General features: G+C 45.7%; 3 protein-coding genes across 4 annotated transcripts in view; all 3 read left to right on the forward strand.

Moving 5' to 3' along the window:
- Window positions 1–4,456, forward strand: part of LOC122931429 (aquaporin-4-like) — a 15,101-nt gene extending 10,645 nt beyond the window's left edge. The window contains exons 3-5 of the mRNA XM_044285504.1: window positions 1–164; window positions 648–728; window positions 4,238–4,456. The exon at window positions 1–164 is cut by the window's left edge and continues 1 nt beyond it. Of these exons, the coding sequence (XP_044141439.1) occupies window positions 1–164; window positions 648–728; window positions 4,238–4,456 (464 nt within the window). The remainder of the gene's footprint in view (window positions 165–647; window positions 729–4,237) is intronic.
- A 6,135-nt stretch (window positions 4,457–10,591) lies between these two features.
- On the forward strand, window positions 10,592–30,045 carry LOC122932308 (lens fiber major intrinsic protein). Its single transcript, XM_044286652.1, has 4 exons — window positions 10,592–10,951; window positions 16,303–16,467; window positions 17,515–17,595; window positions 29,568–30,045. The coding sequence occupies exons 1-4, from the start codon at window positions 10,592–10,594 to the stop codon at window positions 29,751–29,753; spliced, it is 792 nt and encodes a 263-aa protein (XP_044142587.1). The 3' UTR covers window positions 29,754–30,045.
- A 37,232-nt stretch (window positions 30,046–67,277) lies between these two features.
- TIMELESS (timeless circadian regulator) lies at window positions 67,278–241,947 on the forward strand. 2 transcript variants are annotated; one of them, XM_044287534.1, is made up of 32 exons: window positions 67,278–67,404; window positions 89,699–89,834; window positions 95,971–96,124; window positions 96,204–96,318; window positions 97,905–97,967; window positions 98,235–98,336; window positions 99,313–99,468; window positions 104,712–104,845; window positions 105,584–105,671; window positions 128,979–129,155; window positions 129,623–129,840; window positions 156,645–156,748; window positions 156,878–157,047; window positions 161,624–161,746; window positions 161,826–161,977; window positions 162,056–162,153; window positions 184,012–184,135; window positions 191,314–191,515; window positions 194,430–194,581; window positions 194,655–194,740; window positions 197,746–197,869; window positions 198,269–198,351; window positions 199,783–199,925; window positions 200,678–200,882; window positions 201,486–201,554; window positions 212,039–212,157; window positions 218,548–218,743; window positions 219,247–219,310; window positions 219,832–219,905; window positions 224,066–224,123; window positions 224,890–224,960; window positions 241,336–241,947. In XM_044287534.1, the coding sequence occupies exons 2-32, from the start codon at window positions 89,738–89,740 to the stop codon at window positions 241,437–241,439; spliced, it is 3,825 nt and encodes a 1,274-aa protein (XP_044143469.1). In that variant the 5' UTR covers window positions 67,278–67,404; window positions 89,699–89,737; the 3' UTR covers window positions 241,440–241,947. The 2 variants fall into 2 exon arrangements, with proteins under 2 accessions (XP_044143469.1, XP_044143470.1); XM_044287535.1 differs by lacking the exons at window positions 67,278–67,404; window positions 89,699–89,834; window positions 95,971–96,124; ... (2 more) ...; window positions 98,235–98,336; window positions 99,313–99,468 and adding an exon at window positions 104,137–104,624.
- The last annotated feature ends 18,398 nt before the right edge of the window (window positions 241,948–260,345 follow it).

A 260,345-nucleotide genomic window follows, 5' to 3' on the forward strand; every position in this document is an offset into this window, starting at 1 on the left:
TGAGTAGTGAGGGAAATGCAGGACAAGCATTGGGGATGGAAATTATCTCTACCTTCCAGTTGGCTTTCACAGTCTTTGCTGTGGATAATCGAAGGCGCAGAGATTTTACAGAGCCAGGAAGCCTTGCCATTGGCTTTTCTCTAACAGCAGGAGCTTTGGCAGCGGTAAGATGCACAACTGGTTACACAATTGTGACGGAAATTAGGAACTTGAGAAAGCAATAGCAAGTGCATGCACTAGATAGTTCTGTAGAAAATAAGACATTTCTAGAAAAAGAAAAAGATTTGCTTCAGTAGAACCCCAAAGATCACCTCACCAGCAGTGCCTTGCCTGGGCCTTTTGGAAGACCTTGAGAGAAGATATGTCATTTACAGTATAATAAGCTGCCCATGTTAAGGGCAGTATGTTATAACTACAATCCTGCTATGACCCTGTGCCAAATGGTATACTCAGGTGAATGTTGGGGAGTTGGGCATCACTCAGGAGTGAGAACATCGGGGTATTCCATGGGGAGCACTCTCTGATTTTAGATGTTGTCAAACATAAAAGATGCCTAATTTTTGTCTTTGCTGCAGGACCCTCGTCCTTTTTTATACATCACAGTCAATAAATAATTATAAATGTGTCACTACTCTTTTCATACACAGGGACACTTTTCAGGTGGAAGCATGAACCCAGCTAGATCCCTTGGTCCAGCTTTACTGTCTGGCATTTGGGAGCACCACTGGGTAAGTTAATACTGCACTAATTGCATAAAAGAAAAATATATATTAAATCAGAAAATCTTAAATTAAATTCAGATGCTTAAAAATCAAATCATCAAGCTTCAATCAATACTAAGCTCTGATTAAACTAAACTTCCATTAAGATTTATGAATGTAGTCATATGATGGACACTATGGATGAATGAATAGACTTCGAATGAAACATAAAACTTTGTTTCAATACTGTACGGAGCGCTCCGTACAGAACTAGAATGTATTGGCTCCGATGAGCCGAAGTTATTGCGAGACTTTGCGTAATAACTTCATAAATTGATTTCTACTTTAAAAAAAAAACCATTTCCCGAACCTATGATCTTATCGTTTTAGACACTGGTCTTAATTAAGGCCCATAGCTGGGGGTGGTCCCGCCGAAGTTATGAAGAGGCGCAGGCCTCTCCATAACTTTGGCGCTTCCAGCGCTAGTTCTGAGCTGTCTTACATTTAGATAATTTTCTACGCTTTAAACAGGCGTAGAAAATAATGGATGAGACGGGCCTGCCAGCCCTTCCCCGCGCAAGCCACACCAACAATTTTAGACCTGGCGTTAGTGGGCCGAAGTCGCAGAAAGCAGCACAACTAACTAATTTTGGCGTATTTCAGAATAGTAAATGACTCCCTTAGTTTTGAATAATAAGGCTTCATCACCTGATTTTAAAAATATCTGAATTTAATTACAATATTTAAAAACTCAAATTACTTATACAAACATGTCTTGCAAACATGCAGGTGGATTAAAGGGGTTGTCCAGTTTTAGAAAATCATGGCTGCTGTCTTCCAAAAACAGCACACCTTTCCACAGGTTGTGTGCGGCTGTCACAGCTGAGGATGGGGAAAACCCTCAGCCGTGCGATGCCAGAAGATGGAGTCGCTGCAAGGCCAGGACAGAGATCAGGTCATCTCCTATCATATCCCTAACTCAGACCCTGACTCCTAGCTGTATGAGCCGACCCTGATGGTAGGAGGGCTCATACTCTGGAACCTTGAAGTCCCTACTAGCCCTCAGGGTTGCCCTCAACTAGGAGCAGGGTAAGACGACCTGTTCCTCCTAGGCACAGAGGAACAGGAGTCTCACAGGCCAGGCTACAATAAAGGGGAAACATAAACAACTTATGGCAATGGCAGATAAATGCAACAAGTATAGCACCTACCTGCCACAGACACAAAGCATGGAACCCATGCAGACGCGCTGCTGTCCAAAGAACACACACGGACACAGCACACACCACACAGGACCATAAGCTGCAATAAACAAGCATACCAAAAACACACCTTCATAACATCATGTGTGACATAACTTATGACCACAAGGGTGGCCCCCACTGGCAGATGGTGAATTACCAGGAGGATGTCTCCAGCAAAGCATGGCTGAAGAACCCCTCAGCTTCAGGTCTCCAAAGAGGCTTTATAGCCCAAAGTGGCCACACCCACACAGACACACACAGGAAAGGGAATTAACCCTTCCAACACCAACCAGGGGAAACCATTTAAAGGGGAATACACACACAAACACACTGGAGCTGTTACCGCCGGCAACGACATGCGTGGCAACCATGTCCTGGGAGTCAGCCAAAAGGCCGAGACACTGCCACCACATGTACAATATAGAACACGTTGCCACGGGCAGCCACCAGTGCAGGGAAGTGTCACAGTGCACACACCTAAACCTTGTGCACACCAAACACATAAAAGGCACACCTACAAAGACAGGTAGCCAGGTGCAACTGCATACACAAACAGCAAGCTGCCACATAAAAATGTTGCCAGCGGCAACCACAGGTGAGGCAACATACTTCAGCCCTCACCTGTGATTGACAACACAACCAAGACCGCAGGCAACTGCTTGCGGTTACAGGAGTCACGACCATGACCATGGTCGTGACAGCGGCACTGTTCTTGGAAAAAGCAGCCATGTTTTTTTTAATCCTGGACAACTCCTTTAATTATATGAATAGGTTTATCTTCAGTGACACAAAACTATTTTATATGCCTCTATACTTGGCTAGAGTGACAGTCAGGTGTGACATTGTCTGATATGTCACGTGCTGCCATATTCTTTATTAGTCTATCAGCATGGCTGAGTGAGAGATTTTTTGGTAACGCAGCACCAATCTCACCTAACTGTCCGGTTTATAACAACAATTTACAATTTCTGTTTTCCTGTTGTTGCCAAAGCAGTGTAAATCCAGCACCCAGCATTCTACAGAACAATGACTCCATATTAATTGTACACATGAAAAAGAAAAATGTAAATCCAGCTTCTGTGATAAAAATAAAATAGCCCAACTAAGGGGAGATCTGGGTAGGCTGTCCATCGGAGGGGACTGATGAGGGAGTGTTTCCTGGAGGTAGCGTGTTTGTCCATAAGTAGAGCAGGTTATTCCATTATTCAAATGGAGCTTAGTGGAAGCAGAGGCACCTGGGGGAGGGAGGGCGAGAAGGATGTTTGAATTGGGGGTTGGGGGGGAGGGGAGGAAATTTGAAAGTTTTCAACGGTTGGACACTTTCTACATTGTATACAGTATGTAATAGAAAAAGAAAACAAGCAAGGCTTTTTAGATCATTTTCATGCTTTATTTGCTGTCAAAGCAACATGCAATGTTTACTACCTGTATTTTGTCTTGCTTACAATAAAAAGATTTTGAAATAAATAAATAATAAAATAGCCTTTATTATTCCATCAGTATAAGGGCTCATGCACACGACAGCATGGCCTTTTCTGTGTTTTGCGGTCAGTTTTTTACGGATCCGTTGTTCTGTTTTTTGTTTCCGTTTTTCCGTATGCCATATACAGTATACAGTAATTACATAGAAAAAATTGGGCTGGGCATAACATTTTCAATAGATGGTTCAGCAAAAACGGAACGGATACGGAAGACATACGGATGCATTTCTGTATGTGTTCCGTTTTTTTTTTTGCGAACCCATTGACTTGAATGGAGCCAAGCACCGTGATTTGCGGACAAGAATAGGACATGTTCTATCTTTTCACTGTAAGGAAATACGGAAATACTGAAACGGAATGCACACGGAGACACCAGTTTCTTTTTGCTGAACCATTGACATTAATGGTTCAGTATATGTACCGCATACTGAACTAAAAAAACGCCCAGTATACTGAACGCAAAATACTGTCGTGTGCATGAGCCCTAAAATCCATTCAGTCACCATGTCTATGCATTTCAGGTTTCGCACCGACCCTTACTCATAACAAGTCATGAGTAAGGGTCCATGTGAAACCTGAAATGCGTAGACTTGGTGACTACATGGATTTTATACTGATGGAATAATAAAGGCTATTTTATTTTTATCATGGAAGCTGGATAAAAAAAAATCTTTCTCCTATGGACTTCTGCTTGCTCCTGGCAGCAAACGTGCTTTCATAAATGGTGCAGATGAGCTTGGCTATTTTACAAAACCTTCACAATCATAATATTATATAGCACTATATTAATTATGTTTATGATTCCCTCTAGGTGTACTGGATTGGTCCCATTTTGGGTGCTTTCTTTGCAGGTGCTTCATATGAATTTTTCTTTGCATCCTCTGCATCAAGAGAAAAGCTGGTCGCCTGTCTCACATGTAAAGATATAGAAATAGTTGAAGCAGCCAGTGTCTCTCGCTCTTCCCTTTCCATGGCCACACAAACAGCAGCAAGGACAAGACAGACTGATCAAAAACATGAGCAAAATTAGAGAAAATACAAAGCCAGCACACGGCTTTACAGTATGTGCAGCTTGCATATAACAAAATATGAGCAGAGATGAAAACTCTTATTAAGCCAGGATATGTTTTGTACATGGTTAAAGGTTGTTAAATATAAGTGATTTTATAAACGTATGCTGGATCACTAAGCATGCACGTGTCTCCATATACATATGCTCATACAGTTTAGCATCCCCTATATGTCTAATAATCCACTCTTAATCAGCCGGCAATTATAAAATTCATTAGATCAGTCTTTTATAGAGTAGAAAATTGCTGTCTGTCTTCAAAGTTACAATAGGTCCTTGTAGGGGTAGTGGGTTGCACATACAATATGCCCACCGCTAGTCAATTGCAGTCAGTCCCAGTGTTGCATTGTGACACCTGTGAAATACATTATATGAAATGTTGCGCAACACATGTCGCTGTATACTCGTACCCTTATTGGTGTACTGATTGTCTTGAAGCCACCTTCAAATATGTGTCTCTATGAGAGGAGAGATTGTTGTCCACACTTATACAGAATCAAAGGGGGGGTAATAGGATCGACAGTGTTGAGAGGAGAGATGGGGGGATGGCATCCAACCAGGGAGAGATAGAGCACGAATTTATTGAATATTATGGAGACCTCTACTCCTCGGAGGGAGGGGGGGGGGGGGCCTGAGGAATTCGGACTCTTTCTGGAGGGAGTACCGATCCCCAGACTCTCGGAGGAGGAGAGGGACTGGTTGAACGGCCCCATTGAATTGGAGGAATTATGGGAGACATTAAAAACTATTCAGGGGAATTCCAGTCCTGGGATGGATGGCCTTCCGTTTGAGATATATAGAAGATATGGAGATGTCATCCTTCCAGTGTTAGTGCAGGTTTTAAATGAGTCAATGGACAGGGGTGAACTCCCGTCCTCCCTCTCGGAAGCTGTAATAAGTTTGATAGGTAAAAAGGGTAAGGACGAGAAAAAGGTGGATTCATATCGCCCCATCTCTCTCCTCAACACTGATTTTAAAATATGTGCTAAATTGCTTGCAAACCGCCTAAGAAAAGTTATTGAGAAGTTAATACACCCCGATCAATCAGGGTTTGTACCCAAACGCCAGGCTCAGACGAATATTCGACGGACATTACTGAACATGCAGATGGGTGGGGAGGGTGCCCATTCCATCCTGTCTTTGGACGCTGAGAAAGCGTTTGACAGGGTGGAATGGGCATATCTCTGGAAGGTTATGTATGAGTTTAATCTGGGAGAAAAATTCATCAGATGGGTACAGCTTCTATATAATAATTCGAAAGTTAGGGTAAAAATCAATGGAGTAATATCAGAATCGATACCTTTGCAGAGGGGAACCCGCCATATTTGTTGAGCCGTTGGCTTGTAAGGTCCGAGCAGATGATAAAATTAGGGGGTTTGGGGGAAATGGTGCACTGGATAAGATATGCCTTTACGCTGATGATATTTTGTTTTTTGTGGAAGGGGGGTACCAATGGTACTGTACCTGATGGAAATAGTAAATCAGTTTGGCCTTATCTCCGGCTTTAGGGTGAATTGGACAAAGTCGGTATTGCTCCCAATTGGCCAGGAAATTGGGCACAAGAGGTGGAACCCTCAACTCTGGAATGGAGAAGTATTTATAAAAATGTAAAAAGGAGTACTATCTCCAGTAGCTTTCGATTGACGCAGTTTTTTATCCTCCATCGGACCTATATTACTCCCAGGGTACTGAGTAAGATGTACAAAACAGGGGGGGCAAAATGTTGGAAGTGTGGAGAGGAGAAGGCCGATTTTGTGCACTTGATCTGGTTTTGCCCGATTGTACAGGGGTACTGGACCCAAGTTTTCCAGGACCTTGGGACAGAGACAGGGAAATTGGCACCCCTGGAGATCAGGGTAGCAGTGCTGGGAGATATTAGAAGAATTGGGGTGGATAAGGAAAGTGAAAGAAAATGGGAAAAAGGACTAATGCTGGCACGTGTTGTATTGGCTAGAGGATGGGGAGCGGATAGTCCGCCAAGTGTGGTAGAGTGGAGAAATTTATGCGAAAGGGTGCATAGATATGAGAAAGCTAGTCAGGTGAAACTGGTGGGTAACAATGTGTAAAAAGGGGAGAATATAAACTCATGAAAAGAGGTCATGGAAAGGAAACGCCTCAAAGATACTCCCAAGACAACCAAGAGGGTGGAGGTGAGGGGGGCGTGGAGGTGAGGGTGGAGGTGAGGGGGGCGGGGAGGGCGGGTTTGGGGATGGGAGGGGGGGTAAAAGGTTTTTTTTTCTTTTTTTGTGTCTTTGTACTTATTGCGAAGCAAAAGTAAATTGGATGGGGAGGGGAAGAAAAAAAAAAAAGAAAGAGAAAATTGTTTTTTGGTGTACCTTTGTAATTTATGATGGTATATACTTGTTTATTTGTAATGTCTATCCCCTATCTGTGTCTTGTTTTAATGAGAAGAAGGAAATTGATAAATAAATATAAATAAAAAAATAATAATATGTGTCTCTTTTATCTTCAAAAATTGTATCCACAAGCCATGTCAGCACAATTCTTTATGGACATTAAAACAAAGCCCTTATTTTTATAAGTTCAGTTGGTGGGTCAAAAAAGTGTGACATTCAGAGAATTTTTTTTTTTTTTTGTAGGATGTGCTATAAATGTGTATTAGCTGTCATAAAGGTAGATTCTGAGAATTTTATCTGGAAATATGCTTGCTAGAAACAGAACTGTTGTTAGAAGAGTGTTTTAGGTGTACAGAAAGTGTGTTTGTGTCTTGTTGACATTGCAATAAAGGTTACTTACTAAGGTGTTTAGGCAACTATTATGGTGCATGCTATAACTGCACAATCATTTGTGACTTTTCACTTGTCTCGACACTTTTTAAAGTCTCATTCACACATCAGTGTTCGGTCAGTGATTTCCATCAGTGATTGTGAGCCAAAACCAGGTGCAGGTCAGAAACACAGAGCAGGTGCAGATCTTTCCCTTATACCTTATATCTGTGGAGGCTGCAATCCTGGTTTTGGCTCACAATCACTGAAGAAAATCACTGACCAAAACACTGACATGTGAATGAGGCAGTGTTAAGGAAAGTGGGCGGGGCTTAGTTGGAGGGGGCATGGCCTCCCATCAACCGTCGGATTTACTATATTTTATGCCAGAATCTGACGTAAATGGCAGTTGAAATCTGCGTTTAAATCTACATTTGAAAGCCTGGCACACAGACTTCCTGGAAAGAGGCCTCTGCCAATGGACTTTATACTAAGACTGGCTCCCATTGAGTGTCACCATTGCATGACTACATCATCAATAGGAGCCAAATCAAACAGTGAATTATTATTATTTATTATTTAAGCACCCATCATTCCATAGCGCTGTACTGTATATGATAAGGGGTATAAATACATAATACAGACATGGAATATAATATAAAGACAGCGAATAAAATATAAATGAATAAATTAATGAGTTCATAGAAGTGAATGTAAGTCTAATAACAACTATCTAAATAACCTTAAATGAAAATGACTGGTAATAAGAGTTAATAGATGCAGATGTAAACAGTGAGAATGTGCAATGAGAGTGTGTTAACATGCATGAAATACACACATAGGTATGACTGGTGATCAAAATACAACACAACTTTTTGTGCTGTCATAAATTTTTTTTTTTAAATATGATTTTAAAACCAGGAAAATACCAATTGTAAGAAGAAGTAAATCACTGACAATGAATAAAAGATCAACTAATATGCTTTAAGGCTTGTTCACATCTGGGTCGGAGGGTCTGTTCAGGGTCACCATCGCAGATTCCGTCATTGTGTCCCAATCCCATGATGAGGCCTTAGACATGGCAAAACATGTTCAGGAACAGTGATGGCCAGTTCGCCATGTTCGCCCGCGAACACATGCGAGCTGCCATCTTAACTGACAAGTCCGGTGAGGCACAGGTAAGGACTTTGTACTCCTTAGAACCTGTTTATTGAATATACACATTTAGGCCTCACCCACACAACCATATCCGTTTTGCCCTCTGCAAAGAGTGGATCCGCAAAACACGGATATATACCAAGTGCATGCCGCCATTTCTTTTTTAAATCCTGTAGAAATGTCCTATCCTTGTCTGCAAAGTGGACAAGTATAGGACATGTTCAATCCGCAAAAAATGCAAACCAAACATATGGTCATGTGCATAAGCCCTTATAGCAGTGGTCCCCAACCAGTGGTTTGGGAGCCACATGTGGCTCGCCTTGGGAGTCTTGAGTTATGACTATATGATATTGTTGCAGATCTATCCTAGATTTACCACAAACAGTGCCGATTTAGATGGTATAATTATAGTGTTAAAATTCACACTAAAATATCTATCAGAATGTTTGCAATTTTATGTGTTTTGTTTCAGGACAAAATTTCTCGCCTCTATTTTTGAATACCTGTTACTCCCGACCATCACTGAAAGTTGAATGTGGCTCACAACATACAAAAGGTTGAGGACCTCCTTATAGTGTACTGCATTATGACATCAGGATATCTTATAGCATCTGTCCACAGTTTAACATTTCACATTTTTTACATTTTGATATTTTAACAATGCTCTCCAACCCAATAAGGGAGTTTTAACTCATATTATCTACAACAACGTGACTTGTCTAATAAACTAAATGAAAAACGTTCTAGTTTGCAATAGTTTCTTAACAGTAAACAATGCCGATTTTTTTGTTATTATGGGTCAAAGTGATGGTTTTAGAGATATCAGGATTGATATGGATGTACCTATATAGTTTGCCATTTGTGTTTTAGATCTAGGAAATGCTGACATTGCAGTACACAGAGGGATCTAAGTTGAATGAAACATCACACACAGCAAGTGCCTTTGTTCACGAGGATGCTCGCACAGCGCTTTGCAAACAATCCCAACTGCACATGGGATAATCCCATATGGGAGCTGTGGATTTAGGATGCCTCCCCCAGACTGAAAGGAGAGAGATAATTGTACACAGTGACAAAACCTAGAAGAGACACAAACTGCCGGTGCAACAAAATCAGCTGCAGAGGGTGCCAGATTGAAAGTTAATAAAATACCTTTATTCTAGCACAAGTCCTAAGCACCACATTAGCTGCATGCTTTCAGCTATATTCTTCATACATGTGAACAACACCTATGTAAGCACACTGTTTCTGCAAATATGTATGGTGTGGACTTGTCTTTTGAATCATGCTAATTTCTTAATATATATATATATATATATATATATATATATATATATATATATATTGCCTTGGTGTTAAAAGGATTGCAATGGAAAGATCATATTGTAACATAATTTATATATTACTATGGGGTGGTGGTGATGACTAGAGATTAAAATTGTATTAATATTATGCTAATAGAAAATCCATTGTATTCATGACTGAAGGAAAACTCACATTTTCTGTAATAAACAGTGACTTACAGGACACTTTGAGTCAAGAGTTACTGTGTATTTCAAATTTTCCCTCTAAATGTCCATAAATGAAGGAATATTTTAATTGACCTGATTTTATAAGTTACAATGTATAAACTTGTGTCAAAATACATGTTTTATTACATATTTGTACCAGGCAAGCCTGATAATGGCTATGAATAGTTATTCTCACTATTGTACACAACTGAAGAGCAGCATGATTACTCTAATATTTGAGCCAAAATCTCTGCAGTGGCCTTATATCATGTGCCAACCTGAGGGAGGAGACAGCACCCAGGGAAGAGTTAAACAGCTGTTCTTTGACATTACCCCTCCTGTCAGGGGGTGGTGTGTATCTGTATAGAGGGATTAAATATGTCACTGCCTCTGCCCCTTATAAATCCCCCCGCCACTCTATAAACAGGTTGGGGGGGAAGTTTCCACAGCAGTTGGGAGTTTGGAGCAGTCACTCTGTCCGTGGCATTTTTAGGTTGTTTATTAATGTTTCGTTTTTATTCGTTAGTTTTCATTTTTTGTTAACCTTTTTGTATTGTTCTAAACTTAGAAAGCAACATTCTAATTTTTTTGTACAGTTTTGAGGGGGTATTCCATAAAAAGTTGGGGCATTTCCCACCAACTCTGTAAATTTTCCCTTTCCCCATTTCTCTCTCCCTGCTCCTTACACACAACCCGCAGTCATGTGGGAATTTCGGTCCTTCTCCTTTTGGAGAGCGGTTTTTGCAGAATTCTTTGCTACCATGTTCTATGTTTTCTTTGGCTTGGGTGCATCTCTAAAGTGGGCCTCTGGGCCAGCTAATGTTTTGCTTATAGCATTAGCATTTGGTCTCATTCTGGCCACTATGGTCCAATCTGTTGGCCATGTCAGCGGTGCTCATATTAACCCAGCTGTCACATTTGCCTTCCTCCTCGGCTCACAGATGTCCCTCTTCCGTGCCATTTTTTACATTGCAGCACAACTTCTTGGAGCGGTGGCTGGAGCTGCCGTTCTGTATGGTGTCACTCCTGCAGCAATTCGTGGCAACTTGGCTCTTAACACGGTAAATAACAACTTGTGATGTGTTCATTTGTAATCGTTTGATACTAGGTTCTTTTTTCCTTATATAATTAGAGAGAATTAGTCCAGGAGTCAGACCTTGCACAATGTAGGCATATGTCTGCTTTCTAGCAAGAAGCTCTAAAGCCAAAACCAATACCCCACTAACACCCTGTTTCACAACCACAAAGATCCAGAAAGCTGAAGTATCAGGGTCTGGCATACATGTTAAGTGGCTCCCGATTGATTTTCTTTGCCTAATTAACCAAGTAAAAGCTTTGGGATCCATCTGTTTTTCTTTTCAGGCTGTCCAATAATACTATTAATAAGGCAGAGCAACTGGACTTGTTGTATTTTTATTTTTTAGGATGTTTCTGAGTTAGAATGGCTTGTATGAGAAGACTCCAGGATTAAATGCTAATGCTTCAGTCATGGAGGCGAGATATTGATTGCATTTTCATAACTGCCTCGGAAGAGTTGTTAGAGAAGCATTGTAAGCGGCAGATAATAGATGTTATACCCCTTCACTTCTGTTCAAGCTTGGTTTCTCTCATTTAACATGAATAGCTTATTTCTCACTTCCTTTGAGCCAGTCCTCTTCTGTGTTTAAAATGCAAACCTCACTGTCTTTGTCTTTACAATGCTGCTCTAATCACCCCTAATAGCTTCAGTCATGCAAATGCAATCAACATCTTACCTCCATCAATGAAGCATGAGTCACCAGTATTTAATGCCAAAGATTTCTTGTACAAACCATTCTAATTGAGAAAGCCATTCAGATGACTAGCAAGACAAATTCACGAAAAAGAAATACAAAAAGTCCAGTGCCTCTGACTTATTAGTACTAATATATCAATACCTGTAGAAATGAGAACCTTCACAGACAGGGTTTCCAATATTTTTCACTGCAGGAACAGAACAGACTCCTGCATTAGTTTGGCTGTCAAAAGGATTAGAACCCCCCGATGGTCCACATAAAAGTCAACAGGAACTGTCAGGATTCACCAGTTTTCATATGAAAATTAATCTGACACATCTACAATGGTTTAATTATAAACATAAGTCATTAATATTGTGTGAATAGAGCATATTCGTGTAGAGCAGCTATCCATCATTGGTGACCAACAGCTCTCAAATTGAGGACCGGTGCTAAACAAACCCTCACACCTCTGCAACAGGGATCTTTGTGAACGTGACATATAAGCACAATATCTTATTGTTAAAATTGTGATTAGTGTTATGCTAAGTGAGGACAATAGGTACCTTTATATTAAATTGCATCAAAAATATGGATATAAAGAAGTTATTGATAGTATTTATGATCAACTCTGGTATGCGTATAATGGATAGTATGAGCTACCTTTACATATGTCCCCCTCAAAGAGGTTCTTAATCTAAAATATATTTTTGGGTAGGTTTATATGCTTCAGTTGTAAGGAAATCAGGCTTTGAATCCAATTATCAGAATAACTGCATATAATTGACCATAAATTGTTTAATGTAATAATAAAATGTACCGTAATTTGCATGCAAACAAATACTTTATCGCACTAAATGTGGTTTGAAAATAAGAGTCATTTGTTCCTATACTGACTCCACAAACAGGGCCTGTTCATTTAGTCTAGGTTCACATGTGTGGTGAAATTGCGGTTTTATGTTCTGGCATAGGAACAGAAAAATGGAATTGCCAGATCTAGCATATGCCAGGCACTGCTGACGCCCAGCGAAGCCCATTGATTATAACATTGGGTTTCTGGCATGGATAGCGGTATGCAGCAGTATTTTGTCCCTTTTTTGTTGCCAGAAACTGCTGCAGTGACCCCTTAGGATATGCCATCAATATTAGGTGAGGGTATATCTCTTGGCAGCTTTTATACAGACGCTATGTATGACTCAAGCAGCATACATAGAGAGAGTCAGAAACATAGCATTACACAAACCTTGAAATCCGTTTGTTGGACTGAATGTTAATAGTGCAAATAATCGCTAAAGATTGTTATTGCCTAGTTATAAGCTAGGGGGTTTGACAAGCTAGGGGGTTTGACAAGCTAGGGGGTTTGAAATGAATTTGCAATACAAAGACTTTCACAAAAGTGGAGTCTGTCATCAGTGACATAGCTATGCAAACAAGCATATGATAGTGCCAGATAGGCTTAGTTTACCTGATATCATCTGTGCCCTTCTTATAGTCATCCATGGCTTCCTTGCAGATAAAATTGGCTTTTGTAAATGTGCAAATGATGCCTTTAGTGCAATGAGGGTGGCACCAATGCTCCCATTGCACAAAAGCTCCATTCCCTACCTCAAACAGGCAATAGGTGCTAAATCGCGCCTGGCCTTGTCAGTGGTCCATGGGAGGGGCTGGCCAGTGAATGGTTTAGAGATTCTGTGCAATATGAGCAATAGCGCCATGCTCATTTCAGTTAAGGTATCATTTACATATTTAAAGAAAGCCAATTCTATCTGCAAGGGAGCCACAGATGGCTACAAGAATGGCACAGTTGCAATCAGATGAGCTAAGCCCGTCTGGCACTATGCACAGCGATGTCGCTGATAGCAGACTCCCTTTTACCGCTTAACTCAAAGTTATGTATCTGTATATCATTTGCGTGTAAGTAATGTAAGGAGGGGGCTCACAAGCTGAGCCTGCGCCATACACAGCAGACACCCACCAGCAATGACTGGGATCGGAGCTAACTCTGATTCCAGCCATTTAACCTCTCAGATGCTGCGGTCGCTATTTGTTCTCTGATTAGAGCCCCCATGGCGAAATCGTGGGGTTCCAGTTGGTTACTATGGCAGTCTGGCATATGTCATATTCAAGTCTCCTGAGGGGATTAAAAATGACAGTAGAAAAATGTTTTTAAAAATATAAAAACACAAAAAATATTACAAATTCAAATCCCCATCTTTCCCAATATTACATTAAAAAAAAGTAATTTAAATATTTCAGATGCGCCAATACCAATTATTGGCGCATCTGAAAATATCTGAAATATTTAAATATACAAAATGCAAAAAAAAAAGTTCTCAAACAGCTCTGCAATTGGAAATATGAAAAACTTATGGGAATGTGGTAATATAAAGAAACTTTTTAAAAGGGTTTTTTGAAGTAGTAAAGCATAATAAAAACAATATAAATTTGGTGTCATTGTAATCATACTCACCCACAGGACAGGGTCTTCAAGTCATTTTTAAAGTACAGTAAATGCCATAAAATCAGAAGCCAAAAACAGTGGTAGAATTGCATTTTTTTTTATTTCACCCTACCCACAAATAATTTTTTTATGTTTACCAATACAAGATAAATAAAAAAATACAGCTTAGCCCACAAAAAATAAAAACTCATGTAGTTATGTTAACAAAACATTTAAATACGGTAATTATAGCTTTTGAATGGCATGGAGAAAAACAGGAAAAATGTCCTGATGCGTGAAGGATTAAAGGGGTATTCCAATACCTGCAAGGTACAGGTCCAACCTGCAGAACCCTCATCTATTGGAAAATGCAATGGCCCATGACCGTTTTTGGCTGTTTCCTGCTCGCCACTTGCTCTGAGTAAAGCTTTGCTCTTTCTGCTATTCCCATAGACTGCCGTAGAGACTGCAGCACTCAATTCTCTGTTGAAGTCTATGGGTAATGTGGGCAGAGGGAATATGTTATAAATGTTAAGTTAGCTTTATTACGTTACATATAGGATTTTATTTCTGCTGAATCATATACTCTATGAAGCAAGAAACTTTAAAACACCTTCAAACATAATTAACCCCTTGAGGACATCCGCCGCACATATAGTCATTAAAAATCACATCCACTCCAGAGCACGACGGGCGCCATAGCTGCTGAGTTTCTGCTGTTTTAGACAGCAGACAGCTGGTGCTAATGTCTGTGATTGTAACTATAAAAATAAAGTTTATTTTTTATTTTTATAAGTATTAAAACACAAGAAAAACTATATAAATGCGCTATCGTTGTATTCATATTGACCCATAGAATGTAGGTCATTTTTACTGCAAAGGGAACACCTTAAAAAACGAAACCCATAAAACGATGTAATAGTTTTTTTTTCAATTTCACCCCATTTGGAATTTCTAGCTTGTATGCAATATAAGATGGTGCCATGAGAAGGTACAACTTGACCCACCAACCCTAATCCGGCTGTGTGAATGGGAAAATGTTATTATGGCTGCTGGAAGGCAGGGAGTCAAAAACAAAAATGTGAAAATGGAAAATCTTCCTGTCCTCAAGGGCCTAATTGTTTGTGGATTTTGACTGCACAGCTTCCATGGGTGAACACAATTTTTTTTAACTTCTTTGACCTGTAATTGCTGTGCAGCCGAAAATCATAATGCAGAGCTATGGAACAAAAAGCATTTTTCCATGCAGTTTTACTATGCGGTAATTGGCCATGCAACAAAAAGACTGTGCCACTCTAAATTAGGCCTCATGCACACGGCGGCCTGCAAACCGCGGATCCGCAAAAAACTGAGGCCGCCCGTGTGGCCTTCCGCAATTTGCGGAACGGGCGCCGGCAATATAAATGCCTATTCTTGTCCGCAAAGCGCGGACAAGAATAGGACATGTTATATTTTTTTAGCGGGGCTGCGGAACGGAGCCCTGGATGTGGACAGCACACGGAGTGCTGTCCGCATCTTTTGCGGCCCCATTGAAGTGAATGGGTCTGCATCCGAGCCGCCGATGCGGACCCAAACAACGGTCGCGTGCGTGAGGCCTTAACCTTAGGTCAATGATTTTCATCAGCAATTGTGAGCCAAATCCAGGTGTGGGTCAAAAACGCAGAAGAGAGGCAAATCTTTCCATCATCCCTGTGTAGTTTCTATTCCTAGTTTTGGCTCACAATTAGTGTTGAGCGAACTTGTGTTTTAAGTTCGGCGTCTAAAGTTCGGGTTCGGGTTATCGAAGTATCCCGTTATGAATTTTAAATTCTGTTATGGTCTGTGGTAACAGAATCCATAACGGGATACTTCGATAACCCAAACCCGAACTTTAGACGCCGAACTTAAAACACAAGTTCGCTCAACACTACTCACAATCCCTAATGGAAATCACTGATCAAATCACTAAAGTGTGAACTAGGCCTTGGGCATAACAGATTTGTTGCAGAAATTTCTGCAGTCGTCTCATTTATTTAAATTTAATGATGAATGGAACTGATTTTCAGTCACATAGATTTCTGCAAAAATTCTGTAAGAGTAATCCTTGTAAGTTCGGAAATGGAAATGTATAGCTGTAAAGCACATCTGAGGAGAGCCTGTAAATGCAGGAATGAATGTACAATGTCATCTTGTTATAGCTGATTCAATGTATATTGTTTTCTTCTTGCCTTCTATCTAGCTACATCCTGGTGTGAGCCTTGGTCAGGCAACAACAGTGGAGATTTTCCTCACCTTGCAGTTTGTGCTTTGTATTTTTGCCACCTATGATGAGAGGAGGAATGGACGCCTGGGCTCTGTATCTTTGGCCATTGGATTCTCCCTCACTTTGGGACATCTTTTTGGGGTGAGTTGTTTCCTTGAACTTTCCATTTGGCACTAGAACTGCTATTTGTTATAATAAAATTATTTTATCAGACTTTACCTAGTCACAATATATATGTCCAGGGGTGCACCACCAACGAGGCCAGGTGAGGCGATTGCCTCAGGCAGCACCGGGTAGGGGCAAGAGAGGGTCAGCCAAAAGGCCATGGGCAATGAGCGCTTTCATTGTGGCAAAGGGGTTAGGTTAAGAAATTGACATTGGGGGGGAACGCCGTTTTAGTTTTCGCCTCAGCAGAAAGGCTAGGCGCACCCCTGTATATGTCTCTCTTGGAGGTGAATAATGAGTTTGCAGGTATATAGATAATTTTACAAAAAAATAAATGATAAAATGCATTGCTATACAACATTAAGTTTATGGTCTATATTTCATGCAGCTAACCACATTATATGCCCTTAGGCTACTTTTACACTAGCATTTTTTGCGGATCCATCATGAACGGATCCGGCTGTATTATGTCTTCTATAGCCATGACGGATCCGTCTTGAACACCATTGAAAGTTAATGGAGGACGGATCCGTTTTCGAATGTGCCAGATTGTGTCAGAGAAAATGGATCCGTCCCCCAGATCTGTTTGGCTCTGCTTTGTCGGGCGGGCAGGCAGAGTTTTGGTATTCGCCTCCAGAGTGGAATGGTGACTGAACAGAGGCAAACTGATGCATTCTGAGCGGATCCTTTCCGATTTAGAATGCATTAGGGCAAAACTGATCCGTTTTGGACCGCTTTTGAGAGCCCTGAACGGATGTCACAAACGGAAAGCCAAAACGCTGGTGTGAAAGTAGCCTAAGCCTAAATAAGGAGCTTTATTAAAATAAAATAAATAATGATATAAGCCAATGCTGTTGGAGAATTTAAAAATGTGACCTGATGAACATGTATCTCTCACTGAAATTGCATTATTATTATTACTACTATAAATATGAACCTATTAACACTGCATTAGCATGGTGATAAGTAGCGGTCATTTGTAAAAGGCATATTCCTAGCTGAACTATTCTTTTGTCTCTACAGTTGTACTATACTGGAGCCGGCATGAATCCTGCTAGATCATTTGCCCCAGCTGTACTCACTAGAAACTTCACTAACCACTGGGTAAGGCCATAATTTGACATGTTTATTACAAGGTACAGCCACATTAAGTGTAAATGGCATTTATACTAGCAACAAAGTGGATGAGATTTTAAAAATCTCTGCTGTGAAATCCGCATGTGACTTGAAATGTGCTGCAGAGGCTGAAATCTGCAACAAATCTGCATGGTTTTCATACCAAACTTCTGTGTTTATTTCATGCTACATGTGGCCGTACCCTTTAGTGGACAACACAGTGTACCAGGGGCAGACTGGGAACTTAAAGTGGCTCTGGAAAAAATACTAAAAGTGGCCCCGTTTTGTAGTCGGGTCCAAATTGATGGAAGGCAGGGCCAGTAAGGCTAGGTTCACATGGGCGTGACGGTGTGTTCAGGATGTGTCCCGGGTGTATTGTGGCAAACCCGCGCGAGTAGGTACCCAATTGCAGTCAGTTTTTCCGTTGTTCAGTTTTTATCGCGCGGGTGCAATGTATTTTGCACGAGCGTGATAAAAAAAAATTGAATGTGGTACCTAGACCCGATTATTATTATTTTCCCCTTATAACATGGTTATAAGGGAAAATAATAGCATTCTGAATATAGAATGCTTACTAAAATAGGGCTGCAGGGGTTAAAAAAATAATAATAATAATTTAACTCACCTTAATCCACTTGTTTGCGCAGCCGGCATCTCTTCTGTCTTCATCTGTGAGGTAAAGGACCTGTGATGATGTCACTGCGCTCATCACACGGTCCGTCACATGATCCATCACCATGGAGATGGATCATGTGATGGACCATGTGATGAGCGCAGTGACGTCATCACAAGTCCTTTACCTCACAGATGAAGACAGAAGAGATGCCGGCTGCGCAAACAAGTGGATTAAGGTGAGTTAAATAATTTTATTTATTTTTTTAACCCCTCCAGCCCTATTTTAGTAAGCATTCTGTATTCAGAATGCTATTATTTTCCCTTATAACCATGTTATAAGGCAAAATAATAATGATCGGGTCCCCATCCCGATCATCTCCTAGCAACCATGCGTGAAAATCGCACCGCACTTGCTTGCGGATGCTTGCAATTTTCACGCAGCCCCATTCACTTCTATGGGGCCTGCGTTGCGTGTAAAATGCACAATATAGAGCTTGCTGCGATTTACACGCAAGCACAAGTGATGCATGAAAATCACCGCTCATGTGCACAGCCCCATAGAAATGAATGGGTCAGGATTCAGTGCGAGCGCAATACGTTCACCTCACGCATTGCACCCGCGCGGAAATCTCGCCTGTGTGAAATCAGCCTGATACCTTATTGTGGCACATTATACCACCACAACAGAGCCAAATACCACAGTGCATTACAAAATACTGCCAACAGCACAAAATGCATCTCCAAAAACTTCCACTGGCCGGCCTGTAAGGTCTTTGGCCACTCTGCCCCTGCAGTGTACTATAAATCGGTTCTATATCATGCTGGCCAACACGAACACAAACAGGTTCCGTTTACCATCTGGGCCAAGACTAAGGCTTCATGCACATGATCTTATCTATTTTATGGTCCATAAATTGTGGATCTACAAGATACGGATACCGTCTGTGTTGCATCTGCATTTTTTGCTGACCTACAGTACTGACTTCAATGGATCTGTGGTCCGCATTTTGTGGTCAAGTATAGGATATGTCCTTACTTCTTGTGGAACAGACATAACGGAAGCGGAAAGCACATGGATATTTGTGTACTTTCCGCAAACATATGTCCGCCAAAAAAATTCTATGGCAAAATAGATACAGTTGTGTGCATGAGGCCTAATACAAGAAAATATTCTGCACTGGCAAAAAATAGCAATAGCATGATGTGGCTAGCTCAGGTGCTGATATTTTTAACCATGTTGTAAAGTTCTACAATAATCACAAAGTTATATGCGACTCTTTTCCACATAGGGAATAATAAAAATGGTGTGCGTTTGAATTATTTAACCCTTGCTACATAACTGGAATAATGCGTCTAAGCTAGTTTTGTTAGGTTCTGTGCTCTCCCTTAACTCCTACCATTTATATACTCCTGGGGGAATCGATTTCTTATGTGTAGCTTAACACCTAGGAGAGAAAGCTAGATTAGTAATGTTATAATAGCATTGGTGCACACTTAACCAGTTCAAGATTGGGCCATTTACCCCCCTTACTGACCAGACATATTTTTCATTTTTTTAGTGCATGCAACTACGAAAGCCATAACTTTTTTTTCTGTTCAGTTATGTAAATAATTTTTGCACATTTTTTTCTGTGATATATGGGGCTTTATTTTTGTCGTTTCTATTTAAAGAAAAAATATTTTAAAAGTTTTTATTTTTTATACCCAGAATAATGTACAAGAAAAGGTAAATGTTTGTTCTTTTTTTATTTTTTGTTAATACTACAGCTTCCAAATAAAAAAAATATATATATTTTTTAATTATGCCCCTTTTCTGTAATGGATTTACAGACTTAACAGTTTACAACCAAAAGGAATGAATGGGATGATTGAATACGTTAAAAACTAATCTCAGCATCTCACTCTTCCCATTTTCTTTAGATTGACATTGACGTTATTTTTGCCTTTTTCCTTCAGGGTGAAATTCCCCTAACAAATTAATGTATTGTTTCACATATTTGTCTTTTTTATGTCCCTTTCTGTGATTACCTATTCATCCTCAGCACTTCATCCCTCCTATCTTCCTGGAGTGACATTATGTGGGTTTCTTTTCATTTGTGGAGGATCTTACCTAAGGAAATAAGTTGATTGGGTGGGTTTACATCACGTTATGAGCCTTCCCTCAATGGTATGCGCCAGGAGGATTCCTGACATATACCTATGATGGAAGGCTGTAACGTATGCCACAGTATACAGTGTGTAAAGGGATACTTTACTGACACCTTCCCTCCCTCTCTTTAAGGCCTCATTCACACATATGTGAATTTTCACGGACCATGGTCCGTTCATCGGAGCCAATACATTCTAATACTGTACGGAGCAGCTCCTCTCCTTGCCGGCAGGGCTGCACCGCGCTCTCTCTGCCCGGGAGATCCTCTGACAACTGTTCATATATGGGTAGTGACGTCACCGGAGCTCCCTGAAGGGCCAGTTTAACTGAGGCCAGTGATGAATACCATACAGAGGCATCCTTCCCCCATAGGCTATTATCGCCTCCGTTAAACAGACCCTTTTTTTACAGGACACTGCAGGATGAAATAGCACAGTCGACTACGCTATTCCATGCTTTTTTTTTTTTTGCAGTATTTGGACACATACCAGCCAGACGGAGGGTAAAAGGATACTCTTTTGTCCTCTGTCTGACTAATAAAATACCCTATGGACACGTTTAGCATGTACGTCTGAAGGTTCCCTGATGTAGAACCTAAACGTAGATGAAAAACATGATGTGAACCCACCCTGTACGTCACTTCATTCCCCTTGACTGAAATCATGTAGATTTCTAATGTTTTTGTTTCGTTTGGGGAGGATCTATTCTAATGAAGGAATCTGACTTGCGATTATACCTGCATTTTATTTTTCAAAATGTATTGTGACATTTCCTGTGATTAGCTATTTAAAGGGGTTTTCTGTTAATAATTACTTTTTATCTAATGCCCGCAGCCTGCATTCTGAACAAGCAAACAATAACTGACTTCAGTGATGACACAAATGGCACATTATCTCTGAAGCCAGTCATTGGCTACAGAGGAGCATGTGACTATGTCCATGCAGTGATGGCAGTGGCAGTGCTCCACAGCAAATTTTTGAATGCCCCCCTCCAGCAACTTTTTCACAAGCTTTTCCTCCTGTGCAACCTCAAGATCGCTTTCTCAGACCAGGCCCAGCAGCTGCTCAGTCCGTTTCCTAAACATATTGTAAGGTATCACTTTACTTCCAGGGGTCATCATTACAGTTTACTTCGCCACACACAGATATACTGTCCAAACCTGTGCTTTATTTTGCACACTCCAACCAATACAGGTCATCATGAAGTCGCAGCTTCACCTAAACATGTGTGACATCCACACAAAATAATAAACACTTTCCGGCTAGGCTCTAACTAATACAGATAACGTGTCTCCCTGATTCACCTACATGGCACAGTTCACACACTGTCTCAGGTGCGGCTTTCTCAGCCAATCGTCCAGCAGCCTCCAGGCTGTCACTACACCACACACAGTTCCCCACAGGGAAGAGATTAGGCTACACAGCCTTGTGGCCCCTCAGTCCTCCTGACTGAGACCACACACAGAGCCTCGGCAGGTCTCTGTATCCCAAGTTCACTCTCTCCTCAGACTAACATACTGGGAGGTGCTTTATATCGGCCTGATTACAGCAGGCCTCACCAGTGATCGCCTCAGGTGAAAGGAAAACATGCCCTGGAATGAGGGGGTGGATTGGTGGATTGGAAGGTCCCACTGCCAAACCTACCATCCCAATTCAATAAAATCCAGCTCTGAACAAATAAAGAAAACAACTTCAGCAACTAGGTTTGCTGAAGCCAGCGCCATCTTCCTGGACTTTACTTATCTCAACTAGATGAGATATACACCCCTTCCAGGGCTTTACCGTACATATCACTGTTCACATTGCCACAATATATACTGTATGTCATGTGTCACTGTATATAATGTAATTGTATTATACTGTTGAGGGGGTCCTGACAATAAAATATTTTAGTCTTCCTCCTGGGTGGGCCCCTTCTGAGTTCAGGCAGCCACTTCCCCTATAGCTATGCCCCTGAGTGCTGGATGTAAACAATCCGGGGACCAGAACATGGACACAGTGGAGGCAGTGCCTAGGAATGGCGTGGTGGGGGGCAGGTGTATTTTCGATTTTAAGAGGCAGGCTTCGGGCATTACACAAAAAGTAATTATTACCAGAAAACCCCTTTAAAGGGGTTGTCTCACGTCAGCAAATGACATTTATCATATAGACAAAATTAATACAAGGCGCTTACTAATGTATTGTGATTGTCCATATTGTCTCCTTTGCTGGCTTGATTCATTTTTCCATCACAATATATGGTGTTCACTGCTCGTTTGCAGGGCAGATACGAGTTGGCTGGAACGGGAGCTGCTGTACATGCCTACGCGCACTCCTACAGTTCCTGGCTACCAGAGAAGCCAGCAATTTTATTATAGTGTGCAAGCACACCACCACTGCTGGATTGGTGGCTGTAACTATTGGTGAGTGAAGCGAGTTTCGGATGTTTCATCCCAAGTCACTTCGTTCAAAACTTCGGATTAATACTGTACAGAGATCCGTCTCTGTACAGTATTAAAATGTATGGGGAAAAAACACAGTATGAAAAATATACGTATGTTGTAGGAATATAGTTGTTGTTCCTATGTAGTTTTTACAAAGGAAAATGAAGGAGAAGGACCTCAGTTAGGAAAGAAGACTAATGAATCTTTTGACGCATGTGTCTTTACAGAGGAAGAGGTTCTAAGTCAACTGTCTAAAATTAACACAAATAAGTCACAGGGGCCTGATGGGATACACCCAAAGCTATTAAAAGAGCTCAGCGGTGAACTAGCAAAACCATTAACAGATTTATTTAACCAATCACTGGCAACAGGAGTCGTCCCAGAAGATTGGAAATTAGCAAATGTTGTGCCCATTCACAAGAAAGGTAGTACGGAGGAATCGGGCAACTATAGGCCAGTAAGCCCGACATCAATAGTGGGGAAATTAATGGAAACCATACTTAAGGAGAGGATTGTGGACCAACTAAAATCCCATGGATTGAAAGATGAAAAACAGCATGGGTTTACTTCAGGGAGATCATGTCAAACTAATCTTATTGATTTTTTTGATTGGGTGACTAAAATAATAGATGGAGGAGGTGCAGTAGACATCGCTTATCTAGACTTTAGTAAGGCTTCTGATACTGTCCCAAATAGAAGGCTTATCAATAAAGTGCAGTCATTGGGCTTGGACTCCCATATTGTTGAATGGATTAGGCAGTGGCTGAGGGACAGGCAATAGAGGGTTGTAGTTAATGGAGTATATTCAGACCAAGGTCTTGTTACCAGTGGGGTACCTCAGGGATCTGTTCTGGGACCCATATTGTTTAATATCTTTATCAGCGAAATTGCAGAAGGCCTCAATGGTAAGGTGTGTCTTTTTGCTGATGACACAAAGATTTGTAACAGGGTTGATGTTCCTGGAGGGATACACCAAATGGAAAAGGACTTAGGAAAACTAGAGGAATGGTCAAAAATCTAGCAACGTTAATTTAATGTTGATAAGTGCAAGATAATGCACCTGGGACGTAAAAACCCAAGAGCAGAATATAAAATCAGCGATACAGTCCTAACCTCAGTATCTGAGGAAAGAGATTTAGGGATCATTATTTCAGAAGACTTAAAGGTAGGCAGACAATGTCATAGAGCAGCAGGAAATGCTAGCAGAATGCTTGGGTGTATAGGGAGAGGAATTTCCAGTAGAAAGCGGGAGGTGCTCATGCCGCTCTACAGAGCACTAGTGTGAGATCTCATTTGGAGTATTGTGCGCAGTACTGGAGACCATATCTCCAGAAGGATATTGATACTTTGGAGAGAGTTCAGAGAAGAGCTACTAAACTGGTACATGGATTGCAGGATAAAACTTACCAGGAAAGATTAAAGGACCTTAACATGTATAGCTTGGAAGAAAGACGAGACAGAGGGGATATGGGAAACTTTTAAATACATAAAAGGGAATCAACAAGGTAAAAGAGGAAAGAATATTTAAAGGGAACCTGTCACCGGGATTTTGTGTATAGAGCTGAGGACATGGGTTGCTAGATGCACATCTGCAATACCCAGTCCCCATAGCTCTGTGTGCTTTTATTGTGTAAAAAAACAACGATTTGATACATATGCAAATTAACCTGAGATGTGTCCTGTACGTGAGATGAGTCAGGGACAGGACTCTTCTCAGGTTAATTTGCATATGTATCAAATCGGGTTTTTTTACGCAATAAAAGCACACAGAGCTATGGGGACTGGGTATTGAGGATGTGCTAGCGTCCATCTAGCAACCCATGTCCTCTCTATACACAAAATCCCGGTGACAGGTTCCCTTTAAAAGAAGAAAAACTGCTACAAGAGGACATAGTTTTAAATTAGAGGGGCAAAGGTTTAAAAGTAATATCAGGAAGTATTACTTTACTGAGAGAGTAGTGGATGCATGGAATAGCCTTCCTGTAGAAGTGGTAGCGCAAATACAGTGGAAGAGTTTAAGCATGCATGGGATAGGCATAAGGCCATCCTTCATATAAGATAGGGCCAGGGGCTATCCATAGTATTAAGTATATTGGGCAGACTAGATGGGCCAAATGGTTCTTATCTGCCGACACATTATTATTATTTATTATTTAAGCGCCATTTATTCCATAGCGCTGTACATATGATAAGCGGTGCACATGCATAACACAGACAATTGTACTAATCATAAACAAGATGAGTTACAAACTGGTACAGAAGGAGAGAGGGCCCTGCCCATGAGGGCTTACAATCTACATGGTATGGGAGAAGGACACAGTAGGTGCGGGTTAAGTTGGTCATGGCGGTATAGAGGCAGCAGGGTCATTGGTTGTAGGCTTGTCTGAAGAGGTGGGTTTTCAGGTTTCTTTTGAAGGATTCCACTGTAGGTGAGAGTCTGATATGTTGGGGTAGCGAGTTCCAGAGTATGGGGGATGCACGGGAGAAATCTTGGAGTCGATTGTGGGAAGAGGCGATAAGAGGAGAGGAGAGAAGGAGGTCTTGTGAGGAGAGGAGAGTGCGTGTGGGGATGTATCGGGAAAGTAGCTCAGAGATGTAGGGAGGGGACAGGTTATGGACGGCCTTGTATGTGTTTGTCAGTACTTTGAAGTGGATTCGTTGGACAATGGGGAGCCAGTGAAGGGATTGGCAGAGGGGAGAGGCAGAGGAGTAATAAGGTGAGAGGTGGATTAGTCGGGCAGCGGAGTTGAGGATAGATTGGAGGGGTGCGAGGGTGCTAGATGGAAGGCCACAGAGGAGAAAGTAGTCTAGGCGGGAGATAATGAGGGCATGTACGAGCATTTTCGCAGATTCGAAGTTAAGGAAAGCACGGATGCGGGAGATGTTTTTGAGTTGGAGGCGGCAGGTGGTGGATGTGCGGTCGGAAGGAAAGGGCAGAATCTAAGGTCACTCCAAGGCAGCGGGCTTTTTTGACTGGGGATAATGTGCAGCCATTGATCGTGATAGATAGGTCTGTTGGGGGGGGTTGAACAAGATGGGGGAAAGATTATGAATTCTGTCTTATGCATGTTAAGTTTAAGAAAGCGAGAGGCGAAGAAGGATGATATAGAAGATAGACATTGTGGGATTCTTGATAGTAAGGTGGTGATGTCTGGACCAGAGAGGTAGATTTGTGTGTCATCAGCATAGGAGTGATACTGGAAGCCATGGGACTCTATGAGCTGTCCCAGGCCAAAAGTGTAGATTGAGAAGAGCAGGGGTCCTAGGACAGAGCCTTGCGGGACACCAACAGAGAGGGCATGAGACGAGGAGGTGGTGCGGGGGTGGGAGACGCTAAACGTCCGGTCTGTGAGGTATGATGTGATCCAGGAGAGAGCCAGGTCAGTGATGCCAAGAGATGAGAGAGTTTGCAACAGAAGGGTGTGGTCAACAGTGTCGAGGGCAGAGGACAGGTCAAGGAGAAGGAGGACAGAGTATTGTTTCTTGGTTTTGGCTGTCAGTAGGTCATTGGTGACTTTGGTAAGGGCAGTCTCGGTCGAGTGGTGAGTTCGGAAGCCGGATTGTAGGCGGTCAAAGAGGGAGCAGGAGGAGAGGTGGGAGGACAGTTCAGAATGGACATGTTGTTCAAGTAGCTTTGAGGCATATGGAAGAAGTGATATGGGGTGATAACTGGACAAGGAAGATGGGTCAAGTGAAGACGTTTTGAGGATGGGTGTAATGGTAGCATGTTTAAAAGCAGAGGGGAAGACACCAGAGTTTAGTGATAGATTGAAGAGATGAGTTAGGGCTGGGATAAACACTGGGGTGAGGTTAGGGATGAGGTGGGATGGGATCGGGTCAAGTGCACAGGTGGTGAGATGTGATCTGGAGAGTAGAGTGGAGAGTTTTTCTTCTGTAATGGTGGAGAAGCGGGTTTTAGGGGGAGAGGACCGAGCAGTTGTGTAGAGGTTCTGTGGGGACTGTGTAGTAAAGATTTCTCTGATGTGGACTATCTTTTGTTTGAAATATTTGGCAAAGTCCTCAGCTGAGAAGAGAGGAGAGGGTGGGGGCGCTGGGGGGCGGAGAAGGGAGTTAAAAGTGCTAAAAAGTTGTTTAGGGCTGTGTGACAGGGAAGATATGAGAGATGAGAAGGCCTGTTTTGCATCAGCGAGTGAGGATTTGAATATGAGAAGGGATTGCTTGTATGCAGTGAGATGATCTATAGAAGGGGATTTTTTCCATCGTCGCTCAGCAGCCCTGGAAGCTTGTCTGAGTTTCTTGGTCAGGTTGGTGTGCCAGGGTTGTCTGTTGATTTTCCGGATTTTGTTGTGTTTGAGGGGGGCAACAGTGTCCAGAACTGTACTTATTGTGGTGTTGTATAGGGTGTTTCTATATAAACTGTATATCACTGAATAATTACCCTACTAAAACTTAACTTTTATATTAATATTAGTTAAAATAAGTCCCACAGAAGAGTCTTAAATAACTGCATGTATTAGATAGGCTTATGCACAGATATATAGGAGAAATAGACACTAAGTACACAATTGAGAATACAATTTTTTAGACTTGGTAGTCACCACTCACGGTTTGATGTACGCTTTGTGGAAGTATTCCGTGCCAGGGCAGATGGACATATTTGCGGTAGAAAAATAAGCAGTATCCACAGTTGTTCGTGTCTTCACTGCAAATTTATTCAAAGTCAAACTTTGGTAACTGGCTCTCCTTATACAGGGAGGGTAGGTTAAAGGGAGAGGTATATCCCTAACCAACTAAAATCGCCCTGCCTGAAAGCGGAGAGGTCTCCCGCCTAAATGCGGGAGAATCACCCCCAGAGGCAGCGACCCCACTTATCGGTGGCTGACCCTGTTATTCTCACCCTGGAAAATATCTCCCAGTGCCTGCATAGCCAGATGTTAAAAATTATTATCCTGACGCGTTTCTTCTGGTAAAAAATATTACCGGATTCATCAGGGTAAATCAAAAAAGAGGATACAGAAATAGATAAAGGTATGGCTCAATGGCCGTTAGCACAGTCGCTCTGTTTTGATAGTCCAACTGAATAATGCAGTCCAGAGTAATGTCTGTGACTGACGCCCTTTATATACCCAATTTTAATTATTAAGAAATGTTTCAGGTGAATACCTTATGTTGCTGCAAACGGCGTGCGTTCCACCGTCGTTGGTACTGGAACCGGAAATGCGTCATTCGCACATGCGCCGGCGGTTCCCATTAGTTGATGTGGAACGCATACCAGAAGCATCAGGTCCGCTGTGGAATGCAAGTGCAGAAAGGAAGTGCGGCGTAATGCGCCGGAAGTGACGAATCTAGGCCGTGGAACGCATAGACATGCGTTCCAAAGGGGCCGGGGGATATAGATGAGATAAGACGCAACATTCTGCGCCTATGTCTAGCGATCTACTCCTCAATAATACATAGTTGTCAACGATAATATGTTAGTTATATAGTTATTAAAGAGAGTTGAAGGTCTTTTAGGTTTAGGACCCCATATATAAAGTACCATTTGGGATGTTACTAGTGATGTTTAATTTAGTATATGTGGCATATGATAATAACGGTAAAGGTCGAGTCGGGTATATATAGAATAAGGGGCTTGAAAGTTGGAATAAAATTTGTGGGAAACAGTGGAAAATGGAGAAGGGACATACTATTATCTATACATAATTAATGATTTGTCCTATCAAAGATAATAGATTCCACTTATATATAGATACATAATGTTAGACCTGTCTCGGTCTGATATAATATTCTATTTGCTTGGTCCATATTTAATTAGTGATGTAGATCAATTTAAAGAAATTAGATACAACAGGCTCTTTAGAAGTATCCAAAGGACATAACTACATTGAGGCTTATGTGCTCACTGTATGACACAGCGGGCTTATATGCTCACCGTATGATACAGCGGGCTCTATATAAAGCATCCGAAGGACAAAACTTAGTTGAGACCAAGTGGGCTCACTGTTTTTAATCTGTAAGTCCACTCTGCCTCTTTTTGTAATATTTTCCTGTTTAGGTCTCCTCCTCTCGGAGAAGGACGTATGACCTCAATGACACAAAACTTTAGAGATTTGAGATTACCATCATGGAGACTATGGATGTGTCTAGAGAGGGTGGTAACTCTTTTATGTCTATGGTCTCCTAAATGGTCCCCAATTCTTCTTCTAAATTCCCGCTTCATCTTGCCGACAAAATGTATGGGCTCTAATAAGATGAAGTTAGTTATTCGTGAAGTTGTGCGAGACTTCGTAGAATAATTCCGGTAAAGTGGAAACCACTTTAAAACTTTGAACCGAACTCAGCTTCAGTTCCGACTGGTACCTCTGGTACCGACTTTGCGAATAACTAACTTCGGCTCATCTGAGCCTGTACATTTTAACACTGTACAGAGACGGATCTCTGTACAGTATTAATCCAAAGTTTTGAGCAAAGCAACTTCAGATGTAGCATTCAAAGCTTGCTTCACTCATCACTAGACGTAACCCCTGGAAATGCGGAGCACTCTTGAAACGCATTGCACATAAGGATTGCCCTTTTGCACTGTTTTTAACCATTTTATTCATGTATTTATGGTTAATAAACTATATATTTTAATAATGCTATTTTATCAGCCCTTCATAATGGGTTATAGTCTTGGAGATGGGACTAGAAGCTGTGGTGTGTAGTGGAGTGTCATTTTTTTATCTTATTTTACACTTTCTGATGTGTAATGATGATATTAGGATATCAATCAGTTTAAAATGCACAATTTATTTTTCCTCTTACCTGCTGCAGGTCTATTGGGTTGGTCCTATCATCGGTGGAGCACTTGGAGGTCTAATATATGACTTCATTCTCTTTCCAAGAATGAGGGGGCTTTCTGAGAGACTTTCAATCCTAAAAGGAGCAAGGCCTGCAGAACCCGAAGGCCAGCAAGAAGCAACGGGAGAGCCTATAGAGTTAAAAACACAATCCCTATAAATAAAGAATGCACAGTTTCATAGCAGCACAAAAGCATCACACATGCACACAATTTGGGCATAGTTAGCGTAATATCCGTCATGGGAAGTGTGTTGGGGCTAGGGTTAAACTTTGAAAGATGTTTCTTTTCTTACTGGGCTGTGGGTATTGTGTTGAAGTAGAAACAGGAAGGAACAGTTAATGTGCTTGACTTTCTCATCGAAGTGGAGATGGAGGTAAAGAAAGTTGGGTTGTTTGAGGGGGGCATACAACTCAGGGGCAATTCATATAGCATTTATATCCCACTGAAGGATGTTTATTGCTTGAATCAAAGGGATCATTTCTCCCTGTCAGAAAAAAATGTAGAGCTTAGGCAATCATTGCATAGTAATGCATCCCCTTATTGCCAGTTATTGATATCTAATTAGCCGCAGCAGGGCCCCCATCAAACTTCCCACCCACCTTCCTAACTGCGCCTCTGATGCTGCTGTACATCTCAGACATTTATATTCTTTATACTGCGTTTTACTTTTTTGCTGGTTTAAGAAAATGTTTTCTTTTTGTGTTTTTTCAGAGGGTGGAGGAAAAATATGGGCCAAAACCTCTTTTATTTCACAATGAGTTCCATAAAAATACTCTGTAGACATCTTGTAACAATGGAGGTATTTCCCACACAACTTATACTTATTATATCCCTCTGTGTGGAATTTGTGTGCCCTGTAGTCTCAAATCTTAGTGCTTTCCAGGCGTAATGCCAGTAATGGGCAGCTTGCAAAAAATATGTATTTTTCTTCTTTCAATTACCAGTATTTTGGAATACATTGGGTTAACTACCAAAGATTTGGCAGAAAGGAAGATGCACTTTTTATTTTGTATATCAAAACCCTCAGAACAGTTAACAGCAATCTTCCCCTTTGTCAAACTGGAAATGTTATGTTGAGTGTCCCAGTTTCCATAGATCCTTCAATCATCTGTCTTTCTGAGATAGTCATCTTGTAAGAAGTATTTCCCTGTGCTGATTTTTTCAGCATACAGGATTCAGCTTCTTGAGGACTTTTATGAGTTAACAATGTGTTTAATTATACTTGATTAATATACTTAGTAATAATTGGTTTGATTATAAACACAAATCTTTGGGTAAGTAGGTGTGTCTTTTAAAACGGATTTTCACTCTAGATATATCTATTATTAAGCTAGCTTTTGTTCGGGTCTGATCACACCATTATACAACCTTTTCTAGCAAACAATTCTGTTTTGTGGTATATATTGCTTCATTATAAACATCCAGACCATTGTCTTCACCTCTGTAAATGGCATAAATGTTTAGTAGCTGTAAAAATAACAAAAGCTACTCCTGTTTTAAAGATATGCCTGGGACTCCATGTCACTGAATGGGAATCTTGCTGAAATATTGGCAAATTTGGTATGGTGCCAAAAATGTTTAATTGCATGTTACTATGTCTGTCCTAACACAGCTCTGATAGTAATAAAACAATAATTAAGGGCGATAGTGGGTCAGAATCCTTAATACTTTTTGATCTCTAGAATATTAAATATTAAATTACTACATCCTAATATATATACAATTCTTAAGGACGTGCTTTATTCAGTGACAACATGTTTACTGAGTACAAACATATGGCCTGTTCTACACTATACTCATACAGTAAGAAGTACCATAGGACAGACATTGGGCAGCATTTATAAAGCCCTACATGTTGGTTTTCTGGTGGTAAAAACTAAAAAACAAACAACTTTTTGTGATCTTACGCCACTCTCACCACTTTTAAAAAAATAGCCAGGTATTGGACATCAAACACATGGGTTCTTCTGGAATTGTTCAGAAAATAAGTTATTGCTTAGAAGAGAGGGTGGAGTAGATAAACTGGAGAAGCTTTTCTAAACAAAAATGTTAGGTTTAAGGAAGAGACAAATTTATCAAACACTTGATAAATGTGGCATAAAGTAAACCAACAGAGACTAAGGCAAAACTAATATTACCTCCTCCAATTTTACTTATGTTTCACATGAATTCAATAATCAAATTATTTTAAGGTTTTGTCAACTTATTTACCATAGATCATTATTTTACACCAGGGCAGCCAGAGGATGTGCTTAATTTATGACAAGGCACTCCCCTCATCATAAATTAGGCACAGCCTCTGGCAGTCTGTGTGCCTAAACCTTCTCATAGCTCACTTAGATTTCCTTCATCATTAACGCCAGGAAACTGGTGTAAAAGAAGATAAATTTACCAAAAATAATGGCCCCGCTCACACCCCACCTCGTCACTCCTCGTTTTTGGAAAGTGGTAAGGGTGGTGTAGAAATGCCATTTGTGCGTAGATTTAGGCACAATGGTGTTTAAGAAGTCCCAAATCCACTGTTTGCAACTTTTCTATGCTAGAAAACTGGTGTAGTGGGATGATACATTTCCTCCATTGTCTTTAGAGACTGCATATTTCAGTAGCAAAGTGACTGAAACAAATGTAATATGCCTATGGAAAGACTGACACACATCATCACACACAGAGAATCATACATACAGTTACCTATACATCTGAATAATTGACTTGATTTTGGTAAAATGTGATGTTTACAGCATTAACTATGTGTATAAATATTAAGTTATTTGATTTTTCAGTGTTAGTAGTGTAGATATGTGTTAGAACTATGTATTCACACTAACATGTGACTCATTTGTAAGTGCTAAAATATGTATCAGGAAATAAATACCTAAATCAGTGGAACTGGAAGGAATTCATACTTGATACTTAATGGGCTCTAGTGACCTCAACACACAGTATGTTATTTTAGGAAATAATAAAAAGTATTATATTTATCAGTAAGAATCATATAATTTCCCTTGGTTCCCTGTGAATATATTATATAAATATGTAAATATACTTATGTATATATGAGTGTATATACAAAGCATACTCATACACAGTATATGCAGTCATATAAATATATATCTCGATTTTATCTACAACTGTAGTAATAAGATGAGCACAGGACACAGGGACTTCTCAGTGTTCATCTAAATGAACTGATCCTTTATTTGGAACCTCCAATAAACACTTGAATAACTAAAAGATGATTACCAGTTCCTTGTATACTTTATTTTTATACAGTATGCTACTTACCCTGTGTTGTCTGGAAAAGTTGCTGTCTGTACTATTAACGCACAAAAACGTAAAAAGAATTATAGCAGAACAATATCAAGTCATGTATAGTCACAAAAATGCTACAGAGAGAAGAAGACACAGAGCAGGATTTGTTTTCTCTGTTTGTTTTTGTATTGTATCTTATATCTTTTCCTTTTTTTATCTGTAGTTGTTTGTCAGGCTCCAGCCTGTATAATTTTCCTATTTCCTGCATATGACTGTTTGAGGTGTGGTACATAAAATTGGAAGATCAAGTGGCAAACTGAAAATAAAATTACACTTGACAGAGCAATAGTGTCCACTTTTCAGAAAATGAGTTTCTCTTTTTATTTTAATGGTTCGTGGAAATCAACAAAGATTGGTTGGACAACACAAAAGCCATATAATAAATCAAGATGCTAGAAGGCCTCAAACCTGTGCCAGAGAGGGGGAAGTTAATATCCTGGAGCAGGAAAACTTCAGATCAGAAAAGCTCATTAAAAAAGATGTCCCCATCAGGATCTTTATGTTTAGGTATCACATGGTTGTCACAACTACAGGGACAAATTTATCCTCAAGCTGACAGTCTAGAAGATTTAGAAGGTCTAATCTTTTACTAAGACCTATAAAGTTTTAATGCCAAAAATGTGCAAAAAAAAATTGTAATATACTTACTGCAATGAACTTGCACAATTCCAACACACCGCTGGTTCTTCCTGTTTACAAACCTTCACTTCCACATAGCATCAGTCAATGGTCAAACCACCACTGCTGCTGGTGCCGGTTGCTGCTGTCATGTGACATGACATCCCATGGACATTACATCAATATATACAGTCTTCTTTAGTAATCTTCATTCACATTCTTCATTAAAAAAATGATCCATGGATTTATATTTCAATCAGATCTAATCAGAATTATTGGGCATGGCTAATATAGGAGCAAGGTTAAGGATTTCCCTTTAACAAATAATTGCAGACTGGGCCAGTTGACTTTTCATTTTCACATAACAGTGGAACAAACACCATATCATAAGTGGTACTTTACACTTCATAGGTATAGTCCACAGCACATTACATTTGATGATTGCTAACCTCTTAAAAGCACAGAATGCTTGGTGGTTACAAATAACACTTGAGGACACAGTATGCTTATCTGTTGCAGTTCTCAATAAATGGCCTAGAGGTGGCACAGTGACTCTGTTTCAACAGTCTGTCAAACATAACAACTTTCACTCTTTACACAAGAAAATCTCAACTTCACACTTGTCAACTTTAACGTCACAGAAACCAATTGCCCGTGTTATCTTCACACTATCCAATACATCTTAACACCATTAAATGGTATCCTTAATGTTATATTGGCAGCCCGTGCCCGCTGCCATCCTGCCACTCTGGACAGGCACAGGTGCTGTTTCACTCACCTTGCTGATGCTGCACGAGTACTCCTCTGCCCTACAGCAACTTGGTCTCCTAGGTCAAAGGAATACGAGAGGGAATCTGCATTGATGGTCTTCTCTGCAGGACGCAAGTGAAGAACCAAATTGAGGCAAGCAAAGAATGCATGGTGAGAAGCTAGCAGTCTTCAATAGAATAGTTTCTACTATATGGCTGAAAACTATATGGCTGATCTTGTCATTGGAATTCTTCTGGGTCAGCACTGCTCCAGCTCCTACTGAAGACGCATCCACCCCTATGAAGAACTGTCTTGTGATGTCAGGGTGATGCAGGTTGGAGGCAGAGGAGGTGGCTTGCTTTAAAGCAGGGATGTCAAACTCGTGGCCCTCCAGCTGTTGCAAAACTACAACTCCCATCATGCCTGGGCATACTACAGCAGCTATCAGGGAATGATGGGAGTTGTAGTTTTGCAACATCTGGAGGGCCATGAGTTTGACATCCATGCTTTAAAGGGACACTGACAGGCCCAATTAGCATATTTAGGTATATATATGTCAGTACAGGTCTTATAAAGTCTATTAAAATCATCTAAGTATCCCCCCTGTCCACCTTATAAATACCGAAATATAAAGTTATATAACCTGCTTGTCCGGTCACCAATTTGCCCAAGGGGCGGCGTTTCATCACAAAATGCGCCCAGCCAGCCGCTCCCAACTGCCGTTCTGAAGCCCCGCCCAGCTCATCAATATTCACTTCGCTGGGCGGCGGCTACATCTCTCCCGACTCAAGTGCCCGGCACATGCGCATAAAGCAGGGGCTGCAGCGCTCTGTACGCAGGCGCGATGTGACCCCGGCCGGGCGCATGCGCTGAAGATTGGACGGAGGACGTGCCCAGAGGATTGAATGGGCCATGCGCACGATCGTGTGTCGGGAGAGTTGTAGCCGCTGCCCAGCGAAGTGAATATTGATGAGCTGGGCGGGGCTTCAGAACGGCAGTTGGGAGCGGCTGGCTGGGCGCATTTTGTGATGAAACACCGCCCCTTGGGCAGATTGGTGACCGGACAAGCAGGTTATATAACTTTATATTTCGGTATTTATAAGGTGGACAGGGGGGATACTTAGATGATTTTAATAGACTTTATAAGACCTGTACTGACATATTTATACCTAAATATGCTAATTGGGCCTGTCAGTGTCCCTTTAAGGTTTGGAATACAGCTTCTGCTTGAGATGTCCAATCCTTGGCTTTTATGCCCTTTCTGGTAAGAGCAGAGACAGGTGTGGTGAGCATGGGGAAATGTGGGATAAATTGTGGATAATAATTAGCAAAAATCCCAAAACCTCCGGATGGCTTTCAGGCCCAGAGGATAAGGCCAGTCAAGAAAGACAAACACCTTTTCAGAGTCCATCTGTAGGCCATGGTCTAAGATCACATACTGTACCTAAGAAAAGGAAGAGATGATTTATCAAAGTGGTACTTCTCAAACTTTGACTAGAGCCTATTCTACGCCAGGTGCTGTAAGCAGTGGCTTAGCGTGGGTTGCCAGCACCTGGGGCAAGCCAAGTATTACACCCCCAACCTGTGGACATGCCCCTTTTTTTTTTTTTTTTTACAGATAATGTAGTACATGTGACCTACAGTCCTATGTAACACCACAGATAACACAGTGATAACTCTCTGAGTACAGATAGTGTAGTAGATGGGTGGGAGGTCCCCTGAAGTCTGGGGCCAGGCTACAGCAGTGTGGGCCAAAATCTCAACCTCCCCCCCCCCAATCCTACCGTGAAACAGATATTTGGATGGAAACTACATTCATCGCTATAAAATATACAGGAGAATATAGAGCACCACATACCTCTTACATCCAGTGACATCTCCTGTGATGTAGACTCTTTCCTCAACGTCTTCATTCAGTGATTAGACCACCATGAAAACTTCCTTCAGCCGTGTCTCATGTCTTCAAAGTTTATTACAGATTATTTTTTTTGATTCCTGGTGCCTCAACACTGTCATCTTTCTGCTATCCCCAATATTGTGCTAGTGATATATGGATAGTCCCCCATAATAATATGCTCCCAAACTGTTCTCAGTGGTAATAGTGTTCCCTGTAGTACCACCAATGGCAACCCCTTTATTAGTAATGTCCTCCATATTGTGCTCAATAATAGTGCCCCCACAGCACCCCCAATATTAATAAGGGGCCCCTAGTATAAATAAAGCCCCCTATACTGCTACCAGCAGTAACAAGGCCCCTCTGTAAGGAACCCCTATAACAGTCTGCAGTAGTAATAAAGTCCCCTATAGTGTCTGCAGTAGTTATAATACCTCCAATAGTGGTCCAAATATTTATAAAGACCCCTGTGGTAACCCCAGTATTTATAAAGACCCGCTGCAGTGCACCATGTAGTTATAATGACCCTCTGTAGTGTACCCTGTATTATAATGCCCCCTATAGTGCTACTAGATAAAAGAAACCCGCCTATAGGGTCCATATGTAGAATGCCCTCTGTATGGATAGTATATGTAATGCCCCCCCGCATTATTAGTATATATAATGCCCCCCTCTGTATTATTAGTATATATAATGGCCCCCTCTGTATTATTAGTATATATAATGCGCCCCTCTGTATTATTAATTTATATAACGGCCCCCTCTGTATTATTAGTATATATACTGGCCCTCTCTGTAATATTAGTAAATATTAGGCATGCTCAACCTGCGGCCCTCCAGCTGTTGCACAACTACAACTCACATCATTCCCTGACAGCCTACGGCTATCATCCTACAGAAGGGCATTGTGGGAGTTGCAGTTTTACAACAGCTGGAGGGCCGCAGGTTAAGCATCCCTGGTATATACAATGGCCTCATCTGTATTATTATTTTATATAATGCGCCCCTCTGTATTATTAGTATATATAATGGCCCCACGGACTGTAAGGTGTAATATAGGTAACACGTCTCTATGAGAAAACTAATCACGGTAGGATAAAGACGCTAAAATATAGCTTTTATTGGTATACTAAAAAGTAGAAAAAAGTAAAAAGGGGAGAAACAAACAAACCCCCTAAAAAACCCTTGTAGACACATTTACACCTATTCTCAGAGGGGTGGAGATTGATATTGAATCATGTATCCACCTATTACTGTCATAGGGGATAGTGAGACCTATAGTGCCCCTTATATTTTCAATTGCTACACTGGGTGATGTATTATGGTTAACTCAAACACCACAGTGAGCAGTTTTAATATCAGTGGGCACTATAAATTTCCCTGAGGCGGCACTGGTGTGCAATCATGTGCACCTACGCACACCAGAACCATTATTCGGCTGCAAACACCCAGGCTAAAATAAAAGAGGGGGGGGATTTGAGGGCAACGGATTTACAAGGAAAGGAAAACAAAACCTCAAAAAGAATCCAGGAGAGCTGGAGAAAAAAAAAGAAAACGCAAACACCTGGTCCAAGTTTAGGCCAGGATGCAAACTCCACTCTGCTGTGTCGTGCCTCCACACTGCTATCTCAGGTCAGCTGATTAATTCACTAGCAGAGCAACTAGTCTCGACGCGTTTCACCAAATAAGGATCATCAGGAGCATCACTGCTTATCTAATCAGATGGTATTCTGACTAACTACTGCTGGCATAGCGGTCACCGGCGCTAGTATGGACGTAAGACGGCGGCTGGAGAAATCCCTCCCCCTTTTTTCTCCAGCTCTCCTGGATTCTTTTTGAGGTGTTGTTTTCCTTTCCCTGTAACCAGGGGACCTCAAATCCGTGCCCCCCCCCCCTCTTTTATTTTTGCCTAGGTGTTTGCGGCAGATTAATGGTTCTGGTGTGCGTAGGTGCACATGATTGCACACCAGTGCCGCCTCAGGGAAATTTATAGTGCCCACTGATATTAAAACTGCTTACTGTGGTGTTTGATTTAACCATAATACATCACCCAGTGTAGCAATTAAATATATAAGGGGCACTATAGGTCTCAGTATCCCCTATAACAGTAATATCACTCTCCACCCCTTTTCTCATGATCAATTAATCAAGTCCTCTGAGAATAGGTGTGAATCTGTCTACAGGGGGGTTTGTTTGTTTCTCCCTTTTTTCTACTTTTTAGTATATCAATAAAAGCTATATTTTAGCGTCTTGATCCTACCGTGATTATATAATGCCCCCCTCTGTATTATTAGTATATATAATGGTCCCCTTGTATTATTGGTATATATAATGGTCCCCTTGTATTATCAGTTTATATAATGACCCCCTCTGTATAATCAGTTTATACAGTCCTGATCAAAAGTTTAAGACCACTTGAAAAATGGCAAAAAATCATATTTAGCATGGCTGGATGTTAACAAGGTTCCAAGTAGAGCTTCAACATGCAACAAGAAGAAATGGGAGTGAGACAAAACATTTTTTGAGTATTCAATTTAATGAAAACAACGAATAAACTGAAACAGGCTGTTTTTCAGCTGATCAAAAGTTTAGGACCACACTTCCCAAAAAAAAAACTAAACCCCCCCCCCCCCCCCAAAACAGAAATCCAACTTCCAAACATGAACTCAGTAATGAGTAGCGCCGCTGTTATTGTTTATCACTTCAAAAATTCGTTTCGGCATGCTTGATGCAAGCGTTTCCATGAGGTGAGTGGGAACATTTCTCCAAGTGGTGAAGACGGCCGCACGAAGGCCATCTACTGTCTGGAACTGTTGTCCATTTTTGTAAACTTCCCTTGCCATCCATCCCTAAAGGTTCCCAATTGGATTTAGATCAGGGGAACACGCAGGATGGGCCAAAACAGTGATGTTATTCTCCTGGAAGAAGTCCCTTGTCCTACGGGCATTGTGTACTGTAGCGTTGTCCTGTTGAAAAACCCAGTCGTTACCACACAGACGAGGGCCCTCAGTCATGAGGAATGCTCTCTGCAACATCTGGACATAGCCAGCGGCCGTTTGACGCCCCTGCACTGCCTGAAGCTCCATTGTTCCACTGAAGGAAAAAGCACCCCAGACCATTATGGTGCCCCCTCCACTGTGGCGCGTAGAAAACATCTTAGGTGGGATCTGCTTGTCATGCCAGTAACATTGGAAACCATCAGGACCATCAAGGTTACATTTTTTCTCATCAGAGAATAAAACTTTCTTCCACCTTTGAATGTCCCATGTTTGGTGCTCTCTTGCAAAGTCCAAAAGAGCAGTTCTGTGGCGTTCAAGGAGAAGCTCTACTTGGAATCTTGTTAAGATCCAGCCATGCTAAATATGATTTTTTGCCATTTTTCAAGTGGTCTTAAAATTTTGATCAGGACTGTATAACGGCCCCCTCTGTATTCTGTGTATTATTAGTATATATATAATGCCCCCTTCTGTATTATTAGTATATATAATGGCCCCCTCTGTATTATTAGTATATATAATGACCCTCTCTGTATTATTAGTATATATAATGGCCCCTTCTTTATTATTAACCCTTTCAGGACCAAGCCATTTTTTACCTTAAGGACCAGGCTATTTTTTGCAAATCTGACCAGTGTCAGTTTATGTGTGAATAACTTTAAAACACTTTTACTTATCCAGGCCGTTCTGAGATTGTTTTTTCGTCCCATATTGTACTTCATGACACTGGTAAAATGAAGTCAAAAAAAAATTTTTTTTTTGCACAAAAAAATACCAAATTTACCCAAAATTTGGAAAAATTAGCAAATTTCAAAGTTTCAGTTTCTCTACTTCTGTAATACATAGTAATACCCCTAAAAATTGTGATGACTTTACATTCCCCATATGTCTACTTCATGTTTGGATCATTTTGGGAATTACATTTTATTTTTTGGGGACTTTACAAGGCTTAGAAGTTTAGAAGCATTTTTCGGAAAATTTCCAAAACCCAATTTTTAGGGACCACTACAGCTCTGAAGTCACTTTGTGAGGCTTACATAATTGAAACCACCCAAAAATGACCCCATTCTATAAACTACACCCCTCAAGGTATTCAAAACTGATTTTACAAACTTGGTTAACCCTTTAGGTGTTGCACAAGAGTTATTGGCAAATAGAGATAAAATTTGAGAATTTCATTTTTTTGCCTAATTTTCCATTTTAACCCATTTTTTCCACTAACAAAGCAAGGGTTAACAGCCAAACAAGACTATCTTTATTGCCCTGACTCTGCCGTTTACAGAAACACCCCATATGTGGCCGTAAACTACTGTACGGCCACACAGCGGGGCGTAGAGTGAAAGGTGCGCCGTATGGTTTTTGGAAGCCAGATTTTGCTGGACAGTTTTTTTGACACCATGTCCCATTTGAAGCCCCCTGATGCACCCCTAGAGTAGAAACTCTATAAAAGTGACCCCATCTAAGAAACTACACCCCTCAAGGTATTCAAAACTGATTTTACAAACTTCGTTAACCCTTTAGGTGTTGCACAAGAGTTATTGGCAAATAGAGATAAAATTTGAGAATTTCATTTTTTTGCCTAATTTTCCATTTTAACCCATTTTTTCCACTAACAAAGCAAGGGTTAACAGCCAAACAAGACTGCATCTTTATTGCCCCGACTCTGCCGTTTACAGAAACACCCCATATGTGGCCGTAAACTGCTGTACGGCCACACAGCGGGGCGTAGAGTGAAAGGTGCGCCGTATGGTTTTTGGAAGCCAGATTTTGCTGGACAGTTTTTTTGACACCATGTCCCATTTGAAGCCCCCTGATGCACCCCTAGAGTAGAAACTACATAAAAGTGACCCTATCTAAGAAACTACACCCCTCAAGGTATTCAAAACGGATTTTACAAACGTTGTTAACCCTTTAGGTGTTCCACAAGAGTTATTGGCAAATAGAGATGAAATTTCAGAATTTCAATTTTTGGGCAAATTTTCCATTTTACTTTTTTTTTTCCAGTTACAAAGCAAAGTTTAACAGCCAAACAAAACTCATTATTTATGGCCCTGATTCTGTAGTTTACAGAAACACCCCATATGTGGTCGCAAACCGCTGTATGGGCACACGGCAGGGCGCAGAAGGAAAGGGATGCCATATGGTTTTTGGAAGGCAGATTTTGCTAGACAGTTTTTTTGGGCACTATGTCCCATTTGAAGCCCCCCTGATGCACCCCTAGGTTAGAAACTCCAAAAGAGTGACCCCATTTTGGAAACTATGGGATAAGGTGGCAGTTTTGTTGGTACTATTTTAGGGTATATATGATTTTTGGTTGCTCTATATTACACTTTTTGTGAGGCAAAGTAACAAAAAATAGAAATTCTGAAATTTCATCTCCATTTGCCACTAACTCTTGTGGAACACTTAAAGGGTTAACACAGTTTGTAAAATCAGTTTTGAATATCTTGAGGGGTGTAGTTTCCAAAATGGGGTCACTTTTTGGAGTTTCTACTCTAGGGGTGCATCAGGGGGCTTCAAATGGGACATGGTGTCAAAAATACCAGTCCAGCAAAAACTGCCTTCCAAAAACCATATGGCATTCCTTTCCTTCTGTGCCCTGCCGTGTGGCCATACAGCAGTTTACGACCACATATGGGGCATTTATATAAACTACAGAATCAGGCCAATAAATATTGAGTTTTATTTGGCTGTTAACCCTTGCTTTGTTACGGGAAAAAATTGATTAAAATGGAAAATTTCCCAAAAAATAGGTGTTTTGGCACTGTTTTTATTTTTTATTATTTGCAACGTTCATCTGACAGGTACGATTATGTGCTATTGTTATAGAGCAAGTTCCTACGGACGTGGCAATACCTAATATGTCTACCTTTTTTAATTTATCTAGGTTTTACACAATAAAATCATTTTTGAAACAAAAAAAATCATGTTTTAGTGTCTCTATAGTCTGAGAGCCATAGTTTTTTCAGTTTTTAGTCGATTGTCTCAGGTTGGGTATCATTTTTGCGGGATGAGATGATGGTTAGATTGGTACTATTTTGGGGTGCATATGACTTTTTGATCGCTTGCTATTACACTTTTTGTGATGTAAGGTAACAAAAAAATGGCTTTTTTGACACCGTTTTTATTTAATTTTTTTTACAGTGTTCACCTGAGGGGTTAGGTCATGTGGTATTTTTATAGAGCAGGTTCTTACGGACGTGGCAATACCTAATATGTCTACCTTTTTTTAATTTATCTAGGTTTTACACAATAAAATTTATTTTTGAAACAAAAAAAATCATGTTTTAGTGTCTCTATAGTCTGAGAGCCATAGTTTTTTCAGTTTTTAGTCGATTGTCTCAGGTTGGGTATCATTTTTGCGGGATGAGATGACGGTTAGATTGGTACTATTTTGGGGTGCATATGACTTTTTGATCGCTTGCTATTACACTTTTTGTGATGTAAGGTAACAAAAAATTGCTTTTTTGACACCGTTTTTATTTAATTTTTTTTACAGTGTTCACCTGAGGGGTTAGGTCATGTGGTATTTTTATAGAGCAGGTTCTTACGGACGTGGCAATACCTAATATGTCTACCTTTTTTTAATTTATCTAGGTTTTACACAATAAAATCATTTTTGAAACAAAAAAAATCATGTTTTAGTGTCTCTATAGTCTGAGAGCCATAGTTTTTTCAGTTTTTAGTCGATTGTCTCAGGTTGGGTATCATTTTTGCGGGATGAGATGACGGTTAGATTGGTACTATTTTGGGGTGCATATGACTTTTTGATCGCTTGCTATTACACTTTTTGTGATGTAAGGTAACAAAAAAATGGCTTTTTTGACACCGTTTTTATTTAATTTTTTTTACAGTGTTCACCTGAGGGGTTAGGTCATGTGGTATTTTTATAGAGCAGGTTCTTACGGACGTGGCAATACCTAATATGTCTACCTTTTTTTAATTTATCTAGGTTTTACACAATAATATCATTTTTGAAACAAAAAAAAATCATGTTTTAGTGTCTCCATAGTCTGAGAGCCATAGTTTTTTCAGTTTTTAGGCGATTGTCTCATGTAGGGGCTCATTTTTTGCGGGATGAGGTGACGGTTGGATTGGCACTATTTTGGCGTACATGTGACTTTTTTGATCACTTTTATTATCTTTTTTGGGAAGTAAGGTGGGCAAAATTTCTATTTCCTCATAGTTTTTATTTTTTTATTTTTATGGCGTTCACCGTGCGGGGAAAGTAACATGATTGTTTTATAGATCAGGTCGTTACGGACGCGGCGATACCTAATATGTGTAGCGTTTTTTATTTATTTTATTTTTATTCAGTGATAAATGTTTTTTTTTTATCTTTTACTTTTTTCACTTTTTTTAAAAAATTTTTTGACCCAGACCCACTTGGTTCTTGAAGATCCAGTGGGTCTGATGTCTGTATAATACAGTACAGTACAATATACTATACAGTACTGCACTGTATTTTACTTACAGTTTGCCTGAACAGACCTATGCTTTCAGCATAGATCTGTTCAGTACCATGGACAGCAGGATGCCTGAGAAGGCATCCTGTTGCCATGGGAACCTTCCCCGTCTGTCACAACTGCGCAGACGGGGAAGGGTGAGGACGGGGCTGGCGGGGGGGCTGTCTGGGGGCTCTCTCCCTCTCCCATCGGGGGCTGCAAAGGCACAGCAGCCCCCCGATCGGAGAGGGAGGGAGCTCTCTCTTACTGTTAACCTTTTCCATACAGCGGTCCGTACGGACCAACGATGTCAGCCGTTTATACCAGGGTGCCAGCAATGTGCTGGCACCCTGGTATACCCACTGTACACCAACGATTATTGAAGGGGAGGCGGGCGGGGGATCGCGATCCCGCCTGCCGCACCGCCCGCCTCCCGCACGGCCCGCACCGCCCGCAACCCTCCCCCTGCACCACCCGCCCACATAATACTATTCAGGGGTGCAGGGGGGGGTAAAAAAACGTGATTTTGGGAATTTTTAAGTTTCTGATCCCTGCGGTCAGGGACCGCAGGGATCAGAAACGGCATAAAGCGCTAAAAAACCGCAGGTCTGAATTGACCTGCGGTTTGAAGCAATCGCCGATACGGGGGGGGTCACAGGACCCCCCTCGGCATTGACACTGGGTGCCTGGCTGTGTGTAACAGCCGGCACTCAGCGCTGTCACCATGTCTGCAGACATGGTGACAGTTTAATGCCATGACGAATATACTCGTCATGGAGCACTAACTAGCAGTGCTTTATGACGAGTATACACGTCATAGGTCGGGAAGGGGTTAATATATATAATGGCCGCTCTGTATTATTAGAATATATCATGGCTCCAACTGTATTATTAGTATATAATGAACCCTCTGTATTATTAAATTATATAATGACCCCCTCTGTGTTATTAGTGTATATAATGGCCATTATATATACTAATAATGCAGGGGGGGCATTATATATTCTAATAATACGGGGGGGGGGGGGGAATTATATATACTACCCATACAGGCAGGTGTCTTTTATCTAGTGGCACGGCAGGGGGCATTATATATAATACAGGGTATACTACAGAGGGTCATTATGACTACATGGTGCACTGCAGCAGGGGAGGCAGATTTGCTGGTTCTCCGTTATATAAACTGATGTGGCATTAGTCTCTGAAAGGGACAGTGGATATACACAACTACATGGAGGAGTGGTGCCAGGCAATAGGTCAGAGGGGCATTCATATTATCTAGGAGAACTCCAACTTGTCAAAAACATGCACATAATGTAACTGCTATATTAATGAGGTAGTTCCTGGAGATATTGAGACCTCAGATTTTGGTGAACTGTAGCCTGACAGTCTGAGTGGCATGGACACCCCCCTTCCCCAAAGAGGGCTTGCCCAGAGTCCCAATCAATAACAGGAGCATGGGGTCATAGCCAAGGTAACCACAATAATAATAATAAACTAATGGATTCAGGGAGAACCCCCACTTTTAGATGTCACGAATACACGGGAGGGGAGGGACACAGAACTAGGCCTCAAGGCTGGGGAGAGGAAAAAGCTCACTTCCTGGGAAGCCCCTAAACTTGGCCCTGACTCCTGTCAGTATGTATAAACCCTAAAGGTGGGAAAATACATACGCTGGAACCTAGACCCTAGGAGCCCTAAAATGCCTTAGGTAGTGGCAGGGAATGAGACTACTGGTTCCTTCTCAGGTGAACGAACCAGCATCTCCCTGAGGCCCAGTAACAACAAGCACAGGGGAACAACCAAGTACAAAGAGCAGTACAACTTATCTTATAGATAGAAAATGGATGAGCAGGAACACAGGTAAGGTCCATACACCAACTCTTCCAAATCCAAGCAGAGAATATCAACCGCAGTAATGACCACGGGCTGCACCTGACAAGAGGTGTGGTCATTACCAAACCACAACACTGAGAATCAAGGGACTGTCAGTTAACCTCACGCGCAGTCAGTCTCTCCGATCTTCTAACCTCTGTAACAGAAGGTACCGTGACAGTAGATCCATGAGCTCATTAGAGTACAAGATAGGTTCCACTGACTGAGGGCATAGCCAAGGACTTCTCCAGACATAGAGTCGGTAAGCAGTATCAGGTAACTAAAGCCTGATGCAGAACTAGAGTCCAGAAAGGCCTGTTTGGAGAAATGGACATTACTGCAAGACATAACCAATGACACTGTCTGTTTTAAAGAGAGTACATCTTTACATGTTGCATCTGTGCTCACGCTCTTCATCAGAGACCTTAAAGGGGTTGGCCACCGTAAGTATAAAAAAAAGTGCCCCAGTCAGTAACTAAAGCCAAGAGGAATTTGTATCATGACAGATATACTGTGTGATATATTGTGTGATACATGAATTTTGTGGGATTTTATGTAATCCATTCATCGTACATATAAGGTCCTATTGTTCAAGTAATTCTCTCATTCAACAATAAAAATACTTCTTATATCCTTATGGTCCAAGTGTTGGGAGTGCTCACTCCTTTTTTTCTATTTTTCATATTATTTTATCTTGGGGTCGGGCACCCAATTGTGAGTTAGTAGCACCCGTCATAGCCACTAGGTGAGAGCCAACTACCTGTTTACCAATTTTTTATACTGTATATACAGTTGCAAGAAAAAGTATGTGAACCCTTTGGAATGATATGGATTTCTGCACAAATTGGTTATCAAATGTGATCTGATCTTTATCTAAGTCACAACAATAGACAATCACAGTCTGCTTAAACTAATAACACACAAAGAATTAAATGTTACCATGTTTTTATTGAACACACCATGTAAACATTCACAGTGCAGGTGGAAAAAGTATGTGAACCCCTAGACTAATGACATCTCCAAGAGCTAATTGGACTGAGGCGTCAGCCAACTGGAGTCCAATCAATGAGATGAGATTGGAGGTGTTGGTTACAGCTGCCTTGCCCTATAAAAAACACACACCAGTTCTGGGTTTGCTTTTCACAAGAAGCATTGCCTGATGTTGCCTTGCACAAAAGAGCTCTCAGAAGACCTACGATTAAGGTAAGAATTGTTGACTTGCATAAAGCTAGAAAGGGTCATAAAAGTATGTCCAAAAGCCTTGCTGTTCATCAGTCCACAGTAAGACAAATTGTCTATAAATGGAGAAAGTTCAGCACTGCTGCTACTCTCCCTAGCAGTGGCCGTCCTGTAAAGATGACTGCAAGAGCACAGCGCAGACTGCTCAATGAAGTGAAGAAGAATCCTAGAGCGTCAGCTAAAGACTTACAAAAGACTCTGGCACATGCTAACATCCCTGTTAGCGAATCTACTGTACGTAAAACACTAAACAAGAATGGATTTCATGGGAGGATACCACAGAGGAAGCCACTGCTGTCCCAAAAAAACATTGTTTCACGTTTACAGTTTGCACAAGAGCACCTGGATGTTCCACAGCAGTACAGGTAAAATATTCTGTGGACAGATAAAACCAAAGTTGAGTTGTTTGGAAGAAACACACAACACTATGTGTGGAGAAAAAGAGGCACAGCACACCAACATCAAAACCTAATCCCAACTGTGAAGTATGGTGGTGGGGGCATCATGGTTTGGGGCTGCTTTGCTGCATCAGGGCCTGGACGGATTGCTATCATCGAAGAAAAATGAATTCCCAAGTTTATCAAGACATTTTGCAGGAGAACTTAAGGCCATCTGTCCATCAGCTGAAGTTCAACAGAAGATGGGTGTTGCAACAGGACAACGACCCAAAGCATAGACGTAAATCAACAACAGAATGGCTTAAACAGAAGAAAATACGCCTTCTGGAGTGGCCCAGTCAGAGTCCTGACCTCAACCAGATTGAGATGCTGTGACATGACCTCACGAAAACGATTCACACCAGACATCCCAAGAATATTGCTGAACTGAAACAGTTCTGTATGGAATGGTCAAGAATTACTCCTGACCGTTGTGCACGTCTGATCTGCAACTACAGGAAACGTTTAGTTGAAGTTATTGCTGCCAAAGGAGGTTCAACCAGTTATTAAATCCAAGGGTTCACATACTTTTTCCAACTGCACTGTTAATGTTTACATGGGGTGTTCAATAAAAACATGGTAACATTTAATTCTTTGTGTGTTATTAGTTTAAGCAGACTGTGAATGTCTATTGTTGTGACCTAGATGAAGATCAGATCACATTTTATGACCAATTTGTGCAGAAATCCATATCATTCCAAAGGGTTCACATACTTTTTCTTGCAACTGTACATCATTTTTCTACTGCATTTAGCATAGCATGCTCCCAATAATAAGAGGCTGTGTGGGTGGAGAAGCTGCAAAGTGAAAGTAAAAATCCCAGCATGCATCACAGCAAGCATCTTCAGAGGAGTGGTCACATGACATCCCTGGGCAACTGTGATACCATAGTAACAACAGAACCTTAGGTGTCATTTCATCAGTGCTTTAGCATACCTCCCAACTTTAGAATAGAAGGAAGAGGGACACTATGTGCCTAACGCTAGTTTTACACTCGTGTTTTTTGCGGATCCGTCATGGATCTGCAAAAACAGTTCCGTTACCATAATACAACCGCATACATCCGTCATGAATGGATCTGTTTGTATTATGTCTTCTATAACCATGACGGATCCGTCTTGAACAAGTTACTAGGGCCTGTCGACGCGCGCCTTCTTTGTAGCATCGCCGGCACCCTACCCGGGATGAGGACCAAGGACGTGAGCTGTGTCCTCGTTCCCATGACAACGGTGGGGCGGGGTGGACCCGGCTGCGCACACTTCCTCAGCGTGGCCGGCGTCCTCCATTCCACCAGGAGACAGAAGGCAGACTGAGCGCTGAGGTTAATGACTCGGCGCTCAACTATAATAGACCTGGAGAGATGGGTCATGTGATGCTGGCCACATCACATGACTCTATTACCTCTGGTATTTAATAGGCAGCTGTCACGGCAGACAAGCACTCAGACACACAGAAAAACCAACAACCAGGCTCTGAGCAAGAAGCAGGGGAAGGGTCACCTCCTAGCTAATCCCTGACCTCTCTCCCTGCACTGCTCAGCCCACAGGCAGACCTTGGTGGTAGGAATGCTGTGTCCTCGTGCCTGGGCTAATTCACCCAAAATTCCCTGAGATGGTGAAAAGGGGAAATAGGAGCAGCCTGCTCGCACAGAACCTGGATGGGAGAGATGATACCAACACAACTAAAACAGCAAACAACAAGAACAGAAACCATACTTATCTTATCAGAGCTGGGACAAAAAACCTTCCTTCCTTACTTGCTTCCTAGGCCATACTGATTTCTATAACCCGCTCAGAGCACTGGAATTGAGAGCCATTTAAACTAATGACCCCACCCAGTGCACCTGATGGGAGGCGGATCCAGCACGACTCCAAAGCAAACACTAAACACGTGCTGCTATTCTGGCCGACCTTCGCACATAGTCAGAGCCGGGCATGACAGCAGCCTGCTGGCCACAGGTTGCCTGTTTAGGGGTTTGTATTACCTACCTGCTACGTTTGTGTTCTCTGCATTTCTGACCTCGGCTTTCGTTCCTGACCTCGCTCCTGTTTATCTCCTAGTTTTTGACTTGACCTCCTGGCTACTTGACCTCGGCTTGTTGTTTACTCTCCTATTGTGTACTTACATCCTCTCCTGGTATTGACCTCGGCTTGCCTCAACTTGCTTTTGTGTTCCGTGTGTTCTGTAACTTGTCTGTGTTCCTTCCCTTCCCTGCACTTGCCCAGGTTAGGGACTGTCGTCCAGTTGTGCACCATTACCTAGGATGGATCGTGCAAGTAGGCAGGGAGAGAGGTGTGGGTGGCAGTCAGCGGTGGACGCTTTCCTACCTCCTCGTGACAGAACACCATTGAAAGTCAATAGGGGATGAATCTGTTTTCTATTGTGCCAGAGAAAACGGATCTGTCCCCATTGACTTACATTGTGTGTCAGGACGGATCCGTTTGGCTCAGTTTCATCAGGTGGACACCAAAATTCTGCAAGTAGCGTTCTGGTGTCTGCCTCCAAAGCAGAATGAAGACTGATCGGAGGCAAACTGATGCATTCTGAGGGGATCCTTTTCCATTCAAAATGCATTTGTCACGGAAGGTGTACAGAAAACTAGAAGACACAAAATGAAGATCCGACTGACTGGATCCAAAACTAAGGAACAAAAGGGGGAGACCTGCAAAAGACCTGGCTCTCTCCCTAACTGCTCAGCCTATGCAAAAATCTCAATGGTAGATGCTCGCATATCCTCATACCTCGACTGTATAACACCTGAACACCCTATAATAGTGAGGGGATACGACCACCGGCTCCCTACACTTGATACGGAGGGAGTCAGGGTGTAATGACCGGCGTCACACACAGGGAGGAAAACAGGGAAAGCCCTGCCCAAGGGAGAGGGAAAGGTGGTGACCCCTAACTCACCTTGCGGCTGGCACCTGACTGCCCTGACGTCCCTAGACGGGTTCCTCACCCGTGCGGCGATCACGTGCCTAAACCCTGGCTTTCCCTGAAATGAGCCCTAGATAGTGAACGGGCCGGTGGGATCACTAGTCCGCACCACTGCACTAAGAGGGAAACACCAGGGAGAGGACAGACAAATACAAACAAACACAAACACCCAGGTGGGCGACCACAGCAGTCCACAAAGGTCCAACAGGGATCCGGAGGGTAGCGTTCTGAAACAACCATCCGAGAACACAGCAACACAGCTCCAGTGGGTCAGAATAGATGTCCAGGCAGGAAGCTCTATCTCTGGCAACCAGAGAAGTGTGAGAGAGGAATATAAGGAGGTTTGGGAGTGCTGGACAAGGAACAGCTGAGGAGAAGGAGCTACGGATCCCTGAGTGAGCCAAAAGGGTTTGCAAAGCAAACCCAGAAAGCTACCATAAGGAAAACAGCCCTATCTTAAATAGAGCGTGCAGCCAACCGCTGCGACTTCCTGACCCCGGGTATAACGGAGTCAGGCGTGGTTCTCGATACCCTCGTGACAGTACCCCCCTCTCTACGAGGGGCCTCCGGACACTCAGGACCAGGTCTCTCAGGATGAGAGGCATGAAAAACCCGAACTAACCTGTCGGCGTTTACCTCAGACGCAGGAACCCACATTCTTTCCTCGGGACCGTAACCTCTCCAATGCACCAGATATTGAAGAGAGCGGCGGACCCGACGAGAATTAACAATTTTGGATATCTGAAATTCTAGATTACCATCCACGACAACAGGAGGGGGTGGCAGCGGTGATGGTTCTAGAGGTGGAACATATTTTTTGAGTAACGACTTATGAAAAACATTATGAATTTTAAAAGTCTGAGGTAACTCCAGGCGAAAAGCCACGGGGTTGATGATGGCTACAATTTTGTAAGGGCCAATAAACCTAGGACCCAGTTTCCAAGAGGGAACCTTCAATTTAATATTCCTAGTAGACAACCACACATAGTCATTCACTCCTAGGTCCGGACCTGGCGACCGTCTCTTATCAGCCATGCATTTGTATTTACCTCCCATATTTTTCAAGTTAGCTTGCACCTTCTGCCATACCGATGAAAGAGATGACGAAAAACGTTCCTCTTCGGGAACCCCAGAAGACCCCCCCCTCTTTGAAAGTACAGAATTGGGGATGAAAACCATATGCACCAAGAAATGGTGACTTGCCAGTGGATTCCTGACGACGATTATTTATGGCAAACTCAGCTAACGGTAAATATGATGACCACAACTCTTGGTTTTCAGACACAAAACATCTTAGATATGTCTCAAGGTTTTGGTTGGTACGCTCAGTCTGTCCATTCGACTGAGGATGGAAAGCTGAGGAAAAGGACAAGTGTACCCCCAAACGGGAACAAAAAGCTTTCCAGAATTTAGAAATAAACTGGGTACCCCGATCCGAAACAACATCGGAGGGGACCCCGTGAAGCTTCACGATTTCACTGACGAATACCTGAGCAAGAGTCTTAGCATTAGGTAGTGCGGGTAACGCAATGAAGTGTACCATTTTGCTAAACCTGTCCACTACTACCAAAATAACTGTTTTACCCGCAGACAAAGGTAAGTCAGTGATAAAATCCATTGACAGATGTGTCCACGGTCTATTGGGAATGACGAGTGGTAATAGAGACCCTGCAGGACGTGTATGTGAAACTTTTGCGCGCGCACAGGTAGAACAAGAAGACACAAAATCTAATACATCCTGGCGCAACCTTGGCCACCAAAAACGACGAGACAATAGCTCCAAGGTTGCTTTACTACCCGGGTGCCCAGCAAGTGCCGAATTATGATGTTCCTTTAATAATTCGAAACGTAGGTTCAACGGTACAAACAATTTCTCTGAGGGGCAAGAGACCGGGGCGTCCCCCTGGGCCTCTAGCACCTTCCCCTCCAAAACAGAGTGTACCGCAGAGACAACCACTCCTCTTTGTAGAATGGGCACCGGATCACTCACAGTACCCCCTCCAGGGAAACAACAAGATAGTGCATCAGCCTTGGTGTTCTTTGCCCCAGGACGATAGGTAATCACAAAGTTAAACCTGGTAAAAAATAGCGACCACCTAGCCTGTCTAGGGGTGAGACGCTTAGCTGATTCGAGGTACAGGAGATTTTTGTGGTCCGTAATCACAGTGACGGGGTGGACTGCCCCCTCTAAGAAGTGACGCCACTCCTCAAACGCAAGTTTAATAGCTAATAGTTCCCTATTGCCAATATCGTAGTTCTTTTCTGCTGCAGATAGTTTTTTAGAAAAGAAAGCACAAGGACGCCATTTGCCAGGAGACGGACCCTGAGACAGCACAGCCCCCACTCCCACCTCTGACGCATCGACTTCAACAATAAAAGGCTGAGAGACATCAGGTTGGATTAGTACAGGTGCTTAGGTAAACCTCTCTTTTAGAGAGGAAAAAGCAACTTTAGCGGCGTCAGACCATTTAGAAAAATCAGTCCCCTTCCTAGTCATATCAGTAAGCGGTTTTAGGCTGAGTTCACACGGGCGAGATTTCCGCGCGGGTGCAATGCAGTAGGTGAACGCATTGCACCTGCACTGAATCCTGACCCATTCATTTCAATGGGGCTGTGCACATGAGCGTTTTTTTTCATGCATCAGTTCTGCAATGCTTTAAAATCGCAGCATGCTCTATATTCTGCGTTTTTCACGCAGCCCTGGCTCCATAGAAGTGAATGGGGCTGCGTTAATAACGCATTGCATCTGCAAGCAAGTGCGGATGCAATGCGTTTTTCACTGATGGTTGCTAGGAGATGTTGTTTGTAAACCTTCAGTTTTTTATCACGCGCGTGAAAAACGCATCAAAACGCATTGCACCCGCGCGGAAAAAACTGAACAACTAAACGCAATTGCAGCCAAAACTGACTGAACTTGCTTGCAAAATGGTGCGAGTTTAACTGAACGCACCCTGAACGCATCCGGACCAAATCTGTCACGCTCGTGTGAACTCAGCCTTACAATAAGTGAATAATTTTTAATGAATTTCCTATAGAAATTCGCGAAGCCCAAGAACCGTTGTAGTGCTTTGAGGTTCTCAGGGAGATCCCAATCTAAAATTGCCTGGACCTTCCTAGGATCCATACGGAAACCTGACGCAGATAAAAAATAACCCAGGAATTGTATCTCCTGAACGGCGAAGACACATTTTTCAATCTTAGCATATAATTCATTCGTCCGTAGGACCTGCAGTACTTGTCTGACATGCACCTCATGTGTTTTCAGATCAGACGAATAAATTAAAATATCATCTAGGTATATTACCACAAACCTGACGATTAGATGACTAAAAATGTCATTAACGAAATGTTGAAAGACGGCAGGAGCATTGGTCAGACCGAAAGGCATAACTAGATTTTCATAATGCCCCTCAGGGGTGTTAAACGCTGTCTTCCACTCATCCCCCTCCTTAATACGAATCAGATTGTAGGCCCCCCTAAGATCAAGTTTGGAGAACCACCTAGCACCCGCAATCTGATTAAACAGGTCAGGAATGAGAGGAAGAGGGTATGGGTCTCGGATGGTTATCTGATTTAATTCGCGAAAATCTAAGCAAGGACGCAGGCCCCCATCTTTCTTTTTAACGAAGAAAAACCCTGCAGCCACGGGTGAAGAAGAGGGTCTGATGTGTCCCTTAGCCAAGCTCTCGGAGATATAATCTTTCATGGCTTGTCTCTCTGGACCCGAAAGATTATATAACCTGGTCTTGGGTAATTTTGCGCCGGGAATAAGGTTAACCGGGCAATCATAAGGACGATGAGGTGGTAACTTCTGACAACCTTTTTCAGAAAAAACATCCTCAAAATCCGAAATAAATGTAGGTAGGGTAGTTATGGAGGCGACTAAGCAATTGCTATTTAAGCAGATTTCTCTGCACTGCTCACTCCACTCCAATATCTCCCTGGCCTGCCAATCCACCACTGGATTGTGCGCTACCAACCAGGGAAGGCCCAGCACCACCGGAGTGGGAAGCCCCTCCAGAACATAACCTGAAAGCATCTCGTTATGGTGGTCCCCTACCCGAAGGTGTAAATTATGAACGATGTGGGTGAGGTTTCTCTGAGACAGGGGAGCAGAATCAATAGCGAATATGGGAATGGGTCTCTGTAACGTACAGAGAGACAAACCCAAAGAGTGGGCAAAATTGGCATCTATCAAATGTACCCCTGCTCCACTGTCTAGAAAGAAAGAAATAGTCTCAGTCTTATCACCAAAAATAATAACCGCTGGCAACACAAATTGCGATGTACGTATGGAGGAGACGTATACCCCCCGGCTGACATCCTCCACACAGCCTGGGGTTAGTAGTTTTTCCGACGGTCTTTTGTTTCTGAGGAAAGAAGGACAGACATTAATGAAATGACCCCTCTCCCCACAAAAAAAAACAAACCCCACGCCTATGGCGAGCCTCAGGAGGACGGACCTGACGAGTAGTTCCTCCTAGCTGCATAGGCTCGTCTAAGTCCGTACAGACTAACTGCTGCTTGGGAGGGGTTACCAATTTCTCCGGTTCTTTCAACCTGTCCCTAAGGCGTCTCTCTATACGGATAGAAAGGGACATAACCGCATCAAGGGAAACGGGGGTCTCATATAATGCAAGCGCATCCTTAACCCTTTCGGATAACCCAGAGCAGAACTGACTCTTGAGAGCCGGGTCGTTCCATTGGGTATCCGTAGCCCACCTACGGAATTCAGAGCAATAATCCTCTACCGGCCGCTCTCCTTGTAAGAGTCTCCGTAATCTTGATTCAGCCAGTGCTACTCGGTCAGGGTCGTCATATATGAGACCCAAGGCCCCGAAAAACTCATCCACTGACCGAAGAGCCTGGGAATCAGTAGGTAAAGAGAACGCCCAGGACTGCGGGTCCCCCTGCAGCAGGGAAATAACAACCCCCACCCGCTGATCTTCATTACCAGAGGAGTAAGGGCGCAGTTTAAAGTATAACTTACAGGCCTCACGGAACGTCAAAAACTTGTCCCTTCCCCCAGAAAATCTGTCAGGGAGAGGGACCTTGGGTTCCGCAACAACCTGGTTACCAGTAGCAACCGCTGGGCTTGCGGTCAGTTGTAATTGCTGCTGTTGCTGGAGGACCGACGCCTTCAATCCTGCCACCTCCAAAGACAGGCCACAAAATTGTTTGGACAGAGCAGCAATTTGATCCATACTGGATTCTAAGTAGGTAAAAAAAAATTTTTTTTTACCTACACAAAATAAGGGCCAGAGATAATGTAATGACCGGCGTCACACACAGGAAGGAAAACAGGGAAAGCCCTGCCCAAGGGAAGGGAAAGGTGGTGACCCCTAACTCACCTTGCGGCTGGCACCTGACTGCCCTGACGTCCCTAGACGGGTTCCTCACCCGTGCGGCGATCACGTGCCTAAACCCTGGCTTTCCCTGAAATGAGCCCTAGATAGTGAACGGGCCGGTGGGATCACTAGTCCGCACCACTGCACTAAGAGGGAAACACCAGGGAGAGGACAGACAAATACAAACAAACACAAACACCCAGGTGGGCGACCACAGCAGTCCACAAAGGTCCTACAGGGATCCGGAGGGTAGCGTTCTGAAACAACCATCCGAGAACGCAGCAACACAGCTCCAGTGGGTCAGAATAGATGTCCAGGCAGGAAGCTCTATCTCTGGCAACCAGAGAAGTGTGAGAGAGGAATATAAGGAGGTTTGGGAGTGCTGGACAAGGAACAGCTGAGGAGAAGGAGCTACGGATCCCTGAGTGAGCCAAAAGGGTTTGCAAAGCAAACCCAGAAAGCTACCATAAGGAAAACAGCCCTATCTTAAATAGAGCGTGCAGCCAACCACTGCGACTTCCTGACCCCGGGTATAACGGAGTCAGGCGTGGTTCTCGATACCCTCGTGACACAGGGTCAGCAAAAAGGAAAATACAAATGAATGAACAAAACTTATCTGTAGAAGACTCAGTAGTAGCATCCAGCATGCATACACTCGCGGAAGTTGTATAAACCGCAAAGTGATGCAGTATGGGAAGGGATTTAAAGGGATGCAATCAGTGCAACTACATGACAGCTGAGAGAGGCTAAGGAGATGAGAAAACGAAAGCAAAACAAAAGGAACCTCAAGGAGGAGGTTCTGAAGGACGTCTGTCAGAGCTTCTCAGATGTCTGGTGGTGACAGTACCCCTCCTTCTACGAGTGGACTCCGGACACTCAGAGCCCACCTTCTCAGGATGGGACCTATGGAAAGCCCTGATGAGACGAGTGGCCTTAATGTCCGTCACTGGGACCCACATCCTCTCCTCAGGACCATAACACTCCCAATGAACGAGGTACTGGAGAGAACCGCGGACAACACGAGAATCCACAATCCTAGAGACACAATCCTAGTGTAAAGTCCTATTCACCCCGATAGAGCTCTATCAGGGTGAATAGGACAAGGGATGAAAGATCAAGGTTCTAGCCCCTAAGGGGGGAAATAGTTATTAACCACCTCAGCCCCCCCCCCCCCCCAGCTTAAACACCCTTAATGACCAGACCACTTTTTACACTTTTGCACTACACTACTTTCACCCTTTATTGCTCGGTCATGCAACTTACCACCCAAATGAATTTTACCTCCTTTTCTTCTCACTAATAGAGCTTTCATTTGGTGGTATTTCATTGATGCTGAAATTTTTACTTTTTTTGTTATTAATCGAAATTTAACAAAAATTTTGCCAAAAAATGACATTTTTCACTTTCAGTTGTAAAATGTTTTAAAAAAACTACATCCATATATAAATTTTTCGCTAAATTTATTGTTCTACATGTCTTTGATAAAAAAAACATGTTTGGGTAAAAAAAAAAAAATGGTTTGGGTAAAAGTTATAGCGTTCACAAAAATGTGAATTTCCGCTTTTTGAAGCAGCTCTGACTTTCTGAGCACCTGTCATGTTTCCTGAGGTTCTACAATGCCCAGACAGTAGAAAAAGCCCACAAATAACCCCATTTCGGAAAGTAGACACCCTAAGATATTCGCTGATGGGCATAGTGAGTTCATAGAACTTTTTATTTTTTGTCACAAGTTAACGGAAAATGGTGAAATGTATTTATTTATTTTTTTTCCTTACAAAGTCTCATATTCTACTAACTTGTGACAAAAAATAACATTTTCCATGAACTCACTATGCCCATCATAAAATACCTTGGGGTGTCTTCTTTCCAAAAGGAGGTCACTTGTGGGGTAGTTATACTGCCCTGGCATTTTAGGGGCCCAAATGCGTGCAAAGTAGTTTGAAATCAAAATCTGCAAAAAATGGCCTGTGAAATCCGAAAGGTGCTCTTTGGAATGTGGGCTTCTTTGCCCACCTAGGCTGCAAAAAAGTGTCACACATGTGGTATCGCCGTACTCAGGAGAAGTTGGGGAATGTGTTTTGGGGTGTCATTTTACATATACCCATGCTGGGTGAGAGAAATATCTCGGCAAAAGACAACTTTTCCCCTTTTGTTATACAAAGTTGGCATTTGACCAAGATATTTATCTCACCCAGCGTGGGTATATGTAAAATGACACCCCAAAACACATTCCCCAACTTCTCCTGAGTACGGCGATACCACATGTGTGACACTTTTTTGCAGCCTAGATGCGCAAAGGTGCCCAAATTCCTTTTAGGAGGGCATTTTTAGACATTTGGATCCCAGATTTCTTCTCACGCTTTAGGGCCCCTAAAAAGCCAGGGCAGTATAAATACCCCACATGTGACCCCATTTTGGAAAGAAGACACCCCAAGGTATTCAATGAGGGGCATGGCGAGTTCATAGAATTTTCTATTTTTTTTGGCACAGGTTAGCGGAAATTTTTTTATTTTATTTTTTTCTCACAAAGTCTCATTTTCCGCTAACTTGGGACACAAATTTCAATCTTTCATGGACTCAATATGCCCCTCAGCGAATACCTTGGGGTGTCTTCTTTCCAAAATGGTGTCATTTGTGGGGTGTTTGTACTGCCCTGGCATTTGAGGGTCTCCGCAATCATTACATGTATGGCCAGCATTAGGAGTTTCTGCTATTCTCCTTATATTGAGCATATAGGTAATGAGATTTTTTTTTTCCGTTCAGCCTCTGGGCTGAAAGAAAAAATGAACGGCACACATTTCTTCATTCACATCGATCAATGTGGATGAAAAAATCTCTGCCAGGGATTATTATATATATATATATATTCTTTATATACAAAGTGTTTGCCAAAGCATATGAACACCGCCTCCTCCTCAGCTCATATGCCTCGGCAAACGTATCTTTTACTGCAGAGGAGAAATCTCGTCTTGCAGTGCCGCATACACCGACTTGCATGTAATCTGACAGCAGCGCAATGCTTCTGTCAGAATGCACATCAGTGCTGCAGCTAGTCGATCGGTTGGTCCACCTGGAAGGTAAAAAAAAACAAAAAAAAAACAGGCCGCAACGCAATAAATTTTATAATAACATTTGAACAGAACATATAAACTTTATTTAACTTTTTGAACTGAACGTTAACTTTTTTGCGTACTGGTGATTTTTTTTATTGATTTTTTTACCTTTATAGGCGAAGTACATTATGCACTTTGTCCCAGGTGAAAGGAGAGGTTTGCAGCAGCTGTGTGTGAATGGGCCCTAATAGCCCTGTGTGCCTGTCCTGTAAGATGCAATCCCTATGCTAAGTTTACCTGTGTGTGGTACTTCCGGAAACACTCAGGGCAGGGTGGTCAGGGCAGTCAGGACAGAAATAGCGGGTGTCATGCCTTATTCCACACCTGCTACAGACACGACATTTTTTTCGGGGTGCCGGTCGGTTTGAGTTACCAGGAACGACACTGGGAAATGTCGCTCGTGTAGACGGCTCACTACACTGGTGGTTGGGGCCACGGAACCTCCTGGATATAGGAGGTTCTCGATGATCTCTTCCTGAAATTTGAGGAAGGATCCTGTTCTCCCAGCCTTACTGTACACTACGTGCAGAATTATTAGGCAAATGAGTATTTTGACCACATCATCCTCTTTATGCATGTTGTCTTACTCCAAGCTGTATAGGCTCGAAAGCCTACTACCAATTAAGCATATTAGGTGATGTGAATCTCTGTAATGAGAAGGGGTGTTGTCTAATGACATCAACACCCTATATCAGGTGTGCATAATTATTAGGCAACTTCCTTTCCTTTGGCAAAATGGGTCAAAAGAAGGACTTGACAGGCTCAGAAAAGTCAAAAATAGTGAAATATCTTGCAGAGGGATGCAGCACTCTTAAAATTGCAAAGCTTCTGAAGCGTGATCATCGAACAATCAAGCGTTTCATTCAAAATAGTCAACAGGGTCGCAAGAAGCGTGTGGAAAAACCAAGGCGGAAAATAACTGCCCATGAACTGAGAAAAGTCAAGCGTGCAGCTGCCAAGATGCCACTTGTTTGGCCATATTTCAGAGCTGCAACATCACTGGAGTGCCCAAAAGCACAAGGTGTGCAATACTCAGAGACATGGCCAAGGTAAGAAAGGCTGAAAGACGACCACCACTGAACAAGACACACAAGCTGAAATGTCAAGACTGGGCCAAGAAATATCTCAAGACTGATTTTTCTAAGGTTTTATGGACTGATGAAATGAGAGTGAGTCTTGATGGGCCAGATGGCTGGATTGGTAAAGGGCAGAGAGCTCCAGTCCGACTTAGACGCCAGCAAGGTGGAGGTGGAGTACTGGTTTGGGCTGGTATCATCAAAGATGAGCTTGTGGGGCCTTTTTGGGTTGAGGATGGAGTCAAGCTCAACTCCCAGTCCTACTGCCAGTTTCTGGAAGACACCTTCTTCAAGCAGTGGTACAGGAAGAAGTCTGCAAGGTAAGAAAAACATGATTTTCATGCAGGACAATGCTCCATCACACGCGTCCAAGTACTCCACAACGTGGCTGGCAAGAAAGGGTATAAAAGAAGAAAATCTAATGACATGGCCTCCTTGTTCGCCTGATCTGAACCCCATTGAGAACCTGTGGTCCATCATCAAATGTGAGATTTACAAGGAGGGAAAACAGTACACCTCTCTGAACAGTGTCTGGGAGGCTGTGGTTGCTGCTGCACGCAATGTTGATGGTGAACAGATCAAAACACTGACAGAATCCATGGATGGCAGGCTTTTGAGTGTCCTTGCAAAGAAAGGTGGCTATATTGGTCACTGATTTGTTTTTGTTTTGTTTTTGAATGTCAGAAATGTATATTTGTGAATGTTGAGATGTTATATTGGTTTCACTGGTAAAAATAAATAATTTAAATGGGTATATATTTGTTTTTTGTTAAGTTGCCTAATAATTATGTACAGTAATAGTCACCTGCACACACAGATATCCCCCTAAAATAGCTAAAACTAAAAACAAACTAAAAACTACTTCCAAAAATATTCAGCTTTGATATTAATGAGTTTTTTGGGTTCATTGAGAACATGGTTGTTGTTCAATAATAAAATTAATCCTCAAAAATACAACTTGCCTAATAATTCTGCACTCCCTGTAGAGAAAAAAACTATTATATGCAGCCAATTTAATTAAATATACAGACACCTTCTTATACCAGCGTCTGGTCCTGCGGGAAAGGAGATAAGGAGCCAACATCTGGTCATTGAAGTCCACCCCTCCTATGAGCAAATTATAGTCGTGGACACAGAGGGGCTTTTCAATGACACTGGTTGCTCGTTCAATTTGGATTGTCGTGTCTGCGTGAATGGAGGAGAGCATGTAAACGTCACGCTTGTCTCTCCATTTCACCGCGAGCAGTTCTTGGTTACACAAGGCAGCCCTCTCCCCCCTTGCAAGACGGGTGGTAACGAGCCATTGGGGTAAGCCCCGGTGACTAGGTCGCGTGGTGCTACAGCAGCCAATCTGTTCTAGGAACAAATGCCTGAAGAGGGGCACACTTGTGTAGAAATTGTCCACATAAAGATGGTACCCCTTCTCAAATAAGGGTGACACCAAGTCCCAGACTGTCTTCCCACTGCTCCCCAGGTAGTCAGGGCAACCGACCGGCTCCAGGGTCTGATCTTTACCCTCATAGATCCGAAATTTGTGGGTATACCCTGTGGCCCTTTCACAGAGCTTATACAATTTGACCCCATACCGGGCGCGCTTGCTTGGGATGTATTGTTTGAAGCCAAGGCGCCCGGTAAAATGTATAAGGGACTCGTCTACGCAGATGTTTTGCTCAGGGGTATACAAATCTGCAAATTTCTGGTTGAAGTGGTCTATGAGGGGCCGAATTTTGTGGAGCCGGTCAAAAGCTGGGTGGCCTCTGGGATGGGAGGTGCTGTTATCACTAAAGTGCAGGAAACGCAGGATGGTCTCAAATCGTGTCCTGGACATGGCAGCAGAGAACATGGGCATGTGATGAATTGGGTTCGTGGACCAATATGACCGCAATTCATGCTTTTTGGTTAGACCCATGTTGAGGAGAAGGCCCAGAAAAATGTTAAATTTGGAAACTTGGACGGGTTTCCACTGGAAAGACTGGGCATAATAGCTTCCCGGGTTGGCGGATATAAATTGAGTGGCATACCGATTTGTTTCTGCCACAACTAAGTCCAAGAGCTCCGCAGTCAAGAACAGCTCAAAAAAATCCCAGGGCCGAACCAATCTGAGCTGTCTCAACCCGAACTCCAGACTGGGCGGTGAAAGGGGGAACTAATGGTGCAGCTGTAGTTGGGGACTGCCAATCAGGGTTTGCCAGCACCTCAGGGACTCTAGGGGGTCTACGGGCCTGTCTGTGCGGTGGCTGCGACAGGGTAACTATTACACGTGCCACCGTACCAGCTTCAACTGCCCTTCTGGTGCTCGCCACTTCACCATGTTGTACGGCAGTGCTGGTACTAGGTCCAGGATGGGCTGCGCTGCTGGTGTATGCCTCACCACGTAATCCTACAGCGCCAGCCCCACTCTGCTGCCCTTGAAGCGGATCCTGCGCAAGCTGTGGTCTAGCGACACGGGGCCGGGTACGCCTGGTGCTATCAGGGACTTCAACCTCCTCGTCCGAACTTTGGGTCAGACTGCCACTGCTTTCTACAGGTTCATATTCTGACCCGCTGGATTTGTCAGATGAGGGTTCCCATTCCTCATCCGACTGGGTCAGAAGCCTGTAGGCCTCTTCAGAAGAATACCCCCTGTTTGACAATTGCTCTACTAAATTTAGGGGTATTCCCTGAGACTACCCAAGAAAAAAAGCAAGCCTGTCTTACAAATGGGAGGCTAGCGAAGTACCGGAGGCCGCTGCGATTGATAAAAAAATATCAAAACTGATTTTTTTATCGCCGCAGCGCTTGTAAAGTGATTGTGCAGTGATCAAAAAATAATAATTTTTTGTCACTGCGGTGGGGCGGGCGTGGGTGAACGCACGTGTGGGCAACCGATCAGGCAAACACTGCGTTTTGGGTGGAGGGTGAGCTAAGATGACACTAATACTATTATAGATCTGACTGTGATCAGTTCTGATCACTTACAGATATTATAAAAGTACAAATGCTGATTAGCGATACGCTAATCAACGAATCAGTGACTGCGGTGCGGTGGGCGCTAACCGATCGCTAAACTACCTAACCAAGGGGCCTAAACTATCCTAAAACTATCAGTCAATACCAGTGAAAAAAAAATGTGACAGTTTACACTGATCACTTTTTTCCCTTTCACTAGGTGATTGACAGGGGCAGGAAGGGGTGATCAAGGGGTTAATTGGGGTGCTCGGGGGTGATCTGGGGCTAAGGTGTAGTGTTTGGTGCTGCTCACTGTGATGCCTGCTCCTTTGCTGAGACCAACCGACCAAAAGGACCAGCAGAGAAGCAGAGCAGCCATTTAACACCTTATATTTACAAATATAAAGTGTTAACTGGCTTGTGGTTTGATTTTTAAAAAATCGCCAGCCTGACAGCCACGATCATTGGCTGGCAGGCTGGTGACTAAATACTCCTCTAACTTTTGCCGGCCCGCAATGCGCATGCGCGGGCCGGCTTTGACTGAAATCTCGCGTCTCGCGAGAGGACGCGCTGGCGCGCCCAGGAGGAATAGCAGGGCTGCCTCCAGGACGCGATCCTGTAGCGGTAAGATAAAAAGTAAAAAAAAAAACAAACACACCAAAATATTATGTTTAAATCACCCCCTTGCCCAATTTTTTATATAAAATATATAAACAATAAAAAAAAATTACATATTGCCACGCCCAAAAAAGTATAAAAAAAAAATATCTCCTATGCGGTGAACGCCGTAACAGAAAAAAATAAAAAAATTAGCAATTAGCAATTTTTTTGTCACCTTGTCCTGACAAAAATTTGGTTAGGACTGTTCTATTATGGTCCAGACGTTCCATAAAATGTGGAATGCACGCAGATTTTTGGGTGTTTTATTTTTTTCACGTGGTATCGAGTATCGCAATACTTTTTTATGGTATCGAAATCGAGTCAAAATTTTGGTATCGTGACAACCCTAGCTAGGTAAGAGATGTGTGTTTTTTATTATACCGTAATTATATGTATTTTAAATTTGGCGACTAAAAATTTAAATTTGGCTCCTACATTTTTCAGGTTAGGAGTCAATGGCTGCTTGATATATTTTTTAGTCTGGAGCCCTGTAGAAGTGAATGGGGCTGCGTGAAAATCGCAAGCATCCATAAGCAAGTGCGGATGCGGTGCGATTTTCACGCATGGTTGCTAGGAGATGATCGTGATGGTCACCTGATCATTATTATTTTCCCTTATAACATGGTTATAAGGGAAAATAAGAGCATTCTCAATACAGAATGCTTAGTAAATTAGGGATGGAGGGGTTAAAGGGGTATTCCCATCATAATGATCACTGTTAAATCTGTTAATGATTTGACAGTGATCATTTTTGTAAATATACTTGATTAACAAATTCCCACCGTTTAGGATAAAATTCATCCCCACTTACCTCATTGTTGTGATTCGGTCTCCCCTGGTTACGGCCACCGCTCTTCTCCAGGATCCCGGTGGCCGCGCTTGCGCAGAAGACTCCTTCTTTTCTCCCGGTCGCTTACTGTCCTGAATGCACACGCTGCCGCTCATGCGCGATGGTGACTTCTTCCTGGCCAGAATAGTACAGAGCTGCGAACGCGCACGCTGGCTCTGTACTATACAGGGAGTGCAGAATTATTAGGCGAGTTGTATTTTTGAGGATTAATTTTATTATTGAACAACAACCATGTTCTCAATGAACCCAAAAAACTCATTAATATCAAAGCTGAATATTTTTGGAAGTAGTTTTTAGTTTTAGCTATTTTAGGGGGATATCTGTGTGTGCAGGTGACTATTACTGTACATAATTATTAGGCAACTTAACAAAAAACAAATATATACCCATTTAAATTATTTATTTTTACCAGTGAAACCAATATAACATCTCAACATTCACAAATATACATTTCTGACATTCAAAAACAAAACAAAAACAAATCAGTGACCAATATAGCCACCTTTCTTTGCAAGGACACTCAAAAGCCTGCCATCCATGGATTCTGTCAGTGTTTTGATCTGTTCACCATCAACATTGCGTGCAGCAGCAACCACAGCCTCCCAGACACTGTTCAGAGAGGTGTACTGTTTTCCCTCCTTGTAAATCTCACATTTGATGATGGACCACAGGTTCTCAATGGGGTTCAGATCAGGTGAACAAGGAGGCCATGTCATTAGATTTTCTTCTTTTATACCCTTTCTTGCCAGCCACGCTGTGGAGTACTTAGACGCGTGTGATGGAGCATTGTCCTGCATGAAAATCATGTTTTTCTTGAAGGATGCAGACTTCTTCCTGCACCACTGCTTGAAGAAGGTGTCTTCCAGAAACTGGCAGTAGGACTGGGAGTTGAGCTTGACTCCATCCTCAACCTGAAAAGGCCCCACAAGCTCATCTTTGATGATACCAGCCCAAACCAGTACTCCACCTCCACCTTGCTGGCGTCTGAGTCGGACTCTGCTCTTTACCAATCCAGCCACGGGCCCATCCATCTGGCCCATCAAGACTCACTCTCATTTCATCAATCCATAAAACCTTAGAAAAATCAGTCTTGAGATATTTCTTGGCCCAGTCTTGACGTTTCAGCTTGTGTGTCTTGTTCAGTGGTGGTCGTCTTTCAGCCTTTCTTACCTTGGCCATGTCTCTGAGTATTGCACACCTTGTGCTTTTGGGCACTTCAGTGATGTTGCAGCTCTGAAATATGGCCAAACTGGTCGCAAGTGGCATCTTGGCAGCTGCACGCTTGACTTTTCTCAGTTCATGGGCAGTTATTTTGCGCCTTGGTTTTTCCACACGCTTCTTGTGACCCTGTTGACTATTTTGAATGAAACGCTTGATTGTTCGATGATCACGCTTCAGAAGCTTTGCAATTTTAAGAGTGCTGCATCCCTCTGCAAGATATCTCACTATTTTTGCCTTTTCTGAGCCTGTTAAGTCCTTCTTTTGACCCATTTTGCCAAAGGAAAGGAAGTTGCCTAATAATTATGCACACCTGATATAGGGTGTTGATGTCATTAGACCACACCCCTTCTCATTACAGAGATGCACATCACCTAATATGCTTAATTGGTAGTAGGCTTTCGAGCCTATACAGCTTGGAGTAAGACAACATGCATAAAGAGGATGATGTGGTCAAAATACTCATTTGCCTAATAATTCTGCACTCCCTGTACTGGCCAGGAATAAGTCACCATGGCGCATGCGTGGCGGCGTGCGAGTCCAGTCCAGAGAGCGGCCTGGCCGGGAAAAGACTTCAATCAAGATGAAGCCCGCCCCCAGCCAGAATCCAGGAAGTGAATGGCACGCTGGCAGCAGGTAAGTATAAGGCTACTTTCACACTAGCGCTTGATCGGATCCGTTCTGAACGGATCCGATCATATTAATGCAGACGGAGGCTCCGTTCAGTACGGATCCGTCTGCATTAATAACTTAGAAAAATTTCTAAGTGCGCAAGATGCCTGAGCGGATCCGTTCAGACTTTCAATGTAAAGTCAATGGGGGACGGATCCGCTTGAAGATTGAGCCATATGGTGTCATCTTCAAGCGGATCCGTTCCCATTGACTTACATTGTAAGTCTGAACGGATCCGCTCGCCGCCAGGCGGACAGCTGTTCAGCTGTCCGCCTGGCCGTGCGGAGGCGAGCGGAGGCTGAACGCCGCCAGACTGATGCAGTCTGAGCGGATCCGCTCCATTCAGACTGCATCAGGGCTGGACGGAGGCGTTCGGGTCCGCTCGTGAGCTCCTTCAAACGGAGCTCACGAGCGGACCGACGAACACTAGTGTGAAAGGAGCCTAAAAAGGCGAAGTGGGAATACCCCTTCAAAAAAAATATAAAAATATAAAACTCACCTTATCCACTTGTTTGCGCAGCCCGGCTTTTCTTCTTTCTTCTTCTTTGATGACCTGGGAGGAAAAGGACCTTTGGTGACGTCACTACGCTCATCACATGATCCATCACCATCACACCGATCCCAAACCCGAACTTCTGTGAAGAAGTCCTGGTTCGGGTCTGGGTACCAAACATGCCGATTTTACTCACTCGCGTGCAAAACGCATTAAAACGCTTTTCACTCGCGCAGAAAAATTGTGCATTTCATAATACAAGTCTATAGGCAGAAGAACGGATCCGTCCTTCCGTCTTATGGATTCCGTTATAACCATGTTATAACGGAATCCCTAACGCTAGTGTGAACCCACCCTAAAAGCCATAGCAAGTGTGTGTAGGGAGCCTATGGTATTTTCACATATTAATTTGGCTCTAGCGTTTTATTCTGCCAATAAAAAAATAAAAAATAAATATATATTTTTGGGGCCTCCTGTTATTTCCCTGCAGACACCAGCACATTAGGGCACAGACTAGTCACACAGCACATGTACCTCTCAGCTGCTTCAGAATAAAATAAGCGCGAATTTCCCGCCAACTGGACGCTTCCATCGGCCGGCTGATTACAACTACTGGCGGCTATCCAGTATTATAAACATTAAAGAAAAAACACGAGGGGCTTTTCCGTCCCTCATTTTAATATACGTTGTACAAACAGTCTGGGATGACAAGTGACTGTTCAATGAAGCAAAGTGTTGCGAGCTAACATTTTTTTCCCCCTCCTTTCCGGTAAAAGTTGGTATGACCCTGCGCAGATCTGACAGGAATGTGCCTGAGTTTCGCGCGCCTGCAGAGAGTAGCAGCTGGAAAATACTTAGCGCCCGGAAAGGCTCCTGGTGCCGGGGTGTGAGGAGGACCGGCGGGGGCTCTAGTAACTTCTCCACGGGACATTGGGGACAATAGCCATGCAGGTCAGTGATTGTACCAGGCTGCCGGCCTCTCCTGGCAGTGTGGTGAGGGACAAGCACTAGTAATGTCCGGGGTCTGTGCAGTCTTTCAGTGGGTGTCTCCTCAGGACTGCTGTCTATAGTTGTTAGGACTCCCCTTAGAAATGAGTGTATTTTTATGTATGTGCTGTCAGGAATAAAGGCTCAGTCACATGACAGTAAAGTGTCCATTCACATGTCCGCATCCGTTCTGCAATTTAGCGGAACAGGTGCGGACCCGTTTATTTTCAATGGTGCCGGAATGTGCTGTCCATATTTGCGGATCCGCAGTTTTGTTCCGCAAAAAATAGAACATGTCTAGTGTTGAGCGAACTTGTGTTTTGGGTTCGGGTTATCGAAGAATCGCGTTATAGCTTCCGCTACCACAGACCATAACAGAATTTAGAATCCATAACGCGATTCTAAGATACGCCGAATTTAAAACACAAGTTCGCTCACCTCTAAACATGTCCTATTCTTGTCTGCAATTGCGGACAAGAAAAGGCATTTTCTATGAGAGTGCCGGTGATGTGCGGTCCGTGGAATGCACATTGCTGGTGTCCGTGTTTTGCGCATCTGCAAAACACATACGGGTGTGTGAATAGACCCTAAGGTCCATTCACACGTCCGTGTGTGTTATGCGGATCCACGGATTTTGCGGACCGCACATCTCTGGTACTTAATAGAAAATGCCTAAGAATAGGTCATGTTCTATTTTTTTTCAGGAACCGAATTGCGGACCCGGAAGTGCGTATCCGCAATTCGAGATTCGGGCAGCACATCGTGCGGCCCCATAGAACTTGAATGGGCCTGCAATTCTGTTCTGCAAAATGCGGAACAGAATTGCGGACGTGTAAATGGAGCCAAGGGCACCGTGCCCGTGCTAAGAACCTCCAGTAGCAGTCTGCATTGCACGTTCGCCAGCCGTGCTGCAGTTGCAGACCGATCGACTTGAATTGGTTCGTGATCTGTAAGATACGGCCAAAGATTGGACATGTCCGAATTTATTTATTTTTGCGGTGTAGAGGCACGGATTGGAAGCCCACGTAAGCTTCTGATCCATGCCTCCGCAAAACATAGGACATATCCTATCTTTGGCCGTGTCTTGCGGATCGCGTACCAATTAAAATCAATAGGTGCACACGTCCAGTGCCCGTATATTGTGGACCCGCTGTTTGTGGTCCGCAATACAGGCACAGAGCGCTTAGAAGTCAGTGGGGGTCATCAGGATTTGTCGGTGTCCTTAGGGTACTTTCACACTTGCGGCAGAGGATTCCGGCAGGCAGTTCCGTCACCGGAACTGCCTGCCGGATCTGGCAATCCGGACGCAAACTGATGGCATTTGTCAGATGGATGCAGATGCGGATCCGTCTGACAAATGCATTGAAATACCAGATCCGTCTCTCCGATGTCATACGGAAAAAACGGATCTGGTATTAATGATTTTTTTTTTTGCATTTTTAAAGGTCTGCGCAGACCGGAAAACCGGATCTGTCTTGCCGGAACACTTAATGCCGGAACACTTAATGCCGGATCCGGCACTAATACACTTCAATGTAAATGAATGCCGGATTCGGCATTTCGGCAAGTGTTCGGTATTTTTGGCCGGAGAGGAAACTGCAGCATGCTGCAGTATTTTCTCCGTCCAAAAAACGTAAGCGGGACTGAACTGTGCATCCTGAACAGAGTACTCTCCATTCAGAATGCATTAGGATAAAAGTGATCTGTTTTTTCCGGTATTGAGCCCCTGTGACAGAACTCAATACCTGAAAACAAAAACGCTAGTGTGAAAGTACCCTTAGAAAAGAAAAATCCCCCCCAAAAACGGATGTGGCATGTCGGTCATGGTTTGGTATGGTCTAGGGCCGTTCACGTCTTGTTTTCACTCTGCGTCTAGCTGGTACATTTAGGGTCCATTCACACGTCTGTGTTTTGCGGATACGCAAAACACTGACATCGCCGGCACTTAATAATAGAAAATGCCTGATCTTGTCCGCAATTGCATGTACATGTAGGACATGTTCTATTTTTTTTCAGGAACGGAATTGCGGACCCGGAAGTGCGGACATGTGAATGGACCCTTAGACATACAGGAAAAAAGTCTACAAACATATGCAGCTTTGTGGTTGGGTTGTGTTCACATCTGTGTTGTGAACTCCATTGAAGGAACAGACTGCTGGAGTTCACTGTATGTGGCATAGCTGATGAGCGAACTTGTGTTTTCAAATTTGGCGTTCGGTTTATCAAAGAATTCCGTAATGGATTCCGCTACCACAGACCATGACGGAATCTTATGACGGCGTGCACTATGGAAGCCTAAAGGAGGCATTCTGTATTAGGGCTGCAACGATTAATCGATGTAATCGATTATATTCGATAACTGGATTTGTTGTCGACGAATCCAGTTATCGAATAATCGCCGATTCGTTGCTATGCGGGCGGTGCGGTCGCTGCATCTTTATTTTACCTTTTTACAATGACGCTCCTGTAACAGCCAGGCAGAGCGGACGGCGGCGTAACGTCACTCAATCACGTTACGCCGCCGTCCGCTCTGCCTGGCTGTTACAGGAGCGTCATTGTAAAAAGGTAAAATAAAGATGCAGTGATTAGTCCGACTTATAAGCATCGGGGCCGGGGCTGTTATGGGGAGGGGGGAGGATCTGTCTATGGCACTGCTATGGGGAGGGGGGTCTGTGTATAGCACTGCTATGGGGAGGAGGGGGGGTCTGTGTATGGCACTGCTATGGGGAGGGGGGTCTGTGTATGGCACTGCTATGGGAAGGGGGATCTGTGCACTGTTATGAGGAAAGGGATCTGTGCACTGTTATGCCCATAACAGTGCACATATCCCCCTCTCCATAACAGTGCACATATCCCCCTCTCCATAACTGCGCCACCCACAGATCCCCCTCTCCATAACTGCGCCGTCCACAGATCCCCCCTCTCCATAACTGCGCCGTCCACAGATCCCCCTCTCCATAACTACGCCGTCCACAGATCCCCCTCTCCATAACTACGCCGTCCACAGATCCCCCCCTCTCCATAACTACGCCGTCCACAGATCCCCCCCTCTCCATAACTACGCCGTCCACAGATCCCCCCTCTCCATAACTACGCCGTCCACAGATCCCCCTCTCCATAACTACGCCGTCCACAGATCCCCCTCTCCATAACTACGCCGTCCACAGATCCCCCTCTCCATAACTACGCCGTCCACAGATCCCCCTCTCCATAACTACGCCGTCCACAGATCCCCCTCTCCATAACTACGCCGTCCACAGATCCCCCTCTCCATAACTACGCCGTCCACAGATCCCCCTCTCCATAACTACGCCGTCCACAGATCCCCCTCTCCATAACTACGCCGTCCACAGATCCCCCTCTCCATAACTACGCCGTCCACAGATCCCCCTCTCCATAACTACGCCGTCCACAGATCCCCCTCTCCATAACTACGCCGTCCACAGATCCCCCTCTCCATAACTACGCCGTCCACAGATCCCCCTCTCCATAACTACGCCGTCCACAGATCCCCCTCTCCATAACTACGCCGTCCACAGATCCCCCTCTCCATAACTACGCCGTCCACAGATCCCCCTCTCCATAACTACGCCGTCCACAGATCCCCCTCTCCATAACTACGCCGTCCACAGATCCCCCTCTCCATAACTACGCCGTCCACAGATCCCCCTCTCCATAACTACGCCGTCCACAGATCCCCCTCTCCATAACTACGCCGTCCACAGATCCCCCTCTCCATAACTACGCCGTCCACAGATCCCCCTCTCCATAACTACGCCGTCCACAGATCCCCCTCTCCATAACTACGCCGTCCACAGATCCCCCTCTCCATAACTACGCCGTCCACAATTTGTTTTAATATGGCCTTTGAACATAATTTTTCAAGTAAGATCATATAAACCTCTCTGTTTTGTAATTTGGTCGTTTTTCCCGATTAGTTGCCGATTAATTTCTACGATTAATCGATTATTCAAATAATCGTTAGCTGCAGCCCTATTCTGTATTATAAGTCTATGCTGGCCAGCAATACGGAATGCTTCTTATAGGCTTCCGTGCTGCACGCCGTCATAGAATTCAGTTATGGTCTGTGGTAGCGGAATCCATAACGGGATCCTCCGATAACCCGAACCTGTACTAGTGGATACCCGTTCACTGTAATGGGATCCGTCAGCGCGTATATATAAATTTTTAGCCGGACAAAAATTGCTGTGTGTAGTGTTTTTTGGTCCGGCTAAAAGCCGGCATGTACACCGAATACACTAACCAGAACAGTGTGTCTATGTGAACCTTTGTATATATTTTTATTTTTTTGCAGGATCGAATAGTATGGTATACTACACTTTTCTGTCCTGCAAAAAAATACACAAACTTAAGGCTCATGCACGCGGCCGGAAGTGTTTTGAGCTACCTGCAAAGTGCATGCCGCCATGTGTTTTTACTCCTACAGAAATGTCCTATCCTTGTCCACAAAACGGACAATAATAGGACATGTTCTATATTTTTGCGGGGCCACGGAACGGACTTACTTATAAGGACTGTACACAGGCGGGGCCACGGAACAGACTTACTTATAAGGACTGTACACAGGCGGGGTCACGGAACGGACTTACTGATAAGGACTGTACAAAGGTGTGCTGTCTGCTTCTTTTGCAGCTCCATTGATATGAATAGGTCCAAATCCGTTCTGCAAAAAACGTGGATCCGATATGTTCCAAAACTGCGACCCTGTGCATGTGCCCTTAAACAATGACAAACTGAGTCAATAGTATTCACTTTTGAACGGTTTGCCCCTTTTATAGTTGATGCGTACCTCGAGCCGTATGTTTCTGTACGTTTTCTGTTCACAAATGTATCCGCTTGACATACAGCAAAAGTGATATGTGAACAGCGCCCAAGTTCACATCTGTGGCACAGGTTTTCTGTTCTGGTATAGGAACGCAAAAACGATAAAATATTTGGAAGAGCTGTAATAGGGTCTGTCTGGTTTCCATAGTTCCAGCAGATTATGAGGGTCATTTATTATGAGACTTGTGACTTTTAGTTGTACAACTAGTCACAAGTCCCTTTTTTTTATTGGCTGTGTGACGCCTACCGGTAATTTATGACAGGGTGCACGCCTCATCATAAATGACATAAGTCTTACTGCAGCGCAAGGGGAAAAATACGACCAGCGTAAAAAGCCAATCTTAATGTGCCCCATGGGTATGTTCACATGCCAGATTTTGCCGCTGGGATTTTGGCACTCTTTCTGCACCACAATCTGTTGGCGGCCATGTAGTTCAGTGGGAAACTGCCATTCACATGGTCGAGAGTTTAAAGCCGCAACCGCGCCAATTAAGGATGTGTCCCTTCATTGTGTGGTGTACAGAAGCTGCGGCAGTGTCTGTTTGCAGTTTTCTGTTCAGTCGGGTTAAAGGAGTTATGCAAGTTCTATAATGCCCCCCTTAATGCCCGGGCCCCTCACAGAGGTTGTTACCTCACTCCCCCGCACCCGCTTTGCTTCTCATACCGGCACACCGCTGCATCTCCCTGTCGTGCAGATGAAAACATCCGGTGTATGTGGGGTCCATGCTGTTACCGCATCAAGAATGGACCTGTGAATTCTTGTAGTCTTGAAAATGGCGTTGCAAAAACCTTTGGCCGTCTGAACTGTGGCACAGCCTCCCATTGAGGCGGTTTCAGCGCAGATTTGGCCCTGCCCTAAATCTCCCAATGAGAGATGACAGGGTGCTGATTGGTGGAGGCGGGGGAGGGAGCAGGACGCGCTCACCACCAATCAGCCCCTCCATCTCCAGGCAGCAGAGAGGAGGAGGACATCCTCATGTTGCCTCGTTGTTAGAACGTGGGGGCTGGCGGCACAACAGGGTAGAGAAGCCGCCCAGCGATGTACCCGTACGGTAGATGGAAGCGTGGCTGCCGGCATAATTTTGCATTTAGTGAAGCCGCCAGCCGCGATGTATAAATAAATATTAAATTTATCTAGGGCTTAATTTTGGTGTAGGGCTTATTATTTAAGCCCTACTCTCAAAACCCTGCAAAATAGTGCTAGGTCTTATTTTCTGGGTAGGGCTTAATTTCGGGTAAACGCGGTACTACGTCACAGCGGGAAGTAACTTTGTGCAGATTTACTTGCTGCCCGATCAATGCAGGGAATGGCTGTGACTGACAGGCCCCTGCTGTATCCGCTGGCATCTCTGTAAACGCCAATGGTGGTCTATTAACCACTTATATGCTGCAATAAACCCTGACCACAAAAAAAGTTAACGATAAAAAGATTCCCCCATTCATCAATAAATATTGAATGATCCAATAATCATATGTACACAAAAATAAACTAGGCTAGGGCTACATGGCGACATGTAATGTATTTGGACTTGGATGGATTTTTTTGCAACTCTTGCTTTGCATGTCACATTGCAGCACCATTGAAATGCATTACGTGAAATGTTGCCTTGTAGCTCTAGCCTAATGTTTTTTTTCCTCTTGTTTGAGCACAGCTCGCATAGCCAGTAAGGGTGTTAAAGCGGACCTTTAGTAAATGGTTGTATTCCCTATGAAATTATTCTAGAGTGTTCTCTTAGGCCCCTTGCAGACAAGTGTCCGTATGCATTGCGAATGCTTTCAGTGAAAAATGCGTTTTCGCAGTCATTCAGTTTAGCCTGCGATCGCATTCACTTGTTCACTTTTTATCTTGCAGGTGCAATGCGTTTTGATGCGTTTTGCACGTGCGTGATAAAAAACAATGTATACAAACAACATCTCTTAGCAACCATCTGTGAAAAACGCATCGCATCTGCACTTGCTTGCGGAAGCGATGCGATGTTCACTCTGCCCCATTCACTTCTGTGGGGAAAATTGCTGAATATTGAACATGCTGTGATTTTCACGCAATGCACAACGCTCATGTACATAGCCTCACTGAAATGAATCGGTCCGGATTTCGTGCAGGCGCAATGCGTTCGCATCGCGCATTGCACCCGCGCTGAATACTTGCTTGTGTGAAAGGGGCTTTATAACTAGGGATCGACCGATTATCGGTTTTACCGATATCGGCCGATATTCAGGCTTTTAAAAGTTATCTGCGTCTATTTTGCTGATATGCCGATAATAAATCGGGAACAAGGATCGCTCTGCTGTGAGCGCGATCCGTGTTCCCTCAGCAGCACAGGGGAGAAGGAAGCAGTGTCTCCCTCCCTCCTGTGCCGCTGCCACCAATGAGAAGAGGAGGGGAGGGGCTGTGGTTACTGCGCCACCAATGAGGAGGGGAGGGGCTGTGGTTACTGTGCCACCAATGATGTTAACTCACTCATTCATTCAAATTCAACAGGAGGCGGGAGCTGGCTGCAGAATCATATAGCCACACCCGACCTCTGACAATTAGCTGCCATCTGCGGCAGTTAATGCCTGCTGCGGATCACAGCTACCGCTCATAGAGGTCGGGTGCAGCTATATGATTCTGCAGCCAGCTCCCGCCTCCTGTATATGAGTTAATGGGGGAGTTATCTTCATTGGTGGCGCAGTGCGCCCCCTCACCCAAGCCCAGTATAAATCATTGGTGGCAGTGGTCACAGGTTCCCCTCCTCCTCATTGGTGGCACTGGCAGCTTCTGATCGGATCCCCAGCAGTGTAATCCTGGGGCTCCGATTGGTTACCATGGCAGCCAGGACGCTACTGAAGCCCGCCATGGTAACCTCCCTGCTGCTGTGTGTACTATGCACAGGTCAGCAGGGAGTGTGAGGTCCTATTCACCCTAATAGAGATCTATCAGGGTGAATAGGACAAGCGTTCTAGCGCCTAAGAGGGCTAAAAGTTAGTGAAAAAAATAAAAAAATATTATATATAAATGAAAGATTTACAAAAAAAAATCTAAATGTTAACAATAAACATGTTCAATTTCAGCAAATTTGTGTAGGAATTTTTTTCTTCAAAAATGAAAATGCACTGAATATCGGTATAAATTATCGGCCTGAAGGTTCAGATTATCAGTATCTGCTCTAAAAAAAAAAAATATCAATATCGGTCGATCCCTACTTATAACTCTGGGTTCTTCCATTACTTTGTTATTCCATCTAGAAATTTATGAATAAATTGGTCTCTTGTCAAAGCGGTGTATCTCAGCCTGACAGCTCTGTGCATCTTCAGTATGTAGGGACACCCCTCATCTTCCTTCTGCACACTAGTGACACCAGGTTTACAATTTATTCACAATTTTCTAGGAGAAATATGAATGGCCCAAAGTAGAGCTATTGGGTAAGCTGCTCCAGAATTCTATGGTGCAATATACAAGTAGGCAGGGTGGATAAAAATCTGATTTTTTTTTTTTTTTTTTTTTATAAATCTGATGTTCCTGGAGGGATACACCAAAAGGAAAAGGATTTAGGAAAACTAGAGGAATGGTCAAAAATCTGGCAACTAAAATGTAATGTTAATAAGTGCAAGATAATGCACCTGGGGCGTAAAAACCCAAGCGCAGACTATAAAATCAGCGATACAGTCCTAACCTCAGTATCTGAGGAAAGGGATTTAGGGATCATTATTTCAGAAGACTTAAAGGTAGGCAGACAATGTCATAGAGCAGTAGGAAATGCTAGCAGAATGCTTGGGTATATAGGGAGAGGCATTACCAGTAGAAAGAGGGAGGTGCTCATGCCTCTCTACAGAGCACTAGTGAGACCTCATTTGGAGTATTGTGCTCAGTACTGGAGACCATATCTCCAGAAGGATATTGATACTTTGGAGAGAGTTCAGAGAAGAGCTACTAAACTAGTACATGGATTGCAGAATAAAACTTACCAGGAAAGATTAAAGGACCTTAACATGTAAAGCTTGGAAGAAAGACGAGACAGAGGGGATATGATAGAAACTTTTAAATAAATAAAGGGAATCAACAAGGTAAAAAAGAGGAGAGAATATTTAAAAGAAGAAAAACTGCTACAAGAGGACATAGTTTTAAATTAGAGGGGCAAAAGTTTAAAAGTAATATCAGGAAGTATTACTTTACTGAGAGAGTAGTGGATGCATGGAATAGCCTTCCTGCAGAAGTGGTAGCTGCAAATACAGTGGAGGAGTTTAAGCATGCATGGGATAGGCTTAAGGCCATCCTTCATATAAGATAGGGCCAGGGGCTATTCATAGTATTCAGTATATTGGGCAGACTAGATGGGCCAAATGGTTCTTATCTGCAAACACATTCTATGTTTCTATATGTGTAATTTTTTTGGGTAAATAAATTCCATTAATCCATTTACAATGTCATGCTCTTCCAGAGGTTTTTGTAAGATTATTGGGCAGTTTCTCTGCCTACAAGATATTATCACAGATGCTTGGTTTACTTTTGCAGTTCTCAAAACTGAATTTGACTCAGCAGAGATCACATGCCTCCTCTTCACAGCAAAAATGTTAACATGAACAGAGTTGAGAAAAATACCTTAATCCTAACTTCTACAAACCTATGAATACAGGATCAAACTAATATGAAAAGTTATTCTAAAAATCTTCATCTACTTGTATATTATAAGTTATACCAGCAAGAATTAGTCTTTGTTGTAGAAAACTATGATTTAAACCAAGCCTTACTGACTAGTGATTTAAATTGTGATTTAAATCAAATCCACCCTGCAAATAGGTCTGCATTGGTAACTATCAGGAGAGGCGACAGCTCCTCATTAAATAAGTGGCACGATAAATACTGTCACATGTGCATAATAGTCTAAAATTGCACATACACTAGATAGTTTGGCATCAGAGTAAGGCCTCATTCACACGTCAGTGATTTCAATCAGTGATTGTGAGCCAAAACCAGGACTGGAGCCTCCACAGACATGAGGGAAAAATCTACACCTGTTCTGTGTTTACAGCCGCACCTGCTTTTGGCTCAAAATTACTGATGGAAATCACTGACCACTGCCTATTTTCGGTGCTCCTATTGGAATGAATGGAAGGTGGCCCGGTGCACCCTCCTTCAATTTGCAGGCTCTGTTCTAAAGATAGATGCAGGTTCTAGCGATATGCCCCCATTGCCTGAGGTGAGACAACCTCTCTTATCTGGGCTGCTGATTGCTGAGTTAATGGAAAGTTGCTGCAGGTTCTGGAGCCCCTTATGTTAGCGCCCGCTAGGTTTAATATTCTTACGTGTTTCAAAGCAAAGACTGCTGTCTATCTGCAGACAAGTGCGTTTGTTTCACAGTGTCAAGTTGCTGACCTGTTTTTCCCCAGTGACTGTTCAGTTCATTTTCATTCAATTAAATCCCTACAAGTAAAATAAGGCTTCTTATGTAAAGGCTCACCTCCGGCAGCGTCTGCAGCAACTACTGAAAACGTGACCCCGAGAAAGGATTCCAGGAAGAAGTGTGAAGGCGCAGGGTACTAATGCTTCTTTATCGTGCTTGACATGTGACAGGGAAATTAAGGCCCGAGAGGTAGAATGCTTGCCCACACTCACATGTGGCATAATACAGGCGGCTTTTTGTGCGTCTAATCCGCATTGTAATGCAGTAGCATTAGATACAATGAGCTTTACCAAATCTTAGTTTCACTTTATGTAAACTGAGCGGTGGTGCCGATTTTATCCACATCGTGCTGACTTATGCTACAGATCCGGATTTGATGTGGGCGCTCCCTTTTTACTTCAATTTTTGATATCAGTCAAGGGGGAAGTGCCCCGGGAGGTAAGTATTCCTTTTTTTTCCCCCTCACATCTTATCTGTTTTCCACAGGTGCCAAGCAAATCTGTATTAAAAATTAACACAATTTGGTGACTATTTGGGCGGCAGAAAATGTGTACAAAAATTTCCGCGGTGTGCATGTATCTTAAGAGATTGGCTGCAACAGTCACATTTGATGAGATGTCAGTGCAGGAGGCCGGTTTGTATAGATACCAGCAAGGGAGCCGGAAAGTGCCTTCTGCTCCAAACTCTATACGGTATGTGGTAACACTTCTGCCTGAAACAGCTTGTCGGTGGGCATAACCTCCACTGTCCTAGGGATAGGTCATCAATATCTGTCGCACAGACAGCTCCTTTAGGCAACCTGCGCACATTGCAGAATAAGTGCAGTTTGTCTGCACAGATTCCTGTCCAGATAAACCGCTGCATATTACAGTACCAAGAAAGTGTATGAGATTACAGAAATTGTAGATTGTTTCTGTGATGAAATTGACCCGCAGTGCGGATTTCCAAATCCTCACAATTTTCCAATGATGATTGAGTACTGCAGTAAAACCACATCAAATCCACAATTAGAAATTGCAAATTTTGGTGCAGATATGTGGCAGAAACGCACACAAATCCTCAGGGAAATTCATACGAATCTTATAAGCGATCACCTGCATCGTTTGCAAGTGGCCTTATTCATTTTCAGCTTTTGCTGATTGTAGCCTCTCATTATTTCTTCACCAAATTCTGTATCTGTCTTGAACTTGTATCTGTCTTGAACTTGTATCTGTCTTGAACTTGTATCTGTCTTGAACTTGTATCTGTCTTGAACTTGTATCTGTCTTGAACTTGTATCTGTCTTGAACTTGTATCTGTCTTGAACTTGTATCTGTCTTGAACTTGTATCTGTCTTGAACTTGTATCTGTCTTGAACTTGTATCTGTCTTGAACTTGTATCTGTCTTGAACTTGTATCTGTCTTGAACTTGTATCTGTCTTGAACTATACAGACATCAGACCCACTGGATCTTCAAGAACCAAGTGGGTCTGGGTCAAAAAAATGTAAAAAGAAAAGTTAAGATAAGTGTTTTTTTTATCACTGAATAAAAATTTAAAAAATAAAATACACTACACATATTAAGTATCGCCGCGTCCGTAACGACCTGATCTATAAAACGGTTATGTTACTTTCCCCGCATAGTGAACGCCAGAAAAATAAAAACTAAGAAAATTGAAATAGTGCCCACCTTACTTCCCAAAAAAGGTAATAAAAGTGATAAAAAAGTCGCATGTAGTACCAATCAAACCGTCATCTCATCCCGCAAAAAATGAGACCCTACTCAAGATAATCGCCCAAAAACTGAAAAAACTATGGCTCTTGGACTATGGAGACACTAAAACATTTTTTTGGTTTTAAAAATGAAGTTATTGTATAAAACTTGCATAAATAAAAAAAATTGTATACATATTAGGTATCGCCGCGTCCGTGACAACCTGCTCTATAAAATAACCACATGATCTAACCTGTCACATGAATGTTGTAAATAACAAAAAAAATTGCCAAAAAAGCTATTTCTTGTTACCTTGCCGCACAAAAAGTGTAATATAGAGCAACCAAAAATCATATGTACCCTAAACTAGTACCAACAATACTGCCACCCTATTCTGTACTTTCTAAAATGGGGTAACTTTTTTGGAGTTTCTACTCTAGGGGTGCATCAGGGGGGCTTCAAATGGGACATGGTGTCAAAAAACCAGTCCAGCAAAATCTGCCTTCCAAAAACCATATTGCAATCCTTTCCTTCTGCGCCCTGCCGTGTGCCCGTACAGCAGTTTCCGACCACATATGGGGTGTTTCTGTAAACTACAGAATCGGGGCCATAAATAATGAGTTTTGTTTGGCTGTTAACCCTTGCTTTGTAACTGGAAAAAAAAAAAATATGGAAAATCTGCCAAAAAAGTGAAATTTTGAAATTGTATCTCTATTTTCCATTAAATCTTGTGCAACACCTAAAGGGTTAACAAAGTTTGTAAAATCAGTTTTGAATACCTTGAGGGGTGTAGTTTCTTAGATGGGGGTCACTTTTATGTAGTTTCTACTCTAAGGGTGCATCAGGGGGCTTCAAATGGGACATGGTGTCAAAAAAACAGTCCAGCAAAATCTGGCTTCCAAAAACCATACGGCGCACCTTTCACTCTACGCCCCGCTGTGTGGCCGTACAGTAGTTTACGGCCACATATGGGGTGTTTCTGTAAACGGCAGAGTCAGGGCAATAAAGATACAGTCTTGTTTGGCTGTTAACCCTTGCTTTGTTAGTGGAAAAAATGGGTTAAAATGGAAAATTAGGCAAAAAATTCCCAAATTTCATCCCCTTTTGCCAATAACTCTTGTGCAACACCTAAAGGGTTAACAAAGTTTGTAAAATCAGTTTTGAATACCTTGAGGGGTGTAGTTTAGGGATCGACCGATTATCGGATTTACCGATATTATCGGCCGATATTCAGGATTTTGAACGCTATCGGTATCGGCATTTATTTTGCCGATATTCCGATAGCGTATGGGGAACACAGATCGCGCTGCTGACAGCGCTCCCTGTGCTGCTAAGGGGAACACGGAGGAGAAGGAAGCAGTGTCTCCTCCCCCTGTGCTGCCGCTGCCGCCAATGTAAGGACAGGGGACAGGAGGAGGGGAGGAGCTATGGCCACTGCGCCACCAATGAAGCTTAATCTCTCATTTATTCATATACAGGAGGCGGGAGCTGCAGTATCACATAGCCGGCTCCCGACCTCTATGAGCGGTAGCTGCGATCTGCGGTAGTTAACCCCTCAGGTGCCGCGGATCGCAGCTACTGCTCATAGAGGTCAGGAGCCGGCTATGTGATTCTGCAGCCAGCTCCCGCCTCCTGTATATGAATAAATGAGAGAGGGGTTGTCCAAGTTATATTTATTGATGACCTATCCCCAGGATAGGTCATCAATATCAGATCGGCGGGGGTCCGACACCCGGCACCCCCTCCGATCAGCTGTTTGAAGAGGAGACTCGCACGGTGTCAGCGCTGCCTCCTCTTCACTGTTTACCTTCTAGCCGTTGCATCTGCAGTGGTGAGCAGGTGTAATTACACCCAAGCCGTCCTATTGAAATGAATAGGAAATTTCTGAAAAATTTCAAGATTTGCTTCTAACATCCCCAAAAAATAAAATATCATTCCTAAAATTATTCAAACATTAAGTAGACATATGGGGAATGTTAAGTCATCACAATTTTTTGGGGTATTACTATATATTACAGAAAGTTCAACTGGATTAATACAGCCTGTATTTAACAGGAATGTACCACCTATATAAATATCAACTCTAGAGAAATCAGTACAAAGATATCCCTTAAAATGAATTTTATTTTTAAATTACATAAAAAACATATACATACATAGAACAATTTATTGCAGAGATTATACAGAGTGCCATACGTTGCAGTCCATAACAATGTCACTTATATTTCCTAGTTATTAGCTGTATATATAGTTGTGCTGCTGTTGGACGGCTGTGTTGGATCGCTCAGGTCAGCATGTAATATCAATTAGCTGGCTCTGGCAGTACCTGCAGTCATCTCAATTCACAGCACAATCAATATAGTGGTGGGAGAAATAGCGATTCTGGTGTGGCATTTTAAATGATGTCATCTGATGTTATAAGGTATTAAATGGGGCCAATCACATTTTCTATTTCTATATCCTATTTCTTACCCTGTTGTTCAGCGTGGTGAGAATATGGGCTGGTCGGTATGGCGTGCGCTCCTCGACGCGCGTTTCGCCTATTGCTTCATCAGGAGTAGAGAAACTAAAACTTTGAAATTTGCAAATTTTTCCAATTTTTTTGGTAAAATAGGTTTTTTTTTATACAAAATTTTTTACTTTTTTGAACCAATTTTAGCAGTGTCATGAAGTACAATATGTGACAAAAAAACAATCTCAGAATGGCCTGGATAAGTCAAAGCGTTTTAAAGTTATCAGTACTTAAAGTGACTCTGGTCAGATTTGCAAAAAATTGCCTGGTCCTTAAGGTGTAAAAAGGCTGTGTCCTTAAGGGGTTAAAAAAAAAAAAATTTTTTTTTTTTTCTTTGTTAAAACCTAGGTGCATCTTGTAGGGTGAAAAATCGTGTGTAAATGTATAGCTTGTGGCTCCTGGTAGTTTTGGCCTTGTGTCTGTAAGGTTGGCCTCCCCTGAGCTAGAGTATACAATTGAAAGTGCACGGGACAAAAAAGTTTTCATATAAAGTCACTTCTTCACGTATAAAATCCAATATGCAAAAGAGGTTTCATACCGAATTCTGTACAGGTCCTTCTAAAAAAATTAGCATATTGTGATAAAGTTCATTATTTTCTGTAATGTACTGATAAACATTAGACTTTTATATATTTTAGATTCATTACACACCAACTGAAGTAGTTCAAGCCTTTTATTGTTTTAATATTGATGATTTTGGCATACAGCTCATGAAAACCCAAATTTCCTATCTAAAAAAATTTGCATATTTCATCCGACCAATAAAAGAAAAGTGTTTTTAATACAAAAAATAGTCAACCTTCAAATAATTATGTTCAGTTATGCACTCAATACTTGGTCGGGAATCCTTTTGCAGAAATGACTGCTTCAATGCGGCGTGGCATGGAGGCAATCAGCCTGTGGCACTGCTGAGGTGTTATGGAGGCCCAGGATGCTTCGATAGCGGCCTTAAGCTCATCCAGAGTGTTGGGTCTTGCGTCTCTCAACTTTCTCTTCCCAATATCCCACAGATTCTCTATGGGGTTCAGGTCAGGAGAGTTGGCAGGCCAATTGAGCACAGTAATACCATGGTCAGTACACCATTTACCAGTGGTTTTGGCACTGTGAGCAGGTGCCAGGTCGTGCTGAAAAATGAAATCTTCATCTCCATAAAGCTTTTAAGCAGATGGAAGCATGAAGTGCTCCAAAATCTCCTGATAGCTAGCTGCATTGACCCTGCCCTTGATAAAACACAGTGGACCAACACCAGCAGCTGACATGGCACCCCAGACCATCACTGACTGTGGGTACTTGACACTGGACTTCAGGCATTTTGGCATTTCCCTCTCCCCAGTCTTTTTCCAGACTCTGGCACCTTGATTTCCGAATGACATGCAAAATTTGCTTTCATCCGAAAAAAGTACTTTGGACCACTGAGCAACAGTCCAGTGCTGCTTCTCTGTAGCCCAGGTCAGACGCTTCTGCCGCTGTTTCTGGTTCAAAAGTGGCTTGACCTGGGGAATGCGGCACCTGTAGCCCATTTCCTGCACACGCCTGTACACGGTGGCTCTGGATGTTTCTACTCCAGACTCAGTCCACTGCTTCCGCAGGTCCCCCAAGGTCTGGAATCAGTCCTTCTCCACAATCTTCCTCAGGGTCCGGTCACCTCTTCTCGTTGTGCAGCGTTTTCTGCCACACTTTTTCCTTCCCACAGACTTCCCACTGAGGTGCCTTGATACAGCACTCTGGGAACAGCCTATTCGTTAAGAAATTTCTTTCTGTGTCTTACCCTCTTGCTTGAGGGTGTCAATGATGGCCTTCTGGACAGCAGTCAGGTCGGCAGTCTTACCCATGATTGCGGTTTTGAGTAATGAACCAGGCTGGGAGTTTTTAAAAGCCTCAGGAATCTTTTGCAGGTGTTTAGAGTTAATTAGTTGATTCAGATGATTAGGTTAATAGCTCGTTTAGAGAACCTTTTCATGATATGCTAATTTTTTTAGATAGGAATTTGGGGTTTTCATGAGCTGTATGCCAAAATCATCAATATTAAAACAATAAAAGGCTTGAACTACTTCAGTTGTGTGTAATGAATCTAAAATATATGAAAGTCTATTGTTTATCAGTACATTACAGAAAATAATGAACTTTATCACAATATGCTAATTTTTTTAGAAGGACCTGTATATTAAGTCCATAATTGTGCAGACTTCCATGGTTCACGGAGTGTGACAATCCTGCAGCAGTTCACCACAGGGGTTGAGTTTTTGCTCTGGTTTTTGTTCCATCACCAGGACTGATTTTGGACACCCAAAGGTCTTCTGTGTTTCCCAGTGACACGAACGAGAAAATGTATTATTTTTTTCCTCCTTTCTTGCTAAGCTGACTGAAGGACACAGCTCCTGCCCAGTTGTTTTGCTGTCTTTTATTGATGGGTCCCACATGTTCTGTCTCATCTGGAGTTCTATATGGTTTGGCTTCTCCTACTGGTTCCATATACACTGATTAGCCCAGCGTCTGCAGGAAGGGGAATAGCTGGTCGCAGGAGCTAATACTTTTTTTGCTTAGTGGCAGCAGCTGTAGCCAAGGTTTTCTTTGTCCCCCAGTTAACTTTGCAAGAAAAGGATTTTACTGCCAACAAAAAAAAATCCTATTACTGTACGTTTCTACTTTCTTTTGTTTTCTATTTTCAACTGTTTTGTTGTGTGTCAGCATCTCCTACTAGAAATGCTGGCTGCTACGTACAGTTTCCATTGTATCTGAACCACCCATTTTATTTTGATGTCTACGCCAATACTTTTCACCACGTTTGCCATTAGAGTTTTAAAAGTATTATTCAGAAAGATTAAGATGCGCCATTTAGAAGGTGTTACAGCCACTCGTACTACAAGACATTTAAGCTTCTTGTTCCCATTTCATAGGTGGAAGACGCTGTGATTTTCTGCTTTATCATTTCTTCATTTTACCTGAAAGGATTGTTTTTAGTTAAGTTTCTTATTGGGAGAATTGGCTTCACTTGCTTGTTATCCCAGTTGTACATTTCTGACCTGAATGTTTGTCAGCTTGGCCCTTGCTGACATGATGTGCTGCTTCTAGTTGAGTGGATAAGGATGTAGGTTAGTTCAGTGGAGGCCTCTGGGTAAATAGACCACTTGCATAACCTGGGTTATGTGATGTGCACTCCCTCTGTTCTCCTCACCTATTCCCAGTCCTTTGTCCGCTCCGGAGTACTTGCTTTGCCTCTCCAGTGCAGCAGCTGCTGGGAGTAGTTGGCTGTCAGAAGGCTTCCAGTTAAAAGGCACCAGAAGACTTTCACAAAGGTCCCTTCCAGCCTTTTTCTAATGGGCAAATGAGGTACAGACTGAGAGGCTGATGGCATGGCTTGTATGTTTTGTGGTTGTGTGAACCTGTATGGCAGTGTCAGTTGTCATTCTTATCTGCTTATCTGGTGCTGGACACTTATTTGTAACTGCATCTCGCGGTGTTCAGGTAGGACACTTGTGGATGGAGGATGTATGAAGCTGGGAGAACTGAGTAATTGTTAGTGGTGCTTAAAGGGTTTCTGTCATGAGAAATAATGTTCTGTAGCTGACTGACATTAGCGATGTGCTAATGTCAGCAGTACATAACAGTGTGCTTGTTAACTCCCTGCCTGCCGCCGTTCGCTTTTAAAATTAAGACTTTTTTAAAATATGCTAATGAGCCTCTAGGTGCTATTAGGGTGTTGCTTCAGCACCTAGAGGCTCGGTCTGCTCACCCTTTGGCACGCCCATGTACACTTGATTGACTTTCGAGTTCTCCTCATCGTCACGTAAATCCTGCACCGCTCGTTTAGTATTCGGCGCAGGAGCGCGTCCTTCACTGCCTGCTCCGAATACCAAACGGGCGGCGCGGGATTTATGGGACAATGAGGAGAATTCGAAAGTCAATCAGGTGTACATGGGCGTGCCAAAGAGTGAGTAGACCGAGCCTCTAGGTGCTGAAGCAACACCCTAATAGCACCTAGAGGCTCATTAGCATATTTTAAAAGTCTTTATTTTAAAAAGAACGGCGGCAGGCAGGGAGGTATAAAACACACGGTTATGTACTGATGACATTAGCACGTCGCTAATGTCAGTCAGCTACAGAACATTATTTCTCATGACAGAAACCCGGTTCTCCGGGAATAAAAAAAAAAAAAAAAAAAAGCTTAAATATTACTTATACATATATTCTCAAATGCCTTTTATTAGTTATAATGGCTTGATTTTGTCTGGGGAGCAATAATCAGCGGAAACAAAATGTCCGCTGTCCCATTAGTTCACACAAAACCTGTCCTAATCACACATGAGGACAAGTTACTTTACAACACTGAGGTAAAGAGCTGCTTCATCTTCCTCCTGCTCTCTACTTGTCAGGGATTATAATCATCAATATAGCTGATAAGAACTTTAGCTGAATCTCTGGTGAATTTAGTTCATGAGGATACATGAAGTACAGAGAGGACGGACAGGACAGACTGTGATAATGTGGGGCTGTGGTAATGGAGACTGTAAACAAGAGCTGCTGCTCATTAGCCACACCTCACCCTCCTCTCATGTCTCCACATCCTCTCCATTCCCAGAGATTCACCTGTATTCAGGATCATGATTTCTGAGCGGAGGATGAGGCAGCACTATGCCTCATTGTGGTGAAGTAACTTGTCCTCCTCTGTGATTAGGACAGGTTTTGTGTGTACTAATAGGACAGCGGCCATTTTATTTCTCCTAATGATTGCTCCCCAGACAAAACAAGCCAATTCAAGTAATGAAAGGTATTAGTGAATATATTTATTATAAAATAATATTTAAGTATTTTAATTTTTTAAATTCATGGAGAACCCCTTTTAATAATTCAAACTTTAATTCTAGTTACCTTTCAGTCCCCACATGTCACATGGTTAATATGTCACTGATCTTTCAAAAAACTTGATGTCATTGTGACATATATTGGAGGTTTTGATTGGTGGAGGTCTGAGCGCAGAGACCCCCTGATCGCTAGAACGAGGTGAGAGAAGTGCTCACATATCGTGCTGTCTCTCCTCACTGCAGCAGAATCTACAGCAACGTTTTTTGAAAATTCAGTGACCGGAAGTGTTTGGCTGGATAGGCCTGATCAGTGGATTGAGCGGCCATTATGGGAGACGGGCCAGTGCAAGAGAAAATAAAGTAGTTGCCTATGGCAACCTGTCAGCTACCGGTGTTCATACTGTGTGGCCATATGGTAGTTTTTGTCATGATTTTAGGGCTGATACATACACACGTATCCATATTTCAGTTTGCAGACCACAGATCCGCAAAATACAGATGCTATCCTTATGCATTCTGCATTTTTCTCACTCCCTTCAATAGAAAGTTATTTTCTGCAAATTCTATAATTTGCGGAACAGCCACACAGATATACAGAAGTGTGCATGACGGCATATAAATAAATGGGTCAGTGTGTTATCTGAAAAAAAATGCGGATAGCACACGGATGAAAAATATGGTCGTGTGCCTGAGTGCTAAGGACTCGTGCACACAACTGAATCTGTATTTTGGTCTGAAAATCCAGGATCCGCAAAATAACAAGTACCTTCTGCGTGCTTTCTGCATTTTCCTCACTCCCGTCTATAGAAATGACTGTTAGGGCTCATGCACACGAACATATTTTCTTTCTGTGTCCATCCCGTTTCCGTATTTCCATTCCGCAAAAAAATAGAACCTGTCCTATTATTGTCCGCCTTACGGACAAGTATAGTACTTTTTTTTTTTTTTAAGTGTGTGTGTGTGTGTGTGTGTGTGTGTGTGTGTGTGTGTTTTTTTTTTTTTTTTTTATATAGGGTCCAGCAGTTCTGTTCCGCAAAATACGGAATGCAAACGGACGTTATCTGTATTTTTGGCGGATCTATGTTTTGCAGACTGCAAAATATATGACTGTGTGCATGAGCCATTAATCCTCATGAATGCAGACCATGATGGGACATATTCTATAATATGTAGAACATGGATGTGTGCATGGCCCCCTAGAAATGAATAGGTCTGTATGCCAGCTGCAAAAAAATTCTGAAATCACACGGATGAAAAATGTGGCCTTAGGCAAAGTTTTTCTAAGACAAATAGTCACAATTTATCAATAAAGAGACGTTCACTTTGGGTGGAGACATCATATTTTTCTGTGTATTGAGGTCTGTATTGTAACATATAGGGGTTGTCGACTGAGGTTAGAAAAAGGTTTGCAAACCCTCCCCAGTAATGCCGCCACTCTTGCCTGTGGGGCATATTCTATTAGTACCGACAATGTGCGGTCCGCAAAATGCAGAACGCACATTGCCGCTTTCCGTATCCGCGGCTCTGTGGATGTGAATGGAGCCAAGACCTAGCCTTGTCTAAGAAGTGGGTACACTCCAAGCCCAGCACCCTGGAATAATAAGAGATTTGTGCTGCTGCTGATGTACTTAGCTTAGTTGCATGGTTTTGGAGCTAAACTGCTGTTCTGCAAAATGTGCAGCCACCGAAATAGATTGTTCAAAAAATATAAGTAATCACCTGGGTCAGGGAATCCACTGATGTTTGTTTATTGTGGGCAAATTATCTTTTCATGTATAATATTGGAAAATACAAAATGCTCAAATGACAAACATTGTCAAACTTTCATGACAAACGCCGGGATTTTGTTTGTAAGGCCATATTAGGACCACATGCACACGACTGTTCATATTGTGGTCCCCCCAAACCACAGATCTGTAAAATGCAGGTACCTTCCGTGTGCTCTCTGCATTTTTCTCACTCCCATCAATATAATAATTTTCTGCAATATCAACAGGACATGTTCTGTAATCTGCAGATCAGACCGACAGATGACATCCGTGTGCCGCCCATTTATTTTTATTTTTTTTGCAGACCCTTCCAAATGAATGGGTCCGTGGTGCTATCCACAAGACATGTCTGTAGCACATGGCTGGAAATATAGTTGTGTGCATGAGACCTAAATCCAAATGTCCATGTACATAGTATATTGCACGTGGAGGGGAGAGTCTGACGTGTTCACACAGCAGAAAGACCTTTCAGGGGCTGTTTGCAGTACAGTCTGATGGGGGCGCACATGAAAAATAACAATCTTCCTTACGTTTGTATATAAAGTAAAGGGCTAGAACAGGGATCAGCAACCTTCGGCACTCCTTCTGCTGTGAAACTACAACTCCCAGCATGCACACTCGCTTGGCAGTTCTTGTGACTCCCATAGAAGTGAAAGGAGTTGTAGTTTCAGAACAGCTGGAGGTTGCTGATCCCTGGGCTAGAACTTGCTGCATGAGTTATGGATGTATGGAATATACTTTTTTTTATCTTTGTATTGAAGCAAATCATTCAAGGCAAACACTAAATCTGATGCCAAGTGCAGAGGCTGAGGAGAGGGCACCAGTGAGAATCCATTGGGCGTGCACCCCTCCTTCAGGCCCTGTGCTCAGTTTAATAAGTGCCTGACTGGTTCAAATACACATTTACTAATTGGCTGGGCGGTGATGAGGCAGAGGAAAGCATTAGATGTAATGTAGAAAGGCTCTTTAATGTGCTACATGAGTACTGTGCATGGAAGCTCAGTCTATCGGCTGGAAATGGTGTCCTTTTACTGCACTTACCCTCTTAATAGTTAACACTTTCCATTCAGTTATTAACTTGCATAAAAGTACATTTTAGCCCTCAGCTGCTGTACATCAGGTTTGTATGCCTTGGGAATGACACATCAGTTGCAGACATATTATCATAGTGCTTTCATATAGCTGTTTACTCTATTTTACACTGATCACGCACTTATACAGTGAGGTCCTGACCTTTTATTTCTAATTGTCAGGTGAAGAGCACCATTCTTCCTTAAGGTGGCAAGAAATTTATGGACTTGTACATGATGAACTGCGAGTTATTAGCAACGTGTAGTGCCTTGGGGTACCAGGAGGGGGATACCTACCACAAAGAACCTGATTGCCTTGGTGAGTACCTATATTTTTTTTCTCGCCCATTTTCCTTGGGGGACACAGACCTTGGGTATAGCTCAGCTCCCTAGGAGGCGTGACACTAAGTAAAACTGTTAAGCCCCTCCTCCATCAGCTATACCCTCAGCCTGGAGATAGAGGCTACCAGTTTTAGCTTAGTGTCCAAGGAGGCAAGACACTCCCTGCTACTGCAGGGCTGTTTTCTCCTTGTTATTTTTACTTTTTCTTCTAATTTTGTTATTTTATTTTTTCCTAGGGATACCAGAGACGCATTAGACCTCTCTGCTCTCCCGGGGTTGAGCTGCGCCAGTGCCAACTTATCTGCACTGCTGCCTCCCCCACAGAAGCAATAGGAGGATCTGGGCAGCAATGGCTCCCCTACATCCCGCCAGCTAGGGGGTCGCCCGCACGCCAAGCCCCTCTTCCAGCTTCCTGCCACTGCGGTGCCAGTGGCTGAAGGGGCGACCCTGCTGGAAAGGACTGAGGGTGAAGACGTCGGACGGTGAGATGGCTATTCCAGCCCATACCCCGTCCCTATCTGCAGCATCTACCCCTCTGGGTAAAGGGGGCACCCGTGGTCGCTCATTCTGAGCGCTCATCTGCAGGACAATGCAGCACAGCAGCATCCTCAGCACCCCCACGCCGTTCCCCCCCACGCTGCTATCTTTCTCCCCCCCCCCCCTCCCCCTCATTCGGGGCTGACTCCATTTTTCTCTTCTCTCTCTCCCCCTTCCCGCCGAGAACGGGGGGCGGGGCTTAGCGGTCCCGGCAGGGGGCGGGGCTTACGCGCGCATCATTTTGGGGGCGGAGCTACGTTCTCCTTCACAGGAGACATTTCAAGCGCTGGAGGGGGCGGAGCTTGTTCCCCGCGCTTTCTGCTGAGGTTTCCCGCGCTTCCTCACTCCTGACAGGAAGCTGGGACACGGTGGGGGACTCTTCTGTGGGCGCTCTCTGCTGCTCACTGCTGTTCACTGCTTCTCTGCTGCTGCTGATCTGGGCCATCTCCTGACGTTCTTCTGAGGCACTGGTAGGACAGTTAACCCTCTCCTAACCCTCCTGGTCATAGCTGCTATAACCCTTTGTGGTCTCTATATTAGAGTACAACCACACTTCAGCATGTCAGATCCCACAGGTGCCCCCAAACCCTGGTACCATGCCTGTACCGCCTGTAAGGAACTTTTTCCGCGTGGGCAATCTGAGCCGCATTGCCTTGCATGTCAGGCCCCGGTGCAGGGCCCGCTTCCCGCTGCGCCCCCCGGTGCCTCTGAACCCCCTGACTGGGCTAGGTCTCTGTCTCAGGCGGTGGAAAGCCTTACACACGTAGTGGGCCGTCTCGTGGATAGACCGCCTCTCCCGCAGGCTGCCACAATCCCTGTCGCACCCGCTGGGACTACCGTTTCTGCCGCCCCCACTGGTTCCCTGCCTCCCAGCGAATCTTCCAGGGCCCGGCATACTCAGAAACGTTCAAGGGTTGAGCGCACATCTTCTCCAGATGCTTCGCTCTCTCCGCCATGCGTGCGAGCTCAGTCAAGTCTATCCTCTCAAAGGGATACGCTTTCTGAGGGAGAACTGGCGGATTCGGACGTGGACATGGACTCAGAGCTTCCGTCCAAATTGGCGTCCGCGGTGGGGCATCTTGTCACTAGCATCCGTGATACCTTTCAGCTACACGATGACCCCCCCAGCTCTGAACAGGCCGGCGTGTCCTTTCTCCGCCCCAAACAGGCCTCCAAGGTTTTTCCCATACACGCTGATTTTTCTTCTGTGGTATCCAAGGCTTGGACTCGGCCTAACGTCCGCTTTATTACACCCAAAAAGCTGGACATTTGTTATCCCTTTCCAGCGGATTCTGTGACCACGTGGACATCCCCGCCTAAGGTTGATCCTCCCGTGGCTCGCCTGTCCAAAAGCACTACTATTCCTGTACAGGACGGATCTTCCCTCCAGTCTGTTGAGGACCGTCGTACGGAATCCCTCTCCAAGGCCATATTTACTGCCTCTGGTTCGGCCCTTAGACCGGTCTTTGCCTCCGCCTGGGTTGGCAAAGCGGTCTCTGAATGGGGTCTGCAACTGGAACGGGAGTTAGGGTCGGACGTCCCTGTTCAGGACCTCCGTTCCTTAGCCCAACTAATTGTTCAGGCCGGAAAATTCGTCTGTGAGGCCTCCCTTGATGCGGGTGCCCTCATTGCCCGTTCCTCTGCCCTGGCAGTTTCTGTCAGGAGGGAACTCTGGCTGAAGGTTTGGGCGCCGGACGCCGCTTCCAAACGCTCTTTGGCCGGCCTACCATTCACGGGTTCCCGCCTGTTCGGAACCCGTCTGGACGAACTTATATCAGAGGCCACGGGTGGGAAGAGTACTCACCTCCCCCAGTCCAGGCCAATGGGCGCCCCCCGTGGTCGCGCTGGTTCGTCCCGTTTTCGGTCCTTTCGCAAGCCCACCGGGTCTAGACCCGCGGCCAGTTCTTCTTCCTCTGGCCCAGCCCAGGATAGACGCAAGAAGCCGTTTTTTCGGACGCAACCTACCTGGCGCAAGTCCCAGCCTGCACGGGCTCCCACAGGCCAGCAGCCCTCTGCCTGAAGGTGCGCCCCCACCCACCCGGGTGGGGGGGCCGCCTTCTCCTATTCAGGAACGTATGGCGGGCCCACATCTCAGACGCATGGGCGCTCGAGATTGTATCTTGCGGATACAAAATCGAATTTGCGTCCATTCCGCCAGACCGTTTCTTCCGATCCCGTCCTCCGCGAGATCCCGTACGAGTGGCCGCCTTCTTCGCGGCCATTCACTCTCTAATGGACAAGGGTGTCGTCGCCCCCGTGCCTCCGACGGAAAGGTTCAGGGGGTTCTACTCGAACCTCTTTGTGGTTCCCAAGAAGGAAGGCTCAGTGCGTCCGATCTTGGACCTAAAACGCCTGAACCGTTTTCTCCGACTGCAGAGATTCCGGATGGAGTCTCTCAGGTCCGCAGTGGCCTCCCTGGAAAGAGGGGATTTCATGGCCTCAATCGACATTCAGGATGCATACCTCCACGTTCCGGTTGCTCCATGTCATCACCGCTTCCTGCGCTTTGCGGTGGGGGACGATCACTTCCAATTCGTCGCCCTTCCCTTTGGTCTGGCGACGGCTCCTCGAGTGTTCACCAAGGTCCTGGCCTCTGTCTTGCCTCTTCTACGTTCAAGAAGTGTTTTTCTTCTCCCATACTTGGACGACATCCTGGTCAAGGCACCCTCCTTCTCTCAGACATCCCGCAGTGTGGAACTCTCTGGAGACCCTGACGCGGTTCGGTTGGATTATCAACCACCCCAAATCTTCCCTTACCCCCTCCAGACGGCTGATCTTCCTGGGGATGCTCCTGGATACAGAGTTGGCGGAGGTCCGCCTTCCGTCGGACAAGCGTCTGGCCCTTCGCGGGTCGGTTCGCAGTCTCCTCCGTCATCACCGCCCTTCCCTCAGATCCAGCATGCGGTTGTTGGGAAAGATGGTTGCCTGTTTCGAAGCGGTGCCGTTCGCACAATTCCGATCCCGCACCTTTCAGAGGGCAATTCTGTCGGCCTGGGACAAATCACTGAGGAGTCTGGACAGGACCTTTCTTCTGCCTCCCCTGGCTCGGGCTTCCCTCGGCTGGTGGTTGCATATCCCTCTAAGGGGGAAGTCCTTCCTTCCACTGAACTGGCTGGTGATTACCACAGATGCCAGCTTACGGGGGTGGGGGGGGGTTTTCCCTCCCCGGTCCGTCCAGGGCGTTTGGTCTCTATCGGAGTCCAGACTTCCAATCAATATTCTGGAACTGAGGGCGATTCTTCTGTCCCTCAGACACTGGACCCATCTGCTGAGGGGCCACCCTGTTCGGATCCAATCGGACAATGCCACGGCTGTGGCATACATAAACCATCAGGGAGGCACTCGCAGCGATGCAAGAGGTGACCCTCATTCTCCTCTGGGCGGAGACGCACGTGCCGGCCTTATCTGCGATTTACATCCCGGGGGTGGACAACTGGGCGGCGGATTTCCTCAGCCGGTCCACCATCGACCCGGGAGAATGGTCCCTGCACCCAGAGGTGTTCGAAGCCCTTTGTCTTCGCTGGGGTCGCCCCGACGTGGACCTCATGGCCTCCAAATTCAACCACAAGGTCCCCCTATACCTGGCCAGGGCACGGGACCCGAAGGCATACGGCGCCGACGCGCTCGTCCTTCCGTGGCGCGAATTCTCCCTTCTGTACGTCTTTCCTCCTTTTCCCCTCCTGCCACGGGTTCTTCGGAGGATCGCGGCAGAGGGCGTCCCCGCGATTCTAATCGCCCCGGATTGGCCCCGCCGGTCTTGGTACGCCGACCTAATGTTGCTGTTGGCAGACGCACCGTGGCCACTGCCCTCCAGGGAAGACCTTCTCTCTCAGGGACCGATCTTCCACGAGCATTTAGGCTCGCTACGTTTGACGGCGTGGCTATTGAGACCGCCGTCTTAACGCGACGGGGTTTCTCCGCGGACGTAGTCCGCACCATGATCCGGGCTCGTAAGCCCGTATCCTCTAGGATCTACTATCGGGTTTGGAGGTCCTATCTGGGGTTCTGTGAGTCCCGGAGCATCCCACCTCTCCGGTTTTCTCTTCCCACAATCCTGTCCTTCCTCCAGTCGGGTCTGGACCTGGGGCTGTGCCTCAGTTCTCTGAAGGGTCAGATTTCGGCGCTGTCTATTCTTCTCCAGCGTCCCCTGGCCCCTCTAGGGCCAATTAAGACCTTTTTACAAGGGGTGGCTCACTCTGTTCCGCCGTACCGCCCTCCAGTTCCTTCCTGGGACCTGAATGTGGTGCTCTCGGCGCTCCAATCAGCCCCCTTCGAGCCTTTACGGGAGGTCTCCCTTCGCCTTCTGTCCTGCAAGGTCATCTTTCTTGTGGCCGTCACGTCTCTCCGACGGGTGTCGGAGTTAGCGGCTCTTTCTTGCTCCGAACCTTTCCTGATCTTCCACCAGGATAAGGTTGTGCTTCGGCCTGTCCCGACTTTCCTGCCAAAGGTGGTCTCCGCCTTTCACATCAATGAGGACATCGTCCTTCCGTCGCTCTGTCCCTCTCCTTCCCACCCCAGAGAACGGGAACTGCACCGTCTGGATGTGGTCAGGGCGTTGAGGATTTACTTGGAGGTCACCGGGTCCTTTCGGCGCACGGACTCCCTGTTTGTGGTTCCGGAGGGTTCGCGCAAAGGGTTGGCGGTCTCCAAGGTGGCTATTGCCCGTTTCATTAAACTGGCGGTGTCTGAGGCTTATCGAGCCAAGGGCAGACCTCCGCCTTTCGGCGTCACTGCTCATTCCACCAGAGCAGTCGGAGCTTCCTGGGCGCAGAGGCATCGGGCCTCGGCTGAACAGTTGTGCAAAGCAGCCACTTGGTCCTCTCTGCACACTTTCACAAAGTTCTATAGGGTGCATACGCATGCATCAGCGGATGCTGCTTTGGGCCGCCTGGTTTTGCAGGCAGCGGTTTCCTGATGCTCTGGTGGTGTTCCGCCTTGGGTTTGTGGTCCCTCCCTTCTTGGACTGCTCTTGAACGTCCCAAGGTCTGTGTCCCCCAAGGAAAATGGGCGAGAAAAGGGGATTTTTGTATAACTTACCAGTTAAATCTCTTTCTCGCTCTTCCTTGGGGGACACAGCACCCACCCTTCTGTGTTTGGTTACAGGGTTATGGTCTGGCGCCCCGTTGGGTTGCTGGCTGGTTGTTTCCGTTATTGGTTGTTATCCTTTCACTACTTGGACACGCAACTGGTAGCCTCTATCTCCAGGCTGAGGGTATAGCTGATGGAGGAGGGGCTTAACAGTTTTACTTAGTGTCACGCCTCCTAGGGAGCTGAGCTATACCCAAGGTCTGTGTCCCCCAAGGAAGAGCGAGAAAGAGATTTAACTGGTAAGTTATACAAAAATCCCCTTTTTTAGAGCGATTTGATGTAAAGCATTTGTAGTAATATGCAGGTAGTTTGGCTTATAATAATGGGTTACTTACTATAATTGGATGATTAGACATTTAAGTCATGTGCTGGGGATATCACCATTTTTCCTGTTAAGGGGTTTCCTTATGAACATCACCAATTGACTTTAGTGAGACCTGCTACTGTACATTTGTTTACTTAGTCTCTCTTCTCGTTATCCATTCCAGAGAGCGTGAAAGACTTAATCCGTTACCTTCGTCATGAGGATGAAACCAGAGATATCCGACAACAGCTGGGTGCTGCCCAAATCCTGCAGAATGATCTTATACCTCTAGTCATTCAGCACCACAATGACAAGCAACTCTTTGATGCTGTTATTAGGTAACCAGCATGATATGGTTGACATGAATGCACAGGAGCAGATTGGGATGTTTCATAACCAGACTGCAATGTTTTACAGGTTAACGGTGAACTTAACCCAGCCAGCACTTTTGTGTTTTGGGAAAGTTCCACAAGACCCTACTTTTCGCCATCATTTCCTGCAGGTTGTGTCCTACCTACAGACTTATAAAGAGGTGAGGTTATATTATTATCCCAGTTTTGATTCCATAACCTCTTCTGGTGATAAACATTAAAATAAAACACAGGAACAACATTTCTATGGGGTTTCTGGTGCTGTGACTTTTGTGTGCAATTTGCATCCTGACATGGCTAATGTCCATTCAGGCTTTGACGCTTTTGCCAAACACACAGCCTGAAAAAATCGTATTAAACAACTATACACATTAATTTCATGAAACAAGATGCCTGTCTGTGTGAGAGTGCCATCCAGCCGTTAACTGTTGGGCAGCCTTTGTGTCCTTTTAAATCAAAATGTAACCTTTTTGAAAAAATAAAATAAAAAATGTACATTGTGGCTACAAGACTGATCAAAGAACAACATCCTCAGAACTGAAGGGACCAAAATCTTTCAAGATCCAGATGTTTAGTCACTGGAGGGGAAGATATGACAGTAGCAAGATGTGATCTTTCTTGCATTCAGCTTCCATGCTCACACACCAAACCAAGATCTAAAATATTTCATGCTGTGCAATAAGTACTGGATCTAGGCCGTTATATTCTACCCTTGGAAAGTGTTTAAAGTCACTAGGTATTACGTTCATCCTAGGCAGGGAACGGGTTAACTGTAGCATCTCCGTAGCATCATCACACTTTGTGTTCCTGCCGACATGTTTCTTGAATTAAATAACTTGCGCATCACCCTCTCCCGCTAGTTTGTAGACAATGCAATGATAAGGGCTTCTAAGTGTTCCCTCAAAAGCAGCGACAGCAAGCTAGCTAATAGCAGCTCGGCTGGGCAACCTGGTCTTGAAAGAAATGCAAACTGTCGTTCATTTGGTGATCAGGTCTTTCGGTCCGTACCCAAAATCTGTGTTTCTGTGGAAGAGATCAGCTCCAACCAGGAACTGCTACAGAGAGAAACAACCATATGGGGACAAGCAATTGCTGTGACAAATACCCGTTTCTATACAGAGGAGATGACTGCAGCATGTAAATATTGCTACCATCTCCCTGGCGATCAGGCACTTATCAAGTACATTTTGTTTGTTCCCCATAATTGCCTGCAAAATGAGTCATGTAAAAGGACCTTAAGGTGATTGTCCCATGAATAATGTAAAAAATTAACATCATATAGTACATAACAATCTTTCTAACAAAGCTAGAACCAGCCCTGTACCTCACATGGATCCAGAGATATCCCCATTCATTGCTCTGCTAGATTTATATCAAGCCGACAGCTCAAGGGGAGTGTCCATTCTGCTGCAGCTCAGGGGGCGTGTTAATGCTGCTGCAGCTCTCTACCCATCACAATTCAAGAGGGGGTTGAACGATGAAACGGAGCATGTGCGGCCATCTAAGTGAGCAGGACAAAGAAATAAGAAAAAGAACAACCAGCAGGAGGCGCTATACGGATAGATTATATTCAATAACTCAGTGGCTATACAAAATTTTTAGTTACATGCAATTACAAAAGTATTCAGATCCAGGAGTTGGTTTTAAAACTGTAGAATATTTTTCATGGGACAAACCCTTTAAGTTGTTTAGTAGCAGTAAATATCAAGCTGGTCTCACCGTCTTTTATTTTGTTTCTGGTTCTCAGGCCTTTGCAAATGAAAGACTGTTTGTAGTCTTGAGTGAAAAGCTCTATGATTTGCTGCAGATGGTAAGTCACGTTGATTCACTTTAGTCACTTTTATTTTTGTTTGTATTCTTTTTTTGTCTTGTTTTATTTGTCTGTTTCATCTGGATTTGCCACTTGCAAAATCTTATGCTATATTTGGGTTGCATTGCACTGCAGGTATACCTCTTGAGTTATGATCCGTTAAGTTTCTCAAAACAAACCGTTTAATCTGTTTTGCACAAGGATTGATTTTATTTATTTTTTTTTACACTTTTCATTTTTAATTATTTTTGTCTGTTTTTCGAATAGGACTGGGAGCAACGTGAAGAGGATCACAACTTACTCATTGAAAGGATCCTTTTATTAGTACGAAATATACTTCATGTACCTGCAGATCCAGATGAGGAAAAGGTATTTTATCATTCTTTGTTACAGCAAAATGTGTTTGAAATTGTGAAACTATATTTTGCAGGTACAGAGCTCTATTTTAACACCTTAAAAGGGTTTTCTCATGATGTATCGTTATGGCAGATCCACAGGATCCCACCTCTGGGACCTGCATGTATCTTGAAAACTGACCCATTTGCAGTATATGGCGAGGACATGCACAGCTCTCTGCATTCACTTTTTATAGATTTCTGAGAGAGTAGGGCCTCATGCATGCGGCTGTTCTCTGTGCATTGGGGACCTCAATTTGCGGTCCCTAATGCACGGGCACCAACCGTGTGGCTGCCGCATTACACATGTTCTATTTTTGCGGTGTGCAGACACCGAGAGAAACTCCACAGAAGCACTTTGTAGTGGTTACGAGCCTCTGTTCCACACCGCGCCTTCTGGTTTGCGGACCCATTAAAATGAATGGATCCAGGATGTGGTGCACAAGCGGCTGGTGTCCGTATATTGCTGACCCGCTGTTTGCCTCCCGCAGTACGGGCCGTGTGCATGAGGCCTAATTTGTGTGTTGTTGTTTTTTTTTTTTTTTTTTTTTGTGTGCACAGTGAATGCTGTAAAAACAAAGCCAAAAATGACACAAATTGCTTTATTTTTATTTTGTCCCACAAAGAATTTTCCTCCATTTTTAAGTATTATTATTATTATTATTATTATTATTATTATTATTATTATTATTGCGCCATTTGTTCCATGACACTGTATATATCAGTATGAGGTAAAGTTTAATTAAAAAGCGCCATAAAAAAAAAAAAAAATAATCAACTTGTCCCACAAACAGCCCTCATAAGGCTATATAAATAGTAAAACAATTATGGCTCTTGAAAGGTGGAAAAGAAAAAAAAAAAAAAAAGTTGGCTCAGTCCTATGAGGGTTCTGTAAAATGACAAAATTTGTAAGCATGTGTCTCTTGCTCATTATGTTTTGCCTCTTTCAGAATGTGGATGATGATGCTAGCATTCATGACAGAGTATTGTGGGCAGTCCACATGAGTGGTATGGATGACCTTGTAAAGTTCTTGGCTAGTTCAGAGACAGAGCAGCAATGGAGCATGCATGTTTTAGAAACGGTGTCTCTCATGTTCCGGGATCAGGTGAGTGACTGCCACACATCAGCAAGAAATGAAATGGTTGTTATTACCCATCCCTAGACTGGAATGGCCCAGTTACTTGCTCCCAGAGGAAATTAGTGCAGTCAAGTTACGTTCTGCCTGGGTGAACATGAGATATAGAAGAGTGAATGCTAACTCAACATAATGAGGAGCATGCATCTTCACTGGAAATCTGATAGCAGTTCAAACAGTCCAGTCTCTTGATCGCACGTCAGTAGGATATGCCACAAACATTTCTTTTCTAGTGGGTAATTCACTTGAAAGACTTTGGTATTTCAATAAATAATATATGCAGGTAGATTATATTGTCGAGCAGAATTGCTGAAACAACTGAATTTCAAGATAAAAATGTCAAAACCCATCCCCCCCCCCCCCTTCCTCACCTGCCCATTGTCCAGCCTTTCCAGTGCCGCTCCAGACAGCTTACAGTCTGCCCAGGACCATGAATTGGCTTGGTCCAGGAAACTGCTGTAGCCAGTCATTGGCCTCAGTGGTCACATCTACTTGAACGCTATATCATATGAAAAGTAGATTAAAATGGACAATATGCTTGAGAAAGCAGATTCCCAATGTACTGAAGGTTGCATCTCTGACTTGTACAACCAAATGCAGTACTGAAAACAATCCTTTTTTGCTGGGCTGTTGTCCAAACTTTTTATACAAGGATTTTATAGACTTTTGCTACTGATTTTATTAGGGCCACAGCAGGAATATTTTATTGACGTAGCAAGTACTGAGGTTGAGGTCTAGGGCTACTTTCACATTAGTGTCAGCAGGGTTCGGCATGGAACAGTCTGCCGGACCCTGCTAACGCTAATGTGAATGTAGCCTAATCTCAGCAAGGACAAAGAGGAAACAACTGAAGGGAAATCGGAAGATAATGTATCTTGCATTACTGGAACCCATGTTTTATATCTGTACAAATGTCTAGGGTTTAGTAGCTGAATAGTGATTTGCTATTTATGTACAGTTGCAAGAAAAAGTATGTGAACCCTTTGGAATGATATAGATTTCTGCAAATTGGTCATAAAATGTGATCTGATCTTCATCTAAGTCACAACAATAGACAATCACAGTCTGCTTAAACTAATAACACACAAATAATTAAATGTTACCATGTTTTTATTGAACACACAATGTAAACATTCACAGTGCAGGTGGAAAAAGTATGTGAACCCCTAGACTAATGACCTCCAAGAGCTTATTGGAGTGAGGTGTCAGCCAACTGGAGTCCAATCAATGAGATGAGATTGGAGGTGTTGGTTACAGCTGCCCTGCCCTATAAAAAAAAAAAACACACCAGTTCTGGGTTTTCTTTTCACAAGCAGCATTGCCTGATGTGAATGATGCCTCGCACAAAAGAGCTCTCAGAAGACCTACAATTAAGAATTGTTGACTTGCATAAAGCTGGAAAGGGTTATAAAAATATCTACAAAAGCTTTGCTGTTCATCAGTCCACGGTAAGACAAATTGTCTATAAGTGGAGAAAGTTCAGCACTGCTGCTACTCTCCCTAGGAGTGGCCGTCCTGTAAAGATGACTGCAAGAGCACAGCGCAGACTGCTCAATGAGGTGAAGAATAATCCTAGAGCGTCAGCTAAAGACTTATAAAAGTCTTTGGCATATGCTAACATCCCTGTTAGCGAATCTACGATACGTAAAACACTAAACAAGAATGGATTTCATGGGAGGATACCACAGAGGAAGCCACTGCTGTCCAAAAAAACCATTGCTGCACGTTTACAGTTTGCACAAGAGCACCTGGATGTTCCACAGCAGTACTGGCAAAATATTCTGTGGACAGATGAAACCAAAGTTGAGTTGTTTGTAAGAAACGCACAACACTATGTGTGGAGAAAAAGAGGCACAGCACACCAACATCAAAACCTCATCCCAAATGTGAAGTATGGTGGTGGGGGCATCATGGTTTGGGGCTGCTTTGCTGCGTCAGGGCCTGGGCGGATTGCGATCATCAAAGGAAAAATGAATTCCCAAGTTTATTAAGACATTTTGCAGGAGAACTTAAGGGCATCTGTCCACCATCTGAAGCTCAACAGAAGATGGGTGTTGCAACAGGACAACGACCCAAAGCATAGAAGTAAATCAACAGAATGGCCTAAACAGAAGAAAATACGCCTTCTGGAGTGGCCCAGTCGGAGTCCTGACCTCAACCCGATTGAGATGCTGTGGCATGACCTCAACAAAGCGATTCACACCAGACATCCCAAGAATATTGCTGAACCTAAACAGTTCTATAAAGAGGAATGGTCAAGAATTACTCCTGACCATTGTGCACGTCTGATCTGCAACTACATGAAAAGTTTGGTTGAAGTTATTGCTGCCAAAGGAGATTCAACCAGTTATTAAATCCAAGGGTTCACATACTTTTTCCACCTGCACTGTGAATGTTTACATGGTGTTCAATAAAAACATGGTAACATTTAACTTTTTGTGTGTTATTAGTTTAAGCAGACTGTGATTGTCTGTTGTGACTTAGATGAAGATCAGATCACATTTTGACCAATTTGTGCAGAAATCCATATCATTCCAAAGGGTTCACCAACTTTTTCTTGCAAGTGTACATAGGTTTCGTGTTTGTTCATGCCGGTTTTCGTTTTTGATCTTTTTTAATTAAAATCAGCATGGCAGGGGTCTGACTTTCACCAGCCCTGGCTATCGGCTGTTTGATGAGGCTACTGTGGTCCCCAGAGCACCGACGAGCTTGGTGCTCTTTTTACAACTTGCCAAGCACAGCGCCATACTCTGTTTAACGGATATGCTTGCTATTGCAGCTCAGTCCCATTGACTTGAATTGGACTGATCTGCGTTTAGGTCATGTGACTGATGTATGGTGACGTTACTGGCTTCTGATGTTGCGGCCTCTTTGAATAGTTGATCAGCCAGAGTGCTGGAACTTTTTAATTTGGTTTTCTCACCTGTGTCATTGGGGGACTCGGGCAAGTCCATGGTATAGCTGCTGCCAGTAGGAGGTGTAAACTGAGCAAAAAGAGAGTAAACTTCTCCCACCAGCTATGCCCTTTCTGCAGGGACTAATCTAGGACAGTTATAGCTTAGTGTTTGTAGGAAGCAGATGTACCTGCTTGGCAGGTCTGCTAAAAATGTATTTATTGTTTCTGTTACTCTCGGGGGCTACAGGCGGTCGCAACCACCCGTTTCCCCACACGTGGAGGGAGACCAGCTGGTCACCACTTCCTGCCTCTGGAAGGCAAGGAGGAACGGTAAGGTTGCCAGCAATTGGGTCACCTTTCCACTTTTATGCTCCTTATTTCCAGCATAGCTTCTTTCATTAAGGGGGCATCATGTTAGCGAAGGTTACATGCTGGAATATGGTTGGGCAGTAAAAGTTAGACAGGTGAGTATTACAGGTGGCAAGTATGTATAGGTACCCTATCTCTTCTATGTAGTCACCAATTTCACTATATCCACGGTGGATGCTGTTTCGCCCTCCCGCCCTTTGGCACTTCCATTAGGCGGAGTCCTGGCTTACCTATGCTGCAGGCTTCTACCACAGCCTTCCTGTCACATGGATAGCTGGTGCACCAGATTTACCACACACCACACTCTTCGTTCCAGGACGTATGTTCGCTCGGTGCAGGTGAGTCTTGCAGGTGCTTGAACCACTTTAGCAAACTGCTTAGCCTGGGGCCTTGGCTTTCTCCTGGTGAGAATTTCACTTCTGCTTCTCACTGTTCAGGTGAAGCACATACATGTGAGTGGGACAATGTGGTGCTAGTCCTACTTTTTAGTCCCCAGCTTTGTTTTGGGCCTCGGCCTCTCCCTGGAGACAAGGTAGTAAGGGGTCAGGACTGGTGCTCAGTTGCTAGTGCTTCAGCTTGGATTGTGCTGCCTTCTTCCTCTTTGATGTTTGGATTGCAGGATAAAACTTACCAGGAAAGACTAAAGGACCTTAACATGTATAGCTTGGATGAAAGACGAGACAGAGGGGATATGACAGAAACTTTTAAATACATAAAGGGAATCAACAAGGTAAAAGAGGAGAAAATATTTAAAAGAAGAAAAACTGCTACAAGAGGACAATAGTTTGAAATTAGAGGGGCAAAGGTTTAAAAGTAATATCAGGAAGTATTACGTTACTGAGAGAGTAGTGGATGCATGGAATAGCCTTCCTGCAGAAGTGGTAGCTGCAAATACAGTGGAGGAGTTTAAGCATGCATGGGATAGGCATAAGGCTATCCTTCATATAAGATAGGGCCAGGGGCTATCCATAGTATTCAGTATATTGTGCAGACTAGATGGGCCAAATGGTTCTTATCTGCCGACGCATTCTATGTTTCTATGTGAAAACTTTGTGTCTTATCAATCATTCCTCCTCTCCCTTTTATAGACATCGTCATGTTCGCATGCTTTTCTTCTCGCCTTGGGGGACCTCACCAGTGGTAGACTCTAGGAGATCTGAACTATTTGGCACACTACCCTTCCTACTGGGCCTCAAGTTTCTCACTCTTGCTACTCTCTTATGATTGTTAATCAGCACCATTTCAGATTCAAGGGCTAAACCCCCCCGATATGATGGCCACAGTGTCGCACTTTGCTTGTTTCTGCCACACAGTTTCCGTGCAGTCAGTCAGACCCCCCCCCTTGCCCTTTGCACCGCCTGCTTACCCCAGTGTCTAGTGCCCGTGAAGCCAATCCATCTGTCCTTGTGTCTCCAGTGGCCGCTTTCACTGGCCAAGATGATGCAGGCTGTCTCTTAAACTGATGGGGCCAATGTGGAGATTCTGGGCTACATAGATCCTGAGGTCAGATGTGGCCGATTCCAGTTCAGAGGAAATTGCGATAGGCTCTCAGGATGAGCATTAACGATAAAGGGCCGAATGTCCAACCATTCAAGGCATTCTTTTTCCCTTGGATTGTCACTCTGTGAGTTTGCTTAATGGGCAAGTTTCATTCCTTTTTAATTTTATATCAGTGCAATTTGATGTCTATTTGTGCAGTCCACACATCCTGTAGGGGTTGCTAAGACAAACTTGTCTTAGCTTAGTACGTATAGCTGGTGGAAGAGTTCACTCTTTTTGCTTCGTGTCCACCTCCTAGTGACAGCAGCTATACCATGCTCTTGCCTGTATCCTCCAATGAACAGAAGAGAAACATTTTATGGTAAGTGCCAATTAATTTATATTGTTAAACTATTGACACATTCTGTGTTTTATTTATTTTTATTTATATAAATGAACTGCTTTACAGAATGCCGAGCAGTTGGCTGCAACTGGTCAGGGACGATTTTCGGCTGAAAGGGTAACAGACCTTAAAGACTTAGAGATTCTTCGGCAAAAAGAAATGGCAGAAAAAAAGAGCAGAGTATTTCAGCGTGGTACCAGGTAAGTTCTGAGCATATAAGGATAGCTTTGGAAAGAAGTGGATCTACACGCTAACCCCCTAATAAAGAGCTGGAGCTGTGCAGTGTTCTTCCTCTGTAATGTTTCTTGTAGTTGTATAAGTAAATTGGCTACTGGATGATATTTTTTTTTCCAGTGTGCCTCTGTACACACCGACTGTCCAGTGAATGCTTACAGTGTCGAAATGTGTAGAGACAAAGGGGAATGGTAATTCCAAGGTCCAGACAGAATTACCAATACAGAGTTTTAAGAAAAAATGCTCCATCTGTGTTTTAAATGAAGAATACACTTACTGGCTAACAGTCAGGAGAGGTGACACATCCTCTTCAAAAAGTCTCCTCCTCACTAAAATCTTAAACACTGGATATTTTTTATGTTGTCTATTGAGTATTTATGTGATTAAATAGATTTTGATGGTTATTCCCATCTCAGACGGTTATGGCATAGCCACAGGATATGTCAATATAGGTGCTAGTCCCACTTCTGGGACCCACACCTATCTAGAGAACCCTTATCGAAGTTCATGTATGAGAACCATGCATGTGTGTGCTCCTAAACCATTTACAGCAGCTGTGGGATGGCGGTTGTTGGAACCCTGTTATTGAGAGGCGCTGGAAGCAGAATTGTCGAGGATATGCCATAAATGTCGGAGGATGGAGTAGCCTTTTAACTTAGTTAATCCAGTTGATGTATATTATAAGCTGGGTTTTCTTGTTCTAGGCATTCCCGGTTTGGTGGCTCGTATGTAATTCAGGGTTTAAAATCGATTGGAGATAATGATGTTGTTTACCACCAGGGGCTTCATAATGTAAGTATTTCTTAAAGTGATAGGAGCTGGATATTTATTTTCATGTGCATGCTAAAGATGGTGTGGCTCCATCAACAAGTAGACACTGCATGTCAGTATCTATGCTCATTTTTCTTTTCTGTAGTGTGGCTATAGTATTTGTTAGCATCTGATCCACTTTGCATTACGCTGCAGATCTTCCACCATCAAATCCAAAGTGTATCTGCTATGTATAAGGTTACCCTAAAAGTCACTGTATTTGCTCTTCTTTACCTAAAATACGTTGCACACTCCGCTTAACCCTAATATAAATCAGTGTAGCTGAGAAACTGTGTGGGTCTCCCCCCCCCCCATCCTTAACCCCTTAAGGACTCGGCCATTTTTTTGAAAATCTGACCAGTGTCACTTTAAGTGCTCATAACTTTTAAAACGCTTTGACTTACCCAGGCCGTTCTGAGATTGTTTTTTTTCGTCACATATTGTACTTCATGGCACTGCTAAAATTGGGTCAAAAAGGTAAATTTCTCGCCCATTTTCCTTGGGGGACACAGACCTTGGGTATAGCTCAGCTCCCTAGGAGGCGTGACACTAAGTAAAACTGTTAAGCCCCTCCTCCATCAGCTATACCCTCAGCCTGGAGATAGAGGCTACCAGTTTTAGCTTAGTGTCCAAGGAGGCAAGACACTCCCTGCTACTGCAGGGCTGTTTTCTCCTTGTTATTTTTACTTTTTCTTCTAATTTTGTTATTTTATTTTTTCCTAGGGATACCAGAGACGCATTAGACCTCTCTGCTCTCCCGGGGTTGAGCTGCGCCAGTGCCAACTTATCTGCACTGCTGCCTCCCCCACAGAAGCAATAGGAGGATCTGGGCAGCAATGGCTCCCCTACATCCCGCCAGCTAGGGGGTCGCCCGCACGCCAAGCCCCTCTTCCAGCTTCCTGCCACTGCGGTGCCAGTGGCTGAAGGGGCGACCCTGCTGGAAAGGACTGAGGGTGAAGACGTCGGACGGTGAGATGGCTATTCCAGCCCATACCCCGTCCCTATCTGCAGCATCTACCCCTCTGGGTAAGGGGGGCACCCGTGGTCGCTCATTCTGAGCGCTCATCTGCAGGACAATGCAGCACAGCAGCATCCTCAGCACCCCCACGCCGTTCCCCCCCACGCTGCTATCTTTCTCCCCCCCCTCCCCCTCATTCGGGGCTGACTCCATTTTTCTCTTCTCTCTCTCCCCCTTCCCGCCGAGAACGGGGGGCGGGGCTTAGCGGTCCCGGCAGGGGGCGGGGCTTACGCGCGCGTCATTTTGGGGGCGGAGCTACGTTCTCCTTCACAGGAGACATTTCAAGCGCTGGAGGGGGCGGAGCTTGTTCCCCGTGCTTTCTGCTGAGGTTTCCCGCGCTTCCTCACTCCTGACAGGAAGCTGGGACACGGTGGGGGACTCTAACCTCCTGTGTACATCGCTCGGCTTCTGTGGGCGCTCTCTGCTGCTCTCTGCTGCTCTCTGCTGCTCACTGCTGTTCACTGCTTCTCTGCTGCTGCTGATCTGGGCCATCTCCTGACGTTCTTCTGAGGCACTGGTAGGACAGTTAACCCTCTCCTAACCCTCCTGGTCATAGCTGCTATAACCCTTTGTGGTCTCTATATTAGAGTACAACCACACTTCAGCATGTCAGATCCCACAGGTGCCCCCAAACCCTGGTACCATGCCTGTACCGCCTGTAAGGAACTTTTTCCGCGGGGGCAATCTGAGCCGCATTGCCTTGCATGTCAGGCCCCGGTGCAGGGCCCGCTTCCCGCTGCGCCCCCCGGTGCCTCTGAACCCCCTGACTGGGCTAGGTCTCTGTCTCAGGCGGTGGAAAGCCTTACACACGTAGTGGGCCGTCTCGTGGATAGACCGCCTCTCCCGCAGGCTGCCACAATCCCTGTCGCACCCGCTGGGACTACCGTTTCTGCCGCCCCCACTGGTTCCCTGCCTCCCAGCGAATCTTCCAGGGCCCGGCATACTCAGAAACGTTCAAGGGTTGAGCGCACATCTTCTCCAGATGCTTCGCTCTCTCCGCCATGCGTGCGAGCTCAGTCAAGTCTATCCTCTCAAAGGGATACGCTTTCTGAGGGAGAACTGGCGGATTCGGACATGGACTCAGAGCTTCCGTCCAAATTGGCGTCCGCGGTGGGGCATCTTGTCACTAGCATCCGTGATACCTTTCAGCTACACGATGACCCCCCCAGCTCTGAACAGGCCGGCGTGTCCTTTCTCCGCCCCAAACAGGCCTCCAAGGTTTTTCCCATACACGCTGATTTTTCTTCTGTGGTATCCAAGGCTTGGACTCGGCCTAACGTCCGCTTTATTACACCCAAAAAGCTGGACATTTGTTATCCCTTTCCAGCGGATTCTGTGACCACGTGGACATCCCCGCCTAAGGTTGATCCTCCCGTGGCTCGCCTGTCCAAAAGCACTACTATTCCTGTACAGGACGGATCTTCCCTCCAGTCTGTTGAGGACCGTCGTACGGAATCCCTCTCCAAGGCCATATTTACTGCCTCTGGTTCGGCCCTTAGACCGGTCTTTGCCTCCGCCTGGGTTGGCAAAGCGGTCTCTGAATGGGGTTTGCAACTGGAACGGGAGTTAGGGTCGGACGTCCCTGTTCAGGACCTCCGTTCCTTAGCCCAACTAATTGTTCAGGCCGGAAAATTCGTCTGTGAGGCCTCCCTTGATGCGGGTGCCCTCATTGCCCGTTCCTCTGCCCTGGCAGTTTCTGTCAGGAGGGAACTCTGGCTGAAGGTTTGGGCGGCGGACGCCGCTTCCAAACGCTCTTTGGCCGGCCTACCATTCACGGGTTCCCGCCTGTTTGGAACCCGTCTGGACGAACTTATATCAGAGGCCACGGGTGGGAAGAGTACTCACCTCCCCCAGTCCAGGCCAATGGGCGCCCCCGTGGTCGCGCTGGTTCGTCCCATTTTCGGTCCTTTCGCAAGCCCACCGGGTCTAGACCCGCGGCCAGTTCTTCTTCCTCTGGCCCAGCCCAGGATAGACGCAAGAAGCCGTTTTTTCGGACGCAACCTACCTGGCGCAAGTCCCAGCCTGCACGGGCTCCCACAGGCCAGCAGCCCTCTGCCTGAAGGTGCGCCCCCACCCACCCGGGTGGGGGGCCGCCTTCTCCTATTCAGGAACGTATGGCGGGCCCACATCTCAGACGCATGGGCGCTCGAGATTGTATCTTGCGGATACAAAATCGAATTTGCGTCCATTCCGCCAGACCGTTTCTTCCGATCCCGTCCTCCGCGAGATCCCGTACGAGTGGCCGCCTTCTTCGCGGCCATTCACTCTCTAATGGACAAGGGTGTCGTCGCCCCCGTGCCTCCGACGGAAAGGTTCAGGGGGTTCTACTCGAACCTCTTTGTGGTTCCCAAGAAGGAAGGCTCAGTGCGTCCGATCTTGGACCTAAAACGCCTGAACCGTTTTCTCCGACTGCAGAGATTCCGGATGGAGTCTCTCAGGTCCGCAGTGGCCTCCCTGGAAAGAGGGGATTTCATGGCCTCAATCGACATTCAGGATGCATACCTCCACGTTCCGGTTGCTCCATGTCATCACCGCTTCCTGCGCTTCGCGGTGGGGGACGATCACTTCCAATTCGTCCCCCTTCCCTTTGGTCTGGCGACGGCTCCTCGAGTGTTCACCAAGGTCCTGGCCCCTGTCTTGGCCCTTCTACGTTCAAGAAGTGTTTTTTTTTCTCCCATACTTGGACAACATCCTGGTCAAGGCACCCTCCTTCTCTCAGACATCCCGCAGTGTGGAACTCACTCTGGAGACCCTGATGCGGTTCGGTTGGATTATCAACCACCCCAAATCTTCCCTTACCCCCTCCAGACGGCTGATCTTCCTGGGGATGCTCCTGGATACAGAGTTGGCGGAGGTCCGCCTTCCGTCGGACAAGCGTCTGGCCCTTCGCGGGTCGGTTCGCAGTCTCCTCCGTCATCACCGCCCTTCCCTCAGATCCAGCATGCGGTTGTTGGGAAAGATGGTTGCCTGTTTCGAAGCGGTGCCGTTCGCACAATTCCGATCCCGCACCTTTCAGAGGGCAATTCTGTCGGCCTGGGACAAATCACCGAGGAGTCTGGACAGGACCTTTCTTCTGCCTCCCCTGGCTCGGGCTTCCCTCGGCTGGTGGTTGCATATCCCTCTAAGGGGGAAGTCCTTCCGTCCACTGAACTGGCTGGTGATTACCACAGATGCCAGCTTACGGGGGTGGGGGGGGGTTTTCCCTCCCCGGTCCGTCCAGGGCGTTTGGTCTCTATCGGAGTCCAGACTTCCAATCAATATTCTGGAACTGAGGGCGATTCTTCTGTCCCTCAGACACTGGACCCATCTGCTTGAGGGGCCACCCTGTTCGGATCCAATCGGACAATGCCACGGCTGTGGCATACATAAACCATCAGGGAGGCACTCGCAGCGCTGCAGCGATGCAAGAGGTGACCCTCATTCTCCTCTGGGCGGAGACGCACGTGCCGGCCTTATCTGCGATTTACATCCCGGGGGTGGACAACTGGGCGGCGGATTTCCTCAGCCGGTCCACCATCGACCCGGGAGAATGGTCCCTGCACCCAGAGGTGTTCGAAGCCCTTTGTCTTCGCTGGGGTCGCCCCGACGTGGACCTCATGGCCTCCAAATTCAACCACAAGGTCCCCCTATACCTGGCCAGGGCACGGGACCCGAAGGCATACGGCGCCGACGCGCTCGTCCTTCCGTGGCGCGAATTCTCCCTTCTGTACGTCTTTCCTCCTTTTCCCCTCCTGCCACGGGTTCTTCGGAGGATCGCGGCAGAGGGCGTCCCCGCGATTCTAATCGCCCCGGATTGGCCCCGCCGGTCTTGGTACGCCGACCTAATGTTGCTGTTGGCAGACGCACCGTGGCCACTGCCCTCCAGGGAAGACCTTCTCTCTCAGGGACCGATCTTCCACGAGCATTTAGGCTCGCTACGTTTGACGGCGTGGCTATTGAGACCGCCGTCTTAACGCGACGGGGTTTCTCCGCGGACGTAGTCCGCACCATGATCCGGGCTCGTAAGCCCGTATCCTCTAGGATCTACTATCGGGTTTGGAGGTCCTATCTGGGGTTCTGTGAGTCCCGGAGCATCCCACCTCTCCGGTTTTCTCTTCCCACAATCCTGTCCTTCCTCCAGTCGGGTCTGGACCTGGGGCTGTGCCTCAGTTCTCTGAAGGGTCAGATTTCGGCGCTGTCTATTCTTCTCCAGCGTCCCCTGGCCCCTCTAGGGCCAATTAAGACCTTTTTACAAGGGGTGGCTCACTCTGTTCCGCCGTACCGCCCTCCAGTTCCTTCCTGGGACCTGAATGTGGTGCTCTCGGCGCTCCAATCAGCCCCCTTCGAGCCTTTACGGGAGGTCTCCCTTCGCCTTCTGTCCTGCAAGGTCATCTTTCTTGTGGCCGTCACGTCTCTCCGACGGGTGTCGGAGTTAGCGGCTCTTTCTTGCTCCGAACCTTTCCTGATCTTCCACCAGGATAAGGTTGTGCTTCGGCCTGTCCCGACTTTCCTGCCAAAGGTGGTCTCCGCCTTTCACATCAATGAGGACATCGTCCTTCCGTCGCTCTGTCCCTCTCCTTCCCACCCCAGAGAACGGGAACTGCACCGTCTGGATGTGGTCAGGGCGTTGAGGATTTACTTGGAGGTCACCGGGTCCTTTCGGCGCACGGACTCCCTGTTTGTGGTTCCGGAGGGTTCGCGCAAAGGGTTGGCGGTCTCCAAGGTGGCTATTGCCCGTTTCATTAAACTGGCGGTGTCTGAGGCTTATCGAGCCAAGGGCAGACCTCCGCCTTTCGGCGTCACTGCTCATTCCACCAGAGCAGTCGGAGCTTCCTGGGCGCAGAGGCATCGGGCCTCGGCTGAACAGTTGTGCAAAGCAGCCACTTGGTCCTCTCTGCACACTTTCACAAAGTTCTATAGGGTGCATACGCATGCATCAGCGGATGCTGCTTTGGGCCGCCTGGTTTTGCAGGCAGCGGTTTCCTGATGCTCTGGTGGTGTTCCGCCTTGGGTTTGTGGTCCCTCCCTTCTTGGACTGCTCTTGAACGTCCCAAGGTCTGTGTCCCCCAAGGAAAATGGGCGAGAAAAGGAGATTTTTGTATAACTTACCAGTTAAATCTCTTTCTCGCTCTTCCTTGGGGGACACAGCACCCACCCTTCTGTGTTTGGTTACAGGGTTATGGTCTGGCGCCCCGTTGGGTTGCTGGCTGGTTGTTTCCGTTATTGGTTGTTATCCTTTCACTACTTGGACACGCAACTGGTAGCCTCTATCTCCAGGCTGAGGGTATAGCTGATGGAGGAGGGGCTTAACAGTTTTACTTAGTGTCACGCCTCCTAGGGAGCTGAGCTATACCCAAGGTCTGTGTCCCCCAAGGAAGAGCGAGAAAGAGATTTAACTGGTAAGTTATACAAAAATCTCCTTTTTTTTGCATAAAAAAATACCATATTTACCAACATTTTTGAAAAATTAGCAAATTTCAAAGTTTCCGTTTCTCTACTTCTGTAATACATAGTAATACCCCCAAAATTTGTGATGACTTTACATTCCCCATATGTCTACTTCATGTTTGTAGCATTTTGGGAATGATATTTTATTTTTTAGGGATGTTACAAGACTTAGAAGTTTAGAAGCAAATTTTGACATTTTTCAGAAATCTTCAAAATCCCACTTTTTATGGACAAGTTCAGGTTTGAAGTCATATTGTGAGGCTTAGATAATAGAAACCTCCCAAAAATGACCCCATTCTAGAAACTACACCCCTCAAGGTATTCAAAACGTTTTTTTTTTTCAAACTTTATTAACCCTTTAGGTCTTCCACAAGAGTTGATGGCCGATGGAGAAACCATTTCGAAATTTCTATTTATTTTTTTTTTTTTAATTTTCCAATATAATAATTTTTTTTCCAGGAGTAAAACAAGGGTTAACTGCCAAACATAACTCAATATGGATTGCCCTGATTCTGTAGTTTGCAAAAACACCCCACATGTGGTCGTAAACTACTGTTTGGCCAAACGGGAGCACATAGAAGGAGGGGAACACCATATGGGTTTTGGAAGGCAGATTTTGCATGACTGGTTTTGTTTATACCATGTCCCATTTGAAGCCCCCTGTTGCACCCCATGAATAGAAATTTCAAAAAAGTGACTCCATCTAAGAAAGTACACCCCTCAAGGTATTCAAAACTGGGTTTACAAACTTTGTTAACCCTTTAGGTGTTCCACAAGAGTTAATGGCAGATGGAGAAACCATTTCGAAATTTCTATTTTTTGGAAAATTTTCTATTTTAACCCTTACTTTATTACTGGAAAAAATGGGTTAACAGCCAAACAAAACTCAAAATGGGTTGCCCTGATTCTGTAGTTTGCAGAAACACCCCATACGTGGTCGTAAACTACTATTTGGCTAAACGGCAGGACATAGAAGAAGGGGAACGTCATATGGTTTTTGGAAGGCAGATTTTGCTGGACTGGTTTATTTACACCATGTACCCTTTTAAGCCCCCTGATGCACCCCTAGAGTAGAAACTCCATAAAAGTGACCCCATCTAGGAAACCACGGGATAAGGTGGTTGTTGTTTTGGGACTATTTTAGGGGTAAATATGATTTTTGGTTGCTCTATTACTCTTTTTTTGAGGCAAGGTAACAAAAAATGTAAATTCTAAAATTGTTTCTACATTCGCTATTTAGTTTTGTGGAACACCTAAAGGGTTAACATAGTTTGTAAAGTAACTTTTGAATACCTTGAGGGGTGTAGTTTTTAGATGGGGTCACTTTTTTGGAGTTTCTAGTCTAGGCTACATCATGGTGTCAAAAAACAAAACAAAAAACAGTCCATCAAAATCTGCCTTCCAGAAACCGTATGGCGTTCCCTTCGTTCTATGCCCTGCGGCTATATAACCTTTTACGACCACATATGGGGTGTTTCTGCAAACTACAGAATCAGGGCAATAAATATGTAGTTTTGTTTGGCTGTTAACCCTTGCTTTATTACCGGGAAAAAAGGTTCAAATGGAAATTTTGCCCAAAAATGGGTGTTTTGGCACCGTTTTTATTTTATATTTTTAACACCGTTCATCCGAGGCATTTGGTCAAAAGATATTTTTATAGCGACGACTTTTACGCACGCGACGATGCCTAATATGTATGGCTCTCAGACTTTGGAGACACTAAGCAGGCATCCTAAAAACTGCGGCCCTCCAGATGTTGTAAAACTACAATTCCCACCATGCCCTGCTGATGGCTGTAGGTTGTCTGGGCATGCTGGGAGTTATAGTTTTACAACATCTGGAGGGCTGCAGTTTGAGGATGCCTGCACTAAAACTAATATTTTTTTTGGGGGAAAAAATTGGATTTTTTGTACTCACCGTAAAATCCTTTTCTCGTAGTAGGCATTGGGGGACACAGCACCATGGGGTATATGTCCAACTACCACTAGGAGGCACTAGACACAAAAAGTGTTGGCTCCTCCCAGGTGGGCTATACCCTCTCCACAGGCACGAGGCTATTCAGTTTGTACCAAAAGCAGTAGGAGAGAGAAGAAAAGCAAGGAACCAACAACTCCCGTACCGGGAAAGATCAAGAGACCAGCCCGGAGAAGCGGAAGAAAAAACATAGGGAGGGGATCTGTGTCCCCCAATGCCTACTACGAGAAAAGGATTTTACGGTGAGTACAAAAAATCAAATTTTCTCGTGCATGGCATTGGGGGACACAGCACCATGGGACGTCCCAAAGCAGTCCCTGAGGGAGGGAAAAGAAGAGACGCGCCACCGGTTGGGCATACAGGTGCAGGAGAACCATGTGACCCAACGGGAAAAAACACGAGATGGGCAAGAGGTTCCATAACAAGGAAGAAACCTCAGAAGAAGCAGGGAAGACTGCCAGCACCCCAGGACAAATGACTGGAAGAAAATCCCAAATGCAAGAAGGTGGCAAAAGGAAACAGAGCGCAGCCAAGGGCTGGAGAAAAAATTAGGACAGCACCGCGTGGTGAAACTACCCAACGCTCTACATTGTTCCAGACCCAAAAAAAAACTGTGGCCATCCCCTGAAAGGCCAGGGGAGAAAAGAAACAGGGAAGCACTGAAAACCAAACGAGTGGGGGAGCCATAGCAAGGCTCACATGTGAAGGGAGGGGACTCCCCTCACCGCAAGGCCAGGAAAGAAGCTAAGCGCCCCATGTAAAGGTGAAAACCCAAGGCTGCTAGAGGAAACCGCCAACCCTGGAGAAGGAGGGGGTTGTAGGTAAAAAACCAGGAAAAGAACGATAGCTCCTGCGTCCCCAAAAACAGGAGACGAGGCGCAAGCCTCCGAAAACAAGATATCACCGTGAAGCGTAAGACCAGAGGAAACACTGGGCATGTGAAGTAGCATGGAAAAAAGAAGCCAGATACAGGCCAGGCAACCTCGGCAGGACACACTGGACTGAGAGACATGGGAGTAGAAGGAGAGCACTCCAAAAAACCTAAAGAGGAAAGGTCCTACAACAGGAGGAGGTCCCTCCCGAAGGAGACCATACGGTGGAACTGCAAACCGCAGCACTAAACCACTCAATACCAGGTACTTGACGTGGGAGGCTGGAAAAAGAGACACAAATCCCAAGAGGACCTCAAATGAACAGGGACAGGGACTCCAGAAAGGAGTACCCAGTATGGGCTCACAAGGAACCAGAAGCTGAACCACCAGAAGACAACGCAAGCCAGAATATCCAGGAAAGGCGAAAAGAAACCACCATAGGGGAAGGGGCATAGGCCATGGACAACTAGCCGTACCAAGAATATTGACCAGCAAACCTTAAACATTGTCCCAGAGAGGGCAAGTACAGCAGCTCGGGATGTACCACAAAACGACAGACATCCATATGCATAAGGAATGCAGAAGTCGCCATGAAAAAACCGGGGTAGCCTACATAGAAATGTAGAAACCAGCTGCGACCGGCATACAGAAAACTTCCAGGGGGGAGAAAGCACCAGACAGGTGCAGACGACGGCAAGGTCCAAGAGGACTGCCCCTCCGCCATGTAGCACAACTAAGCAGAAAATACAAGGGAATACCGAAAACACCTGGACCCAAAAGGAACTACGGGGCCCTGTCCGATACCAGAGCAAGCAGCTGAAAATTCAGACAGGTGTGTGTGGCGCTCAGAGGTCCTGTCCTTGACCCATCAGGGAGGACGTCCAGCAATGATAAAAGCCGTGGACCCAGAAGGATTCCGTGTGGCGGACATCCAGCGATGACAGAAAACCGCAGCCGCGGCCGATGCCACCAGCTACGTGTCCAAACAAGGTAGAAGATCCAGTGGAGATCCTTGTACTTCACCAGGAATGGGCCGCTCAGCAATTAGGAAACAACGCGAGTACTCCCCTATAACATGGGGTAACGCGGAGCACAGCATACCGTAGTACCGTAAAGAGAAGGCAAGAGCAACTACAGCACGAAGGCCAACAACCACCTGGCCACGGAGTAGGGAGCGTGGTTGAATGAGGACCACCCGCCGGATCAGACAGATCAGTCATATACTGGAGCTACCAGAAGTAGCAGTAGACCGACAAGGTGGGGGTTGGGCTGGCCCACACCTGCCAGACATGGAAACCATGCACACGCTGAACGAAGGGGGCCTGGTGCAGACAGTGCCTTGAGAGGTAGAAGGAGACCAATGAGCGCGACAGTAAAGGAGTGGCAGATGTATGGAAGAACCAAATGGATGGAACCAACATCCGCAGCACAGATTAGAACCCGTGGGCAGAAAACACCCAGTGATACAGAAACTGTCTGAGCTACAGACCGCACCACAGGGCCCAGCGCTTGGGGTACTACAAACACACGCCTAAAATATGGGCAAAGTGGCTGCATGTTGCCAACTAAGGAGAGTGGAAACATAGCCACAGCATCTGGGAATGAGACAGCATACGGAGGGTACAGGTACACAACCTGTAAAGTAGAAATATGGCTGTGTTAGAGGAACTACATTTAAGATCGAAGCAATGTGGCCGCATGGTGCACCCTAGACCCAGAGAGGTGCAACAGCAACCGCGTTAACAATGGAACCCAGTAGGGCCGCACGGTACCACAAAGAACAAGACAGGTGCACACCACAATCAGGTAGGTGCAATGGCAACAGAAACAGGGCCGCATAGCACACCCTAGAAGCCAGACAGGTTGAACGGCTGCAGCATCGGAGACGGTTCAGGGACTCTACCCATGAAGGGAGTAAGATGGCCGTTTGGTGCACACTATGATGAGGTAGGTGCAATGGCCACGGCAATAGGAGGAGGCCTCAATATCTCGTCCTGTAAGGAGAGAAAATGCCACATGGAACACCATAAAGCCGGACAGGAGGAACGGCTACCGCATCCGGAGATGGCTCAGGTACTCCACCTGTTAAGGGATCAAGGCGGCAGGGAACAGACAGGTAACTGAACCGGACAGGGGCAATTCTACGGCAATTGAAAGTGGCCTCTATATTCCGCCCGTAGGGAGAAATGTTGCCGCATGGAACACAACAGAGCCCGCCAGAGGTATCGGCTACAGCACCGGTGATGGCGTAGGTACTCTACCTGTGAAGGAAGCAAATTGGCTGGGAACAGACAGGCGCAATTGCAGCGGCAATTAAAGGCAGCCTGTATATCTCGCCAGGAAGGGAGAAATAGTGTCGCATGGAACACCATAGCGCCAAGCCAGGGGAATCGGCTACAGCATCAGGAGATGGTGTAGGTACTCCACCTATGACAGGAGCAAAGTGGCTGGGAACAGACAGGTGCAATTGCAACGGCAATTGAAGCGACCTGTATATCTCACCCGGAAGGGAGAAATAGTGCTGTATGGAACACCATAGAGCCAGCCAGGAGTAATGGCTCCTGTAGGTACACTACCTAAGAAAAGGGGCAAGGCGGCTGTACAATTGCTCTGAACTCACCAACCTACAGGAGGCGATAGCCGAGCTAACCGCTTGCCCAGAACAGGAACTCCCTGTAATGAGGTAGAGTGGCGAACACCAACACCAGGATGGGAACCCCACGGAAACACTCTCAAATGTGTAGAGGATAACCCCTGGTATAGGGGAACCAGGAAGGCTTGTCAGGGACAGCCTATGGCAGTGGTGCAGGAACCCCCCTGTTAAGGAGAAGGCGTACGTATCAGACACCGGGTAGGTGACTCAGTATGCTAAACACGGGGACGGCTGCCTTACCTGTGCGGTTGAATACCTGTGCGGTCAGGGGAGCACCATCCGAAAATCCACTAGAGGGGATACCAACCCTGTTTAGGTAGGAGAGGTTCCTCCGTGCACGTAGTCTTGACCTCCCAGAGGGCTTCTATATGGAGGAAGACCGCCTGATGCTCTGTTCCGAGGGAATCGGTGCAGAGGTGTCCCCAGAGGCAACGGATGGGGTGACAGGAAGGATTCGTCACCAGCCTCAGGCCTGTCCTGGGGGGGATCCGAGGATGCCGAGGAGGGGTGGGACCCCGTTGAGACCACCCGAGGGTGTACTGTGAGCTACCCCTCGCCGAACCCGGGTGCAGGTACCCCTAACTGAGCATGCCCCATCTGCAGGGAGGACCCTGGGAGGGCAGAGGTGGCCGCAATTTGGGTTGGTAGCGTTCCAGCGACACTGCCAGGGAGAGTCGGCCAAGGTTCCCATGGCATTGACACGGAGGGACCCATTCATGGGGAACCTACACAAAAAGATTGTTCAGGGAAAACAATGGGATCTGGGAAGAGGTACTGCACACCAGCAGGGACAGGATGACCACATGGCAGCCATTGTAGACAGCGGACGCACGTGAAAACACGTGGCGACCGAGGAGCTGTTGGGAGAAGAGATGCTCAAAAAGCAGCCAGCAGAGGCTGTCTATCCTGACCCGGACGCAGTGTTCCCCCAAAGAGGTGCAGCAGCAGCTGTTCCCCAAAAAAGAGGTGGTCAGTAGGGCTGCAGGGGACATGAAGCAATCGAGGGGTTAACCACCCCCTCCAACAGAAAAAACATGTTAGCCCAGGAAAGGGTGAGGAGATAGCTCCTCCCGAGGGCCGGGCGGGGCTCAGAAAAGCCCGGGAAGCAAGGGGGAGGGGCCGGGAAGATTGCGGCCTAGCAGGCCCAAAAGCCGGGGCCTCGATTTATGAGGTGGCCGGGAATGGAGCAAGGGGGGCGGGGCGAACCGCGGCCGACAGAGGGCCCACCGAACCATAAAAATAGGTGAGTAGGGTAGGGGGGGAGAAGCGACACCTGGGGATAGGCAGATCAGGGCAAACAGAGCACCTGGGAGCCGGGGACAGGCCATAGAAGATGAGGCCTAGTCCCGGCAGAAGCCGGGGACTAAAGTAGCGGGGAAGCCAGGGAGAGACTGTGGCCAGGGAGGAGAGAAAAGACCAACCGAGGGGGAAAAGAAGGGAGGAAAAAAATGAATATAACCCCCCCAGGAGGGGGAGGGGGTTGGCTAGGAGGAACGAAGAGGCTCCCCAGGACCCCCAGCTAAGGTGGATCCCATCCCCCTGGCCACAGAAGGGAACCTAACCCTGGGGCAGGGACACAGGGACAGGGGAGTATACTCACCATCCGATATACTCACCATCCGATGTCTTCGGGCGCAGCACGGTCACCCCTTCGGCAGACTCAACACGGGAACCGTGGGAATGCCGGCAAGCCACTGCGGATGCAGTCCGTGGGGACTGGGTGACCGGCGATGGTACCGAAGTACGCGCCCGCAGGGGGGGCAACTAAAGTGGAACACGATGGAGCCCCAGCCTGCAGCAGGTATAACGGTGGAAAAAAACCGACCTGCGGAAGAGAGAAAAAAAGAATAAAAATAAACAGCAGAACCTGCAAAAAAGCAGGACAGGTCTGCCTCCTACGGACACTAGACTAAAACTGAATAGCCTCGTGCCTGTGGAGAGGGTATAGCCCACCTGGGAGGAGCCAACACTTTTTGTGTCTAGTGCCTCCTAGTGGTAGTTGGACATATACCCCATGGTGCTGTGTCCCCCAATGCCATGCACGAGAAAAATTGTTTCCGTGTCTCCAAAGTCTGAGAGCCATAGTTTTTTTTATGTTCTCTAGTGGACTGTTGGGGATTATAAAAATTTAGTACTCCATGGAAGTGTGATACTCCCTGGAGAAATCGATAACGCAGAGGCCCGGATGATCGGGGCACGTGTCGCACTGAGTGGACACACTGCACTTTTTGGGGGTTCGTCCCTTCTTTCCAGTATGGGGGACCACACCTGGAAAGTGTTAGCCAGGGACGATCCGGGCGCCTCCAGTTCCCGAGGTACTCCGGCCTGCTATTTCCCGGTCCGAAAAGATCAAGGCTTTGAGGACTGCCTCATAGAATTTGGAGGAATGTCCCTGTGCTGCCAGCGCTTCGGGATAGTACAAAAGAGTTGTACATGGCAACCTGTACCAAGTAGACCGCAACTTTTTTGTACCATACCCGGGTTTTGCGCATGGCGTTATATGGCTTGAGGACTTGATCAGAGAGATCAACTCCTCCCATATACCGATTGTAGTCGACGATACAATCGGGCTTGAGGACCGTTGCCGCGGTACCTCGCACAGAGACAGGGGTGGTTCTGTTACCGTGGATTGTGAACAGCATAAGGACACATCCCTCTTGTCCTTATACCTGACCAGCAACAGTTTTCCACTGGTAAGGGCACGGGTCTCACCCCTGGGGATAGGTACCTGGAGGGGGTAGGCAGGGAGGCCACGTTGATTTTTCCACACTGTCCCACAAGCGAACGTGGATCTGGCGGCAAGGGACCTGAACAAGGGGAAACTGGTATAAAAGTTATCCACATACAAGTGGTAACCGTTATCCAGCAGTGGGTACATAAGGTCCCACACGAGTTTCCCGCTAACACCCAGAGTGGGGGGGACATTCTGGGGGTTGAATACGGGAATCTCGCCCCTCGTACACATGAAATTTGTAAGTGTACCCTGAGGTACTCTGACAATTTTTGTATAGCTTCACGCCATACCTTGCCCGCTTTGTGGGAATATATTGGCGGAAACTGAGTCTCCCCTTGAACGCAACGAGAGACTCATCAACCGCGACCTCCCTTCCAGGTACGTAGGCCTCCATGAATTTGGCCCCAAAGTGATCGATGACCGGCCGTATCTTATACAGACTGTCATAGGCAGGATCACCTCGGGGGGAGAAAGGAATGCAGACATTTCAGGATGGCCTCAAACCGGGGACGTGTCATGACCATACTGTACAGTGGGGTCTGGTAGAGGACGTCCCCACTCCAGTATTGCCTGACACTGGGTTTTTGGACTAGACCCATATGCAGCACAAGGCCCCAAAATGTCCTCATCTCGGCTGCGCTGACCGGCGTCCATCCACCGGGTCTAGCCAAAAATGAGCCTGGGTTTTGAGCGACGAACTGTTGGGTGTACAGATTCGTCTGCTTCACCATCAGATTCACCAGTGGGTTACTGAAAGAGGAAAAAAAAAAAAAAAAAAAAAAAAGGAAAGTAAATTTCAGTAAACCCCACTGTGGGAATCTGGATTCCAGGATTGCCAGCAAAATCCGGAATCTCAGGCTCAAAGTGGAGGCCTGGGGTCTGAGAGATGGAACACAGAATGTTTTAGATAAGTGTTGTGTTTTTTTTTTTTGATGGATGCCGATTTTAGGGGGACGCAGGAGCTGGTGCTGGACAGTGCTGCACGGTGAGGGTGCTGGACAGGAAGAGGAGGGGAGAGAGGAGCGCAGGAAGTTTGAATCTCGCGCCTCTCTCCCCTGCACCAATCGGCACCCTGGACAGCGGTGTTCAGCACCAGGGCCAGCACCACCTCTCCAAATCTTCGTACTGCGATTGGTGGTGTATAATCGCGCCACCGATCGCAGTCTTTTTCCGGTCCATCGGGTCACAGGAGACCCGAACGGACCGGAAACGCAGAAAACCGCAGGTTTGAATTGACCTCCGGTTTTCTGCGATCGCCGATACGGGGGTGTCAAATCCCGTTCTGATTAACCCCCGCGGCGCCGGAATCCCGATTTAAAGTTAGGACGTACCGGTACACCCTGAGTCCTTAAAGGGGTTATTCTATCTTAGACAATGGGGGCATATCGCTAGGATATGCCCCCAATGTCTGATAGGTGCAGGTCCCACCGCTGGGACCTGCACCTACAAGGAGAACGGAGCAGAGAAAGTGGAGGATGGCGCACTGCGCATGCGCAGCCGCCCTCCGTTCATTTCTATGGAGCCGCCGGAAATAGCCGAGCCAGCGCTCAGCTATTTCCGTTGGCCCCATAGAAATGAATGGGAGCGTTGGCCGCGCATGCGCGGTGCGCTCCCATTCACTTCAATGGGAGAGGCGGGGAGCTGTGCCTGGTGGTGGACGGACCCTGGGAAACCCGGGGTCCTCCAGCCAAGACTCTCCCCGGCTCCGTTCTCGTTGTAGGTGCGGGTCCCAGAGGTGGAACCCGCACCTATAAGACAATGGGGGCATATCCTTGCGATATACCCCCATTGTCTAAGATGGGATAACCTCTTTTAAGGACTCGGGGAAATAGGGCGTACCGGTACGCCCTGCGTCCTTAAGGGGTTAAGTGGGCCCTACCTGAGCTGAAGGATACTTCATTTGTTTTCATACAGTTATACAAAATATTTATTTATTTATCTATTTATTTCTTCCCTCCAATGAAGCAATTAGTTCTTTTATTTAATGAAAACCTCCAGTTGGAGGGAAAAAAAATCACATTAAGACTACTTTCACACTTGCGTTCGGAGCGAATCCGTCTGGTGTCTGCACAGACTGATCCGCTCCTATGATGCAGACGATGGGATCCGTTCAGAACGGATCTGTCTGCATTATATTTCAGAAAAAATTCTAAGTGTGAAAGTTAGTCAGACGGATCCGTCCAGACTTTACATTGAAAGTCAATAGGGGACGGATCCGTTTGAAATTGAGCCATATTGTGTCAAATTCAAACGGATCCGTCCCCATTGACTTACAGTGTAAGTCTGGACGGATGCGTTTGCCTCCGCACGGCCAGGCGGACACCCGAACGCTGCAAGACTGCTGAGCGGAGCGGAGGCCAAACTGTGCCAGACTGATGCATTCTGAGTGGATCCGCATCCACTCAGAATGCATTGGGGCAGTACGGATGCGTTTGGGGCTGCTTGTGAGAGCCTTCAAATGGAACTCACAAACGGAGCCCCGAATGCTAGTGTGAAAGTAGCCTAACTGGTAACAAACAGAAGTCTTACCTCATTACCTCCTTTCCGTTCTTTTAGCTGCAGGTCCGCCAGTTCCTGCGCTCCTTTTCTGCTATTCAAGATGGTCGCGCCACTTCTCAGATTACACGATTCCTACTGTGAATTTGGTAGCTCAAGACACTTCCTGCTGCCTTTTTATATTGTCCAGTACTATCAATTTGAACAGACCAGGGCTAGACGAGTAGGAAATGTCTTGGGCTACCAGTGCACATCATAAAGTCTGAAAAGCGCTCCAGCCATCTTGGAATTCGGAAGAGTAGGTCGTAAATTAGCAGATCTGCCGCTAAAGAGTTGAAAAGAAGGTCACCATGTTAAAGGAAATATTTATTACAAATTATTTTGGGTTAATATTAATAATTGTAAATAGGCGTGAGTAGTCTATTGAGGACTCCATCTATTTTTTTTTTACTATATATACTAACTACCTGTTGCTATACATCCTTCCTGAACTACCTGCGTTGACTTGCGGCCGCGACTACAAATGACTATAAACTGTATTTTGTACAACGAAATATTTATTAAAACAAATACAAAGTCTACAGTCTATTATTACTGCTATAGATATATATACACATACACTGTAATACATTAACAACACTGCGATACAACTAAACTTTGCTAACATGACACAATCCCAATTCCACCCCACTAACTATCTAAATATCACACTTGCATACACACCTTCCATTAGCAGCTCCCACCCACCTGGCTACACATTGTCCCTATGAGGAAAACAAGGGGTTAAACGCAATCCAGGGTGTTGGTGGCACTGCAAGGGTTAATGCAGGCCAGGGATCTAGGATAAATTGGTGGCAGTGGGAATGGCAGTGAAGGGGTAAAAGCAGGTAGTCAACAGAGATTGCAAGGGGTTAGTGGTAAACAGTGTGTTATTGGTGTTTCAGGGGTTAATACTCAGCCAGTAATGCTCGTCTCTAGGGTTTTACTGCTCTTTGTAGAGGATGATCCTCACTTGGATGCTCGTCGTCCTGGGGATGATACTCTTCAATAGGGCTGGCTGGCTCAACTGATCAGCGCAGCGCTGCCGGACTATTTAAATCCGACGGCGCTTGCTCCCGAGCTGTCTTTGGAGTGCCAGAGATGTTATCAAAAGGCAGATGATCTCTATTGGGGGGGTATTCGCTACATTTAGATATGTGTGTGTTTTTATATATATTTACAATACATTACATATATATCATATATGGGCTGGGCCCATATACAGGGGACCCATACATCCTATGTACATCCAGTTACTGGGAAATATGCCAGGTCCATAAATATTGGGACACCGACACAATTCTAACATCTTTGGCTCTATACATGACCACAATGGATTTGATATGAAACAAACAAAATGTGCTTTAACTGCAGACTGTCAGCTTTCATTTGAGGGTATTTACATCCAAATCAGGTGAACGGTGTAGGAATTACAACAGTTTGCATATGTGCCTCCCACTTATTGAGGAACCAAAAGTAATGGGACATAATAATAATAATCATAAATCAAACTTTTTCTTTTTAATACTTGGTTGCAAACCTTTGCAGTCAATTACAGCCTGAAGTCTGGAACGCATAGCCATCGCCAAACGCTGGAGTTCATCCCTGGTGATGCTCTGCCAGGCCTCTACTGCAACTGTCTTCATTTCCGGCTTGTTCTTGGGGCATGTGAAATGCATTCCCAATCGGATTCAGGTCAGGTGATTGACTTGGCCATTGCATAACATTCCACTTCTTTCCCTTAAACTCTTTGGTTGCTTTTGCAGTATGCTTTGGCTCATTGTCCATCTGCACTGTGAAGCGGCATCCAATGAGTTCTGAAGCATTTGGCTGAATATGAGCAGATAATATTGAGTGTACAGTGTTAGGTAAATTGCAGTTGACACTGCCTGGTTAGGGCATTTTATGAAGGCTCAAATTTAATTACTTCAATCTGATGTCTTGAGGACTAAGGAATTTATACATACAGTATCTTAGAAAGTTGCATAATATACACGAATAAGCTTTACTTGCTTAGACATGCATAATTTAGAGATTTGCCTCTGTCAGTGAGAGCAGAGATTCTGAAGACACAAAGTTGCATTGTTTGTCTATTGCAGCATGCATGTGCTTGACAGTCTCTTTGAGGACATATACATGGTTTTGGATTTCACTTTACCTCTATTTTGTTTATTTTTTTATTTTAAGGATCACTTGGTCCGAAACACTTCAGAATTCATCCTGCTGCTTTTGTCAGCAGTCACATCATTAAATACAAGAGAACCAGTGTAATTGGCAGCCATACATGCCCACACCATGACAGTACCACCACCATGCTTCACTGATGAGGTGGTATGCTTAGGATCATGAGCAGTTCATTTCCTTCTCCATACTCTTCTCTTCCCATCACTCTGGTACAAGTTTATCTTGGTCTCATCTGTCCATAGGATGTTGTACCAGAACTGTGAAGGCTTTTTTAGATGTTGTTTGGCAAACTCTAATCTGGCCTTCCTGTTTTTGAGGCTCACCAATGGTTTACATCTTGTGGTGAACCCTCTGTATTCACTCTGGTGAAGTCTTCTCTTGATTGTTGACTTTGACACACATACACCTACCTCCTGGAGAGTGTTCTTGATCTGGACAACTGTTGTGAATGGTGTTTTCTTCACCAGGGAAAGGAGTCTTCGGTCATCTACCACAGTTGTTTTTGGTGTTGCTGAGCTCACTAGTGCGTTCCATCTTTTTAAGAATGTTCCAAACAGTTGTTTTGGCCACGCCTAATGTTTTTGCTATCAATGATGGTGACGAAACCGCCCTAAATTAGGGCATTTAAGATACACTCTGGTGTTCCAAATCAATGTACCCTCAGGGGGTTAATATCCACGCGTGGTTGAGAGACTGGACACTGACACAGAAGTTGGTCAAAGCAATCTCTAACTTTATTACATGGGGTAAGCCGTATATACATCTTCAGAAGAGGGCAGTCCTCTCTGAGGCTAAAACATTGTTTCATTGGTCAAAAAGGAAAAAGTGATAAGAGAAACAGAGATAACACTTCAACATCTGCGCAGTGAGTACCACTTTGGAATGTGAACTAATGTAAACATCTAGGTGTTCGCCGTTTTGTAATGGCGGACAATCTAACAATAATACTGCATACGTCATATGTGACACTTCAAAGAGGTGCTTCTCTATAGGCAGTGAATAATTATATATTATTCTCACAGCACAGCTCTTTGCCGCCCTCTCCCTTCTCCAGCTTGAGACAGAGAGGTGTGGGAGGAAGGCACTTGGAAAATTAAAAGTTAACGCATTACAGTCCTAGATATGCAAAAGATATAGAATAAAATTCACACATCTTTAACAATGGCTTGTTTCACTGACAACTGACTACTCTTTGGATCTCATCTTGAGAGTTGACAGCAACAGATTCCAAATGCAAATAGCACACTTGAAATGAACTCTGGACCTTTTATCTGCTCATTGTAATTGGGATAATGAGGGAATAACAGACACCTGGCCATGGAACAGCTGAAAAGCCAATTGTCCCATTACTTTTGGTCCCTTAACAAATAGGGGGCACATATGCAAACTGTTGTAATTTCTACACGTTCGCCGGATTTGGATGTAAATACCCTCAAATTAAGGCCGTGTTCCGCGGCCGAGAGCGGTCCGTGGTAACACGGCCTGGCATCCTGTTGAGAGCAGGAGCGCACTGTAGTCCAGCGGCAGCATGAAGCGCACGGCGTCATAGCAACCAATGATGCAGTGCGCTCCTGCTCTCAACAGGATGCTAGGCCGTGTTACCACGGACCGCTCTCGGCTGTGTGCATTCGGCCTAAAGTAGACAGTCTGCAGTTAAAGAACATCTTGTTCATTTCATTTCAAATCCATTGTGGTGGTGTATAGAGCCAAAAAAGTTACAATTGTCCATGTCCCAATATTTATGGACCTGAAAAAAAAAGATATATATACACACAAAAAACTATACACACCCATATACATATAGCCATATGTGTATGTATATATATGTGTGTGTGTATATATATATATATATATATATATATATATAATAAAAATTTTGTGAAACAGTCATATTCTAGGTTCTTCAAAGTAGCCACCTTTTTGCTTTGATTACTGCTTTGCACACTCTTGGCATTCTCCTGATGAGCTTCATGAGGTAGTCACCTGAAATGGTCTTCCAACAGTCTTGAAGGAGTTCCCAGAGATGCTTAGCACTTGTTGGCCCTTTTGCCTTCACTCTGCGGTCCAGCTCACCCCAAACCATCTCGATTGGGTTCAGGTCCGGTGACTGTGGAGGCCAGGTCATCTGGCGCAGCACCCCATCACTCTCCTTCATGGTCAAATAGCCCTTACACAGCCTGGAGGTGTGTGTTGGGGTCATTGTCCTGTTGAAAAATAAATGATGGTCCAACTAAACGCAAAGCGGATGGAATAGCATGCTGCTGCAAGATGCTGTGGTAGCCATGCTGGTTCAGTATGCCTTCAATTTTGAATAAATCCCCAACAGTGTCACCAGCAAAGCACCGCCACACCATCACACCTCCTCTTCCATGCTTCATGGTGGGAACCAGGCATGTAGAGTCCATCCGTTCACCTTTTCTGCGTCGCACAAAGACACGGTGGTTGGAACCAAAGATCTCAAATTTGGACTCATCAGACCAAAGCACAGATTTCCACTGGTCTAATGTCCATTCCTTGTGTTCTTTAGCTCAAACAAGTCTCTTCTGCTTGTTGCCTGTCCTTAGCAGTGGTTTCCTAGCAGATATTCTACCATGAAGGCCTGATTCACACAGTCTCCTCTTAACAGTTGTTCTAGAGATGTGTCTGCTGCTAGAACTCTGTATGGCATTGACCTGGTCTCTAATCTGAGCTGCTGTTAACCTGCGATTTCTGAGGCTGGTGACTCGGATGAACTTATCCTCCGCAGCAGAGGTGACTCTTGGTCTTCCTTTCCTGGGGCGGTCCGCATGTGAGCCAGTTTCTTTGTAGCGCTTGATGGTTTTTGTGACTGCACTTGGGGACACTTTCAAAGTTTTCCGAATTCTTCGGACTGACTGACCTTCATTTCTTAAAGTAATGATGGCCACTTGTTTTTCTTTACTTAGCTGCTTTTTTCTTGCCATAATACAAATTCTAACAGTTCATTCAGTAGGACTATCAGCTGTGTATCCACCTGACTTCTCTACAACTCAACTGATGGTCCCAACCCCATTTAGAAGGCAAGAAATCCCACTTATTAAACCTGACAGGTCACACCTGTGAAGTGAAAACCATTTCAGGTGACTACCTCTTAGCTCATCAAGAGAATGCCAAGAGTGTGCAAAGCAGTAATCAAAGCAAAAGGTGGCTACTTTGAAGAACCTAGAATATGACATATTTTCAGTTCTTTCACACTTTTTTGTTATGTATATAATTCCACATTTGTTAATTCATAGTTTTGATGCCTTCAGTGTAATTCTACAATTTTCATAGTCATGAAAATATATATAATATATATATATATGTGACGGGAATTCAGGGCAGCACACCTTGTAACAAGTAGTTTGAGTGCCAGCGATATTTACACTTTACCAAAGTGTTTAATCCAGGATAAATAAATACACCGCAGCACATCCAATGGTGAAAAAACAGTGGGATCCTTTATTCACCCATGCAACGTTTCGGTCCGCTTGCTGGGACCATTCTCAAGCAATTGCCCCAGAATGGTCCCAGCAAGCGAACCGAAACGTTGCATGGGTGAATAAAGGATTCCACAGTTTTTTCACCATCCGAAACGTCGCATGGGTGAATAAAGGATTCCAGTTTTTTCACCATTGGATGTATTGCGGTTTATGTATGTGTGTGTGTGTGTGTGTGTATATGTATATGTGTGTGTATGTATGTATGTATGTATGTATGTGTGTATATATATATATATATATATATATATATATATATGTATGTGTGTATATATATAATAAAATTATGCACGCACACACCCACAGCACTTCCCTCTACACTGTGTACTGTTCTTTTCCCAATTAATGTGAATGATTTTTCATGTGTATTGAAATATTTACTTTGTGAATAACAGTTTCAGAATTACACCCATGACCTTGGAAAGAACTTAAGGAGAGTCTCAAAGAGGAAGCAACAAGCCAAAGATACAGAGACACGCCGTCGTTCAGCTTTAAATGTCCGTCTCTTCCTGAAGGAGTTCTGCATAGACTTCTTGGAGAACTGTTATAATCGACTCATGTACATTGTGAAGGTGATTAATGTAGTCAGAGAAATATTAAAGGAGCAGAAATATATAGAAATAAAATAGAAATGACCTGATGGGACAGGTGGGAGGGGATATAGATGGGAGTCTGATTATTAGGGCTCCATTGAAGCCTATAATGAGTGTACAGTGTTAGGTAAATTGCAGTTGACACTGCCTGGTTAGGGCATTTTATGAAGGCTCTAATTTAATTACTTCAATCTGATGTCTTGAGGACTAAGGAATTTATACATACAGTATCTTAGAAAGTTGCATAATATACACGAATAAGCTTTACTTGCTTAGACATGCATAATTTAGAGATTTGCCTCTGTCAGTGAGAGCAGAGATTCTGAAGACACAAAGTTGCATTGTTTGTCTATTGCAGCATGCATGTGCTTGACAGTCTCTTTGAGGACATATACATGGTTTTGGATTTCACTTTACCTCTATTTTGTTTATTTTTTTATTTTAAGGATCACTTGGTTCGTGAGAAGGCACAGCAGCATGATGAAACGTACTACCTTTGGTCAATGGCTTTTTTCATGGCCTTCAATCGTGTGCATCAGTTTCGACCAGAGCTTGTATCTGAAACAGCTAGCATAAGGACTTTCCATTTTATAGAGCAAAACCTCACCAATTACTATGAGATGATGCTAATGGACAAGAAAGAGGCTACCTCTTGGGCTCGCAGGTAGGACTGTAATGAGTTTGGTGTGAGTTTTTTCCCAATAGATTATACTAAGAGTGAGGTATTTAACCACTTCAACCCCGCTAGCTGAAACCCCCTTAATGACCAGGCCACTTTTTACACTTCTGCACTACACTACTTTCACCGTTTATCGCTCGGTCATGCAACTTACCACCCATTTTTACATTTTTACATTTTTTGTTATTAATCAAAATGTAACGATTTTTTTGCCAAAAAATGACATTTTTCACTTTCAGCTGTAAAATTTTGCAAAAAAAAAAACGACATCCATATATAAATTTTTCGCTAAATTTATTGTTCTACATGTCATTGATAAAAAAAAATAATGTTTGGCCAAAAAAAAAATAAAAAAATGGTTTGGGTAAAAGTTATAGCGTTTACAAACTATGGTACAAAAATGTGAATTTCCGCTTTTTGAAGCAGCTCTGACTTTTTGAGCACCTGTCATGTTTCCTGAGGTTCTACAATGCCCAGACAGTAGAAAACCCCCACAAATGACCCCATTTCGGAAAGTAGACACCCTAAGGTATTCGCTGATGGGCATAGTGAGTTCATAGAACTTTTTATTTTTTGTCACAAGTTAGCGGAAAATGATTTTTTATTTTTATTTTTTTCTTACAAAGTCTCATATTCCACTAACTTGCGACAAAAAATAAAAAATTCTAGGAACTCGCCATGCCCCTCACGGAACACCTTGGGGTGTCTTCTTTCCAAAATGGGGTCACTTGTGGCGTAGTTATACTGCCCTGGCAATTTAGGGGCCCATATGTGTGAGAAGTAGTTTGCAATCAAAATCTGTAAAAAATGACCGGTGAAATCCGAAAGGTGCACTTTGGAATGTGGGTCCCTTTGCCCACCTAGGCTGCAAAAAAGTGTCACACATCTGGTATCGCCGTACTCAGGAGAAGTTGGGGAATGTGTTTTGGGGTGTCATTTTACATATACCCATGCTGGGTGAGAGAAATATCTTGGCAAAAGACAACTTTTCCAATTTGTTTATACAAAGTTGGCATTTGACCAAGATATTTTTCTCACCCAGCATGGGTATATGTAAAATGACACCCCAAAACACATTCCCCAACTAGTCCTGAGTACGGCGATACCACATGTGTGACACTTTTTTGCAGCCAAGATGCGCAAAGGTGCCCAAATTCCTTTTTAGGAGTGCATTTTTAGACATTTGGATCCCAGACTTCTTCTCACGCTGTAGGGCCCCTAAAAAGCCAAGGCAGTATAAATACCCAACGTGTGACCCCACTTTGGAAAGAAGACACCCCAAGGTATTCAATGAGGGGCCTGGCAAGTTCATAGAAATTTATTTTTTTGGCATAAGTTAGCGGAAATTGTTTTTTTTCTCGTGCTTTTTACCATTGGGGGACACAGACCATGGGTATAGCTTGAGGTATTAGGAGGGACACTATGCAAATGAAAGAGCTCCTCCTCCTCGGGCTATACCCCCCGACTCCACCAGGAGGAACTCAGTCTTTGCTTAGTGTCTGGTGAAGGAGGTTGACACTACTATCTCTACTCCTTTTTGTTGTTGTTTTTTTCTAGATGGGGAAGCAGGTCGGCATGGCGCCTTCCTGGTCCCTCATGGAGTGCCCGCCGCCGTCTTTGGGACGCTGCCTGGCTGCCTCCATTTCCCCCCAGGAAGACAAGTGGATCCGGGCCCGACCTGTTGGCTCGGCTTCCCACCAGCCCTTGGGTCACCTGCCGCTGCCCTCCATCCAGAGCACTGAACTCCTGGAGTCAGAAGTCTGAAGAGGTGAGCCCTGCTGGTCCTGAACGGAGGGAGAAGACTACATGAGCAGATAAGTATGGCTGCATCCACCTCTGCTCTCTCCCCCCCCCCCCCTTCTACTTGCCTGATATCTATGGACCGCCTGGGTGAACTACAGAGTGAAGGCCTGGGGCACTGGAGGCACCATACCAGGGGACTGCTGACTTTACAGGTTTTGGGAGCGATATATTCTCCTCTGGGAACGTTTTAGCTGCAGGATCTGCTAGCTGGGTAGAATCCCAGGCTCAGATACGGGTCTCCCGAGCATCGGCATGGCCGCTCCTACTTTACAAAGGCGCAGGGTAATCGCCAGCGACGGACCCCCCTTTTCAATAGGGGTCTACTGAGCATGTTCCCGCACCTGAGCATATTGCCGCACTTAACCCCCGTTATGCCGCATCGGCACCGTGGTGGGGGGGGGGGGGGGGGGCGGCATTTTGTCATTAACAGCGCCACTCCTGCCTTACATCTCCTGGACAAGTGCCTCTGCGTCTAGACAAGGCGCAGGGTTGTCGCAAGTGACGGGCCCCCCCTCTTCATTCTGGATCCCCCCGAGCATTTTCTGGCACTTTAATCCCCGCTATGCTGCGTTCGGCACCGCGGCACATTTTTACATAAAGCGCGCGCGCATTCTTTTTTTCGCGTCCTGGGGGCGGAGCCTCTGTTCTCCGCTCTGCCGACTCCTCCTCCCTGCTGGAAGCTCTCGCAGCGGCACTGCGCATTCTCTGTGGATTCTCCTGTTGCTGCTGGGTAGAACGTGATTAACCCTTGCACGGCTGGTAGTTTTTTTGTCTTTTTGTCGCTGGTATGTGTGTCTCCTGCTCTGCCCCTGGACAGTTTCGCTCTTCACCCCCTTTTCTGGCCCATGTCCCTGCGCGGCCTGTGGTACCCGCTTGGGCATCAAAAAAAAAAAAAAACTTCTACAGCGGCCACTGATTTGGCCTTAGTCACCATGGCAGTCATGTCCATAAAACTTATGGCAGCCTCCAATGTGGCGCCATCCACTCCATCTCCTCTCAGTGGTTTCCACAGAGGACGCTTGGCAGTTAAGAGGTAGCGTGAGCGGCAGCATCCCCCCATGGATGACTCAGTCTCTCCCCTCCGTCGCCTGTGGCGCATTCGGACGTCTTTCTCTGCCGTCCTCCTGGACGACATCCTGATTCAAGGGGTGTCTTCCAGTCTGAATTCAGAGGGGGGGTGTCGCACCTGCCGCGATCCCTGTGTCTCACCATCCGGGAATGCATGCGGGCCCTGGGTCTCATGGTAGCCTCCTTCGGGGCCGTGCCATATGCCCAACTTCACACCCGTTTTCGCTGCAACAAGAGATCCTTCCCTCGGAGACATGACCTCTCGGGGTCCGGACGCTCGTGTCCGCCTGTCTCTGCGGTTTCGGGCATCTCTTCCTGGGTGGCTGTCCCTTCCGAATCTGATGCGGGGGGGGGGGGGGGGGGGTCTTTTCTCCTGATCTCTTGGACGAATGTCACCACCAGTGCCAGTCTCCTGGGTTGGGGCGGCGTTCTCCGTACCCTTACCCCTACCGGTGCGGTTTCAGTCAGACAATACCACGGCGGTGGCTTACATCAATCACCAAGGTGGGACCCGCAGCTGGCCGGTGATGCAGGACATGTGGAGGATCCTGCAGTGGGCAGAGTCTCAAGTTCTGATGTTGTCCGCGGTGTGCCTCCCGCGGGTTGACAACTGGGCGGCGGTCTTCCTGACCCGCAACAATGTGGATCCGGGCAAATGGTCTCTGCATCCAGTCGTATTCGCAGACGCCGGTCTCCGGTGGGGCCGTCCGGACGTGGACATGATGGTGTCCAGGTTCAACGACAAGGTTCCGGTGTTCCTGGCTCGCTCTCGGGATCCGAAGGCGCACGGGGTGGACGCGCTTGTGTCTCCGTTGAAGGACTGCAGCCTCCTCTGTCTTCCCTCCACTTCCTCTGCTACCAAAGGTTCTGCGCAGGATCGCGGCGGAAGGGATTCCGACCATTCTCATCGCCCCAAAGTGGCCTCGCCGCGCGTGGCTCGGATGATGGCGGATGTCCCATGGCCTCTTCCCGACAGAAAGGACCTACTGTCTCAGGACCCGCTCTTCCTCCAGAATTTACGGTCTCTTCATTTCACGGCGTGGCTGTTGAAACCGCCATCCTGAAGAACAGGGGGTTCTCGGATTCAGTGATTAGATTCATAATCAGTGCAAGGAAGCCTGCTTCCTCCCGGATTTATTATCGTACCTGGATGACCTTCCTGATTTTTCGTGTGAGCTCGGGGTTTACTCCCCTTCGCTTTTCCATCCCGAGGGTGTTGTTTTTTTCTTCAGTCCGGGCTTATGATGGGACTGACGCTGGGTTCCCTGACAGGTCTGGTTTCTACGCTGGCCGTATTTTTTCAGTAGTCCCTTGCTCCTATGGGTCCTGGGAAGACCTTCTTCAGGGGGTGGCACATTCGGTTCTCCCGTATGTTCCCCCTTTTGCCTCTGAGTTCTCAATTTAGTCCTGTGCGCTCTGCAGGCGGCCCCCTTCAAGCCCCTGAGAGAGGTCTTCCTTGTGGCCAGATCTTCCATTAGGCGGGTGTCGGGGCTGGCCGCTCTTTCCTACCAGGAGCCTTTTACTGGTTTTTCTCCAGGATGAGGTTGTGCTCTGTCCGGTTCCCTCCTGTTTACCCAAGGTGATCTCTCCCTTCCACCTTAATGAGGAGCTTGTCCTGTCCTCCTTTTGCCCTTCTCCGGCAAACCCCAATGAACTCACTCTGCATACCCTGGATGTCGTCCGGGCCTTGAAAGTGTATCTCACGGCTGCCGCTTCCGTCCGTCGTTCGGATTTCCTCTTGTGGTTCCCGGAGAACCTCGTAAGAGTCTGGCGGCTTCCAGGGTCATCGTGGCGCGATGGATCCTCTCTGCTATTTCCACGGCTTGTCGCGCTCGTGGTAGGGTTCCCTCAGCTCGGATTACCGCTCACTTCACTAGGGCGGTAGGAGCTTCCTGGGCAAGGCACAATTGTGCCTTTACGAAGTTTTTATCAGTTACATTCTGTGGCCTCGACTGATGCTGTCTTTGGCCGCAGGACGTTCCTCCTGGCGGTGCTGAGATTTTTTTCCCACCCCATGGACTGCTTTAGGACGTCCCATGGTCTGTGTCCCCCAATGGTAAAAAGCACGAGAAAAGGAGATTTTTGTGAAACTCACCTGTAAAATCTTTTTCTCGTCTTTTCCATTGGGGGACACCGCTCCCACCCATTCGGTCTGTTGCAGGAGGGGTCTTCAATTCAGTTTTTGCTTATGGTTGGACCTTATGGCTTGGTCCGATGGTTTCCATAATTTTTTCTTGCTCCTTCTCCTACTGCTTGTGCAACGCCTGAGTTCCTCCTGGTGGAGTCGGGGGGTATAGCCCGAGGAGGAGGAGCTCTTTCATTTGCATAGTGTCCCTCCTACTAATACCTCAAGCTATACCCATGGTCTGTGTCCCCCAATGGAAAAGACGAGAAAAAGATTTTACAGGTGAGTTTCACAAAAATCTCCTTTTTCTTTTTTTTTTCCCTCTCAAAGTCTCACTTTCCGCTAACTTAGGACAAAAATTTAAATCTTTCATGGACTCAATATGCCCCTCAGCGAATACCTTGGGGTGTCTTCTTTCCAAAATGGGGCCAGTTGTGGGGTGTTTGTACTGCCCTGGCATTTGAGGGTCTCCGCAATCATTACATGTATGGCCAGCATTAGGAGTTTCTGCTATTCTCCTTATATTGAGCATACAGGTAATGAGATTTTTTTTTTTCTGTTCAGCCTCTGGGCTGAAAGAAAAAAATGATCGGCACAGATTTCTTCTTTCGCATCGATCAATGTGGATGAAAAAATCTCTGCCAAAAAAAAAAGAAGGGGAAAGGTGTCTGCCAGGACATAGGAGCTCCGCCCAACATCCATACCCACTTAGCTCGTATGCCCTGGCAAACCAGATTTCTCCATTCACATCAATCGATGTGGATGAATAAATCATTGCCGGGATTTTTTATATATTTTTTTTATATACAAAGTGTTTGCCAAAGTATAGGAACGCCGCCTCCTCCTCAGCTCGTATGCCTTGGCAAACGTATCTTTTACTGCAGAGTAGAAATCTCGTCTTGCAGCGCCGCATACACCGACTTGCGTGTAATCTGACAGCAGCGCAATGCTTCTGTCAGAATGCACATCAGTGCTGCAGCTAGTCGATCGGTTGGTCCACCTGGAAGGTAAAAAAAAAAAAAAAAGCCGCAACGCAATAATTTTATTAACTTTGGAAAAGAACATATAAACTAAATTTTTGAACTAAACATTTAACCTTTTTGCTTACTGGTGTTTTTTGTTTTTTTTACCATTATAGAACAAACCTCTCCTTCCACATGGGTCAATGTGCAAAGCGCAAATCGCCCAAAGATATGGCGAAGTGCGTTATGCACTTTGTCCCAGGTGAAAGGAGATGTTTGCAGCAGCTGTGAGTGAATGGGCGCTAATAGCCCTGTGTGCCTGTCCTGGTGAGATGATCCCTATGCTAGGTGTACCTGTGTGTGGTACTTCCGGAAGCACTCTCCAAAGCATAGGGCAGGGTAGTCAGGACAGAAATAGCGGGTGTCACGCCTTATTCCACTCCTGCTACAGACACGACATCTTTTTCGGGGTGACGGTTGGGTTGAGGTACCAGGAACGACATTGGGGAAATGTCGCTCGTGTAGACACTGGTGGATGGGGCCACGGAACCTCCTGGGTACAGGAGGTTCTCGATGATCTCTTCCTGAAATTTGAGTAAGGATCCAGTTCTCCCAGCCTTACTGTAGAGAACAAAACTATTATACAGAGCCAATTGAATTAAATATACAGACACCTTCTTATATCAGCGTCTGGTTCTGTGGGAAACTAAATACGGAGACAACATCTGGTCATTGAAGTCCACCCCTTTCATGTGAAGGTTATAGTCGTGGACTGAGGGGCTTTTCAATGACACGGGTTGCTCGCTCAATTTGTATTGTCGTGTCTGTGTGAATGGAGGAGAGCATGTAAACGTCACGCTTGTCTCTCCATTTCACCGCGAGCAGTTCTTCGTTACACAATGCGGCCCTCTGCCCCCTTGCAAGACGGGTGGTAACGAGCCGTTGGGGGAAGCCCGCGCGACTAGTTCGCGCGGTGCCACAGGCGCCAATCCGTTCTAGAAACAAATGCCTAAAGAGGGCCACACTTGTGTAGAAATTGTCCACATAAAGATGGTACCCCTTGCCGAATAAGGGTGACACCAAGTCCCAGACTGTCTTCCCACTGCTCCCCAGGTAGTCAGGGCAACCGACCGGCTCCAGGGTCTGATCTTTTCCCTCATAGATCCAAAATTTGTGGGTCTAGCCTGTGGCCCTTTCACAGAGCTTATACAATTTGACCCCATACCGGGCGCGCTTGCTTGGGATGTATTGTTTGAAGCCAAGGCGTCCAGTAAAATGTATTAGGGACTCGTCTACGCAGATGTTTTGCTCTGGGGTATACAAATCTGCAAATTTCAGGTTGAAATGGTCTGAGGGGCCGAATTTTGTGGAGCCGGTCAAAAGCAGGGTGGCCTCTGGGACGGGAGGTGGTGTTGTCGCTAAAGTGCAGGAAACGCAGGATGGCCTCAAAACGTGCCCTGGACATAGCAGCAGAGAACATGGGCATGTGATGAATTGGGTTCGTGGACCAATATGACCGCAATTCATGCTTTTTAGTTAGACCCATGTTGAGGAGAAGGCCCAGAAAAGTTTTAATTTAGGAAACTTGGACTGGTTTCCACCGGAAAGGCTGGGCATAATAGCTTCCCAGGTTGGCGGTTATAAATTGTGTGGCATACCTGTTTGTTTCGGCCACAACTATGTCTAAGAGCTCCGCAGTCAAGAACAGCTCAAAAAATCCCAGGGCCGAACCGATCTGAGCTGTCTCAACCCGAACTCCAGACTGGGCAGTGAAAGGGGGAACTACAGGTGTGGCTGAAGTTGGGGACTGCCAATCGGGGTTTGCCAGCACCTCTGGGATTCTAGGGGCTCTACGGGCCCGTCTTTGCGGTGGCTGCGACGGGGTCACTACTGCTCGTGCCACCGTACCAGCTTCAACTGGCCTTCTGGTGCTCACCACTTTACCAGGTTGTACGGCAGTGCTGGTACTAGGTCCAGGGAGGGCTGCGCTGCTGGTGTGTGCCTCACCACGTAATCCGACAGCGCCAGCCCCACTCTGCTGCTCTTGAAGCGGATCCTGCGCAACCTGTGGTCTAGCGACACGGGGCCGGGTACACCTGGTGCTATCAGGGACCTCAGCCTCCTCGTCCGAACTTTGGGTCAGAGAGCCACTGCTTTCTACAGGTTCGTATTCTGACCCGCTAGATTCATCAGATGAGGGTTCCCATTCCTCATCCGACTGGGTCAGAAGCCTGTAGGCCTCTTCAGAAGAATACCCCCTGTTTGACATTTGGGCAACTAAATTTAGGGGTATTCCCTGAGACTACCCAAGAAAAAAAGCAAGCCTGTCTTACAAAGGGGAGGCTAGCGAAGTACCGGAGGCCGCTGCGGTTGATAAAAAATATCAAAACTGATTTTTTTTTTTATCGCCGCAGCGCGTGTAAAGTGAATGTGCAGTGATCAAAAAAAATATTTTTTTTGTCACTGCGGTGGGGCGGGTGTGGGCGAACGCACATGTGGGCGACCGATCAGGGCTGATCGGGCAAACACTGCGTTTTGGGTGGAGGGCGAACTAAAGTGAAACTAATACTATTATAGATCTGACCGTGATCAGTTTTGATCACTTCCAGATACTATAAAAGTACAAATGCTAATCAGCGAATCAGTGACTGCGGTGCGGTGGGCTGGGTGCTAACCGATCCCTAAACTACCTAACCAAGGGGCCTAAACTATCCCTGAAACCTAACCTGACAGTTTGCACTGATCACTTTTTTCCTTTCACTAGTGATTGGCAGGGGCGATCAAAGAGGTGATCAAAGGGCTAATTAGGGTGCAGGGGGTGATCTGGGGCTAAGTGTGTAGTGTTGGTGTACTCACTGTGATGCCTGCTCCTCTGCTGGATCCAACCGACGAAAAGGACCAGAAGAGGAGCAGGGCAGCCATATAACAGGTCATATTTACTAATAAGATCTGTTATCTGGCTTCTCATTTTTTTAAAAATCAGCTTGCCAGCCGCGATCATTGGCTGGCAAGCTGATGACGCGAAACCCCTTGACGAAATGCCGACCCGAACTGCGCATGCGCGGGCTGGCAAAGTGTGTCATCTCGCGAGATGACGCGTATATGCGTGACTCTGCGCAGCACTGCCGCCTCTGGACCGCACATCTGCGTTAGGCGGTCCGGAGGCGGTTAACCTTGCTTTTTTGGGGTTTTTAATTTTTTATAAGCAGAGTATACCCTGAACAGTTTAGTAATGGTTTGTAAGGGTGGGTTCACACTAGCGTTATAGAGTCCGTTATGGCTTTCCGTTATAGCGGAACATAACGGAATCCATAGGATGGAATGCAAAACAGAAGCCTTGGCACGCTTCCCTGGAGGAGCTCCCTCAGACCCAGCTGTGTGGGAGGAGCAGCTGTTAAGTATTTCCATAGAGACAAGAGCCCCTCAGATAATATCAATAACTCAGTCATCAGTGAATAACTGCTGTACAGACATAGCAATAGGAAATGCGCCCCAGTCCCAGAAGCACACAGGAATAGAGTTGAGCGAACACCCAAACTTGACCCCGAACCCCATTGAAGTCAATGGCGACCCGAACTTTTGAGCACTAAAATAGCTCTAAAAATGTTATGGGAAGGGGTAGAGGGCTGAAAATGCCAGCAAAATGTGGTTAAGAGAATGGCAAGTGCTCTGCAAACAAATGTGAATAGGGAAATGACTTTAAATAACACAAAATAAGTAAAAATAAAAAATAATAATCTGGATCTAGGAGGACGAGGTCCATATGGAGTAGTAGGTTGAGGAGGCAGTAGATGTGTAGGTGGAAGCGGCGGTGGAGAAGGAGGTAGCCTACACTGCTTTTTGGTTTTAAATTTTTTTTATTTTTTATTGGGGTACACCCCAAAACATTGGGAAATATGACCTGTGATAACACCCTCCAGTCGTGCTAAACACACGTTCAGACAATACACTGGCTGCAGGATAGGCCAGCACCTCCAAGGCGTAAAGGGCAAGCTCATACTGCTCCACCTTGTTGCTGAAATGCTGCCTCCTGCTAAGACGTTCCAGATTAGCTGGTGGTACTGGTTGTTGTGGCATGCTGACAAAGCTTTTCCACATTTTGGCCATGCTAACCCTGCCTTCTGAGGTGCTGGTGGTGCCCCAGCTGTGTTGGCGTTCTCTTGACCCCTGCCCTCCTTGTCGGTCTGCACACTTTCGAAAGCCACAGCAGTTGGCACCTGTCTTTTTTTCATCATCCGAGACTTACTGCGGTGGTCCTCCCATGTACTCATCTTGAAAGATAAGTGGTTGGGCATCGGTGCACTCAATCTCTTCCACTTCTGGTGCAGGGCTAGGTGGATGGCCCTGGGAAATCATGCTAGCAGAGTCATCAAAAAGCAGAAGAGACTGCTGCATAACTTGGGGCTCAGACTGCTTGGCTGATTTGCGAGGGGGTGAGGTGAAAGACTGATGGACATCGGCTGCAGGTGCCAACTCTGATCTTTTAAGCAGGAGACTGGGTGGGAGACAATGTGAAGGAACTGGAGGCACTGTCAGCAACCCAATCTACTATCACCTGTACTTGTTCTCTCCTTACCGTTCGGAGAGCCGTATTAGGCCCGACCTAATACCGCTGAAGGTTCTGCCGCCTACTCTTGAGTCTTGCCAAAAATGTTTTTTCTCGCCCATTTTCCTTGGGGGACACAGACCTTGGGTATAGCTCAGCTCCCTAGGAGGCGTGACACTAAGTAAAACTGTTAAGCCCCTCCTCCATCAGCTATACCCTCAGCCTGGAGATAGAGGCTACCAGTTTTAGCTTAGTGTCCAAGGAGGCAAGACACTCCCTGCTACTGCAGGGCTGTTTTCTCCTTGTTGTAATTTTATTTTATTTTTGTTTTTCCTAGAGATACCAGAGACGCATTGGGCCTCTCTGCTCTCCCGGGGTGAGCTGCGCCAGTGCCAACTTATCTGCACTGCTGCCTCCCCCACAGAAGCAATAGGAGGATCTGGGCAGCAATGGCTCCCCTACATCCCGCCAGCTAGGGGGTCGCCCGCACGCAAAGCCCCTCTCCCAGCTTCCTGCCACTGCGGTGCCAGTAGCTGAAGGGGCGACCCTGCTGGAAGGAACTGAGGGTGAAGACAGGTGAGATGGCTTTTCCAGCCCATACCCTGTCCCTATCGGCAAGCATGTACCCCTCTGGGTTGAAGGGGGGCACCCGTGGTCGCTCATTCTGAGCGCTCCAGCAGACCCTCCCCAGCTCTCCCTCCGTGTATCCTGCACCCCCACGCCGTTTTCCCCCATTTTCAGGCTACTCTTCAAGTCGGCTGATCTCTCCCTCTCTCCCTCCCGCCGCCGCCCGCTCCGTTCCGAACGGGAGGCGGGGCTTATGCCGACATGACCATATCGGCATCGGCGGGGCAGGGGACAATGGTGGCAGAAGGTCACCCACCTGGGAATAATCGCCGCACTCTTGGGGCCTGCGGGCCCTTTATTTCATGGCACCCTGCTTCTTCTTGGCCCTGCGAGGTTTTTTCGGCAGCAGGGGGCGTGGCTTACGCGCGCGCGCCATTTTGGGGGCGGAGTTAGGTTCTCCTTCACAGGAGACATTTCAAGCGCTGGAGGGGGCGGAGCTTGTTCCCCGCGCTTCTGCTGAATTCTTCCCGCGTTTCCTCACTCCTAGACAGGAAGCTGGGACACGTGGGGGACTCTGAGCACCTGGTGTATCGCTCGGCTTCTGTGGGCGCTATCTGCAGGCTCTCTGCTGTTTGCTGCTCCCTGCTGCTGCTGCTGCTGCTGCTGCAGCTGCTGCTGCTGCTGCAGCTGCTGCTGATCCTCTCTACTCCTGACGTTCTTCTGAGGCACTGGTAGGACAGTTAACCCTCTCCTAACCCTCCTGGTCATAGCTGCTATATCCCTTGTGGTCTCTGTATTGGGGTACGACCACTTTTTCAGCATGTCAGATCCCACGGGTGCCCCCAAACCCTGGTACCATGCCTGTACCGCCTGTAAGGAACTTTTTCCGCGGGGGCAATCTGAGCCGCATTGCCTTGCATGTCAGGCCCCGGTGCAGGGCCCGCTTCCCGCTGCGCCCCCCGGTGCCTCTGAACCCCCTGACTGGGCTAGGTCTCTGTCTCAGGCGGTGGAAAGCCTTACACACGTAGTGGGCCGTCTCGTGGATAGACCGCCTCTCCCGCAGGCTGCCACAATCCCTGTCGCACCCGCTGGGACTACCGTTTCTGCCGCCCCCACTGATTCCCTGCCTCCCAGCGAATCTTCCAGGGCCCGGCATATTCAGAAACGTTCAAGGGTTGAGCGCACATCTTCTCCAGATGCTTCGCTCTCTCCGCCATGCGTGCGAGCTCAGTCAAGTCTATCCTCTCAAAGGGATACGCTTTCTGAGGGAGAACTGGCGGATTCGGACGTGGACATGGACTCAGAGCTTCCGTCCAAATTGGCGTCCGCGGTGGGGCATCTTATCACTAGCATCCGTGATACCTTTCACATACACGATGACCCCCCCAACTCTGAACAGGCCGGCGTGTCCTTTCTTCGCCCCAGACAGGCCTCCAAGGTCTTTCCCATCCACGCAGATTTTTCTTCTGTGGTGTCCAAGGCTTGGACCCGGCCTAACGTCCGCTTTGTTACACCCAAAAAGCTGGACATTTGTTATCCCTTTCCAGCGGATTCTGTGACCACGTGGACGTCCCCGCCTAAGGTTGATCCTCCCGTGGCTCGCCTGTCCAAAAGCACTACTATTCCTGTACAAGACGGATCTTCCCTCCAGTCTGCTGAGGACCGTCGTACGGAATCCCTCTCCAAGGCCATATTTACTGCCTCTGGTTCGGCCCTTAGACCGGTCTTTGCCTCCGCCTGGGCTGGTAAAGCGGTCTCTGAATGGGGTTTGCAACTGGAACGGGAGTTAGGGTCGGACGTCCCTCTACAGGACCTCCGTTCCTTAGCCCAACTAATTGTCCAGGCCGGAAAATTTGTCTGTGAGGCCTCTCTTGATGCGGGTGCCCTCATTGCCCGTTCCTCTGCCCTGGCAGTTTCTGTCAGGAGGGAACTCTGGCTGAAGGTTTGGGCGGCGGACGCCGCTTCCAAACGCTCTTTGGCTGGCCTACCATTCTCGGGTTCCCGCTTGTTCGGAACCCGTCTGGACGAACTTATATCTGAGGCCACGGGTGGGAAGAGTACTCACCTCCCCCAGTCCAGGCCGAGGGGCGCCCCCCGCGGTCGCGCTGGTTCGTCCCGTTTTCGGTCCTTTCGCAAGCCCACCGGGTCTAGACCCGCGGCCGGTTCTTCTTCCTCTGGCCCAGCCCAGGATAGACGCAAGAAGCCGTTTTTTCGGACGCAATCTACCTGGCGCAAGCCCCAGCCCACACGGGCTCCCTCAGGCCAGCAGCCCTCTGCCTGAAGGTGCGCCCCCACCCACCCGGGTGGGGGCCGCCTTCTACTGTTCAGGAACGTATGGCGGGCCCACATCTCAGACGCATGGGCGCTCGAGATTGTATCTTGCGGATACAAGATCGAATTTGCGTCCATTCCGCCAGACCGTTTTTTCCGGTCCCGTCCTCCGCGGGATCCCGTACGAGCGGCCGCCTTCTTCACGGCCATTCGCTCTCTAATGGACAAGGGTGTCGTCGCCCCCGTGCCTCCGACGGAAAGGTTCAGGGGGTTCTACTCGAACCTCTTTGTGGTTCCCAAGAAGGAAGGCTCAGTGCGACCGATCTTGGACCTAAAGCGCCTGAACCGTTTTCTCCGACTGCAGAGATTCCGGATGGAGTCTCTCAGGTCCGCAGTGGCCTCCCTGGAAAGAGGGGATTTCATGGCCTCAATCGACGTTCAGGATGCATACCTCCACGTTCCGGTTGCTCCATGTCATCACCGCTTCCTGCGCTTCGCGGTGGGGGACGATCACTTCCAATTCGTCGCCCTTCCCTTTGGTCTGGCGACGGCTCCTCGAGTATTCACCAAGGTCCTGGCCCCTGTCTTGGCCCTTCTGCGTTCAAGAAGTGTTTTTCTTCTCCCTTACTTGGACGACATCTTGGTCAAGGCACCCTCCTTCTCTCAGGCATCCGGCAGTGTGGGACTCACTCTGGAGACCCTGACGCGGTTCGGTTGGATCATCAACCACCCCAAGTCTTCTCTTACCCCCTCCAGACGGCTGATCTTCCTGGGGATGCTCCTGGATACGGAGTTGGCGGAGGTCCGCCTCCCGTCGGACAAGCGTCTGGCCCTTTGCGGGTCTGTTCGCGGTCTCCTCCGTCATCACCGCCCTTCCCTCAGATCCAGCATGCGGTTGTTGGGGAAGATGGTTGCCTGTTTCGAAGCGGTGCCGTTCGCACAATTCCGATCCCGCACCTTTCAGAGGGCAATTCTGTCGGCCTGGGACAAATCACCGAGGAGTCTGGACAGGACCTTTCTTCTGCCTCCCCTGGCTCGGGCTTCCCTCAGCTGGTGGTTGCATATCCCTCTACGGGGGAGGTCCTTCCTCCCACTGAACTGGCTGGTGATTACCACCGATGCCAGCTTACGGGGGTGGGGGGGGGTTTTCCCTCCCCGGTCCGTCCAGGGCGTTTGGTCTCTATCGGAGTCCAGACTTCCAATCAATATTCTGGAACTGAGGGCGATTCTTCTGTCCCTCAGACACTGGACCCATCTACTGAGGGGCCACCCTGTTCGGATCCAATCGGACAATGCCACGGCTGTGGCATACATAAATCATCAGGGAGGCACTCGCAGCGCTGCAGCGATGCAAGAGGTGACCCTCATTCTCCTCTGGGCGGAGGCGCATGTGCCGGCCTTATCCGCAATTTACATCCCGGGGGTGGACAACTGGGCGGCGGATTTCCTGAGCCGGTCCACCATCGACCCGGGAGAATGGTCCCTGCACCCAGAGGTGTTCGAAGCCCTTTGTCTTCGCTGGGGTCGCCCCGACGTGGACCTCATGGCTTCCAAATTCAACCACAAGGTCCCCCGATACCTGGCCAGGGCACGGGACCCGAAGGCGTACGGCGCCGACGCGCTCGTCCTTCCGTGGCGCGAATTCTCCCTTCTGTACGTCTTTCCTCCTTTCCCCCTCCTGCCACGGGTTCTTCGGAGGATCGCGGCAGAGGGCGTTCCCGCGATTCTGATCGCCCCGGATTGGCCCCGCCGGTCTTGGTACGCCGACCTAATGTTGCTGTTGGCAGACGCACCGTGGCCACTGCCCTCCAGGGAAGACCTTCTCTCTCAGGGACCGATCTTCCACGAGCATTTAGGCTCGCTACGTTTGACGGCGTGGCTATTGAGACCGCCGTCTTAACGCGACGGGGTTTCTCCGCGGACGTAGTCCGCACCATGATCCGTGCTCGTAAGCCCGTGTCCTCTAGGATCTACTATCGGGTTTGGAGGTCCTATCTGGGGTTCTGTGAGTCCCGGAGCATCCCACCTCTCCGGTTTTCTCTTCCCACGATCCTGTCCTTCCTCCAGTCGGGTCTGGACCTGGGGCTGAGCCTCAGTTCTCTGAAGGGACAGATTTCGGCGCTGTCTATTCTTCTCCAGCGTCCCCTGGCCCCTCTGGGGCCAATTAAGACCTTCTTACAAGGGGTGGCTCACTCTGTTCCGCCGTACCGCCCTCCAGTTCCATCCTGGGACCTGAATGTGGTGCTCTCGGCGCTCCAATCAGCCCCCTTCGAGCCTTTACGGGAGGTCTCCCTTCGCCTTCTGTCCTGCAAGGTCATTTTTCTTGTGGCCATCACATCTCTCCGACGGGTGTCGGAGTTAGCGGCTCTTTCTTGCTCCGAACCTTTCCTGATCTTCCACCAGGATAAGGTTGTGCTTCGGCCTGTCCCGTCCTTCCTGCCAAAGGTGGTCTCCGCCTTTCACATCAATGAGGACATCGTCCTTCCGTCGCTCTGTCCCTCTCCTTCCCACCCCAGAGAACGGGAACTGCACCGTCTGGATGTGGTCAGGGCGTTGAAGATTTATCTGGAGGTCACCGGATCCTTTCGGCGCACGGACTCCTTGTTTGTGGTTCCGGAGGGTTCGCGCAAGGGTTTGGCGGTCTCCAAGGTGGCTATTGCCCGTTTCATTAAACTGGCGGTGTCTGAGGCTTATCGAGCCAAGGGTAGAGCTCCGCCTTTCAGCGTCACTGCTCATTCCACCAGAGCAGTCGGAGCTTCCTGGGCGCAGAGGCATCGGGCCTCGGCTGAACAGTTGTGCAAAGCAGCCACTTGGTCCTCTCTGCACACTTTCACAAGGTTCTATAGAGTGCATACGCATGCATCAGCGGATGCTGCTTTGGGCCGCCTGGTTTTGCAGGCAGCGGTTTCCTGATGCTCCGGTGGTGGTCCGCCTTGGGTTTGTGGTCCCTCCCTTCTTGGACTGCTCTTGAACGTCCCAAGGTCTGTGTCCCCCAAGGAAAATGGGCGAGAAAAGGAGATTTTTGTATAACTTACCAGTTAAATCTCTTTCTCGCTCTTCCTTGGGGGACACAGCACCCACCCTTCTGTGTTTTGTTACAGGGTTATGGTCTGGCGCCCCGTTGGGTTGCTGGCTGGTTGTTTCCGTTATTGGTTGTTATCCTTTCACTACTTGGACACGCAACTGGTAGCCTCTATCTCCAGGCTGAGGGTATAGCTGATGGAGGAGGGGCTTAACAGTTTTACTTAGTGTCACGCCTCCTAGGGAGCTGAGCTATACCCAAGGTCTGTGTCCCCCAAGGAAGAGCGAGAAAGAGATTTAACTGGTAAGTTATACAAAAATCTCCTTTTTTTTTTTTTTTTTAAAACCCTGAGTATAATTGCAGTAGTTCAAGCTTCTCTTTGACTGTGACAAATGCACATATGCTGTGCTGTTGCACAGAACTTGCATAAAATAGCCGCCGCCGCCCACCTTACTAACAAACGGATAAAAGTAATTTTTCTGGGTCACTGGGCTCAGGGCAGGGTAAAAAGATTCTGCACTGCACCCACAAAACACAATCTATGTAGATCGCTAAATAAACAAACACTTCAGATTAAAGATTCTTTCCTATTCTCTCCCTCACAGCAGCAGTATCCTATCACTACAATAATCAGAGCAGAGTGATGTGCAGCCTTTTAAAAAGCGCCATTAACCCGCTGAACCCAAACTTTTACTGAAATGTTCAGGTCCGGGGTCCCAAAATCCTAAAGTTCGTTACGATCCTGAACTTTACAGTTCGGGTTCGCTCAACCCTACACAGGAATAAGATGCTAATGTATCATACCTTACTGGGGGGGGGGGGGGGGGGGAGGGTGCCCTGTTCATAAACTTGCTGTAGGGACTAGTCATTTATAGTTGCACCATTGGATGTAAGCCATGAAGAGAGGGGGAGATTGATTTCCCTTCTTTCTGAAAAGTGGCATTAAAAAGTTGCAAACAGTGTTTGCGACTTTTTAACTATGCCTTTAAAGCGTGATAATGGAGAGGGGGCGTGACCAGTCGCACCAACAAGTCTCTGTTAATTTTCGCCAGTTTTCGGACTCAAATTAAGCTAGAAATCCACAGCAGCTCTGAGCTGTCATAGATTTCTGTTAAGTTGCATGGACTGCCATAGGAGGGGGGCTGTTGATCTTTGTTGCACAAGAGCTCTGATGAATAAATTTGTACAAATCAATTTGCTCAGTTAGAGAGGAGCCTCCTGTCTATCACACGGCTAAGGCTACTTTCACACTAGCATTAGCAGGGTTTGGCAGGCTGTTCCTCTGCTGGATCAGTGTTAACGCTAGCCCACGAGTGCCCCCGGAAGTCTGCTCCGGCCCCAATCACAATCACTGATACCCAGCACGCTGCGTTTTTGGTCCTGCCACCTCTCGGCATGTTTGCCATGCTGCGCCCGCATCTCCGACCTGTCCCCATTAAAGTAAATGGGGCCGAAGAGGACTTCCGGATGCACTCGTCGGCCACCGTTAGCACAGATCATTGAATACAGTGTACAGCGGGTCACAGATCTCTATATGCAGTGTTGGGGGTCACATATCACCATATACAGAGTGCCGGAAGGAGAGGGCACACATTAGTGATGAGCGAGCATGCTCGGCCGAATACTTGTTCGGCTCGAGCATCGCTAGGCTCAGCACATGGCGGTACTCGGCCGAGTACCACATATACTCGAGCGCCATGCACGAGTCTCCTCCCCGCACGTTTTGCGGCTGCTAAGCAGCCAATAAACGTGCAGGTAAGTACTGCCATGATTGTAATGCCAGGTAATGGCATTCACTTGCATTACAGTGATTGGCTGGCCGGAACGCGTTATCGGGTGCTATATAGCACCCTATGACGCAGGTTCGGCTCATTGAGAGTCAGGGAGAGCTGTGCTTAGGAAGGGACAGACAGTGTAGGGAGTTTATCGCATTTTATTCAAGTGAATAACGTTTCAAAGACCCAAAAGTCCTTTTTGTATAGTTGGCAGCAATTTATTTTAGCAAAGTAGTACTCACATTTCTTTTTTTTTTTTTTTTTTTTTTTTTTTTTTTTTTTACATACTTTGCAAAATAGCGATACTTTTTCTATATAGAGGGTGTCTGCAGTGACTTGTGACATCTGTGCAATACCTTCTGTGTGTCAGGGGCAGAGATCGTAAGAATATTAGTGAAAACAATTTTCGCCCATAATCTATCCACATTTTTGCTGTCAACAATGCAGTCCGTGAATTGTGTGATCTGCGCTTCAATACATTGTGTGGTTCAGGCCCAGATATAGTGAAAAATATAAATATAAACTACATCAGAAAACAGTGTCTGTATTGCAGATTCCAATAATCTGGGCCTAAAGTAGTGTCCATATTTTGTGTTTCTGTGACATATACTGTCCTGCATCAGAAAACGGTGTCCTTAGCAGACTGTAAAACAATCTGCACCATATCTAGTGACAAAACCATTAATATGAAGAAGGCGAGCGCTAACGGACGGGGAAGTGGGCGTGATGCTGATGGTGCACGCGGAGGCCGTGCCCTGGGCGCAGCGAAACTGCCTGCTGCCAGTGCACCAGAAAAAAAACATCCACCGTACCCAGCTTCATGTCCAACTTAGCTGGGTGGCGTAGGACAACACTGCCCAAGTCGGACCAGTGCGAACAGTTGGTCGGTTGGATTTCTGATGATGATGCTTCCATTCGGTTAAGCTCCACCCTCTCTTCCATCAAGTCCAGTCTCCTATAACCAAGAGTCTGGTCAACGGAATCCTCTCTGATCATCCTTCCTCCCATCGCGCCCGGCAAGAGGGACCTGAGATATTGCACCCCGATTCCCAACCTCTTGACCCTTCACAGTTTCAAGAAGATGATGGTGGTGAATGGCAATCATTTTGTTCACGAGGTGTATGATGATGATGATGATGATGATGATGATGATGATGATGATGATGATGATGAGATACAGTTACCAATCACTGAGGTTGTGGTTGGCTCATGTCAGGAGGATGAGCAGAGTGAGGAAGTGGAAGAGAAGGTGGTTGACGATGATGTCACTGACCCAACATGGGAAGGTGAAAAGCCAAGCGAGGACAGCAGTACAGAGGAGGAGTGATCCGCAGCACCGCAACAGTCTGGCAGAGGCAGTGGGGTTGCAAAAGGGAGAAGTCGGCCCACACCAAACAGGCCTGCAACAGTTACACCGAGCACCCCATGCGTAAATCTACCTTGCCAAAGGGTAGGTGTTCTGCAGTATGGTGCTTTTTTTTGAGGAAAGTGCAGACGACAAGAGTGGTAGTTTGCAACCTGTGCCTTGCCAAAATGAGCTGGGGTGTGAACACTAGCAGCCTCACCACCACCAGCATGATCCACCACATGGCATCCAAGCACCCTAACAAGTGGGCCGAATGACTGGGTCCACAATCTGGGTCTGCGGGTCACACCACTGCCTCCTCTTCCCCTGTGTTAAGCACTGCTGGCCAATCCCCTGTCAAAGGCACAGGCCCGGATGCCCCTCACCCTGCACCTGGACCTTCGCATGAACCATCAACAACAACATCCACTTACCTGTCCCAGTGCAGCGTCCAAATGTCCATAACACAGTCTTAAACTTAGTGCTTCAGCTGTTTATCAAAACCTACGCCAATTTGCCAGAGCTACTAGTGAAGGCACGCCGCGGGTGTGCCCATTTCCGCAAGTCATCCACAGCTTCAGCTGGTCTGTCGGCGCTGCAGCAACGCTTGCGCCTTCCAGCTCACTGAGTGTTGTGCGACGTGAGCACGTGCTGGAACTCTACGTTCCACATGTTGGCCAGGCTTTGTGAGCAGCAGGGGGAGTTGTGGAATACCAGCTGCAACATGGTCGTCGCCTTTCGCGTCAACTGCCACTATTCACAAGCGAGGAGTGGGCATTGATGTCAGACCTCTGTGAGGTGTTAAAACTTTTGATGAATCCACACAGATGGTTAGTGGCCATAAAAACTATTATCAGAATAACCATGCCACTGCTGTGTCTACTCAAATGATCGCTGCTCACAATTAAGGACGATGCTCTGAATGTGGCAGATGAAGAAATGGGGGAGGATGTTACACAGGGTGATGGCCAGCTCACCCTCAGTTCGTCTTCTCAGCGCGAATTGGACCATGAAGAGGAGGAAGAGCTGGAGACAGTTACCTCTGCTACAGAGGGTAGTACCCATGGAACTTTAATTCCATCTGTTCAGCGTGGATGGGTGAGAAGAGGAGGAGGATGGAGAGTCATCCTGATGTCAACATAGACGTCTGGCCTGTTGGTACTCTGCCACACATAGCTGACTTCATGTTAGGCTGCCTCTCTAGCGACCCTCGCATTATATGCATTTTAGATATCACGGATTACTGGGTGTTCACCCTTCTCGACCCCTGCTACAAAGAGAACTTATCTCTCATTCCTGTGGTGGAGAGGATGAGTAAAACTGTAATACCAGAAGGTACTTGTTGAGAGATTGCTCCAAGAGTTTCCATCTGACAACGCTGGCGGCAGAGTCCGTACTTCCTTAGGCAACCGAGGAAGGGGGACAAGGGGAACAGACAGCAGTTCCAACAAAGGCAGGGCAACACTCTCCAAGGCATGGGACACTTTCATGACACCCTGCCAGCAACCTCACCCTGAAGCGTGGCCTAGTGGTACAAGGAGGGAAAAGATTTGGAAGATGGTGAAGGAATACATAGCAGACCTCAGTGCCTTACAACTACTGGGTGTCCAAGCTGGACACGTGGCACGAACTTGCGCTCTATGATTTGGAGGTGCTTCCCTGCCGCCAGCGTTTTGTCTGAGCGTGTATTTAGTTCTGCTGGTGGCATTATAATAGTTAAGCTGGCAATGCTGACAGTTTGACTCAGATAAAAATGAACAAGGCCTGGATTGCCCCTGACTTCTCAACTCCACCAGAGGAGAGCTGAGCTGATGAGGAACATAACTGCAATTTCTATCTATCATTTTATAATGTACTCAATCTACTGTAGTGTATTCCCATGCAACTCAATGTGTATGAGGCCCTCCTTTGTGATATACAGGTTGTATCGGAATGCCTCTTCATTGTAATTTTTGACAGGACTTGCACTTTTATATACAATTAAATATACAGGAAAGAATGTGTTCAATCAATTTTTCATATAAAATCGATTTTTACATTTTTTATTTTTTCCTTTGGTTTTGTACGTAAAACCTTAATTAGATTGTGGGCCTGGTGATCACTTTAAGGCCTTTTAAGCATCAGCAGCAGCATGGTGATAAAAATGAGTGGCAAGGTGACATGGTGTGGAGATGGCAGCATGAGGACACCACATAGTGGCACAATGACTGAGTCTGGATAAAATACGAAGGCCACAGATTGCTTAGAAAGATGCAGTTGGAAACAATCTGTAGAGCTGCATCACCGTCACCTGCAGATTAATGCAGCCATCAAATTCAAGTTGGGTTTGTCAGTTCCACCTCTGCTCACCAGCAGGCCCGCACCTAAATCTTTTACATGGTCAGTTCACATGCAGGCCTGCAACTCATGCTGCCTTGCTTTTGAAGTAGTAGCTGTAGGCTCCCTCTCCAAAATCGAACAATGATTCCCGTCATCGGTGATCACCATGGTAGGCGCATAAAGAACATCGAAAGTTCATGGGGAAGATATCCAAATAGATTGTGGATGTCACGGTGATGTGCGATCAGGCAGAAGTTATCTAGAGTCAACAAAGCGGCAGCAGGGCCTCTCCTGCCTAACTTTTCCAAACCCAAAATACTGCAGTGAAATTCCCTGTAATTTTTTTTATTAATCATTCCAATAACAGGGCATCTTAGTAGTCCTGTATTATTTATTTATTTTCATTACCTCCCCGAGTCGGGAGTGGGTAATTGCTGCGTGCCTGCTGCCTTCCTTCGATTTCTGAACTTTAATAACTTGAGGGTCACCAGCAGGCCATTAATCATAATTTTTCAAGGGTGTGTATAATGCCCTCCTTTATGTGTAACAAAGGGTGTTTTGGAGTGCCGATTCCTTGTAATTTTTGGCAGCCCTTTCACTTAGTGCATAGACTTTGAGTGTAGGAATCCCACTACCTGAACAATTGTACCACAATGTGAATGATGCCCTCCTTTATGTGATATACAGGCTGTTTCGGAGTGCCTCTTGCTTGTAATTTTTTTGCAGCACTTGCACTTTATATACAATTGTAAAATTTTCTTTTTTTTTGGTGGGTTTTGTGCGTATTTTTGTCAGTCTGTAAAAGTGGCGTACAACTCGGACAACATGGTTCCCAGCAGCCACCTGGGAGTCCAAGATGCATCCAGACATCGTCCCCATGCTGTTCCCAATCCATTTTGGGGTGGTTGTCACTTTCTGACCTTTTCCAATGGACCAGGCACCCTCCCCTCTTCAAAGCAGGGGTGCCTGGTTGTCTCCCCTTGACTTCCATTATACTCGTGTGCTCGGCCAAGCACACGCATATAGCAATCTATTCGGCCCGAACACCCAAATACTTAGGTGCTCTATCATCACTACACACAATTATAGATGGTGAGACCAGTGACTGCTGCTAATATCACTAACCTCAGCCATACTGGCAGCTCACAAGGGGTTAAAGCTCTTGAACTGTTGGTCTGACTGTAATATCATAGTAACATAGTACATAAGGCCGAAAAAAGACATTTGTCCATCCAGTTCGGCCTGTTATCCCGCAAGTTGATCCAGAGGAAGACCCCTCTCTAGTAGCTATAGCCTGTAATATTATTAAGCTGCAGAAATACGTCCATGGCCCTCTTGAATTCCTTTATTGTACTCACCATCACCACCTCCTCAGGCAGAGAGTTCCATATTCTCACTGCTCTTACCGTAAAGAATCCTTTTCTATGTTTGTATACAAACCTTCTTTCCTCCAGACGCAGAGGATGTCCCCTCGTCACAGTCACAGTCCTGGGGATAAATAGCTGATGGGATAGATCTCTGTACTGACCCTTGATATATTTATACATAGTAATTAGGTCTCCCCTCAGTCGTCTTTTTTCTAAAGTGAATAACCCTAATTTTGATAATCTTTCAGGGTACTGTAGTTGCCCCATTCCAGTTATTACTTTAGTTGACCTCCTCTGGACCTTCTCCAGCTCTGCTATGTCTGCCTTGTTTACAGGAGCCCAGAACTGTACACAGTACTCCATGTGTGGTCTGACTAGCGATTTGTATCATGTCTGTGATAAGAACACAGTGCAGAGAGGCCATAAGCAGGACAGACACAGGGATTGCTCACAGTTTGTGGTCCACAGCGCTGCCCTGGCTCTGCTACATCCTCACATGTTGGCAGGATCCTCTCAGTACAGGGGAGACAGAGGGGGCAGAGCCTGCAGTCAGTTCAGCCATCACAGGTATCCCTTCCTCCTGCAAAATTTTCTTTATTTTAGCTTTTAACAAGTGTCCCTGCTAAGTCCCTCCAGCCCTGCACAGCCAGGAGTGCCAGTCACAGAAGGAAAGCACCTCTGATACAAGCAGGGTGCTTTAGGACCCAGACAGCAGCACACTCCTTCAGGCATGGACGAGGTAGCTCCTTCATGGCTTGTGCAGGGATGGACGAGACAGGCAGCTGTGAGCAGGACAGGAGGGGGCGTGGTTGCCAAGAGCAGGACAACCAGGCAGATCTGCTTAAGAAGATACAGTCCTGATCAAAAGTTTAAGACCACTTAAAAAATGGCAAAAAATCATATTTAGGATGGCTGGATCTTAACAAGGTTCCAAGTAGAGCTTCAACATACAACAAGAAGAAATGAGAGTGAGACAAAACATTTTTTAAGCATTCAATTTAATGAAAACAACGAATAAACTGAAACGGGCTGATCAAGTTTAGGACCACACCTCCCCCCCAAAAAACACCTAACACCCCCCCTCCCCCCCCCCCCCAACGGAAATCCAACTTCCAAACATAAACTCGGTAATAAGTAGCTCCGCCGTCATTGTTTATCACTCCCAAAATTAGTTTCGGCTTGCATGATGCAAGCGTTTCCATGAGGTGAGTAGGAACATTTCTCCAAGTGGTGAAGACGGCCGCACGAAGGCCATCTACTGTCTGGAACTGTTGTCCATTTTTGTAAACTTCCCTTGCCATCCATCCCCGAAGGTTCTCAATTGGATTTAGATCAGGGGAACACGCAGGATGGGCCAAAAGAGTGATGTTATTCTCCTGGAAGAAGTCCCTTGTCCTGCGGGCATTGTGTACTGTAGCGTTGTCCTGTTGAAAAACCCAGTCATTACCACAAAGACGAGGGCCCTCAGTCATGAGGAATGCTCTCTGCAACATCTGTCTTATGTCAAGGACAAATCTAGATTCCCCTCCAAATGAGGGAAAAGGAGAGAAAGCGGAGCGCACAATAGGGTAGTATGTTTAACCAAACAAATTAGTACAGTGAAATATCCACACTCACCTTGTAGAGTTGTGCTTAAGTAGGCACAACTCTACTGTAGACTTAGTAGAGATGAGGTCTTTTTGCCAGGATAGAAAGAGGAGGTTTCTGCTTCGGCGAAAAATCACTGGAGAAGCCGGTCTTGATGAAAGAATTCTTCTTGTTTTAATAGAAACAACGCATTTCAGGGATCACAATCCCCATTATTATGAAACCTGATGAAGGGGAGATTGTGATCCCTGAAACGCGTTGTTTCTATTAAAACAATTATTTCATTAAAACCGTCCTCTGCAACATCTGGACATAGCCAGCGGCCGTTTGATGCCCCTGCACTTCCTGAAGCTCCACTGAAGGAAAAAGCACCCCAGACCATTATGGCGTGCCCTCCACTGTGGCGCATAGAAAACATCTCAGGTGGGATCTGCTTGTCATGCCAGTAACATTGGAAACCATCAGGACCATCAAGGTTTAATTTATTTTTTTTTTTTTTTTTTCTCATCGGAGAATAAAACTTTCTTCCGCCTTTTGAATGTCCCATGTTTGGTGCTCTCTTGCAAAGTCCAAATGAGCAGTTCTGTGGCGTTTAAGGAGACAAGGTCTTTGAAGACATTTTTTGTTTTTGAAGCCCTTCAGTCTCCGATGCCGTCTGATGGTTATGGGGCTGCAGTCAGCACCAGTAAGGGCCTTAATTTGGGTCGATGATCGTTCAATGTCTTGATGGGACAGCCAATTGGATCCTCCGGCTCAGTGCTGATGACATTTTTTGGGGTCTTCCACTTGACTTTTTTTGTTCCATAACCCTCAGGATCATTTAAGAAATTCCAAATGACTGTCTTACTGCGTCCCACCTCAGCAGCTGCTTATGCAGTTCAACAACCCAACCACGTTCAAAAAGGGAGAGTTTTTTTTGCCTTTGCCATCACAACGTGTGACTACCTGACAGAAAATGACAATTAATCCACATCTTTGCACAGATTTGGCCTTTTAAAGGCAAGTGGTCCTAAAATTTGGATCCGCTGAAAAACGGCCTGTTTCAGTTTAATTGTTTTCAACTAATTGAATGCTCAAAAAAATGTTTTGTCTCACTCTCCTTTCTTCTTGTTGCATGTTAAAGCTCTACTTGGAACCTTGTTAAGATCCAACAATGTAAAATATGATTTTTTTTGCCATTTTTTTTAAGTGGTCTTAAACTTTTGATCAGGACTGTATTAGTAAGTGTAATATCTCCCTACTTTCTTTATAGTTTTAATAAGTGCTAACCCCTTTTAACTTTATCACACTTGTTACAATTGCGGTGATCCTGGATAGTTTTTTTTTTTTTTGGGGGGGTTGGAGCTTCATACACTTTATGCAAGTTATTTTACAAGGGGGGTTCAAAGTGCTGTAATGTTGATAGTTATCAGTATAATTTTGTATCTTTAGTATATTGCTATGCTGTCCCCAGTTGCCTTAAAGGGGAAGTTAACTTTATTTGTGTTGAAGATTTATTCTCGGGATAGGTCAGCAATATCAGATTGGCAGGGGTCTAACTCCTGGCACCCGTGGTACAGCTATTTGAAGAGAAGGCCGTGCTTCTGCGAGAGCGCTGCCTTCTTCGTTTACTTTCTTGCCATCACAACTGCAGCGGTAAGCAGTGTAATTACATCTTAAGCGCATAAGAAGGAGCCATCCCGTTAAAATTAATGGGACTGCTGAGATGTAATTACTCCTGCTCACCGCTGCGGTTGCAACTGTGAGCAGGTAAACAATGAAGATTAGGTTGTGCTCGCAGAAGCGCGGACTCCTCTTCAAACAGCTGATTCACGTTGTGCCAGGAGTCGGACCCCCGCCGATCTGATATTGATGACCTATCCTGAGGATGATCTCCTCCTTCTTTATGGTAGACATTTCAGTTGTGCTGCCATCACCACTTCTTCCCCCTGCGTTTTGCATTGGAAGGTGGCCAGAAATTTCTTGGGGACTGGACATAAGTTGACCCGCCCGTAGTTCTGCTTGCTGATCTGTACTTATTCTTATAATACAGAATGCATCTTGCACTAAAAGCCTATCAAGAACTTCTGATGACTATTAATGAAATGGATCACTCAAAAGACCCATCGGTGCGAGAAAGTAGCAAAGTCATTAAAAGTGAGTCTTTCTGAGCTTTCTTTTTTTTTTTTTTTTTTTTTTTTTACTTCATGTTATGTGATTTTTACAACTACTTGATGCTTGTCCAGCTTTTTGAATAACTGATGCATTTTTTTTTTTTTAACCCAGATAACATATTTTACATGATGGAGTATCGGGAACTGTTTCTGGCACTCTTTCGTAAGTTTGACGAGACCAAACAACCACTGTCATTCTTAAAAGATCTGGTGGAAACTGCACATTTGTTTCTCAGAATGCTAGAAAAGTTTTGTAAAGGGAAGAGCACTGTTATGGTGCAGGTAAGCCTTCACACTTGCTGTAAGTAGGAAATGTGTCAGCAATATGTGTGCTGTGGGTTCCTCACCCTGTCGATGGTAGAGCAGACTGGCACTGCTGAATGGCAGGAATAACACTGTGTGTCCATATTGATGTCTGTAGTAGGCTGAGGGTTAGGGCTTGCGATGCAGGCTGGTGATCCCTGTTGTCAGGTGCCGCAGTTATCCCGGACCTCACTAGAAGCTCTGGTCCTCCTCGTATTCTGGAGACCGGGAAAGAGCAGCGGGCTTGGGGACCCCCTGGTCTCCCATCTTCTGGGTGGGAGTGCAGGCAGCTAGGGCTGCCTGTAACCCGCTAGAAGAAAAGGAAAAATAATAATCAGCAGACCTGCAAAAGCAGGGAGGTCTGCCTCCTACGGACACTAGGCAGTTTTAGCTTGGTCCCTGTAGGAAGGGTATAGCTGCAGGGAGGAGCTCACACTTTTGTGCTTAGTATATTAATAAAACTTTGTGGCACTCTGCCATCTGCTGGAAGTCGGGTTCCCACCCAGTCTTAAAGTAACGATAAATACTCCAGCGTTTATGATGCAAAAGAATAGGTATTTATTGGATAGTGCAGCTGTATAATACATGTGACGTTTCGGCCACACTCTGGCCTTCATCAAACTGGTGTTGCTTGGTAGATGGATGCCCTGGGAAATAGGCGTGCAGGAAAGAGTGCAACAGCACTGAGGGAAAACGAAACGTCACATGTATTATACAGCTGCACTATCCAATAAATACCTATTCTTTTGCATCATAAACGCTGGAGTATTTATCGTTACTTTTGCGCTTAGCGTGACCTCCTAGTGGCAGCAGCTATACCCACAGTCAAGCCTGTGTCCCCCAATGATACGAATGAGAAAAAACGCTTATGTTTTGTTCCTATTCATTGTCAATGGGGACAAAACATAACAGAACAGAATGCTCCAAAATGCATTCCGTTCTGTTTGGTTGCGTTCTCATACCAGAGAGCAAACTGCAGCATGCTGTGGTTTTCTTTCAGTCATGGGATGCTGAGCAAGAAGGATCCGTCATGACCCACAATGCAAGTCAGGGGGGACAGATCTTTTTTTTTTCTGACACAATCCAACAACAGAAAACGGATCCATCCCCTTTGACTTTCAATGGAGTTCATGACATATCCGTCTTGGCTATGTTAAAATTAATACAACCGGAGCCGTTCAAAAGCGTTTTTGCTGAACCCTGCCGGATCCAGCAAAAAAACGTTAGTGAAAGTAGCCTTTAAAAAAAGAGACTTCGAGAACCACGGCGGCTGGTAAGTGATCATAACACAACTGACCCCCTGTATCCCTCCAGCACTGCTGTGTGAAATCACAGATCCACCATCTCTAAAACTTAACCTTTAATATAAATGATCCTTAGAATAGGGACATCTCAGGGAAAGGGATTAGGCATATTAGGACTAAGTTCCCCCAGCTGACGGCTGTCTTGTCAGTTCTGTGATTTGTAACAGTGCTGCAAGGCCTGTGGCCCATTAGATGGCCAGTTTCTCTATGTAATGTCCCTTCATTGACAGCTAACTTCTAGGGATTGAGTAACGGTTCCAGGCCTACAAATAGAAAGCCCACCAGGGTCCATATTCAGACAAGTGCAGTAAAACTCAGAGCTCCATCTGCTAAAAACTACTTTCCATCCGTGCTGAATCAGTTTTATCTCAGACTGCATTACGTGGCCACCCTCTGACCAGTCAGACTCTGGGGATCCCTCTGCTACTCCCCATCGCGGCCGTCCTGCAAAATGGGCCAGACCACCCTCTCCTCGAAGGGAGTCTACGTCCCCCATTTCCTCTGTCTCCCCGAAGCATCCCAGGGAGTCTTGTTCCGACTCGTCCTGATTAGAAGAGGCTTGTTTTAAGGATAAGTTGTCAGACGCTGACTTTTTCTCACTGGAGTACCAGTCTTCCAAACTGTCTACAATAGCGGACAATCTCATTACAGTGGTTAGAGAAACCTTACAGGTTGAGGACCCTACGCCCTCATCTGACGATTCTAGTTTAGTTTTACCAAACCACCCGGAGTTTGATTGCTCCCTTTCCAAGGAATGGAACTTCCCTGACAGGCGTTTTGCTTTGCAAAAACACTTAGACATCTTATATCTCTTTCCAGAGGATTTGACAAAGTGGTCTTCCTCTCCTATTATTCACCCGCCGGTATCCCGCCTGGCTAAGAATACCACCTTGCCTATGGTGGATGGGGCTTCCTTTTCGGACCCCAGGGATAAGAAATTGGAGGGGGGGGGGGGGGGGGGGGCACTTTCGGATATTGCAGTACAACACTCACGCCAGCTCGTACATCTGTGAGGCCTCTCTCGACGCGGCCAGGCTTTTGGCCCGCTCTTCAGCTTTTTTGGTGGCTATTACCTTGTGGCTATCTTGCTGGGCGGCAGATGATGCTTCTAAACGGGCCTTGATGTCACTCCCTTTTTCAGGTAACAGGCTTTTCGGCAAGCGTCTGGATGAGATTATCTCTGATGCTACAGGGGGTAAAAGCCCCCATTTGCTGCAGAGTAGGACGCGCTTCAACAGCGCGTCCTACTCCGAACAGAGTAGGACGCACATTTTCGCGGATTCTACTCCAATTTCTTTGTGGTCCCCAAAAAAGAGGGTAAGGTCCGTCCCATCCTAGACCTCAAAGCCCTCAACCTCTTCCTTCAGCTCCGCCTTTTCCGGATGGAGTCCCTGCGATCAGTCATTGCATCTATGGACCCGGGGGAGTACCTGTCCTCAATAGACATAAAGGACGCTTACCTCCATGTTCCCATCTGCGTCAGCCACCAGAAATATCTTCGGTTCGCAGTGGGACCTTTTCAATACCAGTTTGTGGCCCTCTTGTTCGGTCTTGCCACAGCTCCCAGGGTCTTTACCAAGCTTCTGGCCTCAGTCATGGCTCTGCTTCATGCCAAGGGTATAGTGGCTATTCCGTACTTGGGCGATATCCTGATCAAGGGTCCGTCATTCCGGACAATGGAGGACAGCCTACGCATCATCCTGGACACCCTGGAACGCTTTGGGTGGGTTCTGAACCTATCAAAGTCATCTCGACAGCTGATGTTTCTGGGCATGCTGACGGATGGATTCACTAGTCGTCATTTCAGAGGGACCGAGACGAGGGCTGGCTGCATCCAAAGTTTCCATTTCCTAATGGATTTGTTTGGCCATTGTGGAAGCGTACTGTATCAGTGACCGGGCTTCACCCTTCCGGGTTACTGCTCATTCTGCTCGGGGAGTAGGGGCCTCCTTAGGCAGTACATCATGGGGCTTTGGCCCTTCAGGTATGCAGGGGGGCTGCCTGGTCATCTTTGCACACCTTTTCCAAATTTTACAGAGTACACACCTTTGCATCTTCTGACGCTTCTCTGGGGGCGTAGTTTTGCAGACGGCGGTTCTCCTATTGGCCGGAGGGCTTCTTTGTTTATGGCTTACTCCTGGGACTGCTCTGTAACGTCCTATTGTCAAGCCTGTGTCCCCTAATGATACAGATGAGAAAACTAGATTTTTGTACTTACCGTAAAATCTGTTTCTCTTCCGTTCATTGGGGGGGACACAGCTGCCACCCATTCTCTCTGGTTACGGGCCTGCGTGATTCTGGGTTTGTACATTGTTTGGTTTCCCAGTTTTTTTTTTTCCCTTTTGCTTCTTCTATTGCTTTTGAACAAACTGTTTTTAGCTTAGGAAGGGTATAGCTGGAGGAAGCAGCTCACACTTTTGTTCTTAGCCTGTGTCCCCCAATGAACGGAAGAGATACAGATTTTACGGTAAGTACAAAAATCTAGTTTTTCTGGTGTTGAGACCCTATGATGGATCTCAATACAAGAAAATAGAAATGCTAGTGTGAAAATAGCCTTATCTGAGAGCTATGGTTAATGTCCAAGGTGTACCTTGACCAGAAAGAGATGGCACTGGGATTGCTGCCCTATCTGGGCAAAGGTACCAGGTGGGAGCGCCCTGTTCTGGTCTGTGGTTGAGGAGACAGAATGGAGCTGGAATATCCACAGTATTATGTGGGAGCTGAGCAAGTATGCTTCTACACAGCTTTCCATCAGGACTAGGGATGAGCGAATTTTGTGTTTCAAGTTCGGCATACAAGGCTCGGGTTATCTAAGAATTCTATTATGGTCCGTGGTAGCGGAATCCATAACGGAATTCTTAGATAACCTGAACCTTGCATGCCAAACTTGAAACACAAAGTTCGCTCAACACTAATCGGGACATTTCCCTCCAACTTGTTTGATCTTATGCCTACCTTCATAGATTTCATGCTGATCTGTAAATGTGCAAATTATCTAGTTGTTTTTGTGTTCTAATGTGTTCATTTTGTATTGTGTGTTTCAAGTTGTTTAAAAATGTTTGCCTCAAATGTATTAACCAGGATGGAAGAAAATGTCATAACGTGCGGTAACCCATAACTATTCATTGGTCTCATTGGCTGACAGTCTTGGGCCATATTACAAAAACGGATGTAATTGAATGAAGTAGACTAAATATAAAAGCCTTGTTTATATCAGTGTGTTTTTTTTTGTTTTTTTTTTTTGTTTAAAGAACCGCAAAGTGAGAAGAAAGAAGAAGAAGAAACAAAGTCGACGCGAGGAACAACCTAGGAGTTCTGAAGAGTTGGAGAGAACTTGGCAAACTCTTTCAGAAAAGCTAAAGAGCTGTGCAATGGTAATGTCTGCCACAGTTGAGAGGCTACTTGGGTATGGTTGTGGATTCCTATTGTGATCTCGCTCTGTAAATTTCCTAGGGCTCTGAAAGTCTGCCAGATGAAATTGTGCCTTTTGATGCTGCCTCTGAGATACCAGTTGAGGCGCAAAGAACTGAAGCCCTGGTGCGAATACAGAACGGTCTTCTAAGTGGTCAAGCTGGAGAGGTGCTTGTTTTGCTTCGTTCTGCAAGGTACAATTTGTGATGATCATCACACAACGGAGCAGCAAATTTTAACAGGAATTTTAACTAGCTGTAACTTTTCTACAGAGAAGTTTGGCCAGAGGGGGATGTGTTTGGCTCTCCAGAATCTAGCCCTGATGAAGAGGTTGAGCTCCTTAAGCAAATTCTTTTTGCTGATCTTCCCAGTAAGTAATACATTGGATAAAATTTGATTCGCACACCTAAATACTAGGTTCTTTTTATTTATTTTTGTCCCCCAAAAACTAAAAATTCAGTGTTCCAATAGCATTATTTTTAATAAAAATTGAGTTGGAAAGAGCTGAAATAACAGACCGTGAATACGGTTTGGTCACTGCTTCGTGTTCTCATCCTCTCCATATCAAACTCAACATGCCAAAAACTGCTTGGACTACCCACAGCTGGCACAACATACCTCAACCTGTGATTGGCTGAGTGGGCAGTTTAAGTTATTCCTGGTATGTCAAGCCCAAGGTGGAGAGATGCAGGGAATCTGTAAAGTGAGTACTTACTGTTATTTTAGACCTCTACAATACCTCTTTAATGGTGATTTAAATAGCTTTTGTCCTACCTGTTGGAGAAGGACCTGAGCCTCTACAGATACAAGGCAGTAAAGCTGAGAAGCTTATGTAGGTGAGGTAATAAGGGACTATATAGTTAATGAGGGAGCAGTAGCTATTATAAAACTTTAATTTTTAATACTATGTAAATAAAAGAATAATTTAAAGTGACATCCAACAATTATGATGGTGTGCACACATCTAAGACAGTAGCCCAAACAAAAATTAACAAAACAAAATATAACCCCAGTTCCGGAGTATCAATTGCCGCTACAATATAGGTAGATCTTGCCAGTGAGAGTCTTCTTAACACCTTCCCGACATATGACGTAATAGTACGTAATGGCGGCAAGTCACTTACCGCATTTTTACGTACTATTGCGTCATGGTGATTGGGCGGGCACTGGAGCGTTGTGCACCCGATCACTGCAAAAGCAGATGCTGGTGGATTAACACTTTCTATGCTGCTGTCAGCACTGACCACGGCATAGAAGGGGTTTGCGGTGGGTGAGGGAGCCCCCCGGGTCCCGCCCGCTACTGTGGTGGGGAACCGATGGGTGAAAAGGCAGCCCAATGCCACACACAGGCTGCCCAATGCCTTGCATGGCATTGGGACTTGCCTTCTACAGAGGCCGAGGAGATTCAGCCCCAGGCTGGGTCTCCTAGGCAACCTGTTAGTGTATTACTCAGTGTAATACACTAACGGGCAATGCATTACAATACAGATGTATTATAATGCTTTGCAGAAGGGATCAGACCCTCAAAAGTTGAAGTCTGAGTGCGACAGAAATAAAGTTAAAAAAAGTGTTTTTAATAAAATAATAAAAGTAAAAAAAAAAAATGCCCCTTTCCCCTGATTTTATAATAAAAAAATGGGCAAAAACACATTAGGTATCACCGTGTCCGTAACGTCCGGCTCTATAAATATCACATGATCCAACCATTCTGCTAAACACCCAAAATTTTATTTTTTATTTTTTAGACTGTCAAAAAAGCCATTTTTGTCACCTTGCATCACAAAAAGTGCAACACTCAAAGAATATACCAGGATTACAAGATTCTACATACAGATTAGTTTCTTAAAATACACAGATTATAGAAGACATGACATATAATACACGATACAATCACTTATAATTATTACAATGAATATGATAGTTATCCTCTTCTAATTATGGGGATGGAAAAAAAAACTTTAAAACATTAGTCCATGTTTGGTAAGGGCCTGTACGTTCTATGGTATGTCTCTGCATCTCAATTTACGATCTGGGAAATGTCTATACAACCATTCCTTACTCTTGGCTATAGTTCTCTGTCTTGAAAAAGATTGAACTCACAATGCCCTTAAAAAAAAGACAAGATGGCTGCCGGACTTTCCATATACCCATCTTTAACTGTAATCTATATAGTGGCCCTTTACAATATGGATTCTTTCATATCCAATAGTTCTGACAGTTTCTACTGTAAGGGTGCATCAGGGGGGCTTCAAATGGGACATGGCATCTAAAAACCAGTCCAGCAAAATCTGCCTTCCAAAAACCATACGGCGCTCCTTTTCTTCTGCACCCTGCCGTGTGCCCTTACATCAGTTTACGACCACATGTGGGGTGTTTCTGTAAACTGCAAAATCAGGGTAATAAATATTGAGTTTTGTTTGGCTGTTAACCCTCGATGTGTTAAAGAAAAAAATGGATTAAAATGGAATATCTGCCCAAAAAGTATATCTGCCATTTTCCTTTTAATTCTTGTGGAACACCTAAAGGGTTAACAAAGTTTGTAAAATCAGTTTCAAGTAACTTGAGGGGGTGTAGTTTCTACAGTGGGGTCATTTATGGGGGGTTTCCACTATGTAAGCCGCACAAAGTGACTTCAGACCTGAACTGGTCCTTTTAAAAAGTGGGTTTTGGAAATTTTCTTAAAAATGTTAAGAATTGCTTCTAAAATTCTAAGCCTTCTAACGTCCTAAAAAATTTTTTTACAAAATGATGCCAACATAAAGTAGACATATGGGGAATGTTAATTAATAAATATCTTGAGGTATCCCTTTCTGTTTTAAAAGCAGAGAAATTGAAATTTAGAAAATTGCGAATTTTCCAGAATTTTTGGTAAATTCTTTTTTTTTCATAAATAAAGGTGAAATATATTGACTCAAATTTATGATTGTCATGAAGTACAAAGTGTCACGAGAAAACAATCTCAGAATGGCTTGGATAAATGTGTTCCAAAGCTATTACCACATAGTGACAGATTTGCAAAAAATGGCCTGGGTAGAAGGGGCGAAAACTGGCCCGGGGTAGAAGGGGTTAATGTAGAAGTAGCTCAAGGTTGTTTGGAAGTTGCTCGAAGTTATTCTCACCCATCAGGATGCAGGGTACCATAGCAGTAAAAAAAATAAAAAAAACTAATGACCTCCTAATATGGAGTCATCGCCCTAACAAGAGTGGCCCCGTCCGGAACCTATCCCTATTAAGGAGGCCCTATCTAGAGGAGCCTGTAAACTTCCAGGGAGGAAAAAAAAGAGCCAATGCGTTTCACATAGGGTGCATAGGCTGGAGTATCATATCTATATAGAACCCCTGGCTTGTAACTTTTGATGGGTTTTCTACTCTTACAATGCAGCAAGGAAGGTCTGATATGTCATCACGTTGACGCCACAACGGAGCACGCGCAGGGAGAGGAGGACAGATGGGGGCGTTGTTATGGAGTGCGATGTACGGAGGCGCTACCATAGCAATTAGAGATGAGAGAATTTCATATTTTAACCACTTAAGGACCACAGGTTTATACCCCCCTAGTGACCAGGCCCTTTTTTACAAATCGGCACTCCACAACTTTAGCGGTTTATTGCTCGGTCATGCAACTTACCACCCAAATTAATTTTACCTCCTTTTCTTCTCACTAATAGAGATTTCATTTGGTGGTATTTCATTGCTGCTGACATTTTTACTTTTTTTGTTATTAATCGAAATTTAACTATTTTTTTGCAAAAAAATGACATTTTTCACTTTCAGTTGTAAAATTTTGCAAAAAAAACGACATCCATATATAAATTTCTCGCCCATTTTCCTTGGGGGACACAGACCTTGGGTATAGCTCAGCTCCCTAGGAGGCGTGACACTAAGTAAAACTGTTAAGCCCCTCCTCCATCAGCTATACCCTCAGCCTGGAGATAGAGGCTACCAGTTTTAGCTTAGTGTCCAAGGAGGCAAGACTCCCTGCTACTGCAGGGCTGTTTTCTCCTTGTTATTTTTACTTTTTCTTCTAATTTTGTTATTTTATTTTTTCCTAGGGATACCAGAGACGCATTAGACCTCTCTGCTCTCCCGGGGTTGAGCTGCGCCAGTGCCAACTTATCTGCACTGCTGCCTCCCCCACAGAAGCAATAGGAGGATCTGGGCAGCAATGGCTCCCCTACATCCCGCCAGCTAGGGGGTCGCCCGCACGCCAAGCCCCTCTTCCAGCTTCCTGCCACTGCGGTGCCAGTGGCTGAAGGGGCGACCCTGCTGGAAAGGACTGAGGGTGAAGACGTCGGACGGTGAGATGGCTATTCCAGCCCATACCCCGTCCCTATCTGCAGCATCTACCCCTCTGGGTAAGGGGGGCACCCGTGGTCGCTCATTCTGAGCGCTCATCTGCAGGACAATGCAGCACAGCAGCATCCTCAGCACCCCCACGCCGTTCCCCCCCCACGCTGCTATCTTTCTCCCCCCCCTCCCCCTCATTCGGGGCTGACTCCATTTTTCTCTTCTCTCTCTCCCCCTTCCCGCCGAGAACGGGGGGCGGGGCTTAGCGGTCCCGGCAGGGGGCGGGGCTTACGCGCGCGTCATTTTGGGGGCGGAGCTACGTTCTCCTTCACAGGAGACATTTCAAGCGCTGGAGGGGGCGGAGCTTGTTCCCCGTGCTTTCTGCTGAGGTTTCCCGCGCTTCCTCACTCCTGACAGGAAGCTGGGACACGGTGGGGGACTCTAACCTCCTGTGTACATCGCTCGGCTTCTGTGGGCGCTCTCTGCTGCTCTGCTGCTCACTGCTGTTCACTGCTTCTCTGCTGCTGCTGATCTGGGCCATCTCCTGACGTTCTTCTGAGGCACTGGTAGGACAGTTAACCCTCTCCTAACCCTCCTGGTCATAGCTGCTATAACCCTTTGTGGTCTCTATATTAGAGTACAACCACACTTCAGCATGTCAGATCCCACAGGTGCCCCCAAACCCTGGTACCATGCCTGTACCGCCTGTAAGGAACTTTTTCCGCGTGGGCAATCTGAGCCGCATTGCCTTGCATGTCAGGCCCCGGTGCAGGGCCCGCTTCCCGCTGCGCCCCCCGGTGCCTCTGAACCCCCTGACTGGGCTAGGTCTCTGTCTCAGGCGGTGGAAAGCCTTACACACGTAGTGGGCCGTCTCGTGGATAGACCGCCTCTCCCGCAGGCTGCCACAATCCCTGTCGCACCCGCTGGGACTACCGTTTCTGCCGCCCCCACTGGTTCCCTGCCTCCCAGCGAATCTTCCAGGGCCCGGCATACTCAGAAACGTTCAAGGGTTGAGCGCACATCTTCTCCAGATGCTTCGCTCTCTCCGCCATGCGTGCGAGCTCAGTCAAGTCTATCCTCTCAAAGGGATACGCTTTCTGAGGGAGAACTGGCGGATTCGGACGTGGACATGGACTCAGAGCTTCCGTCCAAATTGGCGTCCGCGGTGGGGCATCTTGTCACTAGCATCCGTGATACCTTTCAGCTACACGATGACCCCCCCAGCTCTGAACAGGCCGGCGTGTCCTTTCTCCGCCCCAAACAGGCCTCCAAGGTTTTTCCCATACACGCTGATTTTTCTTCTGTGGTATCCAAGGCTTGGACTCGGCCTAACGTCCGCTTTATAACACCCAAAAAGCTGGACATTTGTTATCCCTTTCCAGCGGATTCTGTGACCACGTGGACATCCCCGCCTAAGGTTGATCCTCCCGTGGCTCGCCTGTCCAAAAGCACTACTATTCCTGTACAGGACGGATCTTCCCTCCAGTCTGTTGAGGACCGTCGTACGGAATCCCTCTCCAAGGCCATATTTACTGCCTCTGGTTCGGCCCTTAGACCGGTCTTTGCCTCCGCCTGGGTTGGCAAAGCGGTCTCTGAATGGGGTTTGCAACTGGAACGGGAGTTAGGGTCGGACGTCCCTGTTCAGGACCTCCGTTCCTTAGCCCAACTAATTGTTCAGGCCGGAAAATTCGTCTGTGAGGCCTCCCTTGATGCGGGTGCCCTCATTGCCCGTTCCTCTGCCCTGGCAGTTTCTGTCAGGAGGGAACTCTGGCTGAAGGTTTGGGCGGCGGACGCCGCTTCCAAACGCTCTTTGGCCGGCCTACCATTCACGGGTTCCCGCTTGTTCGGAACCCGTCTGGACGAACTTATATCAGAGGCCACGGGTGGGAAGAGTACTCACCTCCCCCAGTCCAGGCCAATGGGCGCCCCCCGTGGTCGTGCTGGTTCGTCCCGTTTTCGGTCCTTTCGCAAGCCCACCGGGTCTAGACCCGCGGCCAGTTCTTCTTCCTCTGGCCCAGCCCAGGATAGACGCAAGAAGCCGTTTTTTCGGACGCAACCTACCTGGCGCAAGTCCCAGCCTGCACGGGCTCCCACAGGCCAGCAGCCCTCTGCCTGAAGGTGCGCCCCCACCCACCCGGGTGGGGGGCCGCCTTCTCCTATTCAGGAACGTATGGCGGGCCCACATCTCAGACGCATGGGCGCTCGAGATTGTATCTTGCGGATACAAAATCGAATTTGCGTCCATTCCGCCAGACCGTTTCTTCCGATCCCGTCCTCCGCGAGATCCCGTACGAGTGGCCGCCTTCTTCGCGGCCATTCACTCTCTAATGGACAAGGGTGTCGTCGCCCCCGTGCCTCCGACGGAAAGGTTCAGGGGGTTCTACTCGAACCTCTTTGTGGTTCCCAAGAAGGAAGGCTCAGTGCGTCCGATCTTGGACCTAAAACGCCTGAACCGTTTTCTCCGACTGCAGAGATTCCGGATGGAGTCTCTCAGGTCCGCAGTGGCCTCCCTGGAAAGAGGGGATTTCATGGCCTCAATCGACATTCAGGATGCATACCTCCACGTTCCGGTTGCTCCATGTCATCACCGCTTCCTGCGCTTCGCGGTGGGGGACGATCACTTCCAATTCGTCGCCCTTCCCTTTGGTCTGGCGACGGCTCCTCGAGTGTTCACCAAGGTCCTGGCCCCTGTCTTGGCCCTTCTACGTTCAAGAAGTGTTTTTCTTCTCCCATACTTGGACGACATCCTGGTCAAGGCACCCTCCTTCTCTCAGACATCCCGCAGTGTGGAACTCACTCTGGAGACCCTGACGCGGTTCGGTTGGATTATCAACCACCCCAAATCTTCCCTTACCCCCTCCAGACGGCTGATCTTCCTGGGGATGCTCCTGGATACAGAGTTGGCGGAGGTCCGCCTTCCGTCGGACAAGCGTCTGGCCCTTCGCGGGTCGGTTCGCAGTCTCCTCCGTCATCACCGCCCTTCCCTCAGATCCAGCATGCGGTTGTTGGGAAAGATGGTTGCCTGTTTCGAAGCGGTGCCGTTCGCACAATTCCGATCCCGCACCTTTCAGAGGGCAATTCTGTCGGCCTGGGACAAATCACCGAGGAGTCTGGACAGGACCTTTCTTCTGCCTCCCCTGGCTCGGGCTTCCCTCGGCTGGTGGTTGCATATCCCTCTAAGGGGGAAGTCCTTCCTTCCACTGAACTGGCTGGTGATTACCACAGATGCCAGCTTACGGGGGTGGGGGGGGGGGTTTCCCTCCCCGGTCCGTCCAGGGCGTTTGGTCTCTATCGGAGTCCAGACTTCCAATCAATATTCTGGAACTGAGGGCGATTCTTCTGTCCCTCAGACACTGGACCCATCTGCTGAGGGGCCACCCTGTTCGGATCCAATCGGACAATGCCACGGCTGTGGCATACATAAACCATCAGGGAGGCACTCGCAGCGATGCAAGAGGTGACCCTCATTCTCCTCTGGGCGGAGACGCACGTGCCGGCCTTATCTGCGATTTACATCCCGGGGGTGGACAACTGGGCGGCGGATTTCCTCAGCCGGTCCACCATCGACCCGGGAGAATGGTCCCTGCACCCAGAGGTGTTCGAAGCCCTTTGTCTTCGCTGGGGTCGCCCCGACGTGGACCTCATGGCCTCCAAATTCAACCACAAGGTCCCCCTATACCTGGCCAGGGCACGGGACCCGAAGGCATACGGCGCCGACGCGCTCGTCCTTCCGTGGCGCGAATTCTCCCTTCTGTACGTCTTTCCTCCTTTTCCCCTCCTGCCACAGGTTCTTCGGAGGATCGCGGCAGAGGGCGTCCCCGCGATTCTAATCGCCCCGGATTGGCCCCGCCGGTCTTGGTACGCCGACCTAATGTTGCTGTTGGCAGACGCACCGTGGCCACTGCCCTCCAGGGAAGACCTTCTCTCTCAGGGACCGATCTTCCACGAGCATTTAGGCTCGCTACGTTTGACGGCGTGGCTATTGAGACCGCCGTCTTAACGCGACGGGGTTTCTCCGCGGACGTAGTCCGCACCATGATCCGGGCTCGTAAGCCCGTATCCTCTAGGATCTACTATCGGGTTTGGAGGTCCTATCTGGGGTTCTGTGAGTCCCGGAGCATCCCACCTCTCCGGTTTTCTCTTCCCACAATCCTGTCCTTCCTCCAGTCGGGTCTGGACCTGGGGCTGTGCCTCAGTTCTCTGAAGGGTCAGATTTCGGCGCTGTCTATTCTTCTCCAGCGTCCCCTGGCCCCTCTAGGGCCAATTAAGACCTTTTTACAAGGGGTGGCTCACTCTGTTCCGCCGTACCGCCCTCCAGTTCCTTCCTGGGACCTGAATGTGGTGCTCTCGTCGCTCCAATCAGCCCCCTTCGAGCCTTTACGGGAGGTCTCCCTTCGCCTTCTGTCCTGCAAGGTCATCTTTCTTGTGGCCGTCACGTCTCTCCGACGGGTGTCGGAGTTAGCGGCTCTTTCTTGCTCCGAACCTTTCCTGATCTTCCACCAGGATAAGGTTGTGCTTCGGCCTGTCCCGACTTTCCTGCCAAAGGTGGTCTCCGCCTTTCACATCAATGAGGACATCGTCCTTCCGTCGCTCTGTCCCTCTCCTTCCCACCCCAGAGAACGGGAACTGCACCGTCTGGATGTGGTCAGGGCGTTGAGGATTTACTTGGAGGTCACCGGGTCCTTTCGGCGCACGGACTCCCTGTTTGTGGTTCCGGAGGGTTCGCGCAAAGGGTTGGCGGTCTCCAAGGTGGCTATTGCCCGTTTCATTAAACTGGCGGTGTCTGAGGCTTATCGAGCCAAGGGCAGACCTCCGCCTTTCGGCGTCACTGCTCATTCCACCAGAGCAGTCGGAGCTTCCTGGGCGCAGAGGCATCGGGCCTCGGCTGAACAGTTGTGCAAAGCAGCCACTTGGTCCTCTCTGCACACTTTCACAAAGTTCTATAGGGTGCATACGCATGCATCAGCGGATGCTGCTTTGGGCCGCCTGGTTTTGCAGGCAGCGGTTTCCTGATGCTCTGGTGGTGTTCCGCCTTGGGTTTGTGGTCCCTCCCTTCTTGGACTGCTCTTGAACGTCCCAAGGTCTGTGTCCCCCAAGGAAAATGGGCGAGAAAAGGAGATTTTTGTATAACTTACCAGTTAAATCTCTTTCTCGCTCTTCCTTGGGGGACACAGCACCCACCCTTCTGTGTTTGGTTACAGGGTTATGGTCTGGCGCCCCGTTGGGTTGCTGGCTGGTTGTTTCCGTTATTGGTTGTTATCCTTTCACTACTTGGACACGCAACTGGTAGCCTCTATCTCCAGGCTGAGGGTATAGCTGATGGAGGAGGGGCTTAACAGTTTTACTTAGTGTCACGCCTCCTAGGGAGCTGAGCTATACCCAAGGTCTGTGTCCCCCAAGGAAGAGCGAGAAAGAGATTTAACTGGTAAGTTATACAAAAATCTCCTTTTTTCGCAAAATTTATTGTTCTACATGTCTTTGATTTAAAAAAAATGTTTGGGTAAAAAAAAAAAATGGTTTGGGTAAAAGTTATAGCGTTTACAAACTATGGTACAAAAATGTGAATTTCCCCTTTTTGAAGCAGCTCTGACTTTCTGAGCACCTGTCATGTTTCCTGAGGTTCTACAATGCCCAAACAGTAGAAAACCCCCACAAATGACCCCATTTCGGAAAGTAGACACCCTAAGGTATTCACTGATGGGCATAGTGAGTTCATAGAACTTTTTATTTTTTGTCACAAGTTAGCGGAACATGATGATTTATTTTTTTTTTATTTTTTTTCTTACAAAGTCTCATATTCCACTAACTTGTGACAAAAATTAAAAACTTCCATGAACTCACTATGCCCATCACGAAATACCTTGGGGTGTCTTCTTTCCAAAATGGGGTCACTTGTGGCGTAGTTATACTGCCCTGGCAATTTAGGGGCCCAAATGTGTGAGAAGTACTTTGCAATCAAAATGTGTAAACAATGGCCGTGTAAAAAATGGCCTGTGAAATCCGAAAGGTGCACTTTGGAATGTGTGCCCCTTTGCCCACCTAGGCGGCAAAAAAGTGACACACATCTGGTATCGCCGTACTCAGGAGAAGTTGGGGAATGTGTTTTGAGGTGTCATTTTACATATACCCATGCTGGGTGAGAGAAATATCTTGGCAAAAGACAACTTTTCCCATTTTTTTTATACAAAGTTGGCATTTGACCAAGATATTTATCTCACCCAGCATGGGTATATGTAAAATGACACCCCAAAACACATTGCCCAACTTCTCCTGAGTACGGCGATACCAGATGTGTCACACTTTTTTGCAGCCTAGGTGGGCAAAGGGGCACATATTCCAAAATGCACCTTTAGGATTTCACCGGCCATTTGTTTTACAGATTTTGATTTCAAACTACTTCGCACACATTAGGGCCCCTAAATTGCCAGGGCAGTATAACTACGCCACAAGTGACCCCATTTTGGAAAGAAGACACCCCAAGGTATTTCGTGAGGGGCATGGCGAGTTAATGTAAAATAGAATTTTTTGTCACAAGTTAGTGGAATATGAGACTTTGTAAGAAAAAAAAATCAAAAAAAAAAAATCATCATTTTCCGCTAACTTGTGACAAAAAATAAAAAATTATAGGAACTCGCCATGCCCCTCACGGAATACCTTGGGGTGTCTTCTTTCCAAAATGGGGTCACTTGTGGGGTAGTTATACTGCCCTGACATTCTAGGGGCCCTAATGTGTGGTAAGTAGTTTGAAATCAAAATGTGTAAAAAATGACCTGTGAAATTCGAAAGGTGCACTTTGGAATATGTGCCCCTTTGCCCACCTAGGCGGCAAAAAAGTGTCACACATCTGGTATCGCCGTACTCAGGAGAAGTTGGGTAATGTGTTTTGGGGTGTCATTTTACATATAACCATGCTGGGTGAGAGAAATATCTCTGCAAAAGACAACTTTTCCCATTTTTTTTATACAAAGTTGGCATTTGACCAAGATATTTCTCTCACCCAGCATGGGTATATGTAAAATGACACCCCAAAACACATTCCCCAACTTCTCCTGAGTACGGCGATACCAGATGTGTGACACTTTTTTGCAGCCTAGATGCGCAAAGGGGCCCAAATTCCTTTTAGGGGGGCATTTTTAGACATTTGGATCCCAGACTTCTTCTCACGGTTTCAGGCCCCTAAAATGCCAGGGCAGTATAAATACCCCACATGTGACCCCATTTTGGAAAGAAGACACCCCAAGGTATTCAATGAGGGGCATGGCGAGTTCATCGAAAAATTTTTTTTGGGCACAAGTTAGCGGAATTTTTTCTTTTTTTTTTCTCTCACAAAGTCTCCCTTTCCGCTAACTTGGGACAAAAATGTCAATCTTTCATGGACTCAATATGCCCCTCACGGAATACCTTGGGGTGTCTTCTTTCCGAAATGGGGTCACATGTGGGGTATTTATACTGCCCTGGCTTTTTAGGGGCCCTAAAGAGTGAGAAGAAGTGTCTAAAAAATGTTAAGCATTTGGATTCCGTGAGGGGTATGGTGAGTTCATGTGAGATTTTATTTTTTGACACAAGTTAGTGGAATATGAGACTTTGTAAGAAAAAACAAACAAAAAAATATATATATTTCCGCTAACTTGGGCCAAAAAAATGTCTGAATGGAGCCTTACAGGGGGGCGATCAATGACAGGGGGGTGATCAGGGAGTGTATATGGGGTGATCACCCCCCTGCCACTGATCACCCCTCTGTCATTGATCACCCCCCTGTAAGGCTCCATTCAGACGTCCATATGTTTTTTACGGATCCACGGATACATAGATCGGGACCGCAAAACACATACGGACGTCTGAATGGAGCCTTACATGGGGGTGATCATCCCATATAGACTCCCTGATCACCCCCCTGTAAGGCTCCATTCAGACGTCCGTATGCGTTTTACGGATCCGATCCATGGATGCGTGGATCCGTAAAACACATGCAGACGTCTGAATGGAGCCTGACAGGGGGGTGATCAATGACAGGGGGGTGATCAGGAAGTCTATATGGGGTGATCACCCCTGTCACTGATCACCCCTCTGTAAGGCTCCATTCAGACGTCCGTATGTGTTTTGCGGATCCGATTCATAGATGCGTGGATCCGTAAAACACATACGGACATCTGAATGGAGCCTTACAGTGGGGTGATCAATGACAGGGGGTGATCAGGGAGTGTATATGGGTGATCACCCGCCTGTCATTGATTCCCCCCCTGTAAGGCTCCATTCAGACGTCCGTATGTGTTTTGCGGATCCGATCCATGTATCTGTGGATCTGTAAAAATCATACGGACGTCTGAATGGAGCCTTACAGGGGGGTGATCAATGACAGGGGGTGATCAATGACAGGGAAGTGATCAGGAAATCTATATGCGTGATCACCCCCTTGTCATTGATCACCCCCCTGTAAGGCTCCATTCAGACGTCCGTATGCGTTTTGCGGATCCGATCCATGTATCCGTGGATCCGTAAAAATCATACGGACCTCTGAATGGAGCCTTACAGGGGGGTGATCAATGACAGGGGGGTGATCAGGGAGTCTATATGGGCTGATCAGTGGTTTATAAAGGGTTAATAAGTGACGGGGGGGTGTAGTGTAGTGGTGTTTGGTGCTACTTTACTGACCTACCCGAGTCCTCTGGTGGTCGATCCTAACAAAAGGGACCACCAGAGGACCAGGTAGCAGGTATATTAACGCTGTTATCAAAACAGCGTCTAATATACCTGTTAGGGGTTAAAAAAATCACATCTCCAGCCTGCCAGCGAGCGATTGCCGCTGGCAGGCTGGAGATCCATTCGCTTACCTTCCGTTCCTGTGAGCGCGCGCGTCTGCGTGCGCGCGTTCACAGGAAATCTCGGCTCACGCGAGATGACGCCAATTGGCGTTAGCGTAGCCTGGGAGAGCCGCCGCAATGACGCCTTTCGGCGTTAGCGCGGCGCCAAGTGGTTAAAATTCGTTCACTCTTCGTTTGGTGGTAAAACAGTATGGGACTCAACCTAGAGCTTTCTGTGTGATCACAACCTAAATCCTCTAAAGTTTGGCTCGTCATGATATCTAGGTATATACAGAAGCTGTAGTGTCTCCTTCTCCAAACACACATGCTGGGCATATAGTAGACTTTTCTAGCTAATTTAGAGGCTGTAGACAAAAATCTAAGTGAAAATAAATATAGAAAAATGCAGAAAGCGACAAAGGGATAATAAATCAAAGAAAGCACCCACAGTTTAATTGTTCATTCAGGCCATAGGGACTTAGTGTATTTAACCAGCTCCTGACCGCCTAACGCAGGAATGCGTCCTGCGGTCGGTCTGTTCCTCCTTGACGTGTCGGCGCGTCATCTTGCGAGAGGCGAGACTTCCTGTGAACACGCGCGCACACAGGAGCGTGCGTTCCCAGGATCGGAAGGTAAACCAGTTGATCTACAGCCTGCCAGTGGTGATCATTTGCTGGCAGGCTATAGATGCGATTTTTTTTTTTTTTTATTCTTTTTTTTAACCCCTGAAATGTATATCAGACGCTGTTGTTGATTGATATACCTGCTACCTGGTCCTCTGGTAAAATCGCTGCGGCGCTATAAAGATCACTTTTGAGGGGCATGGCGAGTTCATAGATTTTTTATTTATTTATTTTTTTTGGACAAGTTAGCGGAAATTGATTTGTTTTTTTGTTTTTTCTTGCAAAGTCTCATATTCCACTAACTTGTCACAAAAAATAAAATCTCACATGAACTCACCATACCCCTCACTGAATCCAAATGCTTAAAAAAAAAATTGACATTTATATTTCAGACTTCTTCTCGTGCTTTAGGGCCCCTAAAAAGCCAGGGCAGTATAAATACCCCACAAGTGACCCCATTTTGGAAAGAAGACACTCCAAGGTATTTCGTGAGGGGCATGGCGAGTTAATGTAAAATAGAATTTTTTGTCACAAGTTAGTGGAATATGAGACTTTGTAATAGGGGGAAAAAAAAAAACTTTCTGCTAACGTGTGCCCAAAAAAAAATAAAAAATTCTAGGAACTCGCCATGCCCCTCACGGAGTACCTTGGGGTGTCTTTTTTCCAAAATGGGGTCATTTGTGGGGTATTTATACTGCCCTGGCATTTTAGGGGCCCTAAAGCGTGAGAAAATGTCTGGAATCCAAATGTCTAAAAATGCCCTCCTAAAAGGAATTTGGGCCCATTTGCGCACCTAGGCTGCAAAAAAGTGTCACACATGTGGTATCGCCGTACTCAGGAGAAGTAGGGCAATGTGTTTTGGGGGTGTAGTTTTTACATATACCCATGCTGGGTGAGATAAATATCTCTGTAAAAGACAACTTTTCCCATTTTTTTTTTTATTATTATTATTTTTTTTTTTTTATACAAAGTTGTCATTTTACAGAGATATTTCACTCACCCATCATGGGTATATGTAAAAATACACCCAAAAACACATTGCCCTACTTCTCCTGATTACGGCGATTCAACATGCGTGACACTTTGTTGCACCCTAGGTGCACAAAGGGGCCCAAATTCCAATGAGTATCTTTACGATTTCACAGGGCATTTTTTACGCATTTGGATTCCAAACTACTTCTCACGCTTTAGGTCCCCTAAAATTCCAGGGCAGTATAAATACCCCACAAGTGACCCCATTTTGGAAAGAAGACACCCCAAGGTATTCCATGAGGGGTATGGTGAGTTCATGTAAAAAAAAATATTTTTTGTCACAAGTTAGTGGAATATGAGACTTTGTAAGAAAAAAAAAATCCCATTTACACTAACTTGTGACAAAAAATAAAAACTTCCATGAACTCGCTATGCCCATCAGCGAATACCTTAGGGTGTCTACTTTCTGAAATGGGGTCATTTGTGGGGTGTTTCTACTGTCTGGGCATTGTAGAACCTCAGGAAACATGACAGGTGCTCAGAAAGTCAGAGCTGCTTCAAAAAGCGGAAATTCACATTTTTGCACCATAGTTTGTAAACGCTATAACTTTTTACCCAAACCAATAAATATACACTTATTGCATTTTTTTTTTATTAAAGACATGTAGAACAAGACATTTTGAGAAAAATGTATATAGAAATGTAGTTTTATTTGAAACATTTTACAACAGAGTGAAAAATTTCATTTTTTTGCAAAAATTTCGGTCAATTTTGATATAAAAAAAAGTAAAAATGTCAGCAGCAATGAAATACCAACAAATGAAAGCTCTATTAGTGAGAAGAAAAGGAGGTAAAATTAATTTGGGTGGTAAGGCTACTTTCACACCTGCGTTCAGGTGTCCGCTCGTGAGCTCCGTTTGAAGGGGCTCACAAGCGGCCCTGAACGCAGCCGTCTGGCCCTAATGCATTCTCAGTGGAGGCAGATCCACTGAGAATGCATCAGTCTGCCAGCGCTCAGCCTCCGCTCCGCTCAGTGAGCGGACACCTGAACGCTGCAAGCAGCGTTCGGGTGTCCGCCTGGCCGTGCGGAGGCGAGCAGATCCGTCCAGACTTATAATGGAAGTCAATGGGGACGGATCCACTTGAAGATGACACCATATGGCTCAATCTTCAAGCGGATCCGTCCCCCATTGACTTTCAATGTAAAGTCTGAACAGATCCGCTCAGGCTACTTTCACACTTAGAAATTTTTCTAAGTTATAATGCAGACGGATCCGTTCTGAACGGATGCAGACGTCTGCATTATAGGAGCGGATCCGTCTGATGAAACATCAGACGGACCCGCTCTGAACGCTAGTGTGAAAGTAGCCTAAGTTGTATGACCGAGCAATAAACCGTGAAAGTAGTGTAGTGCAGAATTGTAAAAAGTGGTCTGGTAATTAACCACTTCAGCCCCGCTAGGTGAAACCCCCTTCATGACCAGAGCACTTTTTACACTTCGGCACTACACTACTTTCACCGTTTATCGCTCGGTCATGCAACTTACCACCCAAATGAATTTTACCTCCTTTTCTTCTCACTAATAGAGCTTTCATTTGGTGGTATTTCATTGCTGCTGGCATTTTTACTTTTTTTGTTATTAATCAAAATGTAACGATTTTTTTGCAAAAAAATGACATTTTCTCGTGCATGGCATTGGGGGACACAGCACCATGGTTCTGTGTCCCCCAATGCCTACTACGAGAAAAGGATTTTACGGTGAGTACAAAAAATCCAATTTTTTCACTTTCAGCTGTAAAATTTTGCAAAAAAAAACGACATCCATATATAAATTTTTCGCCAAATTTATTGTTCTACATGTCTTTGATAAAAAAAAAATGTTTGGGCAAAAAAAAAAATGGTTTGGGTAAAAGTTATAGCATTTACAAACTATGGTACAAAAATGTGAATTTCCGCTTTTTGAAACAGCACTGACTTCCTGAGCACCTGTCATGTTTCCTGAGGTTCTACAATGCCCAAACAGTAGAAAAACCCCACAAATGACCCCATTTCGGAAAGTAGACACCCTAAGGTATTCGCTGATGGGCATAGTGAGTTCATAGAACTTTTTATTTTTTGTCACAAGTTAGCGGAAAATGATGATGATTTTATTTTTTTTATTTTTTCTTACAAAGTCTCATATTCCACTAACTTGCGACAAAAAATAAAAAATTCTAGGAACTCACCATGCCCCTCACAGAATACCTTGGGGTGTCTTCTTTCCAAAATGGGGTCACTTGTGGGGTAGTTATACTGCCCTGGCAATTTAGGGGCCCAAATGTGTGAGAAGAACTTTGCAATCAAAATGTGTAAAAAATGACTGGTGAAATCCAAAAGGTGCACTTTGGAATATGTGCCCCTTTGCCCACCTTGGCTGCAAAAAAGTGTGACACATCTGGTATCGCCGTACTCAGGAGAAGTTGGGGAATGTGTTTTGGGGTGTCATTTTACATATACCCATGCTGGGTGAGAAAAATATCTTGGTCAAATGCCAACTTTGTATAAAAAAATGGGAAAAGTTGTCTTTTGCCAAGATATTTCTCTCATCCAGCATGGGTATATGTAAAATGACACCCCAAAACACATTCCCCAACTTCTCCTGAGTACGGCGATGCCAGATGTGTCACACTTTTTTGCAGCCAAGGTGGGCAAAGGGGCACACATTCCAAAGTGCACCTTTCGGATTTTGCAGGCCATTTTTTACACATTTTGATTGCAAGGTACTTCTCACACATTTGGGCCCCTAAATTGCCAGGGCAGTATAACTACGCCACAAGTGACCCCATTTTGGAAAGAAGACACCCCAAGGTATTCCGTGAGGGGCATGGCGAGTTCCTAGAATTTTTTATTTTTTGTCACAAGTTAGCGGAAAATGATGATTTTTTTTTTTCCCTCTTTTTTCCTTACAAAGTCTCATATTCCACTAACTTGCGACAAAAAATAAAAAATTCTAGGAACTCGCCGTGCCCCCCACGGAATACCTTGGGGTGTCTTCTTTCCAAAATGGGGTCACTTGTGGCGTAGTTATACTGCCCTGGCAATTTAGGGGCCCAAATGTGTAAGAAGTACCTTGCAATCAAAATGTGTAAAAAATGGCCTGCGAAATCCGAAAGGTGCCCCTTTGCCCACCTTGGCTGCAAAAAAGTGTCACACATGTGGTATCGCCGTACTCAGGAGAAGTTGGGCAATGTGTTTTGGGGGGTCATTTTACATATACCCATGCTGGGTGAGAGAAATATCTTGGCAAAAGACAACTTTTCCCATTTTTTTATACAAAGTTGGCATTTGACCAAGATATTTCTCTCACCCAGCATGGGTATATGTAAAATGACACCCCAAAACACATTCCCCAACTTCTCCTGAGTACGGCGATACCACATGTGTGACACTTTTTTGCAGCCTAGATGCGCAAAGGGGCCCAAATTCCTTTTAGGAGGGCATTTTTAGACATTTGGATCCCAGACTTCTTCTCACACTTTCGGGCCCCTAAAAAGCCAGGGCAGTATAAATACCCCACATGTGACCCCACTTTGGAAAGAAGACACCCCAAGGTATTCAATGAGGGGCCTGGCGAGTTCCTAGAAAAATTTTTTTTTTGCATAAGTTAGCGGATATTGATTTTTTTTTTGTTTTTTTTCTCACAAAGTCTCACTTTCCGCTAACTTAGGACAAAAATTTCAATCTTTCATGGACTCAATATGCCCCTCACGGAATACCTTGGGGTGTCTTCTTTCCGAAATGGGGTCACATGTGGGGTATTTATACTGCCCTGGCTTTTTAGGGGCCCTAAAGCGTGAGAAGAAGTCTGGAATATAAATGTCTAAAAATGTTTACGCATTTGGATTCCGTGAGGGGTATGGCGAGTTCATGTGAGATTTTATTTTTTGACACAAGTTAGTGGAATATGAGACTTTGTAAGAAAAAACAAAACAAAAACGAACAAAAAATTTCCGCTAACTTGTGCCAAAAAAAATGTCTGAATGGAGCCTTACCAGGGGGGGGGGGGGTGATCAATGACAGGGGGGTGATCACCCATATAGACTCCCTGATCACCCCCCTGTCATTGATCACCCCCCCTGTAAGGCTCCATTCAGACATCCGCATGATTTTTTACGGATCCATGGATACATGGATCGGATCCACAGAACGCATGCGGACGTCTGAATGGAGCCTTACAGGGGGGTTATCAATGACAGGGGGTGATCAGGGTAATCAGGGTGATCACCCCCCTGTCACTGATCACCCCCCCTGTAAGGCTCCATTCAGACGTCCGCATGATTTTTACGGATCCATGGATAGGATCCACAGAACGCATGCGGACGTCTGAATGGAGCCTTACAGGGGGGTTATCAATGACAGGGGGTGATCAGGGTGATCACCCCCCTGTCACTGATCACCCCCCCTGTAAGGCTCCATTCAGACATCCGCATGATTTTTTACGGATCCATGGATACATGGATCGGATCCACAGAACGCATGCGGACGTCTGAATGGAGCCTTACAGGGGGGTTATCAATGACAGGGGGTGATCAGGGTGATCACCCCCCTGTCACTGATCACCCCCCCTGTAAGGCTCCATTCAGACGTCCGCATGATTTTTACGGATCCATGGATACATGGATCGGATCCGTAAAAATCATGCGGACGTCTAAATGGAGCCTTACAGGGGGGTGATCAATGACAGGGGGGTGATCAATGACAGGGGGTGATCAGGGAGTGTATATGGGTGATCACCCGCCTGTCATTGATCACCCCCCTGTAAGGCTCCATTCAGACGTCCGTATGCTTTTTGCGGATCCGATCCATGTATCCGTGGATCCGTAAAAATCATACGGACGTCTGAACGGAGCCTGACAGGGGGGTGATCAATGACAGGGGGGTGATCAATGACAGGGGGGTGATCAATGACAGGGCGGTGATCAATGACAGGGGGGTGATCAGGGAGTTTATATGGGGTGATCAGGGGTTTATAAGGGGTTAATAAGTGACCGGGGGGGGGGGGGTGTAGTGTAGTGTAGTGTAGTGTGGTGTTTGGTGGGACTGTACTGACCTACCTGAGTCCTCTGGTGGTCGATCCTAACAAAAGGGACCACCAGAGGACCAGGTAGGAGGTATATTAGACGCTGTTATGAAAACAGCGTCTAATATACCTGTTAGGGGTTAAAAAATTCGGATCTCCAGCCTGCCAGCGAGCGATCGCCGCTGGCAGGCTGGAGATCCACTCGCTTACCTTCCGTTCCTGTGAGCGCGCGCGCCTGTTCACAGGAAATCTCGCGTCTCGCGAGAAGACGCGTATATGCGTCCAGGAGGAGTAAAGCAACCACCTCCCGGACGCATATACGCGTACAGCGGTCGGGAGGTGGTTAAGGGGGTTTAAGCTAGGGGAGCTGAGCTGTTTATTATAAAAATCCACCAACTTTCCCTCTTCAATATACGGTACGCTTGTCCCAGTCACCACCTCTGGGTGACCTGTTCACGTGTTCAATTCCTTTGAACCTGATAACTGTTGTCCTTCCATCATTCACATGTCTGGCCACTGGGGCCTCTTCATTTAAGGTGCTCGCCAATGCGGCGGCAGAGTTCCCTACGTGTCTTACCTACATATTGTAGCCCACATTCACAGGTGATCAGATATACGACTCCTTTTAGTGTGACAATTAATGAAGTCACATATAAAGTAGACATCCTCTGTTCCGCTCCCTGTGAAAGACTTGCACACAATCATTATTGTTGGGTGTCACTTTAAATTATTCTTTTATTTATATAGTATTTAAAGTTAAGTTTTATAATAGCTACTGCTCCTTCATTAACTATATTTTATCCATTGCGGTAGATCGAGGGGAGCAATTATCTTTACTTACCTCTTTGTGGCACCTGTTATTTTTAATAAGGGACTATAGTGTCAGCAAAACATCCTACTTTGAGCGCTGCAGGTTATGGGTGTTGTAACGGATCTCCTGGCACCCGACTGGGTACCTCCGTTGATGGATGCTCCTAGTGCTTCCTGGGAGCTCCAAGCACTCCACTTGACACCATAACCACCACAGACCCCACGAACCGCCGCCGCTTGGTTGAGGTCTCGCCTTCCTCCACCCACGCTGGACCCAAGACCCGGCTTCAGCTCCAGTGGATGAACCTCTCCTAAATCCAGAGGGCAGGAACCGTGAAAAAGCTCTTGCAAGAGTTTATACTCAGGGGAGTATTGTGATATAGCAATCCCCAAGAGTGTAGTTATCCCATCCCCCAAACATGAGCCAAGACTTCATGAAGGGGTAAAGCAGGTCTGTTTAATGAGCACAAAAGCATTTCTTGTATACAGTTTTCCCCACAAGGTTACCACCCACTTGTACCTTGTGGAGCACAGGACACAGTCACAACAGACAATCAACATGGTATTGTACAGTTAGACACTCATAGCTAATGTACACAAACCCCCCTCTGCCTGTGATATAATTAACAAAATACAATGGGCATTGTCTGTGACGCAATCAACAAATACAATGGGCATTGCCTGTGACACAAATAACAAAATACAATGGGCTCTGCCTGTGATACAATTAACAAACACCATGAGATAACTTAATCACTCACAGGCAGAAAACGCACATTTTTCCCAACCACAGAAAACGCCACATATCCCCATAAGTCACATCCCCGGATGGCCTCGATCTGGGTGAACAAACTATCCAAAAATCGCCCCGATCGGTTCAGGAATTTCCTGGAAGTCTTATTTTTGCCCCACCGTGCTCATGGTCCCATGCCCAAAATAGTTCCATACACTCGACGGCAAAACACTGCTGGACAATTTAAGATGGCCGACGCCACATGTGTGAATCTGTTCGTTAAAAGTCCAAGGGGCAGAAACAGTGCCTTTAAAATCCAATATGCTCAAATAGTGTCCATGGGGCCAGTCACAGGGCAAGAGGCTGGCAAGCAGGTCTCTTCAAATCCCATTGACGAAGGTGCTTTCGTCACAGGTGTGGCGAGTCCTGTTCACACAGAGTTTCACTTCACAAGATAAAAACCACGCTGCTCTCCGACCACTTCAGCAAATGTAGGCTTTCAGAAATGCACCAATCACTGTTTCAGTGCTCCACACTTTACTGTCATTCGTTTCTCCTATAGTGGTTAAGATTAAAGGAGCAATGAATAGTGTAGCACCGCAGTAGAGGTCTTATATCAGCTTTTTATTATACTCAAGATTAAAATGAACATTGGGAACATCTAATATTTAGACCAGTTTCCCGTCTGTCACTATAGTGTCAGCTGTCAGAGGGGAAAGAAGACCAATTCTGTCCTAATTGCAGCCTCAGTAGCACAGATTATTAGTAGCAACAAGGAAACATGGAAGCAAAAAAATGACATCTGTATGCTAGAAACTGCTTTGGGGACTTTAGGTGTGAAAATGATTAATGGGGTAAGTCTTTATGTAGGCTTATACAGCTTTGAAGCAAATGTAAAAATATTTGTGTTAGATTTATATACAATTATTTTTAATTGCTACAGGATCTACTCAAGTAGAAGCAGATCTGAATGAAGAGGAAGAGGATGAGGAAGAAGTAGAAGAGGAGGAGCTTACTTCTGTTCAAGTGTCTGAAAGGGAATTTAACTTCTTAGACTACATGAAACGGTAATTTGTGTTTATATACGGACAAGAATAGGACTGTTCTGTTAGGGGCCAGCTGTTTCGTTCTGCAAAATATGGAATGCACGCAGATGTCATCCGGATTCCAGATCTGTGTTTTGCGGACATAAGCTCTTAATAAGCTAAACTCCTAATAAAGACAAATTGAAAAAAAAAAATATTATTAAACCAAACGGTTTGTAATGTAATAATTAAAAACATAGCCTTTTAAAGGGTTGGCCTTTCTTGAAACCATTATGGAGTGCCCTCTCGGCCAATCATTTCCAGTGTAGATCCTCCTCATTCTTTGTTCGGCTTAAACTGGCAGTTTAAGCAGTTACTGTCAAGTTTTGCTCAAGAGCTGAAAGTGGACAATCTGACAACAACAATCTGCCTGACCAACAGTCTCCCCCCCCACTTTCATCATCTTCGTTGTTCCATTCCTTGCATTTTCGCCTGCTTCCAGGAAGGCCTGGATTTGAGTTTGGCCCCAAGATCCCTCAAAGGGCAGTTGTTGGCAATTTTCTTTCAATGCCCTGTAGCTTCCATCTCGGCAGTCCGTACGTTTATCCAGGGAGTTACGCGATTCGTACCCTGTTGAGAGACATCCCTCTCCCCCTTCTTTCTTGGAAAGGGGAGTTTCTGAGCTTGCGGTGCTTTCAGCTAAGCCCCCGTTCCTCACTCTGCGTCAGGACATGGTCGTCCTGAGACCAGTTTCCCCCTGTCTGCCATTGGTGATCTCTTCCTTCCATCAGAACAAGGAGATTGACAGTCAGTCCGTCTGTCCTTCCTTCTTTTTGTCCAGCCCTTCCAAGGAGGAAGTACTCCACACCTTGGATGTGCTCCCAGCACTCAAAATCTATCGAGACAGAACAGCGTCTTTTTGCAATTCAGACAAGACCATGGGTATCGCCGCTGCTACTAGGAGGCAGACACTAAGCCAAAAAAGTGTTAGCTCCTTCTGCCAGCTGTACCCCCTCCTACCAGGAAAGAGCAAACCAGTTTTAGCTTAGTGTTTGTAGGAGGCAGGCTTCCCTGATCTTTTATTTTTAGGTGGGAAAGCAGGGTTCACTTTGGCTCCCTGTATCCAGTACAGAGTGATAGTGGTGTTTGCCTCCCTCACCCCTCTACCCTCCTGCAAGAGGACAAAACGGGACATGGTAGCCTGGCTCCTGTATCACCCGTCAGCTGTTGGGTCACTCAGTTCACATTGCAAGAGTGGCAGACTCCTTCTTTTTCAGGATGTCTGGAGGTCCCACATAGACGACACTAGGGTTATCCGGTTACAAGATAAAATTCAGTTCTGTTACTTCAGATTGTTTCTTTCAATCTAAACCCCCAAACAATCATCCTCGGACTTCTGCCTTCTTACAGGCATTGAGTTCTCTCCTCCACAAGGGAGTCATCATTCCTATTCCACTGGTGAAACAGCTCAAGGGTTTTTATTCCATCCTGTTTGTCGTCGCCAAAAAGAGCAGGTTAGTCTGGTCAATTCTGGATTTGGTTTCTTAACCTGTGTACAGTTTTTTTTTATTTATTTTTCTCGCTTATATCATTGGGGGGGACAGACCATGGGTATAGCTGCTTGCTGGTACTAGAAGGAGACACTAGGCTGAAAACTGTTAGCTCCTCCCCCACCAGCTATACCCCCTCCGGCCAGGAGAGAGCCCTCAGTTTTTAGCTTTGCGTCGTAGGAGGCAGACCCCCTGCTTGCAGGGTGGCTGTTATTTTTTATTTTTTATTTTTCCTTTTAGGTTGGGGGTACAGGGCTACTAAGAGCTCTGCATCCCCGGGAGGGCTGACCAGTGGCGCTTATTCCACCGCTCTGCCTTCCACAAAAAGACAAAGTGGACCAGGAGGGCTTGTCCTTCCTGCTCCCCCCAGCCATGGGGCCACCTGTTTCTGCCCTTCAACCCGGTCCCTGTCACTTGTGCCAGGGACTGAAGAGGTGGCTCTGTTGGTCCATGTTGGAAGGGTGAAGAACACAGACGAAGGCAGGTGAGTATGTCTGTCTGTGTTCTGTGTCAAGATCAGGGCCAAGAGGCTGGACTCTACTCCATGAGGGGACCTGTCTGCACGGCACAGCCGGCATGGGGTTGCGGGGGTAAACTCCGCAAGTGCTGCGGGTTTTCCTCAACGGCCTCAGCGATTCGCGGGCGGCGCTGCCGCGCTTACCGCCACCCTCCCCCCTCTTTTTTTTCCGCTCTAGGGAGAGTTCTCCATTTATACATGTCGGGACCCCTTCTTCTCTGGAATCCCAGCAGCGCTGCTACGTGGGGGGGTTTCGTGCCGTCGGGCTGTTCTTCCTCCGGGCGGCTGGAGGGGGGCGGAGCCTTCTTTTCCCACCACGCTTCCCTTCCTGTTTGCTCTCTATCCGTGCATGCAGTTTCCCAGGCTGAGGGGACATCTTCTCGGCGGTTGTGTAAAGCCCTCCCCTCCACACTGTCCAGCTCGCCGCAGAACACCTCAACCCGCTGCATCCTGCTCCTTGGGACACGTCCAGCAAAGGTTAACTCTGCTCTAATTAGGTAGGACCAGCGCTGCTAAACCCCCCCTCCTCTGTACCCTCTCTGGCTCCTGTCATGTCGGACCCAGCGGATCCCACGCCCGTTATGCCTGCACTTCATGTAATGTGAAGTTTCCTAGGGGTCAGACGGACCCCCTCTGTGCCTCATGCCAGGCCACCCAGAGTGTGCCGCCTCAGTCGCAGCTCACTGACGTGCACCCTTCTGCTGGAAGTATGGAACCGGAATGGGCCAAATCCCTGTCCCGGGCGGTGACTGACCTATTCAAGATCTCCCAATCCACCCTTTCCTTAATGGGTCACTTGGTAGAGACGTCGTCACCTGCGCAACCTGCTCTCCCACAGGGCGTACCATCCAGGAGCAGACACCCAGGCAGGAACGCCTCTCCTCCTCGGATGCATTGCCTTCACCTCCTCCCCTGGTTCGCTGTCCAAGGCGTCCTCGTTGGTTGGGGACCCTTCGTCCGAAGTGGAACTCGCAGAGTCGGATACGAATCTGGATCCGGACAGCTAGTCCCAGATGGCTGCCTTGGTGAACAGTCTGGTCTCGGCAATCCGGGACACCTTTCAACTTCAAGATGAGGACCTCGCCTCCAGTCACCAGGGAGTTTCTTTCCTGCGTACCAAGCAGACTCCCAAATCTTTCCCGGTCCATTATGACTTTTCCGTTCTCACCACTAAAGCATGGCAACAGCCAGGTTCACGTTTCCTGATCCCCAAGCAGCTGGATCTTTATCCTTTCCTCCCGGATTGGGTGGGTAAGTGGTCTTCCCCTCCAAAGGTGGACCCGCCGGTGGCTCGCCTGGCCAAGAATACCACTATTCCGGTTGCGAACGGCTCCTCTCTGCAGGACCCGGTGGACCGACGTGTTGAATCGCTTGCGAAGTCTCTTTTCTGCCACCGGTTCGGCACTCCGTCCCATTTTTGCTTCGGCGTGGGTGGCTAAGGCGGTTTCTGAATGGGCCCTGTGCTTACATCAGGACTTGGACCTTTCCTGCACAGGACTCCAGGCTCTGGCGGTCCAGATATCCCAGGCGGGGAAGTACCTTTCCGAGGCGGCTCTGGGCGCGGGCTCCATGGTCGCGCGGTCCTCCGCCTCTGCTGTCTCCATTGGGTGGGAACTCTGGCTAAAGGCCTGGCAGGCCGATTCTTCTTCCAAGCGCTCCCTTCTATCTCTTCCTTTCGCTGGCTCTTGTCTCTTTGGGCCCAAACGTGACAAAATCATTTCTGAGGCGACGGGTGGCAAAAACACCCATCTTCTGCAGCCCACCAGTCCTTTCGCCGCTTCACGGGCACCCGCCCGGCGGCTCCCTCGACCGCGAGGCAGCCCACCCAGGAACAAAGGCGGAAGCCTTTGTTCAAGCCACAGCCCGCCTGGCGTTCCTGAGCACAGCCTCAGCGCTCTTCCTCTGGCAAGCAGTCCCCGACATGAAGGTTCGCCCCACCTTCCTGGGAGGGGGGGTCGGCTCCTTCATTTTCAGGCGGTTTGGCAGGCCCACATCTCAGATGCCTGGGCGCTCGAGGTGGTCACTTTGGGCTACAAGTTGGAGTTCAAATCCATGCCTCCAAACCGTTTTTTTCTGTCCCGTCCCGCCAGGGAGCCTTCTCGGGCGGGGGCCTTCTTTCAGGCGGTTCACGATCTGCTGGTCAGGGGAGTTATCTCCCCGATTCGGGCGAGGGAGCGGTTTTTACTCAAACCTCTTCATTGTGCCCAAGACGGACGGAGCGGTCCGCCCAGAGTTGGACCTCAAGATGGTAAACAGTTACCTTTGAGTGCGCCGTTTTCGCATGGAGTCTCTTTGCTTCGTAATGGCTTCCTTGGCACAAGGGGAATGGCTGACTTCTGTGGATATCCATAACGCCTACCTACATGTCCCCATAGAGGTCGCCCACCAGCGATTTTTGCACTCGGACCACTACCAGTTTGTTGCCCTGCCGTTCGGTCCACTCGGACCACTACCAGTTTGTTGCCCTGCCGTTCGGTCTGGCGACTGCGTCGAGTGTGTTTACCAGGGTGCTTGCTCCGCTTATGGGCCTTCTTTGCTCCAGAGAAATCGCCTTGCTTCTGTACCTGGACAACATTCTCATCAAAGCGTCGTCATTTTGCAGTGAGAGGAGAGTCTGCAGATCACCTTGGACGCTCTCACCCGCTTTGGGTGGATAGTGAACCTTCGGAAGTCCTCCCTGGTCCCGTCCACTCGGATTCGGTTCCTTTGTATAATTCTGGACTCCGGGGCAGCCCGGGTGCGTCTTCCAGCGGACAAGGTGAAGGACCATCGCAGCGCGGTGCTCCGGTTGATTCGGCAGCACAGTCTCCATCCGGGCATGTATGCGGGTGTTATCTTATGGTGGCCTCATGTGAGGCGGTGCCATCTCTCGGCCTGGGACAAGTCCCAGGAGTCCTTGGATCGTCTGTTTTCCCTTCCTCAACAGGTTCGGTCGACGATGGACCCCAGGGAATGGTCTCTCCATCCGGAAGTATTCGATGCCCTCTGTCGTCGCTGGGGACGGCCGGACGTGGATCTGATGGCCTCCCGCCTCAATCGCAAGCTTCCGCGCAAGGGATCCTGCAGCTTGTGGGTGGACGCTCTCGTGGGACGGGTTCACGTTCCTCTGTCTTTCCGCCGCTGTCCCTCCTGCCTCTCATTCTCGGCAGGATCAACAGGGAGGGCGTTCAGACCCTGCTGGGCTCTTCGGACTGGCCGCGCCAAGCATGGTATTCGGATCTTGTCCTCCTACTAGGGGACACTCCGTACCTGCTCCCTCTCAGACCCGATCTTCTGTGTCGCAAGAGCCTGTCTTCCACCCGAGTTTAGATACTCTACATTTGACGGCGTGGCTCTTGAAACCTTCCTTTTAAAGCAGCAGGGTTTTTCCGATGCGGTGGTTTGGACGCTCATTCGGGCCAGGAAACCTACCTCTTCCAGGATCTATTATAGAACCTGGAAGTCCTTCCTTCGGTTCTGTGAAGAGTGGGACCTGTCTCCCAAATCCTTCTCCCTGCCGGTTGTTCTGGCCTTCCTTCAGTCTGGACTGGATGTTGTCAAGGCATTCCTGATTTACTTGTCCTTAATGGGCCTCATTCTGCCACACAGACTTTTTTTTTCCGTTCCTCCTCACAGTCATCGAAAAGGTTTGGCTGCTTCCAAAACCATTATCGCCCAGTGGGTTCAGTTGCCCATTTGTTGAGGCCAATCACACCAAATACATGGCACTCCTTCTCCCAGTCACAGCTTATTCGACCAGGGCAGATTGTGCTTCTTGGGTGGTGCTCCATCACGCATCAGCTGTGTAGGTGTGTAAGCTATTGGTTGCCTCCACACACATCTAGAAAATGTTACCGCATGCATACTTTTGCATCTGAAGATGCTTCCCTGGGTCGCAAGGTACTGCAGGCCACTGTGCTCTAGGTGTCTGTCGGTGTGCCTATGTCTGTTAGGTCTCTTTTAGTGATGAGCGAACTTCTGTTTTAAGTTCGGCGTCTAAAGTTCGGCTTCCGGTTAGCGGAGAATCCCGATATGGTTCCCGATATGGATTCCGACTTCCGTTGTGGTCCGTGGTAGCGGAATCAATAATGGCCGATTATTGATTCCGCTACCACGGACCACAACGGAAGTCGGAATCCATATCCGCATCCAGATCGGGATTCTCCGCTAATCCAAACCCGAACTTTAGACGCCGAACTTAAAACAGAAGTTCGCTCATCTCTAGTCTTTTATTTCTTCCCCATTGACTGCTTTACTGCTCTTGAATGTCCCACAGTCCTTTTTTTTTTTTGAGTTTTTTTTTTATTATGTACTTTCTCTTCAAGTTCATTGCAGGATTGTCTTGAATTGTTCATATTTCATTTAGTTTTTAGTTTTTTTCATGGTTCGCTGTACGAGTTGTCAGTTCTTAGTTTCCATCCCGTCTCAGGCTTTTTTCTACTTGGCTTCTCTTTACTGCTTCTATTGCTGGTGTACAGACTGTTTAGCCCTCTTTGGTTCGAGGGGGTATAGCTAGCAGGTACTAATACTTTTTTGGCTTTGTGTCGGCCTTCTAGTGGCAGTTTCTATACCCATTGTCCTGTGACCCCCTTGTAAAATCTCTTTCTTGAGTTTTTTTAAGGGATGATACCTGGATAGGTCACATTGTCCTGTGTCCCCTATACCTGGATAGGTCATCAGTATCTGATGAGCTGTTTTAGGTGGCACAGGCACGCCTGTGAGTGCTGTGGCCTTCTCTCAGCTCACAAAGCACACAACCATCCATTGTATAGCAGCTGTGCTTGGTATTGCAGCTCTTTCCGATTCACTTAAATGGTGCTGAGCGGTGTCTAGGCCACATGACCAATTAATGTGATGTCACACGAACTAGGAAAAGCTTGCAAGATGGCCTCAACGCTACTGCGAGTGCCAGTGATCGGTGTGGGACTCCTATCGATCATATACTGATACCTTCTCGAAAAAGCCTTTTTAACTATTCATTTGCATACGGATTAAAAGTACTCTTACTCCAGAATGAAGCAGTGGATCGGTCAAAGTGAAAACTATTATTACATTTAGCAAGGTATTCTGCCTGGTTTAACAGTGTTGTGTTTGTTTAAATGTTCTCTTTTGTCTCTTCAAAGAAAATGTGTGTTTTTTGTTATTACAAGGTTTTCTTGTGACTGTTTTTTTAGGTTTGCTAACGCCAATGTGGTGAAGACCTATGTTGCTCTCCTAAAGAACTATCAGCATAATAGCGCGCACACTAATCACTGTGCGGTGAAAATGTTACACCGAATTGCGTATGATCTGAAAATGGAGGCATTTCTTTTTCAACTTTCAGTTTTTTGCATTTTTAATCGTATTCTCAGTGATCCAGCTGCTAGTGCCTACAAGGTAGGAGAATTGAAGACTCTGTCCAACTCTGCATCATAATGTTTAGTGAACACTGTAAGCCATGTGTGCCATAACCTGCTTTAATCAATCATCTAAATTTCAATCTAGTGTTTTTCTTGTTCTTTCCTTTCTTATATACTGCAGCTATTCAAAAGGGCTTGTTCAATAAGGTTTAAAGGGGTTGGATAATTTATGTTTAATTTTAGAAATGTGCTAGAACCAGCACCATCATCGACTTTCTGGTAGGCTGGAACAAGAGCATCTTTGCTGCTGTCCCCTTTATAGCAACACTGGCCCCTTGTGCTGACAGTCGGCTTCTGTGTGAATGTAACAATTCTTCCCTTAACATGGCTGCTGATGGAGGGGAATTTGACTAGAGTAGTCCATCAGCAGCCCCCATAGAGTAACACTGCGCACGGCTTGGCTAATTAGCGCATGCATCAGCGGCCGTGTTGGAAGATGGATAGTTACTTTTACTCAGAGTTCAGTAAATGTGTTATTGATCCAATTAAAACCCTCTTTGGCTATGCCCCTGTGGATGTAAATTCAAGTATCTGAACTGGATGGACAAATGTGTTTTTTTTTTAGCCTTATCTACTATGTTACTATGAAGTGAGTGCTCTATGCTGTTTGGTAGCTTAATTTACTTGCATGCAGGCAGACTGCATACTCCATTAATTTAAGTATCTGGCAGAGTAGGAAATGTCTCGAATTACTGCAGCCCTTTCTTCCTGTTATGAGAGAGAGGGCTGAAAATCACTTGAACAGGGAGTTGCAAGCTGTATAAAGTAGGGATCGACCAATTATCGGTTTTACCGATATTATCGGCCGATATTGAGGATTTTGACCGCTATCGGTATCGGCATCTATTTTGCCGATATTCCGATAGCGTATGGGGAACACAGATCGCGCTGCTGTCAGCGATCTCAGTGTTCCCCTTAGCAGCACAGGGGAGAAGGAAGCAGTGTCTCCTCCCCCTGTGCTTCTGCTGCTGCCGCCAATGAAAGGACAGGGGACAAAAGAAGGGGAGGGGCTGTGGCCACTGCGCCACCAATGAAGATTAATCTCTCATTTATTCATATACAGGAGGCGGGAGCTGCAGGATCACATACCCGGCTCCCGACCTCTATAAGCTGTAGCTGCGATCTGCGGTAGTTAACCCCTCAGGTGCCGCGGATCGCAGCTACTGCTCAGAATGAGAGATTAATCTTCATTGGTGGCGCAGTGCACCCCCCTTCCAAGCCCAGTGATAGACATTGGTGGTGCAGTCCCCCCAAACCCCAGTATTAGACATTGTTGGCGCAGTGCGCGCCTCCCCCCCCCCCCCCCCTCCATCCCAAGCTCCCCCAGTATTAAGCATTGGTGGCGCAGTGCGCCCCCACCCCCGCCCCAGTATCGGTTACCATGGCAGCCAGGACGCTATTGAAGCCCTGGCTGCCATGGTAAGCTCCATGCTACTGTGTGCACAAAGCACAGAGCAGCAGGGACAGTGTGAGCTCCTATTCACCCTGATAGATCTCTATCAAGGTGAATAGGAGAAGGGTTCTAGTCCCTAAGGGGGCTAAAAGTTAGTTAAAAAAAAGTTACAAAAATATAAATAAAACATCAAAATATTAAGTATAAATGAAAAAGAAAGATTTACAAAAAAAAAATTACACATTAACAATAAACATTAATTTTCAGCAGATTTGTGTAGGAATTTTTTTTTTTTTTTTTGAAAATTCCCAGAATATCGGTATAAATTATTGGCTATCGGCCTGAAAGTTCACAAATTATCTGTATCAGCCCTAAAAAATCAATATCGGTCGATCCCTAGTATAAAGGGAACTCTCTCAGGTTAGTAAAGTCATGTGATTACATCTGCATGGAGTTTGTATGTTCTTTCCATGTTTTGCTTGGGTTTCCTTTAGGTTCTCCAGTTTCCTCCCATGCCGCAAGGACATACTGATAGGGAACTTAGATTGTGAGCCCCACTGGGGGCACTGTGATGCTAATGTCTGTAAATCGCTGCGGAATATAGCAGCACTACATGAGTGCTTAAAATAAATTACATAAGCCTCAGCACTGTGTATCTGGGGGGGTACTGTTTCTCCTTATGGAGTGCACCTCATAGGCATAAGGAGTCTTGTAGGCCAGGTAATGTCCACAAGGAGAAATGGTACCCCCCTGGATCCTGAAAGAGGCCCCTCACCAGGTTGTTAGGTCTGTGATCTGCACGGATGAGAAGTCTGGAGTCTAGCCATAATCCTAAATTATGTCTCAAGGCCTGTTTAAAAGGTTGAATACTGACTTATAGGATAGCTACCTTATATCTGGTGGCTCAGATTTCTTTCTTTTTTGGGAAAGAGAGTTAATTTACAAGCCGCGTGTGTTAACACAGAAGAGTGGAAAGTTTGATGGGAGCTAGCAGGCTTGTAAAAATTGGTTACAAGGCTGCATCTGAATCTGTGACATGGGAGATACTGATAGCAACCTCCTAATTTAGGAAGCAGTTGTGTCCAGCTCAAGTACCAAATCTTGGAAGGGAAAGACCTCACAAGGTACTGTGCATGAGAACACTTTGAAGTTCTGATTTTTCACTGGAGGTGCCCTTTAATTTGTTTCAAGTGGTACTTAAACCTTTAAAAAAAACAAATTGGCATTGGTTCTCCTTGGCTTTTCCATAGTGTTGAGTATGGATCCCTATTTCACAGAAATGGCAGTCCCAATGCAACCCTAAGTGGCAGAGCACCCCGAGCAGCACTTCTGACACTTTTTTGTATTTTATTTTTTTGAACAAAGGTTTAGTTACCCTTGAATCAGTAAAAAATAAAACACTAAATACACTTGAACATGCAGTAGATCTTGAAAAAAACATCATGAAACTGCTTCTGTCCCAGTACAGCAGTAATAATATGCATTTTTTATTTTCCAGGAGCTGGTAGCTTTTTCCAAGTACATTATTAATAAGTTCTTTGTACTTGCTGCTACAAACAACAAAGCCTATGTGGAGCTGCTATTCTGGAAAAATACCAACGTTATAAGAGAAATAACTGAGGGCTACCAAAAACGTGGGGAGGAAGAGAGGTGAGAAATTGGTTCAGTAATTAGAGAACAGTGGAATACATGGCATTCCTTACTGATGAATATTTTCTTACAGTGATGTAGGTCGTAAACGTATAAAATGGACACCACAGGAGGAAGAAGAGCTACAAAGCCTGTACTTGCAATATAAAGAGGTTGAAGGTAAGCATTCCAAAGTAGTTTTTGTTAAAGGAAGCTTGGGTTATTTTAATTGTGGCTAAATTCATATGAACAATTTAATCATCCATAGAATAACTGTCAGTGATTAGGTCAGGTATGGGCAGGTGTAATCCAACCTGTCCTCTCTGCATACCATTAATAGGGTTGTCTGGTTTCAGCGAAAAAAAGAAACTGGAAATGGTCTAAAATAATAAATATAGTATTGCTTAGCTAGTGATTCCAGTACTGCCGCGCCATTTCATTGCGCTAGGCTTTTTTTTTTTTTTTTTTTTTTTTAACCGCTTTAAGTCCGCCCATAGGATATAAACGTCCTATGGGTGGACCTCTATTTCTGAAAGCACGTTTTAAAACGTCCTTTCAGAAATAGCAGCTGCACGCTAATCGTGCAGCTGCTGATCGGGTTGCCCGCTGTCAGTGACAGCAGGGCAACCCAGAGAGAAGGCAGGGACAGTGCCCAGGTGTCCATGCCTTCCGGATCGCTGCAGACACAGCGAGCGTGCAGGAGCTGTGTGAGGTCTTACAGAGACCTCGATCAGCCCTGCTCTGAGGCTGTACAGCACAGAATCACGCCTCTCTGGGGGGTGCATTTCTTCTGTAACTGAGGCTACTATGTCAGCCGCAGTTACAGGAGAAATCAACTGTGAAAAAAAAAAAGAAAAAGTGAAGCAAATGTCCCCCAGAGGTCTTGTATGACCTTATGGGGGACGAAAAGTGTAAAATAAAATAAAAATAAATAAAGGGTTGAAAAAAATAAAATAAAAAAACGTTTCACATGTAAAAAAAAAAAAGGTTCCCAAGTAAGGAATAAAAAAAATTAAAATTAAAAATAGAAAAAATAAAATAGACATATTTGGTATTGCCACGTCCGTAAAAACCAGCTCTATAAAAATATCACATGAGCTAACCCCTCGGGTGAACACCGTAAAAAAAACTGTGTCAAAACAAGCAATTTTTGTCACCTTGCATCACAAAAGGTGCAACACCTAGTGATCAAAAATGCGTATGTCCCACAAAATGGTACCAATAAAACCGTCACCTCATCCCGCAAAAAATGAACCCCTACATAAGAAAATCTCTCAAAAAATAAAAAAAACTATAGCTATCAGAACATGGACACATTAAAACATAATTTTTTTTGTTTCAAAAATGCTATTATTGTGTATAACTTTAATAAATGAGAAAAAGTATACACATTAGGTATCGCCACGTCCGTAACAATCTGCTCTATAAAAATGTCACTTGACTGAACCCCTCAGGTGAACGCTGTAAAAATAAATAAATAGAAACTGTGCTAAAACAACCAATTTTTTGGTCACCTTGCCCCATAAAGTGTTATAATGAATGATCAAAAAATCATATGTACCCAAAAATAGTACTAATAAAACTGGCACCTTATCCCCTAATTTCCAAAATGGGGTCACTTCTAGGGAGTTTCTACTGTAAGGGTGCATCAGGGGGCTTTAAATGGGACATGGCATCTAAAAACCATGTGGAGTTCCTTTTCTTCTGCGCCCTGCCGTGTGCCCATACAGCAGTTTATGACCACATGTGGGGTGTTTCTGTAAACCGCAGAATCTGGGTAATAAATATTGAGTTTTGTTTGGCTGTTAACCATCGATGTGTTAAAGAAAAAATTGGATTAAAATGGAAAATCTGCCCAAAAAGTGAAATTTAAAAATTTGATCTCCATTTTCCTTTAATTCTTGTAGAACGCATAAAGGGTTAACAAAGTTTGTAAAATCAGTTTTGAGTAACTTGAGGGGTGTAGTTTCTACAATGGGGTCATTTATGGGGGTATCCACTATGTAGGCCCCACAAAGTGACTTCAGACCTGAACTGGTCCTTATAAAGTGGGTTTTGGCAATTTTCTTAAAAATTTGAAGAATTTCTTCTAAACTTCTAAGCCTTCTAACGTCCTAAAAAAATAAAATGACATTTCCAAAATGATGCCAACACAAAGTAGACATATGGGGAATGTTAAATAATAAATATTTTATGAGGTATCACTTTCTGTTTTAAAAGCAGAGAAATTGAAATTTAGAAGATTGCGAATTTTTTAAAATTTTTGGGTAAATTTGGGATGTTTTCATAAATAAAGGTGAAATATTTTGACTCAAATTTATGACTATCATGAAGTACAATGTGTCACGAGAAAACAATCTCTGAATGACTTGGATAAATAAAGGCGTTCCAAAGTTATTACCACATGAAGTGAGGTATGTCAGTTTTGCAAAATTAGGCCTGGTCAGGAAGGGGGCAAATGGCCCAGATGGGAAGTGGTTAATACACCTAGTTGCAGTAAAGACATCACATCAACACTGTGGCTGTAGTATGAATTTTAAGAACTTTTAACCACACAGAGAGAAAAAAAAATAATCTGCATAAATTGGCATAAAGTGCTGATTGCAGATGTGCAGCATGTCAGTTTATGCAGCAGATCTCCATTGCTGGCCTTGCAACACAAGATTTTGTCATGATTTTTCCACAGCAGTGTTTTCTGCTGTAGTTTGTCCCCCTATTAGAATGCTTGATGTTGGAGCAGGATGAACGCCAATGGACAATAGACAATAGACATGTCCATATGTGTTCATTTGCACTGTCCTATTAGGAGGAGGGACAGTTGTGACTGCAGTTGTTCCTCCCTTATTCAGTTCTATGAATTATTAGCTGCACATCCCTGATTATAAAGAGATGTGCTGCCTGATTATTATGCTGATGAAAGTTGGCAAACAAATGAGCGTTTGCTCATTTATTGCCTGATGTGTTGCATGATGATATGTGCCAGTTATCCGCAGCAAGCATTCCTGATAATTGGCCTGGAAGATGGTCTAGGTTCATATTTTTGAATGTAATCATAATCGCCAAATTGCTCTTGGTTAATCATGTTTATGTGAACTAACTTATAAATCCAACCTAACCTAGTATGATGTATATTTCTGTTTAGTATTGGCAGCTGGAATAACATGAGTAATGTCCATATCTTTCAGGTGTTGATGTGGTAGATAATATTTTGGCCAATCTGAAGCCTGGAACTCGGACTCGGAAGCAAATTATTAACCATCTTGTGCAGATGGGTCTTGCTAATAGTGTCAAGGATTTTAAAAAAGAGATGTGAGTTTTTCACAGACCAACTTAAAAGCCCACTGAAACTGGACTTTGGCTAGTGTTTACATATGTAATACAGTATATTCTAGTTTTATGCAGATTGTGCTGTACATTTCCATGGAGTATTCACATGCAATACTGGAAATTGAAATTGCATTACATAGTGACCGACATTTTTATTTTTGTAAGTATAAGGCTAGGGCTACACAGCGATCTTGGGCACAATAGTTGTCATGCCACCAAGGATCTAAGTGCAGCAGGGTACTGCGATCCAAGGTCGACGTGTAGACCCAGCCTTAGTGAATATGTGGACATTCATTAGCTATAGCTGAAGATTTTGGGGAGCTATATGTTCATTATTGTCTTGCCTCAATAAAAAAAATTTGATTGTCCAAATTATTTCAGTAAAGGAACTCGAATTGTGCTCTGGACTGAAGACCAAGAGATCGAACTACAGCGGCTTTTTGAAGAGTTTCAAGAGACTGATGGTACGTCACGCACATTTTAAAGATGCAGTTTCATCTTGTATGAATAAACACATTTTGGATGTGATTCAAAGGGTTACTCCCATATTATTAAATTATGGCATATTGCTGGTATATGCTGTCACTTTATGATTAGTAAGCCCCAAAATCCTTAGTCAATGAGCCAATTTAGAGCTGCTTTTCCATTCTTCTGCTCCTGGCCACCTGGCTGTGCTTTGAACTTAGATATGAAGATTCCATGCACAACTTGCCCTCCTCTGTACTGCATGGTCTATCATTCCACTGAGCTGCACTCAAATCCAAACAGGTAAGGGCTCATTCACACAACCGTATGAATGGGTCCTCATCCGTTCCGCAATTTTGCAGAACGGGTGCGGACCCATTCATTTCAATTCTGTCCACATCCGAGGCCCCGCAAAAAAGATATCCAATTCCAATAGCGGACAAGAATAGGCATTTCTATAATGGGCTCCCCGTTCTGTTCCGCAAATGAAAGAACGCACACGGGTGGTATTTGTGTTTTGCAGATCCGCAATTTGCGGAGTGCAAAAGACTGCACAGTGGTCTGAATGAGTCCTAAGTTTTTCAGCCATGCAGGGCCTTTTTCAAATAAAAAAGATGATGTTTTTGGCATGGAAAAAAAGCCCTGCATGATGAAACGTTGGATTTTTCTAAATTATTTTGGATAAATGAAAGGGCATCTGTCAGCAGATTTGTACCTATGACACTGGCTGAGCGGTACCATGTGCACTTGGCAGCTGAAGACATCTGTGTTGGTCCCATGTTCATATGTGCCCGCATTGCTGAGAAAATGATGTGGGTGTGTATGTATATATGTATATGTGTGTATTATGTGTATATATATATATATATATATATATATATATATATATATATATATATAAAAATAATATACACACACGCACACAAATGAGCTTTTAGGAACAACGGGGGTGTTGCCTTTACACCTAGAGGCTTGGCGCTCTCTGCAATTGACGAACCCTCTGCACTTTGACAGGGCCATGTGTGATGACGTCTACGCTGCCTGGCCCTGTCAGTGAAAGTGCAGAGGGCTCAGCAGTTGTAGAGAGAGCAGAGCCTATAGGTGTAACTAAACCCCCTCATTGCTCCTAGATGCTCATTTGCATATATTATATTTTCTCAGCAATGCAGACACATATGAACATGGGACCAACACAGATGTCTTCAGCTGCCAAGCGCACATGTAACAGGTCAGCCAGTTTCATAGGTACAAATCTGCTGACAGATGTCCTTTTTAATAAACATCCACCTTTTGTTGCAGTCTTCGTTGCCTTGGATTTTTGTTGAATAATGTTGGACAGTCCCATCAAACTTTTGGATACGGCAATTAGACCTCGGGTGATGTGTATTGTCCTTTTAACCAATTTGGTTATATTGTTTGTTCTTTTGCAGATATATTAGGAAATATAATGAAACATGTCACAGCTAAGCGCTCCAAAGCTAGAATCGTAGAAAAACTAATAAGCATGGGATTAGTGTCTGACCGGAAAGAGCTTTATAAGAAGAGGAGGAGAAAAGGAAAATCTTCAGGCATAGTAAGTGGAGTGTCCTTTTTTTTTTTTTTTTTTTTTTTTTTTCTTCTCTCCTTTTATGTCCGTTAAAGGGAGTCTGTCATCATTTTCCCCTTTTTAACCCTTCCCATAGTAGCTCTGCCTTATCGTCGCTTCCCCCCCGCCCAGTCTTTCACTCTGCCTTCCCATCTTCTTACTACTTCTCGCGCCAAGATCCCGCGCCTGCGTGTGCACTGAGTCCGTCAGCCGGCGCATGCACACTGCGATGTCCATTCCTGGTACGGCATCACAGTAATTAATGTGCATGCGCCGGCTAACTCGCCGTTAGCCGGCGCATGTGCATTAATTACTGTGATGCCATACGAGGAATAGACATCGCAGTGCGCATGCGCCGGCTGACGGACTCGGCATGCAGGCGTGGGATCTCGGCGACAGAAGAAGAAAGATGGGCGGGCAGAGGAAAAGACTGGGCGGGGGGAAGCGACGATGAGGCAGAGCTGCCTGGGCACCTACGAGGTTGACGCCGCCCTTGGGCACTTGCGAGCCCTTATTTGCATATCCTACTAAGATGTCCAGGATTGCTTATAAAGGTAACGTTTTTATCAACTGTAATGCTGCTAGAAAGCAATGGGAAGGGTTAAAAAGGTGAAACTGTGATGACAGACTCCCATTAAACATGAAATGAAGAAGAAAAAAAAATTGTACTGTAAAATCTCGTTTGAAAATCATGAGCAAAGTGATGTGTAAGATTTATATTTGTTTTGTACGTTTGTTAGTCTGAAGAGGATTTCCTGAATGATCTTGGTGTTGATGGGAGAGATGTAGATATTGAAGATGATGAAGAGGAAGAAGATGATTATGAAAGTGATGAGGAGGAGCACACAAAGTTGGAACATATACCAAAAGAGAAAACGGGCAGGATTAGTGCATTGTTTGTGGATAAGAAGATACAAACCATCTTACGGAGTTTACATGAAGAAGGTGACTACATTTTAAAGCAGTAACCAGAAATGTGCTGAAATGCAGGAAATAACCCGGTTGTAAATTACCAGTATATCTGCCATTTTATTTTGAATTTCTTTTATAACAGGCATCCTCAAACTGCTGCCCTCCAGCTGTTGCAAAACTACAACTCCCAGCATGCCCGAACAGCCTACAGGTATCAGCCTATAGCAGGGCATTGTGGGAGTTGTAGTTTTACAACAGCTGGAGGGCCAGAGTTTGAGGATGCCTGTTTTATAAACTAGTTAAGAAATTGTGGCTTCATATGCCGTGATTCTAAGCCACAGTGCTGCTAGAGAAAGAAGTGAGCATGGAAAGTGAAATGGTGACAACTGTATGGAGTCACTTAGACAGGCTTACTAATCCCAGGGGGAAAAAAAACATTCTTTGTCATTCAAATTTGTGTAATTAGTATGTACAGTGTTTTTCCCACTGTGTACAACATATGTTTTACAGATGGATATCTCAAATGCTGTATAATAAGTTTAAATTTCCAATAGTAACAGAGCAGCTTCTGTTCTTAATATCCGTCAGGATTTTTTCATATGATCGCCTTCAAAAGTTTTGCTTTGTGATCAATAGGTTTGTCACCCCCTGTTGTGTGGCTTCAGAACTGTTTAAATCGGACCGCTGATGACCGAGAAGAGGACGGTGAGTGTATGAGCAGCTAATAGGATGCTTCCAAATCATTTTATTTTCACAATATAGTTTTAATTGGCTGTTTCTAGAATAACGTAATTTACTTAATCTGTAAAAATGGTCCTACAACAATAATCCTTTGTAGCACTGCCTAATACGTGTGTTGTATTCATCCATCTTAAGCAGGTTTAACATCATTTGGACGCTACAGTGTATGTTTCCACATTAACCACTAAAATTTTGAAGTGTTAAGTCCGGCACTTTTAGTGAATGGGAGCTGAGTTTTAGTGCGCCAGCCACAGAAGCTACACCGTGTTTGTTTCTGCTTCACCACTGCCACAGGAACCTGAAACAGTCTGATACTTAGCACCCCTACCAATCCCTTTTATTACAGGATGTAGCCAGGATTATAAAGGTATTAAGAAAATAATGGGTACACAAGCATATTCTGTAGGGAGAATAGAGGAGACAAAACGTAAGGGGGATATTCAGGGTTTGGAAAATGCATCACGTGTCACTACAAAAGCAAAAAAGAAAAATCCATTTTATGTCAATCTGCTACATGCTAATTATCTCACTAGGCTGGAACAATAAGGGTAATGGTTATGCATTGCCTTTATTGTTCCAGCCTAGTGAGATAATTAGCATGTGCAAATTTCGGCCTTACAGACAATAGATTTTTGATATATTAACAATTTCTCATGCATGGCATTGGGGAACACAGCACCATGGGTATACGTCCAACTACCACTAGGAGGCACTAGACACAAAAAGTGTTGGCTCCTCCCAGGTGGGCTATACCCTCTCCACAGGCACGAGGCTATTCAGTTTTAGTTTAGTGTCCGTAGGAGGCAGACCTGTCCTGCTTTTTTTGCAGGTCCTGCTGTTTTTCTTTTTCTTCTCTCTTCTGCAGGTCTCGGTGATCTCCACAGTTATACCTGCTGCAGGCTGGGGCTCCATCATGTTCCACTTTAGTTGCCCCCCCCCCCCCTTTGCGGGCACGTACTTCTATACCATCGCCGGTCACCCAGTCCCCACAGACTGCATCCGCAGTGGCTTGCCGCCATTCCCACGGTTCACGTGTTGAGTCTGCTGAAGGAGTGACCCTGCGGCGCCCGAAGACATCGGATGGTGAGTATTCCCCTGCCCCAGGGTTAGGTTCCCTCCTGTGGCCAGGGGGGTGGGATCCACCCTAGCTGGGGGTCCTGGGAAGCCTCCATCTTCCTCCAAGCCAACCCCCCCCCCCCCCCTTTTTTTTTTTCTTGGTGGGGGTGAGGGGGGGGGGTTTATGTTCTTGTTTCCCCTCCTTTCTCTTAAACCCCCACCCTGGTTGGTTTTTTTCTCTCCTCCTTGGCCACACAGTCTTCTCCCCGGGCTTCCCCGCTACTTTAGTCCCAGGCTTCTGCCGGGACTAGGCCTCATCTTCCATGGCCTGTTCCCGGCTCCCAGTTGCTCCGTTTGCCCTGATCCGCCCTTCCCCAGGCGTCAAGACTAACGTGCACTGAGGAGCCTCTCCTACCCAGGGTTGGTATCCCCTCTAGTGGATTTTCGGATGGCGCTCCCCTGACTGCACAGGTAAGGCAGCCGTCCCAGTGTTTAGCATACTGAGTCACCTACGTGGTGTCTCTGTACATACGCCTTCTTAACAGGTGGGTACCTGCACCACTGCCATAGGCTGTACCTGACAAGCCTTCTTGGTTCGTTCCAGGGGCTATGCTCTACACATTTAAGTGTTTCCACCGGGTCCCCATCCTGGTGCTGTTGTTCGCCACTCTACCTCATTACAGGGGGTTCCTGTTCTAGGCAAGCTGTTACCCCAGGCAAACGGCTCCTGTAGGTTGGTGAGTAAAAAGCTATTATAGCCGTCTGTTTCCAGCCGCCTTGCTCCTTTTCATAGGTAGAGTACCTACACCTACTCCAGATGCTGAAGCCATTACTCCTGGCTGGCTCTATGATGTTCCATGCGGCACTTTTTCTCCCTTCCGGGCGAGATATGCAGGCCACCTTCAATTGCCGTAGCAATTGCACCTTACTGTTCCCAGCCACTTTGCTCCCTTGCTGTAGCCAATACCCCTGGCGGGCTCTATTGTGTTCCATGCGGCAACATTTTTCCCTACGGGCGAGATATAGAGGCCACTTTCAATTGCTGTAGACCTGCCTCTAGTGGGCACCAAGCTGCCACCTTGATCCCTTCATAGGTAGAGTACCTGCACCATCTCCGGATGCTGTAGCCGTTACTCCTGTCTGGCTTTATGGTGTACCATGTGGCATTTCTCGTGCTTGGCATTGGGGGACACAGCACCATGGGTATATGCCCAGCTGCCACTAGAAACAAAGTGTTGGCTCCTCCCAGGTGGGCTATACCCCTCTGCCAGAGCCGAGAGAGACCAGTCTAGTTCTAGTGTCCGTAGGAGGCAGACATGACCTGCTATCTTTTTTCGCAGGTCATCCTGCTAATTCGATTTTTATTTTTTATTTTTTTATCTGCAGGTTTCGGCCTGCTGCAGGGGTGGCTCCATCGTGTTCCACTTTAGTTGCCCCCCTGCGGGCACGTACTTGGGTACCTGGCAGCCACCCAGTCCCCGCTTGATCTGCTTCCACAGTTGAATTCCGGTGAACCCACGGCTCCCGTGTTGAGTCTGCCGAGGGGGTGGTCATTGCTGCGCCTGAAGACGTCGGAAGGTGAGTAGGGATCCGGATCCATTCCGGGGATCCTGTAGTCCCCTCCCCCCTTCCCTCCTTCCCCTTAGAGTTGCTGTTGTCCAAGGGGGCACTGCCTGTGGCACTTCTCACCTCCAGGGGGGTTATTTTTGGGCCGGGACTCCTGCTGGGGGCACATGTTTTTCCTAGGCCTGGCCCTTTAAGGCGGCCGTTATCGCGGCGTTCGGAGCCTTCCCGCACTGACGGGGTTATTTTCTGCACCTACCTGGCCTGTTCCGGGCCTCCCCGCATCGGCGCTGTGTCTGCGCTTCTGCTCCTGCCTTCGGGCGTCACCGCGATTGCGGGCATCAGTTTTCGGCCGCAAGTTTCACTCTAGACCCGGGCTTTTTCGGCCGGCTAGGCCCGCTGGTCATGTGGGGTGGAGCTCCCCGTTCTCCCTGCTTCCCGGGTTTTTTCTCCTTTCACCCTCCTTCTGTGGGTGGAGCCCTGGGCGGCGCCTGCTTCTCACCCAACCCTGTATCAGCGCGGGCTGCTGGGGGGCGGGCGTTCCTTTTTTCTGCCTGCTCCTTCCTTCCTGCAGTCTCTGCTGGTTGCCATCTTGCATCCTTTCCTGCGATCGGTTCTCTGTCTGGACACAGCACCATTGGGTCTGGTAGGCAGCCTTTGGCTGACTTTTTTTTCTTTGCAGGCTCCACTCTCCGCCCTCATGTCTTCCTCTGGTCAGGACCCCACCCCCCCTGCCGCCATTTCTACTCACTATGCCTGTTCCATGTGTAATAGGAAGTTCCCATGCGGCCAGTCTACCTCTCTCTGCGCACAGTACCTCAACCCCAGGCCCGCCCCCTGCGGCCCCCTCTTTGTCAGTTCTTCCGGAATGGGCTGATACCCTGTCCCAAGCCATAGGTAACCTCGCCAGCCTCTCCCAATCCCTGGAGCAGTCCTTGGACCGTCTGCCTCAGATTGCGGCCGCCTCTGGTAGGCATTCCCCCGCTGGGCACGTATGTTCTCGCTCTGGCACGCGGTCCCGCAAAAGACCTCGTACGATCTCGGCTGGCTCCCGCTCTTCCTCAGCTTCCTCGGTCCATTCCCCGGATAAGTCTGAGACAGGCGAGATTTCTTCTGCCGCTCCTGGGGACTCCTCTGATTCTGAATCGGAGCGGTGCTCGGCGATGTCTGCGGCCATACAGGAGCTCATCAAAGCCGTCCGGGACGCGCTCCATGTGCAGGACGAGCCTTCTTCCTCCTCCCAGGAGTCAGGTGTCCTTCCGCCGTTCTAAACGGTCCACTGTGGTGTTCCCGAATCACGAGGATCTTGACGCACTTCTGGCTAAGGAGTGGCGTCACCTTGACGGCACCTTCACCTTACCAAGGCTTCTGATGTCCCTTATCCCTTTTCTGAGGAATCCGTCAATCTCTGGATGGTAGACCCTCAGGTTGCTCGCTTGGCGAAAGCTACTACCCTTTCCCTGGCTGACGCGGCTTCCTTGTCGGATCCCGCTGACAAACAGGTCGATTCTTTGGCCAAGTCTGTTTTCGTGGCAGCGGGTGCCGCCATCCGTCCGGCGTTTGCCGCCTCCTGGGTGGCTAAGGCCTGCTCTATCTGAGCGCCTTACCTCCAGACTCGGTCCAGGGGGATTTGGCGGTGCTTGCTTCTCAAATTTACCAGGCATCCAAGTTTCTTTGCGATGCCTCTATGGAATCGGCCCGCTGCTCCGGCCGTGCGGCCGCTAACTCTGTGGCTATCCTCCGCACTGTCTGGCTTCGTTCTTGGGCGGCGGATTCCACCTCCAAGAAGACTTCAATTTCCCTTCCCTTTCTTGGTGTAAAGCTCTTTGGGAAGCGTTTGGAGGAGCTCATCTCTGAGGCCACTGGCGGTAAGAGTTCTCTTCTTCCCCAGAACCAGCCTCGCCGCCGTCGCTTCCCTGGGTCGTCCTCTTCGGCGCAGTCCTTTCGTTCCTTTCGGGCCCCTTCTGCCCGCTCAGACAAGAAGTCAACCAGGCCTTCCTTTAAGGCCAAGCCCAAACCTGCTCGCCCCCAGTCCGCTAAGCCTCCTTCCACATGCCTTGGTCAAGGTGGGAGGGCACCTGCTCTCGCCTTTCAGAATGTCTGGCAAGCAAGTGTGGAAGACGCTTGGGTTCTGGAGGTGGTTACCTCCGGATACAAGATCGAATTTTCCGATATTCCGTCGGGACGGTTCTTCCTCATGTCGCCTCCCAGGTCTCCCGCCGGGGCAGAAGATTTTTTTTTTTTTCAGGCCATTCGTTCACTTCGCTCTCTAGGGGTCATCGTTCCGGTTCCGGAGTCAGAACGCTTTCAGGGTTTCTACTCTAATCTGTTTACGGTTCACTCCGTCCAATACTGGACCTGAAGGCGCTCAATCACTTTGTCCGGGTCCATCATTTTCGTATGGAATCCCTCCGGTCGGTGATCGCCTCCTTGGAGGCGGACGAGTTCCTGTCGTCCATCGACATCCAGGACGCTTATCTGCACGTCCCCATTGCCCTCTCCCATCAAAAGTTCCTTTGCTTCGCGGTGGATTCTCTTCATTTTCAGTTTGTCGCCCTGCCCTTCGGCCTGGCCTTCGCTTCAAGGGTTTTCACCAAGGTGCTAGTGCCTCTTGTGGCCCTTCTCTGTGCCAGGGGGATCGCCTTGGTGTCTTACCTGGACGACCTTCTGATTCGGGCCCCGTCATTGGAGGACAACCTTTCCAGCTTACACATCACCCTCTCGGCTCTTGCCAAGTTCGGGTGGCTCATCAACCACTCCAAGTCCTCTCTCGTCCCATGTTGGAGGATGCTCTTTCTGGGCATTGGGCAGGGTGTTCCTTCCCCTGGAAAAAATTGCCTCTCTTTAGGCAGGGGTAACTCGTCTCCGTGGCCCGTCCTCTCTGACCATCAGGATGTGTATGCGTGTCTTGGGGAGGATGGTGGCCTCATTCGAAGCCATTCCCAAGTCCACTCCCGGGACCTTCAGCTGTTCATCCTATCCAGGTGGGACATGTCCCCGGCAGGCCTAGACTTGTCTCTCCCCCCTCCAGCTTCGCCAGGATCTCTCCTGGTGGCTGAATCCTCGGACGGTGTCCCTGGGCCGGTCCTTCCTTCCCCCCAGTTGGCGGTCTTCGAGTCCCTCACTGTCCAGGGTCTTTGGTCTGCTCAGGAGTCTTCCCTGTAGATCAATGTTCTCGAACTCCGGACTGGACCCCACGTCTCCGTGGTCTCCCGCTCCGGGTTCAGACGGACAGTTCCACCGCCGTGGCCTATCTGAACCACCAAGAGGGCACCAGGAGTGTGATGGCCCTAAAGGAAGCCTCCCATATCCTGAGGTGGGCGGAGAGGCATGTCCCCGTCCTCTCCGCTGTACACATTTCCGGGGTCGACAATTGGGTGGCAGACTTCCTCAGTCGTCAGCTCGTCGACCCAGGCGAATGGTCTCTCCACCCAGAAGTGTTCCTCCAACTTTGTCACCGTTGGGGGACTCCAAACGTTGATCTCTTAGCGCGGGAGCCTGTGGTTGAGACGCGATGTCGCGTGATCCAGGGACCTTCAAGCTCTCGCGGTCGACTACCTGGTTCTGGTTTGGTCTCAGTTCGACCTTCTGTAACTGTTTGCCCCCATTCCTCTCCTGCCCCGAGTACTCAAGCGTCTCAAGGCAGCCCGTGTTCCGGCGATCCTGGTGGCTCCGGATTGGTCCCTCAGAGCATGGTACGCAGATCTGGTTACCTCAGCTTCGTTTGACGGCGTGGCTGTTGAGACCTCGGATTCGGTCATCCAAACGATGCTTCACGCTCGCAAACCCCAGTCAGCCCGCATTTACTACCGGACCTGGAGAGCGTATTTTGCCTGGTGCCAGTCCGGGCGTTTTCGCCTTCTCCGTCCCTAACATTCTGGCCGTTCTTCAGGCTGGTTTTGAGAAGGGTCTTCGCCTGGCTTCTCTCAGGAAGCAGATTTCGGCCCTGTCGGTCCTCTTCCAGCGTCCTGTGGCCTCGCGGGCTCAGGTTAGGACTTTTCTACAGGGTGTTGCCCGTCGTGCCCCTCCCTTTCGTTTTCCGCTGGAGCCGTGGGATCTGAATCTTGTCCTCGACGCCCTTCAGTCTTCACCCTTCGAGCCCTTGGCAGAGATCTGTCGTTTCTCGTTTAAGGTGGCCTTCCTCGTGGCAGTCACCTCTATCCGCCGGGTCTCCGAACTGGCGGCGCTTTCTTGCCGTTCGCCTTTCCTGGTGTTCCATCAGGACAAGGTGGTTTTGCGCCCAGTTCCCTCCTTTCTCCCGAAGGTGGTCTCCTCGTTTCATATTAATAAGGAAATCGTCCTTCCTTCCTTCTCACTCTAGGGAGAAATCCCTCCATTGCCTGGATGTTGTTCAGGCTCTTCGCCTGTATCTTCGCCTCACGGAACCCTTCCGTCGCTCAGACTCTCTTTTTGTGGTCCCGGCGGGCCCTCGTAAGGGTTTGCCTGCCTCCAAGGCCACCATCTCTCGCTGGGTTCGGTCGGCCGTCAAGGAGGCCTATGTCGCTAAGGGCTGTGCTCCCCTTCCAGGTTGACCGCTCATTCGACTAGGGCTGTTGGGGCTTCCTGGGCGGTGTGTCATCAGGCATCGGCTTCCCAGGTCTGCAGGGCCGCCACCTGGGCGTCAGTTCACACTTTCTCTAAGTTTTACCATATTCATTCTCTGGCTTTTGCTGACGCCAGCCTGGGGCGCAAAGTTCTGCAAGCAGCTGTGCTTTAGATTTGCAGCATGGCGTTTTTTGCTTCCCTCCCTCGGGGACTGCTTTTGGACGTCCCATGCTGCTGTGTCCCCCAATGCCATGCACGAGAAAAATTGATTTTTTGTACTCGCCGTAAAATCCTTTTCTCGTAGTAGGCATTGGGGGACACAGATCCCACCCTTCTTGAGTTTCTTCTTGTTTGTGGTCCCGGCGTTTGCCTGTGTGGTCGTCGGGTCTCCCCAGTTGAAGACTTGTTGGCATTCGGTTTTTCTTTTTGGTTCAGGTGTGGTGTTCCTACTGCTTTTGTACCGACTGGTCTCTCTCGGCTCTGGCAGAGGGGTATAGCCCACCTAGGAGGAGCCAACACTTTTTGTTTCTAGTGGCAGCTGGGCATATACCCATGGTGCTGTGTCCCCCAATGCCTACTACGAGAAAAGGATTTTATGGTGAGTACAAAAAATCAATTTTTTCTCTCCCTTACCGGACGAGATATTGAGGCCTCCTCCAATTGCCATGGCCATTGCACCTACGTCATCATAGTGTGCACCAAACAGCCATCTTACTCCCTTCATAGGTAGAGTTCCGGCACAGTCTCTGATGCTGCAGCCATTACACCTGTCTGGCTCTGTGGTGTACTATGCGGCCCTGTTTCCCTTTTTTTTCAGGCGAAATAGAGGGCCTCCTTCAGTTGCCATTGCACCTACTTGATTGTAATGTGCACCTGTCTTGTTCTTTGTGGTACCGTGCGGCCATATTTTCCCCTTCCAGGGCGGAATTGGGTTCCATTGCTAACCCGGTGCTGTTGCGCCTCTCTGGTTCTAGGGTGCACCATGCGGCCACATTGCTCCGATCTTAAATGTAGTACCTCTACCATCTCCAGATGCTGTACCCATTACACCTGTTTGGTCGTATCTCTGCACTACACAGCTGTATTTCTACTTTGCAGGTTGAGTACCTGTACCCTCCAAATGCTATCGCATTCCCAGATGCTGTGGCTATGTTTCCACTCTCCTTAGAAGGCAACATGCAGCCACTTTACCTATATTTTAGGCGTGTGTTTGTAGTACCCCAAGTGCTAGGCCCTATGGTGCAACATGTGGCCCATACAGTTTCTGTATTACTGGGTGCTTTCTGCCCCCGGGTTCTAATCTGTGCTGCGGATGTTGGTTCCATCCTTTTGGTTCTTCCATACATCTGCCACTCTGTTACTGTCGTGCTCAATGGTCTCCTTGTACTTCTCAAGGCACGCCTACAACAGGCCATCCTGCTTCAGCATGTGCATGGTTACCATATCTGGCAGGGGTGGGCTAGCCCAACCCCCACCTTGTCGGTCTAGTGCTACTTCTGGTACCTCCAGTATATGGCTGATCTGTTCTGATCCGGCGGGTCGTCCACATACAACCACACTCCCTACACCATGGCCAGGTGGTTGTTGGCCTTTGTGCTAGGGTTGCACTTGCCATCTCTATAAGGTACTATGGTATGCTGCGCTCCGCGTTACCCCATGTTATAGAGGAGTACTCGCGTTGTTTCCTATTACAGAGCGGCCCATTCCTGGTGGAGAACAGGGATCTCCACTGGATCTTCTACCTTGTTGGGGCACATAGCTTGGGTTGATTGTTCCCTTTATGGGTTCCAATAGCCTTGTGGTCCTCTTGGGATTCGTGTCTCTTCCCATCCTCCCACGTCAAGTACCTGGTATTGAGTGGTTTAGTGCTACGGTTTACAATTCTGCCGTATGGTCCCCTTCGGGAGGGACCTTTCCTCCTTAGGCTGTTTGGAGTACTCTCCTTCTACATGTCTCTGTCCAGTGTGTCCCTGCTGAGATTTCCTGGGCCTGTATCTGGTTCCTTTTTTCCCTGATACTTCATATGCCCAGAGTTTACTCTGGTCTTGCGCTTCACAGTGATATCTTGTTTTCAGAGGCTCGAGCCTCGTCTCCTGCTTTTGGGACTCGGGTCTTATCATTCTCTTTTCCTGGCCTTTACCTACAACCCCCTCCTTCTCCAAGGGTTGGCGGTTTCCTCTAGCAGCCTTGGGTTTTCACCTTTTAAATAGGGCACTTAACTTAATCACCTGGCCTTGCGGTGAGGGGAGACCTGCTCCCTTCACATGTGAGCCTTGCTATGGCTTCCCTCACTTGTTTGGCTTCCAGTGCTTCCTTGTTTCCTTTCTCCCCTGTCAGGGGTTGGCCACAGGTTTTTTCGCTCTTTGGAGCTGAGACAATTTAGAGCGTTAGGTAGTTCCAACACGTGGTGCTGTCCTAATTTTTTCTCCAGCCCTTGGCTGAGCTCTGTGTTTCTTTTTGCCGCCTTCTTGCATTTGGGATTTTCTTCCAGGCATTTGTCCTGGGGTGCTGGCAGTCTTCACTGCTTCTTCCTTGAGGTTTCTTCCTTGTTAATGGAACCTCTTGCCCATTCTGTGTTTTTTCCTGTTGGGTCACATGGTTCTGCACCTGTATGCCCAACCAGTGGCATGGCTGTTCTTTTCCCACCCGAGGGGACTGCTTTGGGACGTCCCATGGTGCTGTGTCCCCCAATGCCATGCACGAGTTAATTGGATTTTTTTGTACTCACCGTAAAATCCTTTTCTCGTAGTAGGCATTGGGGGACACAGATCCCACCCTATGTTTTTACTTCCGCTTCTCCGAGCTGGTCTCTTGATCTTTCCCGGTACGGGAGTTGTTGGTTCCTTGCTTTTCTTCTCTCTCCTACTGCTTTTGGTACAAACTTAATAGCCTCGTGCCTGTGGAGAGGGTATAGCCCACCTGGCAGGAGCCAACACTTTTTGTGTCTAGTACCTCCTAGTGGTAGTTGGACGTATACCCATGGTGCTGTGTCCCCCAATGCCTACTACGAGAAAAGGATTTTACGGTGAGTACAAAAAAATCCAATTTAAAGCACCTTGCCGGACATCCGAGGGTAGGAATATAGATTTACCTCTTATCATATTATCTGTATTTGGTATTTTTAATATTGTATTAATAAGAGATTTTAATGGGAATGTCATGGCTATGGATCTTTTTCTTGATTTGAATAACTGTTTAGAGTAGCTGTTCTCAGTTACGATATGGTAAACATTGGGAATAATTATTGGCCGATTTAAATATTACAGTACTTGTCTGCATTACAGGCTCCTCTCAGTCAGTTCCTCTTGTACCTTTAACTGAAGACAATGAGGATGCCATGGAAAGCAAAACGTTCCAAAAACTTTTAAAAATTGTGGGAATCCGTCCTCCAGCAAACGAACAGGTAAGTGTTGCGGATTACTCTTTGTAAGATATTTACTGCTCAAGATGATGTACAAGAATGTTTACCCACTTTCTTCTGTAGAAGACATTGGCTTTCTTTAACCCTTTTTACTGCTTTATCATTGTATGTGTGTTTTTATGAATGTTTTTTAAAATATCCTAAGTTACTGTGTGAAAAATTTACTGATTGCTACTGAAGAGGGCATTTTTGCTTCTTGGAAAATGGAGATTTATGTATATCTCTGATTTCCATCTCTTCTATTCTATTCCAGGCATGTTGCCAGTGTTTCCCATAGAACCCGATGATTCTGTGTATAATTACACCTATTCCAGTCCTTCATATATCCCAGGAGCAACACACAACCCTCACAGATACTTATATATAAAAAGTTTACTGATAACATAGAGATGACAAAGCAATGGACATTATACATAAAGATACAGATAACACAATACATAGAGTACACCACCACACACAGCCACCTCAGTTCCTATCCACCCTAGATGCTAAGCAAATGTGGCTAATAATGTGTATGTATATACACTACAGTATATCCAGAGTTCACCAATATACAGTCTACTCGATCTGCTCTTCTAACCAACTCACATCCAGTACCTGACCATTAGTACATGTACATATAGAGACTCATGCATAAACAGCATATATAATCTAACTGGTAATACAATTGCAGACTGCAAATATCTATATGTATACATATAAAGTCTACTGGGATAAAGAGATTTTTTGTGAAACTCACCTGTAAAATCTTTTTCTCATCTTTTCCATTGGGGGACACAGACCATGGGTATAGCTTAGAGGTATTAGTAGGAGGGACACTATGCAAATACAAAAGAGCTCCTCCTCCTCCTCGGGCTATACCCCCCGACTCCACTAGGAGGAACTCAGGCGTTGCACAAGCAGTAGGAGGAGCAGCAAGAAAGAAAAAATTATGGAAACCATCGGACCAAGCCATAAGGTCCAACCATAAACAGAAACTGAACTGAAGACCCCTCCTGCAACAGGCAGAATGGGTGGGAGCTGTGTCCCCCAATGGAAAAGACGAGAAAAAGATTTTACAGGTGAGTTTCACAAAAAATCTCCTTTTCTCGTACTTTTTTCCATTGGGGGACACAGACCATGGGATGTCTTAAAGCAGTCCATGGGGTGGGAAAAAATATCAGCACCGCCCGGAGGATCGTCAAACAGGAACCACAGCCTGCAAGACCCTGCGGCCAAAGACAGCATTAGCCGAAGCCAGTGAATGCAACGGATAAAACTTTATAAAGGTATGTAAGGACGGCCAGGTGGCCGCCTTACACAGCTGAGACGCAGAGGCACGATTGCGTCTTGCCCAGGAAGCCCCTACCGCCCTAGTGGAGTGAGCGGTAATCCTAGCCGGGGGAACTCTACCACGAGAGCGATAAGCCGCGGAAATAGCCGAGCGGACCCAGTGCGCTACAGTGACCTTGGAGGCCGCCAGACCCTTGCGAGGCCCCTCGGGAATCACAAATAGGGAATCTGAACGGCGGACGGAAGCAGTAGCCACGAGATACACCTTCAGGGCCCGCACGACATCCAGGGAATGCAGAGTGCGTTACTTGGGGTTAGCCGGAGAAGGGAAAAAGGAAGGCAGGACAAGATCCTCAATAAGGTGGAAGGGAGAGACCACCTTGGGCAAAAAGGAGGGGACCGGACGGAGCACAACCTTATCCTGGTGGAAAACAAGAAAAAGCTCCTGACAGGAAAGAGCGGCCAGCTCCGACACTCATCTGATGGAAGTTATGGCCACAAGGAAGACCACTTTCCAGGTGAGAATAGTCAGAGAGACCTCCCTCAAAGACTCGAAGGGGGCTGACTGCAGAGCGCGCAGGACCAAATTGAGATCCCAAGGAGGCAAAGGGGGAACATACGGAGGAACCGAATGTGCTACCCCCTGAAGAAAGGTCTTCACAGGACCCATAAGAGCAAGGGACCTCTGAAAAAAGACGGCCAGCGCCGAAACCTGACCTTTCAGGGAACTAAGCGACAGTCCCTTCTCAAGCCCGGACTGAAGAAAAGACAGCACCATCGGGATGGAAAAGCGAAGGGGAGGAAACCCCGAACTCTCACAAAAGGACAGGAAGGCCTCCCAGGTACGATGGTAAATCCGGGAGGAAGAAGACTTCCTCGCTCTGATCATGGTCCTAATCACTGAATCCGAGAACCCCCTCTTCAGGATGGCGGTTTCAACAACCACGCCGTTAAATGGAGAGACCGTAAATTCTGGTGGAAGAGCGGGCCCTGAGACAGTAGGTCCTGTCTGTCGGGAAGAGGCCATGGGGCGTCCGCCAGCATCAGAGCCACATCCGAAAACCACGCTCGACCAGGCCACTCTGGGGCGATGAGAACGGTCGGGATCCCTTCCACCTCGATCTTGCGTAGACCCTTTGGTAGGAGAGGAAATGGAGGGAAGACATAGAGGAGGCTGAAGTCCTGCCACAAGAGACACCAGCGCGTCCACTCCGTACGCCTTCGGCTCTCGGGCGTGAGCCAGCAACACTGGAAGCTTGTTGTTGAGCCTGGACGCCATCAAGTCCACATCCGGACGGCCCCATCTGTGGCAGATTTCTTCAAACACTTCTGGATACAGAGACCACTCGCCTGGATCCACCTTGTTGCGGCTTAAAAAAGTCCGCTGTCCAGTTGTCCACTCCTGGAATGTAAACTGCTGACAACACCAGAACGTGCGACTCCGCCCACGCCAGAATTCTCGTCACGTCCTGCATCACCATCCGGCTGCTGGTCCCGCCCTGATGGTTGATGTAGACCACGGCCGTGGCATTGTCCGACTGAATCCTCACCGGGAGGCCCGCAAGGAGAGGGGTCCAATGGGAGAGAGTGGAAAATCGCCTTCAGTTCCAGAATGTTGATTGGAAGGCGAGACTCTGCCGCCGACCAAATTCCTTGAACAGTGTGTGACTGGAGAACGCCGCCCCAACCCAGGAGGCTGGCATCGGTGGTGATGACAGTCGGGAAGAAAGGATCTCCCCGACCTCAGGTTCAATGGGGATAGCCACCAATGGATAGCTGCCCGAACCCGCTGAGACAAGCGGATGCGATTGTCTAGACCCTGAGAGGTTTTGTCCCAGAGGGAAAGGATCTCCTGTTGTAACAAGCGAGTGTGAAACTGGGCATATGGAACAGCCTCGAAAGAGGCTACCATAAGACCCAGGACCCGCATGCATTCCCGTATGAAGAGGAACTGGGAGCGCAGTAGATGCGACACTGCCCCCTGGATCTGGGAGGATTTGGTGGGTGGCAGGAACACTCTGGCAGACAAGGTGTCCAAAATCATTCCCAGGAAAGGGGAGCTTCTGGGATGGGAGGAGAGGGGACTTTGGTAAATTGATTATCCAGGCGAACTGTTCCAGAGTCTAAACAGTGATCCGGACGCTGTCCTCGGCCTGCGGAAGCGAGTGGGCTTTTAGCAGGATATCGTCCAGATAGGGCAGCAAAGGAATGCCCCTGGTACGAAGAAGCGCCATGATCGGTGCCAGGATCTTGGTAAAGACCCGAGGGGCTGTTGCCAACCCGAAAGGAAGGGCGACAAACTGATCGTGACGAGCCCTAATGGCGAAGCGCAGGAATTGTTGGTGAGATTCTGTGATTGGAACATGTAGATAAGCGTCCTGGATGTCCACGGACGCGAGGAACTCCCCTGGAAGAAGAGAAACAATAACAGAACGGAGGGATTCCATTCGAAATCTCTGCACCCGTAGAGATTTGTTGAGCAGTTTTAGGTCCAGGATCGGATGCACCGACCCCTCTTTCTTTGGGACCACAAACAGGTTTGAATAAAAACCTGTGCCCTGTTCCTCTGGAGGAACGGGGGTAATAACCCCCCCCCCCCCCCCGGTCCAGAAGGGAAGAAACTGCCCGTAAGAGGTCCGAGGCTCTGGTCGGATCCCCCGGAGCACGAGAGGAGAAAAAACGTTCCGGTGGTCTGGACGCGAACTCTATCTTGTAACCAGACGTTACAATCTCTAGAGCCCATGCGTCCTGAACATGAACCCTCCAAACCTGCTAAGAAAGCAGACGGCCACCCACCACGAGGGGTTGGGGCGCCCCTTCATGCAGAAGATTGCTTGGGAGCGGCAGGGCGGGTCGACTGTGTCCTTGGGCGCCAGGTAGACTGGGGTTTAAAAGAGGGCTTCTTGCAGGAGTCCTGTGACCCTCTTGCAGAGGAAGCAGGCGACAACTTGTTCGCAGAGAAGCGGCGAAAGGACTGGTACCGAGAACCGGAAGTCCTCGCCTGAAAGGGGCGCTTAGCCCTAGGCTGGGGAAGGTGAGTGCTCTTGCCCCCAGTAGCGGCAGAGATGAACTCATCCAGTTGAGCCCCAAAAAGTCTGGCACCCTCAAAGGGGAGGTACGCAAGGGAACGCTTGGAGGAAGCGTCGGCGTCCCATACCTTCAACCAGACCTCCCTGCGTTGAATGATCGAGAGGGCCGAAATGCGGGCAAAAAGGGAACCGATGTCCATGGAAGCCTCACAGAGGAATTTAAAGGCCTGGGACATCTGGAGAACCAAATCCAGTGTGTCCGCAGATGCACCTTGTTCCGCCAGGTCCTGGTGATGGCGCTGCAGCCACATTGAGAGAGCTCTGGCCACCCATGCCGAGGCAAAGGCAGGTCGCAGGGACGTGCCCGCCAGTGAGAATATGGATTTGGCCAGAGCATCCAGGCGCCTGTCCACAGCGTCCTGCAGAGAGGAGCCGTCCAGGACAGGGAGGGCCGTGTTTTTGGACAACCTGGCTACCGGGGGGTCCACCCTAGGGGGAGAAGACCACTTCTCCACGCTGTCCGCCGGGAAAGGATAGAGAGTATCCATGCGTTTTGTGGCGGAAAACTTCTGATTAGGACGGTTTCATGCCGTGGCTATGACGGCGGAAAATTCCTCATGGACCGGAAAGACAGCAGCCTCCGGTTGTTTGGGAGGAAAAAGGGCGAACTCCCTCCTACAGGAAGGAGAATCCCCTTGGAGATTAAAGGTGTCACGAACAGCTGCTACTAGATCAGCCACCATGGTAGAGAGCTTTGGCAGAAGGTCCCGCACCTTGACCTCGTCCGAGCCGGACAATTCCCCTTCAGACCTGCGCTCCCTGGGGGGGGAGAGGAGTCTAAGCAAGCTTCTAGCCGAGGGGGAGAAGCTCACGCTGCTTCTTAGTAGTCAGGCGTCCTCTGTAGGAACCACTGTGAGGGGATGAAGTGGTTGGCGCCGCAGAATTGGAAATGGACATACGTTCCATAAAAGACATGGCTGCCTTGGCGAACAGGGCCAAATCAGAGGCCGCGCTGGACATGGCAGATTCCTAAGCGGGGGCCGCAGGCTCCGCAGTGACCGGGGGGGCTGGACTGTGCAAGAGAAGGGGGAGAAAAGTGATTCTGTCCAGGGGCAGGGCAGGAGGCACAGGCACCAGTGACCGAAAGTGGGAGCAGACACTCCATACAGGACCCCATTGGGGTCTGAGAAGATGTCTTACCGGACTTAGGCTTAGGCATGATGGTCTCTTCACAAAGGTGACTGGAATCAGTACAGAGAGAAAAAATCCTACCGCTCGGGCAAGAGCACTAGCAACCAATCCAGAGAGGAGCGGGGGAGCAGCCGTTCATAGCCCGAGGAGGAGGAGCTCTTTTGTATTTGCATAGTGTCCCTCCTACTAATACCTCTAAGCTATACCCATGGTCTGTGTCCCCCAATGGAAAAAAGTACGAGAAATGATATACATACCAACATAAGCACACATATAACTTAGCTTGCTCCTAAAATGCTGTTCATCCATCGGTGTCCAGGAAGAGAAGCCCCCGCCCCACTCCCAACTTTCACCTATATGTTGCTGTTTCCCAGCCCCCCACCATAGGCTCTACCCTGTGACCACCCAAATATCTTCGCCCACCTCTTGATCAAAAGGATGTTGTTCAACTGCTTTCACAATGTGCCCTTCCTGCCTTAGATATGCTAACAAGGGACACACTGCTACTGGCCATACTGAATGGGTGAATACCACTGGGTCCAATTATTAGGCATATTTGTGTGGTCATCAGGATGAGGGTCTGGCTGAAAGACATATTTCCCTTAACAGCTACTATTGTTCCAGTTATTAATAAAAAATCAAAATGTCTAAAGAAATCTATGCAAGAGAGCATTCATGCATTTGAATTAAGCTCTGGACAGTGTTGTACATAAAGTAAATAATCCACTAACCTATTCTCAGAGGGATCATTCACAGGTCTTAGCGGTAACATGCATAAAAAAATTGGTGACCCATTTATTTTCAGTTGTGGAATATGGTAAAATGTAGTTCCAGATGAACGATTTCCTTTAAGTTGTTTTTCTTTTGCTTCTACTTGCAGGAATCATTTTGGCGCATTCCAGCAAAACTAAGCCCAGAGCTGCTGCGTAAATTGGCCTCTTCTCTTGTTCTCTCATCTGAGGAGGAGGCTATTGAGACCCCCCCAGAGCCTGATGACCAGGGCCAGAATTTAGAGCAGAGAGCTGAGGCCTTGCGTGCGCTTTTACTTGCTCGTAAAAAGAAGGCTCCAACAACAGGTAAGCCAATAGGAAATGGACATAAATTACAGCGCTGCAGGAGAAATGAAGCAATACATGCACACGGACCCGTCCTGGACATCTTCATGGATGAAACAAAAGGATGTATGAATAAAGACTTACACTACGCACCGTAATCCCATCTGCAGAGCAGGACATGACAGAGCAGTGCTGATCCTCCTAATCTTTCAATTGAAACACTTGAAATGTTACAAGTGCCATTCAATAGATGGTTAGAAAGCTCAAATGTTTTTTATAGCACCAACCTATTGACAGCGCTGTACACATTGCCATCACTCACATTCTTCCCTGTCCCAATTGTGGTTCACAGTGTAAATCCTATCAGTATGTTTTTAGTGTTTGAGAAGAAACTGGAGTACCTGGAGGTGCAAACATGGGAAGAACACAAATCCATGCAGATGTTACTATCATAATATATTCAACCGTTTGTCATTTTACCCTTTAACGCAACTTTTTTTTTTTTTTTTCTGAATTCTAAACAGAATCTGATGAGACACAACCACAGCACGATGATTTGTCTACATTGCCTGAAATGCCAAGTACAAGGTAAACATGTAATATGTGTGATTGTAAGAGTGACTTTACAAATTTGTAAAATCATGTATGAAGGAGACCATTCTAGCAAAGGTTTATCTTCTGATAGACTAAGAGTTGACATTTTGAAATCAGACATTTCCCAATCCTTGTCCCAGTAAAGGCAGAAATTCCTGATGTCAAAACTAAACAAAATGCTTTTTTAGTGTAGAATATTGCTCTGGCGTGTAGGAATATTGCCAGGATAGGTCCACAAAATTCTAAGTGACCCTATATAGACTAGGGAAATTATCTGCGGTCTTTCTGCATTGCCTTGGTTGTCAGAGCTGGACAGTGGCTGCGTAGGTGTCAGCTGCTGCTTTCTTTTCGCAAATAGAAAAGATAGCTAAATTTAAAAAGATGGAAACGTAGCACAGGAGTTGTCTGCCTGCCATGGGCACAAGGCTGTCCTGCAGGTGGGTGACAGTCTGTGTCAGTTTATATCCGTGATATTAAGCAATTTCATTTTTTTATTTTACATTTTAACTGTTTAGGAGAACAAAGCTTTCAAAAAGGAGCCGATTGATTGACAGTGATGATGAGGATGATGAGCAAGAGAGAAAGGAAGGTTTGTATCTAATCCTGGTCACAATATAACCTTTTCTCATTAATGTAATTTGGCGACACAAAGCACCATGGGTATAGGCCCTGCCACCAGGAGGCAGACACTAGAAATAAAATAAAAAAAAGTGCCCAGCTGGGCCACAGACACTACACTAATCATTTTAACTTTTACTCTAGTGTCATTAAGAAGACGACATGACCTGTTTGCTCAGGTGTGCTGCTTTTTCATTTTTTTCATGTTCATGCCTACAGAAGTTATTTCCTGGCAATAAGGGTATCCCCATCATAGACTGCCACCTTAGTTGATCTACTTGCAGATGCTTAGTTATACAGGGGGTAGCCCAATCCTCCTATACTGCCTTAGCAGCCTAAATGCTGGTGACCCCACACTGTATAAGCTTATAGGAGGGGTGACCCTGTAGCACCTGGAAACATCATCCTACAATTCTGCATTACTTCAGGCCCCACTCCACGGCTCTGTTCTACTATTTTGTGAGCAGTAGCATTTAGCCCTGTTTACTCCTTCCGTCCCCATGAAACTTTTTATTTTTTCCTTTTTATTTTTTATTTTTTTTTATTTTTTTTATTTTTAGCTCTGTCAAGCATTACATCGTTTTTACTTTATTCCCTGAATTTTGTTGACAGTAGGCCACAATTGGCCCCGTGTTGTTTTTTTGGGCACTTCTGTTGGCACGATTATTCCTATTGGCAGTCGGGAGGCTGAACTTTCGTGTACAAGGAGCAGCCAGCATGGGCTTGGTCATGCTTTGCCGCCATTGTTCAGTCCGTATCAGCTCAGTTCTTCCTAAATTAGCTTCCTGCTGCAGTAGCATCTTCTATCTTGGTAGTACACATAGTACACATTTCCTCCAGAAAGTTAGCCCTGAAAGCAAATTTTTTTTTTTCTTTTCTTCCATACTCATACAATATCCTTGATCTTCATGTCCTGTTCCAGGGAAGACCTTTGCAGGCAGCAGCACTTCATTCTGGAGTGATCTTTATTTGCAGGAACTCTCCTTGTCCCATTCACTTTTGCTTGAAAGCCTTGGGCACAATGGTCTCATCATATGAAGCGGTCCTGTATGCTCATTTCCTTACACGTTCTCTTAATCTGTTGATTCTCTCCCACTGAAACAAGTCTCCATTCTGTCTGGATCAGCCAATTTTTCCTCCCCTCCATGTCTGTTGGGTCCTCCTCTTTCACTACCAATACAATGATCACCACCAATACAATCCTTAATGGCTGACAAGGACTCTTTGGCAATCTCACATCCAGAGGAAGGTACAAGAAGAGTGTTTTCTGTGGATCAGTCTCCTAGAACTCAGGGTCATCTTCCTGGTGCTCTCTTACTGGATATCTTTTCTTTGGGGTCTCCTGGTCAGGTTCCAGATGGGCAACTCCATCTTGGTGACCTATCTAAACTTCCATAAGGGCACCAAGGGCAGGACAGCAGTGTGGGAATCCTCCCAATCTCTTCTGTGGGCAGAGTAACACGTTCCCACTTTTCTTGTCATCCACAAGGATACGTTGGTCCTTCACCCTGTCTTGTCTTTTCTCCCCAAGCCGGTTTCCTCCTTTTATATCTGTGAAGACATTATCCTCCCGTCTTTCTGCCCAAGTCCCTCTCACCTTAGGAAGCATCCAATTCACTACCTTGATGTCAGGGCAGTGGAGTCAGTAGGACTTCCTATTTGTCATTCCGAAAGGCCAGCGTAGGGCTTAGTGACCTCCAAATCTTCCATCTCCAGGAACCCTTGTAGTTTCAGGTTACTGCACACTCCACCCGATCAGCTAGGGCTTCCTTGGCAATTCGGCATCAGACGTCCTTCCCTCTCTAAGGTTTGCAAAGCTGTTTCCTGAACTTCTGTTCATAACATATAGTTCTGCAGCAGCTGTGCACGAAGCAGTTCTGCATAGCTGTTCTCTTTCCACCCTCAGGGATATTTATACTTACTGTAAAATCCCTTTCTCATTGTATGCATTGAGGGACACAGATCATGCCCACTCTTTTTTTTATCCTGTCCTGCTCCCGAAACATGCCTTTCTTCCCACTCCAAAACTAACATTCTCTGCAAAATCCATCTGGAGGGACTAGGTGGACACTCCATTCACTGAGGGATCAGATTAATTGCTGCCCGGAGGAGGAATGAGATATTAAAGGAGGATAAAATATATTACAAAGTCTTATATTCACCTGGGCTACTGCTTTATGCAATTTTCTAAAAGCTATATTTGATATAATTTTTCTAAATTGTCATAATATGAAACCGCAGCTAACAAAAAATAAAATAAAAATGTCTTTAAGGTAAGACGTATGTGAAATGAGGATTTCCTTACCAGATTCAGTGTGTCGAATTATCTTCTATTTAAAATTAATCTTCATATAAAAGAGAAGATCTTAGAAAAATAAAATATAAAAATGATCGGATCCTCTAGGCTGACATATCACCTCTAAGTTCTTTGATAAGAAATCTTAATTCGTTTTGTGCAATCGGTGAAAAAAGAGACATTTATGTAAAAATATATGTAATAATTTATTTACAAATAAGTAAAATCCAATACAAAACAGACATAAGATAAATGGATAGACAAATTGACGCAGTACCACCAAACCACCACTAGATGGTGATGTAACCCACTATTGCTTTCTCACCAGCATAAAATTGTTCGAAAATCAATGAAATACATATCATACAAAATTGAATATAAAAAGGATAAACATGGATTAATACTGGAAGCATAACTGATTCACTGTCTCCTTATGACCAATCAAAAATATATACAGTACAGACCAAAAGTTTGGACACACCTTCTCATTCAAAGAGTTTTCTTTATTTTCATGACTATGAAAATTGTAGATTCACACTGAAGGCATCAAAACTATGAATTAACACATGTGGAATTATATACATAACAAAAAAGTGTGAAACTGAAAATATGTCATATTCTAGGTTCTTCAAAGTAGCCACCTTTTGCTTTGATTACTGCTTTGCACACTCTTGGCATTCTCTTGATGAGCTTCAAGAGGTAGCCACCTGAAATAGTCTTCCCACAGTCTTGAAGGAGTTCCCAGAGATGCTTAGCACTTGTTGGCCCTTTTGCCTTCACTCTGCGGTCCAGCTCGCCCCAAACCATCTCGATTGGGTTCAGGTCCAGTGACTGTGGAGGCCAGGTCATCTGGTGCAGCACCCCATCACTCTCCTTCATGGTCAAATAGCCCTTACACAGCCTTGAGGTGTGTTTGGGGTCATTATCCTGTTGAAAAATAAATGATGGTCCAACTAAACGCAAACTGGATGGAATAGCATGCCGCTGCAAGATGCTGTGGTAGCCATGCTGGTTCAGTATGCCTTCAATTTTGAATAAATCCCCAACAGTGTCACCAGCAAAGCACCCCCACACCTCCTGCTCCATGCTTCACGGTGGGAACCAGGCATGTAGAGTCCATCCATTCACCTTTTCTGCGTTGCACAAAGACAGTGGTTGGAACCAAAGATCTCAAATTTGGACTCATCAGACCAAAGCACAGATTTCCACTGGTCTAATGTCCATTCCTTGTGTTCTTTAGCCCAAACAAGTCTCTTCTGCTTGTTGCCTGTCCTTAGCAGTGGTTTCCTAGCAGATATTCTACCATGAAGGCCTGATTCACACAGTCTCCTCTTAACAGTTGTTCTAGAGATGTGTCTGCTGCTAGAACTCTGTGTGGCATTGACCTGGCATCTCTGGGAACTCCTTCAAGACTGTTGGAAGACTATTTCAGGTGACTACCTCTTGAAGCTCATCAAGAGTGTGCAAAGCAGTAATTAAAGCAAAAGGTGGCTACTTTGAAGAACCTAGAATGACATATTTTTAGTTGTTTCACACTTTTTTGTTGTGTATAATTCCACATGTGTTAATTCATAGTTAATTCATAGTTTTGATGCCTGCTACAAACATTTTACCTAAACTGAATTCGGCAGAACCTCATATCAGCCTATTTCAATCCTACAGAAAGATTTTAGACTCTGGTTTAGTTTGTCTCTACACTTAAAGGCAATGAGCATTGATATTTAGACTATAATATCTTCAGATAAGACTGTACACTTATGAAAATGCATGACAAGTGTCATATAACTTGCATACTCTACTGTGTTTGTGGCTCATAATTTGGTTTCATATTTTAGATGTTATAGAAACCGAGGAGCAGAATCCTGATATTTCTTCAGACATTAGTAGTGAAAGGTAACGGTTTCTTTATCCCTATATTTTTTTATTAAAATTAAACCTGTCAAAAAAATTTTTACATATTTTTTTTTCTGCATAGACAGGTAATATTATTAAAGAGGATCTTTCACCGCTCCTGACATGTCTGTTTTAATAGCTTCCTGCATTCCCTGCGTACTAACAATTCTTGAGCATCTATTCTTATGTCTGTATGTTGTGCCATTTCTCTATTTCTACTAGAAGTTATGAATAATTGCTAGCAGTCTGCAGTAAGGGTACAGAGGGGTGGTAACAAGTTGGGGGGTGTACCTGCACAGTCTGAAAACTGCAGCACTGATTGGATAGAGTGAGTCTGTGCAGGCACACGCCCCCAAGTTGTTACCTCCCCTGTGTACCTTTACTGAAGGCTAATAGCAATTCATCCACAACTTCTAGTAGAAAATGGCACAACATACAGACATAAGAATAGATGCTCCAGATTTGTTACATGGGGGGGATACATGAAGCTATTAAAACAGGCCTGTCGGGAGTGGTGAAAGGTCCTCTTTAACTCTTAGAGACCTGATAGACATTTGGCTGCACTATTAAACTATTGTAACTTTTACAATAGGTGTATGCACCCCTGGACCGCTTCAGAGATCCTTGTTCAGACAGTGGCTTTGAAAGCATATGACGTCACTAGCATTGATTGTGTTAAAGACCTAAACAAGAGCATTACATTGTTAGAAAGTATCCATCCAGTTGGTGCAAAAATTTGAAAACCACTTTTTAATTCCCTGTATAGACCAAAAGTAGCCACGAAAAGAAGCCGATTCATAGACAGTGATGATGAGGAGCCACAAACGAGTGACCAAGGTTTGTAGTCAGAATTTAAATACAGTATGTTAAACCCCTATTTTTTTTTTATTTTTTTTTTAATGCAGATGTTACACCACTTTATCTTTGCTGTAAACCAGACCTGTAGGATCCATATTAAAGAGGGTTCTCCAAGATTTGGATATTCATGGACTCCTCAAGATAGGTTATCAACATAAGATTGATGGGACTTTGGGGAGACCCACCGAGCAGTTGTTTGAAGAGACCATGGTACTCCATGAGTGCCTAGGCCTTTTCCTAGGCCACTTGACATCAAGTTAATCAGGCATATGACCTAGGCGCAGCTCAGTTTCATTCAAGTGAATGGGCCTGAGTTGCAACACCAAGCGCAACCACTATCCAATGGTTGGCTCTGTGTTTGGTAAGTTGAGGAGGTCACAGCTTTCTCAAACAGCTGATCGGCTGGGGTCCCAGGAGTTAGGCCCCCACTATTCTCATTGATGACCTATCCTGAGGATAGGCCATCCATATCAAAATCCCAGAGAGCCACTTTAAAGAGAACCTATCGCCACAGAATATATATATTTTTTTTATGTGGTGCAATCTTTCTTCAGGCACATGTTACAAAGCAGAAAAAACTGAGCAGATTTATATGTAGTTTTGTGAGAAAACATTCTGCAAAAGTGTATTTTTATTTTTAGAACATTTAAGGCTCAGCTATAACTTGCTGATAACAGCTAAAGGGGCCATCTTGAGCTCAGAAAGTGTATAAAATTACAAGTTTTATTAAATCTTTTCCATAAAACTATATACCGTATTTTTTGGACTAGAAGACACACCTTTTTTGGAGTAAGAAAATAAAGCCCTGCAAATCGAGGACGCGCTGCACTGTGACCTGACGTCACACAGCGTCAGGTCATAGTGTGCGCCTATGTGCACTGCGTCCTGATACTTACGTGGTCGGTATCGATCTGCTCTGCTCCTCCTACTGTAGAAAATGTCTGCAGATTGCACTAACTTTAATTGGTGACGTCCTCTTTAAGCAATCAAATAAGTTAAAGAGGACCTTTCACGACAATAAAAAATCTAAACTAAGCATACAGACATGGAGAGCGGCGCCCAGGGATCTCCCTGCGCGTACTATTATCCCTGGGCGCAGCTCCGTTCTCCCGGTATAGGTTCCGGTATCTTCGGCTCAACTGGGAGAATCCTGCCGGCGTCTCCTTCTCTCAGGCTGTAGCGCTGACCAATCGCAGCGCTCAGCTCATAGCCTGAGAGGTTGTTTTTTTCTCTCAGGCTTTGAGCTGAGCGCTGCGATTGGCCAGCACTTCAGCCTGGGAGAAGGAGACGCTGGCAGGCTCCTCCCAGTTGAGCCGAAAAGATACCGGGAGAACAGAGCGGCGCCCAGGGAAAATAGTAAGCGCACGGAGGTCCCTGGGCGCCGCTCTCCATGTCTGTATGCGTTAGTTTCTATTTTTTTTTTTTTTTTTTTTTTTTTTATTGTAGTGAAAGGTCCTCTTTAAAGTTTCTCAAACTTCTACTACTCTGGTGTCACCAGCCAATCCATATTTTCCCTCAGCAGTGAACATGTACTACAGGTAACGCCAAATGTCACTGTGCAGTGCCCTTATTGCCCTCTACAGCACCAATTAAATGCCACCATGGGGTACACACAATTCTCCAGAGTAACAATAAATACCAGAGTACAGCACAAAATATCTGCCCAGCAGCACTAGATACCACAAGGCAACACAGATTACCTTCCTAGCAGTGCCAGGTACCACAGTACAGCACAAAATATCTCCCCATCAGTATCAGATACCACAATGCAATACATAATATCTCCTCAGCAGCAAAGGACAAAATACTTTCCTAGCAGTGCCAGAAACCACAATAAAAATACAAAATACCTCCCCAGGAGCACTAAATACCACATTGCAGCACAAAATACACAACTGAGCCGAGTGTACAATTGGGGGGGTTGGGAGGAATCTTACATATACAGTAATTATAAAAATTCTACACACCCCTGTGTACAGTGGATATAAAAAGTCTACACACCCCTGTTAAAATGTCATGAACTCACCTGTAAAATCTTTCTCACTTTATTCATTGGGGGACACATTACCATGGGTATAGCTTGGTGCGGCCACTAGGAGGAGACACTATGCTGAAAACTGTTAGCTCCTTCCCTGCCAGCTATACCCCCTCCAGTCTGGAGAGAGCATATCAGTTTGTGCTCCAGCAGTAGGAGAAGCAGAATTAAACTTAAAACCAAACATGAACTGCACACTGCCATAAGACCAAATCAAAACAAGGTCCCAACTGGCAACCCATGGACCCCACATGTCGTACTATGAACAATGGGTGGGTGCTGTGTCCCCCAATGAATAAAGCGAGAAAGAGATTTTACAGGTGAGTTCACAAAAATCTTGTTTTCTCGCTCATATCATTGGGGGACACAGGACCGTGGGACGTCTTAAAGCAGTCCCCGGGGCGGGAAAACAACTCTCGTGGAAGTCTCTACACTGCGACCTGCAACACTCTGCGCCCAAAAGCAGCATCCGCCGAGGCCAGAGAATGCACCCGGTAAAATGTTGTGAAGGTGTGTAAGGACACCACGCAGAAGCATGGTGTAGGTGAGCCCAAGAAGCCCAGACTGCCCTGGTGTAGAGTAAGCTGTGATCCCATGAGGAGGTGCATTGTCCCTGGAGCGATAAGCCTCAGCAATTGGCGACCGAATCCACTGGGCAATCGTCACCTTGGAGGCCGCCAACCCTTTACGAGGACCCTCTGGGGTGACAAAGCGTCCATACGCCAAAAGGGGGCCACGACTAAAACTTCAAAGCCCGCACCACATCCAGACGATGGAGCAAGACCTCACTCGCATGAGAAGGCTGCGGACAAAACGAGGGCATGACAATGTCCTCATTAACATAAAAAGCTGATACCATCTTAGGCAGAAAAGATGGCACGGGGCAAAGTACCACTTTATCCTGATGGAACACCAAGAAGGGCTCCTTACAAGAAAGAGCCGCCAGTTCTGAAACTCTCCGGATAGATGTGATGGCCACTAAAAAAGCTACCTTCCAGGAGAGCAAGCTAAGAGAGGCCTCTCTGAGGTTCAAACATAGCGGCCTGGAGAGCACCCAGAACCAAGTTCAGGTCCCAAGCATGTAAGGGGGGACGATAAGGGGGCACCGTGTGAGCCACCCCCTGCATATAAACGTCTTGATCGGACCTAGCCCGGCCAGGGGCCTTTGGAAAAAAATGGACAGGGCAGAGACCTGCTCTTTCAATAAACTAAGTGCCAGGCCCAGCTCCAACCCAGACTGCAGAAATGCCTGTACATTAGGAAGACAAAAATGTCTAGGAGGAAGATCGCTCTCCTCACAGAAACGCAGGAAGGACTTCCACATCCTCTAATAAATCTTGGATGATGAGGGTTTCCTGGCTCTAATCATAGTCCTAATGACCGCATCCGAGAAACCCTTCTGCCTCAAAATGAAGGTTTCAATAGCCACACTGTTAAATGTAGCATATCCAAACCCTGGTGGAAGACTGGACCTTGTGAAAGAAGGTCGGCCCTGAGTGGAAGGGGCCAGGGTGCGTCCCCTGGAAGACGAATGAGCTCTGAATACCAGGCCTGGCGAGGCGCGATCAGGATCGCCTGGATGTTCTCCATCCTGATTCTGCGCAGAATCCGGGACAGGAGGGGTAAGGGTGGAAAGACGGCACCACGAGAGCATCTACGCCGTGTGCCTCGGGATCCCTTGCGCGAGCGAAGATGCACGGGAGCTTGCGATTTGCGCCTGGACGTCCCCACTGGAGACTGAGAGCCTTAAAACGCCTCCTGATGGAGAGACCAATCTCCCGGGTCCACCCTCGTCCGGCTGAGAAAATCCGCCTTACAGTTGTCCACTCCCGAAATGTAAACCGCAGATATCACCAGAACATGGTCTTCTGCCCACTGTAGAATCTTTGTGGATTCCTTCATCACCGCCAGGCTCTGGGTCCCCCCTGGCTGTTCCCAAGCTTTTGCTACAACCACAGAAAAATTGTGCAAGGGAAAAGATTTAGGGGCCTGCCTCGCACGCAAAAAGACACCCCCCTGGTGGAGGGAAGGTCCACCTGTACCTGAAAAGTATACCAGATGCTAGACTATCCACCATCGATGCAATCTGGGAAGATTGCTCCGGATCCATTTCCGCATCCAAATCCACAATCTCCCTCTCCGATAGCGCGTCGCCAACGGAGGACGCCTGTGAATGGGAACCGGAAGAAGATGGGGATGTTGAAGCGTCAGGAGTAATGGCAACCTGCTCTAGGACACTTTCACAGATTCACTATCCAACCGAATCGGGCGAGAGTGATCCGGAGACTTTCCTCACACTGAGAGACCGACGGACCCTGGATCAGAATGTCGTCCAGATACAGGAGAAGAGTAATGCCTCTGGACTGCAGAAGGCCCAGGAGGGGAGCGAGAACCTTCGTGAGCACCCCCGGAGCTGTTGCCAGACCGAATGGAAGGGCGACAAATTGGTAATGGCACGACTTAACAGCGAAACAAAGAAAATGCTGGTGAACAGCTGTGATGGGAACATGCAGGTTGGCGTCCTGAATGTCTATGGACGCCATGAATTCTCCTTGGACCAACGAAGCAACCACGGAGCGAAGAGACTCCACCTTGAACCGTTAAATCCGGAGGAAGCGGTTTACCACTTTGAGGTCCAGCACATACACGTATACATCTGTATACACCTATAAATACACATATCCATTTATATAAACATATACAAACTGTGTCTTGAAAAAGTATTTATATCCCTTGGACTTTTCCTCATTTTTTTCACATTACAAGATTACATTTTTAATAAATAAAAATCTGAAAAGCATTGCATGCATACTCCAAATAAAATCCAGTGTGACCAATTCCCTTCAGAAGTCACCTAATTAGTAAATAGAGTTTACCTGTATATTATTTATTCTCCATATAACTACAGCTTTTCTTTGTTGGCCTCAGAGAGAACACACCAGACAGGTCAAGGATAAAGTTGTGGCAAAGTGAAATGAAGAGTTAGGTTATAAAAAAAAAAAATATATCCCAAGCTTTGAACATCTCCAGGAGCAATCTGAGAATGGAAGGAGTATGGCATACATGCAAACCTACCAAGACGTGGCCATGCACCTAAACTAACAGCCTAGGCAAGGTGAGCACTAATTTGAGAAGCATACAAGAGGGCCATGGTCACTCTGGAGATGCTGCAGAGATCCACAGCTCAGGTGGGGGAATTTGTCCACAAGATTAGGGCCTGCGTCAGCACCTGGCATTACCCAGTCAAGTGCCGGGGCCCACTGTTCTTTAGGGGGCCCACTCGTTTCCTCACTACAAAATTGCCGGCTGTCGCAGTCCCTTTAAACATCACCCGGCCTTGACATGCTGCCTGCGCATGATGTCACTGTGCAGGATGTTCAGACGGGTGGAGCTTCTGTGCACGAGTACTGCCTGTACTGTACTGGTAAGGTGGGGATCAGCAGGAATTTACGAAGCACAGATTACATGCGAAAGACGCATCACAGCAGGGGAGGAGGCAGAGCTTTTTAGCAGAAGACTGCAAAGCAGCTGATGAAGCCAGGAGTTGTATTATGATCAGATGACCAGTCACATGAGGGGGCGGGGCTTATCAGTGTATGGCGGCGGAGCTGGGATGTGAGGGAAGGAAGTGGTGAGTAACTGGTTTCAGACAGACTTGTAGTTCTCTCCTTGCTGAGCCTTATATTTCTTTGCCCTTATACTCCTTTCCAGTACTGTCCTCTGGTAATCAATAATGACAGCCTGGACATGCTGAGCCTTATAGTTCTCTGCTATACTATCCACCAGTACTGTCCTCTGGTAATCAGTAATGTCAGCCTGGACATGTGGAACCCTGTAGTTCTCTGCTATAGTATCTACTACTACTGTCCTCTGCTAACCAATAATGACAAGCTGGGCATGTTGAGCGTTGTAGTTCTTTGCTGTTATGCTCCCTCCCAGTATTGTCCTCTCGTAATCAAAAATGACAGACTGGACATGCTGAGCCTTGTAGTTCTTGTCTATACTCTCTACCAGTACTGTCCTCTGGTAATAAATAATGACAGGCAGGAGCTGTGTGTGCAGACAACCAAGTGCAGGTACTAAAGTAATATGATTCTGCTGCACACTGCCTGTGCAAATCTGATGCTGCTGGACTGCTCATAGTAGTCTGCAGCCTGCCCTGATGTGTCAAATGAAAATACCATCATATTGATATTTATTGGACATTGGGTTGTTGGGGGGGGGGGGGGTGTAATAATTCAATTAAGAATTATGGTCATAAAAATAATTAACCATAAAAAATAAAATTATTAAATTGTAATACATTTTTTAAATCATGACCTGGTGAATTGTAGACAACCTTATTGATACAATTCACATCTGAGTCCGACTATTTCCTCAGATAAATAAGTTATTTTTGATGTGAGATGACGTTAATGATAAACATGTAGTTCTGCATTATACAATAATACACAGGTTTATTGGTTACAAGGTTATAAACATGTATAAGTAAATAAAATAAACACAATGATGCATGCAAATGAATATATATAGCGTTAATATAAAGCATTACAAGCTTAACAATACATGTGAGTGTAAATAACTTGTCACATTATACACAAGCTATTATTAGGTTAGGATATCAAAATATGAACATAAGTTATATACATTACTTCTGTTCAGAGAAACCCTCATGATATCAGGATGGGCATGTCTAATCCTAGACATAAATATAGAATGCTAAATACATTCCGCCCCCCTCTAACCAACTACACATCAGATGACTTCAAGATGGGCAAATCCATCCAAGAAGAGAACTGTTTTTCCTTCCACCTCATCCTGGACTATTTTCACACATATAACTTTGGTAAGACTATTAAGACAAATAACAGGGATCTAGGATCTTTGGTAGACCATATCTTAAATGGGAAGGACTTGATACAAGTCTTTCCTGTGGGAATCATCACTACTTAGCTTGGCAAAAATTATATACACACCCACCCAAGATACTGCCAAGATATTTCTCACCCAGCATGGGTATATGTAAAATGACACCCCAAAACACATTCCCCAACTTCTCCAGAGTACGGCGATACCATACCAGATGTGTGACACTTTTTTGCAGCCTAGGTGGGCAAAGGGGCACACATTCCAAAGAGCACCTTTCGGATTTCACCGGTCATTTTTTACAGATTTTGATTGCAAACTACTTCTCACGCATATGGGCCCCTAAAATGCCAGGGCAGTATAACTACCCCACAAGTGACCCCATTTTGGAAAGACACCCCAGGGTATTCCGTGAGGGGCATGGCGAGTTCCTAGAATTTTTTATTTTTTGTCACAAGTTAGTAGAATATGAGACTTTGTAAGGAAAAAAAAAAAAAAATCATCATTTTCCGCTAACTTGTGACAAAAAATTAAAAAATTCTAGGAACTCGCCATGCCCCTCGTGGAATACCTTGGGGTGTCTTCTTTCCAAAATGGGTCACTTGTGGGGTAGTTATACTGCCCTGGCATTCTAGGGGGCCCTAATGTGTGCGAAGTAGTTGGAAATCAAAATGTGTAAAAAATAAAATCCTAAAGGTGCTCTTTGGAATGTGTGCCCCTTTGCCCACCTAGGCGGCAAAAAAGTGTCACACATGTGGTATCGCCGTACTCAGGAGAAGTTGGGGAATGTGTTTTGGGGTGTCATTTTACATATACCCATGCTGGGTGAGAGAAATATCTTGGCAAAAGACAACTTTTCCCATTTTATTATACAAAGTTGGCATTTGACCAAGATATTTATACTCAATATGCCCCTCACGGAATACCTTGTGGTGTCTTCTTTCCGAAATGGGGTCACATGTGGGGTATTTATACTGCCCTGGCATTTTAGGGGCCCTAAAGCGTGAGAAGAAGTCTGGAATATAAATGTCTAAAAAACTTTACGCATTTGGATTCAGTGAGGGGTATGGTGAGTTCATGTGAGATTTTATTTTTTGACACAAGTTAGTGGAATATGAGACTTTGTAAGAAAGAAAGAAAACAAAAAAAGAAAAAATTTCCGCTAACTTGGGCAAAAAAATGTCTGAATGGAGCCTTACAGGGGGGTGATCACCTATATAGACTCCCTGATCACCCCCCCCCCCCTGTTATTGATCACCTCCCTATCATTGATCACCCCCCTGTAAGACTCCATTCAGTCGTCCGTATGATTTTTACGGATCCACGGATACATGGATCGGATCCGCAAAACACATACAGACGTCTGAATGGAGCCTTACAGGGGGGTGATCACCCATATAGACTCCCTGATCACCCCCCCCCCTGTCATTGATCACCCCCCCTGTAAGGCTCCATTCAGACGTCCGTATGATTTTTACGGATGCATGGATCGGATCCGCAAAACACATACGGACGTCTGAATGGAGCCTTACAGGGGGGTGATCAATGACAGGGGGTGATCAGGGAGTGTATATGAGGTGATCACCCCCCTGTAAGGCTCCATTCAGACGTCCGTATGTGTTTTGCGGATCCGATCCATGTATCCGTGGATCTGTAAAAATCATACGGACATCTGAATGGAGCCTTACAGGGGGGTGATCAGGGAGTCTATATGGGGTGATCAGGGGTTCATAAGGGGTTAATAAGTGGGGGGGGGTGTAGTCGTGTTTTGTGGTACTTTACTGAGCTACCTGTGTCCTCTTGTGGTCGATCCAAGCAAAAGGGACCACCAGAGGACCAGGTAGCAGGTATATTAGCCGCTGTTATCAAAACAGCGTCTAATATACCTGTTAGGGGTTAAAAAAAAAATCGCATCTCCAGCCTGCCAGCGAACGATCGCCGCTGGCAGGCTGGAGATCCTGTCTCTTACCTTCCGATCCTATGAACGCGCGCGCCTGTGTGCGCGCGTACACAGGAAATCACGGCTCTTGCGAGATGACGCGTATATGCGTCACTCTGCGCAGAGCTGCCGCCTCCGGACCGCAGATCTGCGTTAGGCGGTCCGGAGGCGGTTAAGAAGGGTACAGCTGTATCCTATAGAATTTAAAATAGTGGTGCCTACCATCAATGGTTCTAACGTGGCTGCGAGTGCTGGCGTCCCCATCTCCGCCATGCGCTGGGCCAGACAGTCCTCCCGACTCGCGTATCGCAGTAGAGGGAGCAGAGTAAGGACATGTGACACGGCTACATTCACACAGCGTCGAGGGGGCGTGCCAGTGGCTATGGCAACCTGGGATGTTTACAACCCGGTAAGGACATCAGTGGGGGCATCTGGGCCGTCACATAAATGCACTCAATCGTCATCTATACCGCGAGGGAGGGGGGGGTGCGAGGGATTGCACTGCTCAGCACTCGGATCATACGGCTGTCCCATAGGTCAGACCGAGGACCCGTATCGCCACCCTTGGCTAACCCCCCATACCCACTGGTGCAGCTGCAATGGAGTAAACCCTTCCCATCTACATGCACTAAACCGTGGTGTGAACTATTCATGCTAACTGGCACTACATGATTAATAGCCAGTTTCTCCGCACTTCCATCACTACCATTGTGACAGTCATTATTGTTGATAACATCCAGACAAACATCATGCATTCCGTGACACGTCCCCGGAAGCACCCACTGGAATCCACCTGATCTTCATATGGTTGACACAGCCACACTCGTGGTCTCCACGGATCCATTAACGGCATCGCTCACTAAAGTAGACAAAGGGCCATTAAGCCCGCCCAGAAATTCTGTAAAAATAAGAAAACGGAGATACAAATCAGTTGGTTCAATAGTAGCACTGTTGTACATCCCCCATACCAGACTAGACAGATCGAATCACCCCATGTCAAATGAACAAACTGCACATCCTATCCACACAAATCCCATCTACATTCTGCATTTAGGCTATCCGGCTTAAGTGTACGTAACCGATGTATCCACATTATCTCACGCTGTTTCAGTATTCGCTCCCTATTACCTCTCCTTTTTAAGGGGGGGAATGTGGTCAATCACCCTGAATTTGAGGTCCTTCTCTCTATCCAACTTCTGCAAAGTGCTTGGGCACTGGGAGATCCCTCTTTTTTTGACGAATAGAATATCTGATAGTTCATCCTTATCTTGACATCACAAATGGTCTCCCCAACGTAGAGAAGATCACAGGGGCAAGACAAAAGGTAGACTACAAATGAACTATTACATGTAAGGAAGTGTTGTACCTCAAACTGCATTTTCAATACCGGGTGCGTAATTTTCTCCCCTTTTAACATATTGCTGCAATTCATACAGCTCAAGCACGGGTAACGCCCGTGTTTCTTGTGACCTATATAGGTTTGAGTAGATGTCTTCTCCCCAGCTACCTCCGCTCCAACCAATTTGTCACGTAGGTTGCTAGTTCTCCTGTATGACATAAGGGGGGGGGGGGGGGGGGCACATCAAATTCTTTAACACCACCAAATTTGCTATTCAGTATAGACCAGTGTTTTTTTTTTTGTTTTGTTTTTTTTATTCGCTTTATTGAACACACAAAGCAAATAATAATGACAGTCTCAGTACAGGATCCAATATTAAAAGTACATCAGTGGCATTTAAAAGAGACGTACATATGACTTGTACATTATGAATGCAAAAAACAAACCACAAACAAACATTTGTGCTGTATCTTCACACTTGCGTTTGTACATTAAGCAAAAGGTTCCCTGGAGTATAGGAACTACAAACATGGTACACCAGACCTAACAGGGCCAATTCAATATGAGCAGCTTTGATCCCCCTCAAACATCAGAATCACTGCTGTTCAGCCTGTTCTGCCCTTAATGCCTCAGATAATCGATGGGCTGAGTAACCAATACTCGGAGAAGCGCACCATATCCCCCATACCTTTTGAAATTTAGGCACACAACCCCTGTTTTTGAAAACTATATTCTCAGACCAGTGTTTTTTAATGACCCCTGCTATCTGGTATCTACCCTCTGTGTATGTGGAAATGAATGGCACCCTGTTTGTAACCTGCTTAGTACCAGCCTTAGGGCCCCCGGGTATCAAATTGTCCAAATGTTTCTGGACCAGTTTTTTAGGATACCCTCTGTTGATAAATTTGTCAGACATTTCTGACAATCTCTTCTCACATAATTGAGGATCCTTCACAATCTGCTAAACACAGAGAAACTGGCTCTGTGGCGGTGATTTCACCATGGACCGCGGGTGGCAACTCTCAAATTTCAGTAATTTGTTACAATCTGTCAGCTTAATAAACAAATCTGTCATCAGTACCGTCCCTTGTTTCTTAACCATGGTGTCCAAAAATTGAACCTGCTCGGTGGAATGCGTGAGTGTAAACTGTATCTCAGGATCCATCCTATTCAGAGACTCATGAAACTCTGCCAATTCACTCTCAGTGCCATCCCAGATGACAAACACATAGTCTATGTATCTCCACCACCCCAGCACATGGCCGAAGTGGTGGGACACACAGACGTGCTCTGCCTCCAGGCCCGACATGAAAATGTTGGCGTAAGTAGGCGCCATATTCAAACCCATTGCGGTTCCTCGCATTTGGAGATAGTAGCCATCTTGGAATGGCGAAAATGTTATATCTCAATACCACACTGAGCAGGTCAATGATGAACTCTTTACATTCATCAGTATATTGCGTGTTCACCAGAAGCTTTCTGACTGCCTCCACACCCCTATCATGATTGATAGGTGTAGAGGCTGACCACATCAAAAGATGCTAGTATGGTACTCGAAGTCACCTTCACTTGCACGATTTTGTCCAAAAAATCACTTGTGTCGTATGTATGATTTAGCTGTGATAGCAAACTGTCAGAGAATCCTATCCAAAAAAAATGGCTAAGTTGGAAAACACAGACTCCCTCCCAGAGACGATGGGCCTCCCTGGGGGGTTGCTGAGACACTTATGGATCTTAGGTAACACGTATATCAATGGTGTCTTAGGGTGTGTCACCAACAAGAAAGTGTACAAGGGTCCATCAATCAGACCTCCCATCCTCGCTCTATCAAGCACCCTGGTTATGGTTCTAATCACATCAAACTTTGGGTCATGATTGAGACGCCTGTGCACTCCAACATCCCCAAGCTGTCTCTGAATCTCAGAGATATACCATTTGGTGTCCATTACAACAACGGCTCCCCCTTTATCAGCGGGTTTGACTGTAAGTGAGCCGTTGCAGCACAGCTCACCAAGGGCCTGAATATCTTCTGATGTCATGTTCGGATGTCTTAAACCCCTTTCCTGCATAGAACCCTTTAAACTATTGATGTCTGCCCTCACTGCATTGATATAAGTGTCAATGGCTGGACAATTCAATGGTGTGAAGTCGCTCTTGCTGTGCAAATGAACACTACGAAGGGAGAGTTCACAATCATTCTCATTACCACCACTAGTCACATGTTTACTTGCATCAGAGAACTACACTTTAAGTTTAATACTTCTAAAAATAAAAAACGCTGTAAGTCAACTTCTAGTTGAAACCAGTCTACACCCACTGCAGGACAATAGGATAGACCTTTAGATAAAAGTTCAGTCTGTGCAACTATCAGTACATGGGAAGATATATTTACCACTACTGATTTCTTTTCCTCACAGGCCGGCTTCTTATTGTGCGTTGTTCTTTTTCGCCATCTGTATTGTCTTTGTCCACCACGTCTGGTCCTTTTGGATCCAGGGCCGTGCCTAAAAAAAAACAATCATTCTGCCGCTGTTCAACTGGTGTGGATCCCATTTCTGTAAATGGTGCCATTTTATTTCTGAAATTGCCAACATTTTTCCTGGTGTTGTTGTTACTACCAAAATTGGGTTGACATCTCTGGCCTCTCTGCTCGTGCCAAGTATAGACGTTACCTCGTCTGTAATCTTCCTCGTCTCGTAACCATTTACGCCTTTTAATCACCTCCTGCTTCTTTCTGAACTTTTCCAGATATGTAGAGCAACTCGTCAGATATGCATCATAATCCTGCACAGGGAGGACATCCTTCAGCTTATTATCAGCCTTATCAAGCTGTTCACGTGTCACTCCCAATTCATATTGGAGGAATTCCAAATTCAATAGTATAATATCCAGAGCGTATTTGTTAGAGATCTGCGTGAATTTAAGTGCAAGTATCAGCTGGAAACAAGTTGGGCTTCAGTTGGGTGCGCATCCCCCTTGGGATTCTATGCGACTTATATATTATATATATTATAATCTAAGCAATTATTTAATGCTTTGCTAGATTACGAGTCTTAATTCTTCTGCAGGTAGAATGAAGTCTCACAATATCCTAAGACTACATCTCAATATGGAGATGATCAATTAATGAATGTATTTATTCACCAATCTAGATGGTATAATTTCACCCACATTTCTCTTCTTCCTTTTTTCCTCCTTTGTGTTTCTCCTTTTATTTGTTTTTCTCTCCCCCTCCTGTGTATGGTTTATGATCACAAACATATCAGTTGGGCACACCTTCCTCGTTTGGAACTTTCCAATCATTGTCGGATGGGCGTGACCATTGATAAAAAATGTGACATCATAAACCTACCCAGAATGCACTTTTGCTACTGTTGTAATGTCACCTACTCATACCTAGGTGGCACTGCTGTGTAAGCTATTTGCATCATAGTATAAAGGGTTAACTTATGTAAGTCTGAATAAAACGTATTCTATACATTGACCTTAGAAGCTTTAATTCAAAGCTATAGGGATTAATTCTGACACTTGTAGCAATTAGAGACAGACCTCTAGGCGTCTCTGAATGTTTCTCACACTGTTGATTTATGGATCATAATGATATGAATGGCCTTGTTTTCTCAGAGATATCAGTACCTCCTGTCATACCAAAGATGTGATTGTTACAAAACTCATATCTTTACAGACACTCTTTTAGAGACAAATATTCTCCTAATCAGAAATATATATAATATACTGGATACATGTTGTCTTCGTAACATATAACAATATAATATAAACAAATATATATGTCCTACTGATTGTCTTATGCTAAGGACTAACTAAGGCTCATTTAATGAATACATACATATTATATATTTTGCTTTATTAATAAATGCCTAATTGTATAGGTAATTATCACCAGCTGCATAGAGCTTATCTTTATCTCCCGTCATAAAATTATAAGTAGACAAGGAGAGGCCTCTTCTCAGACTGGTACATTAATGAGAAGAATAACACTGAAGAGTAGAAACCTTTTTACACAGAAACCTTTGTGCGACCTTACTTTGGCCTACTCAAGACATACAAAATTGTAAATATAGGCGAGCATGGCTCTTAAAGGCAATGAACATTCATCTTGACTAGAATAATTGGATATCAATGCATATACCTATGAAAAGGCACAACAGGGGCCACAGGGGCAAGCAGCAGCATAGTGCCATCGGCATTCATATTGATATTTATTTTCATATTCAATGTCTGTTTATCTTTAGAGGGTGTACAGTAAAAATGGAATACTGTGAGTAGATGTAAGGGATTAAAACACTGGGTAGGTAAAAAAATAAAATGGGGGCATAAGGATTGATTCACATACATCCACTCTGTAGCGTGTTCTGTCTATTGTATTTGGCAACATCTAGAATACTTGCAGTTTCATTGCCGCGTGTGTTGTGCAAAATGCCACAAGGGGGCCCACTGAGGCTTTATCGCCCAAGGGCCAAATGAACCTGGAGCCGGTCTGCACAGGACAACTATTAGTCGTGTTCTCCACAAATCTGGCCTTTATGGAGAAGTGGCAAGAAGAAAGCCATTTTTGAAAGCAAGACAAAAGAAGTCCTGTTTGCTGTTTCACAAGCCACTTAAGGGACACAGCAAACATGTGGAAGGTGCTCTGGTGAAATGAGACCAAAATTGAACTTTTTGACATAAATGCAAAATGATGTGTGTGGTGGAAAATTAACACTGCACGTTACCCTGAACACACCATCCCTATCGTGAAACATGGTAGTGGCAGCATCGTGCTGTGAGGATGCTTTTCTTCAGCAGGGACAGGGAAGCTAGTCAGAGTTGATGGGAAGATGGATGGAGCTAAATACAGGGCAATCCTGGAAGAAAACCTGGTAGGTGCTGGGACAGAGGGTCACCTTCCAGCAGGACAACGACCTACATACAGCCAGAGCTGTAAACCATTTCATACAGCCAGAGCTACAATGGAATGGTTTAGATCAAAGCATATACATGTGTTAGAATCGCCTTGTCAGTCTAGACGTAAATCCTATTGAGAATCTGTGGCAAGACTTGAAAATTGCTGTTCACAGACACTTTCCATCCAATCTGTCTAAGCTTGAACTATTTTACAAAGAAGAATGGGCAAAAATGTCTGGGTCTAGATGTGCAAAGCTGGTAGAGAAATACCCCTAAAGACTTGCAGCTATAATTTCAGCAAAAGGTGGTCCTTCAAAGTATTGAATACAAATGCACGCCACACTTTCCAGATTTGTATTTATAAAAAATATTGAAAACTATGTATCCTATTTCCTTTTCACTTCACACATACTTGCTACTTTGTGTTGGTCTATGACAGTGATGGCTAACCTCTGGCACTCCAGCTGTGGTGAAACTACGACTCCCAGCATGCTCCATTTATTTCTATGGAGTTCTGAGAACAGCCAAGCATGTTTGCATCTAAGGGTACTTTCACACTTGCGTTGTGAAGATCCGACAGGCAGTTCAGTCACTGGAAATCTGTGTGCAAACGGAAAGCATTTGTAGATGGATGCAGTTCCATCTAACAAATGCATTGAAACGGCAGAAACAGATCCGGTATTTATTTTATTTTTTCGCATTTTTAAAGGTCTGTGCACCCTGATGCATACTAAACGGATTGCTCTCCATTCAGAATGCATTAGGATAAAACTGATCAGTTTCTTTACGGTATTGAGTTCCTGTGATGGAACTCAATACCGGAAAACTTTAACGCTGGTGTGAAAGTACTCTTAGGATTTGTAGTTTTACCATAGCTGGAGTGTTGGAGGTTAACCATCTCAGGTCTATGACCTCAAATCCAAGTAAAATCATTAAAGTTTGTGGGTGTAACGTGAAAATGTGGAACAGTTCAAGGGGTATAAATACTTAAGGCACTGTACATACATTACATATATACATCTATGTATACACAAACTTTCCCACTTTGACTTTGTAGGGAGGAACCTGTCAGGAGTCTCAGGCTCTGGATGACTGCCCAAAACAAACTTATTGTGATCTGCCATTGGCACCCAGTTAAGGGGTTAAAGCTCTCTACATAAAATACACTAAATCCATATTCTATATAAAGAATAATCTATTTCCACGTGGTCAGACTTGTCGTGTGAGAAAATAAAGCAAATAACTTTATTTTGTTTTTCAATTCATTCAGACAAACAACCAAAGCCATCTGGGGCCGATACTGATTCAGAAAATGAAGATTTTCAGCCAACTAAGAAAAAACGTCTTCGCATTGAGGATGAAGATGAAGACTAGTTTCTGCCGCTAGTAGAGCAATAGTGATGACCAGTGTGTGCTATCTAGATGTCCCAGCCTCCTGTCGTACATCATGTATATGTTTTACCCTGACGTGTAACGGGAGCCGATGCATTTGAACTGCTTAGAAGAAAACACCAGTTGGGTGTGTTTTACAAAAATAAATTATGGTTCGGTCTTAAAATATCTTTCCCATATGTCTGGAATATTAAAACCATTGAAGTAATTGTTTTACTATTGACAAACAAGAATGTTCTTCTGTGTTTTATAGTTAAGTTTTCTGAACTGGATTAAATGTTTAGTGAATATGACAATAAAATTCTGTATGTCATTGCTTACAGATCAAGTTTTTAAATTATAAGGCTAATTTCCCACTAGAGTTAATCAGATCTGGAAGGCTATTGCAGCAGGGAACAGTCTGCCAGATCTGTTTTTAGCATTGCCAGAAGCCACATGGATGCTGTCCTACCCCATTAACTATCATGGGGACTGGTGGAGATCTTGCCACAACCTGGTAAATATGCTCACAATCAGCCGGACAAATGCTGCTCGGCATATTTGCTGGGTTGCGACGGATCTGTGCCGGACAGCATCCATGTTGCTTCTGGCAATGCAGGGTACAGAGAGATCTGGCAGGCTTTTTATTCCCTGCCAAATGCTAGTATGTTTCTAGCGTAAAAAAATGAATTTGTGTAATCATTCGTATGTTATTTTGGACACAATTCTTTTTAATATTTTTTTTTTTTTTTTACATCAATCATTGTATCTCTCAGTTAGAGCCAAAGATGTTTGCTCTGCTGCTCCAAATTGGTAGCTTAATCCTAGGATTTTACATGCATGGAAGAAACAACACTGACACCAAGCAGGGTCAAGGTAGTTCTCTCTTAGGAAGATAAGCAGTATATATGTACATCAGTTACCCAAACACAATTGCACATCACATTATTTTAACAGTTTGACAACAGAGGATGAGAATATTCGTACTAAACAGTGGGTCCTTGCTGCATTAGGATAAGCGTTCTCGTCCTGCAGTTAACCGACCCTTCCCGACATGCAGCATAGATTAGCTGCAAGGGCCCAGCTGTTACTGAAAACACGGATACCGGTGGATTAACCCCTTATATGTTGCAATCAACATTGACCGCGGCATATAGGAGACTCTCAGATTGAGGGGGCTTCCTCTGTAATCCCATCGGGCCCCAGCGCTGCGATTGCGGGGTCCCGATGTTTGCCATGGAAGTCTCAATCCTTGCAAAGGCCTATGTAATACATTGGCAGCACATGTATTGTACTGCATTGAAATAGGGATCAGACCCTGAAATGTTGAAGTCCCATACTGGGGGACACACAAAAAGTAAGTAAAAAAAAAAAAAGCTAATAAAAAAAAGTGCCCTTTCCCATAATTAAGCAATGTACAATAAAATATCACATGATCTACCCTGTCAGATGAACGCCATAAAAAAAATGCTACAATAGCAATTTTTGGTCACATTGCCTTACAAAAATTGTAATAGAAAGCAATCAAAAAGTACTATGTACCCCAAAATGGTACTAATTAAAACATTAACTCACCCCACACAAGATCAGCAGTAAATAAAAAAAAATGGCTGTCATAAAATGGAAACACAAATAGAATCTTTTTTTTTTTTTCAAAAATGAAAAAATTGTTTTATTGTGTAATATTGCAAAATTAAAAAAGGCATATTGAGTATTGCCATGTGCATAACAACCTGCTCTATCAAAATAGCACATGATGTGAACAATGTAAAAAATATATATATAATGGTCAAAACAGCTATTTTTTGTCACTTTGTCGTACAAAATAAATGAAAGCATCAACTTATCCTGCAAAAAACGAGCCCCCCACAAGACAATTGGACAAACAATAAAAATATGGCTCTTGGAAATTGACACAGAAACTAAAGCTTTATGGTGGTAAATTGTCATTTTTTTTTTACAATCTCTCTAATCATACTGACTAGCAGAATAAAGAAAATCCAAAAAGCAGTGACAGAATTATTATTAAAGCGCCATTCATTCCATAGCGCTGTACATATGATAAGAGGTCTACATACATAATACAGAAATTGCACTAAGCATGAACAAGGCGAGTTACAAACTGGTACAGATGGAGAGAGGACCCTGCCCGTGAGGGCTTACAATCTACATGGTATGGGAGAAGGACAGAGAGGGTCATGGCAATATAGAGGCAGCAGGGTCACTGGTTGTAGGCTTGTCTGAAGAGGTGGGTTTTCAGGTTTCTTTTTGAAGGATTACACTGTAGGTGAGAGTCTTATATATTGGGGTAGCGAGTTCCAGAGTGTGGGGGATGCACTGCAGATATCTTGAAGGCGATTGTGATATAAGGGGAGAAGGAGGTCTTGTGAGGATTGGAGATTACATGTGGAGATGTAGGAAGGGGACAGGTTGTGGACAGCCTTGTATGTATTTGTTAGTATTTTTAACTGAATTCGCTGGTCAATGAGGAGCCAGTGAGGGTAGAGGCAGACGAGTAACAGGGTGGATTAGTCAGGCAGCAGAGTTGAGGATAGATTGGAGAGGTGTGAGAGTGCTAGATGGAAGGTCACACAGGATGATGTTGCAGTAGTCTAGGCGGGAGATGAGACGATTTGTAAAGTAGTAGGACTATGTTCTTATCATGGGCATCTATGCCCCTTCTGATGCAACCCATTACCTTATTGGCCTTGGCAGCAGCTGCCTGACACTGGTTTTTGCAGCTTAGTTTGCTGTTTATTAAAATTCCTAGATCCTTTTCCATGTCAGTGTTACCGAGTGTTTTACCATTTGGTATGTACGGGTGACTTGCATTTTTCCTTCCCATGTGCATAACTTTACATTTATCAGTGTTAGACCTTATCTGCCCAAGCCTCCAATCTATCCAGATCCCTCTGTAGTAGTATACTGTCCTCTTCTGTGTTAATTACTTTACACAGTTTAGTGTCATCTGCGAAAATTGATACTTTATTATGCAAGCCTTCTACAAGATCATGAATAAATATATTGAAGAGAATAGGGCCCAATACTGACCCCTGAGGTACCCCACTAGTGACAGTGACCCAATCTGAGTGTGTACCGTAAATAACCACCCTCTGTTTTCTATCACTGAGCCAGTTACTTACCCACATACAGACGTTTTCTCCCAGTCCGAGCATTCTCATTTTATATACTAACCTTTTATGTGGTACAGTGTCAAATGCTTTGGAGAAGTCCATATATACGACATCCATTGATTCGCCGCTGTCAAGTCTAGAACTTACCTCCTCATAGAAACTGATTAAATTAGTTTGACATGACCGATCCCTCATGAAGCCATGCTGATATAGCGTTATTTGCTCATTTCCGTTGAGAAGTTCTAAGATAGCATCTCTCAGAAAACCTTTAAACAGTTTACCCACAACAGATGTTAAACTTACCGGCCTATAGTTTCCAGGCTCTGTTTTTGGACCCTTTTTGAATATTGGCACCACATTTGCCATGCGCCAATCCTGTGGGACATTATAGAGTCTGCAAATATCAGAAATAAGGGTCTGGCTATGACATTACTTAATTCCTTTAGGATACGGGGGTGTATGCCATCCGGTCCTGGCGATTTGACTATTTTAATATTTTTAAGTCGTGGATGTACTTCTTCCTGGGTAAGACGGGACACTTTTAATGGGGAATTTATTTTTACATTCTGCATGTCATCTGACAGTTTATTTTCCTCAGTGAATACTTAGGAGAAAAAAATATTTAACCGCTTTGCTTTCTCCTCATCGCTCTCTGCGACTTCCCCCTCATTACTCTTTAAAGGGCCGACACCTTCAGATTTATACTTTTTAACATTTATATAATTGAAGAACATTTTAGGGTTAGTTTTACTCTCTTTGGCAATTAATCGCTCGGTCTCTAGTTTGGCCACTTTTATTTGTTTTTTACATGTTCTATTTTTTTTCTTTATAGTTTTTCAGTGCTTCCATGCTACCCTCCTGTTTCATATGCTTTCTTTTTTTCATTTATTGCTTTCTTTACAGTTCTATTTATCCACATTGGTTTCTTTTTGTTCCTTAACCTTTATTCCCATACTGTATGTACCTCTCACAATGAGATTTTAGGATGTTTTTAAAGATATCCCATTTTGTGGCTGTAGTTTTATTTTTGAGGACTTTGTCCCAGTTAGTTCGGCCTATGGCCTCTCTTAGTTGGCTAAATTTAGCTTTTTTGAAGTTTGGTATTTTTGTTCCTCCCTGTAGAAACGCTCTTTTGAATGATAATTGGAAGGTTATTACTTTATGGACACTATTTGCCAGGTGTCCCCCAACCTGCACATCTGTTGTTCTGTCAGGTCTATTGGTTAATACTAAGTCCAGTATGGCCGTCCCTCTAGTCGGGTCCTGAACCAGTTGCGAGAGGTAATTGTCTTTGGTTATTGCCAAGAAGCTTTTTCCCTTATGAGATATACAAGTTTCAGTTTCCCAGTCTATATCTGGGTAGTTGAAGTCCCCCATAATAACCATTATGATTTGCCGCCTCGTCTATCTCGTTTAGTAGTAGATTTTCTGTGGACTCTGGTATATTAGGTGGTTTATAGTAAACTCCTATTAGTAATTTATTTTAGTTTTTAGTTCCATGTATCTCTACCCCATAAACCAATCCATCAGAATCTGCACTGCAAAAGCCAAAAGATGATCTTTCCATTCTGATCCTGCAGTGTACCCCTACAGCAGTTTACATCCACATTTATGGCATTTTAATACCCAGTAAAGCCCACCTAACAATTTAAAGTGCACGGTGTGTCTCAGATGGTACACGCTGGGTACAGCATATAGCTCTGAAATGCCATATCTGTGAAAGGAAAACTTGAAATTTTCACTGTCCATGGTCCACTGTGCATTAATTTGGGGAAAATATATGTGGCTTCTAACTGCTCACTCTATTCCTCAATAAATACCTTCTAGGGGTGTCGTTTCCAAATTGGGGTCACTTCTTGGGCGGTTCCATTTATTATTTCACCTCTTTAATTGTTGGCACAAGATGCATAAATTACCACATTGGACCTCAAATGTGTATGGTGCTCATTTACTCCTGAGCCCTGGTGTTTCTAAAACCAGGAAGCACAGCATACTAAGAAGAGGCTCACTTTTCACACTGCATACATGGGGCACAATATATTGGGCACTGAGATGGCATACCTGTTTAAAAATAGCAATTTTCAGTTTGCACCATCTACTGTACATTCATTTTAGCAGAACATATGTGGGGTTAAAATGCTCACTACACCCCTTGGTAAATTCTGTGAGGGCTGTGCTTTCTAACATGGGGTCAAGTCTTGTGTTTTGTTTTTATCTCAGAGCCTCTGCAATTGTTAGCTAGTTTTGTATAAGTCGCCAAACTAGATCTCAAATGCACATTGTGTTCTTTCTCTTCTGAATCCTACAGTGTGCCCATACAGCAGTTTACAGCCACGCATGGGGTGTTGCTGTATTCAGAAGAAAATGCTTAAAATTTGGGGTGCTTTTACTCCTGTAACCCCTTGTGAAAATAAAATATGCAACATTTTATTAGAGCAAATTTAATTAAATTTTTACAGCCCTTTGTTTCTAAATTTCTAAAATGAAACTACTGTGGCATCAAAGCAGTTAGTACACCCTTCAATAAACTACTTAAGGGATGTAGTTCCCAAAATGGGGTAACATTTTGGGGGTTTCAACTGTTGGGGTAACTTAGGGTCTCTTAAAATGTGATATGGTGCCCAAACACCATTCCAGCTAAATCTACCCTCCAAAAACCATATGGCGTTTCTTCCCTCCTGAGCTCTTCAGGGTGCCCATATAGCCGTTTATGAACATATAGGGGTGTTTCTGTAAACCGCAGAATCAGGGTAATAAATATTGAGGGCTGTTTTGCTGTTAACCCTTGGTGCCTTATGGGAAAAAATTATTAAAATGGAAACTGCAAAAAAAAATTGAAATTTTACCTCCACTTTCCTTTCATTTTTATGAAACGCATGTAAAGGGTTAACAGTTTGTAAAATCAGTTTTGAATAAGTTGAGGGGTATGGTTTGTAAAATTGGGTAATTTATGGTAGTTTTTACTATGTAGGCCCTACAAAGTAACATCATAACTGACTTAGTCCTTAACCACTTACCGCTACGCTAACGCCGAAAGGCGTCATCTCAGTGACGCTCCCAGGCTACGCTAACGCCGATTGGCGTCATCTCGCGTGAGCCGAGATTTCCTGTGAACGCGTGTTCACAGGAACGCGTAGTGCACAAGTTCATCTGCAGCCTGCCGGCCGCGATCATTGGCTGGCAGGCTGTAGATTTTTGAATCGACGAATGAAATGGTTATGTCAGACGCTATTTTGAAAATAGCATCTGATATAACTGCTGCCTGGTCCTCTGGTGGTCCCTTTCGCTTGTATCGACCACCAGAGGACACAGGCAGCTCAGTAAGTAGCACCAAACACCACACTACACATTAGATATTACCCTGTCATTTATTAACCCCTTATTTAGCACCTGATCACCTATATTAGACTCCCTGATCACCCCCCTTGTCCACCCCCCTGTCATTGATCACCCCCCCCCCCCCCCCCCCCCCTGTAAGGGTCCCTCATCCCTGCTAGGTAGTTAGCTACTTGCTAGGTAGTTTAGCGCCCACTGCACCGCAGTCACCGATTAGTCGCTGATTAGCGTCATCGCTGTCAGTAATCAGCACTAGTACTATATAGTATCTGTAAGTGATCAATACTGATCGCAATCAGATCTATATAAGTACATTAGGTTCACCTTAGGTTCCACAAAAAACGCAGTGTTCGCCCGATCAGGCCTGATCTTGTGCGCACACTTGCGTCCAGTCCGCCCCACGGCAGTGACAGAATATTTTTTTTTTCTGATCACTGCAAAAACACCGTAAAATCGCTGCGCCGCTATAAAGATCACTTTTGAGCTTTTTGGATCTTTATTAGCGATCGTAGCTTTACTTCGCAAGCACTCCCTTTTACTAGGCAGGTTTGCTCTTTTTCCCGGGTAGTCTCAGAGGAATACCCCCTAAATTTAGTGAACCCAAAATGTCAAACAAGGGGTATTCCGCTGAAGAGGCCTACCGGATTCTGGCCGTGATAGATGAAAGCGATGGGGATGCCTCATCCGCTGAATCCAGTGGTTCAGAATATGAACCTGTAGACAGCAGTGGCACTCTAACCGCTAGTGAGGATGACGAGGTAGAGGTCCCTGCTACGGCCAGATGTACCCGATCCCATGTAAGAGTTCTGCCTACCCTGCATGATGATCCTCATTTGCAGCAGAGTGATGCTAGCGCTGATCTTGTTTATGGTGCGGCATACACCAGCAGCGCAGCACAGCCTGGACCTTCTACCAGCACTGCCGTATTCCCTGGTGAAGTGGCGAGCACCAGAAGGGCCGTTCCAGCTGGTACGGTGGCACGTGCAATAACTCCCCTGTCGCAGCCACTGCATTCACAGGCCCGTAGAACCCTTAGTCTCCCAGAGGTGCTGGCAAATCCTAATTGGCAATCCCCTGATTCCGCCGCACCCGTATTGCCCCCTTTCACCGCCCAGTCTGGAGTTCGCGTGGAGACGGCTCATTTAGGATCGGCCCTTCAGTTTTTTTTAGCTGTTCTTCACCGCGGATCTCTATGACCTAGTTGTGGCAGAAACCAACCTCTACGCCACACAGTTTATTACCCCCAATCCGGAAAGCTACTATGCCCAGCCTTTCCGGTGGAAACCAGTCACCGTTTCCGAGTTTACATTTTTTTTGGGCCTTCTCCTCAGCATGGGTCTAACAAAAAAAATGTATTGCGGTCATATTGGTCTAAAGACCCAATACATTTCATGCCCATGTTCTCTGCTGCAATGTCTAGGGCACGTTTTGAGGCCATCATGTGCTTTATGCATTTTACGGACAATAGCACCTGTCATCCAAGAGGCCACCCTGCTTATGACCGGCTCCATAAAATTCGGCCCCTCATAGACCATTTGTCATCCAGATTTGCAGATGCGTATACCCCTAATCAAAACATCTGCATAGACGAGTCCCTAGTACATTTTACCGGGCGCCTTGGCATAAAACAGTACATCCCCAGCGAGCGCGCCCGGTATGGGGTCAAACTGTATAAGCTCTGTGAAAGGGCCACAGGCTATACATATCGTTTTAGGGTCTATGAGGGAAAAAAACTCAAAACTGGAGCCGGTCGGATGTCCTGACTACCTGGGGAGCAGTGGCAAGATTGTCTGGGACTTGGTGTCACCCTTACTCCACAAGGGGTACCACTTATACGTGGACAATTTTTACTCAAGCGTGGCCCTCTTTCGGCACTTACATCTAGTCGGAATTCAATGCTGTGGCACCGCGCGACCTAGTCGCCGGGGCTTCCCCCAACGGCTCGTTAGTACCCGACTTGCACGGGGGGGAGAGGGCTGCCTTGTGTGACCAAGAACTGCTCGCGGTGAAGTGTAGGGACAAGAGGGACGTTTACCTTCTGTCCACCATTCACGCAGACACGACTGTCCAAATTGAACGGGCAACTGGAGTCATTGTGAAACCCCTCTCTGTCCACGACTATAACCTTCACATGGGAGGGGTGGACTTCAATGACCAGATGTTGGCTCCCTATTTAGTTTCCCGCAGAACCAGACGCTGGTATAAGAAGGTGTCTGTTTATTTGATCCAATTGGCGATGTACAATAGTTTTGTTCTCTACAGTAAGGCTGGGAGAACAGGATCCTTCCTAAAATTCCAGGAAGAGATCATTTCAGAAATCCTGTATCCAGGAGGGTCCGTGCCCCAAGGCCCTGATGTAGTGAGCCGGCTACATGGCAGACACTTCCCGTCTGTCTTTAAGTGGTCCTGGTACCCCAACTCAACGTTCCCCAAGAAAAAGATGTTGTGTCTGTAGCAGGGGTGGAATAAGGCGTGACACCACCTTTTTTTTTGTCCTTACTGTCCCGACCAGCCTGCCCTATGCATAGGGGAGTGTTTCCGCAAGTTCCACACTCAGGTACACTATTAGCATAGGGATTGCGTACACAGGACAGGCACACAGGGGTCTTAGGGCCCTTTCACACAGAGCTGCCACAAACCTCTTCTTTCACCTGGGACAAAGTGCATAATGTACTTCGCCACATCTCTGGGCGATTTGCGCTTTGCACATTGTCCCATGGGGAAGGAGAGGTTTGTTCAATAAAGGTAAAAAAAAAAAGACACCCCAAGGTATTCCGTGAGGGGCATGGCGAGTTCCTAGAATTTTTTATTTTTTGTCACAAGTTAGCGGAAGATGATGATTTTTTTATTTATATATTTTTTTCTTACAAAGTCTCATATTCCACTAACTTGCGACAAAAAATAAAAAATTCTAGGAACTCGCCATGCCCCTCATGGAATACCTTGGGGTGTCTTCTTTCCAAAATGGGGTCACTTGTGGGGTAGTTATACTGCCCTGGAAATTTAGGGGCCCATATGCGTGAGAAGTAGTTTGAAACCCCAACTTCTGAGTACGGCGATACCAGATGTGTGACACTTTTTTGCAGCCTAGGTGGGCAAAGGGGCACACATTCCAAAGAGCACCTTTAGGATTTCACCAGCCATTTTTTACTGATTTTGATTTCAAACTACTTCTCACGCATATGGTCCCCTAAATTGCCAGGGCAGTATAACTACGCCACAAGTGACCCCATTTTGGAAAGAAGACACCCCAAGGTATTCCGTGAGGGGCATGGCGAGTTCCTAGAATTTTTTATTTTTTGTCACAAGTTAGCGGAAAATGATGATTTTTTTTTTTTGATTTTTTTTCCTTACAAAGTCTCATATTCCACTAACTTGCGACAAAAAAAAAAAAATTTGAGGAACTCGCCATGCCCCTCACGGAATACCATGGGGTGTCTTCTTTCCAAAATGGGGTCACTTGTGGGGTAGTTATACTGCCCTGGCAATTTAGGGGACCATATGCGTGAGAAGTAGTTTGAAATCAAAATCTGTAAAAAATGGCTGGTGAAATCCTAAAGGTGCTCTTTGGAATGTGTGCCCCTTTGCCCACCTAGGCTGCCAAAAAGTGTCACACATCTGGTATCGCCATACTCGGGAGAAGTTGGGGAATCTGTTTTGGGGTGTCATTTTACATATACCCATGCTGGGTGAGAGAAATATCTTGGCAAAAGACAACATTTCCCATTTTTTTTATACAAAGTTGGCATTTGACCAAGATATTTATCTCACCCAGCATGGGTATATGTAAAATGACACCCCAAAACACATTCCCCAACTTCTCCTGAGTACGGCGATACCAGATGTGTGACACTTTTTTGCAGCCTAGGTGGGCAAAGGGGCACACATTCCAAAGAGCACCTTTAGGATTTCACCAGCCATTTTTTTTACAGATTTTGATTGCAAACTACTTCTCACGCATATGGTCCCCTAAATTGCCAGGGCAGTATAACTACCCCACAAGTGACCCCATTTTGGAAAGAAGACACCCCAAGGTATTCCGTGAGGGGTATGGCGAGTTCCTAGAATTTTTTATTTTTTGTCACAAGTTAGTGGAATATGAGACTTTGTAAGAAAAAAATAAAATAAAAAATAAATCATCATTTTCCGCTAACTTGTGACAAAAAATAAAAAGTTCTATGAGCTCACTATGCCCATCAGCGAATACCTTAGGGTGTCTACTTTCCGAAATGGGGTCATTTGTGTTTTTTTTTCTATTGTCTGGGCATTGTAGAACCTCGGGAAACATTTTAGCAGCCTAGGTGGGCAAAGGGGCACACATTCCAAAGTGCACCTTTCGGATTTCAACGGTCATATTTTACAGATTTTGATTGCAAGCAGTGGCGACTCTAGGAACAATATATAGGGGGGGCACAAAGATACCACAGTCAAAAATGGGGGGGCAAAAACAAAATAAGATTACAAAATACGAGAGAGTTGCGGTCTGCAGGGATACAGTTATAATAAAACAATTTACTTACAAAAGAAGCTATTCAGTCGTCTGCTGTGCTGTCCTCTGCTTGCTTCCACGGATTCTTTCCCCTTCTTTCTGTCTCTCGTCAGTGCACAGGCGCACTGTTATGGTGGATCTGTGGAAGACACACTGTTATGGGGGATCTGTGGATGACACATTATGCCTCTCATTAGCCCTCATTATGCCTCTCATCACTCCCATATCAGCCCCCATATAAGCCCTTATGCCTCATTAGCCCCCATTATTCTTCTTATTAGCCCCATTGGCCCCCATTATGCCTCATTAGCCCACATTATGCCTCTAATTAGCCCCCATTATGCCTCTTATTAGCCCCCATATGCCTCCAATTAGCTCCATATGCCTCCAATTAGCCCCCATATGCCTTCAATTAGCCCCCATATGCCTCCTATTAGCCCCCATATGCCTCCTATTAGCCCCCATATGCCTCCTATTAGCCCCCAATTAGCCCCCATATGCCTCCAATTAACCCCATATGCCTCCAATTAGCCCCATAGACCCCATATGCCTCCAATTAGCCCCCATATGCCTCCAATTAGCCCCCATATGCCTCCAATTAGCCCCCATATGCCTCCTATTAGCCCCCAATTAGCCCCTATATGCCTCCAATTAGCCCCTATATGCCTCCAATTAGCCCCCATATGCCTCCAATTAGCCCCCATATGCCTCCTATTAGCCCCATATGCCTCCTATTAGCCCCATAGACCCCATATGCCTCCAATTAGCCCCCATATGCCTCCAATTAGCCCCCATATGCCTCCTATTAGCCCCCAATTAGCCCCCATATGCCTCAAATTAACCCCATATGCCTCCAATTAGCCCCATAGACCCCATATGCCTCCAATTAGCCCCCATATGCCTCCAATTAGCCCCCATATGCCTCCAATTAGCCCCCATATGCCTCCAATTAGCCCCCAATTAGCCCCCATATGCCTCCAATTAGCCCCATAGACCCCATATGCCTCCAATTAGCCCCCATATGCCTCCAATTAGCCCCCATATGCCTCCTATTAGCCCCATATGCCTATTAGCCCCATATGCCTATTAGCCCCATATGCCTATTAGCCCCCATATGCCTCCAATTAGCCCCATATGCCTCCTATTAGCCCCATATGCCTCCTATTAGCCCCATATGCCTCCTATTAGCCCCCAAATATGCCTCCAATTAGCCCCCAAATATGCCTCCAAATGCCCCCATACATCTCCAATTAGCCCCCAAATATGCCTCCAATTAGCCCCCAAATATGCTTCCAATTAGCCCCATATGCCTCCTATTAGCCCCCATAATGCCCCCAGCAGCCACATTTTTTATAAAATTAAAAAAAAAAACACTTACCTCTCCTGCTCCTGGACGGACTCCGCCTGCCATTTTCTCCCTCCTCAGTCGACTGTGCGTGCTCTAAACTGGCGCGCACAGCGTGAGGTCACAGAGCGACCTCACGCTGTGCGCAGCCCTGCACAGCCGACAGCCGAGGACCAGGAAGTGGTGAGTACAGAGCGTTCACCACTTCCTGGTCCTTCTGTACTAATGAGCGCTTCCTAATAGTATTCACTCGGGGGAATCAGCGGGGGGGCACCTGGGGGGGCAAGGAACAACATAGGGGGGGCAATTGCCCCCCCTCGCCCCCCTCTAGCGACGCCACTAATTGCAAGGTACTTCTCACGCATATGGGCCCCTAAAATGCCAGGGCAGTATAACTACCCCACAAGTGACCCCATTTTGGAAAGAAGACACCTCAGGGTATTCCGTGAGGGGCATGGCGAGTTCCTAGAATTTTTTATTTTTTGTCACAAGTTAGTGGAATATGAGACTTTGTAAGAAAAAAATAAAATAAAAAAATAAATCATTTTCCGCTAACTTGTGACAAAAAATAAAAAGTTCTATGAACTCACTATGCCCATCAGTAAATACCTTAGGGTGTCTACTTTCTGAAATGGGGTCATTTGTGGGGTGTTTGTACTGTCTGGGCATTGTAGAACCTCAGGAAACATGACAGGTGCTCAGAAAGTCAGAGCTGTTTCAAAAAGCGGAAATTCACATTTTTGTACCATAGTTTGTAAACGCTATAACTTTTACCCAAACCATTTTTTTTTTAATCAAAGACATGTAGAACAATAAATTTAGCGAAAAATTTATATATGGATGCTGGTTTTTTTGCAAAATTTTACAACTGAAAGTGAAAAATGTCATTTTTTTTGCAAAAAAATCTTTAAATTTCGATTAATAACAAAAAAAGTAAAAATGTCAGCAGCAATGAAATACCACCAAATGAAAGCTCTATTAGTGAGAAGAAAAGGAGGTAAAATTCATTTGGTTGGTAAGTTGCATGACCGAGCAATAAACCGCTAAAGTTGTGGAGTGCCGATTTGTAAAAAAGGGCCTGGTCACTAGGGGGGTATAAACCTGTGGTCCTTAAGTGGGTAAAAAAAAGTGGATTTTTTAAATTTTCTTACAAATTTGAAAATTGCTTCTAAAATTTTCAGCCTTCCAACGTCCTAAAAAAAAAAAAAGCATTTACAAAATTATGCCAACATAGACATATTGTGAATGTTAATAACTATTTGATGAGGTATCACTATCTGTCTTAAAAGCAGAGAAATTCAAATCTACATTTTTTCAAAACTTTCTGTAAAACACATATATATATATATATATATGTGTGTGAAATATAAATCAATTTAAATTTAGCACTATCATGAAGTACAATGTGCCTTGAGAAAACAGGCTCATAATGGCTTGGATAAGTAAAAGCGTTCCGATGCTCTCCTTTGCCCTGCGCTAAATTGCACAGGGCAAAGGCATTTTTCTGAGTTCCGGTGACGTCACCGGCACTGATGGGCGGGATTTGGCTCTGCCCTAGCCAGTAAAACTGCTAGGACAGAGCTAAAGCCCGCCCCTCAGAGCCGGTGACGTCACCGAACACACCGCTGGGCGGAAGTTACCGCCCGGCAGTGTGTTATTGAAAACAAAAGAGCCTGTGCCCTGCGCGATCTAGCGCAGGGCACTGGAGCGCATCAGAGCATGAGATGCTCCGATGCTGGGCTCAGGGGGGCTGCCGGGGTGAAAATAAGGGTATGTCCGGGTTCAGCTCTGAACCCGGACAACCCCTTTAAAGGGGTTATCCCATGAATAATGTAAAAAATAAAATCAGACATCATCTAGTACATGACAGGTTTTTTGTTTTTTTTTAAGAAAGCTAGAACCAGCCCTGTACCTCACATGGATCCAGAGATATTCCCATTCATTGTTCTGCTAGATTTATATCAAGCTGACAGCTCAAGGGGAGTGTCTTTTCTGCTCTCAGCTCTCCCTATCACAGCCCAGGATTTAGTTAAAAGATGAAACTGAGCATGTGCGGCCGTCTTAATGAGCCAGTCAAAGAAGAAGGGGCACTATACGGATACATTTTATTGAATAACTCAGTAGCTGTAAACATTCTTTAATTACATGCAGTTACAAATGTATTCAGATCCAGGTGCTGGTTTAAAAACTATATAATATTTTTTGTGGGACAGGACCGCCGTACGCAGGATTGCGTCCCGGCGGCGGCCCTGTTATTCCGAGTGGACGCGCCGCCGCAAGATTTCCTGTGAACGTGCGCACACAGGCGCGCGTGTTCACAGAAACGGAAGGTAAACTAGCTGATCTACAGCCTGTTTTGATAACAGCGTCTAATATACCTGCTACATGGTCCTCTGGTGGTCCCTTTTGCTTGGATCGACCACCAGAGGACACAGGCAACTCAGTAATAAGTAGCACCAAATACCACTACACTACACCCCCCCCCCCCATTGTCACTGATTAACCCCTTATTAACCCCTGATCACCCCATATTAGACTCCCTGATCACCCCACTGTCATTGATCACCCCCCCACCCCCCTGTATCTGATCCATGGATCGGATCTGAAAAACACATATGGACGTCTGAATCGAGCCTTACAGGGGGGTGATCAGGGAGTCTATATGGGATGATCACCCCCCTGTAAGGCTCCATTCAGATGTCCGTATGTGTTTTGCGGATCCGATCCGTGGATCCGTAAAACACATACGGACGTCTGAATGGAGCCTGACAGGGGGGTGATCAGGGAGTGTATATGGGGTGATCACCCCCCTGTCATTGATCACCCCCCCCCCCCCCTGTAAGGCTCCAATCAGACGTCCGTATGTGTTTTGCGGATCTGATCCGTGGATCCGTAAAACACATACGGACGTCTGAATGGAGCCTTACAGGGGGGTGATCAATGACAGGGGGGTGATTAGGGAGTCTATATGGGGTGATCACCCCCCTGTAAGGCTCCATTCAGACGTCCGTATGTGTTTTGCGGATCCGCAAAACACGGACACCGCGGATCCGCAAAACACATACGGACGTCTGAATGGAGCCTTACAGGGGGGTGATCACCCCATATAGACTCCCTGATCACCCCCCTGTCATTGATCAACCCCCTGTAAGGCTCCATTCAGACATTTTTTTGGGCACAAGTTAGCGGAAATTGATTTTTTGTTTTTTCTTACAAAGTCTCATATTCCACTAACTTGTGTCAAAAAATAAAATCTCACATGAACTCACCTCACGGAATCCAAATGCGTAAAATTTTTTAGACATTTATATTCCAGACTTCTTCTCAAGCTTTAGGGCCCCTAAAATGCCAGGGCAGTATAAATACCCCACATGTGACCCCATTTCGGAAAGAAGACACCCCAAGGTATTCCGTGAGGGGCATATTGAGTCCATGAAAGATTGAAATTTTTGTCCCAAGTTAGCGGAAAGGGAGACTTTGTGAGAAAAAAATAAATACATTTCCGCTAACTTGTGCCCAAAAAATTTTTTTCTAGGAACTCGCCATGCCCCTCATTGAATACCTTGGGGTGTCTTCTTTCCAAAATGGGGTCACATGTGGGGTATTTATACTGCCCTGGCATTTTAGGGGCCCTAAAGCGTGAGAATAAGTCTGGGATCCAAATGTCTAAAAATGCCCTCCTAAAATGAATTTGGGCCCCTTTGCGCATCTAGGCTGCAAAAAAGTGTCACATATGTGGTATCGCCGTACTCAGGAGAAGTTGGGCAATATGTTTTGGGGTGTCATTTTACATATACCCATGCTGGGTGAGATCAATATCTTGGTCAAATGCCAACTTTGTATAAAATAAATGGGAAAAGTTGTCTTACCGAGATATTTCTCTCACCCAGCATGGGTATATGTAAAATGACACCCCAAAACACATTGCCCAACTACTCCTGAGTACAGCGATACCACATGTGTGACACTTTTTTGCAGCCTAGGTGGGCAAAGGGGCCCACATTCCAAAGAGCACCTTTCGGATTTCACAGGCCATTTTTTACAGATTTTGATTTCAAACTACTTTGCACGCATTTGGGTCCCTTAAATGCCTGGGCAGTATAACTACCCCACAAGTGACCCCATTTTGGAAAGAAGACACCCCAAGGTATTTCATGATGGGCATAGTGAGTTCATGGAAGTTTTTATTTTTTGTCACAAGTTAGTGGAATATGAGACTTTGTAAGGAAAAAAATAAAATAAACAATTCATCATTTTCCGCTAACTTGTGACAAAAAATAAAAAGTTCTATGAACTCACTATGCCCATCAGCGAATACCTTAGGGTGTCTACTTTGCGAAATGGGGTCATTTGTGGGGTTTTTCTATTGTCTGGGCATTGTAGAACCTCAGGAAACATGACAGGTGCTCAGAAAGTCAGAGCTGCTTCAAAAAGCGGAAATTCACATTTTTGTACCATAGTTTGTAAAAGCTATAACTTTTACCCAAACCATTTTTTTTTTACCCAAACATTTTTTTTATTAAAGACATGTAGAACGATACATTTAGAGAAAAAATTATATATAGATATCGTTTTTATTTTTTTTTAAATTACAACTGAATGTGAAAAATGAAATTTCTTTGCAAAATTTCAGTAAATTTCGATTAATAACAAAAAAAGAAAAAATTTCAGCAGCAATGAAATACCACCAAATGAAAGCTCTATTAGTGAGAAGAAAAGGAGGTAAAATTCATTTGGGTGGTAAGTTGTATGACCGAGCAATAAACAGTCAAAGTAGTGTAGTGCAGAATTGTAAAAAGTGGTCTGGTCATTAAGGGTGTTTAAGCTAGGGGAGCTGAGGTGGTTAAAGGGTTAATGACCAATAAAAAATAATTATATAGTCATGCAATAATGGCCCTAGCTGCAGTCTGAACCATGTCTAATCCGAACTGAACAAGTTAACAAATTTAAACCTGATATATTATGGGAATTCAATGGAGTTCTCCTGTAAAAAGACCATGACCTCTTGCAAAACTGCTTGCTAAGTTACTAGAAATTTGAGTTTGACTAGCATTAATGAGGTTTTACATGTTTACCAAATTGATACTGCGAGGACTTTAAACAGTGGGTGGAAACCTGTGAGCGGTTGACTGGCCATTATCAGCAGGTATCATAAAGCTGCAGACTGGCACACAGGATCCTCTCCCACCCAAAAGGCTGAACAGCTGCCAGCTTCAAGTACCGTAAGTCAAACTGTATTTATAACAAATGCAAACAACACCAAATAGCAGGGGCGTTCACTTATAAACAGGAATTTTCGGCTCTTATAAAGAGTGCAAGGTGAACATGACTTATTGGGCAAATACATACATGTTTAAACTAGTCATTCAGAGAGGGTCGGAATGGAGTTGAAAATGAACCACATGTCCCCATGGCCAAGAACTAAGCAGACTAATGTTGAAACACTTATTAAAAAAATAAAATAAAATAAAAGAGAATTACTGATGGGGAAATCACTGAAAAACTTGAAATAAGTCTTGGAAGCGTAGAAACAATACTTAAAGATTATCTTAAATTGAAGAAATTTTAGGAGGAAAGAAATTGAATTTGATTGAAGAGGTTATTGATTGCTGTGCAAGAATAGGTCATACATGCAGTCAAAAGACTTCTACTCTACTGGGAGTAAGAAGTTTCCTCAGAGCTGGAACAAGTGTATTGCAGTGGCAGGAGACTACATAGAAAAATGGTTGTTGAATTCAATAAATAGAGTGTAGCTCATAAATTCCTGCTTATATTTGAATGCCCCCCATATAAGTATTCATATTTTATCTTCATTAATGTTCTAATTACGTTTTAAAAATATGAAAATTCATAAAAATCCTAACTAAACCATTATACATAGTATTCTGTATTTATTGCTATAAGTCACCTTTTTCCCCCAGAAAAATGGCAGTGTCTCTCATAGGGCGAATATTAATGAGCACTTCCATTAGGACCAGGGAGCGGTCTATACAACGCATTTTATGCTGGCAGTAATTACCACTCCCTGGTCTTCTGTCGATGCCGCATGCTGTGCTGTGACCTGCACACACTGCATGGCTTTCAGGGGTTGTCTTATGAACATAGCACCTGCCGATATACTCTATAGGGGCATGTGGACATCATAGCATTTTTTGCTAGATGGCCACTAGCACATCCGCAATATCCAGTCCCCATAGCTCTGTGTGCTTTTATTGTGTAAAAAAAACAAACTATTTGATACATATGCAAATTAACCTGAGATGAGTCCTGTCCTGGAGATGAGTCAGGGACAGTTTTGTTAAAATTTTCAGTAGTCACTGGCCATTTGTATGTCCCTTTAAATCACCCTGTCAGGACTGTCACCTGACTGGGTTTCGATACACACTTTTGCCAACAGGCTGCGCGCTTGCCTGTATTTTATATTTGCTCAGTGCGATTCATTTTATTATACTACTATGGCACAGTGATTTACTGCCATAAAAATCAGAGCCTCACGCTGCCCCCCGACATGTTTCGCCGTATCACCGGGTCTTCAGGGGTTAGGGCAGAGTGTGAGCGTGTCCTCCTCAATTTGTTGCTTTTTACACAATAAAAGCACACAGAGC

This window comes from Bufo gargarizans, chromosome 3 (genome assembly GCF_014858855.1).
Source record: "Bufo gargarizans isolate SCDJY-AF-19 chromosome 3, ASM1485885v1, whole genome shotgun sequence".
Classification (NCBI taxonomy): domain Eukaryota; kingdom Metazoa; phylum Chordata; class Amphibia; order Anura; family Bufonidae; genus Bufo; species Bufo gargarizans.

What these genes read in the sequence shown, in the direction of transcription:
- LOC122932308 (XM_044286652.1), top strand. Translation starts at nt 10,592, where the DNA reads ATGTGGGAATTTCGGTCCTTCTCCTTTTGGAGAGCGGTTTTTGCAGAA. An exon ending in GCAACTTGGCTCTTAACACG is followed by an intron (nt 10,952 to 16,302) that starts GTAAATAACAAC and finishes CCTTCTATCTAG; the next exon opens with CTACATCCTGGTGTGAGCCT. An exon ending in CTTTGGGACATCTTTTTGGG is followed by an intron (nt 16,468 to 17,514) that starts GTGAGTTGTTTC and finishes TTGTCTCTACAG; the next exon opens with TTGTACTATACTGGAGCCGG.
- TIMELESS (XM_044287534.1), top strand. Translation starts at nt 89,738, where the DNA reads ATGGACTTGTACATGATGAACTGCGAGTTATTAGCAACGTGTAGTGCC. An exon ending in AGAGCACTGTTATGGTGCAG is followed by an intron (nt 157,048 to 161,623) that starts GTAAGCCTTCAC and finishes TTTTGTTTAAAG; the next exon opens with AACCGCAAAGTGAGAAGAAA. An exon ending in AGCTAAAGAGCTGTGCAATG is followed by an intron (nt 161,747 to 161,825) that starts GTAATGTCTGCC and finishes TAAATTTCCTAG; the next exon opens with GGCTCTGAAAGTCTGCCAGA.